This window comes from Carcharodon carcharias, chromosome 5, assembly GCF_017639515.1.
Source record: "Carcharodon carcharias isolate sCarCar2 chromosome 5, sCarCar2.pri, whole genome shotgun sequence".
In the NCBI taxonomy this organism is placed as follows: domain Eukaryota; kingdom Metazoa; phylum Chordata; class Chondrichthyes; order Lamniformes; family Lamnidae; genus Carcharodon; species Carcharodon carcharias.
Genome location: NC_054471.1, coordinates 47504710 through 47773168, shown reverse-complemented (window position 1 = coordinate 47773168; position 268459 = coordinate 47504710). Strand labels below are relative to the sequence as shown.

Genomic DNA, 268459 nt, shown 5'->3' with positions numbered 1-268459 from the left:
CCAAGATAGAGCAGTTTGCTTGATCAGTATTCCTGCCTCTAAACTCAGTATCCACACCCCATGGGTTGCAGCTCCGAAAGAGAGCCATATCTGTTTCTCTCTCCACAAATGCTGCCAGACCTGCTGAGTTTTTCCAGCACTTGTTATTTTACTTCAACAGTTCACTTTGTGGGGAGACCTAGATTCACATGTACCCCTAAAGGTGTTGTCAGTTTCAGAGGAATAATGACAACAAACACTGACAATTTCACTGTCACGACAACTGCAAAATATGGGTCATTGTGTCATGCATATTCAAAACTGTCAATTTAGATGGCATTAGTAGTTCTTGAAGTGACTGTTCACATCCTTTTGAATAGTCTTTATTTACTGTCTACAGGAAGCATTTTGGCAACTCATCAAGATTATTTCAATAAACTATAACTCAACAAGTAATCCTAAAAAGTCTATAATTAAACTAGGTAAACATCTGAAAAGAATGTGCAAAAATGGTGACTAACTCAAATCCAGTCGCTATAGCAAAGCAAAGCTGCTTGAGAAACGTTTAGGGATGGACTTTATACAAACATAAAGGAGGAAAGGGGAAAACAAAGGTTTTGCATTTATATTTCATTTTTCACCACCACCGGGGATGTGTCAAAGTGTTTTACAGCCTAAAAAGTACTTTGAATTGCAGTCGCTATTGTAATGTTGAAAACACAGGTGCTAATATAAGCAAGCTCCCACAAATAATGAGATAATGGCAAAATAATCTCTTTTTTGTAATGCTGATTGACCAATAAATATTGGCCAAGACACCAGGAAAACTCCCCATCTCTTCTTTGAAATGGGTTCATGGGTTCTTTTATATCCACCGAACAGGCAGGTGATACGTCTGGTTTAACATTTCGTCCAAAAGACGGCATCTCCAGCACTCTCTCAGTACTGCACTGGCGTGTCAGCGCTGATTGTTTTACTCAAAGCCCTGGAATGGTACTGGAACCAGGAACCTTGGGACTCAGAGGCAAGCATGCTACCAAGTGCAGCAGATATTCCATCAATTCTCAGCATGCCCACTTCTGAAATGGATTCTGACTCACTAAACTAATTCAAGGAGTAATTGACAGCAATTAAACTAGGGATTTATTAACAGCAAATGTTGATTTTTAAAGATAAAAGCAAAATACTGTGGATGCTGGAAATCTGAAACAAAAACAGAAAATGCTGGAAAAACTCAGGCTCTTCAGAATTCTGAAGAAGGGTTATACAGACTTGAAACATTAACTTTGTTTTTCTCTCTCCAGACGCTGTCAGACCTGCTAGTTTTTCCACCATTTTTTGAGTTTTAAAGATCAATTTTACATACTATAAGCAAAAAGTGATGCAAAAATTAATAATGGAGACTGAATTAGCAGCTGATAAATAATTCCCACAAAGCCCACAAGTATTCCAAAGATCAGACTCTCCTTAACGTACAGATAATTGCCCGAGTGTAAATCACTGGTGTTTACTGAAATGCTAATGGATATGTTACTTAGCTTTGTAGCCTTACAAAACTGTAGCACATTTTGAAGAGGTTTGGATGACAAAAGCCACAAGATTTCTTAACAATACATGCTGCTGACAGGCCCCATTAACCTACTCTTCCCTTGCCTCTATTTAGCAGGGCCATAACAAGGCAGAAAATATTGGGATTGTGATGTGTGTGGAGAAATACAGCCTACTTCAGACCCCCTTGCAATACAGAACTTCAGTGCATCAATATGCCCTGAACATAACAGCAATAATTATGAAAGTCTCTTACTAGGATAATAGCCAGCTTTTACTGAAAAGGCACAGGATAGAAAATATGTACATAAATTCTCAGTCCTGCAAACATCAGTTATAAAATTACTCAATATTCAAGTAGTGTGGTCAATCACAATAAACAATATCAGCAACTATGCTCTATATTGGCATCCACTGTAAGCAGAAAAATTGGCAGATATATAACTATCTAAAACCAAAATGCATCCTAGATTGTGATTCATCAATACAGTGTCAGATCGAGTCATACGGACTCGAAACAATAACTCCCTCTCTCTCCACAGATGGTGTCAGGCCTGCTGAGTTTTTCCAGCATTTTCTGTTTGTGACACAGATCTCACTTGTTAATTACTGCAATGCGAGATTTCTTAAGCATTTTCTCATTTAAATTTCTTTTCAAAGGGGTTAACACACAGAGGAAAACAGAAAACAAAATCTAAGGAGAGAGAGAGAGCGAGAGAGAACGCCATCACTCTCTTCTGGTCACACCTACATTCAGGAAACACTATTTTCTATTCTTTCTGCACCTGAAATGGAACATGAATTCATTATGTGAGATTCTGTAATTCAAAAATAAAACAAAACATAAGTTTAAGTTACTGTGTAACATGAAATCTTGCATTAAGTTAGGCGATTTAACTTTCAACATTTTAATCCACCAATTTAAAGCAGTACTCCAGGTTAATTTATTTCATAGTACTTTATTTACCTCTAAAATCCTTTCCAGCCTGAAACACTCAGGTCTCTATGCTTTCACCATTACTTGTGGGACATTTTGTGCAGACTGGCCGCCACATTTACCTACGCTGATTACGCACAATTGACTATAAAAACTCTTTACGATTGGGTTTCTATTCTTCTATGTGTGGCCTGTTACTTCTTTCCTTCAAGCAGTACTTTCCCTCTCTAATTCCCTCTTCTCCTTTGAGATGTTCCTTAAAACCTACCTTTTGATCATCCACTGTATTTTAATATTTCATGTGACTCGGTGTCAAATTTTGTTTGATGGAGCTCCTGTGAAGTGTCTTTGGACACTTTACAATGCTGAAGACACTATTATATAATGCAAGTTGTTGCTTACACTAGCCTGCAATAAATTTCACCTAACATTCACCTCGACATTTGGGCTACCTGTTTCGATCCCTCCTAATTTTCTATCAAGTGCAAATACAAATGATTTACATCAAATTTGATCTAAGCCACTGATATAAATTAAAAACACCAGCAACCCAAAATGAGCTCTGGAGTACCTGACTCAGTACTTCCCCCAGCACTACAATACCCCTCTGATTAGTACCTATTTTTTCTACCCTTCAGCTAAATTCTTACCAGTACCCAGATATGGTCCTGAATCACTACAGTTGCAAATTTAATTAGATTTTTTATGTCAAACTTTATCAAATATCTTATGGAAGTCAGAGTACTCAACATCAACAGATTTTAATCAGTTGACATGGCGTGCTACTTCAACAGCACCATGCATTTATATAGTACCTTTAATTGAATAAAACATCCCAAGATCCTTCACAGCAGCATTACCAAACAAAATATGGCAGTCAACCATGTAAGGAGAAATTAGCAAAAGTGACCAAAAGCTTGGTCAAAAAGGTGGGTTTTAAATAGCATCTTAAAGGAGAGGCAGTCAGGTTTAAGAAGGGAATTCCAAATGGAGCGAGGCAGCTGAAGACAAGGTCACCAAAGGTGGAACGATTAAAATCAACAATGCACAAGGCACCAGCATTGGAAAAGCAGAGATCTCTCAGATGGTGGTAGGGCTAGAAAAGTTAGAGAAAGGGCAGGACAAGGCCATGGAGGGCTTTGACTGAGTCATCGTATGTCAGCAAGCACAGGGATGATGGGTGAACAGGACTTAAGTGACAGTTAGGATACACAGGCAGAAGAGTTTTGGGTCAGTTCAACTTTATGGGTGGGGGGAGGAAAATGAAAGGCTGACTAGGAGAGCATTGGAATAAAAACAAAAAAACTGCGGATGCTGGAAATCCAAAACAAAAACAGAATTACCTGGAAAAACTCAGCAGGTCTGGCAGCATCGGCGGAGAAGAAAAGAGTTGACGTTTCGAGTCCTCATGACCCTTCGACAGAACTCAAGTTCTGTTGAAGGGTCATGAGGACTCGAAACGTCAACTCTTTTCTTCTCCGCCGATGCTGCCAGACCTGCTGAGTTTTTCCAGGTAATTCTGTTTTTGTTTTAGCATTGGAATAGTCGAGTTTAGAGGAAACAAATGCATGGATGAGAATTACAGCAGCCAATCCTTCCTCAATATGACCCAAGATGCAAGATCAGTCATAACTGTTTCCCTCTTAAAGCCAATGCAAACACTGTTCACTGGGTTGTTGCTGTACATACAGGCCTCAAACTTAATCTTTGTGAATCATGTCATCAACGTGCTGATTACCATGTTTACCACCTCGTGCTTATCTTCAGTGGCAAAGAATATCTGCATCTTGAGCGAAAAGGTTCCACATCAGGACTGGGGTAGGTGGGAGCTGAAGTGCAGCCAAGCTGGGCTAACACAGTCCTTTCTTTAAGCATTGTGAACAAGACTGCACAAATTAACATACAACATTGGATGTGGTTCAATACATGCAACTGGGAGGAAAGAGCAGGAACTGAGAGAGACTCGGTATGACTTTCAGACGATCAAACACTTGCTCCCAAGACACGTACTGAGATATTAGCGAACGCCTCCCACAAATTACGAAACTGGAAGATGCATTCCTCACAGATGCGCACCGGCCGCGCGTTCCTCGCCACGCAGCAGATGAGAGCCGAGCCGCTCCGGGCGAACCCCAGCAGCAGCTGCCGGCAGCTATCGCTCAATTCCAGCCGCAAGGGGCCCGAGGTCATCCAGCCGGCGGCCACGGCGGCGGCGGCGCAGTCCCAGTCAGGCGGGCCACCAGCTCCCCGCACCCTGCGGGGCAAAGGCCCATATTCCCGGTACACGTCCCACGCGGCCAACGGTGGGCCCGGGCTATACGGCGAGAGGTCGTCGCTCCTGCGGAAAGCTGCACCACCCAGCAGGCCGTCCCCAGCGGGAGAGATACCGAGAGCTCCCCGGCTGATCAAACCCAGTAAAATGCCGCCCACGAAACCGGCGCCGATCATCTCCAGCGGGTGATGGGCGAATACGCGACCTGCGCCTGCGCATTTGCTGCTGCTGCTACCGCCGGTTGTTTGCGCTGGAGCGAGGATGGAGCACATGATCGTGACGTCAGGGCAGGAAGGGCCTGGCCTGTCACGTGGGTTGGTTGCACTGACCCCTTCTGGTTCAGGAGTTGCGCACTCTGCAAGCCGATGGCTCAGGCAGCTGCTTGTCTGCGATCCGCGGAATGCACTTTGACTGGCTGAGAGGGCGGTTAGAAGCAGATTCAAAAGCAACTTTGGAAAGGTATGCTCGAGAAGGAAAAATTTGCAGGGGGGAACAAGCAGGAGAGCGGAACTAAAGATAGATTAAATTATAATGTCGCAATTGTACAGTATACTGTAATTTGCTGCGCTGTACCAATCTATCTATCTTAAACAAGATAGATTGGTGCAGCGCGGGTGGCCATTTGGGTTATACATATATTTGGTCAAGTGTGGTCAACCATGTCAGAGGTTGGAGACTGGTCATGAAGGATGCATAATCTCTCAAATCAAAAAGAGGTATCAGCAATACTTCAGCTTTTTAAGACAACATTAGTGTTTTTACTCATGTATCAGTTTCAACATAACAAAACCAGTCAGGTTAGATAGGAACATTGGCGTAATCCTAAATCCTTTCAGCCCTTTGAGTCTGCTCTGCCATTTGATAGGATAATGGGTGATCTGGTTGGGATTTCCACTTTCCTGTTTCCCCCATAACGCTTGACTCCCTTGTCTATTAAAAATCTATTTAACTCAGTCTTGAATAAATTCAATGACCCAGCCTCCACTGCTTTCTGGAAAGGAGAATTCTACATACTAACGAGCCTCTGAGAGAAAAAAAATTCTCCTCATCTCTGTCTTAAAAGGAAGACCTCTTAACCTTAAATCCCTCAGGATCCTATATGATTCAATAAGATCATCTCTCAATCTTCTAAACTCCAATGTGTACAGGCCCAGCCTGCACAACCTTTCTTCATGAGATATCCCCCTTATCCCTATCACCGTTGTGCTCACGGGCCTACATTGGCTTCCGGTCAAGCAATGTCTTGAATTTAAAATTCTCACCCTTGTTTTCCAATCTCCATGGCGTCACTCATCCCAATCTTGTAACCTCCTCCAGCCCACAATCCTTGGAGATACCTGTGCTCATCTAATTCTGTCCTCTTGAATACCCCTGAGTTTAGTTGCTCTTAGCTATCTTGGCCCCAAGCTCTGGAATCACCTCCCTACACCTCTACATTTCTCTACCTCACTCTCCTCCTTTAAGAATCTCCTACATCTTTGACCAAGCTTTTGGCTATCGGACCTAATATCTTCCTATGTGGCTCAGTGTCATTCTTTGTTCTATTATGCATCTGTGAGATGTCTTTGTGCGTTTTGTTACATTAAAGATGCTATATAAATATAAGTTGTTATTGAATCCATTGCTTCTTCTCATTTCGAATCATCTGCAAATTAGGCCACTTTGCACTGAGTTTCTGAATTCAAACCATTTATGTAAACTAGAAACATTAGTGACCCCAACGCTGAGCCTTGGATACACCCCACTCAGTATGTTCCCCCTGTCTTCATATTACTTATGTAATACACACTTGGGGCAGAATTTTTCACTGAGTGGGCGGCACACGCCTGACCCACTTGAGCGTAAAATAGCGTGTGATGACGTCAGATGAGCGACCCAGTGTCATTGCGCACTCACGCGATATTTTGGTTGGCGGGCATGATTGGGATTCAGAGCAACACCCACCATTAATTAAGAAACCAGATTAGGCCATTAAAAAGTCAATTGATGCTGATTTTACATTGCCCGTACGATTTTGCACTTGTCGCACGGGCAAAACGGGCAGGCAACCTGCTGACAATTTGCAAAACCTCATCCACAGGCAGGATAAAAGGGGTGAGAATTTTGGTAGATAGTTTGCTGCTGGTCACTTATTGGTACTTGGCAGCTTCATCTTTGTTCGGGGCTTCATTCTTAGCATTTCCAGGCTTCATTTCAGGACACATTGGTGTCTCCAAGGACCCTGGAGGATTCAGACTGTGTGGACCGTTCCAGGTATCAGCCAGCCTCCTGTTACCCTGGTAATGGGGATTGTGGTCTCCTTTGAGGAGGAAGAGAGGGGCAGAAGGAAGAGGAGGCCAGGTGTTCCAATGCAGCTTGCAGGGGAGCAACCTGTGGGAGGAGAGGCGCAGGCACAAGGGGCACAGGGCCAGCAGGTAGTCCAAAGCGTTAGCGGCCGCAGGAGACGCCACTGTCCTGCTGCCAGAGTTTACAGGCGGCAATGGATCTCTCTCAATGTGTCAGTGGTGCAATGCCAAAGGAGGATCTGCCTCTCAAGGGAGACCGCGACCTCTATTTGTCAGATGATAGGGCATGAGACCACCTCTAGTTGTATGGTTGGACACCCCATGCCAGTGGCTCTGAAGGTCAAAGTGGCCCTCAACATCTATGCCTCCAGCTCTTTCCAGGGGTCCGTGGGGGAATCTGTGTGGAGCCTCCCAATCAGCTATCCACAGTTGCATCAAGCTGGTGACAGAAGCACTGTTCAGGTGGATATTGACTTTCATTCGTTTCTGTACGGACAAGGCCAGCCAGGCTGAGTGAGCCAGAGGGTTTGCAGCGATTGCTGGATCCCCCTGCATTCAGGGTGCAATCGACTGCACACATGTGACCATCAAGGCATCAGCGGGTCAGCCGGATGCCATCGTCAACAGGAAGGGCTTCCACTCCATAAACATCCAGATAGTGTGTGACCATAGGATGACATATTCTGTAAGTCTATGCAAGGTACCCTGGCAGCTTCCATGACGCCTACATCCTGAGACACTCCTTGATGCCGGGGCTCTTCAGTGCTCCAGCCTGACTGGACGGATGGCTACTGGGTGACAAGGGCTTACCCTTGAAAAGGTGGCTTATGACGCCTCTCTGTGTCCAAGAACAGAGGCTGAGCAGTGGTATGACAGGATCCATGCCTCCACAGGAGTGGTGATAGTACCAAATATCTTCTGAAGGTTTGCTTCCAATGCCTGGACTATTAACGGGGAGCACTACAATACCCCACCAGAGCGGGTGTCACTGATAGTGGTTGCATGCTGCTGTGCTCTCCATAATCTGACACAAGCAAGGGGGAACCCACTGGAGGAAGAGGATCTTGACACAGGCCAAAGAGGGTGAATCCAGTAGTGAATCAGAAGAGGAGCCTCGGTCCCGGATGTCTGAAATGACCCTTTCCTTTGACCCCAAAGTCCACTCAGTGCCTGTGCAATAAGTTTGAGAGCCACCGACATCCAGCGTTACATACCTGCACCACATTAAATAAAAATGGTGAAGCATACTCAGGCAATTATGACAAAAGAAAATTTATCTCATTTTGATAGTACAAATAAATTAATAGAGCTTTCCCTGGTCTTCAGCCACAGACCAGTACACATAAACAAAAGATTGCACAACAGAGGATCACCCGTGACCAGTCCCTCTTGTGCTTATGGTGCGTTAAACATACGTTTGCGAGTGCTATGTCTAGGTGCCCCCCGCCCTCGCTGGCACCGGCATTGGAGACAGCCTGCGGACTCTGCTGTCTTGTTACCCTTGATGACCTTCGCAGTTGTCCTCTGGCCAGTGGAGCCTCTGCTGGCCCCACCTGGGAGGGAGTGGCTGTGCCATGGCTGGCATCATCCCAGTCGCCGCAGCCTCCTCAGAGCCACGGTCATTGGCAGAGGGCAGAGGAGTTGCTGCCTTCATCCAAGGCGCCCTGGGAGGATCCTGCAGAGACAACAGGCAGCTCGTGCGCCATTGTGAAGTTGCTCTGGACCTCCTTGCTCGCCATTGATGGATGGGCACCTAGCTGGGATACTGGGTGCCTCATCCATCTCCTGCACTGATGCTGACCACCTAAAATCAGTGCCTGTGTGAGGGCTTGCAGGTCTGAACACTACCCCTGGATCCCCTGATTCTGTTCCTGGAGCTGCCTTTCTGTGAGAGTCGCCACTCAGTGGAGGAGGCAGTGTGCTCAGCCATGAGGATTATGCTCCAATGGACTCCTCCATAACAGAGACCATGGCTCTCCGCCAGATCCACTCACACATCTCGGTGGACATCCAGCATCAGACGCCTAATGGACGACTCCAGAGGTTCTTCATCAGCCTTCAACTGAGCATCATCCTGGTCTCCAGCAGTCCTCCAACTGCCGGCAGTGTGGGCATTTTCTGTCTCTGCCTGCACCTGAAATAAGTGTGAAGTGCCCTCACCACTGTGCACCGAGATACTAGCTGCTGATCTAACCCCCCCGAGATGCTGATATATGCGCTGGTGCCTGGTTCAGAGAGCAGGTGTGACGCAGGTGTATCTGGAGACTGGCAGGCCTCTGGCACCAGGGGTGGCGCTTCGGGGTCCTGCGATTGGGTGCATGGTGACAAATCTAGGGGAGAACAATGACATGTCATTACTTTAAGTCATCACATTGTGACTGTGCATGCCAGGCACCCTGGTGAGACAATTGAGATCTGCATCATGGTACCATCATCTTTCAATGATCAATGGGGAATCCAGTTTTAAGATTCCCATCAATGATGAGACTACACAAGAATGTTTGCACCATCCGAAACTCTCAGCTTTGTGCGCTGCACTCTTACCTTCATCTGACACGCCAGCCTCTCCACAGCCAGTTAACCGAGGTGCATGCCGGCTCTCCATCTCCAAGGCATCCTGTTCGTATCTCATGAGGATTAGGTTTTGGAGGCCTCCGCCAGTCGATGACCTTTCAATATTGTTATGGGCTGTTTTCTCCTGAAAGGACAGAGGAGCATTGATTAGTCCTCACTACCTGCAGTGCCACTGCAGCCTGGCGAACCTCACCTGAGAAGCACCTTGCAGGGCATATCACAATCCAAGCAGCCAGGGCTCACCCCCTTGGCCATTTCCGGCATCATTGATCGTTGGCATTCAGACTCTAACACCCGTGAGCTCCACAGTGGGGACAGCCAGACCTTAGCCTTTCAACACACTGATCCATGCCAACATGGTACTCACCCCTCCTGAGGGCAACAGGTCATTAAACCTCTTGCAGCGCTGGACCCAGGTGCAATGCACAACATCATAGCTGCTGACCAGCGCTGCCACCTCCTCCCAAGCTCTTTTTTTTTCAGTGCAGTGGCCTCCTCCTTCCATCCCTGAGGACCAGGGTCTCCCTCCTGGCAACCAGCAACTCCGGGTGGAAGGCGAGGTACTCATCAGAAAACTGGGGGTGGAGGGTCAAGTGCCCACCCGACCTGCCCTCCTGCCTGGCATCTGCAGCCGCACCGGAAGGCATAACTTCCTGCTGACAACGCCAAAGATGTCTTCTTCGCCAGCAAGCCTTCCAGGGGCTGGCTGGGCCGTTCTGAATCTGGGCGTCGTGTCGTTGACAGGCCCCCGCCCTCACTCAGCCCTCCCTGACCAGTGCTTCATTCTGGGTGGGCCTTAATTGGGCTGCCAGCGTGAAATTGCAGTCAGGGGCCAATCGCGGTCAGTGGCCTGTTTCCCGGCTGCTCTCGAGCCCACCAACCATGCCCACTGGCCGAACTCAAAATTCTGCCCTTGATGTTTTCTACCATTCAGTTCCCTACCCTACTCTCAGGGCTTATTAATAGCCTTTCATATGGAGCTTTGACTAATTCCTTTTGGAAGTTGATGTACACCATGTCGCAGGGCTGAAGCACAATCCATTCGGATTGTCATTTCCTCAAAAAAGCCAAGGAGATTGATCAAGCAGAATCTTCACCGCTGGATCCATATTTCTTGCAGTTCACTTGATTATTATTGTATGGATAATCTCATTCTCCCTTATAAATTCCATTATCTTACATCTATTGGAAGTCAGATTTATGAGTCCGTGTCCATTGGCATCACATTATCCTGTTTCCAGTCTAGCATATCTCTTTATGAATCCCTCATAGTGGTTGTTAGCCAATGTACCATCATCAGTTTTAAATTCACATTACTGGACTAGCAACCCAGAGGCTATCACTGTTAAATTGCCTTACACATTGGTAGCTATATTTGGACTAGAACAAGAACAAATTTTACTTTCCTTACTCTCAGGGAAGTTCCTATTACTTACAAGTGACACATTTAAACAATTCCTTATATCTGACCTGAATTCTGAAATTTCTTCAGATCTAGCAATGCTTTTCTGAACTTGAACTTCTCTTTCCCTGAAACTTTCTGTTAAGCTAAAAGTATCTGAACCAGTCCCTTTAGACTTCCTATTTTTGGATATTGCAAATACTATGGGGTGATTTTTAATGTGCTTGCTGTACCTGTGTGCTAACTTTTTGTGCTCCTTCTATGAGTACATCCAAGTCTCTCTGAACATCAACATTTAAAAGTTTCATACCTTTTAAAAATATTCTGCTTTTCTATTCCCATGACCAAAGTGAATAACCTCACACTTCTCCGCATTATACTCCACCTTGTGGAGCACTCACTTAATCTGTCTAATATCTCTTTCCAGCCTTTGTATTCACCTCACAGTAAGCATTCCTGCCTACCTTTATATCATCAGCAAACCTATCTTCATCTAAGTCATTAATATAGATTGTTAATAGCTGAGGTCCCAGCACTGAGACTTGTGGCACGCCACTTGTCTCAGCCTACCAACTTGAAAATGCCCCAATTTTCCCCACTCCCTGCGTCCTGTCTGCTGACCAAACCTCTATCCATGCAAATATATCATCCCCAACTCCATAAGCCCTTATCTTGTGTGTTAAGCTTTGTGTGGCACCTTATCAAATGCCTTTTGGAAATCCAGGCATACTACATCTACTGGTTCCCCTTTATCCAACCTACTAGTTACATCCTCAAAAAACTCAAATGAATTTGTCAAATAGCATTTCCCTTTTGTAAGCATATGAGGATATTTTTAGTTGAGGAAGGAATCCTAGTCAGGAATACCTTCTCTTTTTCAAGTAATGCCACTGGATCTTGAATATTTACACTTGATATAACATTTCATCTAAGAGACAACACCCCTGGTGATGTCATGCTCCATCAATGGAGTGTCAGTCTAGATTATGTGTTCAAACTCTGGAGTGAGGCTTCACCCATAATATATATGACACAGAGTTGAGAGTGCTTCAGCTAAGCCAAGCTGGCAGTATATGGCCAGGTTTACTGTCACTGAGATAAAAGCAAAATACTACAGATGCTGGAGATCTGAAACAAAAACAGAAAATGCAGTATAACTTTCAGTAAATTGCAGTATAAATTTCATCGCATTTTTATTTCTCTTTAGCCCTGAAGAAGAGTCATACGGACTCGAAACGTTAACTCTTTTTCTCTCCACAGATGTTGTTAGACCTGCTGAGATTTTCCAGTATTTCCTGTTGCTGTCACTGAGTTGTGCCACATGGTGTGAGATGACCTGTAGCTGAGGTGGACAAGAACAGCATTGTTCTGAAACTCCATGCCAGCATTATCTTCTGACAGTCACCCAAAATTTAACTGGAATCAATTTCCATGTAGTCAATAGCCTCATTTTTAATTTAAAAACATGCATTTCTATAGTGCCTTTCACAACCTCAGGGCATGCACAAGCGCTTCACAGCCAATTATGTACTTTTGAATTGTAGTCAGTGTATTGTAGAAAATGTGACATGACAATAGGAATTTAGTGGGAAACTCACTGACTTATATAGTTCACCAAAGGCCAACATCAGTAGCAGCAACTGCAATTTGGCCTTTCCCAAAGTGTAAGGCATTATGGACTGCATGTATAATACCATGCACCTACTCATAAATCAGGACCAAGAATTAACAGGAAGCTACTACTCCTTCAAATTATAGCACCATGTCTGCTGACAATAGGCCTTGTATCCAGGGGCTTGAATACAGACTTCTTATAGTAGAAGGAAAGTATAGATTAGTATTTTATTGCAAGGTACTTTTTATTCATTCGGGGGATGTGGGTTTTGCTAACTAGGCCAGCATTTATTGCCCTTCCCATGTATAGTGTATATATAACTTTTAAAAATGAAGAATGCTTATTCTGCCTTAAGGCAGATAATTGTAGCCTAGTAAATTATTTTCCCTTTATGCAGCCCACCCTATTTCGGTCTTAATTCACATTGGAATACTATGATGATACAGATAGCCATTGTCCACTTGTTGTTTCAGAACATGGTGGAGCTTGAGTCATAATCTGGAGCAGCTGGATACTGCTGAATACTCGGTCAGCACTAATATTTCCTTACTTGAGTAACTCTTGATTGGCATCCATGTTAGTCTCAAATGACAACTTCTGCATAAGTGAGTTGAGCCCTGCTTATGGCATTAACATGAGCCTAGGTGCATGTGGATGTGAAATAAGGCACTCTCCATGGGAGGGGGAAATAACTCACTAAATTCAAGTAGGAGTTTACAGTTTTACTGAAAAATATATTAGTAGACTGCCTCAGGACAAAGCAATAATGCAGAGGGGTTCTCAAACAGGCATTATTATGGCAGGGTCAGACTTCCAGATTGTAATGAGCGTGTGTTTCCTGTCTGTCATATTGAAGGCTTATGCCCAAGAATCAGTATATGGTGCCATCAAATTTATATAGCAAATTCTCCATCCCTCCCATGCACCATCCCAGCTAAACCAACCAACTGTCCTGTGGAAAATATATAGTTATTATCTTTAAAAGTTTCTTAAATGCAATGATACAGTTTGAATGAGACATATTGTTCATACATATTCAATGGTAGGATAGCAGGATTATCTAGTTTTACCTTGCTCTGTACATGTGAGCCAAAAATAAGAGAGACTGAATGGTTACAGCCACTTAGTTCCACAGCGCTTGATCAGAATACCAATAAGTCCACTGAGCACTATTCATTTCTAAAGCACGATGCATCATGAAAAAAATTGTTAATAATTAACAGCCTATCTATTAAATTGCTTAAATTGAAGCAAATGTACAATAAAACGAAACATCCAGCTGGCAACTGTTATGGGTCAGACGAGTCTTATGTACAGTAAATGGGCTTGTTTTGTAATAGTGCTTTTGTTCCCAATGATAATTGAGTTATTATAGAATGAACAACTGAAACTAAACCACAGACGGTGTAAGGCCGACTGTTGCATTTTTTTTCTGAACTTGCATTTGGATTAGATTTTGATTGAAGCCTGTTTCATTACACTACAAGGAGTCGCATCCAGAAAAGAATACATAATTCAATAGGAATTCAAAAAAGAACTCCCACAGCCATTATAACCAACATACTGACAAAACCAAATGTTAAAGGAACAATATTGAGTTCATTGATGACGTGCTGTGTTTTAACAAGAACTTATTTTTGTACCAGCTGAGAGACTGATGATCTAAGTAGCATTCTCTGCTGCTGGGTGGTATGGAATACAATCAACAGTCAGTAACAATCCTGCATTATATAAAAATGGCATAAAGCGCAATAAAAAGACCGCGATATAAATAGCTAAAGGAAATAACAATGGTCGGTCTCTGCAACCCCACTGCAAGTTGAGTTTGTTAGGGGTGGCCCAGTATATTAGGGTCTTCAGAGCACTGCACAGTTACTGGTATCAGCTGTGGTATTGTGGTGAGATACTGAGCAGAGACTGGAGACTTCTCACCTGACCTACACCTTCCTGGGAATCAGATTCCATGGAGTGCTCTTATAGTGAAAGCAGTCTCCACTCATTCCTTCTCAGTGAGGCAATGGTGTGTGGTGTAGGGAGGTTAAAGGGGAGAAAGTAACTTCAAACAGGCACATTGCACCCTTGACTAAAAGAAAATTAAGAGAGTTTTCACCATTGGATTACAACACACAGAAAGAATAAAACAGGTGGACAGGTCACCACCACCTTCTCAAGGGAAATTAGGGATTTTGAAGGGATACAATGGAATACTGGGCCCATAGAAAAGACACAAAGGACATTTGTAGTGAGGCCTATTGCTAAACTAATAATGTCATTATTCATGTTTGCTAAATAACGTTGGCACAGAAATTTCCTTTTTGAACCAACTTGGCTGTTACAAGAATTGTGATGCTGGAAACTCAGCCCATATACCATCAGTTATAAAATACTTAAAGCTGTAATTTGATTGGTTGGGGTCATACTGCATTATTTTATTGCAGCAATAGAGCGGTAACAATTTCCTAACTTTAATTCATTTTGTGGCCTAGTATTGACTATTATTAGACTCAATGACAGGTGTAACAGAAAGGCAGCATTTAATGCAATAAAACTACTCCTCCCTGTGTAGAACACGCACCAAATGACTCAGAAAACAAGCACAGGGCCACTCCATATCTCGCCTGCAATTACTTGGGCTAAACCTAAGCAAACTGCATGATAGGGGGGATATCAGATCTTTTCAGCCAGTGAAGTGAAATAAGAGAGACTGAGACTGAGAGAAACACAGATAAACAGACAAAAAATGACAAAACAAAAATCTAAAATGGAGACAGAAAGATCCAAACAGTGTATGAGTGAGAGACAGGCAGCCAAAAGAAAGAACAGAAGAATTAGAACTGAGTAAAGATGTTCATTCAATAACACAAAGCTTTCTTCCAAGCCTAACTGACTGATTTATCACCTCCTGCAAATATTACTTTGCTCCTTATGACTCTGAAACTGCCCCTGTTGAGATCAGTATTCCCTGTGCGAACTGGAAGTTTAGCATCGAGTGAAATAAGGGTGAAGTTATTTCCCTAAGTATCATTTCTCTGAGTGACTTGCTGGCAAACACGTCAACCGACCTGCCAGGAGGGTGCGCCAGATAGCTGTTGAAGCTTACAACAGTGGACTCAATCCATTTTGAAAGTGGAACCTCATTAGCATTTTGCATGTGTAAACGGGAAAGGAACTCCCGGGGACAGCTCACCAGCTCCAGGCCAATGTAATACCAGGCAGTCCTGTTGGCCTTGAACCACAAGAAAATAATTCAATAGTAGGGGAACTAGGTTTGATAAAAACAAAAAACTGCGGATGCTGGAAATCCAAAACAAAAACAGAATTACCTGGAAAAACTCAGCAGGTCAGGCAGCATCGGCAGAGAAGAAAAGGGTTGACGTTTCGAGTCCTCATGACCCTTCAACCAGCTTATATTTCACCCCTTTCCAATTTAAACCAGCTTATATTTCACCCCTTTCCTAAGATTCACTCAGTTCTGTTGAACGGTCATGAGGACTTGAAATGTCAACTCTTTTCTTCTCCGCCGATGCTGCCAGACCTGCTGAGTTTTTCCAGGTAATTCTGTTTTTGAACAAGGTTTAATCTCTGGTTTGGGGGCTGGATCTGCGGACTCAGAGAAGTCTCACTGCTCCTCCTAACGCTACAAAAATAAAGATAGGCTTCTCTGTCAACATTTCCTCAGCCAGACACCAGATATTGGTGTTCTCAGAGCACGCTCTACCTAGCTTAAAAACAATAGGAACAGGATAAGGCCATTCAGCCCCTTGAACATTTTCCATCATTCAGTTAAATCATAGCTTATCTTTACTTCCATCCATCTGCCTTAGTTCTGTAACCCTTAATATCCTTGCTTAACAAAAATCATCAGTCTCAGTTTTAAAGGGAATAACAATTTGTATTGCATGAAAAGAGTCCCGATGTCTGGCAGATTGTATCAAACAGCATGTCCCTTTGACTGTTTGCAACAGGCAAAGTACTGACTGTACCCAACCAGTCTGTGCTTGCAAAACTCAAAACATAGTGTCCAACATTAGATGTGATTCTGCAATTGGACAGCACTTACTAAACAGTCCTGATTCTGCTTAGAATTACACTGACAACCAATTTACGATTATCAGTCAGGATCACAGTATGGCTCACTTACGTGTACTAGAAGCTACATATATTCACACACAGGGCCCTCTCTTTTGCAAACAGAAGGAGCATGTCCACGCATTGTGCCTTTTTCAACTAAACAAAAGCTTGGGGGTCAGCCATTCACTGGTTCATTCCCTATGGCAATGCCTTAACCAATCAGAGTCGACCTGCCTGTTTGAATTTAAACAAAACCTTGTCCTGGTGCATTCTCCATGACACCGTCTCTATGGATCAAAGTAAACTTGCCAACCAATCAGCACTATCTTCTCATGCAGCATAAATTGTAGCTCCCTTTACAGTTGGTACTCTTGTGAATCTGTCCTGATGCACACAAGATGAAAACTTTTGACAGCATGCCTCTTCTTTCAGCAATACTCAAATTCAGTCTCAGCTTTGCAATTTGCAATTGACTGAACCACAACAACTTCTCGGTGGAGAGAGTTCTGGATTCCCACTATCCTTTGTGTGAAGAAGTGCTTCCTGACATTACCAGTCTAGCTCTCATTTTAAGATTATATCCCCATGTTCTGGATTCCCCCTCCAAAGGAAATTCATTTTCTCTATTTACCTTATTAATTCCTTTAATCATCTGAAACACTCTGATTATGCCTTAGCCTCTATACTCAAGGGAATGCAAACCTATGGTGAGATTTTCTGGACCGCCTGCCGCCAGGATTGTCCAGTCCCACCAAAAGTCAGTGGACTTTTTGGCTGGGCTACAAATCTCCTGCCTCAGCACAGTTGGAAAATCCCGGCCCTAGTTTGTGCAACCTGTCCTCAGAATTTAATCCTTTTAGCCTTGGCATCATTCAACATCACCCTAAAATGGCAAATGGGGAGCTATGTATGTCACACAACCCCAATTTTCATGTTAGAAGGACTCACTGACTTAGGGAGAGCTACCCAGTGAAAGGACCAGGCAACATTTGTAACAGCTACAGTGCCAGCTGGAAAGGGGCAGTAAATAAACTATTTCTGCAATTCAGCCAGGTGGGAACTCTCAGAATCTACCTCGAATTATGAAACAGTTATTCCTAAATGCCTGAAGCTTTTCGTTCCCTTTCATCCATTTTGGGGATCAGAGGTAATATCCAGAATTCCTTTTGAAACTGAATTTGCATAGGATTTTTTTGATAATCGTTTTTTTTGCCCCTCCCAGAACAATACATGACTGTTGGTGGACGGGGAGCATTGAAGGTCATAATGCTAATTCGCAGAGTAGCTAAATGGAGCAGCTGAGTTTTCTTTGACCCTTTTTCATGTTCATTTATCAACTTAATGAGGAGAGTTGTAATGGCTAACATTGTGTATTAACACATAGGCCAGAATTTTACCTTCGGCATGCGGGTGCATGCTCGACACACCCAACCGTAATATCACACGCAATGACATCGGGTGTGCATCCCGACATCATCGTGCTGTCTCACAATATTTCATTCGGCGAGCACAGGCCAGAGTCGGCTGCACACCCACCGATAATTGAAAGGCTTATTAAGGCCATTAATGAACTAATTAGCTTCAAATTTACAGTGCCCGTCCAACCCGATGGTTGGCGGGCAGGCGAGAAGGCCAAGTGGCCTTTACACTTTTTAGGAAACCTCATCCACGAGCGAGATGAAGTTTCCTAAAGCTAATACAAATTAAATAAAAACTTTTCTTTGAAAATAAAAACATGCCCCATCTCATGTGACACAGTCACATGAGAGGACATGTTTCATTAAATTTTTAATGTAATTACTTATTTTTTTTAAAAGCACTTCAATCTCCCTGAGGCAGCTCAGGGAGATTGAAGCACTCTTTCACACGCATGCACGAACTGTGTGCTAGGCCCAGCTCTCCCTCCTCCCCCCGCCCGCACAAGTAGCGCTCAGCGCTACCGCTCACGATCCACACAGGGCGGGCCTTAATTGGCACACCCACGTGAAATCGCAGTGCGGAGCCGATTGCGGGTGGCAGTCAGGTCTCTGCCCGCTCCTGCCTAGCCCACCCGATGAGGGAAAAATTTTGGCCATAATTACTAAGGAAGAATAAAATGATTGATTTGTGAAATGTAGAGTTTACTTTATTCTTGTCATTTCATCACTACAAACTGACCTGCTAAACAATTATGACATGGAGTTAAATAACTTATGACAAAAGGGAGAATATTTTCTCAGATTTTAATTAAAATATATATGTCACGTAAAAAATCAGATATTTAAAATTAAAAGTTAATGAAATTATGATCAGGAATTACTCTCGTAGGGGTGAGAGCATCAAGATGTACACTCCCTAACTCTCCAGCATCCTTCATTTTTTCTGAAATATTTGCCTCTGCACAATGAAAGACTATGTTCCATACCCTTTTACTTTGGAGGGATAGTGATTTTTTAAAAATATTATTTTATAGCAAAAGATTTGTAGAGTATATGAAACAATCAGTTGTGTTTTATTTCAAGCATTGCTTAATCTTCAGATGCCGGGCTTCAGAGCAATATGTGAAGACCTATAACTTCAATGTTAACTAATTTCCACTGCTATTTATAGTGTGAGGATTCACTGAGCATTGCTAATAGTTTACTAAAGTTAAGGAGCACATATTATAACACCCATTACAGGACTGATTTGTAGTACTTTCTCTCATTCACATATTCATTCATTCATGCACACATACACATTCAGAAATAAACAGATTTGGCACAATATTGAAAAATGTAACTGCCTCACTTAAATTTAACATCATCAGGAAAAAATAAAGAGGGAGGTTATGAAAAGTTTTCTAATGCAGTGAATTTTGGAGTATGAAATGACAAGCAGAAACAATGGTGAAAGAAGGATCCATAATAACTTTAAAAAAGAAAATGGATGAATATTGAAAAAAAGAAAGACTTAAATGGTTATGGGGAAAGTACACTGCATTGGATCTAAGAGGATAACTCTTTCAGAGAGCCAGCAAAGGTGCAATGGATCAAATAGTGCTATAAAATTCTGTGGGCTGAATTTTCAGGGCTCTTGCCCGGTGGAAATGGAATGACAATGCCCTGAATATCTGAGGAAAGGCTTTGTACATATTCCCACTGTGGTGATGGAAATCATCCCCCTGGCTTACCACTGGATGATGTACATAGGACCCCAGTTGTTATTTTAGGAGAGTACTGGGTGGAGCACTCCTGGTACTTTGTCCAGTATTAGCTGGCAGTCCAGCCAGAGGATTCCACAGCTGTGTTAATTTTTGTGGGGGCAGGCAGAGCAGGAGTCTTTCTCCAGGTGTCATGAGGATCTGGTAGGTCATTGATGGCCTGTATTGGCTTCACCTCACTCCCCACGATAATGCATCTAAAGCTACTGAATCGATAAAGTGCCACTAAATAGCAATTCAATTTCAGCAGGGAACTTTGTTGCACAAACTCCTGTCACAACATTCAGATCAGCGTAACCCACCCTCCTTGTAAAGAAGAACGGATTTGGAGAACCCACAAATTGTTAGTAGTAGTGTTTAATGATGGATATTGATACCTGTTTGTCTTGATATACAGTGACTTCTACTTCAGATGTAGATGTAGATTATTATAATTGACTCAGTGTAAAATATTCCAGCACAACCAAGTGTTATGTTATTTAAGTGCCACTGTCATCCCTGATGCTCAAAGTGCTTTAAACCACTTACATCACAAGAAATATTTGTCATATTCAAAAGGACAACCTGATGCTCTTTAAGTCCAAATAAGATTAGGAACTGCTGGAACCAAGAGGAGGTATTAGCTTTCTGTGACCAGCAGGAGACGCCTTTGTTTTATACATAAGGGTCATACACATGGCCAGAGAGACATAAATAGCTGCATACATACTGGTATACATATAGAAGGCACACAACAACACACACACTATACATGCACACTTATATATGCATATACATGCACACACATAAAACAGAGGGTGCCACATCATACAGATATGTGCATAATATAGACATTATTGACACACAAATAACTATGCATGCATGTCAGACACATGTAAAACTACACAGAGATCATTAACTTAAGTTCAACATATAGATAGAGAACACTTTGCCAAGTAGGAATAATACCATAGCAACCAACAATATCTAAAAAGTATAGATCAAAGGAAGACATAGGTAAAGTACAAGCAATTATAGAGGACATAAGTGACTGCTTCTTAAATCAATATTTAAGGAAAGTGCTGGGATGGATGCTAAAGGTTTATAATTGAGCAGTCTACCAGAATAAATCTGTATTCTGGACCAAGGCTGTAGTGAACATTTAGTAATTTAATTTTATAATAAAAATTACAATACATATAAAACAGTTTAGAAGAGAAAACTTTGGAGGTATGAGAAGAGGATTAAGTGGGAGGATTAAGTGGAATGTTACGTCAGAGAAACATAGAAAGTAGTGTGTATCAAAGAAAGGTAGGCAAAACAAAAAATATAGAACCAGGGAAATTAAAACAAAGTCCAATAAGTTAGTTACAGAACACACTAAATAATTTCTAATTTAAGCCAGCCAGAGGAGTTGTGGGATCAGGCAAGTCTAACCCCATTGGAATGCATTAAAATCTCGCCCTTTAAAGAGGTGACACCACCAAATTTCCGGGCAGAATTTGACTCACCCAAACTGATTTCTTAAACAAAACTAATATGGACAAAATTAAATCAATTCATTAAAATCAGGGGCAGGTGAGTTTTTAAGAAAACCCCACAAGATGCCTATTTGTTCCAAAAAAAACAATAAATGAGTCTTACTTTGTGCTAGGTCTGTTTAAATGCAGGGCCAGGCGAGCCTAGCTCCACAGGGACAAAGCTAATTGCTTCCTCTTGAAGGATGTGCAGCACTAAAGTTTTGTGGGCCATCTGAACTGATTTTTAAACCAAAGCAAACTGAAATAATAAACCGTATCACCATATTAGGTCTGGGGAATCTATGAAGTGCCTGGTAAACATTGAATATGATCAATTGTTTCTATCATGAAATAGGCAGATAGAGCTGTGGAATTGGGCACTGTGCAATGCTGTGGGGATCCATCCAGTGTCTTACCTTAAAGGAGGAGCACTACTGGAATTTCAGAGAAGGTTGAGTCACCCACACTGATTTTGAACTTGTCTAACCAAACCAGCAAACACATTTAAAATAATCATATTAAATTACAATGGTAAGATCGGGAAATAAACATAAAGACACTGCCCGCAGCTCATATAAATGGTAAATGGGTGTCTATTAGAAATGATGAAAAAAGAAAATAAGGGGAGAGTAGTTGTTACTGAGAGGGTTCAATCTGAAGCTACTGTTAATGAATCCAATCACATACTGGATTGCATGTCAAAGAGACTTGACTGTCAAAGCAAATCATTCTAACCTTGGTGAGATCACATGGAATATTGTACACAATTTCTGGTAGCTGATTTTCAGAGGAGGCATTTATGTAGGGGAGGATTCAGAAAAGAACAAAAATGGTAATCTGGAATTTATTCATAGGTTATGATAAGGATTCAGAGAAGAGGAATTTGAGGGAGAAGGTGATTCAGGTTTCCTAAGTACTCAAAAAAAGGAAAAAGAAAGACTTACATTACTTTTCACAACCACAGGACATTTCAAAGTGCATTTTGGCCAGCAAAGCACTTTTGAAGTGTAGTTGCTGTTGTAGCAGCCAATATGTACACAGCAAACTCTCACACACACAAGGTGATAATGACCAATAATCTGTTTTGAAAGGAATGGATTGTATGGATGCAAACTTAGCTTGGGCTATTGGACTATGAACTCAGGACAAATGTGCATGAATAGCAAATGAACAAACCTCAAGCAAAAGTTGGGTTTGGATTATTTTTGTCCGCAGTGGGTGTGTAGAATTAACTCCCAGTAAGAATGGCGAGTGTTGTACAGATTAAGATCTTTTTCAAGTATCATTATAAATACAGATAACAGTGCTAAAATTCTTTGTGTATAGAGAAAGAAAAGACCTTGCATTTATATAGCACCTTTCACATTCCTAGGCCATCCCAAATGCTTCACAGCCAATGAAGTACTTGTGAGCTGCAATCACAGTCAATATGGGAAAAGTGGTAGCCAATTTTTGCACAGCAAAGTTCCATCAAGACGAATGAGATAATAAGACCATAAGTCCATAAGACATAGGAGCAGAAATTAGGCCATTTGGCCCATCAAGTCTGCTGCACCATTCAATCATGGCTGATAAATTTCTCAACCCCATTCTCCTGTCTTCTCCCCATAACCTTTGATCCCCTTACCAATCAAGAACCTATCTATCTCAGTCTTAAATACACTGAATGACTTGGCCTCCACAGCCAACTGTGGCAATGAATTCCATAAATTCACCACTCTCTGGCTAAAGAAGTTTCTCCTTATCTCTGTTCTAAAAGGTCTTCTCTTTACTCTGAGGCTGTACCCTCGGGTCCTAGTCTCTCCTACTAATGGAAACATCTTGCCCACGTCCACTCTATCCAGGCCTTTCAGTATTCTGTAAGTTTCAATCAGATCCCCGCTCATCCTTGTAAACTCCATCAAGTATAGACCCAGAATCCTCAAACATTCCTCATATGTTAAGCCTTTCATTCCTGGGATCGTTCTCATGAACCTCCCCTGGACCCTCTCCAGGGCCAGCACATCCTTCCTGAGTTACAGGGCACAAAATTGCTCACAATATTCTAAATGTGGTCTGACCAGAGCCTTATAAAGCCTCAGCCGTATCAGGTTTTTTTTCAGGATTTCGATTGAGGGATAAATGTTGATCAGGATGTTGGTGAGAATTCTTCTGCTCTTCTTCAAAATAGCACCATGGAATATTTTACATTCACCTGAGAGGGTAGGTAGCACTTCAGCATAATAACTCGTTCAAAAGTCACCACCTCCAGCAGTGCAGCACTCATTCAAATATTGCACTGGAGTGTCAGTCTAAATTTTGACCTCTAGATTGGGTTTGAATCTACAACCTTCTGACTCATAAACCTACTACTGACGCAAGGCCTGCCCTCCGGTATTATTATGCTAAGGAAAGCAGCCAGTGTATGCAAGATGTAAGATTAGATAGACCATTGGGTATTTTTTTTTTACATTTGATGATAAGGTTTAACTTTTAAATGATTTTCCTCTGGATATCAAATACTTTGGGAGTCTTTAACACAGGGGTTTGGGGCAAGAATGAATTTATAGATAGTGACACTTTATTATTAACAGTCTATACTTATAATTAATAAAGCAATGGACAAACAAAATAAGTACCTGGATTAGGAAGAAGACATTTTTTTAAAAAGTGGGCGAACAAGAGGTACTTGTGTTCGGAGATTTTTTTTTGCTGTTGTTGCTAACATACCTTGAAAACATTTGATGGAAATACGCGAGCTAGGTGCTAGGATAAAACATAATTATTGCATCCTGCTTATTAGTTCAGGTGATATTCTCAGTCCTATCTTAATCTGTTAATAACGCAGAATTGTGAAAACTACTTGAATTTTGCTATATGTACAGGTAATGTATAGTGACTGCAATTATTTAGATTATTTTTAGGGCGGCGTTTTTTAACGTTGTTCGTGGTCAAAGCAACGCAACTCTGCATTTCACGCCACGAAGCAGCATTTCTGATCAAGCTTGAAAGAAACTACAGACTAAATACAAAGTTAAAACGAAAACCAGGAGCTCTGGAAATCTGAAACGAGGTGAGTTCAAGTATCAGCAACAGACGTTTTGAGGCGAGCCAGATGTTCTAGAGTTTCCTGTTTGGGGTCATGCCGAGGTCGTGCAAGGTGCGGTAGAAATGCAAGTTCATTCTGTTTTCTTGCTTCCTGTTCCTTTTTCGCTTTCGGGGCGAGCACAATGCAGTGGAAAAATCTCGTAGGGAGATTACATGGCTTGTTTGAGTGTCCTGATGAAGTGGTCACACCTTATATATCACTGTAATACTATATCTTATAATCGTTTAAACAACGGCTTTAGGAGATGCTCGTGGCGCCCACTCCCTACCGACGTGTTCCAGTACTGATGAAAAGCCATTAGCCTAAAACGGTGCCTCGGCTTCTCTTTCCACAGACGCAGCCCGACCTGCTGAGTTTTGTTCCGGCGTTTTCTGTTTAGATTTCAGAATCCCAGCATCCACGATATTTTGTTTTTGCGTTAGTATTTAATTCGCTGTCGTTTCTTTTGCAGGAGTGCCCAACTTGAAGAAATCCTGGCCTTCCCTTTGACAGTCTCTTTTAGCTTGTTAAATCTTGGTACATCAGCAACATCTTCCAATTCTGATGAAAGGTCATCGACCCGAAAGGTTAATTCTGTTTTTCTATCTCCACTGATGCTGCCAGACCTGCTGAGTATTTCCATCAATGTCTGAACCTACATACGTGGCCTGCAAGGGGCAATGACACTCGCCAAGTGAAGTTACTAGGTGAGCCGAGCCCAGCTCCTCTCTTACTCAGTTATAAGTCACTGCCCCTACCGCCGCACTAAACCCAATTATTAAAGCACCGACTGATTCTCTTTCAACCTCTAACCATCTCGTATGTATTTCTGAAGATAAAATAATCTCGTTTTATTTAAAAAAAACTTGATTTCATAAATACTATGTTATCTAAGAAGCTAAAGATGGACAATTCACATAGACAACCTCCAATCTGATGGATACACATTGAACTCTCCAGAGGCAATTTTCCCCCTAACTATTCTGCAAGTTTTCGGCCCGTCATTAGTCCATCCTGATCTGTTATATGAAATTACAGGAAGACTGATACGCCATAATCTGTCTGCAGTGATCAACCTTTTCCCAAGAGACTGGAGAATACACTAACTTCCAGCATTTTTTGAAAGGACAGGCATCTCCAACAACTGCAATGAGTTCTCTCAATAGTTCATAACGCTGAGTGGGGGGGGGGGGGGGCGGCGGGGGGGAGTCGTGTTTCAATACATAACCGAATTCAGAGGATGTGCCAACTCGTGTTCCCGGGCAGTCAGGTGCAAAGTACAAACACCGCAGGTAGCTGTAAATACCTTTACACTGGGCGATGACAGGTTTTCACTAATGGACACTGGCAAACCATACATGGGGTGTACCTGAGAGGCGTCGGAGGAAACTGATGAAATTAAGATCGAGATGAGCACACCTCCATCGAGCGCGCACTCTGGATTTAAAGCTTCACCTTTCTTGCAACTCGGCTACGCAAATGAAAGCGCTTCTTTACAACTGATCGTGCATTAATATTATAATAAGATTCTGCTCCAACAGAGAAATGACCCGCTTGTGCCAACCCACCTGGAAATCTTTTTCTTTCTAACCTTACTGTTTTTTTTCTCTCTCTCAGTGTGAATTTTAACGTTGCGACAACCGCCGACAAAGAAGGATGTCGCCTGTTCGGTTACTCTTGACTATCGAGCCACAGCACCATTTCTGTGCCTGGAATTTGCTTTTTGCTTCGTGCATGATAGTAACACCGAGAGAGCGGATCATTGGATGCCCAGTCTGAAACGCACCGTTAAAAAATAGTCATCACCAGGAAGGAGAAATGCAACGGGACGTTTAATTTCTTCAAAATTAAAATAAAATAGCAGAGTGCAATATTGATTTTTTTAAAAACGCATTTGAATTTACAGCTCTTTAACTTTTTTTGAAGGTGCAGCAGGAGTTAGTAAATGAGAGTTGCAAAACGAAATAAAGGACGTTGAATTCCCTGTCAGATCTTTCTAAAAGCCAATATTCATTTTTTGTGTATTGATTAAAGTAATCAGGATTTTTTATATATATAAAAAGGGAAACCAAGATAACAGGATTTCAGCATATCATTAAGGATAACATGCAGTTAATTTTGCATGAATGTAATCGTGCCTGCAATGAAGTGTTAATTTTCATGAGATACCGAGCCCAGTATAAGAGGACAAAAATCACTAATTAGGATTGCAGAGTGTCTTGTGAGCTTCAAGCACCATTTCAAGTGCTTGGGTGATGCAGAAACGCTTTTATGCAAATCTGTGGCAGGACATTACAATTTGAATTTTTATAAAAATAAATGATAAATATATATATATAGAAAAATAATCATTCATATGTTAGTGGGACTTAATTAAAATAGGGTGCATAGCAAATTCAAATCGATCTCTAGTTTAAATTCAAATGTGAAAAAGGGAAATATAAAGGTGAAGAGCGATTGGGATGAAAGGGTCTTTCAATTATGAGGCTAAATGCTCAGCTAAATTCGCTCTCTTTTATTAAGATGAGCCCCGGGATGGAGGTGCGTATTAACGTATAATGTGACACAGAGTCCAAATGGGTTTTAGTTACTTATGTGCACTTGAATATGCCTTTCTGAAGCCAAGCCTGCCAAAAGAGACTGCTCTTACGTGTAAAATATGGATTAATGCACCGTAAACATGGTGGGGGGAAAACCCAAAAGAAACTTAGTGATAGTTGCAGAATTTTAACAAAAAGTCTTGAATTTATTCGAGGTCGATAAAACCACTCGACTGCCCCAAATGCTGATGTATCCAACCAATTTTATCAGCAGTTGTAACAACCGGAGAGGTTACACGGCAGAGGTGCACTAGGGCCAGGCGCACCGGGATGCGGAAGAGATGATCTCTTCTAACATTCCTGTTGGCACAAGCAGGGATCAAAAATCATCGATCATGTAAGGCCTCGAAATTTATTTTTAAACGAGGCAAGTATCTAACTGCAGTGACTCATACGGCCGGTGTGTGCACTGCCAGCTGGGCATAATTTTGAATTGCAAGTTGTCCGGTGTACTTAAAATGATATGGTGGAAGGCTGTGTGACTATTTCTAATCCTCCAGACTTAGCTCTATTATGTAGAAAGGCGCCATACCCCATGTTAATATAAAATAAAAGCACTCTATATGTAATGGCAATAGTGATGGGAGATGGGGGGGTGGGGTTGTGCCAAATGTGAGATCTTTTAGGCTAAAATATTACTCTATACGTCGTGTGAGTCTCCCAACCCACCACGACCTCATATTCTTCTCTAGGTGTCTGACTCGAATGACAAAATAGCTTATTTTTCACTACATAGCTGGGAAATGTAGTGACTGATAATAGAGATTTCTCTTTCATTTTTTACGCTTGACTTAGTTATTGTTGCTTTTCTTTTCCCGTGATTCCTTCAGAGGATTAGCTCTGACTTCACCACTATTCGCGGTCAAAGTGCCCCAACTCTATATGACAATTGACGTGGATCAAGGGATTGCTAAGAACTGATTTGTGCCAGCCAACTCATCAAGGAGGTTGTTTGAGGCGCATAATAAAGGCGTTTTTGCTGAAACGTATTCAGTGAAAAAAAGGATCCGCGCAAATTGCCTCTAACGTTTTAAAAAGTAACGCTCAGTTATCAATAGCTTTTTTGACGGATTACAATTCTGGGAGTTGGGAACTGGAGCAAAAGTAGCCGTGATTTCACAACACGGAGACTACAGTCATATGTTTAATCTGCTTGGAATTTTAGGTAGATAATTGATACGTGATATATGATATTTAGTGATGGAAACCCGCCACAGATGTGGATATTGCTAAACAAAGTGAAAGGGATAAGTAGGTAATGGGGTATAACGGAAATCGACAATGGTGTGGTGACTTTCACAGTTTGAAGAGCTTTAATTGCATTAAATATACTGAAAGCATCTATTTAAAAAAAATGAAAAATCGCCTAACATTTTTATTGCCAGCCTGTTTGTGGACAGGCGTAGGGTCCTCGAGTGAAAAGTTGTTGAGGGATGAAGTTTTTTTTTATTACCTAATCAAAGTTAATCTTCCCTAAGTGCGTGCTGTCTGCCTGCTCAGTAAACTGGGTGATTCTCCGGGGCTTCAGACAGGGCGATAATTAACAAACACGCAGCCGAGGGAAGCGCACAAAGGCGGCTTTGACTTCCTCGCTGCTGGTCGCCTCAAAGATGGTAGCACATCTACTGCTCGCCCAGCTTTGTCCCGGCCTAACCCCACCCCCCTTCAAAAAAGACACACAGGAGTGAGTGGGAGACGTCTTGTTTCATAACAAGACACGAAGCTAACTTATTTCAACTCTGCTAAACTAAGAACCATGCTAAACCTTGCTGACAAACTCTGTTAGTGGATGACGTGACGTGGTGAGGTATGGGAGGGGTTGGTGGGGGGGGGGGGGGGTGGGGAGACCCTGGAAAAGTGTAGCACGCCACACTCTGGCCCGCAGCAACACCGGCTTTAGCAGTTGCGGATCAAACTAATCAAACTTGTCAGCAGAGCGCTGAACGTTATTACTGCGGTTCAACCCCCACTCTCTAACCACCCCTCACACACACACACACACAAACACATAGACAAGTCATTCGTGGTTCATTCTGCAGACTCGCGGAGGTAGCCCTTTCCAATTAGTACTTGCCGAAGCAGCTAGCCCGGCTTGCGAGAGAGCACCTCCGGGGTGGCACTTTGGTTTGCACTTTCGTGAAATTGCTCTTTAAATAACTGTTTACCCCCTTGTTCGTAGCCAAGTCTCAACCTTTGAAGAACAACGAGCTCGCATTTTTTTGCGTCAGGGCTCATTCACTAGGGTTCTTTGGTAGGACTTTCTTCTTTTCAATTCTCAGTGTGTTACACCAATTAAAGGACGACGTGCTGTAAATGTAATGGGCTGAGGGGTGATTGTTTTTGACAAGCAACAAAACACATAGATCCACCCATCAGATTAGGCGATTCAAGGGAGGTTCATGCTGGTCAATTGCTTGAATGGTTCATGAACTGTAATTCTGGGACTCGTGTGAAAAGGTCTCTTTGAAAAGGGAACGCGCAGCATCTGCAGGGAATGAGTCTAGCAATGGTCCTGGTTTGTCATTAGGAAAATAGATACCATCCACCTCATTTCATGATACTAAACACACAACTGCTAGAGATGACTTTCTGAAAAAAAAGTACCTGGAGTTTAGTCTTTGCACAGTAATCGTTGATGTTTAATCTTCGAATAACCATTGTCGAGTCAAATTTGAACAGTTTGTCTCGTTCTCAAAAGTCTATACAAGTGTCTTTTAAATGTCTTACGGCTGCAGTAATATGACTTTTCCTGAAAACCCACGGCCGAGGTCCGAGACCTTCAACAAAAGATTGGTCTTTAAATACCCGCTTAGCATTTATTAACTTCCTTATCAATTGTCTCTTCCCAATTGTTTTGAATCATTTGTATGCGTTATTTGAGCGTATTTTGTTTTTGTCTTGGGGGAATTATCACTGAAGTGTAAGATGTACGAGAGAGACTGAAGTTTCAAAGTGGGTTCAATACCCTCATGTCCCTCAAACTTTTAATCACAGCATAATGGAATTTAACAAATAATATATCTCATAGTAGGCTATATTATTCCATTATATATTATTCCAAAACATATCTATGAGTCACATAGACCCCAAATCACGATAACCTTATTTCCTTTGCTTTATTGTAATTATTCCAGTATGTTAGAAACACAGTCAAACATTGAAAACAATGAATACATTGAGACAGGTTACTAGCAAGCCAAACAGGTAGGCAGTCAGTCATTTGTCAACAATTGGGGTGTCATTTTAAACTGTGTGTAGTGTGATCATATTTGTAATATGACCATGTTTTTCATACCTTTTAAAAGCAAATACCAGCAACACACCATGATTTAGGGTTTATGAAAGAATTGAAAGCTAAAGTAACTTAATATGTGTTTCTATGTGCTTCAGCTGGTGGATGTATATAACTCTACACACACACAGACACACACACACACAAAGGTATGAGTAACGTGTGTTATTTCATTTTAAATGCAATTAATGCAGATGAAGCTGATCCATTTTGATGCACAGTGACAGAATTCATACCTGTATACCATAAACTTATAGTTGTGATGTTTATCATTTTATTTATACTTAGCTTTGTCAGCAGGCTACCCTGTTAGGAACATAGGAAGTAGGAGGAGGAGTAGTTCATGCACTGTACACTGATGATTGCACAACATTCAGCACCATTTGCGACTTCTCAGAAACTGAAGCAGTCTGTCTCCATATTCAGCAAGGCATGGACAATATCCAGCCTTGGGCTGGAATGGCAAGTAACATTCATGCCACACAAGTGTCAGGCAATGACTACCTCCAACAAGAGAGAATCTAACCATCACTCATGCTGTTCACTGGCATTACCATCACTGAATCCCCCACTATCAACATCCTGGGGATTATCATAGACCATAAACTGAAATAAACTAGCCATATAAAAAACTGTGGCTACAAGAGCAAGTCAGAGGCTAGGAATGGTGCCCAAACGAGTTACCCACCTCCTGACTCCCCAAAGCCTGTCCGCCATCTATAAGGCATAAGTCAGGAGTGTAATGGAATACCCTCCACTTGCCTGATTGAGTGCAGCTCCAACAACACTCAAGAAGCTGGTTACCAACCAGGACAAAGCAGCATGCTTGGTGACACCCCATCCACCACCTTGAATATCCACTCCCTCCACCACCAAAGTGACAGCAGTGTGTACCATCTACAAGTTGCAGCAACTCACCAAGGCTCCTTTGACAGCACTTTCTAAACCAGCAACCTCTACAACCTGGAAGGACAAGGGGAGCAGATACATAGGAAGACCACCACATGCAAGTTACTCTCCTAGCCACACACCATCCTGACTTGGAACTATATTGCCCTTCCTTTACTCCCTCCCTAACAGCACTGTGGGTGTACCTACACCTTAGGGACTGCAGCCGTTCAAGCAGGCAGCTCACCACCACCTTCTCAAGGGCAACTAGGGATGGGTATTAAAAGCTTGCCTATACAGTGATGCCCACATTCCATGAAAGAATATATATATAGATTGCCCCTCCAGTCTGCTCCACCATTCAACTAAAGCTTGGCTGATCTTCTGTCTCAAGGCCATTTTCCTGCACTATCCCCATGTTCCTTGATATCTTTAATATCTAGAAATCTAATGATCTCTGCCTTGAATATGACTGAGCCTCCACAGCCTTATGGGATAGAGAATTCCAAAGACTCACCACCCTTTCTGTGAAGGGATGTCTTTCTATGCAGCTTGAATACTGTCTGTTCCTAAATGTGTCAACAGGTAACATTCATTCTCTCCCAGCTTCCCAAAACCGCTCGTCGCCTTGGATCTTTCCCTCTGACACATCAAACCTATACTCGGCATTGCTTTCCCTATCCTTGTCATCATAAGTAGCACCGTGAGCCATGCCCTTTCATTTCTGATTCGCAGTTTAAAAACCTGAATATAGATTAATCTAAAGTGCAGTTAACCGAATCTTGTTGCCGGCCTGTGTGACATAAATATCCTTTAGATTGCATGTCATGTTTAAGATTACAGGATATTTATTCACGAAGGCTAAAAATGAGTGCTTATGACGTCTGGTACACCAGGCACACTGCTAACACTGATGCACAATGCCTAGTGTTTACTAATCCATGTCTATTGTTGCATTTGGAGGTACTTTCGATGCAATAATAACTCTTTCAAATGTTTTAATTGAGTGTAGGCAGAGACTAATGAGAATTCAACAGACGCAGCATAGGTTTGGTGCGATTGCTGAATGTGTCCTATCAAGGGAAGGGGGAGGGGAAATGGACAGAAGACAGTTCACAATGTGCAGAGCATTGCCTCAAAATAAATAAATAGCTAAGAGTACGCGCGTGTCAACAATGCGCGGAGGGAGGCAGCCTTCCACTTGGAGCAATTAAAAATCAGTCCTTACAACTTCCAATCTGAACCAAGCCTCTGAGAAATGATTCATGCTCTGTTTCTATGATTCTATAGTTGCCACAAGTGTACAAGCCGAAACCGCAGAAGCAGAGGCGTTGGTCATCTACACGGTGCGAAACCTGGGCGCTTTAATATTGATTAACACTTCACTTTGTCAAGTTAATATGTGGAGTAAATGGAATATGTAGATATTATCAGACGAATGTATATTCATTTTTTATAATATGTATTACACCAATCTATGGGCTGTGCCTACGGTTGTTCCTGTAGTTATTCCTGCTACAATGCCAGATGCAATGGCCATAACATAATTGCTAGTATTTGTCATATAGGCGTGGGAATTCTTTTATGAACTGACGGAGTGATATAAGACGATGAGTTGATATAAATATAAAACGTAGCACCCCCGTCAGTCGATTACGCCACAGCATAAAAGAATCAGTGAGTTAATTAAACACAGACAATTACACTGTATCAAGTCTCTTTGGTTTTCAGTTCTGGAAGAATGTTTTCGTGGTTTTTTTTGCCTGACAAACAGCCGAGATCTGATGAGAAGGAAAGAGTCAAGCAAGTCTGTGCCTGAGAACCGAAATGTGAACTTTCAATGGTCTGCCAATTTACCCGGTTACGTCTCTCCCCACAGATTCAGTCGATTACATCATGGCCAAAGTATGTTTAGATGCCCTGAGAGTCAAAGCCGTGACAATTGTCGGCTATTTAATTCGACTGTATTCCTTGAAACTCATACTCACCGATTTTGAACAGGGGGGAGCTCTCTCCTCCTCGGTTTAACTGAACGACATTGTTATTGAGGCGGCCTGATCAAACCGTTGACCGCCAACCACAGGTTTTATACCCTACAATAAAGCCACCTTAACGATTTTCCTAATTAATAGATAACATCTCCCACTAGATGAGAGCTGATGTATTCTGCTCCAGCTTATTCTTTGTTAACCTCCTAATTAACTTTCGTAGGTCACTCAGGTCTCCCCAACCTAAAAGTGAAGGGAGGCTTTGTGCTACGAGTTGTAAACTTACTTTTTTGGCCCGAACGAGAGATTAGGCACAAAAAGACTCAATTTAGGGCTGATTGTGGCTGCACACAGCATATACATTTCTGCCAGGATCATAAACCCATTTTGTGTTCACTATTCTCCGTGAGTAATTGCGGTTTTAAAGAGGAGTGAGCTGCCTTGCTGCTCTGCATTTTGAAATGGCCACAAACATGTATACCATGCCTTATTTTAATTGTTAGAAGTTAAGTAATAGCTTGGCTAAATCAACTGGATGAGCAATGTTACAAATTGTCACATTTATTTGACGGAGATTCCTGAAATTGTTCTGCGCATTAATCTAACATTGTATAAGTAACCGCACGACTGAAGGTTTCCAAATATAAGTGTAGAAATGTATCAGGTCCAGGTTTAAACTGAGATACAGTCAGTGAAATATAAACTGCTGCTTAGGAATGTTCCCCCTCCAGTGATGGATGAAATCTAGTATTTGGCTGTACAGTACACGGCTTTTTCATGTGATTCTCTGTATTGAGGCAAATCAGCATTTGCAGCAAATCCTTTGCACTTTCCGTGTGCCAGTACATTCCTGCACTTGTGTCTGTAAGAAAATGCGATTTTCTCACACTCATTACAGACGTACCTAGACGCAAGGGAGAGTCAAGCTCCTAGTCTGTCCGCCATTCCGACAAGTCACCTCATAGAGCAAAAACACGGGGATGATTTTGAAAAGAAATTGACTTTTGTTTCGAGTTTGTGAAAACTCGGAATCAGGCCGGGCACAATGGGACTCCCCGTGGTGCTGAATGACTGGAGCCATCTCGAATCAGTCAGCCAAGGCACCAATTAATCCGCTCTTTGTGAGCTCCGAGCCAGCTCGGCCACAGCCACCACACTGCATTCGGCCATTGTTCAGACCTTCATGTGGCGGGATTTATCCATTTCAACAGGAAAGTTTTGTCTAAAATAGTTCGAGCGGAAGTTTCTCACTGACAATTTGCCCCAAATAGATAGATTTGCCGTGGCCCGACCTGAAGCAGGTTCCGCAACAGTGTTGTGCAACATTACAGAAGTAAACCTGAGTCTTGTTTTTATTTTTGAATTTACTCTAACCGGTACCTTTAAGGTGTTGGTGATGGGGAAATATGTGATTAAAGGGGAGCGGCCCTTGGAGTTGGGTTTATCAAACTGAACGGCCCCCTCGGACTATCACCTGGAACCTATGGTTACTCTTCGGTACCGTCTGCATTTAGTTTTAACATTAAAACCTGTCGTAAAGCCAATTGAGGATGCAGACGTTTCATTTCATTGCTATCTTTTATTATAATATTTAGTATTGGCGCCGTTCATTGCAGGACACAAACTACAAACACTCTTCCTAGCTGGGATGTGATATTGTATTTTTTCGGGGTCAAGTTGGTTCCAAGATATAACAATGGGAGAATTTTTCCTCGCAGACTCGAAAATCTAATGTTTGAGCGAAGCGAATCCACCCCACTCCAGGGCTCCCTGGATTATCGATCAGCTGGGCTGAGTGACTGAGGGGACCTGCCGGTTGTGGCTGGGATTCTTCGCTCTTTGTGCCTTGTATAACCCTCAAATCAACGCTCTAACGCATCAAGTGATCCTGGCGGGAAACATTGCCCTGTGTCCCTAAACTGCATGCTGGTAGCTTGTTCAACTCCTAGGCTTGGGGTCCCAAAGGCTTTCTTGTTACCAATTTGTTCTTACATTCTTCAGCTTTAAGTGTTACATGGGGAAAATGCCTCATACTGGGCAAACCGAGACTAACCTTGTGGATTCCCCAGTATTTTAGTTTGGAGATCCTGCTGCATGCTAATATCGAATCAGAGAATGGGCCATCGTGTCCGTGCCGGCTTTCTGCATGGAGCACCTCACCTTGTCTCACTCCCCTGCCCTTTCCCCCTAGCCCTGCATCTTTCTTTCATCTTCAGACAATGATCCAATTCCCCTGTGAAAGCCACAATTGAACCTGCCTCCACTACACAGTCAGGCAGTGCACTCCCGGTCGGGCTACACAAGAACATTTTTCTTCCAGTCTCTGTTGCATCTTTTGCCAATCACCTTAAATCTGTGGTTTCTGGCTCCTGAGCCTTTTGCCTGTGGGAGCAGTTTCTCCCTAACGACTTTGTCCAGACTCTTCATGATATTGAATACCTCCACCAAACCTCCTTTCCATCTTCTCTCCTCCAAGGGGAACAGCCCCATCTTCTCCAATCTATCCACATTACTGAAGTTTCTCATCCCTGGAACTATTCCCATGAGTCTTTACTGCACCCTGTCTAATGCCTCCACCTCCTTCCTAAAGCCTGGTGCCTGGAACTGGGCACAATACACCAGTTGAGGCCGATCCAGTGGTTTATAGAGGTTTATCATAACTTCCTTGTTTTTGTACTCTGTGCCCTGATTTATAAAGCCTAGGATCTGGAGTGCTTTAGTAACCGCACTCTCAAACTGCCCTGCCACCTTCAATGATTTGTGCACATACACTCCTGGGTCCCTCTGCCCTTGCATCCCCTTTAGAATTGCACCCTTTACTTTATATTTCCTCACCTCGTTTTTCATGCCATAATAGTTTCTGAGGTTATCAGATAATCTCTACCACTTTGTAGCACTCTTGCCTCTTGAGTCAAAAAGTTCTAGGTTCAAGTCTCACTCCTGGGCAAGGGCTGAAAGATCAAGGCTGACCCTCCAGTGTAATACTGAAGGAGTGTTGCCCTGTTAGAGGCCCTGTCTTTTTGGATGAGATGTTAAACCAGGTTCCATCTGCCTGCTCGGGTGGATGTAAAGGATCCCGTGGCTCTGTTTCTAAGAGCGGAGGGGGGTGGGGGGAGGTGGGGAGGGGGTGTTATCGTTTAGTCAATATTTATCCCTCGATCCAGATCACACACAAACAAACAGATTATCTGGTCTTTATCACATTATTGTTTGTGGAAGCTTACTGCGTGCAAATTGGCTGCCGCCTTTCCTACATTTCACCAGTGACTGCACTCCAAAGCGCTTCGTTGGCTGTAAAGCGCTTTGAGACGTCAGGTGGTCGTGAAAAATACGATAGTTTTTCTTTTCTTTTGCTTTATACATTTGGCTAAACGACCCGGTCATGTTATCTGACTTTTACATGGAAAGTAAAGAAGCCCTTCATTAAGCGTAACCAAAAAAACATGGCATTTGTATCCTGACACTGAGTTTCATTTGGTTGTGTGTAGTTAAATAAATCAGCCACTTAGCACAACCCGGAGCAAAAGTCCCGAGTTGAATTTAACTGGCCGACGTTACAAAAGACTACAGGAGAAAGGAATATTTGTTTAATATCGTGCATGTCACACTTTAGAACGTCCCAAAGCGATTTACTGGATGTACCTTTTAAAGTGTAGTCACTGTTGCAATGTGAGAAAGGCGGCAAAGATCCCACAGCAAGGTCTCACAATAAAGCAATGTGATAATGGTCAGGTTGCCTCTTAGTGATGTTTGCTGAGGGACAAATACTGGCCAGGACATTGGGGAGAGCTCCCTTACTCTTCTTCCAAATAGTGTTATGGGATCTTTTACACCCACCTGCGAGGACAGATGAGTCCTCTTCCAATGTCTCACGATAGCACCTCAGACAGTGTAGCTGTCTCGGTAACTGCGCCCAAGTGTTAGCCTAGATTTTTGTGCTCAATATCGGAAAGGTGCTGCCAGGGTATTGAGAAGGAAGGTGTGTGTGCATGTTGCAACAATCGAAAGTAAGTAAATTGATTACAACGTAAACGTAGAGTTTTCTTCCAGAGACACCAAGTTTAAATAACATTTGCAAATTAAACTGAAATTCCAGTTCAAGCGCCCTGGATCGAGGTTTGAAATAGGATAGAAATTTGTCACCTGGACATTACATTTCAGATATGTGGTATTTTTAAGGTTCAATATATTTTCATTTGCAATAATAAAACCAGAATTTCCTGCTCGATTCTTTTTCCAAGACAAGCTTTGGATTCGTCCAATTTCTTGATGTAGGTTATATTGTGCTTTCGACGCTTTTTTACCTGGAAGGGGAGAATGTAGGGTCCGGTGTGAGTGGGCACTAGCCTCTGCAGATTGCGGTATCTTGATGTCCATGTCGAGGTGCTAGGGGTATCACTGGAAATGCAATAGCTGGAAATGAGACAACGGATACACTGGCGCAAAGCATACTTCACACCAAATTCTTATAATTGGCATTATATAAAGGCCTGTATATATATATATATATATATATTTATATAAAATATTGATCAATGAAAGACAATGAAATCTCTTAGGTTTGGTCAAGATAGATGGACAGACGCCCAGTTGAATATATACCGATTTTCTGGATAACTTTTAAAATAGGTTACAGTGCAACACTCAAACTTTTTCTGACGATCTAAATTGGCATTATACTTTATCAATGAAATCAGTCCGATAGTTGTTTATATTTTCTTCCTGAAGTTTGATTTACATTTATTGAGTTTACAATCGATTCTATTGGAGGTGCTATGCTTAACCCTAGATTCAACGAAATATGGCGCTGTAAGACTTTCAGTTCCTGTTGTAGATTTGTTCCAAGAAGTTCCAAACATTCGATAGATTTCGCCCCAAAATAAGCTTGTATTTGTTTATCAGGAGTTGGAGCCACCATTTTAAATTTTTAATTCCATATACCAATTGTACTCACTTTTAATGCTTTTGTCGCCCAAGGAAAATTACTTCCAAATTCCTTCAGCCAATTAGGTCAATAGCTTGAGTTGGAAAGTTATTTTTTTTCCTGCACTGTTAGAGTTTGTGAACAAACGCGCGTTAGTCTGGTGAAGACTCTCATTCCCCAACACTTGTGCGGACACCAAACAGTTTTGACGTTACTAAGTGGTCATACAACGCTGCATATTCTGAACCAGTGGAAATTTGAAGAAAGCTCGGAATAGATTATGTAGCGACAATGAAAAATCCCAAAATTATTTCAGGAGTGTCGCTTTAAAAAGGTTTCAGGTTTCGCAAGAGGTACTTGGCAAAATTGAACAAAACACTGCGTTTGTCGCATTGTGTATATATAGTTTTCACATGTGTTCTGCTTAATCCAGTCCAATTTGTTGCTACTTTAAAGCACAATGAACGATTGGAGTGATAGCATAATTTGATGCCCTGGATAACAGATGAAAGTAATGATACCTTAACCTCACTGATTTGCACTCAAGTTTCCAAAATGGCATTAAACTATCTTTATAACGTGGGATTTTCGCGGGTCATGTGACTTGTGATGGCCGATGGAGGCGAGTGGGTGGAACTGGCTGCCACTGCATTAGCCAAGGAGATTTATGCTAGTCACAGAACAAGATAGATAACCGAGCTCACCTAGAGGGGCTCACAGTCAAACTCGGCGATAGGTTTGGACAAGAGGATTTGCAGCAAAGCCAGGCCCATCAGTCCACCGTGACCGATGTTACAACGCAATCCACTTCACCAAAGCCGCGGATCCCCGCTCGTTATGTCGTTAGTAACTGTAGCAGATTAAAAGTGCTGACACTTTAGTAAGATTTGCGGCGCCCGGGGCTAAAACATTCCCGAGAGCGAACAAGAACAATGCGCTGAGCCTTTAATCACAAGCAGCCGATCGAGTGATAGCTCAGGAAGAAAGTATCGAACCTCACAACTCCATCAGGGAGGTTAGCCACCTCTTGCTTCACGGGTTATCACTACTTTCTTCCGACTTCACTTTCAACATGAAGAGCTAAGGAAACTCTAGCAGGGGGTCTTGTCCCACAGCAGTTTCTGTATCATTTGAAGTCGGTAGTAGATAATTTAGAGAGATTGACCGACCTTTTCATGCGGCATTGAATGAATGAACAGTTTACAATAACGGTATATTGTATGTCCATTATTGCCATACTGTAAAAAAGGGATGTTTTCGATATTAGTGACGCGTCACATAGTCATTACATTGGCTGCGACCTTCCAAGATTGGACTTGTCGCCCTTTAACAGCGCCTGGCAAAACATTCAGAAGTTTTTGCTCTTGTTTCCTTACTGAGGTTGTGAACCTTTGGTGATAACAGCCTCTGGCTGGGGAAGCTCAACCACAAACCTTAAATCGTGGGGGAGGAATGTTACATTTAACCATGATACTCATTTCTACTCAGGTTATCCATAACTAACAGGCACAGAAGAGTTTACACATTAATATACATTTCTACTCACCGGGTTGTGGTCTATAGCCAAAAACTGGAGCCTTAAACTACACTTTATTGAAATGAAATAATGCTGTCAGGTTTATTGCCGAGGACGGCGTAGGGAGCAGTACGTGTGCCTGCTCCTGTTCTCCCTCCAGTTTAACAACATGGTCAGAGTGGCTGATTCAAAAGTGAAACATTTTACTGCGGAGATTTTTTTCTCTCTTTCTCCCTCTATTTGGATCAAATGACAAAGTAACAGCTCCCTCCTCCCACTCCCTTCTCCCACCCCCTCCACCTTTTCGCGAGAGAAAAAAAAAACCTCATTGTAACTTTAAAGCCCGGGGAAAGCTCAGAAATGCAATTGGCATCTTAAAAGCTGAAGGGTACTGACGTAATCGTGTAATGGGGGGGGTGAAAGAAAAAGCAGTGAGAGAGAGATGCACCGTGGAGGCTGGGGAAGGAAGTTTTTACCCGCGCTGATTCCTCAAACCTGCTGTTTATGTGAAAAGCGCTGGTGCCCTCCGCCAGGTCCAAGAGGACACAGTCACTAGCCAGTCCCCGACCGCTTAAAACAAATCATAATCATTTGTTTCACGTTTACCGGAAGCTGCTTCTTCTCCTCTGTCCGGTCAAATTGAAAGTCAGGACTCTTTTTTTTAAACCGCTGACAGCTCCGAGGGTCGGAACTTCCAAAAGGCTTTGATGCATGACGGATGGACCCGGTGAATTCGCCGACCAAGCCCTTGCCCTCTTCACACGGGAGAGACAGCGAGAGCCGGCCGCTGATGGAGGTCACCGGCTGAAGGCTGCCGGGTGGGGAAGCGGCTGATATTATTCGAAGTTACTGTTCGGCTTGCGGTGAGCAGAGAGCCCCGGCGGGGTGATCGGCGAAAAGGAGAGTTACCGGATTCACTTGTGTGCACACTGTGTTGGACCCGCCTCATGATACAGCCCTGCTGGCGGAATAGACGACATCCCAGCCAAGTCTCAGCTCAAGGACCGCAAGAATGAGCAAGCCAGCCGGATCAACAAGTGGGTGATGTGTATTAAAATATGAATTTGTTTGGCGATTTCAACCTCGGGCGGGAGAAACATCTCAACGATGTGTGTTAAAATTGCTGCCGGGACGGGGAAAGGGGTGTGTACTAGATTTAATTATGATACTTTCAGCTCAGACTCTCCATTAATTAAGAAGCAAATCTCGCAGTGCTGATTGTTGTCGGATTTTGCGATCAAAATTCAGATTGAGAATGTTGCTTTCGCTGAACCTCGGGCTCCAATAATTGACTTCTCGACACTTTTAAACACTTGCGACCGACAGCGCAGGGCTTAGTGAGTTGAAATATTGGCCCGCTAAATACCTAAGGCTTTATTTGGTGGGGCTGTGGGGAGAGGGGGATCTGTTCCAAGTTTACGGATCCCAACTTTTGGTCGCTAACATTAAATAGCTTTTTAAAAAAAATCTATTCTCATCTCATCCCTTGCCACGAACCGATCGGATCTGTACACGGGTCCCAGACTAATAGATAGAACTTCTGATTCTAGTTAGCGAGGCCCAGGATCCGGGGAGTGGTGCAGAATAGTTTTGTTTCTCTTTTAACTCTTGTAGCACTTTTTAAAAAGAGACCGAATGTGTCTATGTCCTGGTGGATTTCTCCCTGCTCTACAGAAATAAAACAGTTAAACTGGGGGAGACTCCTGCTCTGAAACAAAAGCGAACCTTCTATCGGTTATTGTCTTTCTGTTTCATGTCAAGCACATGGGATCGATGTTTACCTTTCCAGACTTACCTAGCGCGTTTTCACCAATTCAAACAATTCAACAGCCTCACAGTTTAATGTCCAGCTATAATTGCAGATTTCCCAAATCCAGAATTACCCAAACAGAGAGTCCATGATGTAATTTTAAAGGTATAGGTTATATCGAGGATTATTATTGGAACCACACATATTTTATTTAGGATAATGCATACACGCTGCTTCTCACGGTACTGAAGCATTATTTAGTGGTAACTCATTTCTTAAACTAGAAAGCAGTAACTTGATTAGAAGATTCTATCATTGTACAACATTGATTACATTTACTTAACGCGTTTTTCCCCCTAAACCCAGGCTTTGCAGGCCATTGCTGCGTATTGAAGGGACTGAACAGCAATTTCATATTTTCCTTAACCCCGGCTATGTTGTTAGTACTGAAGGACTTGAAGAGGGGTGATGTGTAGTCCAAAAATCAGCGGCCGCAAACAAATCGTAGGCCTCTATAAAGAAATCTTCACAAAGCTCAACTCCATTTGGTGTGAGAACAATTAAAAAGCCACATAAAATCATTCCAGGCGTTACTCATGATTTTATAACGAAGCTCGTCGAGTATCCCATCGCATGAAGTATTTTATCCTCTATAAGACCTGCACACAAACTCAAAAAAGTCAAAGTTTCAGAGAGCTGAGCGGTTGCTAATAATGAAAAATACGCCATTTGCAACCAGGTTATAAAAGACACAATTCATAAATCAACCTCAGCCTGGAGGCTGAGACGGAAAGGAAGGCATGTGCCTGCCCTTACCGTGTAGATCTAGGTACAACGGTTTTGAAAACAGATTTAGTGTTTAGTTCAGCATCACAAATAAAACTTAGAGATTAAATACGGGAGTGTAAATAAAGAAAAAAAAATACAGATATTCGTGATTAGAAGCGAGGCAGACTTAAATTACAAAGCCTTGTATTGGAAACAAATGGAAAACCACACCAGCTAACGAAACTACCTTACGGTCTCCAATTCCCCAAATTTTGTATATAATCTCACTGTTGGACCTGTTCGATCCTTCAAACACAGCGACTGATCTCTACCAAGGGAACCAAACGACCAATTAAAAAGGCGAAGTCTAATTGGTTTCATTTCAACAAACGTAGGTTCGTCTAAAGAGATGACTATTTTGAAATGTTAACTTTAGAACTTTATCCAGAGATCCCACTCCTGCTAGACCGGGGTACATTGGGGGGAAGTTATTTCTCCAGTAGAGTCCAATATTGTCTTGCGTAATGTCATTTATATTTTTTTTGATGTGCGGAGATTTTCACTTCTCACTTGCTACGTATAAATAGAAATATTTTCAGTGATTTTTATTCCTGAGGCTATGATTTGCTAAGTGCTCTTAGCCAGAATCGCTGAGTTTGTTTTTTTTTCTCTTCTTGATGGGCTGTGGCGACACTGGGAGTTTTATTCTCTAACTCTGCCTGTTAGTTTATGTGGAGCACAAACAAGGGCGCTGTATGGGTGGCAATAGAAACCGACTCGTCCCCCCCAACAATCACTTTCCTCGAATCAAAGATAACTTCTTTCAACGGCTTATAACGTTGAGGGTAATTACAGTAATAGAATATGCCATATACTTTTAAGTAATAATTACACACAATAAGTGTCAAATGGCCCCCTACTGACAGAAGTTAAAGGCATGTTTCCTAGTGAATAAAATCGTGTTTCTTTTTTATATTTTACACATGTCAAGACTAAAGCAGTCGATCGCTTGATAAGACAGTTTGCTTTGTTAATCATGGTACTCGGTGGAAATTTCTCTTCACTTTCAAAGTCACTCTATTTGCCTGAAATTGATTTGTTATATTCCCAACGCATGCACATGTGACATTATAACGGAGAAGTCCAGAAACAAAAAGGTTAGGTTATTAGGTTATTCCTCTGTTGTACAGGAAATCGTGCGTTATAGGTTGAAATGAAACTGAAAACCGCCAGACGCAGTTGCATTGTATTAAACAGCACTGAAAGGAGGATATTAGCACATATTTTCCATCGCTCGAAGTTATATGTTAAGCTTTTCTGTAGTGAGAATTCTTAAAATGTTTTTAATAGTTTAGCTTTAGCACAGATAGACGGTTTCTTAAATCTATTTTCCTTCACAAAAGAGGCATGAAACATTGAGTAGTAACTTGAAATCTTTGGAATTGTTTCATTTTTTTGGAACAAAATGCTATATAGAATTACTGCCTGATCTTCATAATATTGTTGGCAAGAATTCGCAGGATTGATCATTAAATACGCAAGATCTTTTGCAGATCAAAGTTACCTCCTCCCCTCCCAGAATCTATTTACATATATCTAAATATGAGTTAACATGTTTAGCTTGGTGAAGTTGCGAACAGGTAATGTCAATAAATGAACGTGTCTAGTCTCAATTTATTTTATTTGCAACATTGAAAAGTTAATGCGTGGGCTGGGCTTTCCAACGCGAAATGAAACTGATGCCACACGATTGGACCTTCTCCCTATATATCGATTGATTTTCCCTGGATGCATTCTGGCGTTTCCGAATTCCCATGCTACCGTTTTTGACGGGTCACTGGTAAATCAATGGGCAGCTGGGAACATGTTCACATAATTACACATTTACCAAATTATTTCATTTCCACTGGACACTGACGTGTATCCAGAGATCCGACAGAATAACAGTTTAAGTAAGATTTGATGCTCTGTACCTTTCCTGTCCTGGCTCATTGTGCTACTTTTGAATTCCCATCTTTGGAGAAGGTTTTAATCCCCCCACCCACCCCCCCACTATAGTCCTGTTTTTTTTCAGCTCTTGTATGAAGCAGCTGTCGGGGCTCATTTAAAAAAAGTCATGACAGCTTGTCCTCATTGGGAGCAGTCAACGAGTTCAATGGGAAATCATTAACTCAACACGTTCTCTTCCCAATGTCCCGTCTCTCGGAGTTTGGCCATCCCCAGACATTGTTGTAGCTCCCGCTGTCTGTACACATCCAGTCTCCCAAACTCCCCGCCTTTATATTCCCATGGTCTGCGAACGCAACCTTGCGACAGAAAAGCTCACACAGTCGCACCGTGCTGAGCAGCCACCCCTAAAGGTGCGATGAGGACCCTAGACAATGAGGCACATTACAGTGCTGTAGGCATCACAACTAATGAGGCCTTTCCAGCGTCATGGAGGTTGAGGTTCGCAATAGTTTTTAATATCAACTGACTGCTCCGATAAAGGGCCGAATTGTTGCTAACTTTTCAGTGTAAAATTTAACTTACAGCCGCAATTTTCCAGCCCCAAGAAATAAATATTACACCCACGGCTTTTCTCTCTCCTGTTATGTTAATTCTTGCCCTGACACTTAAAAGTTTGTTCTCGGGATGTGGCAAAGTCAGACTTATTGCCCATCCCTATTTTTTCCCGACAAGCTACTGGCAAGCCTTCTCCTCGAAATTCTCCTGTCCTTGTGGCAATGGTGCACCCACCCATGATGTTAGGCTCGTAAATTCCCCTCTTCTTCAGCCTAACAACGGCATAGTCACCTTTCCCCTCACAGGAAATTGGCTGCATTTCCCAATCAATAAACGATTCCCCCGGTGAAACATGTTGGCACGTTGAAGTGACATGATTGGCGAATGATAAACAGTGGTTAAAATGAAGGGACGCATGCAAGAGTGTTAATTTTTCCCAACCCAACCACCATTCAAAACGTGCTTGTCCCTTTTTTTTAAATATATATTTTCATGCTTTCTTTCAAGATCCAGAACGGAGAGTCGTTTCTGGCAATTTAAATGTGACATAGCAGAATAACTTCTCAGCACTCGGAGCAAACTTCTTCTCAGCGTGTTTTTAAAGATCATAAGTTGATTGGATGAACACAAGCAACTGCTGTCAAACTCAATAGGGATGAGCAGTCACAGAATGGCGGTTGTTTTTTTTTTGGTGAGAAAGTAGGTCGATTCCATGAAAACCATTTCATTTTTCTGGAAGATCTCGGTCCCCTTCAGATGTTGACATTTACACTCGTGGCTGCAAACTGCATCTAGTTAATGCTGGTATAAGCCTCTTGCAACCATGTTTATACAATCACTTCCTAGTACAATGAAGGAGTCTCATTGCCGCAAATCTCCCGGTTTGATACTAATTAGTCCTGATTGATTACTAATGTTACATGCAATGTGGCTGAAAGTACCTCTTTGTTGGCGTAGGTCTGGGTCTATCACATATAAAATGATTTCGATGGGTTTTAAATGATAAGATGTCAGAAACCAGTGTTTTAGCATCTGGTGTAATTTATTTCGTCTAAGTCTGGGAGGCTTACTTGAATTTAATTTCTTATGAAAAGACAAGCTTGTGGCTAAAGGAATTCGAACATTATACCGCTATCTTATTACCAGGCATCGCGAAAGGCTTCAATATTTCATCGAGACGTTGATCGCCCTCATCATGTGTAAAACTTTATAATCAAGATTGGGGCGAGAGTTGATTATTTGGTTCTAGTGAGACCCTAAGCGCCCTGTTTAAACTGTGTTGCTGATTGTGATTTTGTTTTGAGTTAACCCGCGAGGCCGATCGGCGCTCACGTTACATTAAAACTTAAACCGACCAATTTGGCTTTTAAAGGTCGCATTTTGGATATTCCGTGCAAGGTGTGCGGGGACCGCAGCTCTGGTAAACATTATGGAGTTTACGCGTGTGACGGCTGCTCGGGGTTCTTCAAGCGCAGCATTCGCCGGAACAGAACCTACGTCTGCAAATCAGGCAACCAGGTACAAACCAAAACCGAGAGCTCAGCTTCCACAGGATTGCTTCGCAAACCCCGTGCCTGGGATGCACTAAAGCACTGGAAATAACCGGGATTCTTTTTTAAAAAAAAAACAAAATAAATTTGTTTCTTTTTTAAACACACGCGATGTTCCAGACAGAAACTTTCCAAAGAGGATGATTTAACGTCACTTCAAAAAAAAAGGGTCATACTTGTTAAGTTTTCTAATATTTTCATCAAACAGCTTGTAGAAAGCGTGTCTGTGCCCAGTTATGCACCTCGCTCAGGTATTATTGAGGTATCCATGAACTCGGACTTGAAGTGATAACAGCTGTGGGTTCTGGCAGCGAACAAACTGCTCTAGATCATTTAAATTTCTTTCTTCCCGAAAAAAAATGTTGGGTTAATCTTCCTTTAAAAGAAGGCAGGGCGGCGGCTCCACTTCTTATTGGTTACTAAGTAGGATGGTAGCCGCAAAATATGCCTTGCTCTCTTGCCCGGCCTTTATGTAAATCGTTTCTGAACGGAATGGGGAATGGGGAGGGGGATCAATCCTCCCTTCCCCTGAATAGGAGCAACGCTACCAGGATCTCAAAAGTTTGAACAAGTTTGTTAGGACTCGTTTACCTTTGACTAGTACAGCACTTGACTGTGGTCAGTCCTTAAACCGCGTTCATAACGTGTATCTATAAATAAATGTCTTGCATATGTAACTGTTAACACTTCAAGGGAATTACAGGCAGTTTGCTTCTGGATGATTTGATAGTCGTAATTATAACATCCACACGTTCATCTGCCTTGCAGCATCTGAAATTGTAAACCACGTTTGTAAATAGCCGAGTACACCCATCTAAATAATGAATGTAGGCATGTGATTTAAAATGAAGTACATTTGATCTGTGTGAGGTATTTTGTGTATCTTTATTTTGCTGTTGTTACTGTCTTTTAAAGGGGGGCTGTCCCGTAGACAAGACTCACAGGAATCAGTGCAGAGCCTGCCGGCTAAAAAAGTGTCTTGAAGTTAACATGAATAAAGACGGTAAGATTTTTGATGTCAAATTTCAGTCCCCGCCACTCTCCCCACCTGCCTGCCTGTGTTTGAAGTTTACTTTAGTGTGAAGTGAAACAGCGATTAACAGACAGTCTTCCTTTTAAAGTACTGTACTCCTCGCCAGACATATCTCACATCTAGAAAGTGCATTGTTTTTATCTTGTCCCAGGTCGAAAATACACCTTTCAGAAATTGATTTTTGTTTTGTTCTTAATGAATTTCTCTTGAGAGCATCAGAGGCGCAGTAATGTAATAAAACATGTTAGAAAACACTGTCAGGGCATCGAATTAACTCGATCCCTTACCAAACCTGCCGTCACTGGCTTCTTCTTTCTCCGTTTTCTTCCTGGGAGCCCCGCTTTGCGCAATAAGGGGAATCCTATCGTTGTTCGACCTCTTTCTCTTACTAACTGCAGTTTCCAACTTTTAGCTGAAAACAACTACCTCGTGAAAAGTATACAAGGAAAATCCCTCTCAAAGCACCTCAACTACTGAAAAAAAGTTATCTGGTCATTTGTGTGTTTTTGTTTTGGGCAAATTAGCTGCCCCGTGCCCTAAGTTACAATATGATCACACTTCATAAGTGTTGTGCTTTGGGATATCCTAAAAGGAGCTATAAAAATGTAAGTCATTTCTGTCATACACGCAGTCAAACATACTAGCAATGCATTCTGTGCTTTCTGTTCCCGTCCCCATAGCATCCAGTTATTGTGAATTTGAAATTATGGCACGACACATCAAAGTACAAAACTAAATCTCCTTGTGCTGAATTGTAAATTGATTTTGATGGATTTCTTTCACCAGGATGTAACCTTGTTGCTCTTCAGGTTGGAGTGAGTTTCAATCCGTTCGTCCAGCTTGACAAGGCATGAATTTATTTCTGCGCACACCCCAGGTGTCTTTTAAAGACGGGAATAGTGAATATATTCTTTCTGTTGAAACTGTTTTACCGTGGACAAACGGATGTACTATATATTAAAAAAAACATTGTTTTGGAATAGATTGCCAATATATAAGAAGCTATAACATTTCTGTCCAAGTATTCTCCCCACCACCAGGCCTCTCCCGAAAATGTTCAAGTTAGGCGGGAGAAGATGCACGGGTTGTGCGCTAACATTAAAAAAATGGAAAGTAAGTGTGAAGAATTGAAACTTGGTTTGGGGCCAGCCTGGAGTTATACTACATCCCTTGCAAAGCCCTGGCATTTTCTACTATCTTCATCTGTCTTCCTTTCTGTGTGTGTGTGTGTGTGTGTGTCTCTGTCTCCCGGAGTCCCTCCCTCTCACACACACGTGTTCAAAATACCCTCACTTCTTTTGGTTCTGGTGCTCGGTGTCAGATCTAGTTCCTAAATAGTCCAGTTCTGTGGGCGCTGTTCGTCTGAAACCGCTTCTCAAAGGCAACAAGTCTGCACCCAGGAAGTGTATGATACAAGAATATGAATATATTTAAGCCTCTGTCCCATCCATCACTTATCCCTTTTGCCACAAACATTTCAGACGAAACCAAAGATCAGTCTCGCCCCGACTCGTGCTTATTGCTTAGACATTGCGCGTTCAGCTGGCGTGTCCACGATTCGACCCCCGATCTACATGGATTGAGATTGTTGACTGTATATTTCTTATTTTATTCATTAACATCGAATAAGCCGTTTGACATGTTTTAATTGGAAAAGCACACCTCAAGTTAAAATACGGATGGATGTCTTTCAACTGCTTCTTTATTTTTATGAATAAGACATTTAGGTATCACGTTTTGTACATGACAATAATATTTACTGCACAACTGTGTGGGAGGATCGGTTACTTCCGCACTGCAGATGTTCAGAAATGTTTCATCTGCTTCTTGTATCGACGGAGTGTCTATTCAATTAGACGTTAGAAATAATCTGAGCTTTCATTATACTTGATTTAAAATTTAAACCTGACTGTTATCACACCAGGATTTCATGATTACTCCTTGAATGTTTTGTTGGACGGTAATTATTAGAGTTTGTCACTGTAGTTTGCTTTCTTAATGCCTTCTACACGGCAGAAGAGAACCGAGATACCGTGATAACGGCCGCAACTATTGGGCCTAAATCTAAACTGAGCGATAGATCCGAACTCCGCAATGGACAGCCGAATGTTTAATCTGACGCTAGGAAGTTCCTTTATCTATAAATCGCAAACATTGGATTTCACATTCATTTTAAAAGTGCGTCTGGCTTTAATGCTGCAATAATTATATTCCTGATTCTAGCATGATTTATTTTTGCTACCTGGTTCTGCTTGCTCACAACGGTGGCGTGATTCCTTACTTGGTTGCATAGAATAGGAAGCCAGCATAAACTTGACGGCCCGAACGGTCTCCTCGGTACTGCAAAATCTATACTTCTATGGTGAATTAACATTGTGTTTCTGTCGTCGCAGCATCCCCTTATACTATCACCCAATTAATTACTAGGGACGAACAGGTAGCAGAGGTTACATTAAAGAGGGAAATCACTTTGCATCAATATCCTCTTAAAAAGAAACACCAGATTGGATTTGTACAAAATGTGTTAGAAGCGTGTCAAGTGTTGTGGTATCGATTTACACTCATTAACCATGAATATCTCCTTGTCCCTGGTACAATCCGAAAAGCTAAGAAATTTGTCCCGAAGATAAGGGGATCTCTTTATAAACTCTCAACCATTTTCAGATGTTGGCTTGTTCCAATTTAGTTTTGCTTAGAACCACCAGAATCAGAGTTAGACTAAAGAACTTTAGCTTCATTAGGCTTTCCCCACACTCATTCCCTTTACAGTTGGGATCAACCTTACAGGTGGTCTTTGTATCCTTTCCAAAGGACATGTACGTTTTAATGTGAGCTGAACAAAACTGTACACATAACTCCAAAGGTGGTGCCATCAGTGCTTTATAACCACTGTATCCACATAATTCCACTCTTCTGGCTATGGATGTTAACATTCTACATGATTAATGACATTGGTTCATTATTGAGAGTGGTCACTTTATTGTTACTCGTAGGCTCGTTTAAATTCTCACTGTAATAATTTTACTTTCATGCATACTTATATTGCCCACTTTTCATCCAATTGGCATAGTTTACCATTCTCCATTTTGGTTCTCAAATTAGCAATTGATTTAAGTTTTTCTGTAAATCACTGACTAGATCCTACGTTGCTACAGCCTTTACTATTTCACTGTAGCTTGCTAATTTATTGAATTCACAATTAGTTTCTGCATCTAGAGTATTAATGAAGAATCAGCAAGGGCCAAAGAACTGACCCAATTGACACTCCAACCAGCACCAGTACAGTCTGAGACAACAGTCACACATAATATACAATATTTCACCTCATGCCCTTTTCTACCTTAGAATCCTTCTGTTTCATTTTAATACAAGTTTTTGAACTGGACCTGGTCAAAGGTTTTCTGGAAATTCAAGTAAACGTAAGAACAAAAACAGGAGCAGGAGTAGGCTTCTGGGGTCCCTCAATGTTGTTCCATATTCAATAAGATCATGGCTGAATTTCTGCATCAACTCCACTTTCCCTCCTTCCTCCCATGCTCTTTGATTCCCTTAGTGCCAAAAACCTATCCAACTCTATCTTAAATAAATGATTGACTAAACTACAACAGCCATCTGAGGAAGAGAATGATAAAGATTTACAATTGAGTGAACAATTCCTTATCTCAGTCCTAAATGGCTGGCTCATTTATCCTGATTCTATGCCCTAATTCTAGATTCTCTATCCATGAGAAGCAGCCCCAGAGCATTACCTTCTCAAGCCCTCTAAGAATTTTATGTTTAGTTTAGATTGCCTCTTATTCTTCTAAACACCAGGGACTATAAGGTCATCCTACTCAATCTCTTAATCACGTGGTAGTACAGAACTTGAGTATTGCTGAAAAAAGAGACATGCTGTCGAAGCTTTTTGCCTTGCACTCATCAGGACAGATGCAGAGATGCCAAATTTCAAGCAAACAGTAATTTATTCTGTATGACAAAAGGGGTGCTGATTGGTTGGCAAGTCAGCTTTGATTGGTTGAGACAATTCCATGGTGAATGCACCAGGGAGCTACTGTCAAGTGTGCTAAGAATTGCACTACAACCAATTTAAGTTTATCAATCGAACTCACAATGTACCTCACTTACCCTTGCTGGAAGCTACACATATTCATATGCAGGGTTGTGTCCTTTGCAGGCAAAATGGAACATGTCCAGACATTGCACCTTTTTGAATAAACAAAAGCATGGGGGACAATAGCTCTCTGGTGTATTCGCCATGGTAATGTCTCAAGCAACCAGAGCCGATACCAATGAATCAGTACCCCCTTTCTCATGCAGTATAAATTGTTGTTCCCTTTGAAATTTGGCATTCTTGTTTCTGTCCTGATGAGTGCAAGGTGAAAATCTTCAACAGCATGTCTCTTTTCTTAGCAATGCTCAACCTCTCCTCAGAAGAAGGCAAATGATATTTTAAACCTCAGTGCAAGGAAGGGTTGCAATTTACTTTAAAGAAAGAACTTTCACTTATCTAGTGACTTTCAAAGCCTCAGTCTCCTAAAAATGTTTTAAAGCCAATTAAATACTTTTGCAATGTGGTGATTGTTATAGTTTAGGAAAAACAGCAACTCATCTGTTCAGAGTAAGATTCTGCAAACAGCAATGTGGTTATCAGATAATCTGTTTTAGGTTTTGTTAATGGGGTGGTATGCAATGGGCAGAACACATTGCTATATGTGAAAGCTCACTGTGGGCATATTGGCTGACTGGTTTCATGCATTACAACAAGGATTATTCTTCAGAAAGGTAATTTGTTGGCTGTGAAGCATTTTCAGATGGCCTGAATTTGCTAACTGCAAGTTCTTTCTAGAACTCCAATGCTCTTCTTCAAATAGTGCCATGGGTTCTTTTGTATCTAATTGGGAGAGCAGACTGGAGGCAAGGCTTCAGTTTAATATTCCATTTCAAAAACAGCTCCTTGGATTGTGCAGCACACCCTCAGTATTGCATCAACCATGGCGTGGGACTTGGACTCACAATGTTCTAACTTAGAGGCAAGAGTGCTACCACTGAACCAAGACTGACAGCTATTTGTAATACTCTCAACACAATGGAAAAGAGTTGACTTACAGCTTGTTAAACTTGATGAATAGATGGTGACTTATTTTTCTAATTTGTCATTCTGGCACAGGTAACATATGCTTGTCATTCTATAATTAGCTACGCTTCTGGACTAATCCTTTGAAGGATTGCTATTATTCCATCCTTTACTGATCTTAGGCTAACAGAGCTGTGATTGCCTAGGTTACATATGTCCTGATTTTAAGTGTAAGTACTACAGAATTTCCTCCAGTCCTGTAGAAATTCTCCTGTTCCTAATGATTCATACATGAAGGTAGTGAGTGCCCCATACATTTCTCCAATTTCTCTTCTTCAAATTCAGGTATACACTATGCTATCTGGCCAAAGGGATTTGTTATTCTTAACTCTCCTTAATCTTTGTGCAGCAAACAATTCAGAGAATAAATGAACAGATTAAAGTACGCCTGATTCACTTTATTTTGCCACCTCCAATGCCTTGTTCTTATGTGTTTTCCTCACAGCTGTGCAACATGAAAGGGGACCGAGGACATCAACAATAAGGAAGCAGGTAGCCTTGTATTTCCGGGGGCACAAGGAAGTAAATGGTGGTGTTACCCCTTATCCAGCAACTGCTCTACCCGGACCAGCTTTCTTCACTGCTGTTACCCAGTTAGAAACCCACAACATCGATCTCACTACTGGGTCTGATCGTCAGGCATTGGTGGGCCTACCACAGCCAACTCCAAAGGTAATTGATCACTTCCACCTTCAAACATCAGTTGCTTTCAGATCACAACAAAGAAAGTCAATAAACAAGCAAGTCCATTGATGCAGTTAGTCATTACTACACCCATGACTCAACATGAACAGATTCTTGAGACAAGAAGTATTGGTGTGCTCATACAGAATAGTTCTTTAGCTACTTAGCCAAAAGTTGTGCCAATCAAAAATGGAACCCAGTTTTATCTTAAATATTAATAGTTGCACTACTTAATTATTTGTTCCACCTACTCATAACTAAAGCTTGTGTTCTGATCTGATTTTCTTTGCAGTGAGCAGTTGATGTAATTAGCAAATACCCATGTACATATACACATAGACACATAATACCTACACACATGCACATAGACACATAGACACATACACAATACCCACACACATGTCAACATGGCTCAATGGGTAGCACTCATATCTGAATCAAAAGTTTGCATGTTAGAAGACCCACTCCAGAGGACTTGAGCACAAAGCTTAGGCTGATACTCCAATGCAATATTGAGTGGAGGCCACACCGTGGGCGGTGCTGTTGTTCAGGTGTGATGTTAAATTGAGGCTCTATTTGCTTTATGATTCTATTTGCCCTTTCAGAAAGACGTAAAAGACCCCAAGGTACTATTTTGGAGCAGAGCATGGACGTCATTCCCGCTCTCCTGGTCAATATTTATCCCTCAAGTAGCATCACCAAAACAGATTTTCTGGTCATTATCACACAGCTAATTGTGGGACCTTGCTGTACGCAAATTGGCTGCCGCGTTTCACATTTGACAGCAGTGACTACATTTTAAAAAGCATTTCATTGACTGTAAAGGCCTTTGTGAGCTCTTGAGGTCGTGAAAGGCGCGGTACAAATGCAAGCCTTTTCTTTTTCCACACACATACATATAGAAGCCATTTGACAGAATCATATTTGTTTGTAGACATATCGTGTAATATAAGGACGATGGCAATAGTTTATACCAGCAAATGTCTATTGTTGTTTGCTATAGCTCGAGGGTGAACCCACGCTAACCCCATGTGAAAAGATTATCATTTGACTAATCCGTCATCGGAATATGGAAGCGCGGCAGTTTTCTTTTTCCTTTGTGGCGTTGTGCTGCAAACCAGCTCCCATTGATTCGAGCACAATATATCTGACTACAGTAAAATGCTGATTGACTTCAGTGCAACACGATCCCTTAACTGCAAACGATCCCAGTTAGGGGGGCCAAAAACTATCAGGCGCCTCTAGCTTCAACAATCTAGGAAGCATAATGATGTCATAACTCGGTTCTCAGGCTCAAACCGCATTTGTACAGTTTAAAAAGAACACTTTCGTGTAAATATATAATTGTCATCTTTCTAAAAGGAGATCAGCTTGGGTTCTACAATCACAGGCGTGTTGTTTGCTTGCAAAGTACTTGTATCAATTTACTTCAAGTAGTTTTCAGTACAGCTGTTGCACGTTGCCTTACGGTAAATACTAATTCCGCTCTTCTTGGCGGTATCACAGCATCTTTACAGTGCAGAAGGGGGCTATTCGGCCCGTCGACTCCGCACTGGCTCTCTGAAAGAGCATTCCAACTAATCCCACTCCTCTGCCGTAACCTTGCACATTGTGTCAATGTGTGGGGGAAAAGACCACATGAGCTCGAACCGTAAGGGGAGTTGATGCCCTGTTTCAGTTCTGAGAATGCAACCCCCCTCCCCCCACCAGCACACTATCACCAACTCCACAAACGGGAATCTGCTTTCAAAGCTCCCAGAGCGCTCTGTAGGCGAGTGGCTTCCTGCAGTTTCAGGAAGGTGAATCCGAGAGCGAACCCATTGACAAGTAATCCAGCCGGGTCCATCTATCATTTCACTAAAGATGGGTTTGCAGTGTGTGTGGTTTGGATAGGGTTCGGTTAACTGCTGCTGCACTAGTTTTTAGAATGATCTATTTCATACATCGTAAATTGTTAGTTGACAAAAGCATATAAGACATAGAGCATATGTGAACGTGGTCTCTTGCGGTAACGCAAAACAGGCGACAGTGTTTGGCATCCGCCCTGAGTTCCTTTTGATCGAAGTTAATAGGCTGCCCGCTTCTTGCCTCCCGTTTCACCCTCGACATTGGTATCAAGTTGCCCTCTTGACAATCTTACTGTACTACGACCTGCATTTGAGGCTTATGACAAATGTGTGGTTCATAATACAGTAAAGAACCAAACAATACAGAAAGTACATAGGAAATTTTAAAAGGGCGATAAGAGCGACAAAGAGAGAGTATGAGAGTAGAAGTTAACATACAAGAGAATCCAATAGTTTTTTTAAAAACACATAATAGTAAAACAGTCATTAGAGGGAGGGTGAAATTAATTAGGATACAAAAGAGTAGATCTTCTTGTGGAGACAGAGGGCATAGTTGGGGTACCAAACAAAGACATTGCATCTTTGTGCCATTGAATCATAGAATGATACAGCTCAGAAGAAGGCCATTCATCCATAATATCTGCCCTAGCTCCTTGGTAGAGCTATTCAGTTAGTCCCACTCCTTTGTTGTTTTGCTATAGCCCTGTAAAATTATATTCTTCAAGAACATATCTAATTCCATTCTGAAAGTTACTCATGAATTTACTACTTCCACCTCTCAAAATGTGCTTTCCAGAAGACAAAGCACTGCATGAACATTTTCCCCTCGTATTGCCTCTGATTCCTCCCCCTGCCCCCCCAGCCCCCGCCCCCCACCACAACCGCTGTATGCCTGTGTCTAGTCATCAACACTTCTGCAATTGGAAATAGAATAGCAAGGAAAAACTATGTTGAGTACCCCATTATATCTGCACTTAACCTTCTCTGTTCAAAAGAGAACAACCTCAGCTTCTCCAGTTTCTCAAGTGAAATGAAATCCCTCATCCTCCAGTCCTCTGGCACCTCCTCCATCTCTAACGAGGATTGGAAGCTTGTGGCCAGAGCCCTTTCAATTTCCAACTTTACTTCCCTCAGTAACCTAGGATGCATCCCCCTGGACTATGTAATGTTTCTATTTTGAGGATTGCCAATTTGTTTAAGTTTCTCCTCAAAATGTCACAATCCTCATAGAGAGGATTTGAAAAGAGATGAATTTCCCAAATGATCAATGGAAATAATTGAAGGATAAAATTTCATATATTATCATGTTTACCATTACAAACAAACTACAATCAACAGATATCAAACATTGCTTAATGGGCTATGAATACATCAACTAAAGAAAACTAACTAATGCAATTGAGATGTCTTACAATTCATTTTGCTGTCCACTGTCCATTATGCAGATATCTACCATTGCAAGGTCAGGTCTAAGTTGTCAAGTGATCCAGCAGTTTCACATCTCCCTGCCACACCAAGTCAAATCTTCCAGGGTCCTTCAAAAATGGTTCAATTCAATTCAGTCTGAGCAATGCTTCAATTCAGTCTAGAACAAACTTCCAACAGCAAGTGGTGACTCCTTGTTCTTTAAATTTGCAGCCATCCCATTTACTCTGTCCTTTTTTGAGTAGAGAAGCAGCTCTCACCAGTATCCTGCTTGGTTGCTAACACAAAAACAGTCTTTTTCTGCTCTTCACAGCAAGAGCTGCATTGCTTCTCTTTCTGTATCTCTGTGTCTATCTCCAAAATGCAATAGCCCTTTTGCTGTGCTGATGTGTAAAAACTGTCACTTTTGAAACAGTTGCCAGACAATTGAGACTTTTAAAACATTTGTAAGAATCTATTTAAATCCTATCTAATATTGCTACTATCTCCTCCTTTACTGTGTGTTTGGCAGTATCCTCTTCTTTCATTAAGATCTTGATCAATGTATTTCTAACTCAATAAGCAGTGCTAAATCTTGCTTTGGGAAATAAAGTGAGGCAGGTAGAGCATTATTCAGTCAGGAAAGTATTCAGGGAGCAGTGATCACATTTCATCAGGTTTAGAATAGATATGGATAAGGACACTAAGCTGAAAAATAGTTAACTGGAGGAGGACAAAATCAGTAAGTTGAAAGGAGATCTGGCCCAGGTGGACTGGAATCATAAACTGCTAGACAAATCAGTAACTGAACAATGGGAGGTTTTCAAAGAAAGGATGTTTAGGTACAGAGTTGACACATTCTTATGAGAGGGCAAGGAAAGGCACTCAAAACTAAAGTTCCCTCTATGATTAAAGATATGGTTAAAATTAGATAGAAAAAGCTTGGCATGGCAATTATTTTTAGTCGTTTAGTAGTACAGAATTTGAGTATTGCTATAAAAAAGCGATATGCATTCTAAACTTTTCATCTTGCACTCATCAGGATAGCTCTCCAGAAATTACCAAACTGTAACAGGGAAGCAACAAGTTATATTGTGTGAGAGGAGAGTGCCTCCATCAATCAGAGCCAACCAATCAGCTGTCATACAGTATAGTTTGGTAATTTCTTGTGAGCTATCCTGATGAGTGCAAGATGAAAAACTTAGATAGTATGTCTCTTTTTTATAATCTTTATAATACAGTAAAGAAGCAACTTAATATTCAAAATGCAGAGGAAATCTAAAAGGGGGCCAAAGAGAGAGTGTGAGAATAGATTACCTGCTAACAAAAATAGGAAGTCAATAGCCTTTCTTAAAGAAATATTAAATAGTAGGGAAAGTTTGACTCTGATTAGGGACCAAAATGGAAATCATCTTGTGGAAACAAAAGGCATGGCTGAGGTACTAACTGGATACTTTGCATCCATCTTCACTAGAGAAGACAAAGCTGCCAAAGTAGCAGTAAAGGAGGAGGCAGTAGTGATACTGATTAGGGTAAAATAGATAAAGGAGGTACAAACATGTAGGCAGTGTTCAAAGTAGAAAAGTCAATGGTCCAGAGGGAATGCTGCCTAGATCACTAAGGGAAGTAACAGTGGAAATTGTGGAGGCCCTAGCCAGAATCTTCCAATCCTCCTTAGATATGGAGGATTAGGGGGTGTCTGAAGACTGAAGATGGCAAATGATACACTCCTACTCAAAAAAGAGAGAGGGGTAAACCTGACAATTACAGGCCAGTCAGTTTAATATAAGGAATACTTAAAAAATCTGGGATACAATTAATCAGGATTTGCAAAAAGAATGGCCTTATAAATGTAAGTCAGCACGGACTTGTTAAAGACTCATGGTTGTTGACTAACTTGATTGAGTTCATTGGTTTAATGAAAGGGGTAATGTGGTTGATTTTGTATATATGGATTTTTAAAAGGCATTTGATAAAATACCATATAATAGACTTCTAGCAAAGTTAAAGGCCATAAGATTAAAGGAAGAGTGCATTATGAATACATGGGAATTTAGCTAAAGGCTCACGAGCAGGAAGCATGGTGGTGCAGTGGGTAGCAATCCCCACCTCTGGACTAGAAGTTCCTGGTTCAATTCCCACTCCAGGGCTTTATGGCCAAAGAAGGTGTGTTCATAATGTGGTCAAAAAGGTTGAGTATCAACCTGCAAATCCTTCCAACATGTGGCAGCTGGTAAGAGCAGGACAGATTCCTGGTCAGCCCTGTGCTGGAAAGTAAATTGGAGCCTCTACAGTCATTTTCCATAGCTCTGACATAAAAGTGCATGTTGCCACAGCACCACTGAGGGGATCATTAGGCTAGACAGCTTTTTTGTTGTTGTTTCATGGTATGTGGGTGTCACTGGCTAGGCCAGCATTCATTGCTCAGATTTAGAGGGCATTTAAGAATCAACCACATTGCTGTGGGGTCTGGAGTCACATGTAGGCCAGACCAGGTAAGGTCAGCAGATTTCCTTCCTAAAAGGACATTAGTTAACCAGATAGGTTTTTATTACAATTGATAATGGTTTCATGGTCATCATTAGACTTTTAATTCCGGATTCTTATTAAATTCAAATTTCAACATCTGCCATGGTGGGATTCAAACTCAGGTTCCCCAGAACATTACCCTGAATCTCTGGAATAGCATTCCAGTGACAATACCACTATGGCACCACAAATAGCATTGGGTTTGATCCCCCATTCAGGCTGAGGTAGATTCAGGACCTTCCTTCTTGGTCTACCTGTGGAAGAGTTTGCAGTGCAATGGGTCAGACCTGCCTTTGGGCAGAGAACTAAATAAGAAGATAGAAAGCAGAAAGTAGTGGTGCACAGTTGCATTTCAGACTGGAGAGTATAATGTGGTGTTACCAGGAATCAGTATTATCTTTTTGATAGATACTCATAACCTGAAATTGTCTATACAGGGCAAAATTTCAAAGTTTGCAGATGATATGAAATTGGGAGTAAGGTAGCAAACATAATAGTAAATGTAGTAAACAATAAGAAGGATAGTAACAGACTTAAGGAGAACAGAGATTGGTAAAATAGGATGAAATTTAATACAGACAAGTGTGAAGTGATACATTTTAGTAGGAAGAATGAAGAGAGGCAATATGAACTAAATGGTACAATATTAAAGGGAATGTAGGAACTGAGGGGCCTGGGGTGCATGTAGGCAAATCTTTGAAAGTGGTAGGACAAGTTGAGAAGGCTGCTAAAAAAGGAATATGGGATCCTTGGCTACATTAACAGAGGCATATCCATTGGACCCCTACCAAATAACACAGATGATGAACATGTTCATCTTCACCCCAAAGGACCTACAATAAGAATAAAAGCATGCTGTACAAAAGAAGAAATCTTTATGCTGAACATCTATAAAATACTGATTGGGCCTCAACTTGTGTTTTGTGTTCAATTCTGGACACCATGCTTTTGGCACCTAAGAGATTGACCAGAATGGTACCAGGGATATGTGTGCAGAAACTGGAGAAGCTGAGGTTGTTCTCCTGAAAGCAAAACAGAGGAGATTTGGTAGAGGTGTTTGAAATTAGGAATGGTTTTGATTGAGTAAAGAAGGAGGAACAGCTACAAGTGGCAGAAGTGCCAGTAAACAGAGGGCACAGATTTAAGATGAGGGAACCTTTTTCACACTGTGAGATGTTGGATCTGGAATGTCTTGTGTTAGAGGGTAGTGAAAGCAGATAGTAACATTTTTAAAAATGGTTAAAAACTTGAAGGAAAAAAATCTCAGAGGTCTGGAGAAGGACAAGGGGAATGGGATTAAAAGATTGCTCTATCAAAGAGTTGGCACAAGCATGATGGATCAAACTGCCTCCTTCTGTACTGTATCATTCTGGGATCCTATGATTTATAGAACACTCTTTAACATAGGTAAATGTCCTAAAGTACTTTGACTAAAGTCTCACCAAGCCGAAGGGAAGATATTAGCACAAGTGACCAAAGGTTTGGACAAAGAAATAAGTTTTTATTGAGGTTCTGAAATGCAGAGAGAGAGGTTGCATGTTTTACGATTGGAATTCCAGTGTTTGAGGTCCAGAGAGCCAAAGGCAAGACTGCCAATGATGGGGGGAAAGAGGTGGGGACACACAAGAGCGCAGAATCAGAGGAACAGAGAGGGTTGCAAGGGTGAAAGAGATTATGCAGGAGGAAATTCAACAGGAGGATGAAAATCTTAAAAATTGAGGTGCTATAGATGAGGAGCCATTGTAGATGGCCGAGCACAAGGATGATGGGTTAATGAAACTGCTGCGAGTTAGAATACGGGCAACTTTAGTATAATATTCAATAAGAAATATTTTTAAAACTTCAGTAAGCAAATGGATAACAAGTTATATTGCCAATGGATCAAGTTATATTGGTACAATCCTTTCAATGAGGACATTGCATCACAAATATGCTGCACTGCTCTGCCAACTCTGCCGTAAACAGCATGTGTCACTGTCACTTTTTCTGCAGTACCCTCACGAGGTCAACGGCACACCTATGTACCTGTATGAAGTGGCAACTGAATCAGTCTGTGAATCTGCCGCGAGACTGCTCTTCATGAGTATCAAATGGGCCAAGAGTGTGCCTGCATTTTCCACGCTTCCATTCCAGGATCAGGTTAGTGGAATCAATTATCACAACCGACCCCAGCCAGCACCACAAATCCCCTAAGATAAAGGCAAAATACTGTGGATGCTGGAAATCTGAAACAAAAACAAAAAATGCTGGAAAAACTCAGCAATTCCCCAAAAGCCACAAACAGGACTGTCCCGGTAGACCAACTGTGTCAGCCTGTTCCTGCTCCATGAAACTCATTTCTTCCTATCTTGACTCCGTTCTCTCTCTCCTTTTCCAGTCTCTTCTCACCTACATCGGCAATTCCTCTGATACCCTATATCATATCAACAATTTCCAGTTCCCTGGCCCTAACCACCTCCTCTTCACCATAGACGTCCAATCTCTCTACACCTACATCCCCCACCAGGATGGTCTGAGGGTTCTCCACTTCTTCCTTGAACAGAGGCCTGAACAATCCCCATCCACCACCACTCTCCTCCGTCTGGCTGAACTTGTTCTCTCACTGAACAATTTCTCCTTAAACTTCTCTCACTTCCTCCAAATAAAAGGTGCGACTATGGGTACGCACATGGGTCCCAGTTATACCTGTCCCTTTATGGGGTATGTGGAACATTCCTTGTTCCAATCCTACTTAGGCCCCCTCCCACAACTCTTTTCTCAGTACATCAATGATTGCTTCAGTGCCGCTTCATGCTCTTGTCTGGACCTGGAAAAATTTATGAATTTTGCTTCCAATTTCCACCCCTCCATCACTTTCACATGGTCCATCTCTGACACTTTCCTTCCCTTCCTTGAGCTCTCTGCCTCAATTTCTGGTGATAGACTGTCCACCAATAATCATTACAAGCCCACCAACTCCCACAGCTACCTCAACTACAGCTCCTCACATCCCACTTCCTGTAAGGTCTCCATCCCATTCTCTCAGTTCCTTCACCTCCGTCGGATTTGTTCCAGTGATGCCACTTTCCAAAACAGTACTTCTGACATGTTTTCCTTCTTTCTTAACCAAGGTTTCCCACCCACGGTGGTTGACAAAGCCCTCAACCGTGTCCGACCCATCTCCCATGCCTCTGCCCTCACACTTTTCTCTCCCTCCAGAACCATGATAGGGTCCCCCTTGTCCTCACTTTTCACCCCACCAGCCTCCACATTCAAAGGATCATCCTCCGCCATTTCCGCCAACTTCAGCTAGATACTTCCCTCCTCCTTACCGTCCAAGGGCCCAAACACTCCTTTCAGGTGAAGCAGCGCTTCACTTGCACTTCCCTCAATTTGGTCTACTGCATTCGCTGCTCCCAATGCAGTCTCCTCTACATTGGATAGGCCAAACGCAGACTGGGTGACTGCTTTGCAGAACACCTTTGATCTGTCCGTAAGCATGACCCAGACCTCCCTGTCACTTGCCATTTCAACACACCACCCTGCTGTCATGCCCACATGTCCATCCTTGGCCTGCTGCAATATTCCAGTGAAGCTCAACACAAACTGGAGAAACAGCATCTCATCTTCCAATTAGGCACTTTACAGCCTTCTGGACTTAACACTGAGTTCAACAACTTCAGACCATGAACTTGCTCCTCCATTGTCACCCCCTTTTTGATGCCCCCCCCCCCTTTCTACATTCATTTTTATTTATTTATTTTTTTTTCCTGCTCACTTTCATTATTATTTTTTAAATTTATTTCAATTTTTATTGTTTTATCCCCAGCTTTTAGCCTTTTCAATCCTTGTTCCCACCACCATCCCCTCCCCCCATTCCACCCCCACTAGGGCCATCTGTCATTTTCCAAAGTGTTTACTCTAGTCCTGCCATTATCACATTCTGCTTTCCACTCCTAATGTCACCATTAGCACCTCCTTTAGCCAGTACCACCACTATTAGCAACCATTTGACCTTTTGTTTATGACATCTTTCACAATCTCTCCTTTGCCTCCACCTATCACTGGCCTTCTATCTATTCCACCCCACCCCCCAAACAGTATATATTTCACCACATTTCTACTTCCCTTTAGCTTTGAAGAATCATACAGACTCAAAACGTTAACTCCGTCTTTCTCTCCACAGATGCTGTCAGACCTGCCGAGTTTTTCCAGCACTTTTTGTTTTTGTTTCAGATTTCCAGCATCCCCAATATTTTGCCTTTATCATTTTCAGAGAAGTTGATTTAGAAGCCTGATAAACTGTTCCCTGGCATTAGGGAAAGGGTAAAAAATGAATGGTTCATAGAAAAGGATTAATATTTTAATTTTCAGTGTTTTTCATATCGCTGTTGAAGAAGTACATTCCAAGAAGGGGAAAGTCTTGTTTAAACCACAGCAGGATTCTATATCAGTTGTGTCTGAGACCTGACCCCAGGCCTCTATAGGTTTTGTTTCATCATGAAGAATACGAGTTGCCTCGGATGTTACCTTGGAAGTGTGTAACCTCCCAATAGCAGATGATGTAATTCAGGGTAGGTCTTCGGACCACTAAGTATGTGATTGGTTACCTAGTATCATCAGTACCTGTGTGACGAACATTCACGCTTGGTCAAACATCGAGGATCATGGTCAGACTCAGCAGATCACAGTTCCTGTACAAAGATTATATATACCCTCAGGGATCATTTCTATAGCTTTTTTTTCTTAAGAAATGTGTTCCTAGAGTGTTTGGCATCACAAACCACTAAGAGAATTTATAGTGCTCTCTTCTGAGCAGGAAGCAGATAGGAGGATTGCTTTTAACAGCTGCTCTCTGTCATTGATGAGTGTACCTTCTCTCTCTTGTAGAACTGGAGGGAAAAAACGGTTTAACAGAGGTTAAAAATAACTACTCAGCCGCCACGCCACACACTGGCGCTTCAATTTCCTAGCACACTCGCTGTGCAATGCCCCTGAGGAAATGGGAAATGTTCTTAAAAAAAAAACCCACCGCAATGACTTCCACTCACTAATTCCCCTGCCTAACCTTGATTCTTGGCGAATGGGTTTTAAGGTAACCGTATTTTACCACAAGATTTTTCTAATCTAGGATCCTTTATCTGCATGTTAAATTATTTACTTATTCAAAAAGAGATGGGTAGAAAATTCCAATTCTTGGCCCCTGGGGGCACTGGTGGTGAATTCGCGCGGATGTTAGCGCTTTCTTAAGACAGCTGGAGGAGCAAAGAGGCGGGTGTGAACCCGGGAGCAGAACGTGCAGGGAGCCAGGGAAAGGGCAGGAGAATCAGGATATCCGAGGAGACCGGGAAGAAACTGGGAGAAGTAGATTCAATGAACGGGGAGCCGGGAGACAAAAAAATAGAAAATGCTGGAAATGCTCAGCAGGTCTAGCAGCACCTGTGCAGAGACGGAGCTAACGTTTCGAGTCCGTATGACTTCTTCAGAGAGGGGAGATTGGGGTAGAGGTGAAAAATCAGGTAACCATTTATAAACATATGGTTCACTTTAGTGAAAATCGTTTAAAATCGCATCCGAGTTTGCTCGCTAATTGCGCTATTCTAACAGGCAACAAAATAAAATCTGGAATGACTAAAAATAATCCGGACGGTTATGATTTTTGTCTCACTCTAGCTAATTCTTTTGGAAGATGCCTGGAGGGAACTCTTTGTTTTGGGAATAGCTCAATGGGCCATTCCAATCGATTCTAGTACTTTACTGGCTGTATCTGGTGAGTTGCAACAGGTTTCATTTTTTCAAAATAAAGTAACAATTGCGATTAAAACCTGGAATCCTGTCCCATGGCACTTAAATTCGTGAAAATGGCCATTTGTTTCAAACTTTCGATGCATCGAAGGAATCTTCCACTGCGCAGTTAGACATTCGGTGCCGGTTTTTGGAGCAGGGAAATTTCTTGCGTGTTCATTAATCCCGGTTCTTAATCTGTTGGGTCTAAATCACACTGTCATGCTGAAGAGATAGTTCTGAATTTTAAACAATTCTCCCTCAACAGCACAAGGAACACGTCATTACTCGATTTTTTTTTTGCCAGATGTTGCGGGTAGTCTCCACCCTTTTGGTTATAAATGGTGTAAAGAGGCGCATCTGTACACGTGCATCTGTACACGCGCATCTGCCTGATTCCCAGGAGACCTCCGGAATAACAGCAAAGTACTGCGGATGCTGGAAATCCGAAACAAAAACAAAATGCTGGAAAAACTGAAGAAGGGTCATGCGGACTCGAAACGTTAACTTCGTTTTTCTCTCCACACAGATGCTGTCAGGCCTGCTGAGCTTTTCCAGCATTTTCTGTATTTGTTTCCGAAATAACCGCGTCCTTTCACCCTGTTAACTCGACTTGAAGAACTGTCACCCCTGTACCCCAGGAATGTTGAGTGAACGGTTCTTTTGATGCCATGCAACACTTAACCACAAGCGTGTATCATTCTAACCCACTCGGCCAGTCTGATCGGCCATGTGAGAATATTCTGATATCAGTCACTAGCTCCGGTGCGAGTTTGCAGAGTCAGGCTAGCGAGACAGATCCACCGCACACCCCAGCAAAGGACAGCCGGCATCCTCCTTGAAGGCAAAACTGAATCCTCACCACGTACTGGCCATTTCCTCCAGCTACGTAACATAACGCGAATGCACCAGCGACAGACAGGTCTTTCAGGACTTTGTTAAAGCCACTATTTTGTTTTAAACATCGAGTTATTGCCAAAATTGCAAGCGGTACAAAATAATATTTACTCACAACCTGGGACCGTGCAGATAGAGCAAACAGTTTCCAAGATGGTTTTGATTTGACAACATCGGGATAAAGGTCGCCGCGTTCCCCTGAACTGGGTGAAATCCTGCAGTCTGCAAACGAATCCAGCCGCTGACCTGTTCACAAAGAGGGACCGAAGCGTCCGCGGCGGGAACAGTTGGATAGTCAACGTTCAGATTTAGTGACTTGATGCGTTTCTCCTGTTTGTATTTTCTCAAAGGGATGAACAGTGACAACACAGAGTCCCAGAAGCTGAACAAGATCATTGCGGAAATCCATGCTTTGCAGGAGGTGGTCGCGCGGTTCCGGCAGCTCCGTGTGGACGCCACTGAATTCGCCTGTTTGAAATGCATCGTGACTTTCAAAGCTGGTTAGTCGGCAGCCTGTTCCTCGGTGTAAACTTTCAGACAGACACATGTTAAGCTTGATGGCGTGTCCGCATTTAAACTCGCGAACAAGGTTGCAGGAATGGCCCAGCCTGAGTCGGGAACAGTATTTTCACATTGGGACTTAAACTGGGATTCGGGATCATAGCACTGGGATTCGGGTCCATTGCACTGGGATGGGTTCATGGCACTAGGACTCGGGTCCATGGCACTGGGATGGATTCATGGCACTGGGACTCGGGTCCATGGCACTGGGACTCGGGTTCATGGCACTGGGACTCGGTTTTGGCACTGGGATGGGTTGATGGAAATGGGACTCAGGTTGATGGCACTGGGATGGGTCAATGGCACTGGGATGGGTGGATGGCACTGGGACTCAGGTTGATGGCACTGGGACTTGGGTTCATGGCACTGGGATGGGTCCATGGCACTGGGACTCAGTTCTTGGCACTGGGATGGGTGGATGGCACTGGGACTTGGGTTCATGGCACTGGGACGGGTTGATGGCACTAGGACTCGGTTGATGGCACTGGGACTCGGGTTCATGGCACTGGGACTTGGGTTCATGGCACGGGGATGGGTTCATGGCGCTGGGACTCGGTTTTGCCACTGGGATGGGTTGATGGCACTGGGACTCAGGTTCATGGCACTGGGATGGGTACATGGCACTGGGACTCAGTTCATGGCACTGGGATGGGTCAATGGCACTGGGATGGGTTGATGGCACTAGGACTCGGTTGATGGCACTGGGACTCGGGTTGATGGCACTGGGACTCGTGTACATGGCACTGGGATGGGTCAATGGCACTGGGATGTGGGTTCTTGGCAGTGGGACCGGGCTGATGGCACTGGGACTCGGGTTGATGGCACTGGGACTCGGTTGATGGCAATGAGACCCAGGATCATGGCACTGGGATGGGTCCATGGCATTGGGACCCTGGCTTATCGCACTGAGATGGGTTCATGGCACTGGGACTCGTTTCATGGCACTGGAACTCGGGTTCATGGCACTGGGTTGGGTTCACAGCACTGGGGCTTGGTTCATGGCACTGGAACCCTGGCTCATCGCACTGGGATGGGTTCATGGCACTGGGACTCGGTTCATGGCACTGAGACTCGGGTCCATGGCACTGGGATGGCCTCATGGCACTGGGCCTTGGGTTCATGGCACTGGGACTAGGGTTCATGGCACCGGGACTCGTGTTCATGGCACTGGGATGGGTCAATGGCACTGGGATGCGGGTTCATGGCACCGGGACTCGGCTCATGGCAGTAGGACCCGGCTCATGGCACTGGGATGGGTACATGGCACTGGGACTCAGTTCATGGCACTGGGATGGGTCAATGGCACTGGGATGGGTTGATGGCACTAGGACTCGGTTGATGGCACTGGGACTCGGGTTGATGGCACTGGGACTCGTGTACATGGCACTGGGATGGGTCAATGGCACTGGGATGTGGGTTCTTGGCAGTGGGACCGGGCTGATGGCACTGGGACTCGGGTTGATGGCACTGGGACTCGGTTGATGGCAATGAGACCCAGGATCATGGCACTGGGATGGGTCCATGGCATTGGGACCCTGGCTTATCGCACTGAGATGGGTTCATGGCACTGGGACTCGTTTCATGGCACTGGAACTCGGGTTCATGGCACTGGGTTGGGTTCACAGCACTGGGGCTTGGTTCATGGCACTGGAACCCTGGCTCATCGCACTGGGATGGGTTCATGGCACTGGGACTCGGTTCATGGCACTGAGACTCGGGTCCATGGCACTGGGATGGCCTCATGGCACTGGGCCTTGGGTTCATGGCACTGGGACTAGGGTTCATGGCACCGGGACTCGTGTTCATGGCACTGGGATGGGTCAATGGCACTGGGATGCGGGTTCATGGCACCGGGACTCGGCTCATGGCAGTAGGACCCGGCTCATGGCACTGGGATGGGTTTGTGGCACTTGGACTCAGGTTCTTGGCACTGAGACTCGGGTCCATGGCACTGGGATGGCCTCATGGCACTAGGACTCAGGTCCATGGCACTGGGACTCGGATTCATGGCACTGGGACGCGGTTGATGGCACTGGGACACGGGTTCATGGCACTGGGATGGGTTCATGGCACTGCGACACGGTTGATAGCACTGGGACTCAGGTTCATGGCACTGGGATGGGTGCATGGCACTGGGGCATGGGTTCATGGCACTGGGACACGGTTGATGGCACTGGGACTCGGGTTCATGGCACTGGGATGGGTTCATGGCACTGGGACACGGTTGATAGCACTGGGACTCAGGTTCATGGCACTGGGATGGGTGCATGGCACTGGGGCATGGGTTCATGGCACTGGGGCTCAGTTCATGGCACTGGGACTCAGGTCTATGGCACTGGGACTCAGGTTCATGGCACGGGGACTCTGGTTAATTGCACTAGGATGGGTTGATGGCACTGGGACTAGATTGATGGCACTTGGAATCGGTTGATGGCACTGGGACACGGTTGATGACACTGGGACTTGGGTTCATGGCACTGGGACTTAGGTCCATGGCACTGGGATGGGTCGATGGCACTGGGATGCGGGTTCTTGGCAGTGGGACTTGTGTTCATGGCACTAGGGCTCGGCTCATGGCACTGGGACTCAGGTTCATGTAACTGTGACTCAGTTCATGGCACTGGGACTCGGTTCATGGCACTGGGATGGGTTGATGGCACTAGGACTCGTTTGATGGCACTCGGACTCGGGTGATGGCACTGGGACTCGGGTTGCTGGCACTGGGATGGGTCAATGGCACTGGGATGTAGGTTCATGGCACTGGGACTCAGGTTGATGGCACTAAGACTTGGCGCAAGGCACGGGGCTGGGTTCATGGCGCTGGGACTCTGTTTTGACACTGGGATGGGTTGACGGCACTGGGACTCAGGTTGATGGCACTGGGACTTGGGTTCATGGCACTGGGATGGGTCGATGGCACTGGGACTCAGTTCATGGCACTGGGATGGGTGGATGGCACTGGGACTCAGGTTGATGGCACTGGGACTTGGGTTCATGGCACTGGGATGGGTTGACGGCACTAGGACTCGGTTGATGGCACTGGGACTCGGGTTGATGGCACTGGGACTCAGATTCCTGGTACTGGGACTCGGTTGATGGCAATGAGACCCAGGATCATGGCACTGGGATGGGTCCATGGCACTGGGACACTGGCTCATCGCACTGGGATGGGTTCATGGCACTGGGATGTGGGTTCTTGGCAGTGGGACCCGGCTGATGGCACTGGGACTTGGGTTGATGGCACTGGGATGGGTTGATGGCACTAGGACTTGGTTGATGGCACTGGGACTCGGGTTCATGGCTCTGGGACACGTGTTCATGGCACTGGGATGAGTCCATGGTGCTGGGACTCGGTTTTGGCACTGGGGTGGGTTGATGGCACTGGGATGTAAGTTGATGGCACTGGGACTCGGGTTCATGGCACTGGGATGGGTTCATGGCACTGGGACACGGTTGATGGCACTGGGAATTGGGTTCATGGCACTGGGATGGGCCAATGGCACTGGGATGGGTGGGTGGCACTGGGACTCAGGTTGATGCACTGGGACTTGGGTTCATGCCACTGGGATGGGTTGATGGCACTAGGGCTCGGTTGATGGCACTGGGACTCGGGGTCATGGCACTGGGACTCGGGTTCATGGCACTGGGACTCGGGTTCATGGCACTGGGATGGGCTCATGGCACTGGGACACGGTTGATGGAACTGGGAATTGGGTTCATGGCACTGGGATGGGTCCATGGCACTGGGACTCAGTTCATGGAACTGGGATGGGTCAATGGCACTGGGATGGGTGGATGGCACTGGGACTCAGGTTGATGGCACTGGGACTTGGGTTCATGGCACTGGGATGGGTTGATGGCACTAGGACTCGGTTGATGGTCACTGGGACTCGGGTTCATGGTACTGGGACTCGGGTACATGGCACTGGGATGAGTTCATGGTGCTGGGACTCGGTTTTGGCACTGGGATGGGTTCATGGCACTGGGAATCGGGTTCATGGCAGTGGGACTCAGTTCACGGCACTGGGATGGGTTCATGGCACTGGGACATGTTTGATGGCACTGAGACACGGGTTCATGGCACTTGGATGGGTTCAGGCCACTGGGACACGGTTGATGGCACTGGGATTCAGGTTCATGGCACTGGGGCATGTGTTCATGGCACTGGGGCTCAGTTCATGGTACTGGGACTCAGGTTTATGGCACTGGGACTCAGGTTCATGGCACAGGGACTCTGGTTAATTGCACTGAGATGGGTTGATGGCACTGGGACTCGGTTGATGGCACTTGGACTCAGTTGATGGCACTGGGACTCGGTTGATGACACTGGAACTTGGGTTCATGGCACTGGGACTTAGGTCCATGGCACTGGGATGGGTCAATGGCACTGGGATGCGGGTTCTTGGCAGTGGGACTCGTGTTCATGGCACTAGGGCTCGGCTCATGGCACTGGGACTCGGTTCATGGCACTGGGATGTGTTGATGGCACTAGGACTCGCTTGATGGCACTGGAACTCGGGTGATGGCACTGGGACTCGGGTTGCTGGCACTGGGATGGGTCAATGGCACTGGGATGTAGGTTCTTGGCACTGGGACTCAGGTTCATGGCACTAAGACTCGGCGCAAGACACTGGGACACGTTTGATGGCACTGGGAGTCGGGTTCATGGCACTGGGATGGGCTCATGGCACTGGGACATGGTTGATGGCACTGGCAATTGGGTTCATGGCACTGGGATGGGTACATGGCACTGGGACTCAGTTCATGGCACTGGGATGGGTCAATGGCACTGGGATGGGTGGATAACACTGGGACATGGGTTCATGGCACTGGGATGGGTTGATGTAACTAAGACTCGGTTGATGGCACTGGGTCTCGGGTTCATGGCACTGGGACTCGGGTTCAAGGCACTGGGATGAGGTCATGCCACTGGGATGTACGTTGATGGCACTGGGACTCGGGTTCATGGCACTGGGATGGGATCATGGCACTGGGACACGGTTGATGGCACTGGGAATTGGGTTCATGGCACTGGGATGGGTGGATGGCACTGGGACTCAGGTTGATGGCACTGGGACTTGGGTTCATGACACTGGGATGGGTTGATGGCACTAGGACATGGTTGATGGCACTGGGACGCGGGTTCATGGTACTGGGATGAGTTCATGGTGCTGGGACTCGGTTTTGGCACTGGGATGGGTTGATGGCACTGGGAATCGGGTTCATGGCTGTGGGACTCAGTTCACGGCACTGGGATGGGTTCATGGCACTGGGACATGGTTGATGGCACTGAGACACGGGTTCATGGCACTTGGATGGGTTCAGGCCACTGGGACACGGTTGATGGCACTGGGATTCAGGTTCATGGCACTGGGGCATGGGTTCATGGCACTGGGGCTCAGTCCATGGTACTGGGACTCAGGTTTATGGCACTGGGACTCAGGTTCATGGCACAGGGACTCTGGTTAATTGCACTGAGATGGGTTGATGGCACTGGGACTCGGTTGATAGCACTTGGACTCAGTTTTTGGCACTGGGACTCGGTTGATGACACTGGAACTTGGGTTCATGGCACTGGGACTTAGGTCCATGGCACTGGGATGGGTCGATGGCACTGGGATGCGGGTTCTTGGCAGTGGGACCCGTGTTCATGGCTCTAGGGCTCGGCTCATGGCACTGGGACTCAGGTTCATGTAACTGTGATTCAGTTCATGGCACTGGGACTCGGTTCATGGCACTGGGATGGGTTGATGGCACTAGGATGTAGGTTGATGGCACTGGGACTCGGGTTCATGGCTGTGGGACTCGGTTCACTGCACTGGGATGGGTTCATGGCACTGGGACACGGTTGATGGCACTGGGACTCGGGTTCATGGCACTGGGATGGGTTCATGGCACTGGGACACGGTTGATGGAACTGGGAATTGGGTTCATGGCACTGGGATGGGTCCATGGCACTGGGACTCAATTCATGGCACTGGGATCGGTCAATGGCACTGGAATGGGTGGATGGCACTGGGACTCAGGTTGATGGCACTGGGACTCGGGTTCATGGACTGGGACTCGGGTTCATGGCACTGGGATGGGTTCATGGCACTGGGACACGGTTGATGGCACTGGGAATTGGGTTCATGGCACTGGGATGGGTCCATGGCACTGGGACTCAGTTCATGGAACTGGGATGGGTCAATGGCACTGGGATGGGTTGATGGCACTGGGACTCAGGTTGATGGCACTGGGACTTGGGTTCATGGCACTGGGATGGGTTGATGGCACCTGGACACGGTTGATGGCACTGGGACTCTGGTTCATGGTACTGGGACTCGGGTTCATGGCACTGGGATGGGTTCATGGCACTGGGACACGGTTGATGGCACTGGGACACGGGTTCATGGTACTGGGACTCAGGTTCATGGCACTGGGATGAATTCATGGTGCTGGGACTCGGTTTTGGCACTGGGATGGGTTGATGGCACTGGGACTCAGGTTGATGGCACTGGGACTCGGGTTCATGGCAGTGGGAATCGGTTCAGGGCACTGGGATGCGTTCATGGCACTGGGACATGGTTGATGGCACTGGGACTCGGGTTCATGGCACTGGGATGGGTTCATGGCACTGGGACACGGTTGATGGCACTGGGACTCAGGTTCATGGCACTGGGATGGGTCCATGGCACTGGGGCGGGTGTTCATGGCGCTGGGGCTCAGTTCATGGCAACAGGGACTCTGGTTAATTGCACTGGGATGGGTTGATGGCACTGGGACTCGGATGATGGCACTTGGACTCAGTTGATGGCACTCGGACTCGGTTGATGACACTGGGACTTGGGTTCATGGCACTGGGACTTAGGTCCATTGCACTGGGATGGGTCAATGGCACTGGGATGCGGGTCTTGGCAGTGGGACTTGTGTTCATGGCACTAGGGCTCGGCTCATGGCACTGGGACTCAGGTTCATGTAACTGTGACTCAGTTCATGGCACTGGGACTCGGTTCATGGAACTGGGATGGGTTGATGGCACTAGGACTCGCCTGATGGCACTCAGACCCGAGTGATGGCACTGGGACTCGGGTTGCTGGCACTGGGATGGGTCAACGGCACTGGGATGTAGGTTCTTGGCACTGGGACTCAGGTTGATGGCACTAAGACTCGGCGCATGGCACGGGGATGGGTTCATGGCGCTGGGACTCGGTTTTGACACTGGGATGGGTTCATGGCACTGGGACTCAGGTTGATGGCACTGGGATGGGTCAATGGCACTGGGATGTGTGGATGGCACTGGGACTCAGGTTGATGGCACTGGGACTTGGGTTCATGGCATTGGGATGGGTTGATGGCACTAGGACTCGGTTGATGGCACTGGGACTCGGGTTGGTGGCACTGGGACTCAGATTCCTGGTACTGGGACTCGGTTGATGGCAATGAGACCCAGGATCATGGCACTGGGATGGGTCCATGGCACTGGGACACTGGCTCATCGCACTGGGATGGGTTCATGGCACTGGGATGTGGGTTCCTGGCAGTGGGACCCGGCTGATGGCACTGGGACTTGGGTTGATGGCAGTGGGATGGATTGATGGCACTAGGACTTGGTTGATGGCACAGGGACTCGGGTTCATGGCTCTGGGACACGTGTACATGGCACTGGGATGAGTTCATGGTGCTGGGACTCGGCTTTGGCACTGGGATGGGTTGATGGCAGTGGGATGTAGGTTGATGGCACTGGGACTCGGGTTCATGGCTGTGGGACTCGGTTCACTGCACTGGGATGGGTTCATGGCACTGGGACACGGTTGATGGCACTGGGACTCGGGTTCATGGCACTGGGATGGGTTCATGGCACTGGGACACGGTTGATGGAACTGGGAATTGGGTTCATGGCACTGGGATGGGTCCATGGCACTGGGACTCAGTTCATGGCACTGGGATGGGTCAATGGCACTGGAATGGGTGGATGGCACTGGGACTCAGGTTGATGGCACTGGGACTTGGGTTCATGGCACTGGGTTGGGTTGATGGCACTAGGACTCGGTTGATGGTCACTGGGACTCGGGTTCATGGTACCGGGACTCGGGTACATGGCACTGGGATGAGTTCATGGCACTGGGACTCTGCTGTGGCACTGGGATGGGTTGATGGCACTGGGACTCAGGTTGATGGTACTGGGACTCGGGTTCATGGCACTGGGATGGGTTCATGGCACTGGGACATGGTTGATGGCACTGGGACTCGGGTGCATGGCACTGGGATGGGTTCGTGGCACTGGGACACGGTTGATCGGACTGGGAATTGGGTTCATGGCACTCGGGTGGGTCCATGGCACTGGGACTCAGTTCATGGCACTGGGATGGGTCAATGGCACTGGGATGGGTGGATGGCACTGGGACTCAGGTTGATGGCACTGGGACTTGGGTTCATGGCACTGGGATGGGTTGATGGCACTTGGACACGGTTGATGGCACTGGGACTCTGGTTCATGGTACTGGGACTCGGGTTCATGGCACTGGGATGGGTTCATGGCACTGGGACACGGTTGATGGCACTGGGAATTGAGTTCATGGCACTGGGATGGGTCCATGGCACTGGGACTCAGTTCATGGAACTGGGATGGGTCAATGGCACTGGGATGGGTGGATGGCACTGGGACTCAGGTTGATGGCACTGGGACTTGGGTTCATGGCACTGGGATGGGTTGATGGCACTAGGACTCGGTTGATGGTCACTGGGACTCGGGTTCATGGTACTGGGACTCGGGTGCATGGCACTGGGATGAGTTCATGGTGCTGGGACTCGGTTTTGGCACTGGGATGGGTTGATGGCACTGGGACCCAGGTTGATGGCACTGGGACTCGGGTTCATGGCACTGGATGGGTTCATGGCACTGGGACATGGTTGATGGCACTGGGACTCGGGTTCATGGCACTGGGATGGGTTCGTGGCACTGGGACACGGTTGATGGGACTGGGAATTGGGTTCATGGCACTGGGGTGGGTCCATGGCACTGGGACTCAGTTCATGGAACTGGGATGGGTCAATGGCACTGGGATGGGTTGATGGCACTGGGACTCAGGTTCATAGCACTGGGACTTGGGTTCATGGCACTGGGATGGTTTGGTGGCACTAGGACTCAGCTGATGGCACTGGGACTCGGGTTCATCGTACTGGGACTCGGGTTCATGGCATTGCGATCAGTTCATGGTGCTGGGACTCGGTTGTGGCACTGGGATGGGTTGATGGCGCTGGAACTCAGGTTGATGGCACTGGGACTCGGGTTAATGGCAGTGGGACTCGGTTCACGGCACTGGGATGGGTTCATGGCTCTGGGACTTGGTTGATGGCACTGGGACTCGGGTCCATGGCACTGGGATGGATTCATGGCACTGGGACTTGGTTGATGGCACGGGGATTAGGTTCATGGCACTGGGGCATGGGTTCATGGCACTGGGGCTCAGTTCATGGTGCTGGGACTCAGGTTTATGTCACTGGGACTCAGGTTCATGGCACGGGGACTCTGGTTAATTGCACTGAGATGGGTTGATGGCACGGGGATTCGGTTGATGGCACTGGGATTCGGTTGATGGCACTTGGACTCGGTTGATGGCACTGGACTCGGTTGATGACACTGGGACTTGGGTTCATGGCACTGGGACTTAGGTCCATGGAACTGGGATGGGTCAATGGCACTGGGATGCGGGTTCTTGGCAGTGGGACTCGTGTTCATGGCACTAGGGCTCGGCTCATGGCACTGGGACTCGGTTCATGGCACTGGGATGTGTTGATGGCACTAGGACTCGCTTGATGGCACTGGGACTCGGGTGATGGCACTGGGACTCGGGTTGCTGGCACTGGGATGGGTCAATGGCACTGGGATGTAGGTTCTTGGCACTGGGACTCAGTTTCATGGCACTAAGACTCGTCGCATGACATTGGGACACGGTTGATGGCACTGGGACTTGGTTTCATGGCACTGGGATGGGTACATGGCACTGGGACTCAATTCATGGCACTGGGATGGGTCAATGGCACTGGGATGGGTGGATGGCACTGGGACTTGGGTTCATGGCACTGGGATGGGTTGATGGCACTAAGACTCGGTTTTTGGCACTGGGACTCGGGTTCATGGCACTGGGACTCGGGTACATGGCACTGGGATGAGTTCATGGCACTGGGACACGGTTGATGGCACTGGGACTCGGGTTCATGGCACTGGGATGGGTTCATGGCACTGGGACACGGTTGATGGCACTGGGAATTTGGTTCATGGCACTGGGATGGATCCATGGCACTGGGACTCAGTTCACGGAACTGGGATGGGTCAATGGCACTGGGATGGGTGGATGGCACTGGGACTCAGATCGATGGCACTGGGACCTGGGTTCATGACACTGGGATGGGTTGATGGCACTAGGACACGGTTGATGGCACTGGGAGTCGGGTTCATGGTACTGGGACTCGGGTTCATGGCACTGGGATGAGTTCATGGTGCTGGGACTCGGTTTTGGCACTGGGATGGGTTGATGGCACTGGGACTCAGGTTGATGGCACTAGGACTCGGGTTCATGGCAGTGGGACCCAGTTCACGGCACTGGGATGGGTTCATGGCACTGGGACATGGTTGATGGCACTGAGACACGGGTTCATGGCACTTGGATGGGTTCAGGCCACTGGGACAGGGTTGATGGCAATGGGACTCAGGTTCATAGCACTGGGGCATGGGTTCATGGCACTGGGGCTCAGTTCATGGTACTGGGACTCAGGTTTATGGCACTGGGACTCAGGGTCATGGCACAGGGACTCTGGTTAATTGTACTGAGATGGGTTGATGGCACTGGGACTCGGTTGATGGCACTTGGACTCGGTTGATGGCACGGGACTCGGTTGATGACACTGGGACTTGGGTTCATGGCACTGGGACTTAGGTCCATGGCACTGGGATGGGTCAATGGCACTGGGATGCGGGTTCTTGGCAGTGGGACTCGTGTTCATGGCACTAGGGCTCGGTTCATGGCACTGGGACTCAGGTTCATGTAACTGTGACTCCAGTCATGGCACTGGGACTCGGTTCATGGCACTGGGATGGGTTGATGGCACTAGGACTTGCTTGATGACACTGGGACTCGAGTGATGGCACTGGGACTCGGGTTGCTGGCACTGGGATGGGTCAATGGCACTGGGATGTAGGTTCTTGTCACTGGGACACAGGTTCAAGTCAGTAAGACTCGACTCATGGCACTGGGACTCAGGTTCATGGCACTTGGATGGGTTCATGGCACTGTGACCCAATTGATGGCACTGGGACTCGGTTGATGGCAATGAGACCCAGGTTCATGGCACTGGGATGGGTCCATGGCACTGGGATTCGGGTTCATGGCACTGGGACCCTGGCTCATCGCACTGGGATAGGTTCATGGCACTGGGTCTCGGTTCATGGTGCTGGGACTCGTGTTCATGGCACTGGGATGGGTTCATAGCACTAGGATGGGTTCATGGCACTGGGACTTTGGTCCATGGCACTGGGATGGCCTCATGGCACTGGGGCTTGGGTTCATGGCACGGGGATGGGTCCATGGTACTGGGACGCGGTTCATGGCACGGGGATGAGTTGATGGTTCTTGGACTCAGTTGATGGCACTGGAACTCGGGTTCATGGCACCGGGACCCGTGTTCATGGCACTGGGATGGGACAGTGGCACTGGAATGTGGGTTCCTGGCACTGGGACTCGGGTTCATGGCACCAGGAGTCAGTTCATGGCAGTAGGACTCGGCTCATGGCAGTGGGATTGGTCAATGGCACTGGAATGCGGGTTCTTGGCACTTGGACTCTTGTTCATGGAACTGGGACTCAGGTTAATGCACTGGGACTTGGTTCATGGCACTGGGACACGGTTGATGGCACTGGGACTCACGTTCAAGGCACTGGGATAGGTTCATAGCACTGGGGCTTGGGTTCATGGCACTGCAACCCTGGCTCATCGCACTGGGATGGGTTCATGGCACTGGGACTCGGTTCATGGCACTGCGACTCGGGTCCATGGCACTGGGATGGCCTCATGGCACTGGGATGTGGGTTCTTGGCACTGGGACACGGTTTCATGGCACCGGGACTCGGCTCATGTCAGTAGGACCAGGCTTATGGCACTGGGATGGGTTTGTGGCACTTGGACTCCGGTTCATGGCACTGGGACTCAGTTGATGGCACTGGGATGCTGGTTCTTGGCAGTGGGACTCGTGTTCATGGCACTAGGGCTCGGCTCATGGCACTGGGACTCAGGTTCATGTAACTGTGACTCAGGTCATGGCACTGGGACTCAGTTGATGGCACTGGGACTCGGGTTCATGGCACTGGGACTCCTGTCCATGGCACTGGGACTCGGATTCAAGGCAGTGGTACTCGGTTCATGGCACTGGGTTGGGTTCATGGCACTGGAACACGGTTGATAGCACTGCGACTCAGGTTCATGGCACTGGGATGGGTCCATGGCACTGGGGGGTGGGTTCATGGCACTGGGGCTCAGTTCATGGCACTGGGACTCAGGTTCATGGCATTGGGACTCGGGCTCGTGGCAATTTGATGGGTTGATGACACTAGGACTCGGTTGATGGCACTGGGACTCAGGTTCATGGCACTGGAACTCGGGTCCATGGCACTGGGATGGGTTCATGGCACTGGGACACGGTTGATGGCACTGGGACTCGGGTTCATGGCACTGGGATGGGTTCATGGCACTGGGACACGGTTGATGGCACTGGGAATTTGGTTCATGGCACTGGGATGGATCCATGGCACTGGGACTCAGTTCACGGAACTGGGATGGGTCAATGGCACTGGGATGGGTGGATGGCACTGGGACTCAGATCGATGGCACTGGGACCTGGGTTCATGACACTGGGATGGGTTGATGGCACTAGGACACGGTTGATGGCACTGGGAGTCGGGTTCATGGTACTGGGACTCGGGTTCATGGCACTGGGATGAGTTCATGGTGCTGGGACTCGGTTTTGGCACTGGGATGGGTTGATGGCACTGGGACTCAGGTTGATGGCACTAGGACTCGGGTTCATGGCAGTGGGACCCAGTTCACGGCACTGGGATGGGTTCATGGCACTGGGACATGGTTGATGGCACTGAGACACGGGTTCATGGCACTTGGATGGGTTCAGGCCACTGGGACAGGGTTGATGGCAATGGGACTCAGGTTCATAGCACTGGGGCATGGGTTCATGGCACTGGGGCTCAGTTCATGGTACTGGGACTCAGGTTTATGGCACTGGGACTCAGGGTCATGGCACAGGGACTCTGGTTAATTGTACTGAGATGGGTTGATGGCACTGGGACTCGGTTGATGGCACTTGGACTCGGTTGATGGCACGGGACTCGGTTGATGACACTGGGACTTGGGTTCATGGCACTGGGACTTAGGTCCATGGCACTGGGATGGGTCAATGGCACTGGGATGCGGGTTCTTGGCAGTGGGACTCGTGTTCATGGCACTAGGGCTCGGTTCATGGCACTGGGACTCAGGTTCATGTAACTGTGACTCCAGTCATGGCACTGGGACTCGGTTCATGGCACTGGGATGGGTTGATGGCACTAGGACTTGCTTGATGACACTGGGACTCGAGTGATGGCACTGGGACTCGGGTTGCTGGCACTGGGATGGGTCAATGGCACTGGGATGTAGGTTCTTGTCACTGGGACACAGGTTCAAGTCAGTAAGACTCGACTCATGGCACTGGGACTCAGGTTCATGGCACTTGGATGGGTTCATGGCACTGTGACCCAATTGATGGCACTGGGACTCGGTTGATGGCAATGAGACCCAGGTTCATGGCACTGGGATGGGTCCATGGCACTGGGATTCGGGTTCATGGCACTGGGACCCTGGCTCATCGCACTGGGATAGGTTCATGGCACTGGGTCTCGGTTCATGGTGCTGGGACTCGTGTTCATGGCACTGGGATGGGTTCATAGCACTAGGATGGGTTCATGGCACTGGGACTTTGGTCCATGGCACTGGGATGGCCTCATGGCACTGGGGCTTGGGTTCATGGCACGGGGATGGGTCCATGGTACTGGGACGCGGTTCATGGCACGGGGATGAGTTGATGGTTCTTGGACTCAGTTGATGGCACTGGAACTCGGGTTCATGGCACCGGGACCCGTGTTCATGGCACTGGGATGGGACAGTGGCACTGGAATGTGGGTTCCTGGCACTGGGACTCGGGTTCATGGCACCAGGAGTCAGTTCATGGCAGTAGGACTCGGCTCATGGCAGTGGGATTGGTCAATGGCACTGGAATGCGGGTTCTTGGCACTTGGACTCTTGTTCATGGAACTGGGACTCAGGTTAATGCACTGGGACTTGGTTCATGGCACTGGGACACGGTTGATGGCACTGGGACTCACGTTCAAGGCACTGGGATAGGTTCATAGCACTGGGGCTTGGGTTCATGGCACTGCAACCCTGGCTCATCGCACTGGGATGGGTTCATGGCACTGGGACTCGGTTCATGGCACTGCGACTCGGGTCCATGGCACTGGGATGGCCTCATGGCACTGGGATGTGGGTTCTTGGCACTGGGACACGGTTTCATGGCACCGGGACTCGGCTCATGTCAGTAGGACCAGGCTTATGGCACTGGGATGGGTTTGTGGCACTTGGACTCCGGTTCATGGCACTGGGACTCAGTTGATGGCACTGGGATGCTGGTTCTTGGCAGTGGGACTCGTGTTCATGGCACTAGGGCTCGGCTCATGGCACTGGGACTCAGGTTCATGTAACTGTGACTCAGGTCATGGCACTGGGACTCAGTTGATGGCACTGGGACTCGGGTTCATGGCACTGGGACTCCTGTCCATGGCACTGGGACTCGGATTCAAGGCAGTGGTACTCGGTTCATGGCACTGGGTTGGGTTCATGGCACTGGAACACGGTTGATAGCACTGCGACTCAGGTTCATGGCACTGGGATGGGTCCATGGCACTGGGGGGTGGGTTCATGGCACTGGGGCTCAGTTCATGGCACTGGGACTCAGGTTCATGGCATTGGGACTCGGGCTCGTGGCAATGTGATGGGTTGATGACACTAGGACTCGGTTGATGGCACTGGGACTCAGGTTCATGGCACTGGAACTCGGGTCCATGGCACTGGGATGGGTTCATGGCACTGGGACACGGTTGATGGCACTGCGACTCAGGTTCATACCACTGGGATGGGTTCATGGCACTGGGACATGGTTGATGGCACTGGGAATTGGGTTCATGGCACTGGGATCGGTCCATGGCACTGGGACTCAGTTCATGGCACTGGGATGAGTCAATGGCACTGGGATGGGTGGATGGCACTGGGACTCAGGTTCATGGCACTGGGACTTGGGTTCAAGGCACTGGGATGGGTTGATGGCACTAGGACTCGGTTGATGGCACTGGGACTCGGGTTCATGGTACTGGGACTCGGGTTCATGGCACTGGGATGAGTTCATGGTTCTGGGACTTGGTTCTGGCACTGGGATGGGTTGATGGCACTGGGACTCAGGTTGATGGCACTGGGACTCGGGTTCATGGCAGTGGGACTCGGTTCACGGCACTGGGATGGGTTCATGGCACTGGGACATGACTGATGGCACTGGGACTCGGGTTCATGGCACTGGGATGGGTTCATGGCACTGGGACATGGTTGATGGTACTGGGACGCAGGTTCATGGCACTGCGGCGTTGGTTCATGGCACTGGGGCTCAGTTCATGGCACTGGGACTCTGGTTAATTGCACTGGGATGGGTTGATGGCACTGGGACTCGGTTGATGGCACTGGGACCCGGTTGATGACACTGGGACTTGGGTTCATGGCACTGGGACTTAGGTCCATGGCACTGGGATGGGTCAATGGCACTGGGATGCGAGTTCTGGGCAGTGGGACTCGTGTTCATGGCACTAGGGCTCGGCTCATGGCACTGGGACTCAGGTTCATGTAACTGTGACAGTTCACGGCACTGGGACCCGGTTCATGGCACTGGGATGGGTTGATGGAACTAGGACTCGCTTGATGGCACTGGGAATCGGGTGATGGACTGGGACTCGGATTGCTGGCACTGGGATGGGTCAATGGCACTGGGATGTAGGTTCTTGGCACTGGGACTCAGGTTCATGGCACTAAGACTCGGCTCATGGCACTGGGATGGGTTCATGGCGCTGGGACTTGGTTTTGGCACTGGGATGGGTTCATGGCACTGGGACTCAGGTTGATGGCACTGGGACTTGGGTTCATGACACTGGGATGGGTCCATGGCACTGGTACTCAGTTCATGGCACTGGGATGGGTCAACGGCACTGGGATGGGTGGATGGCACTGGGACTCAGGTTGATGGCATTGGGACTTGGGTTCATGGCACTGGGATGGGTTGATGGCACTGGGACTCGGTTGATGGCACTGGGACTCGGGTTGATGGCACTGGGACTCAGGTTCATGGTACTGGGACTCGGTTGATGGCAATGAGACCCAGGATCATGGCACTGGGATGGGTCCATGGCACTGGGACCCTGGCTTATCGCACTGAGATGGGTTCATGGCACTGGGACTCGGTTGATGGCACTGGGATGGGTCAATGGCACTGGGATGCGGGTTCTTGGCACTGGGACACGGGTTCATGGCACCAGGACTCGGCTCATGGCAGTAGGACCCGGCTCAGGGAATTTGGATGGGTTTGTGGCACTTGGACTCCGGTTCTTGGCACTGAGACTCGGGTCCATGGCACTGGGGTGGCCTCATGACACTGGGACTCAGGTCCATGGCACTGGGACTCGGGTTCATGGCAGTGGGACACAGTTCATGGCACTGGGATGGGTTCATGGCACTGGGACATGGTTGATGGCACTGGGACCCGGGTTCATGGCACTTGGATGGGTTCAGGCCACTGGGACACGGTTGATGGCACTGGGACTCAGGTTCATGGCACTGGGGCATGGGTTCATGGCACTGGGGCTCAGTTCATGGTACTGGGACTCAGGCTTATGGCACTGGGACTCAGGTTCATGGCACAGGGACTCTGGTTAATTGCACTGAGATGGGTTGATGGCACTGGGACTCGGTTGATGGCACTTGGACTCGGTTGATGGCACTGGGACTCGGTTGATGACACTGGGACTTGGGTTCATGGCACTGGGACTTAGGTCCATGGCACTGGGATGGGTCAATGGCACTGGGATGCGAGTTCTGGGCAGTGGGACTCGTGTTCATGGCACTAGGGCTCGGCTCATGGCACTGGGACTCAGGTTCATGTAACTGTGACAGTTCACGGCACTGGGACCCGGTTCATGGCACTGGGATGGGTTGATGGAACTAGGACTCGCTTGATGGCACTGGGAATCGGGTGATGGACTGGGACTCGGATTGCTGGCCCTGGGATGGGTCAATGGCACTGGGATGTAGGTTCTTGGCACTGGGACTCAGGTTCATGGCACTAAGACTCGACTCATGGCACTGGGATGAGTTCATGGCGCTGGGACTTGGTTTTGGCACTGGGATGGGTCCATGGCACTGGTACTCAGTTCATGGCACTGGGATGGGTCAACGGCACTGGGATGGGTGGATGGCACTGGGACTCAGGTTGATGGCATTGGTACTTGGGTTCATGGCACTGGGATGGGTTGATGTCACTGGAACTCGGTTGATGGCACTGGGACTCGGGTTGATGGCACTGGGACTCAGGTTCATGGTACTGGGACTCGGTTGATGGCAATGAGACCCAGGATCATGGCACTGGGATGGGTCCATGGCACTGGGACCCTGGCTTATCGCACTGAGATGGGTTCATGGCACTGGGACTCGGTTGATGGCACTGGGATGGGTCAATGGCACTGGGATGCGGGTTCTTGGCACTGGGACACGGGTTCATGGCACCGGGACTCGGCTCATGGCAGTAGGACCCGGCTCAGGGAATTTGGATGGGTTTGTGGCACTTGGACTCCGGTTCTTGGCACTGAGACTCGGGTCCATGGCACTGGGGTGGCCTCATGACACTGGGACTCAGGTCCATGGCACTGGGACTCGGGTTCATGGCAGTGGGACACAGTTCATGGCACTGGGATGGGTTCATGGCACTGGGACATGGTTGATGGCACTGGGACCCGGGTTCATGGCACTTGGATGGGTTCAGGCCACTGGGACACGGTTGATGGCACTGGGACTCAGGTTCATGGCACTGGGGCATGGGTTCATGGCACTGGGGCTCAGTTCATGGTACTGGGACTCAGGCTTATGGCACTGGGACTCAGGTTCATGGCACAGGGACTCTGGTTAATTGCACTGAGATGGGTTGATGGCACTGGGACTCGGTTGATGGCACTTGGACTCGGTTGATGGCACTGGGACTCGGTTGATGACACTGGGACTTGGGTTCATGGCACTGGGACTTAGGTCCATGGCACTGGGATGGGTCAATGGTACTGGGATGCAGATTCGTGGCATTGGGACTTGTGTTCATCGCACTAGGGCTCGGTTCATGGCACTGGGACCCAGGTTCATGTAACTGTGACTCCGTTCATGGCACTGGGACTCGGTTCATGGCACTGGGATGGGTTGATGGCACTAGGACCTGCTTGATGACACTGGGACTCGGGTGATGGCACTGGGACTCGGGTTGCTGGCACTGGGATGGGTCAATAGCACTGGGATGTAGGTTCTTGTCACTGGGACACAGGTTCAAGGCAGTAAGACTCGACTCATGACACTGGGACTCAGTTTCATGGCACTTGGATGGGTTCATGGCACTGGGACTCAATTGATGGCACTGGGACTCGGTTGATGGCAATGAGACCCAGGTTCATGGCACTGGGATGGGTCCATGGCACTGGGATTCGGGTTCATGGCACTGGGACCCTGGCTCATCGCACTGGGATGGGTTCATGGCACTGGGTCTCGGTTCATGGTGCTGGGACTCGTGTTCATGGCACTGGGATGGGTTCATAGCACTGGGGCTTGGGTTCATGGCACTGCAACACTGGCTCATCGCACTGGGATTGTTTCATGGCACTGGGACTCGGTTCATGGCACTGAGACTCGGGTCCATGGCACTGGGATGGCCTCATGGCACTGGGATGTGGGTTCTTGGCACTGGGACACGGGTTCATGGCACCGGGACTCGGCTCATGGCAGTAGGACCAGGCTCATGGCACTGGGATGGGTTTGTGGCACTTGGACTCCGGTTCATGGCACTGGGACTCAGTTGATGGCACTGGGATGCTGGTTCTTGGCAGTGGGACTCGTGTTCAATGGCACTAGGGCTCGGCTCATGGCACTGGGACTCAGGTTCATGTAACTGTGACTCAGGTCATGGCACTGGGACTCGGTACATGGCACTGGGATGGGTTGATGGTACTAGGAATCGCTTGATGGCACTGGGACTCGGGTTCGTGGCACTGGGACTCCGGTCCATGGCACTGGGACTCGGATTCAAGGCAGTGGGACTCGGTTCATGGCACTGGGTTGGCTTCATGGCACTGGAACACGCTTGATAGAACAGGGACTCAGGTTCATGGCACTGGGATGGGTCCATGATACTGGGGAGTGGGTTTGATGGCACTGGGGCTCAGTTCATGGCACTGGGGCTCAGGTTCATGGCACTGGGACTCGGGTTCATGGCACTGTGATGGGTTGATGACACTAGGACTTGGTTGATGGCACTGGGAAACGGGTTCATGGCAGTGGGACTCAGTTCACGGCACTGGGATGGGTTCATGGCACTGGGACATGGTTGATGGCACTGGGACCCGGGTTCATGGCACTGTGATGGGTTGATGACACTAGGACTTGGTTGATGGCACTGGGACTCGGGTTCATGGCAGTGGGACTCAGTTCACGGCACTGGGATGGGTTCAGGCCACTGGGACACGGTTCATGGCACTGGGACTCAGGTTCATGGCACTGGGGCATGGGTTCATGGCACTGGGGCTCAGTTCATGGTACTGGGACTCAGGCTTATGGCACTGGGACTCAGGTTCATGGCACTGGGACTCGGGTTCATGGCAGTGGGACTCGGTTCACAGCACTGGGATGGGTTCATGGCACTGGGACATGATTGATGGCACTGGGACTCGGGTACATGGCACTGGGATGGGTTCATGGCACTGGGACATGGTTGATGGTACTGGGACGCAGGTTCATGGCACTGCGGCATTGGTTCATGGCACTGGGGCTCAGTTCATGGCACTGGGACACAGGTTTATGGCACTGGGACTCAGGTTCATGGCACGGGGACTCTGGTTAATTGCACTGGGATGGGTTGATGGCACTGGGACTCAGTTGATGGCACTTGGACTCGGTTGATGGCACTGGGACTCGGTTGATGACACTGGGACTTGGGTTCATGGCACTGGGACTTAGGTCCATGGCACTGGGATGGGTCAATGGCACTGGGATGCGAGTTCTGGGCAGTGGGACTCGTGTTCATGGCACTAGGGCTCGGCTCATGGCACTGGGACTCAGGTTCATGTAACTGTGACAGTTCACGGCACTGAGACTCGGTTCATGGCACTGGGATGGGTTGATGGCACTAGGACTCGCTTGATGGCACTGGGACTCGGGTGATGGCACTGGGACTCGGATTGCTGGCACTGGGATGGGTCAATGGCACTGGGATGTAGGTTCTTGGCACTGGGACTCAGGTTCATGGCACTAAGACTCGGCTCATGGCACTGGGATGGGTTCATGGCGCTGGGACTTGGTTTTGGCACTGGGATGGGTTCATGGCACTGGGACTCAGGTTGATGGCACTGGGACTTGGGTTCATGGCACTGGGATGGGTCCATGGCACTGGTACTCAGTTCATGGCACTGGGATGGGTCAACGGCACTGGGATGGGTGGATGGCACTGGGACTCAGGTTGATGGCATTGGGACTTGGGTTCATGGCACTGGGATGGGTTGATGGCACTAGGACTCGGTTGATGGCACTGGGACTCGGGTTGATGGCACTGGGACTCAGATTCATGGTACTGGGACTCGGTTGATGGCAATGAGACCCAGGATCATGGCACTGGGATGGGTCCATGGCACTGGGACCCTGGCTTATCGCACTGAGATGGGTTCATGGCACTGGGACTCGGTTGATGGCACTGGGATGGGTCAATGGCACTGGGATGCGGGTTCTTGGCACTGGGACACGGGTTCATGGCACCGGGACTCGGCTCATGGCAGTAGGACCCGGCTCAGGGAATTTGGATGGGTTTGTGGCACTTGGACTCCGGTTCTTGGCACTGAGACTCGGGTCCATGGCACTGGGGTGGCCTCATGACACTGGGACTCAGGTCCATGGCACTGGGACTCGGGTTCATGGCAGTGGGACACAGTTCATGGCACTGGGATGGGTTCATGGCACTGGGACATGGTTGATGGCACTGGGACCCGGGTTCATGGCACTTGGATGGGTTCAGGCCACTGGGACACGGTTGATGGCACTGGGACTCAGGTTCATGGCACTGGGGCATGGGTTCATGGCACTGGGGCTCAGTTCATGGTACTGGGACTCAGGCTTATGGCACTGGGACTCAGGTTCATGGCACAGGGACTCTGGGTAATTGCACTGAGATGGGTTGATGGCACTGGGACTCGGTTGATGGCACTTGGACTCGGTTGATGGCACTGGGACTCGGTTGATGACACTGGGACTTGGGTTCATGGCACTGGGACTTAGGTCCATGGCACTGGGATGGGTCAATGGCACTGAGATGCGGGTTCTTGGCAGTGGGACTCGTGTTCATGGCACTAGGGCTCGGCTCATGGCACTGGGACTCAGGTTCATGTAACTGTGACTCCGTTCATGGCACTGGGACTCGGTTCATGGCACTGGGATGGGTTGATGGCACTAGGACTCGCTTGATGGCACTGGGACTCGGGTGATGGCACTGGGACTCGGGTTGATGGCACTGGGACTTGGCTTCATGGCACTGGGAAAGGTCGATGGCACCAGGACTCGGTCAATTGCACTGGGATGTAGGTTCTTGGCACTGGGACTCAGGTTCTTGGCACTAAGACTCGGCCCATGGCACTGGGGTGGGTTCATGGTGCTGGGACTCGGTTTTGGCACTGGGATGTGTTGATGGCACTGGGACTCAGGTTGATGGCACTGGGACTTGGGTTCATGGCACTGGGATGGGTCCATGGCAGTGGGACTCAGTTCATGGCACTGGGATGGGTCAATGGCACTGGGATGGGTGGAAGGCACTGGGACTCAGGTTGATGGCACTGGGACTTGTGTTCATGGCACTGGGATGGGTCGATGGCACTAGGACTCGGTTGATAGCACTGGGACTCGGGTTGATGGCACTGGGAATCAGGTTTACGGTACTGGGACTCGGTTGATGGCAATGAGACCCAGGATGATGGCACTGGGATGGGTCCATGGCACTGGGACCCTGGCTTATCGCACTGAGATGGCTTCATGGCACTGGGGCTCGGTTCATGGCACTGGCACTCGGGTTCATGGCACTGGGATGGGTCCATGGCACTGGGGCTCAGTTCATCGCACTGGGGCTCAGTTCATGGCACTGGGACTCTGGTTAATTGCACTGGGATGGGTTGATGGCACTGGGACTCAGTTGATGGCACTGGGACTCGGTTGATGACACTGGGACTTGGGTTCATGGCACTGGGTCTTAGGTCCATGGCACTGGGATGCGTCGATGGCCCTGGGATGCTGGTTCTTGGCAGTGGGACTCGTGTTCATGGCACTAGGGCTCGGCTCATGGCACTGGGACTCAGGTTCATGTAACTGTGACTCAGTTCATGGCACTGGGACTCGGTACATGGCACTGGAATGGGTTGATGGCACTATTACTCGCTTGATGGCACTGGGACTCGGGTTAATGGCACTGGGACTCTGTTTAATGGCACTGGGACTCAGGTTGATGGCACTGGGATGGGTCAATGGCACTGGGATGTAGGTTCTTGTCACTGGGAGTCAGGTTCATGGCACTAAGACTCGGCCCATGGCACTGGGACTCGGATTCAAGGCAGTGGGACTCGGTTCATGGCACTGGGTTGGGTTCATGGCACTGGAACACGGTTGATAGCACTGCGACTCAGGTTCATGGCACTGCGGCGTTGGCTCATGGCACTGGGGCTCAGTTCATGGCACTGGGACTCAGGTTTATGGCACTGGGACTCAGGTTCATGGCACGGGGACTCTGGTTAATTGCACTGGGATGGGTTGATGGCACTGGGACTCAGTTGATGGCACTTGGACTCGGTTGATGGCACTGGGACTCGGTTGATGACACTGGGACTTGGTTCATGGCACTGGGACTTAGGTCCATGGCAATGGGATGGGTCAATGGCACTGGGATGCGAGTTCTGGGCAGTGGGACTCGTGATCATGGCACTAGGGCTCGGCTCATGGCACTGGGACTCAGGTTCATGTAACTGTGACAGTTCACGGCACTGGGACTCGGTTCATGGCACTGGGATGGGTTGATGGCACTAGGACTCGCTTGATGGCACTGGGACTCGGGTGATGGCACTGGGACTCGGATTGCTGGCACTGGGATGGGTCAATGGCACTGGGATGTAGGTTCTCGGCACTGGGACTCAGGTTCATGGCACTAAGACTCCGCCCATGGCACTGGGATGGGTTCATGGCGCTGGGACGTGGTCTTGGCACTGGGATGGGTTGATGGCACTGGGACTCAGGTTGATGGCACTGGGACTTGGGTTCATGGCACTGGGATGGGTCCATGGCACTGGTACTCAGTTCATGGCACTGGGATGGGTCAACGGCACTGGGATGGGTGGATGGCACTGGGACTCAGGTTGATGGCATTGGGACTTGGGTTCATGGCACTGGGATGGGTTGATGGCACTAGGACTCGGTTGATGGCACTGGGACTCGGGTTGATGGCACTGGGACTCCGGTTCATGGTACTGGGACTCGGTTGATGGCAATGAGACCCAGGATCATGGCACTGGGATGGGTCCATGGCACTGGGACCCTGGCTTATCGCACTGAGATGGGTTCATGGCACTGGGACTCGGTTGATGGCACTGGGATGGGTCAATGGCACTGGGATGCGGGTTCTTGGCACTGGGACACGGGTTCATGGCACCGGGACTCGGCTCATGGCAGTAGGACCCGGCTCAGGGAATTTGGTTGGGTTTGTGGCACTTGGACTCCGGTTCTTGGCACTGAGACTCGGGTCCATGGCACTGGGGTGGCCTCATGACACTGGGACTCAGGTCCATGGCACTGGGACTCGGGTTCATGGCAGTGGGACACAGTTCATGGCACTGGGATGGGTTCATGGCACTGGGACATGGTCGATGGCACTGGGACCCGGGTACATGGCACTTGGATGGGTTCAGGCCACTGGGACACGGTTGATGGCACTGGGACTCAGGTTCATGGCACTGGGGCATGGGTTCATGGCACTGGGGCTCAGTTCATGGTACTGGGACTCAGGCTTATGGCACTGGGACTCAGGTTCATGGCACAGGGACTCTGGTTAATTGCACTGAGATGGGTTGATGGCACTGGGACTCGGTTGATGGCACTTGGACTCGGTTGATGGCACTGGGACTCGGTTGATGACACTGGGACTTGGGTTCATGGCACTGGGACTTAGGTCCATGGCACTGGGATGGGTCAATGGCACTGAGATGCGGGTTCCTGGCAGTGGGACTCGTGTTCATGGCACTAGGGCTCGGCTCATGGCACTGGGACTCAGGTTCATGTAACTGTGACTCCGTTCATGGCACTGGGACTCGGTTCATGGCACTGGGATGGGTTGATGGCACTAGGACTCGCTTGATGGCACTGGGACTCGGGTGATGGCACTGGGACTCGGGTTGATGGCACTGGGACTTGGCTTCATGGCACTGGGAAGGGTCGATGGCACCAGGACTCGGTCAATTGCACTGGGATGTAGGTTCTTGGCACTGGGACTCAGGTTCTTGGCACTAAGACTCGGCCCATGGCACTGGGGTGGGTTCATGGTGCTGGGACTCGGTTTTGGCACTGGGATGTGTTGATGGCACTGGGACTCAGGTTGATGGCACTGGGACTTGGGTTCATGGCACTGGGATGGGTCCATGGCAGTGGGACTCAGTTCATGGCACTGGGATGGGTCAATGGCACTGGGATGGGTGGAAGGCACTGGGACTCAGGTTGATGGCACTGGGACTTGTGTTCATGGCACTGGGATGGGTCGATGGCACTAGGACTCGGTTGATAGCACTGGGACTCGGGTTGATGGCACTGGGAATCAGGTTTACGGTACTGGGACTCGGTTGATGGAAATGAGAGCCAGGATGACGGCACTGGGATGGGTCCATGGCACTGGGACCCTGGCTTATCGCACTGAGATGGGTTCATGGCACTGGGGCTCGGTTCATGGCACTGGCACTCGGGTTCATGACACTGGGATGGGTCCATGGCACTGGGGCTCAGTTCATCGCACTGGGGCTCAGTTCATGGCACTGGGACTCTGGTTAATTGCACTGGGATGGGTTGATGGCACTGGGACTCAGTTGATGGCACTGGGACTCGGTTGATGACACTGGGACTTGGGTTCATGGCACTGGGTCTTAGGTCCATGGCACTGGGATGCGTCGATGGCCCTGGGATGCTGGTTCTTGGCAGTGGGACTCGTGTTCATGGCACTAGGGCTCGGCTCATGGCACTGGGACTCAGGTTCATGTAACTGTGACTCAGTTCATGGCACTGGGACTCGGTACATGGCACTGGAATGGGTTGATGGCACTATTACTCGCTTGATGGCACTGGGACTCGGGTTAATGGCACTGGGACTCTGTTTAATGGCACTGGGACTCAGGTTGATGGCACTGGGATGGGTCAATGGCACTGGGATGTAGGTTCTTGACACTGGGAGTCAGGTTCATGGCACTAAGACTCGGCCCATTGCACTGGGACTCGGATTCAAGGCAGTGGGACTCGGTTCATGGCACTGGGTTGGGTTCATGGCACTGGAACACGGTTGATAGCACTGCGACTCAGGTTCATGGCACTGCGGCGTTGGTTCATGGCACTGGGGCTCAGTTCATGGCACTGGGACTCAGGTTTATGGCACTGGGACTCAGGTTCATGGCACGGGGACTCTGGTTAATTGCACTGGGATGGGTTGATGGCACTGGGACTCAGTTGATGGCACTTGGACTCGGTTGATGGCACTGGGACTCGGTTGATGACACTGGGACTTGGGTTCATGGCACTGGGACTTAGGTCCATGGCAATGGGATGGGTCAATGGCACTGGGATGCGAGTTCTGGGCAGTGGGACTCGTGATCATGGCACTAGGGCTCGGCTCATGGCACTGGGACTCAGGTTCATGTAACTGTGACAGTTCACGGCACTGGGACTCGGTTCATGGCACTGGGATGGGTTGATGGCACTAGGACTCGCTTGATGGCACTGGGACTCGGGTGATGGCACTGGGACTCGGATTGCTGGCACTGGGATGGGTCAATGGCACTGGGATGTAGGTTCTTGGCACTGGGACTCAGGTTCATGGCAGTAAGACTCCGCTCATGGCACTGGGATGGGTTCATGGCGCTGGGACGTGGTCTTGGCACTGGGATGGGTTCATGGCACTGGGACTCAGGTTGATGGCACTGGGACTTGGGTTCATGGCACTGGGATGGGTCCATGGCACTGGTACTCAGTTCATGGCACTGGGATGGGTCAACGGCACTGGGATGGGTGGATGGCACTGGGACTCAGGTTGATGGCATTGGGACTTGGGTTCATGGCACTGGGATGGGTTGATGGCACTAGGACTCGGTTGATGGCACTGGGACTCGGGTTGATGGCACTGGGACTCAGGTTCATGGTACTGGGACTCGGTTGATGGCAATGAGACCCAGGATCATGGCACTGGGATGGGTCCATGGCACTGGGACCCTGGCTTATCGCACTGAGATGGGTTCATGGCACTGGGACTCGGTTGATGGCACTGGGATGGGTCAATGGCACTGGGATGCGGGTTCTTGGCACTGGGACACGGGTTCATGGCACCGGGACTCGGCTCATGGCAGTAGGACCCGGCTCAGGGAATTTGGATGGGTTTGTGGCACTTGGACTCCGGTTCTTGGCACTGAGACTCGGGTCCATGGCACTGGGGTGGCCTCATGACACTGGGACTCAGGTCTATGGCACTGGGACTCGGGTTCATGGCAGTGGGACACAGTTCATGGCACTGGGATGGGTTCATGGCACTGGGACATGGTTGATGGCACTGGGACCCGGGTTCATGGCACTTGGATGGGTTCAGGCCACTGGGACACGGTTGATGGCACTGGGACTCAGGTTCATGGCACTGGGGCATGGGTTCATGGCACTGGGGCTCAGTTCATGGTACTGGGACTCAGGCTTATGGCACTGGGACTCAGGTTCATGGCACTTGGACTCGGGTTCGTGGCAATGTGATGGGTTGATGACACTAGGACTCGGTTGATGGCACTGGGACTCAGGTTCATGGCACTGGAACTCGGGTCCATGGCACTGGGATGGGTTCATGGCACTGGTACACGGTTGATGGCACTGCGACTCAGGTTCATACCACTGGGATGGGTTCATGGCACTGGGACACGGTTGATGGCACTGGGAATTGGGTTCATGGCACTGGGATCGGTCCATGGCACTGGGACTCAGTTCATGGCACTGGGATGGGTCAATGGCACTGGGATGGGTGGAAGGCACTGGGACTCAGGTTGATGGCACTGGGACTTGTGTTCATGGCACTGGGATGGGTCGATGGCACTAGGACTCGGTTGATGGCCCTGGGACTCGGGTTGATGGCACTGGGAATCAGGCTTACGGTACTGGGACTCGGTTGATGGCAATGAGGCCCAGGATGATGGCACTGGGATGGGTCCATGGCACTGGGACCCTGGCTTATCGCACTGAGATGTGTTCATGGCACTGGCACTCGGGTTCATGGCACTGGGAAGGGTCCATGGCACTGGGGCTCAGTTCATCGCACTGGGGCTCAGTTCATGGCACTGGGACTCTGGTTAATTGCACTGGGATGGGTTGATGGCACTGGGACTCAGTTGATGGCACTGGGACTCGGTTGATGACACTGGGACTTGGGTTCGTGGCACTGGGTCTTAGGTCCATGGCACTGGGATGCGTCGATGGCCCTGGGATGCTGGTTCCTGGCAGTGGGACTCGTGTTCATCGCACTAGGGCTCGGCTCATGGCACTGAGACTCAGGTTCATGTAACTGTGACTCAGTTCATGGCACTGGGACTCGGTACATGGCACTGGAATGGGTTGATGGCTCTATTACTCGCTTGATGGCACTGGGACTCGGGTTAATGGCACTGGGACTCGGTTTAATGGCACTGGGACTCGGTTGATGGCAATGAGAGCCAGGATGATGGCACTGGGATGGGTCCATGGCACTGGGACCCTGGCTTATCGCACTGAGATGGGTTCATGGCACTCGGGCTCGGTTCATGGCACTGGTACTCGGGTTCATGGCACTGGGATGGGTCCATGGCACTGGGGCTCAGTTCATCGCACTGGGGCTCAGTTCATGGCACTGGGACTCTGGTTAATTGCACTGGGATGGGTTGATGGCACTGGGACTCAGTTGATGGCACTGGGACTCGGTTGATGACACTGGGACTTGGGTTCATGGCACTGGGTCTTAGGTCCATGGCACTGGGATGCGTCGATGGCCCTGGGATGCTGGTTCTTGGCAGTGGGACTCGTGTTCATGGCACTAGGGCTCGGCTCATGGCACCGGGACTCAGGTTCATGTAACTGTGACTCAGTTCATGGCACTGGGACTCGGTACATGGCACTGGAATGGGTTGATAGCACTATTACTCGCTTGATGGCACTGGGACTCGGGTTAATGGCACTGGGACTCTGTTTAATGGCACTGGGACTCAGGTTGATGGCATTGGGATGGGTCAATGGCACTGGGATGTAGGTTCTTGTCACTGGGACTCAGGTTCATGGCACTAAGACTCGGCCCATGGCACTGGGACTCGGATTCAAGGCAGTGGGACTCGGTTCATGGCACTGGTTGTGTTCATGGCACTGGAACACGGTTGATAGCACTGCGACTCAGGTTCATGGCACTGGGATGGGTCCATGGCACTGCGGGGTGGGTTCGTGGCACTGGGGCTCAGTTCATGGCACTGGGACTCAGGTTCATGGCACTGGGACTCGGGTTCGTGGCAATGTGATGGGTTGATGACACTAGGACTCGGTTGATGGCACTGGGACTCAGGTTCATGGCACTGGAACTCGGGTCCATGGCACTGGGATGGGTTCATGGCACTGGGACACGGTTGATGGCACTGCGACTCAGGTTCATACCACTGGGATGGGTTCATGGCACTGGGACACGGTTGATGGCACTGGGAATTGGGTTCATGGCACTGGGATCGGTCCATGGCACTGGGACTCAGTTCATGGCACTGGGATGAGTCAATGGCACTGGGATGGGTGGATGGCACTGGGACTCAGGTTCATGGCACTGGGACTTGGGTTCAAGGCACTGGGATGGGTTGATGGCACTAGGACTCGGTTGATGACACTAGGACTCGGTTGATGGCACTGGGACTCAGGTTCATGGCACTGGGACTCGGGTCCATGGCACTGGGATGGGTTAATGGCACTGGGACACGGTTGATGGCACTGCCACTCAGGTTCATACCACTGGGATGGGTTCATGGCACTGGGACACGGTTGATGGCACTGGGAATTGGGTTCATGGCACTGGGATCGGTCCATGGCACTGGGACGCAGGTTCATGGCACTGGGATGAGTCAATGGCACTGGGATGGGTGGATGGCACTGGGACTCAGGTTCATGGCACTGGGACTTGGGTTCAAGGCACTGGGATGGGTTGATGGCACTAGGACTCGGTTGATGGCACTGGGACTCGGGTTCATGGTACTGGGACTCGGGTTCATGGCACTGGGATGAGTTCATGGTTCTGGGACTTGGTTTTGGCACTGGGATGGGTTGATGGCACTGGGACTCAGGTTGATGGCACTGGGACTCGGGTTCATGGCAGTGGGACTCGGTTCACAGCACTGGGATGGGTTCATGGCACTGGGACATGATTGATGGCACTGGGACTTGGGTTCAAGGCACTGGGATGGGTTGATGGCACTAGGACTCGGTTGATGGCACTGGGACTCGGGTTCATGGCACTGGGACTCAGATTCATGGCACTGGGACTCGGGTTCGTGGCAATGTGATGGGTTGATGACACTAGGACTCGGTTGATGGCACTGGGACTCAGGTTCATGGCACTGGGACTCGGGTCCATGGCACTGGGATGGGTTAATGGCACTGGGACACGGTTGATGGCACTGCCACTCAGGTTCATACCACTGGGATGGGTTCATGGCACTGGGACACGGTTGATGGCACTGGGAATTGGGTTCATGGCACTGGGATCGGTCCATGGCACTGGGACTCAGTTCATGGCACTGGGATGAGTCAATGGCACTGGGATGGGTGGATGGCACTGGGACTCAGGTTCATGGCACTGGGACTTGGGTTCAAGGCACTGGGATGGGTTGATGGCACTAGGACTCGGTTGATGGCACTGGGACTCGGGTTCATGGTAATGGGACTCGGGTTCATGGCACTGGGATGAGTTCATGGTTCTGGGACTTGGTTTTGGCACTGGGATGGGTTGATGGCACTGGGACTCAGGTTGATGGCACTGGGACTCGGGTTCATGGCAGTGGGACTCGGTTCACAGCACTGGGATGGGTTCATGGCACTGGGACATGATTGATGGCACTGGGACTCGGGTACATGGCACTGGGATGGGTTCATGGCACTGGGACATGGTTGATGGTACTGGGACGCAGGTTCATGGCACTGCGGCGTTGGTTCATGGCACTGGGGCTCAGGTCATGGCACTGGGACTCTGGTTAATTGCACTGGGATGGGTTGATGGCACTGGGACTCGGTTGATGGCACTGGGACCCAGTTGATGACACTGGGACTTGGGTTCATGGCACTGGGACTTAGGTCCATGGCACTGGGATGGGTCAATGGCACTGGGATGCGGGTTCTGGGCAGTGGGACTCGTGTTCATGGCACTAGGGCTCGGCTCATGGCACTGGGACTCAGGTTCATGTAACTGTGACAGTTCACGGCACTGGGACTCGGTTCATGGCACTGGGATGGGTTGATGGCACTAGGACTCGCTTGATGGCACTGGGACTCGGGTGATGGCACTGGGACTCGGATTGCTGGCACTGGGATGGGTCAATGGCACTGGGATGTAGGTTCTTGGCACTGGGACTCAGGTTCATGGCACTACGACTCGGCTCATGGCACTGGGATGGGTTCATGGCGCTGGGACTTGGTCTTGGCACTGGGATGGGTTGATGGCACTGGGACTCAGGTTGATGGCACTGGGACTTGGGTTCATGGCACTGGGATGGGTCCATGGCACTGGTACTCAGTTCATGGCACTGGGATGGGTCAACGGCACTGGGATGGGTGGATGGCACTGGGACTCAGGTTGATGGCATTGGGACTTGGGTTCATGGCACTGGGATGGGTTGATGGCACTAGGACTCGGTTGATGGCACTGGGACTTGGGTTGATGGCACTGGGACTCAGGTTCATGGTACTGGGACTCGGTTGATGGCAATGAGACCCAGGATCATGGCACTGGGATGGGTCCATGGCACTGGGACCCTGGCTTATCGCACTGAGATGGGTTCATGGCACTGGGACTTGGTTGATGGCACTGGGATGGGTCAATGGCACTTTGATGCGGGTTCTTGGCACTGGGACACGGGTTCATGGCACCGGGACTCGGCTCATGGCAGTAGGACCCGGCTCAGGGAATTTGGATTGGTTTGTGGCACTTGGACTCCGGTTATTGGCACTGAGACTCGGGTCCATGGCACTGGGATGGCCTCATGACACTGGGACTCAGGTTCATGGCACTGGAACACGTTTGATAGCACTGCGACTCAGGTTCATGGCACTGCGGCGTTGGCTCATGGCACTGGGGCTCAGTTCATGGCACTGGGACACAGGTTTATGGCACTGGGACTCAGGTTCATGGCACGGGGACTCTGGTTAATTGCACTGGGATGGGTTGATGGCACTGGGACTCAGTTGATGGCACTTGGACTCGGTTGATGGCACTGGGACTCGGTTGATGACACTGGGACTTGGGTTCATGGCACTGGGACTTAGGTCCATGGCAATGGGATGGGTCAATGGCACTGGGATGCGAGTTCTGGGCAGTGGGACTCGTGATCATGGCACTAGGGCTCGGCTCATGGCACTGGGACTCAGGTTCATGTAACTGTGACAGTTCACGGCACTGGGACTCGGTTCATGGCACTGGGATGGGTTGATGGCACTAGGACTCGCTTGATGGCACTGGGACTCGAGTGTTGGCACTGGGACTCGGATTGCTGGCACTGGGATGGGTCAATGGCACTGGGATGTATGTTCTTGGCACTGGGACTCAGGTTCATGGCACTAAGACTCCGCCCATGGCACTGGGATGGGTTCATGGCGCTGGGACGTGGTCTTGGCACTGGGATGGGTTCATGGCACTGGGACTTGGGTTCATGGCACTGGGATGGGTCCATGGCACTGGTACTCAGTTCATGGCACTGGGATGGGTCAACGGCACTGGGATGGGTGGATGGCACTGGGACTCAGGTTGATGGCATTGGGACTTGGGTTCATGGCACTGGGATGGGTTGATGGCACTAGGACTCGGTTGATGGCACTGGGACTCGGGTTGATGGCTCTGGGACTCAGGTTCATGGTACTGGGACTCGGTTGATGGCAATGAGACCCAGGATCATGGCACTGGGATGGGTCCATGGCACTGGGACCCTGGCTTATCGCACTGAGATGGGTTCATGGCACTGGGACTCGGTTGATGGCACTGGGATGGGTCAATGGCACTGGGATGCGGGTTCTTGGCACTGGGACACGGGTTCATGGCACCGGGACTCGGCTCATGGCAGTAGGACCCGGCTCAGGGAATTTGGATGGGTTTGTGGCACTTGGACTCCGGTTCTTGGCACTGAGACTCGGGTCCATGGCACTGGGGTGGCCTCATGACACTGGGACTCAGGTCCATGGCACTGGGACTCGGGTTCATGGCAGTGGGACACAGTTCATGGCACTGGGATGGGTTCATGGCACTGGGACATGGTTGATGGCACTGGGACCCGGGTTCATGGCACTTGGATGGGTTCAGGCCACTGGGACACGGTTGATGGCACTGGGACTCAGGTTCATGGCACTGGGGCATGGGTTCATGGCACTGGGGCTCAGTTCATGGTACTGGGACTCAGGCTTATGGCACTGGGACTCAGGTTCATGGCACAGGGTCTCTGGTTAATTGCACTGAGATGGGTTGATGGCACTGGGACTCGGTTGATGGCACTTGGACTCGGTTGATGGCACTGGGACTCGGTTGATGACACTGGGACTTGGGTTCATGGCACTGGGACTTAGGTCCATGGCACTGGGATGGGTCAATGGCACTGAGATGCGGGTTCTTGGCAGTGGGACTCGTGTTCATGGCACTAGGGCTCGGCTCATGGCACTGGGACTCAGGTTCATGTAACTGTGACTCCGTTCATGGCACTGGGACTCGGTTCATGGCACTGGGATGGGTTGATGGCACTAGGACTCGCTTGATGGCACTGGGACTCGGGTGATGGCACTGGGACTCGGGTTGATGGCACTGGGACTTGGCTTCATGGCACTGGGAAAGGTCGATGGCACCAGGACTCGGTCAATTGCACTGGGATGTAGGTTCTTGGCACTGGGACTCAGGTTCTTGGCACTAAAACTCGGCCCATGGTACTGGGGTGGGTTCATGGTGCTGGGACTCGGTTTTGGCACTGGGATGTGTTGATGGCACTGGGACTCAGGTTGATGGCACTGGGACTTGGGTTCATGGCACTGGGATGGGTCCATGGCAGTGGGACTCAGTTCATGGCACTGGGATGGGTCAATGGCACTGGGATGGGTGGAAGGCACTGGGACTCAGGTTGATGGCACTGGGACTTGTGTTCATGGCACTGGGATGGGTCGATGGCACTAGGACTCGGTTGATAGCACTGGGACTCGGGTTGATGGCACTGGGAATCAGGTTTACGGTACTGGGACTCGGTTGATGGCAATGAGACCCAGGATGATGGCACTGGGATGGGTCCATGGCACTGGGACCCTGGCTTATCGCACTGAGATGGGTTCATGGCACTGGGGCTCGGTTCATGGCACTGGCACTCGGGTTCGTGGCACTGGGATGGGTCCATGGCACTGGGGCTCAGTTCATCGCACTGGGGCTCAGTTCATGGCACTGGGACTCTGGTTAATTGCACTGGGATGGGTTGATGGCACTGGGACTCAGTTGATGGCACTGGGACTCGGTTGATGACACTGGGACTTGGGTTCATGGCACTGGGTCTTAGGTCCATGGCACTGGGATGCGTCGATGGCCCTGGGATGCTGGTTCTTGGCAGTGGGACTCGTGTTCATGGCACTAGGGCTCGGCTCATGGCACTGGGACTCAGGTTCATGTAACTGTGACTCAGTTCATGGCACTGGGACTCGGTACATGGCACTGGGATGGGTTGATGGCACTATTACTCGCTTGATGGCACTGGGACTCGGGTTAATGGCACTGGGACTCTGTTTAATGGCACTGGGACTCAGGTTGATGGCACTGGGATGGGTCAATGGCACTGGGATGTAGGTTCTTGTCACTGGGAGTCAGGTTCATGGCACTAAGACTCGGCCCATGGCACTGGGACTCGGATTCAAGGCAGTGGGACTCGGTTCATGGCACTGGGTTGGGTTCATGGCACTGGAACACGGTTGATAGCACTGCGACTCAGGTTCATGGCACTGCGGCGTTGGCTCATGGCACTGGGGCTCAGTTCATGGCACTGGGACTCAGGTTTATGGCACTGGGACTCAGGTTCATGGCACGGGGACTCTGGTTAATTGCACTGGGATGGGTTGATGGCACTGGGACTCAGTTGATGGCTCTTGGACTCGGTTGATGGCACTGGGACTCGGTTGATGACACTGGGACTTGGGTTCATGGCACTGGGACTTAGGTCCATGGCAATGGGATGGGTCAATGGCACTGGGATGCGAGTTCTGGGCAGTGGGACTCGTGATCATGGCACTAGGGCTCGGCTCATGGCACTGGGACTCAGGTTCATGTAACTGTGACAGTTCACGGCACTGGGACTCGGTTCATGGCACTGGGATGGGTTGATGGCACTAGGACTCGCTTGATGGCACTGGGACTCGGGTGATGGCACTGGGACTCGGATTGCTGGCACTGGGATGGGTCAATGGCACTGGGATGTAGGTTCTTGGCACTGGGACTCAGGTTCATGGCACTAAGACTCCGCCCATGGCACTGGGATGGGTTCATGGCGCTGGGACATGGTCTTGGCACTGGGATGGGTTCATGGCACTGGGACTCAGGTTGATGGCACTGGGACTTGGGTTCATGGCACTGGGATGGGTCCATGGCACTGGTACTCAGTTCATGGCACTGGGATGGGTCAACGGCACTGGGATGGGTGGATGGCACTGGGACTCAGGTTGATGGCATTGGGACTTGGGTTCATGGCACTGGGACTCAGGTTGATGGCACTGGGACTTGGGTTCATGGCACTGGGATGGGTCCATGGCACTGGTACTCAGTTCATGGCACTGGGATGGGTCAACGGCACTGGGATGGGTGGATGGCACTGGGACTCAGGTTGATGGCATTGGGACTTGGGTTCATGGCACTGGGATGGGTTGATGGCACTAGGACTCGGTTGATGGCACTGGGACTCGGGTTGATGGCACTGGGACTCAGGTTCATGGTACTGGGACTCGGTTGATGGCAATGAGACCCAGGATCATGGCACTGGGATGGGTCCATGGCACTGGGACCCTGGCTTATCGCACTGAGATGGGTTCATGGCACTGGGACTCGGTTGATGGCACTGGGATGGGTCAATGGCACTGGGATGCGGGTTCTTGGCACTGGGACACGGGTTCATGGCACCAGGACTCGGCTCATGGCAGTAGGACCCGGCTCAGGGAATTTGGATGGGTTTGTGGCACTTGGACTCCGGTTCTTGGCACTGAGACCCGGGTCCATGGCACTGGGGTGGCCTCATGACACTGGGACTCAGGTCCATGGCACTGGGACTCGGGTTCATGGCAGTGAGACACAGTTCATGGCACTGGGATGGGTTCATGGCACTGGGACATGGTTGATGGCACTGGGACCCGGGTTCATGGCACTTGGATGGGTTCAGGCCACTGGGACACGGTTGATGGCACTGGGACTCAGGTTCATGGCACTGGGGCATGGGTTCATGGCACTGGGGCTCAGTTCATGGTACTGGGACTCAGGCTTATGGCACTGGGACTCAGGTTCATGGCACAGGGACTCTGGTTAATTGCACTGAGATGGGTTGATGGCACTGGGACTCGGTTGATGGCACTTGGACTCGGTTGATGGCACTGGGACTCGGTTGATGACACTGGGACTTGGGTTCATGGCACTGGGACTTAGGTCCATGGCACTGGGATGGGTCAATGGCACTGAGATGCGGGTTCTTGGCAGTGGGACTCGTGTTCATGGCACTAGGGCTCGGCTCATGGCACTGGGACTCAGGTTCATGTAACTGTGACTCCGTTCATGGCACTGGGACTCGGTTCATGGCACTGGGATGGGTTGATGGCACTAGGACTCGCTTGATGGCACTGGGACTCGGGTGATGGCACTGGGACTCGGGTTGATGGCACTGGGACTTGGCTTCATGGCACTGGGAAAGGTCGATGGCACCAGGACTCGGTCAATTGCACTGGGATGTAGGTTCTTGGCACTGGGACTCAGGTTCTTGGCACTAAGACTCGGCCCATGGAACTGGGGTGGGTTCATGGTGCTGGGACTCGGTTTTGGCACTGGGATGTGTTGATGGCACTGGGACTCAGGTTGATGGCACTGGGACTTGGGTTCATGGCACTGGGATGGGTCCATGGCAGTGGGACTCAGTTCATGGCACTGGGATGGGTCAATGGCACTGGGATGGGTGGAAGGCACTGGGACTCAGGTTGATGGCACTGGGACTTGTGTTCATGGCACTGGGATGGGTCGATGGCACTAGGACTCGGTTGATAGCACTGGGACTCGGGTTGATGGCACTGGGAATCAGGTTTACGGTACTGGGACTCGGTTGATGGCAATGAGAGCCAGGATGATGGCACTGGGATGGGTCCATGGCACTGGGACCCTGGCTTATCACACTGAGATGGGTTCATGGCACTGGGGCTCGGTTCATGGCACTGGCACTCGGGTTCATGGCACTGGGATGGGTCCATGGCACTGGGGCTCAGTTCATCGCACTGGGGCTCAGTTCATGGCACTGGGACTCTGGTTAATTGCACTGGGATGGGTTGATGGCACTGGGACTCAGTTGATGGCACTGGGACTCGGTTGATGACACTGGGACTTGGGTTCATGGCACTGGGTCTTAGGTCCATGGCACTGGGATGCGTCGATGGCCCTGGGATGCTGGTTCTTGGCAGTGGGACTCGTGTTCATGGCACTAGGGCTCGGCTCATGGCACTGGGACTCAGGTTCATGTAACTGTGACTCAGTTCATGGCACTGGGACTCGGTACATGGCACTGGAATGGGTTGATGGCACTATTACTCGCTTGATGGCACTGGGACTCGGGTTAATGGCACTGGGACTCTGTTTAATGGCACTGGGACTCAGGTTGATGGCACTGGGATGGGTCAATGGCACTGGGATGTAGGTTCTTGTCACTGGGAGTCAGGTTCATGGCACTAAGACTCGGCCCATGGCACTGGGACTCGGATTCAAGGCAGTGGGACTCGGTTCATGGCACTGGGTTGGGTTCATGGCACTGGAACACGGTTGATAGCACTGCGACTCAGGTTCATGGCACTGCGGCGTTGGCTCATGGCACTGGGGCTCAGTTCATGGCACTGGGACACAGGTTTATGGCACTGGGACTCAGGTTCATGGCACGGGGACTCTGGTTAATTGCACTGGGATGGGTTGATGGCACTGGGACTCAGTTGATGGCACTTGGACTCGGTTGATGGCACTGGGACTCGGTTGATGACACTGGTACTTGGGTTCATGGCACTGGGACTTAGGTCCAAGGCAATGGGATGGGTCAATGGCACTGGGATGCGAGTTCTGGGCAGTGGGACTCGTGATCATGGCACTAGGGCTCGGCCCATGGCACTGGGACTCAGGTTCATGTAACTGTGACAGTTCACGGCACTGGGACTCGGTTCATGGCACTGGGATGGGTTGATGGCACTAGGACTCGCTTGATGGCACTGGGACTCGGGTGATGGCACTGGGACTCGGATTGCTGGCACTGGGATGGGTCAATGGCACTGGGATGTAGGTTCTTGGCACTGGGACTCAGGTTCATGGCACTAAGACTCCGCCCATGGCACTGGGATGGGTTCATGGCGCTGGGACGTGGTCTTGGCACTGGGATGGGTTCATGGCACTGGGACTCAGGTTGATGGCACTGGGACTTGGGTTCATGGCACTGGGATGGGTCCATGGCACTGGTACTCAGTTCATGGCACTGGGATGGGTCAACAGCACTGGGATGGGTGGATGGCACTGGGACTCAGGTTGATGGCATTGGGACTTGGGTTCATGGCACTGGGACTCAGGTTGATGGCACTGGGACTTGGGTTCATGGCACTGGGATGGGTCCATGGCACTGGTACTCAGTTCATGGCACTGGGATGGGTCAACGGCACTGGGATGGGTGGATGGCACTGGGACTCAGGTTGATGGCATTGGGACTTGGGTTCATGGCACTGGGATGGGTTGATGGCACTAGGACTCGGTTGATGGCACTGGGACTCGGGTTGATGGCACTGGGACTCAGGTTCATGGTACTGGGACTCGGTTGATGGCAATGAGACCCAGGATCATGGCACTGGGATGGGTCCATGGCACTGGGACCCTGGCTTATCGCACTGAGATGGGTTCATGGCACTGGGACTCGGTTGATGGCACTGGGATGGGTCAATGGCACTGGGATGCGGGTTCTTGGCACTGGGACACGGGTTCATGGCACCGGGACTCGGCTCATGGCAGTAGGACCCGGCTCAGGGAATTTGGATGGGTTTGTGGCACTTGGACTCCGGTTCTTGGCACTGAGACTCGGGTCCATGGCACTGGGGTGGCCTCATGACACTGGGACTCAGGTCCATGGCACTGGGACTCGGGTTCATGGCAGTGGGACACAGTTCATGGCACTGGGATGGGTTCATGGCACTGGGACATGGTTGATGGCACTGGGACCCGGGTTCATGGCACTTGGATGGGTTCAGGCCACTGGGACACGGTTGATGGCACTGGGACTCAGGTTCATGGCACTGGGGCATGGGTTCATGGCACTGGGGCTCAGTTCATGGTACTGGGACTCAGGCTTATGGCACTGGGACTCAGGTTCATGGCACAGGGACTCTGGTTAATTGCACTGATGGGTTGATGGCACTGGGACTCGGTTGATGGCACTTGGACTCGGTTGATGGCACTGGGACTCGGTTGATGACACTGGGACTTGGGTTCATGGCACTGGGACTTAGGTCCATGGCACTGGGATGGGTCAATGGCACTGAGATGCGGGTTCTTGGCAGTGGGACTCGTGTTCATGGCACTAGGGCTCGGCTCATGGCACTGGGACTCAGGTTCATGTAACTGTGACTCCGTTCATGGCACTGGAACTCGGTTCATGGCACTGGGATGGGTTGATGGCACTAGGACTCGCTTGATGGCACTGGGACTCGGGTGATGGCACTGGGACTCGGGTTGATGGCACTGGGAGTTGGCTTCATGGCACTGGGAAAGGTCGATGCCACCAGGACTCGGTCAATTGCACTGGGATGTAGGTTCTTGGCACTGGGACTCAGGTTCTTGGCACTAAGACTCGGCCCATGGCACTGGGGTGGGTTCATGGTGCTGGGACTCGGTTTTGGCACTGGGATGTGTTGATGGCACTGGGACTCAGGTTGATGGCACTGGGACTTGGGTTCATGGCACTGGGATGGGTCCATGGCAGTGGGACTCAGTTCATGGCACTGGGATGGGTCAATGGCACTAGGACTCGGTTGATAGCACTGGGACTCGGGTTGATGGCACTGGGAATCAGGTTTACGGTACTGGGACTCGGTTGATGGCAATGAGACCCAGGATGATGGCACTGGGATGGGTCCATGGCACTGGGACCCTGGCTTATCGCACTGAGATGGGTTCATGGCACTGGGGCTCGGTTCATGGCACTGGCACTCGGGTTCATGGCACTGGGATGGGTCCATGGCACTGGGGCTCAGTTCATCGCACTGGGGCTCAGTTCATGGCACTGGGACTCTGGTTAATTGCACTGGGATGGGTTGATGGCACTGGGACTCAGTTGATGGCACTGGGACTCGGTTGATGACACTGGGACTTGGGTTCATGGCACTGGGTCTTAGGTCCATGGCACTAGGGCTCGGCTCATGGCCCTGGGACTCAGGTTCATGTAACTGTGACTCAGTTCATGGCACTGGGACTCGGTACATGGCACTGGAATGGGTTGATGGCACTATTACTCGCTTGATGGCACTGGGACTCGGGTTAATGGCACTGGGACTCTGTTTAATGGCACTGGGACTCAGGTTGATGGCACTGGGATGGGTCAATGGCACTGGGATGTAGGTTCTTGTCACTGGGAGTCAGGTTCATGGCACTAAGACTCGGCCCATGGCACTGGGACTCGGATTCACGGCAGTGGGACTCGGTTCATGGCACTGGGTTGGGTTCATGGCACTGGAACACGGTTGATAGCACTGCGACTCAGGTTCATGGCACTGCGGCGTTGGCTCATGGCACTGGGGCTCAGTTCATGGCACTGGGACTCAGGTTTATGGCACTGGGACTCAGGTTCATGGCACGGGGACTCTGGTTAATTGCACTGGGATGGGTTGATGGCACTGGGACTCAGTTGATGGCACTTGGACTCGGTTGATGGCACTGGGACTCGGTTGATGACACTGGGACTTGGGTTCATGGCACTGGGACTTAGGTCCATGGCAATGGGATGGGTCAATGGCACTGGGATGCGAGTTCTGGGCAGTGGGACTCGTGATCATGGCACTAGGGCTCGGCTCATGGCACTGGGACTCAGGTTCATGTAACTGTGACAGTTCACGGCACTGGGACTCGGTTCATGGCACTGGGATGGGTTGATGGCACTAGGACTCGCTTGATGGCACTGGGACTCGGGTGATGGCACTGGGACTCGGATTGCTGGCACTGGGATGGGTCAATGGCACTGGGATGTAGGTTCTTGGCACTGGGACTCAGGTTCATGGCACTAAGACTCCGCCCATGGCACTGGGATGGGTTCATGGCGCTGGGACGTGGTCTTGGCACTGGGATGGGTTCATGGCACTGGGACTCAGGTTGATGGCACTGGGACTTGGGTTCATGGCACTGGGATGGGTCCATGGCACTGGTACTCAGTTCATGGCACTGGGATGGGTCAACGGCACTGGGATGGGTGGATGGCACTGGGACTCAGGTTGATGGCATTGGGACTTGGGTTCATGGCACTGGGATGGGTTGATGGCACTAGGACTCGGTTGATGGCACTGGGACTCGGGTTGATTGCACTGGGACTCAGGTTCATGGTACTGGGACTCGGTTGATGGCAATGAGACCCAGGATCATGGCACTGGGATGGGTCCATGGCACTGGGACCCTGGCTTATCGCACTGAGATGGGTTCATGGCACTGGGACTCGGTTGATGGCACTGGGATGGGTCAATGGCACTGGGATGCGGGTTCTTGGCACTGGGACACGGGTTCATGGCACCGGGACTCGGCTCATGGCAGTAGGACCCGGCTCAGGGAATTTGGTTGGGTTTGTGGCACTTGGACTCCGGTTCTTGGCACTGAGACTCGGGTCCATGGCACTGGGGTGGCCTCATGACACTGGGACTCAGGTCCATGGCACTGGGACTCGGGTTCATGGCAGTGGGACACAGTTCATGGCACTGGGATGGGTTCATGGCACTGGGACATGGTCGATGGCACTGGGACCCGGGTTCATGGCACTTGGATGGGTTCAGGCCACTGGGACAGGGTTGATGGCACTGGGACTCAGGTTCATGGCACTGGGGCATGGGTTCATGGCACTGGGGCTCAGTTCATGGTACTGGGACTCAGGCTTATGGCACTGGGACTCAGGTTCATGGCACAGGGACTCTGGTTAATTGCACTGAGATGGGTTGATGGCACTGGGACTCGGTTGATGGCACTTGGACTCGGTTGATGGCACTGGGACTCGGTTGATGACACTGGGACTTGGGTTCATGGCACTGGGACTTAGGTCCATGGCACTGGGATGGGTCAATGGCACTGAGATGCGGGTTCTTGGCAGTGGGACTCGTGTTCATGGCACTAGGGCTCGGCTCATGGCACTGGGACTCAGGTTCATGTAACTGTGACTCCGTTCATGGCACTGGGACTCGGTTCATGGCACTGGGATGGGTTGATGGCCCTAGGACTCGCTTGATGGCACTGGGACTCGGGTGATGGCACTGGGACTCGGGTTGATGGCACTGGGACTTGGCTTCATGGCACTGGGAAGGGTCGATGGCACCAGGACTCGGTCAATTGCACTGGGATGTAGGTTCTTGGCACTGGGACTCAGGTTCTTGGCACTAAGACTCGGCCCATGGCACTGGGGTGGGTTCATGGTGCTGGGACTCGGTTTTGGCACTGGGATGTGTTGATGGCACTGGGACTCAGGTTGATGGCACTGGGACTTGGGTTCATGGCACTGGGATGGGTCCATGGCAGTGGGACTCAGTTCATGGCACTGGGATGGGTCAATGGCACTGGGATGGGTGGAAGGCACTGGGACTCAGGTTGATGGCACTGGGACTTGTGTTCATGGCACTGGGATGGGTCGATGGCACTAGGACTCGGTTGATAGCACTGGGACTCGGGTTGATGGCACTGGGAATCAGGTTTACGGTACTGGGACTCGGTTGATGGCAATGAGACCCAGGATGATGGCACTGGGATGGGTCCATGGCACTGGGACCCTGGCTTATCGCACTGAGATGGGTTCATGGCACTGGGGCTCGGTTCATGGCACTGGCACTCGGGTTCATGACACTGGGATGGGTCCATGGCACTGGGGCTCAGTTCATCGCACTGGGGCTCAGTTCATGGCACTGGGACTCTGGTTAATTGCACTGGGATGGGTTGATGGCACTGGGACTCAGTTGATGGCACTGGGACTCGGTTGATGACACTGGGACTTGGGTTCATGGCACTGGGTCTTAGGTCCATGGCACTGGGATGCGTCGATGGCCCTGGGATGCTGGTTCTTGGCAGTGGGACTCGTGTTCATGGCACTAGGGCTCGGCTCATGGCACTGGGACTCAGGTTCATGTAACTGTGACTCAGTTCATGGCACTGGGACTCGGTACATGGCACTGGAATGGGTTGATGGCACTATTACTCGCTTGATGGCACTGGGACTCGGGTTAATGGCACTGGGACTCTGTTTAATGGCACTGGGACTCAGGTTGATGGCACTGGGATGGGTCAATGGCACTGGGATGTAGGTTCTTGACACTGGGAGTCAGGTTCATGGCACTAAGACTCGGCCCATGGCACTGGGACTCGGATTCAAGGCAGTGGGACTCGGTTCATGGCACTGGGTTGGGTTCATGGCACTGGAACACGGTTGATAGCACTGCGACTCAGGTTCATGGCACTGCGGCGTTGGTTCATGGCACTGGGGCTCAGTTCATGGCACTGGGACTCAGGTTTATGGCACTGGGACTCAGGTTCATGGCACGGGGACTCTGGTTAATTGCACTGGGATGGGTTGATGGCACTGGGTCTCAGTTGATGGCACTTGGACTCGGTTGATGGCACTGGGACTCGGTTGATGACACTGGGACTTGGGTTCATGGCACTGGGACTTAGGTCCATGGCAATGGGATGGGTCAATGGCACTGGGATGCGAGTTCTGGGCAGTGGGACTCGTGATCATGGCACTAGGGCTCGGCTCATGGCACTGGGACTCAGGTTCATGTAACTGTGACAGTTCACGGCACTGGGACTCGGTTCATGGCACTGGGATGGGTTGATGGCACTAGGACTCGCTTGATGGCACTGGGACTCGGGTGATGGCACTGGGACTCGGATTGCTGGCACTGGGATGGGTCAATGGCACTGGGATGTAGGTTCTTGGCACTGGGACTCAGGTTCATGGCACTAAGACTCCTCTCATGGCACTGGGATGGGTTCATGGCGCTGGGACGTGGTCTTGGCACTGGGATGGGTTCATGGCACTGGGACTCAGGTTGATGGCACTGGGACTTGGGTTCATGGCACTGGGATGGGTCCATGGCACTGGTACTCAGTTCATGGCACTGGGATGGGTCAACGGCACTGGGATGGGTGGATGGCACTGGGACTCAGGTTGATGGCATTGGGACTTGGGTTCATGGCACTGGGATGGGTTGATGGCACTAGGACTCGGTTGATGGCACTGGGACTCGGGTTGATGGCACTGGGACTCAGGTTCATGGTACTGGGACTCGGTTGATGGCAATGAGACCCAGGATCATGGCACTGGGATGGGTCCATGGCACTGGGACCCTGGCTTATCGCACTGAGATGTGTTCATGGCACTGGGACTCGGTTGATGGCACTGGGATGGGTCAATGGCACTGGGATGCGGGTTCTTGGCACTGGGACACGGGTTCATGGCACTGGGACTCGGCTCATGGCAGTAGGACCCGGCTCAGGGAATTTGGATGGGTTTGTGGCACTTGGACTCCGGTTCTTGGCACTGAGACTCGGGTCCATGGCACTGGGGTGGCCTCATGACACTGGGACTCAGGTCTATGGCACTGGGACTCGGGTTCATGGCAGTGGGACACAGTTCATGGCACTGGGATGGGTTCATGGCACTGGGACATGGTTGATGGCACTGGGACCCGGGTTCATGGCACTTGGATGGGTTCAGGCCACTGGGACACGGTTGATGGCACTGGGACTCAGGTTCATGGCACTGGGGCATGGGTTCATGGCACTGGGGCTCAGTTCATGGTACTGGGACTCAGGCTTATGGCACTGGGACTCAGGTTCATGGCACCTGGACTCGGGTTCGTGGCAATGTGATGGGTTGAAGACACTAGGACTCGGTTGATGGCACTGGGACTCAGGTTCATGGCACTGGAACTCGGGTCCATGGCACTGGGATGGGTTCATGGCACTGGTACACGGTTGATGGCACTGCGACTCAGGTTCATACCACTGGGATGGGTTCATGGCACTGGGACACGGTTGATGGCACTGGGAATTGGGTTCATGGCACTGGGATCGGTCCATGGCACTGGGACTCAGTTCATGGCACTGGGATGGGTCAATGGCACTGGGATGGGTGGAAGGCACTGGGACTCAGGTTGATGGCACTGGGACTTGTGTTCATGGCACTGGGATGGGTCGATGGCACTAGGACTCGGTTGATGGCCCTGGGACTCGGGTTGATGGCACTGGGAATCAGGTTTACGGTACTGGGACTCGGTTGATGGCAATGAGACCCAGGATGATGGCACTGGGATGGGTCCATGGCACTGGGACCCTGGCTTATCGCACTGAGATGGGTTCATGGCACTGGCACTCGGGTTCATGGCACTGGGAAGGGTCCATGGCACTGGGGCTCAGTTCATCGCACTGGGGCTCAGTTCATGGCACTGGGACTCTGGTTAATTGCACTGGGATGGGTTGATGGCACTGGGACTCAGTTGATGGCACTGGGACTCGGTTGATGACACTGGGACTTGGGTTCGTGGCACTGGGTCTTAGGTCCATGGCACTGGGATGCGTCGATGGCCCTGGGATGCTGGTTCCTGGCAGTGGGACTCGTGTTCATGGCACTAGGGCTCGGCTCATGGCACTGAGACTCAGGTTCATGTAACTGTGACTCAGTTCATGGCACTGGGACTCGGTACATGGCACTGGAATGGGTTGATGGCTCTATTACTCGCTTGATGGCACTGGGACTCGGGTTAATGGCACTGGGACTCGGTTTAATGGCACTGGGACTCGGTTGATGGCAATGAGAGCCAGGATGATGGCACTGGGATGGGTCCATGGCACTGGGACCCTGGCTTATCGCACTGAGATGGGTTCATGGCACTGGGGCTCGGTTCATGGCACTGGCACTCGGGTTCATGGCACTGGGATGGGTCCATGGCACTGGGGCTCAGTTCATCGCACTGGGGCTCAGTTCATGGCACTGGGACTCTGGTTAATTGCACTGGGATGGGTTGATGGCACTGGGACTCAGTTGATGGCACTGGGACTCGGTTGATGACACTGGGACTTGGGTTCATGGCACTGGGTCTTAGGTCCATGGCACTGGGATGCGTCGATGGCCCTGGGATGCTGGTTCTTGGCAGTGGGACTCGTGTTCATGGCACTAGGGCTCGGCTCATGGCACTGGGACTCAGGTTCATGTAACTGTGACTCAGTTCATGGCACTGGGACTCGGTACATGGCACTGGAATGGGTTGATAGCACTATTACTCGCTTGATGGCACTGGGACTCGGGTTAATGGCACTGGGACTCTGTTTAATGGCACTGGGACTCAGGTTGATGGCATTGGGATGGGTCAATGGCACTGGGATGTAGGTTCTTGTCACTGGGACTCAGGTTCATGGCACTAAGACTCGGCCCATGGCACTGGGACTCGGATTCAAGGCAGTGGGACTCGGTTCATGGCACTGGTTGTGTTCATGGCACTGGAACACGGTTGATAGCACTGCGACTCAGGTTCATGGCACTGGGATGGGTCCATGGCACTGGGGGGTGGGTTCGTGGCACTGGGGCTCAGTTCATGGCACTGGGACACAGGTTCATGGCACTGGGACACGGGTTCGTGGCAATGTGATGGGTTGATGACACTAGGACTCGGTTGATGGCACTGGGACTCAGGTTCATGGCACTGGAACTCGGGTCCATGGCACTGGGATGGGTTCATGGCACTGGGACACGGTTGATGGCACTGCGACTCAGGTTCATACCACTGGGATGGGTTCATGGCACTGGGACACGGTTGATGGCACTGGGAATTGGGTTCATGGCACTGGGATCGGTCCATGGCACTGGGACTCAGTTCATGGCACTGGGATGAGTCAATGGCACTGGGATGGGTGGATGGCACTGGGACTCAGGTTCATGGCACTGGGACTTGGGTTCAAGGCACTGGGATGGGTTGATGGCACTAGGACTCGGTTGATGGCACTGGGACTCGGGTTCATGGCACTGGGACTCAGATTCATGGCACTGGGACTCGGGTTCGTGGCAATGTGATGGGTTGATGACACTAGGACTCGGTTGATGGCACTGGGACTCAGGTTCATGGCACTGGGACTCGGGTCCATGGCACTGGGATGGGTTAATGGCACTGGGACACGGTTGATGGCACTGCCACTCAGGTTCATACCACTGGGATGGGTTCATGGCACTGGGACACGGTTGATGGCACTGGGAATTGGGTTCATGGCACTGGGATCGGTCCATGGCACTGGGACACAGTTCATGGCACTGGGATGAGTCAATGGCACTGGGATGGGTGGATGGCACTGGGACTCAGGTTCATGGCACTGGGACATGGTTGATGGTACTGGGACGCAGGTTCATGGCACTGCGGCGTTGGTTCATGGCACTGGGGCTCAGGTCATGGCACTGGGACTCTGGTTAATTGCACTGGGATGGGTTGATGGCACTGGGACTCGGTTGATGGCACTGGGACCCGGTTGATGACACTGGGACTTGGGTTCATGGCACTGGGACTTAGGTCCATGGCACTGGGATGGGTCAATGGCACTGGGATGCGGGTTCTGGGCAGTGGGACTCGTGTTCATGGCACTAGGGCTCGGCTCATGGCACTGGGACTCAGGTTCATGTAACTGTGACAGTTCACGGCACTGGGACTCGGTTCATGGCACTGGGATGGGTTGATGGCACTAGGACTCGCTTGATGGCACTGGGACTCGGGTGATGGCACTGGGACTCGGATTGCTGGCACTGGGATGGGTCAATGGCACTGGGATGTAGGTTCTTGGCACTGGGACTCAGGTTCATGGCACTACGACTCGGCTCATGGCACTGGGATGGGTTCATGGCGCTGGGACTTGGTCTTGGCACTGGGATGGGTTGATGGCACTGGGACTCAGGTTGATGGCACTGGGACTTGGGTTCATGGCACTGGGATGGGTCCATGGCACTGGTACTCAGTTCATGGCACTGGGATGGGTCAACGGCACTGGGATGGGTGGATGGCACTGGGACTCAGGTTGATGGCATTGGGACTTGGGTTCATGGCACTGGGATGGGTTGATGGCACTAGGACTCGGTTGATGGCACTGGGACTTGGGTTGATGGCACTGGGACTCAGGTTCATGGTACTGGGACTCGGTTGATGGCAATGAGACCCAGGATCATGGCACTGGGATGGGTCCATGGCACTGGGACCCTGGCTTATCGCACTGAGATGGGTTCATGGCACTGGGACTTGGTTGATGGCACTGGGATGGGTCAATGGCACTTTGATGCGGGTTCTTGGCACTGGGACACGGGTTCATGGCACCGGGACTCGGCTCATGGCAGTAGGACCCGGCTCAGGGAATTTGGATTGGTTTGTGGCACTTGGACTCCGGTTATTGGCACTGAGACTCGGGTCCATGGCACTGGGATGGCCTCATGACACTGGGACTCAGGTCCATGGCACTGGGACTCGGGTTCATGGCAGTGGGACACAGTTCATGGCACTGGGATGGGTTCATGGCACTGGGACATGGTTGATGGCACTGGGACCCGGGTTCATGGCACTTGGATGGGTTCAGGCCACTGGGACACGGTTGATGGCACTGGGACTCAGGTTCATGGCACTGGGGCATGGGTTCATGGCACTGGGGCTCAGTTCATGGTACTGGGACTCAGGCTTATGGCACTGGGACTCAGGTTCATGGCACAGGGACTCTGGTTAATTGCACTGAGATGGGTTGATGGCACTGGGACTCGGTTGATGGCACTTGGACTCGGTTGATGGCACTGGGACTCGGTTGATGACACTGGGACTTGGGTTCATGGCACTGGGACTTAGGTCCATGGCACTGGGATGGGTCAATGGCACTGAGATGCGGGTTCTTGGCAGTGGGACTCGTGTTCATGGCACTAGGGCTCGGCTCATGGCACTGGGACTCAGGTTCATGTAACTGTGACTCCGTTCATGGCACTGGGACTCGGTTCATGGCACTGGGATGGGTTGATGGCACTAGGACTCGCTTGATGGCACTGGGACTCGAGTGATGGCACTGGGACTCGGGTTGCTGGCACTGGGACTTGGCTTCATGGCACTGGGAAGGGTCGATGGCACTAGGACTCGGTCAATTGCACTGGGATGTAGGTTCTTGGCACTGGGACTCAGGTTCTTGGCACTAAGACTCGGCCCATGGCACTGGGGTGGGTTCATGGTGCTGGGACTCGGTTTTGGCACTGGGATGTGTTGATGGCACTGGGACTCAGGTTGATGGCACTGGGACTTGGGTTCATGGCACTGGGATGGGTCCATGGCAGTGGGACTCAGTTCATGGCACTGGGATGGGTCAATGGCACTGGGATGGGTGGAAGGCACTGGGACTCAGGTTGATGGCACTGGGACTTGTGTTCATGGCACTGGGATGGGTCGATGGCACTAGGACTCGGTTGATAGCACTGGGACTCGGGTTGATGGCACTGGGAATCAGGTTTACGGTACTGGGACTCGGTTGATGGCAATGAGACCCAGGATGATGGCACTGGGATGGGTCCATGGCACTGGGACCCTGGCTTATCGCACTGAGATGGGTTCATGGCACTGGGGCTCGGTTCATGGCACTGGCACTCGGGTTCATGACACTGGGATGGGTCCATGGCACTGGGGCTCAGTTCATCGCACTGGGGCTCGGTTCATGGCACTGGGACTCTGGTTAATTGCACTGGGATGGGTTGATGGCACTGGGACTCAGTTGATGGCACTGGGACTCGGTTGATGACACTGGGACTTGGGTTCATGGCACTGGGTCTTAGGTCCATGGCACTGGGATGCGTCGATGGCCCTGGGATGCTGGTTCTTGGCAGTGGGACTCGTGTTCATGGCACTAGGGCTCGGCCCATGGCACTGGGACTCAGGTTCATGTAACTGTGACTCAGTTCATGGCACTGGGACTCGGTACATGGCACTGGAATGGGTTGATGGCACTATTACTCGCTTGATGGCACTGGGACTCGGGTTAATGGCACTGGGACTCTGTTTAATGGCACTGGGACTCAGGTTGATGGCACTGGGATGGGTCAATGGCACTGGGATGTAGGTTCTTGACACTGGGAGTCAGGTTCATGGCACTAAGACTCGGCCCATGGCACTGGGACTCGGATTCAAGGCAGTGGGACTCGGTTCATGGCACTGGGTTGGGTTCATGGCACTGGAACACGGTTGATAGCACTGCGACTCAGGTTCATGGCACTGCGGCGTTGGTTCATGGCACTGGGGCTCAGTTCATGGCACTGGGACTCAGGTTTATGGCACTGGGACTCAGGTTCATGGCACGGGGACTCTGGTTAATTGCACTGGGATGGGTTGATGGCACTGGGACTCAGTTGATGGCACTTGGACTCGGTTGATGGCACTGGGACTCGGTTGATGACACTGGGACTTGGGTTCATGGCACTGGGACTTAGGTCCATGGCAATGGGATGGGTCAATGGCACTGGGATGCGAGTTCTGGGCAGTGGGACTCGTGATCATGGCACTAGGGCTCGGCTCATGGCACTGGGACTCAGGTTCATGTAACTGTGACAGTTCACGGCACTGGGACTCGGTTCATGGCACTGGGATGGGTTGATGGCACTAGGACTCGCTTGATGGCACTGGGACTCGGGTGATGGCACTGGGACTCGGATTGCTGGCACTGGGATGGGTCAATGGCACTGGGATGTAGGTTCTTGGCACTGGGACTCAGGTTCATGGCAGTAAGACTCCTCTCATGGCACTGGGATGGGTTCATGGCGCTGGGACGTGGTCTTGGCACTGGGATGGGTTCATGGCACTGGGACTCAGGTTGATGGCACTGGGACTTGGGTTCATGGCACTGGGATGGGTCCATGGCACTGGTACTCAGTTCATGGCACTGGGATGGGTCAACGGCACTGGGATGGGTGGATGGCACTGGGACTCAGGTTGATGGCATTGGGACTTGGGTTCATGGCACTGGGATGGGTTGATGGCACTAGGACTCGGTTGATGGCACTGGGACTCGGGTTGATGGCACTGGGACTCAGGTTCATGGTACTGGGACTCGGTTGATGGCAATGAGACCCAGGATCATGGCACTGGGATGGGTCCATGGCACTGGGACCCTGGCTTATCGCACTGAGATGGGTTCATGGCACTGGGACTCGGTTGATGGCACTGGGATGGGTCAATGGCACTGGGATGCGGGTTCTTGGCACTGGGACACGGGTTCATGGCACCGGGACTCGGCTCATGGCAGTAGGACCCGGCTCAGGGAATTTGGATGGGTTTGTGGCACTTGGACTCCGGTTCTTGGCACTGAGACTCGGGTCCATGGCACTGGGGTGGCCTCATGACACTGGGACTCAGGTCTATGGCACTGGGACTCGGGTTCATGGCAGTGGGACACAGTTCATGGCACTGGGATGGGTTCATGGCACTGGGACATGGTTGATGGCACTGGGACCCGGGTTCATGGCACTTGGATGGGTTCAGGCCACTGGGACACGGTTGATGGCACTGGGACTCAGGTTCATGGCACTGGGGCATGGGTTCATGGCACTGGGGCTCAGTTCATGGTACTGGGACTCAGGCTTATGGCACTGGGACTCAGGTTCATGGCACTTGGACTCGGTTCGTGGCAATGTGATGGGTTGATGACACTAGGACTCGGTTGATGGCACTGGGACTCAGGTTCATGGCACTGGAACTCGGGTCCATGGCACTGGGATGGGTTCATGGCACTGGTACACGGTTGATGGCACTGCGACTCAGGTTCATACCACTGGGATGGGTTCATGGCACTGGGACACGGTTGATGGCACTGGGAATTGGGTTCATGGCACTGGGATCGGTCCATGGCACTGGGACTCAGTTCATGGCACTGGGATGGGTCAATGGCACTGGGATGGGTGGAAGGCACTGGGACTCAGGTTGATGGCACTGGGACTTGTGTTCATGGCACTGGGATGGGTCGATGGCACTAGGACTCGGTTGATGGCCCTGGGACTCGGGTTGATGGCACTGGGAATCAGGTTTACGGTACTGGGACTCGGTTGATGGCAATGAGACCCAGGATGATGGCACTGGGATGGGTCCATGGCACTGGGACCCTGGCTTATCGCACTGAGATGTGTTCATGGCACTGGCACTCGGGTTCATGGCACTGGGAAGGGTCCATGGCACTGGGGCTCAGTTCATCGCACTGGGGCTCAGTTCATGGCACTGGGACTCTGGTTAATTGCACTGGGATGGGTTGATGGCACTGGGACTCAGTTGATGGCACTGGGACTCGGTTGATGACACTGGGACTTGGGTTCGTGGCACTGGGTCTTAGGTCCATGGCACTGGGATGCGTCGATGGCCCTGGGATGCTGGTTCCTGGCAGTGGGACTCTTGTTCATGGCACTAGGGCTCGGCTCATGGCACTGAGACTCAGGTTCATGTAACTGTGACTCAGTTCATGGCCCAGGGACTCGGTACATGGCACTGGAATGGGTTGATGGCTCTATTACTCGCTTGATGGCACTGGGACTCGGGTTAATGGCACTGGGACTCGGTTTAATGGCACTGGGACTCGGTTGATGGCAATGAGAGCCAGGATGATGGCACTGGGATGGGTCCATGGCACTGGGACCCTGGCTTATCGCACTGAGATGGGTTCATGGCACTGGGGCTCGGTTCATGGCACTGGCACTCGGGTTCATGGCACTGGGATGGGTCCATGGCACTGGGGCTCAGTTCATCGCACTGGGGCTCAGTTCATGGCACTGGGACTCTGGTTAATTGCACTGGGATGGGTTGATGGCACTGGGACTCAGTTGATGGCACTGGGACTCGGTTGATGACACTGGGACTTGGGTTCATGGCACTGGGTCTTAGGTCCATGGCACTGGGATGCGTCGATGGCCCTGGGATGCTGGTTCTTGGCAGTGGGACTCGTGTTCATGGCACTAGGGCTCGGCTCATGGCACTGGGACTCAGGTTCATGTAACTGTGACTCAGTTCATGGCACTGGGACTCGGTACATGGCACTGGAATGGGTTGATAGCACTATTACTCGCTTGATGGCACTGGGACTCGGGTTAATGGCACTGGGACTCTGTTTAATGGCACTGGGACTCAGGTTGATGGCATTGGGATGGGTCAATGGCACTGGGATGTAGGTTCTTGTCACTGGGACTCAGGTTCATGGCACTAAGACTCGGCCCATGGCACTGGGACTCGGATTCAAGGCAGTGGGACTCGGTTCATGGCACTGGTTGTGTTCATGGCACTGGAACACGGTTGATAGCACTGCGACTCAGGTTCATGGCACTGGGATGGGTCCATGGCACTGGGGGGTGGGTTCGTGGCACTGGGGCTCAGTTCATGGCACTGGGACTCAGGTTCATGGCACTGCGACTCGGGTTCGTGGCAATGTGATGGGTTGATGACACTAGGACTCGGTTGATGGCACTGGGACTCAGGTTCATGGCACTGGAACTCGGGTCCATGGCACTGGGATGGGTTCATGGCACTGGGACACGGTTGATGGCACTGCGACTCAGGTTCATACCACTGGGATGGGTTCATGGCACTGGGACACGGTTGATGGCACTGGGAATTGGGTTCATGGCACTGGGATCGGTCCATGGCACTGGGACTCAGTTCATGGCACTGGGATGAGTCAATGGCACTGGGATGGGTGGATGGCACTGGGACTCAGGTTCATGGCACTGGGACTTGGGTTCAAGGCACTGGGATGGGTTGATGGCACTAGGACTCGGTTGATGGCACTGGGACTCGGGTTCATGGCACTGGGACTCAGATTCATGGCACTGGGACTCGGGTTCGTGGCAATGTGATGGGTTGATGACACTAGGACTCGGTTGATGGCACTGGGACTCAGGTTCATGGCACTGGGACTCGGGTCCATGGCACTGGGATGGGTTAATGGCACTGGGACACGGTTGATGGCACTGCCACTCAGGTTCATACCACTGGGATGGGTTCATGGCACTGGGACACGGTTGATGGCACTGGGAATTGGGTTCATGGCACTGGGATCGGTCCATGGCACTGGGACTCAGTTCATGGCACTGGGATGAGTCAATGGCACTGGGATGGGTGGATGGAACTGGGACTCAGGTTCATGGCACTGGGACTTGGGTTCAAGGCACTGGGATGGGTTGATGGCACTAGGACTCGGTTGATGGCACTGGGACTCGGGTTCATGGTACTGGGACTCGGGTTCATGGCACTGGGATGAGTTCATGGTTCTGGGACTTGGTTTTGGCACTGGGATGGGTTGATGGCACTGGGACTCAGGTTGATGGCACTGGGACTCGGGTTCATGGCAGTGGGACTCGGTTCACAGCACTGGGATGGGTTCATGGCACTGGGACATGATTGATGGCACTGGGACTCGGGTACATGGCACTGGGATGGGTTCATGGCACTGGGACATGGTTGATGGTACTGGGACGCAGGTTCATGGCACTGCGGCGTTGGTTCATGGCACTGGGGCTCAGGTCATGGCACTGGGACTCTGGTTAATTGCACTGGGATGGGTTGATGGCACTGGGACTCGGTTGATGGCACTGGGACCCGGTTGATGACACTGGGACTTGGGTTCATGGCACTGGGACTTAGGTCCATGGCACTGGGATGGGTCAATGGCACTGGGATGCGGGTTCTGGGCAGTGGGACTCGTGTTCATGGCACTAGGGCTCGGCTCATGGCACTGGGACTCAGGTTCATGTAACTGTGACAGTTCACGGCACTGGGACTCGGTTCATGGCACTGGGATGGGTTGATGGCACTAGGACTCGCTTGATGGCACTGGGACTCGGGTGATGGCACTGGGACTCGGATTGCTGGCACTGGGATGGGTCAATGGCACTGGGATGTAGGTTCTTGGCACTGGGACTCAGGTTCATGGCACTACGACTCGGCTCATGGCACTGGGATGGGTTCATGGCGCTGGGACTTGGTCTTGGCACTGGGATGGGTTGATGGCACTGGGACTCAGGTTGATGGCACTGGGACTTGGGTTCATGGCACTGGGATGGGTCCATGGCACTGGTACTCAGTTCATGGCACTGGGATGGGTCAACGGCACTGGGATGGGTGGATGGCACTGGGACTCAGGTTGATGGCATTGGGACTTGGGTTCATGGCACTGGGATGGGTTGATGGCACTAGGACTCGGTTGATGGCACTGGGACTTGGGTTGATGGCACTGGGACTCAGGTTCATGGTACTGGGACTCGGTTGATGGCAATGAGACCCAGGATCATGGCACTGGGATGGGTCCATGGCACTGGGACCCTGGCTTATCGCACTGAGATGGGTTCATGGCACTGGGACTTGGTTGATGGCACTGGGATGGGTCAATGGCACTTTGATGCGGGTTCTTGGCACTGGGACACGGGTTCATGGCACCGGGACTCGGCTCATGGCAGTAGGACCCGGCTCAGGGAATTTGGATTGGTTTGTGGCACTTGGACTCCGGTTATTGGCACTGAGACTCGGGTCCATGGCACTGGGATGGCCTCATGACACTGGGACTCAGGTCCATGGCACTGGGACTCGGGTTCATGGCAGTGGGACACAGTTCATGGCACTGGGATGGGTTCATGTCACTGGGACATGGTTGATGGCACTGGGACCCGGGTTCATGGCACTTGGATGGGTTCAGGCCACTGGGACACGGTTGATGGCACTGGGACTCAGGTTCATGGCACTGGGGCATGGGTTCATGGCACTGGGGCTCAGTTCATGGTACTGGGACTCAGGCTTATGGCACTGGGACTCAGGTTCATGGCACAGGGACTCTGGTTAATTGCACTGAGATGGGTTGATGGCACTGGGACTCGGTTGATGGCACTTGGACTCGGTTGATGGCACTGGGACTCGGTTGATGACACTGGGACTTGGGTTCATGGCACTGGGACTTAGGTCCATGGCACTGGGATGGGTCAATGGCACTGAGATGCGGGTTCTTGGCAGTGGGACTCGTGTTCATGGCACTAGGGCTCGGCTCATGGCACTGGGACTCAGGTTCATGTAACTGTGACTCCGTTCATGGCACTGGGACTCGGATCATGGCACTGGGATGGGTTGATGGCACTAGGACTCGCTTGATGGCACTGGGACTCGAGTGATGGCACTGGGACTCGGGTTGCTGGCACTGGGACTTGGCTTCATGGCACTGGGAAGGGTCGATGGCACTAGGACTCGGTCAATTGCACTGGGATGTAGGTTCTTGGCACTGGGACTCAGGTTCTTGGCACTAAGACTCGGCCCATGGCACTGGGGTGGGTTCATGGTGCTGGGACTCGGTTTTGGCACTGGGATGGGTTGATGGCACTGGGACTCAGGTTGATGGCACTGGGACTTGGGTTCATGGCACTGGGATGGGTCCATGGCACTGGGACTCAGTTCATGGCACTGGGATGGGTCAATGGCACTGGGATGGGTGGAAGGCACTGGGACTCAGGTTGATGGCATTGGGGCTTGGGTTCATGGCACTGGGATGGGTTGATGGCACTAGGACTCGGTTGATGGCACTGGGACTCGGGTTGATGGCACTGGGACTCAGGTTCATGGTACTGGGACTCGGTTGATGGCAATGAGACCCAGGATCATGGCACTGGGATGGGTCCATGGCACTGGGACCCTGGCGTATCGCACTGAGATGGGTTCATGGCACTGGGACTCGGTTGATGGCACTGGGATGGGTCAATGGCATTGGGATGCGGGTTCTTGGCACTGGGACACGGGTTCATGGCACCGGGACTCGGCTCATGGCAGTAGGACCCGGCTCAGGGAATTTGGATGGGTTTGTGGCACTTGGACTCCGGTTATTGGCACTGAGACTCGGGTCCATGGCACTGGGGTGGCCTCATGACACTGGGACTCAGGTCCATGGCACTGGGACTCGGGTTCATGGCAGTGGGACACAGTTCATGGCACTGGGATGGGTTCATGGCACTGGGACATGGTTGATGGCACTGGGACCCGGGTTCATGGCACTTGGATGGGTTCAGGCCACTGGGACACGGTTGATGGCACTGGGACTCAGGTTCATGGCACTGGGGCATGGGTTCATGGCACTGGGGCTCAGTTCATGGTACTGGGACTCAGGCTTATGGCACTGGGACTCAGGTTCATGGCACAGGGACTCTGGTTAATTGCACTGAGATGGGTTGATGGCACTGGGACTCGGTTGATGGCACTTGGACTCGGTTGATGGCACTGGGACTCGGTTGATGACACTGGGACTTGGGTTCATGGCACTGGGACTTAGGTCCATGGCACTGGGATGGGTCAATGGCACTGAGATGCGGGTTCTTGGCAGTGGGACTCGTGTTCATGGCACTAGGGCTCGGCTCATGGCACTGGGACTCAGGTTCATGTAACTGTGACTCCGTTCATGGCACTGGGACTCGGTTCATGGCACTGGGATGGGTTGATGGCACTAGGACTCGCTTGATGGCACTGGGACTCGAGTGATGGCACTGGGACTCGGGTTGCTGGCACTGGGACTTGGCTTCATGGCACTGGGAAGGGTCGATGGCACTAGGACTCGGTCAATTGCACTGGGATGTAGGTTCTTGGCACTGGGACTCAGGTTCTTGGCACTAAGACCCGGCCCATGGCACTGGGGTGTGTTCATGGTGCTGGGACTCGGTTTTGGCACTGGGATGGGTTGATGGCACTGGGACTCAGGTTGATGGCACTGGGACTTGGGTTCATGGCACTGGGATGGGTCCATGGCAGTGGGACTCAGTTCATGGCACTGGGATGGGTCAATGGCACTGGGATGGGTGGAAGGCACTGGGACTCAGGTTGATGGCACTGGGACTTGGGTTCATGGCACTGGGATGGGTCGATGGCACTAGGACTCGGTTGATGGCACTGGGACTCGGGTTGATGGCACTGGGAATCAGGTTTACGGTACTGGGACTCGGTTGATGGCAATGAGACCCAGGGTGATGGCTCTGGGATGGGTCCATGGCACTGGGACCCTGGCTTATCGCACTGAGATGGGTTCATGGCACTGGCAAACGGGTTCATGGCACTGGGATGGGTCCATGGCATTGGGGCTCAGTTCATCGCACTGGGGCTCAGTTCATGGCACTGGGACTCTGGTTAATTGCACTGGGATGGGTTGATGGCACTGGGACTCAGTTGATGGCACTGGGACTCGGTTGATGACACTGGGACTTGGGTTCATGGCACTGGGTCCTAGGTCCATGGCACTGGGATGCGTCGATGGCCCTAGGATGCTGGTTCTTGGCAGTGGGACTCGTGTTCATGGCACTAGGGCTCGGCTCATGGCACTGGGACTCAGGTTCATGTAACTGTGACTCAGTTCATGGCACTGGGACTCGGTACATGGCACTGGAATGTGTTGATGGCACTATTACTCGCTTGATGGCACTGGGACTCGGGTTAATGGCACTGGGACTCTGTTTAATGGCACTGGGACTCAGGTTGATGGCACTCGGATGGGTCAATGGCACTGGGATGTAGGTTCTTGTCACTGGGAGTCAGGTTCATGGCACTAAGACTCGGCCCATGGCACTGGGACTCGGATTCAAGGCAGTGGGACTCGGTTCATGGCACTGGGTTGGGTTCATGGCACTGGAACACGGTTGATAGCACAGCGACTCAGGTTCATGGCACTGGGATGGGTCCATGGCACTGGGGGGTGGGTTCATGGCTCTGGGGCTCAGTTCATGGCACTGGGACTCAGGTTCATGGCACTGGGACTCGGGTTCGTGGCAATGTGATGGGTTGATGACACTAGGACTCGGTTGATGGCACTGGGACTCAGGTTCATGGCACTGGAACTCGGGTCCATGGCACTGGGATGGGTTCATGGCACTGGGACACGGTTGATGGCACTGCGACTCAGGTTCATACCACTGGGATGGGTTCATGGCACTGGGACACGGTTGATGGCACTGGGAATTGGGTTCATGGCACTGGGATCGGTCCATGGCACTGGGACTCAGTTCATGGCACTGGGACGAGTCAATGGCACTGGGATGGGTGGATGGCACTGGGACTCAGGTTCATGGCACTGGGACTTGGGTTCAAGGCACTGGGATGGGTTGATGGCACTAGGACTCAGTTGATGGCACTGGGACTCGGGTTCATGGTACTGGGACTCGGGTTCATGGCACTGGGATGAGTTCATGGTTCTGGGACTTGGTTTTGGCACTGGGATGGGTTGATGGCACTGGGACTCAGGTTGATGGCACTGGGACTCGGTTGATGACACTGGGACTTGGGTTCATGGCACTGGGACTTAGGTCCATGGCACTGGGATGAGTCGATGGCCCTGGGATGCTGGTTCTTGGCAGTGGGACTCGTGTTCATGGCACTAGGGCTCGGCTCATGGCACTGGGACTCAGGTTCATGTAACTGTGCCTCAGTTCATGGCACTGGGACTCCTGTCCATGGCACTGGGACTCGGATTCAAGGCAGTGGGACTCGGTTCATGGCACTGGGTTGGGTTCATGGCACTGGAACACGGTTGATAGCACTGCGACTCAGGTTCATGGCACTGGGATGGGTCCATGGCACTGGGGGGTGGGTTCATGGCACTGGGGCTCAGTTCATGGCACTGGGACTCAGGTTCATGGCACTGGGACTCGGGTTCGTGGCAATGTGATGGGTTGATGACACTAGGACTCGGTTGATGGCACTGGGACTCAGGTTCATGGCACTGAACTCGGGTCCATGGCACTGGGATGGGTTCATGGCACTGGGACACGGTTGATGGCACTGCGACTCAGGTTCATACCACTGGGATGGGTTCATGGCACTGGGACACGGTTGATGGCACTGCGACTCAGGTTCATACCACTGGGATGGGTTCATGGCACTGGGACACGGTTGATGGCACTGGGAATTGGGTTCATGGCACTGGGATCGGTCCATGGCACTGGGACTCAGTTCATGGCACTGGGACGAGTCAATGGCACTGGGATGGGTGGATGGCACTGGGACTCAGGTTCATGGCACTGGGACTTGGGTTCAAGGCACTGGGATGGGTTGATGGCACTAGGACTCAGTTGATGGCACTGGGACTCGGGTTCATGGTACTGGGACTCGGGTTCATGGCACTGGGATGAGTTCATGGTTCTGGGACTTGGTTTTGGCACTGGGATGGGTTGATGGCACTGGGACTCAGGTTGATGGCACTGGGACTCGGTTGATGACACTGGGACTTGGGTTCATGGCACTGGGACTTAGGTCCATGGCACTGGGATGAGTCGATGGCCCTGGGATGCTGGTTCTTGGCAGTGGGACTCGTGTTCATGGCACTAGGGCTCGGCTCATGGCACTGGGACTCAGGTTCATGTAACTGTGACTCAGTTCATGGCACTGGGACTCCTGTCCATGGCACTGGGACTCGGATTCAAGGCAGTGGGACTCGGTTCATGGCACTGGGTTGGGTTCATGGCACTGGAACACGGTTGATAGCACTGCGACTCAGGTTCATGGCACTGGGATGGGTCCATGGCACTGGGGGGTGGGTTCATGGCACTGGGGCTCAGTTCATGGCACTGGGACTCAGGTTCATGGCACTGGGACTCGGGTTCGTGGCAATGTGATGGGTTGATGACACTAGGACTCGGTTGATGGCACTGGGACTCAGGTTCATGGCACTGAACTCGGGTCCATGGCACTGGGATGGGTTCATGGCACTGGGACACGGTTGATGGCACTGCGACTCAGGTTCATACCACTGGGATGGGTTCATGGCACTGGGACACGGTTGATGGCACTGGGAATTGGGTTCATGGCACTGGGATCGGTCCATGGCACTGGGACTCAGTTCATGGCACTGGGATGAGTCAATGGCACTGGGATGGGTGGATGGCACTGGGACTCAGGTTCATGGCACTGGGACTTGGGTTCAAGGCACTGGGATGGGTTGATGGCACTAGGACTCGGTTGATGGCACTGGGACTTGGGTTCATGGCACTGGGACTTATGTCCATGGCCCTGGGATGTGTCAATGGCACTGGGAAGGGTCGATGGCACTAGGGCTCGGTCAATGGCACTGGGATGTAGGTTGATGGCACTGGGACTCAGGTTCTTGGCACTAAGACCCGGCCCATGGCACTGGGGTGGGTTCATGGTGCTGGGACTCGGTTTTGGCACGGGGATAGGTTGATGGCACTGGGACTCAGGTTGATGGCACTGGGACTTGGGTTCATGGCACTGGGATGGGTCCATGGCACTGGGACTCAGTTCATGGCACTGGGATGGTTCAATGGCACTGGGATGGGTGGAAGGCACTGGGACTCAGGTTGATGGCACTGGGACTTGGGTTCATGGCACTGGGATGGGTCGATGGCACTAGGACTCGGTTGATGGCACTGGGACTCGGGTTGATGGCACTGGGAATCAGGTTTACGGTACTGGGACTCGGTTAATGGCAATGAGACCCAGGATGATGGCACTGGGATGGGTGCATGGCACTGGGACCCTGGCTTATCGCACTGAGATGGGTTCATGGCACTGGGGCTCGGTTCATGGCACTGGCACTCGGGTGCATGGCACTGGGATGGGTCCATGGCACTGGGGCTCAGTTCATCGCACTGGGGCTCAGTTCATGGCACTGGGACTCTGGTTAATTGCACTGGGATGGGTTGATGGCACTGGAACTCAGTTGATGGCACTGGGACTCGGTTGATGACACTGGGACTTGGGTTCATGGCACTGGGACTTAGGTCCATGGCACTGGGATGCTTCGATGGCCCTGGGATGCTGGTTCTTGGCAGTGGGACTCGTGTTCATGGCACTGGGGCTCGGCTCATGGCACTGGGACTCAGGTTCATGTAACTGTGACTCAGTTCATGGCACTGGGACTCGGTACATGGCACTGGAATGGGTTGATGGCACTGTTACTCGCTTGATGGCACTGGGACTCTGGTTAATGGCACTGGGACTCGGTTTAATGGCACCGGGACTCAGGTTGATGGCACTGGGATGGGTCAATGGCACTGGGATGTAGGTTCCTGTCACTGGGACTCAGGTTCATGGCACTAAGACTCGGCCCATGGCACTGGGACTCGGATTCAAGGCAGTGAGACTCGGTTCATGGCACTGGGTTGGGTTCATGGCACTGGAACACGGTTGATAGCACTGCGACTCAGGTTCATGGCACTGGGATGGGTCCATGGCACTGGGGGGTGGGTTCATGGCACTGGGGCTCAGTTCATGGCACTGGGACTCAGGGTCATGGCACTGGGACTCGGGTTCGTGGCAATGTGATGGGTTGATGACACTAGGACTCGGTTGATGGCACTGGGACTCAGGTTCATGGCACTGGAACTCGGGTCCATGGCACTGGGATGGGTTCATGGCACTGGGACACGGTTGATGGCACTGTCACTCAGGTTCATACCACTGGGATGGGTTCATGGCACTGGGACACGGTTGATGGCACTGGGAATTGGGTTCATGGCACTGGGATCGGTCCATGGCACTGGGACTCAGTTCATGGCACCGGGATGAGTCAATGGCACTGGGATGGGTGGATGGCACTGGGACTCAGGTTCATGGCACTGGGACTTGGGTTCAAGGCACTGGGATGGGTTGATGGCACTAGGACTCGGTTGATGGCACTGGGATTCGGGTTCATGGCACTGGGATGAGTTCATGGTTCTGGGACTTGCTTTTGGCACTGGGATGGGTTGATGGCACTGGGACTCAGGTTGATGGCACTGGGACTCGGGTTCATGGCAGTGGGACTCGGTTCACGGCACTGGGATGGGTTCATGGCACTGGGACTCAGTTGATGGCACTGGGACTCGGTTGATGGCACTGGGACTTGGGTTCATGGCACTGGGACTTAGTTCCATGGCACTGGGATGCGTCGATGGCCCTGGGATGCTGGTTCTTGTCAGTGGGACTCGTGTTCATGGCACTAGGGCTCGGCTCATGGCACTGGGACTCAGGTCCATGTAACTGTGACTCAGTTCATGGCACTGGGACTCGGTACATGGCACTGGAATGGGTTGATGGCACTATTACTCGCTTGATGGCACTGGGACTCGGGCTAATGGCACTGGGACTCGGTTTAATGGCACTGGGACTCAGGTTGATGGCACTGGGATGGGTCAATGGCACTGGGATGTAGGTTCTTGTCACTGGGACTCAGGTTCATGGCACTAAGACTCGGCCCATGGCACTGGGACTCGGATTCAAGGCAGTGGGACTCGGTTCATGGCACTGGGTTGGGTTCATGGCACTGGAACACGATTGATAGCACTGCGACTCAGGTTCATGGCACTGGGATGGGTCCATGGCACTGGGGGGGTGGGTTCATGGCACTGGGGCTCAGTTCATGGCACTGGGACTCAGGGTCATGGCACTGGGACTCGGGTTCGTGGCAATGTGAAGGGTTGATGACACTAGGACTCGGTTGATGGCACTGGGACTCAGGTTCATGGCACTGGAACTCGGGTCCATGGCACTGGGATGGGTTCATGGCACTGGGACACGGTTGATGGCACTGGGAATTGGGTTCATGGCACTGGGATTGGTCCATGGCACTGGGACTCAGTTCATGGCACTGGGATGAGTCAATGGCACTGGGATGGGTGGATGGCACTGGGACTCAGGTTCATGGCACTGGGACTTGGGTTCAAGGCACTGGGATGGGTTGATGGCACTAGGACTCGGTTGATGGCACTGGGACTCGGGTTCATGGTACTGGGACTCGGGTTCATGGCACTGGGATGAGTTCATGGTTCTGGGACTTGGTTTTGGCACTGGGATGGGTTGATGGCACTGGGACTCAGGTTGATGGCACTGGGACTCGGGTTCATGGCAGTGGGACTCGGTTCACGGCACTGGGATGGGTTCATGGCACTGGGACATGATTGATGGCACTGGGACTCGGGTTCATGGCACTGGGATGGGTTCATGGCACTGGGACATTGATGATGGTACTGGGACGCAGGTTCATGGCACTGCGGCGTTGGTTCATGGCACTGGGGCTCAGTTCATGGCACTGGGACTCAGGTTTATGGCACTGGGACTCAGGTTCATGGCACGGGGACTCTGGTTAATTGCACTGGGATGGGTTGATGGCACTGGGACTCAGTTGATGGCACTTGGACTCGGTTGATGGCACTGGGACTCGGTTGATGACACTGGGACTTGGGTTCATGGCACTGGGACTTAGGTCCATGGCACTGGGATGGGTCAATGGCACTGGGATGCGAGTTCTGGGCATTGGGACTCGTGTTCATGGCACTAGGGCTCGGCTCATGGCACTGGGACTCAGGTTCATGTAACTGTGACAGTTCACGGCACTGGGACTCGATTCATGGCACTGGGATGGGTTGATGGCACTAGGACTCGCTTGATGGCACTGGGACTCGGGTGATGGCACTGGGACTCGGATTGCTGGCACTGGGTTGGGTCAATGGCACTGGGATGTAGGTTCTTGGCACTGGGACTCAGGTTCATGGCACCAAGACTCGGCTCATGGCACTGGGATGGGTTCATGGCGCTGGGACTTGGTTTTGGCACTGGGATGGGTTAATGGCACTGGGACTCAGGTTGATGGCACTGGGACTTGGGTTCATGGCACTGGGATGGGTCCATGGCGCTGGGACTCAGTTCATGGCACTGGGATGGGTCAACGGCACTGGGATGGGTGGATGGCACTGGGACTCAGGTTGATGGCATTGGGACTTGGGTTCATGGCACTGGGATGGGCTGATGGCACTAGGACGCGGTTGATGGCACTGGTACTCGGGTTGATGGCACTGGGACTCAGGTTCATGGTACTGGGACTCGGTTGATGGCAATGAGACCCAGGATCATGGCACTGGGATGGGTCCATGGCACTGGGTCCCTGGCTTATCGCACTGAGATGGATTCATGGCACTGGGACTCGGTTGATGGCACTGGGATGGGTCAATGGCACTGGGATGCGGGTTCTTGGCACTGGGACACGGGTTCATGGCACCGGGACTCGGCTCATGTCAGTAGGACCCGGCTCAGGGAATTTGGAAGGGTTTGTGGCACTTGGACTCCGGTTCCTGGCACTGAGACTCGGGTCCATGGCACTGGGGTGGCCTCATGACACTGGGACTCAGGTCCATGGCACTGGGACTCGGGTTCATGGCAGTGGGACACAGTTCATGGCACTGGGATGGGTTCATGGCACTGGGACATGGTTGATGGCACTGGGACCCGGGTTCATGGCACTTGGATGGGTTCAGGCCACTGGGACACGGTTGATGGCACTGGGACTCAGGTTCATGGCACTGGGGCATGGGTTCATGGCACTGGGGCTCAGTTCATGGTACTGGGACTCAGGCTTATGGCACTGGGACTCAGGTTCATGGCACAGGGACTCTGGTTAATTGCACTGAGATGGGTTGATGGCACTGGGACTCGGTTGATGGCACTTGGACTCGGTTGATGGCACTGGGACTCGGTTGATGACATTGGGACTTGTGTTCATGGCACTGGGACTTAGGTCCATGGCACTGGGATGGGTCAATGGCACTGAGATGCGGGTTCTTGGCAGTTGGACTCGTGTTCATGGCACTAGGGCTCGGCTCATGGCACTGGGACTCAGGTTCATGTAACTGTGACTCCGTTCATGGCACTGGGACTCGGTTCATGGCACTGGGATGGGTTGATGGCACTAGGACTCGCTTGATGGCACTGGGACTCGGGTGATGGCACTGGGACTCGGATTGCTTGCACTGGGTTGGGTCAATGGCACTGGGATGTAGGTTCTTGGCACTGGGACTCAGGTTCATGGCACCAAGACTCGGCTCATGGCACTGGGATGGGTTCATGCCACTGGGACACGGTTGATGGCACTGGGACTCAGGTTCATGGCACTGGGGCATGGGTTCATGGCACTGGGGCTCAGTTCATGGTACTGGGACTCAGGCTTATGGCACTGGGACTTGGGTTCATGGCACAGGGACTCTGGTTAATTGCACTGAGATGGGTTGATGTCACTGGGACTCGGTTGATAGCACTTGGACTCGTTTGATGGCACTGGGACTCGGTTGATGACACTGGGACTTGGGTTCATGGCACTGGGACTTAGTTCCATGGCACTGGGATGAGTCGATGGCCTTGGGATGCTGGTTCTTGGCAGTAGGACTCGTGTTCATGGCACTAGGGCTCGGCGCATGGCACTGGGACTCAGGTTCATGTAACTGTGACTCAGTTCATGGCACTGGGACTCGGTACATGGCACTGGAATGGGTTGATGGCACTATTACTCGCTTGATGGCACTGGGACTCGGGTTAATGGCACTGGGACTCGCTTTAATGGCACTGGGACTCAGGTTGATGGCACTGGGATGGGTCAATGGCACTGGGATGTAGGTTCTTGTCACTGGGACTCAGGTTCATGGCACTAAGACTCGGCCCATGGCACTGGGACTCAGGTTCATGGCACTTGGATGGGTTCATGGCACTGGGACCCAATTGATGGCACTGGGACTCCGGTTCATGGCACTGGGACTCGATTGATGGCAATGGGACCCGGGTTCATGGCACTGGGATGGGTCCATGGCACTGGGATTCGGTTTCATGGCACTGGGACCCTGGCTCATCGCACTGGGATGGGTTCATGGTGCTGGGACTCGGTTCTTGGCACTGGGATGGGTTCATAGCACTAGGATGGGTTCATGGCACTGGGACTTTGGTCCATGGCACTGGGATGGCCTCATGGCACTGGGGCTTGGGTTCATGGCACGGGCATGGGTCCATGGTACTGGGACTCGGTTCATGGCACTGGGATGGGTTGATGGTTCTGGGACTCAGTTGATGGCACTGGAACTCGGGTTCATGGCACCGGGACCCGTGTTCATGGCACTGGGATGGGACAGTGGCACTGGAATGTGGGTTCTTGGCACTGGGACTCGGGTTCATGGCACCAGGAGTCAGTTCATGGCAGTAGGACTCGGCTCATGGCAGTGGGATTGGTCAATGGCACTGGAATGTGGGTTCTTGGCACTTGGACTCTTGTTCATGGAACTGGGACTCAGGTTAATGCACTGGGACTTGGTTCATGGCACTGGGACACAGTTGATGGCACTGGGACTCAGGTTCATGGCACTGGGATAGGTTCATAGCACTGGGGGTAGGGTTCATGGCACTGCAACCCTGGCTCATCGCACTGGGATGGGTTCATGGCACTGGGACTCGGTTCATGGCACTGAGACTCGGGTCCATGGCACTGGGATGGCCTCATGGCACTGGGATGTTGGTTCTTGGCACTGGGACACGGTTTCATGGCACCGGGACTCGGCTCATGGCAGTAGGACCCGGCTCATGGCACTGGGATGTGTTTGTGGCACTTGGACTCCAGTTCATGGCACTGGGACTCAGTTGATGGCACTGGGATGCTGGTTCTTGGCAGTGGGACTCGTGTTCATGGCACTAGGGCTCGGCTCATGGCACTGGGACTCAGGTTCATGTAACTGTGACTCAGGTCATGGCACTGGGACTCGGTACATGGCACTGGGATGGGTTCATGGCACTAGGAATCGCTTGATGGCACTGGGACTCGGGTTCGTGGCACTGGGACTCCGGTCCATGGCACTGGGACTCGGATTCAAGGCAGTGGGACTCGGTTCTTGGCACTGGGTTGGCTTCATGGCACTGGAACACGCTTGATAGAACTGGGACTCAGGTTCATGGCACAGGGATGGGTCCATGATACTGGGGGGTGGGTTTGATGGCACTGGGGCTCAGTTCATGGCACTGGGACTCGGGTTCATGGCAGTGGGACACAGTTCACGGCACTGGGATGGATTCATGGCACTGGGACATGGTTGATGGCACTGGGACCCGGGTTCATGGCACTTGGATGGGTTCAGGCCACTGGGACACGGTTGATGGCACTGGGACTCAGGTTCATGGCACTGGGGCATGGGTTCATGGCACTGGGGCTCAGTTCATGGTACTGGGACTCAGGCTTATGACACTGGGACTCAGGATCATGGCACTGGGACTCGGGTTCATGGCACTGTGATGGGTTGATGACACTAGGCCTTGGTTGATGGCACTGGGACTTGGGTTCATGGCACTGGAACTCGGGTTCATGGCACTGGGATGGGTTCATGGCACTGGGACACGGTTGATGGCACAGCGACTCAGGCTCATGCCGCAGGTATGGGTTCATGGCACTGGGACACGGTTGATGGCACTGGGAATTGGGTTCATGGCACTGGGATCGGTCCATGCCACTGGGACTCAGTTCATGGCACTGGGATGGGTCAATGGCACTGGGATGGGTGGATGGCACTGGGACTCAGGTTCAGTGCACTGGGACTTAGTTCATGGCACTGGGACACGGTTGATGGCACTGGGACTCAGGTTCATGGCACTGGGATGGGTTCATAGCACTGGGGCTTGGGTTCATGGCACTGCGACCCTGACTCATCGCACTGGGATGGATTCATGGCAGTGGGACTCGGTTCATGGCACTGAGACACAGGTCCATGGCAATGGGATGGCCTCATGGCACTGGGATGTGGGTTCATGGCACTGGGACTCGGGTCATGGCATCGGGACTCGTATTTGTGGCACTGGGATGGGTCAATGACACTGGGATATGGGTTCTTGGCACTGGGACACGGGTTCATGGCACCGGGACGCGGTTCATGGCAGTAGGACATGGCTCATGGCACTGGGATGTGTTTGTGGCTCTTGGACTCCGGTTCATGGCACTGGGACTCAGTTGATGGCACTGGGACTCGGGTTCATGGCACTGGGACTCCGGTCCATGGCACTGGGACTCGGGTTCATGGCAGTGGGACTCAGTTCATGGCACTGGGATGGGTTCATGGCACTGGGACACGGTTGATGGCACTGGGACTCAGGTTCATGGCACTGGGATGGGTCCATGGCACTGGGGCGTGGGTTCATGGCACTGGGGCTCAGTTCATGGCACTGGGACTCAGGTTTATGGCACTGGGACTCGGGTTCATGGCACGGGGACTCTGGTTAATTGCACTGGGATGGGTTGATGGCACTGAGACTCGGTTGAAGGCACTGGGACTCGATTGATGACACTGGGACTTGGGTTCATGTCACTGGGACTCAGGTCCATGGCACTCGGATGGGTCAATGGTACTGGGATGCGGGTTCTTGGCAGTGGGACTCGTGGTCATGGCACTAGGGCTCGGCTCATGGCACTGGGACACTGGTTCATGTAACTGTGACTCAGTTCATGGCACTGGGATTGGGGTCATGGCACTGGGATGGGTTGATGGCACTAGGACTTGCTTGATGGCACTGGGACTCGGGTTGATGGCCCTGGGACTCGGGTTGATGGCACTGGGATGGGTCAATGGCACTCGGATGTAGGTTCTTGGCACTGGGACTCAGGTTCATGGCACTGGGATGGGTTCATGACACTGGGACCCAGTTGATGGCATGGGACTCGGGTTCATGGCACGGTGACTCGGTTGATGGCACTGGGACCCAGGTTCAAGGCACTGGCATGGGTCCATGGCACTGGGATTCGGGTTCATGGCGCTGGGACCCTGGCTCATCGCACAGGGATGGGTTCATGGTGCTGGGACTCGGTTCATGGCACTGGGATGGGTTCATAGCATTAGGATGGGTTCATGGCACTGGGTCATTGGTCCATGGCACTGGGATGGCTTCATGGCACTGGGGCTTGTGTTCATAGCAGTGGGATGGGTTCATGGTACTGGGACTGCGTTCATGGCTCTGGGATGGGTTGATAGCTCTGGAAGTCGGTTGATGGCACTGGGACTCGGGTGCATGGCACCGGGACTCGTGTTCATGGCACTGGGATGGGTCAATGGCACTGGAATGCGGGTTCTTGGCACTGGGATTCGGGTTCATGGCACCATGACTCAGCTCATGGCAGTAGGACTCAGCTCATGGCACTGGGATGGGTCAATGGCCCTGGAATGCGGGTTCTTGGCACTTGGACTCCGGTTCATGGCACTGGGACTCGGGTTCATGGCAGTGGGACTCGGGTTGATGGCAGTGGGACTCGGGTTGATGGCACTGGGACTCGGGTTGATGGCACTGGGATGGGTCAATGGCACTGGGGTGTAGCTTTTTGGCACTGGTACTCAGGTTCATGGCACTTGGATGGGTTCATGGCACTGGGACCCAGTTGATGGCACTGGGATTCGGGTTCATGGCACTGGGACTCGGTTGATGGCAATGGGACCCAGTTTCATGGCACTGGGATGGGTCTATGGCACTGGGATTCGGGTTCATGGCACTGGGACTCGGTTCATGGCACTGAGACTCGGGTCCATGGCGCTGGGATGGCCTCATGGCACTGGGGCTTGGGTTCATGGCACTGGGACTCGGGTTCATGGCACCGGGACTCATGTTCATGGCAGTGGGATGGGTCAATGGCACTGGGATGCGGGTTCTTGGCACTGGGACACGGTTTCATCTCACCGGGACTCGGCTCATGGCAGTAGGACCCAGCTCATTGCACTGGGATGGGTTTGTGGCACTTGGACTCCGGTTCTTGGCACTGGGACTCGTGTTCATGGCAGTGGGACTCGGTTGATGGCACTGGGATGGGTTCATGGCACTGGGACATGGTTGGTGGCACTGGGAATTGGGTTCATGGCAGTGGGATGGGTTCATGGCACTGGGACACGGTTGATGGCACTGGGACTCAGGTTTATGGCACTGGGACTCGGTTGATGGCAATGGAACACAGGTTCATGGCACTGGGATGGGTCCATGGCGCTGGGACTCAGGTTTATGGCACTGGGACTCAGGTTCATGGCACGGGGACTCTGGTTAATTGCACTGGGATGGGTTCATGGCCCTTGGACTCGGTTGATGGCACTGGGACTCGGTTGATGACACTGGGACTTGGGTTCATGGCACTGGGACTTATGTCCATGGCACTGGGATGGGTCAATGGCACTGGGATGCGGGTTCTTGGCAGTGGGACTCGTGTTCATGGCACTAGGGCTCGGCTCATGGCACTGGGACTCAGGTTCATGTAACTGTGACTCAGTTCATGGCACTGGGACTCGGTTCATGGCACTGGGATGGGTTGATGGCACTAGGACTCGCTTGATGGCACTGGGACTCGGGTTGGTGGCACTGGGACTCGGGGTGCTGGCACTGGCAAGGGTCAATGGCACTGGGATATATGTTCCTGGCACTGCGGCTCAGGTTCATTGCACTAGGACTTGGCTCATGGCACTGGGACTCAGGTTGATGCCATTGGGATGGGTTCATGGCACTGGGTCTCAGTTGATGGCACTTGGATTCGGGTTCATGGCACTGGGACTCGGTTGATGGCAATGGGAGCCAGTTTCATGGCACTGGGATGGGTCTATGGCACTGGGATTCGGGTTCATGGCACTGGGACCCTGGCTCATCGCACTGGGATGGGTTCATGGTGCTGGGACTCGGTTCATGGCACTGAGACTCCGGTCCATGGCACTGGGATGGCCTCATGGCACTGGGGCTTGGGTTCATGGGACTGGGACTCTGGTTCATGGCACCGGGACTCGTGTTCATAGCACTGGGATGGGTCAATGCACTGGGATGCGGGTTCATGGCACTGGGACACGGTTTCATCGCACCAGGACTCGGCTCATGGCAGTAGGACCCGGCTCATTGCACTGGGATGGGTTTGTGGCACTTGGACTCCGGTTCTTGGCACTGAGACTCGGGTCCATGGCACTGGGATGGCCTCATGGCACTGGGACTCAGGTCCATGGCACTGGGACTCGTGTTCATGGCAGTGGGACTCGGTTCACGGCATTGGAATGGGTTCATGGCACTGGGACATGGTTGATGGCACTGGGAATCGGGTCCATGGCACTGGGATGGGTTCATGGCACTGGGACACGGTTGATGGCACTGGGACTCAGGTTCATGGCACTGGGATGGGTCCATGGCCCTGGGGCGTGTGTTCATGGCACTGGGGCTCAGTTCATGGCACTAGGACTCAGGTCTATGGCACTGGGACTCAGGTTCATGGCACGGGGACTCTGGGTAATTGCACTGAGATGGGTTGATGGCACTGGGACTCGGTTGATGGCACTTGGACTCGGTTGATGGCACTGGGACTCGGTTGATGACACTGGGACTTGGGTTCATGGCACTGGAACTTAGGTCCATGGCACTGGGATGGGTCAATGGCACTGGGATGCAGATTCTTGGCATTGGGACTTGTGTTCATCGCACTAGGGCTCGGTTCATGGCACTGGGACTCAGGTTCATGTAACTGTGACTCAGTTCATGGCACTGGGACTCGGTTCATGGCACTGGGATGGGTTTATGGCACTAGGACTCGCTTGATGGCACTGGGACTCGGGTTGGTGGCACTGGGACTCGGGGTGCTGGCACTGGCATGGGTCAATGGCACTGGGATATAGGTTCCTGGCACTGGGGCTCAGGTTCATTGCACTAGGACTTGGCTCATGGCACTGGGACTCAGGTTGATGCCACTGGGATGGGTTCATGGCACTGGGTCTCAGTTGATGGCACTGGGATTCGGGTTCATGGCACTGGGACTCGGTTGATGGCAATGGGAGCCAGTTTCATGGCACTGGGACGGGTCTATGGCACTGGGATTCGGGTTCATGGCACTGGGACCCTGGCTCATTGCACTGGGATGGGTACATGGTGCTGGGACTCGGTTCATGGCACTGAGACTCCGGTCCATGGCACTGGGATGGCCTCATGGCACTGGGGCTTGGGTTCATGGCACTGGGACTCTGGTTCATGGCACCGGGACTCATGTTCATGGCACTGGGATGGGTCAATGGCACTGGAATGCTGGTTCTTGGCACTGGGATACGGTTTCATCGCACCAGGACTCGGCTCATGGCAGTAGGACCCGGCTCATTGCACTGGGATGGGTTTGTGGCACTTGGACTCCGGTTCTTGGCACTGAGACTCGGGTCCATGGCACTGGGATGGCCTCATGGCACTGGGTCTCAGGTCCATGGCACTGGGACTCGTGTTCATGGCAGTGGGACTTGGTTCACGGCATTGGAATGGGTTCATGGCACTGGGACATGGTTGATGGCACTGGGAATCGGGTTCATGGCACTGGGATGGGTTCATGGCACTGGGACACGGTTGATGGCACTGGGACTCAGGTTCATGGCACTGGGATGGGTCCATGGCACTGGGGCGTGGGTTCATGGCACTGGGGCTCAGTTCATGGCACTAGGACTCAGGTCTATGGCACTGGGACTCAGGTTCATGGCACGGGGACTCTGGTTAATTGCACTAGGATGGGTTGATGGCACTGGGATTCGGTTGATGGTACTTGGACTCGGTTGATGGCACTGGGACTCGGTTGATGACACTGGGACTTGGGTTCATGGCACTGGAACTTAGGTCCATGGCACTGGGATGGGTCAATGGCACTGGGATGCGGATTCTTGGCATTGGGACTTGTGTCCATCGCACTAGGGCTCGGTTCATGGCACTGGGACTCAGGTTCATGTAACTGTGACTCAGTTCATGGCACTGGGACTCGGTTCATGGCACTGGGATGGGTTGATGGCACTAGGACTCGCTTGATGGCACTGGGACTCGGGTTGGTGGCACTGGGACTCGGGGTGCTGGCACTGGCATGGGTCAATGGCACTGGGATATAGGTTCCTGGCACTGGGGCTCAGGTTCATTGCACTAGGACTTGGCTCATGGCACTGGGACTCAGGTTGATGCCACTGGGATGGGTTCATGGCACTGGGTCTCAGTTGATGGCACTGGGATTCGGGTTCATGGCACTGGGACTCGGTTGATGGCAATGGGAGCCAGTTTCATGGCACTGGGACGGGTCTATGGCACTGGGATTCGGGTTCATGGCACTGGGACCCTGGCTCATTGCACTGGGATGGGTACATGGTGCTGGGACTCGGTTCATGGCACTGAGACTCCGGTCCATGGCACTGGGATGGCCTCATGGCACTGGGGCTTGGGTTCATGGCACTGGGACTCTGGTTCATGGCACCGGGACTCATGTTCATGGCACTGGGATGGGTCAATGGCACTGGAATGCTGGTTCTTGGCACTGGGATACGGTTTTATCGCACCAGGACTCGGCTCATGGCAGTAGGACCCGGCTCATTGCACTGGGATGGGTTTGTGGCACTTGGACTCCGGTTCTTGGCACTGAGACTCGGGTCCATGGCACTGGGATGGCCTCATGGCACTGGGACTCAGGTCCATGGCACTGGGACTCGTGTTCATGGCAGTGGGACTTGGTTCACGGCATTGGAATGGGTTCATGGCACTGGGACATGGTTGATGGCACTGGGAATCGGGTTCATGGCACTGGGATGGGTTCATGGCACTGGGACACGGTTGATGGCACTGGGACTCAGGTTCATGGCACTGGGATGGGTCCATGGCACTGGGGCGTGGGTTCATGGCACTGGGGCTCAGTTCCTGGCACTAGGACTCAGGTCTATGGCACTGGGACTCAGGTTCATGGCACGGGGACTCTGGTTAATTGCACTAGGATGGGTTGATGGCACTGGGAATCGGTTGATGGCACTTGGACTCGGTTGATGGCACTGGGACTCGGTTGATGACACTGGGACTTGGGTTCATGGCACTGGGACTTAGGTCCATGGCACTGGGATGGGTCAATGGCACTGGGATGCGGATTCTTGGCATTGGGACTTGTGTTCATCGCACTAGTGCTCGGTTCATGGCACTGGGACTCAGGTTCATGTAACTGTGACTCAGTCCATGGCACTGGGACTCGGTTCATGGCACTGGGATGGGTTGATGGCACTAGGACTCGCTTGATGGCACTGGGACTCGGCTTGATGGCACTGGGACTCGGGTTGATGGCACTGGGATGGATCAATGGCACTGGGATGTAGGTTCTTGTCACTGGGACTCAGGTTCATGGCACTAAGACTCGGCTCATGGCACTGGGACTTGGGTTCATGGCACTGGGATGGGTTCATGGTGCTGGGACTCTGTTTTGGCACTGGGATGGGTTGATGGCACTGGGATTGGTGGATGGCACTGGGAGTCAGGTTGGTGGCACTGGGATTGGGTTCATGGCACTGGGATGGGTTGATGGCACTAGGACTCGGTTGATGGCACTGGGACTCGGGTTCATGGCACTGGGCCTCGGGTTCATGGCACTGGGATGAGTTCATGGTGCTTGGACTCGGTTTTGGCACTGGGATGGGTTGATGGCACTGGGATGTAAGTTGATGGCACTGGGACTCGGGTTCATGGCAGTGGGACTCGGGTTCATGGCACTGGGATGAGTTCATGGTGCTGGGACACGGTTTTGACACTGGGATGGGTTGATGGCATTGGGACTCAGGTCCATGGCACTGGGACTCGGGTTCATGGCAGTGGGACTCGGTTCACGGCACTGGGATGGGTTCATGGCACTGGGACACGGTTGACGGCACTGCGACCCGGGTTCATGGCACTGGGATGAGTTCATGGCACTGGGACTTGGTTGATTGCACTGGGAATTGGGTTCATGGCACTGGGTTGGGTCAAGGGCCCTGGGATGGGTGGATGGCACTCGGACTCAGGTTGATGGCACTCGAACTTGGGTTCATGACACTGGGATGGTTTGATGGCACTAGGACTCGGTTAATGGCACTGGGACTCGGGTTCATTGCACTGGGACTCGGGTTCATGGCACTAGGATGAGTTCATGGTGCTCGGACTCAGTTTTGGCACTGGGATGGGTTGATGGCACTGGGACTCAGGTTGATGGCACTGGGACTCGGCTTCATGGCAGTGGGACTCGGGTCACGGCACTGGGATGGGTTCATGACACTGGGACATGGTCGATGGCACTGGGACTCGGGTTCATGGCACTGGGATGGGTTCATGGCACTGGGACACGGTTGATGGCACTGGGACTCAGGTTCATGGCACTGGGATGGGTCCATGGCACTGGGGCGTGGGTTCATGGCACTGGGGCTCAGTTCCTGGCAATAGGACTCAGGTCTATGGCACTGGGACTCAGGTTCATGGCACGGGGACTCTGGTTAATTGCACTAGGATGGGTTGATGGCACTGGGAATCGGTTGATGGCACTAGGACTCGGTTGATGGCACTGCGATTCAGGTTCATCGTACTGGGACTCGGTTGATGGCAAGGAGACCCAGGATCATGGCACTGGGATGGGTCCATGGCACTGGGACCCTGGCTTATCGCACTGAGATGGGTTCATGGCACTGGTATGGGTCAATGGCACTGGGATGCGGGTTCCTGGCACTGGGACACAGGTTCATGGCACCGGGACTCGGCTCATGGCAGTAGGACCCGGCGGGTGGCACTTGGATGGGTTTGTGGCACTTGGACTCCGGTTCTTGGCACTGAGACTCGGGTCCATGGCACCGGGGTGGCCTCATGACACTGGGACTCAGGTCCATGGCACTGGGACTCGGGTTCATGGCAGTGGGACTCGGTTCACAGCACTGGGATGGGTTCATGGCAGTGGGACACAGTTGATGGCACTGGGACTCGGGTTCATGGCACTGGGATGGGTTCATGGCACTGGGACATGGTTGATGGCACTGGGACTCATGTTGATGGCACTGGGATGGGTCCATGGCACTGGGGCTCAGTTCATCGCACTGGGGCTCAGTTCATGGCACTGGGACTCAGGTTTATGGCACTGGGACTCAGGTTCATGGCACGGGGACTCTGGTGAATTGCACTGGGACTCGGTTGATGGCACTGGAACTCGGTTGATGGCACTGGGACTCGGTTGCTGACACTGGGACGTGGGTTCATGGCACTGGGACTCAGGTCCATGGCACTGGGACTTATATCCATGGCACTGGGATGGGTCAATGGCACTGGGATGCGGCTTCTTGGCAATGGGACTCGTGTTCATGGCACTAGGGCTCGGCTCATGGCACTGGGACTCAGGTTCATGTAACTGTGACTCAGTGCATGGCACTGGGACTCGGTTCATGGCACTGAGATGGGTTGATGGCACTAGGAATCGCTTGATGGCACTGGGACTCGGGTTGATGGCACTGGGACTCGGGGTGCTGGCACTGGCATGGGTCAATGGCACTGGGATGTAGGTTCTTGGCACTGGGAATCAGGTTGATGGCACTGGGATGGGTTCGTGGCACTGGGATGGGTCCATGGCACTGGGACTCAGTTCATGGCACTGGGATGGGTCAATGGCACTGGGACTCAGGTTGATGGCACTGGGACTTGGGTTCATGGCACTGGGATAGGTCCATGGCACTGGGGTGTGGGTTCATGGCACTGGGGCTCAGTTCATGGCACTGGGACTCAGGTTCGTGGCTCGGGGACTCTGGTTAATTGCACTGGGATGGGTTGATGGCACTGGGAATCGGTTGATGGCACTTGGACTCGGTTGATGGCACTGGGACTCAGTTGATGACACTGGGACTTGGGTTCATGGCACTGGGACTTAGATCCATGGCACTGGGATGGGTCAATGGCACTGGGATGCGGCTTCCCGGCAGTGGGACTCGTGTTCATGGCACTAGGGCTCGGCTCATGGCTCTGGGACTCAGGTTCATGTAACTGTGACTCAGTTCATCGCACTGGGACTCAAGTTCATGGCACTGGGATGGGTTGATGGCACTAGGACTCGCTTGATGGCACTGGGACTCGGGTTGATGGCACTGGGACTCGGGGTGCTGGCACTGGCATGGGTCAATGGCACTGGGATGTAGGTTCTTGGCACTGGGAATCAAGTCGATGGCACTGGCATGGGTTCGTGGCACTGGGTTAGGTCCATGGCACTGGGACTCAGTTCATGGCACTGGGATGGGTCAATGGCACTGGGACTCAGGTTGATGGCACTGGGACTTGGGTTCATGGCCCTGGGATGGGTTGATGGCACTAGGACTCGGTTGATGGCACTGCGATTCAGGTTCCTCGTACTGGGACTCGGTTGATGGCAATGAGACCCAGGATCATGGCACTGGGATGGGTCCATGGCACTGGGACCCTGGCTTATCGCACTGAGATGCGTTCATGGCACTGGGACTCGGTTCGTGGCACTGGGACTCGGGTCCATGGCACTGGGATGGCCTCATGGCACTGGGGCTTGTGTTCATGGCACTGGGACTCAGATTCATGGCACCGGGACTCGTGTTCATGGCACTGGGATGGGTCAATGGCACTGGGATGCGGGTTCCTGGCACTGGGACACAGGTTCATGGCACCGGGACTCGGCTCATGGCAGTAGGACCCGGCGGGTGGCACTTGGATGGGTTTGTGGCACTTGGACTCCGGTTCTTGGCACTGAGACTCGGGTCCATGGCACTGGGGTGGCCTCATGACACTGGGACTCAGGTCCATGGCACTGGGACTCGGGTTCATGGCAGTGGGACTCGGTTCACAGCACTGGGATGGGTTCATGGCAGTGGGACACAGTTGATGGCACTGGGACTCGGGTTCATGGCACTGGGATGGGTTCATGGCACTGGGACATGGTTGATGGCACTGGGACTCATGTTGATGGCACTGGGATGGGTCCATGGCACTGGGGCTCAGTTCATCGCACTGGGGCTCAGTTCATGGCACTGGGACTCAGGTTTATGGCACTGGGACTCAGGTTCATGGCACGGGGACTCTGGTGAATTGCACTGGGACTCGGTTGATGGCAATGGAACTCGGTTGATGGCACTGGGACTCGGTTGCTGACACTGGGACTTGGGTTCATGGCACTGGGACTCAGGTCCATGGCACTGGGATGGGTCAATGGCACTGGGATGCGGCTTCCTGGCAGTGGGACTCGTGTTCATGGCACTAGGGCTCGGCCCATGGCACTGGGACACAGGTTCATGTAACTGTGACTCGGTTCATGGCACTGGGACTCGGTTCATGGCACTGAGATGGGTTGATGGCACTAGGACTCGCTTGATGGCACTGGGACTCGGGTTGATGGCCCTGGGACTCGGGGTGCTGGCACTGGCATGGGTCAATGGCACTGGGATGTAGGTTCTTGGCACTGGGAATCAAGTCGATGGCACTGGCATGGGTTCGTGGCACTGGGTTAGGTCCATGGCACTGGCACTCAGTTCATGGCACTGGGATGGGTCAATGGCACTGGGACTCAGGTTGATGGCACTGGGACTTGGGTTCATGGCCCTGGGATGGGTTGATGGCACTAGGACTCGGTTGATGGTCACTGGGACTCGGGTTCATGGTACTGGGACTCGGGTACATGGCACTGGGATGAGTTCATGGTGCTGGGACTCGGTTTTGGCACTGGGATGGGTTGATGGCACTGGGACACGGTTGATGGCACTGGGACTCAGGTCCATGGCACTGGGATGGGCCCATGGCACTGGGGTGTGGGTTCATGGCACTGGGGCTCAGTTCATGGCACTGCGACCCAGGTTAATGGCGCTGGGACTCAGGTTCATGGCACGGGGACACTGGTTAATTGCACTGGGATGGGTTGATGGCACTGGGACTCAGGTTGATGGCACTGGGATTTGGGTTCATGGCACTGGGATGGGTCCATGGCACTGGGACTCAGTTCATGGCACTGGGATTGGTCAATGGCACTGGGATGGGTGGATGGCACTGGGACTCAGGTTGATGGTACTGGGATTGGGTTCATGGCACTGGGATGGGTTGATGGCACTAGGACTCGGTTGATGGCACTGGGACTCGTGTTCATGGCACTGGGACTCGGGTTCATGGCACTGGGATGAGTTCATGGTGCTGGGACTCGGTTTTGGCACTTGGATGGGTTGATGGCACTGGGACTCAGGTTAATGGCACTGGGACTCGGGTTCATGGCGGTGGGACTCGGTTCATGGCTTTGGGATGGGTTCATGGCACTGGGACACGGTTGATGGCACTGGGACTCAGGTTCATGACACTGGGATGCGTTCATGGCACTGGGACACGGTTCATTGCACTGGGAATCAGGTTCATGGCACTGGGATGGGTCCATGGCACTGGGGCGTGGGTTCATGGCACTGGGGCTCAGTTCATGGCAATGGGAGTCAGCTTTATGACACTGGGACTCAGGGTCATGGCACGGGGACTCTGGTTAATTACACTGGGATGGTTTGATGGCACTGGGACTCGGTTGATGGCGCTGGGAATCGGTTGATGACACTGGGACTTGGGGTCATGGCACTGGGACTTAGGTCCATGGCACTGGGATGGTTCAATGGCACTAGGATGGGTCAATGACACTGGGATGTAGGTTCTTGGCACTGGGAATCAGGTTGATGGCACTGGGATGGGTTCCTGGCACTGGGATGGGTCCATGGCACTGGGATTCAGTTCATGGCACTGGGATGGGTCAATGGCACTGGGACTCAGGTTGATGGCACTGGGACTTGGGTTCATGGCACTGGGATACTTCCATGGCACTGAGGTGTGGGTTCATGGCACTGGGGCTCAGTTCATGGCACTGGGACTCAGGTTCGTGGCACGGGGACTCTGGTTAATTGCACTGGGATGGGTTGATGGCACTGGGAATCGGTTGATGGCACTTGGACTCGGTTGATGGCACTGGGACTCAGTTGATGACACTGGGACTTGGGTTCATGGCACTGGGACTTAGATCCATGGCACTGGGATGGGTCAATGGCACTGGGATGCGGCTTCTTGGCAGTGGGACTCGTGTTTATGGCACTAGGGCTCGGCTCATGGCTCTGGGACTCAGGTTCATGTAACTGTGACTCAGTTCATGGCACTGGGACTCATGTTCATGGCACTGGGATGGGTTGATGGCACTAGGACTCGCTTGATGGCACTGGGACTCGGGTTGATGGCCCTGGGACTCGGGGTGCTGGCACTGGCATGGGTCAATGGCACTGGGATGTAGGTTCTTGGCACTGGGAATCAAGTCGATGGCACTGGCATGGGTTCGTGGCACTGGGTTAGGTCCATGGCACTGGGACTCAGTTCATGGCACTGGGATGGGTCAATGGCACTGGGACTCAGGTTGATGGCACTGGGACTTGGGTTCATGGCCCTGGGATGGGTTGATGGCACTAGGACTCGGTTGATGGCACTGCGATTCAGGTTCATCGTACTGGGACTCGGTTGATGGCAAGGAGACCCAGGATCATGGCACTGGGATGGGTCCATGGCACTGGGACCCTGGCTTATCGCACTGAGATGCGTTCATGGCACTGGGACTCGGTTCGTGGCACTGGGACTCGGGTCCATGGCACTGGGATGGCCTCATGGCACTGGGGCTTGTGTTCATGGCACTGGGACTCAGATTCATGGCACCGGGACTCGTGTTCATGGCACTGGGATGGGTCAATGGCACTGGGATGCGGGTTCCTGGCACTGGGACACAGGTTCATGGCACCGGGACTCGGCTCATGGCAGTAGGACCCGGCGGGTGGCACTTGGATGGGTTTGTGGCACTTGGACTCCGGTTCTTGGCACTGAGACTCGGGTCCATGGCACTGGGGTGGCCTCATGACACTGGGACTCAGGTCCATGGCACTGGGACTCGGGTTCATGGCAGTGGGACTCGGTTCACAGCACTGGGATGGGTTCATGGCAGTGGGACACAGTTGATGGCACTGGGACTCGGGTTCATGGCACTGGGATGGGTTCATGGCACTGGGACATGGTTGATGGCACTGGGACTCATGTTGATGGCACTGGGATGGGTCCATGGCACTGGGGCTCAGTTCATCGCACTGGGGCTCAGTTCATGGCACTGGGACTCAGGTTTATGGCACTGGGACTCAGGTTCATGGCACGGGGACTCTGGTGAATTGCACTGGGACTCGGTTGATGGCACTGGAACTCGGTTGATGGCACTGGGACTCGGTTGCTGACACTGTGACTTGGGTTCATGGCACTGGGACTCAGGTCCATGGCACTGGGATGGGTCAATGGCACTGGGATGCGGCTTCTTGGCAGTGGGACTCGTGTTCATGGCACTAGGGCTCGGACCATGGCACTGGGACTCAGGTTCATGTAACTGTGAATCGGTTCATGGCACTGGGACTCGGTTCATGGCACTGAGATGGGTTGATGGCACTAGGACTCGCTTGATGGCACTGGGACTCGGGTTGATGGCACTGGGACTCGGGGTGCTGGCACTGGCATGGGTCAATGGCACTGGGATGTAGGTTCTTGGCACTGGGAATCAGGTTGATGGCACTGGGATGGGTTCGTGGCACTGGGATGGGTCCATGGCACTGGGACTCAGTTCATGGCACTGGGATGGGTCAATGGCACTGGGACTCAGGTTGATGGCACTGGGACTTGGGTTCATGGCACTGGGATAGGTCCATGGCACTGGGGCGTGGGTTCATGGCACTGGGGATCAGTTCATGGCACTGGGACTCAGGTTCGTGGCACGGGGACTCTGGTTAATTGCACTGGGATGGGTTGATGGCACTGGGAATCGGTTGATGGCACTTGGACTCGGTTGATGGCACTGGGACTCAGTTGATGACACTGGGACTTGGGTTCATGGCACTGGGACTTAGATCCATGGCACTGGGATGGGTCAATGGCACTGGGATGCGGCTTCCTGGCAGTGGGACTCGTGTTCATGGCACTAGGGCTCGGCGCATGGCTCTGGGACTCAGGTTCATGTAACTGTGACTCAGTTCATGGCACTGGGACTCAGGTTCATGGCACTGGGATGGGTTGATGGCACTAGGACTCGCTTGATGGCAATGGGACTCGGGTTGATGGCCCTGGGACTCGGGGTGCTGGCACTGGCATGGGTCAATGGCACTGGGATGTAGGTTCTTGGCACTGGGAATCAAGTCGATGGCACTGGCATGGGTTCGTGGCACTGGGTTAGGTCCATGGCACTGGCACTCAGTTCATGGCACTGGGATGGGTCAATGGCACTGGGACTCAGGTTGATGGCACTGGGACTTGGGTTCATGGCCCTGGGATGGGTTGATGGCACTAGGACTCGGTTGATGGTCACTGGGACTCGGGTTCATGGTACTGGGACTCGGGTACATGGCACTGGGATGAGTTCATGGTGCTGGGACTCGGTTTTGGCACTGGGATGGGTTGATGGCACTGGGACACGGTTGATGGCACTGGGACTCAGGTTCATGGCACTGGGATGGGCCCATGGCACTGGGGTGTGGGTTCATGGCACTGGGACTCAGTTCATGGCACTGCGACCCAGGTTTATGGCGCTGGGACTCAGGTTCATGGCACGGGGACACTGGTTAATTGCACTGGGATGGGTTGATGGCACTGGGACTCAGGTTGATGGCACTGGGATTTGGGTTCATGGCACTGGGATGGGTCCATGGCACTGGGACTCAGTTCATGGCACTGGGATTGGTCAATGGCACTGGGATGGGTGGATGGCACTGGGACTCAGGTTGATGGTACTGGGATTGGGTTCATGGCACTGGGATGGGTTGATGGCACTAGGACTCGGTTGATGGCACTGGGACTCGTGTTCATGGCACTGGGACTCGGGTTCATTGCACTGGGATGAGTTCATGGTGCTGGGACTCGGTTTTGGCACTGGGATGGGTTGATGGCACTGGGACTCAGGTTGATGGCACTGGGACTCGGGTTCATGGCAGTGGGACTCGGTTCATGGCTTTGGGATGGGTTCATGGCACTGGGACACGGTTGATGGCACTGGGACTCAGGTTCATGACACTGGGATGCGTTCATGGCACTGGGACACGGTTCATTGCACTGGGAATCAGGTTCATGGCACTGGGATGGGTCCATGGCACTGGGGCGTGGGTTCATGGCACTGGGGCTCAGTTCATGGCACTGGGAGTCAGCTTTATGACACTGGGACTCAGGTTCATGGCACGGGGACTCTGGTTAATTACACTGGGATGGTTTGATGGCACTGGGACTCGGTTGATGGCGCTGGGAATCGGTTGATGACACTGGGACCTGGGGTCATGGCACTGGGACTTAGGTCCATGGCACTGGGATGGTTCAATGGCACTAGGATGGGTGGATGGCACTGGGCCTCAGGTTGATGGCACTGGGACTTGGGTTCATGGCACTGGGATGGGTTGATGGCACTAGGACGCGGTTGATGGCACTGTGACTCGGGCCGATGGCACTGGGACTCAGGTTCATGCTACTGGGACTCAGTTGATGGCAATGAGACCCAGGATCATCGCACTGGGATGGGTTCATGGCACTGGGACTCAGTTGATGGCACTGGGACTCGTGTTCATGGCCTTGGGATGGGTCAATGGCACTGGGATGCAGGTTCCTGGCACTGGGACACGGGTTCATGGCACCGGGACTCAGCTCATGGCAGTAGGACCCGGCTCAGGGCACTTGGTGGGTTTGTGGCACTTGGACTCCGGTTCTTGGCACTGAGACTCGGGTCCATGGAACTGGGATGGCCTCATGGCACTGGGACTCATGTCCATGGCACTGGGACTCGTGTTCATGGCAGTGGGACTCGGTTCACGGCACTGGGATGGGTACATGGTACTGGGACACGGTTGATGGCACTGGGAATTGGGTTCATGGCACTGGGATGGGTCCATGGCACTGGGACACTGGCTTATCGCACTGAGATGGGTTCATGGCACTGGGACTCGGTTCATGGCACTGGGATGGGTTCATAACACTGGGGCTTAGGTTCATGGCACTGGGACCCTGGCTCATCGCACTGGGACGGGTTCATGGCACTGGGACTCGGTTGATGGCTCTGAGACTCGGGTCCATCGCACTGGGATGGGTCAATGGCATTGGGATGTGGGTTCTTGGCAGTGGGACCCAGCTGATGGCACTGTATATCGGGTTGATGGCACTGGACTTGGTTGATGGCAAAGAGACCCAGGATCATGGCACTGGGATGTGTCCATGGCACTGGGACTCTGGCTTATCGCACTGAGATGGGTTAATGGCACTCGGACTCGGTTCATGGCACTGGGACTCGGGTTCATGGCACTGGGATGGGTTCATAGCACTGGGGCTTGGGTTCATGGCACTGGGACCCTGGCTCATCGCATTGGGATGGGTTCATGGCACAGGGACTCGGTTCAAAGCACTGAGACTCGGGTCCATGGCACTGGGATGGCCTCATGGAACTGGGGCTTGGGTTCATGGCACTGGGACTCTGGTTCATGGCACCGGGACTCGTGTTCATGGCACTGGGATGGGTCAATGGCACTGGGATGCGGGTTCTTGGCACTGGGACACGGTTTCATGGCACCGGGACTCGGCTCATGGCAGTAGGACACGGCTCATGGCACTTGGATGGGTTTATTGCACTTGGACTCCGGTTCTTGGCACTGAGGCTTGGGTCCATGGCACTGGGATGGCCTCATGGCACTGCGACTCAGGTCCATGGCACTGGGACTCGGGTTCATGGCAGTAGGACTCGATTCACGGCACTGGGATGGGTTCAGGGCACTGGGACACGGTTGATGGCACTGGGACTCAGGTTCATGGCACTGGGATGGGTCCATGGCACTGGGGCATGGCTTCATGGCACTGGGACGGGGATCTGGTTAATTGCACTGGGATGGGTTGATGGCACTTGGATTCGGTTGATGGCACTGGGACTCGGTTGATGACACTGGGGCTTGGGTTCATGGCACTGGGACTTAGGTCCATGGCATTGGGATGGGTCAATGGCCCTGGGATGCGCGTTCTTGGCAGTGGGACTCGTGTTCATGGCACTAGGGCACGGCTCATGGCACTGGGACTCAGGTTCATGTAACTGTGACTCAGTTCATGGCACTGGGACTCGGTTCATGGCACTGGGATGGGTTCATGGCACTAAGACTCGCTTGATGGCACTGGGACTCGGGTTGATGGTACTGGGACTCGGCTCATGGCTCTGGGATGGGTTGATGGCACTGGGACTCGGTTCATGACACTGGGACTCGGGTTCATGGCACCGGGACTCGTGTTCATGGCACTGGGATGGGTCAATGGCACTGGGATGCAGGTTCTAGGCAATGGGAAACGGGTTCATGGCACTGGGACACGGTTGATGGCACTGGGACTCAGGTCCATGGCACTGGGATGGGCCCATGGCACTGGGGTGTGGGTTCATGGCACTGGGGCTCAGTTCATGGCACTGCGACCCAGGTTTATGGCAGTGGGACTCAGGTTCATGGCATGGGGACACTGGTTAATTGCACTGGGATGGGTTGATGGCACTGGGACTCAGGTTGATGGCACTGGGATTTGGGTTCATGGCACTGGAATGGGTCCATGGCACTGGGACTCAGTTCATGGCACTGGGATTGGTCAATGGCACTGGGATGGGTGGATGGCACTGGGACTCAGGTTGATGGCACTGGGACTTGGGTTCATGGCACTGGGATGGGTTGATGGCACTAGGACTCGGTTGATGGCACTGGGACTCGTGTTCATGGCACTGGGACTCGGGTTCATGGCACTGGGATGAGTTCATGGTGCTGGGACTCGGTTTTGGCACTGGGATGGGTTGATGGCACTGGGACTCAGGTTGATGGCACTGGGACTCAGGTTCATGGCAGTGGGACTCGGTTCATGGCAGTGGGATGGGTTCATGGCACTGGGACACGGTTGATGGCACTGGGACTCAGGTTCATGACACTGGGATGCGTTCATGGCACTGGGACATGATTGATTGCACTGGGAATCAGGTTCATGGCACTGGGATGGGTCCATGACACTGGGGCGTGGGTTCATGGCACTGGGGCTCAGTTCATGGCACTGGGAGTCAGTTTTATGACACTGGGACTCAGGTTCATGGCACGGGGACTCTGGTTAATTACACTGGGATGGTTTGATGGCACTGGGACTCGGTTGATGGCGCTGGGAATCGGTTGATGACACTGGGACTTGGGGTCATGGCACTGGGACTTAGGTCCATGGCACTGGGATGGGTCAATGGCACTAGGATGGGTGGATGGCACTGGGCCTCAGGTTGATGGCACTGGGACTTGGGTTCATGGCACTGGGATGGGTTGATGGCACTAGGACGCGATTGATGGCACTGGGACTCGGGCTGATGGCACTGGGACTCAGGTTCATGGTACTGGGACTCAGTTGATGGCAATGAGACCCAGGATCATGGCACTGGGATGGGTCCATGGCACTGGGACCCTGGCTTATCGCACTGAGATGGGTTCATGGCACTCGGACTCGGTTGATGGCACTGGGACTCGTGTTCATGGCCTTGGGATGGGTCAATGGCACTGGGATGCAGGTTCTTGGCACTGGGACACGGGTTCATGGCACCGGGACTCAGCTCATGGCAGTAGGACCCGGCTCAGGGCACTTGGTGGGTTTGTGGCACTTGGACTCCGGTTCTTGGCACTGAGACTCGGGTCCATGGAACTGGGATGGCCTCATGGCACTGGGACTCAGGTCCATGGCACTGGGACTCGTGTTCATGGCAGTGGGACTCGGTTCACGGCACTGGGATGGGTTCATGGCACTGGGACACGGTTGATGGCACTGGGAATTGGGTTCATGGCACTGGGATGGGTCCCTGGCACTGGGACCCTGGCTTATCGCACTGATATGGGTTCATGGCACTGGGACTCGGTTCATGGCACTGGGATGGGTTCATAACACTGGGGCTTAGGTTCATGGCACTGGGACTCGGTTGATGGCTCTGAGACTCGGGTCCATCGCACTGGGATGGGTCAATGGCATTGGGATGTGGGTTCTTGGCAGTGGGACCCAGCTGATGGCACTGTATATCAGGTTGATGGCACTGGACTTGGTTGCTGGCAAAGAGACCCAGGATCATGGCACTGGGATGTGTCCATGGCACTGGGACCCTGGCTTATCGCACTGAGATGGGTTCATGGCACTGGGACTCTGTTCATGGCACTGGGACTCGGGTTCATGGCACTGGGATGGGTTCATAGCACTGGGGCTTGGGTTCATGGCACTGGGACTCGGTTCAAGGCACTGAGACTCGGGTCCATGGCACTGGGATGGCCTCATGGAACTGGGGCTTGGGTTCATGGCACTGGGACTCGAGTTCATGGCATCGGGACTCGGGTTCATGGCAGTGGGACTCGGTTCACGGCACTGGGATGGGTTCATGGCACTGGGACACGGTTGATGGCACTGGGCCTCAGGTACATGACACTGGGATGTGTCCATGGCACTGGGGCATGGGTTCATGGCACTGGGACAGGTTTATGGCACGAGGACTCTGGTTAATTGCACTGGGATGGGCTGATGGCACTGGGACTCGTTTGATGGCACTGGGACTCGGTTGATGACACTGGGACTTGGGTTCATGGCACTGGGACCTATGTCCATGGCACTGGGATGGGTCAATGGCACTGGGATGCGGGTTCTTGGTAGTGGGACTCGTGTTCATGGCACTGGGTCTCAGGTTTATGTAACTGTGACTCGGTTCATGGCACTAGGACTCAGTTCATGGCACTGGGATTCGTTAATGGCACTAGGAGTCGATTGATGGCACTGGGACTCAGGTTCATGGCACTAAGACTCGGCTCATGGCACTGGGACTCAGGTTCATGGCACTTGGATGGGTTCATGGCACTGGGAACTAGTTGATGGCACTGGGACTCAGGCTCATGGCATTGGGACTCGGTTGATGGCAATGGGACACAGGTTCATGGCACTGGGATGGGTCCATGGCACTGGGATTCGGGTTCATGGCACTGGGATGGGTCATTGGCACTGGAATGTGGGTTTTTGGCACTGGGACTCAGCTCATGGCGGTAGGACTCGGCTCATGGCATTGGGATGTGTCAATAGCACTGGAATGCGGGTTCTTGGCACTTGGACTCCAGTTTCTGGAACTGGAACTCAGGTTAATGCACTGGGACTTGGTTCATGGAACTGGGTCCCGGCTGATGGCACTGGGACTCGTTTGATGACAATGAGACCCAGGATCATGGCACTGGGATGGATCAATGGCACTGGGACACTGGCTTATCGCACTGAGATGGTTTCATGGCACAGGGATGGCCTCATGGAACTGGGGCTTTGGTTCATGCCACTGCGACTCGAGTTCATGGCATCGGGACTTTGGTTTATGGCACTGGGACTTAGGTCCATGGCACTGGGTTGGGTTCATGGCACTGGGACCCAGTTCATGGCACTGGGACTCAGGTTCATGGCATTGGGACTTGGTTGATGGCAATGGGACACAGGTTCATGGCACTGGGATGGGTCCATGGCACTGGGATTCGGGTTCATGGCACTGGGACCCAGGCTCATCGCACTGGGATGGGTTCATGGTGCTGGGACTCGGTTCATGGCACTGGGACTCGTGTTCATGGCACGGGGGTGGGTCATTGGCACTGGAATGTGGGTTCTTGGCACTGGGACTCCGGTTCCTGAAGCTGGGACTCAGGTTAATGCACTGGGACTTGGTTCATGGAACTGGGACAAGGTTGATGGCACTGGGACTCAGATTCATGGCATTGGGATGGGTCCATGGCACTGGGACGTGAGTTCATGGCACTGGGGCTCAGTTCATGGCACTGGGACTCATTGTATGGCACTGGGACTCAGGTTCATGGCACGGGGACTCTGGTTAATTGCGCTGGGATGAGTCGATGGCACTGGGACTTGGTTCATAGCACTGAGACTCGGGTCCATGGCACTGGGATGGCCTCATGGCACTGGGGCTTGGGTTGATGGCACTGGGACTCGGGTTCATGGCATCGGGACTCATGTTCATGGCACTGGGATGGGTCAATGGCACTGGATGTGGGTTCTTGGCACTGGGACACGGGTTCATGGCACCGGGACTCGGCTCATGGCAGTAGGACCCGGCCCATGGCACTGGGATGGGTTTGTGGCACTTGGACTCCGGTTGATAGCACTGGGAATCGGTTGATGGCACTGGGACTCCGGTCCATGGCACTGGGACTCGGGTTCATGGCAGTGGGACTCGGTTCATGGCACTAGGACTCAGGTTTATGGCACTGGAACTCAGGTTCATGGCACGGGGAAAATGGTTAATTGCACTGGGATGAATTGATGGCACTGGGACTCCGTTGATGGCACTGGGACTCGGTTGCTGACACTGGGATCTGGGTTCATGGCACTGGGACTCAGGTCCATGGCACTGGGATGGGTCAATGGCACTGGGATGCGAGTTGTTGGCAGTGGCACCCGGCTGATGGCACTGGGATTCATTTGATGACAATGAGACACAGGATCATGGCACTGGGATGGATCCATGGCACTGGGAGCCTGGCTTATCGCACTGAGATGGGTTCATGGCACTGGGACTCGGTTCATGGCACTGGGACAAGGGTTCATGGCACTGGGATGGGTTCATAGCACTGGGGCTTGTGTCCATGGTACTGGGACCCTGGCTCAGCGCACTGGGATGGGTTCATGGCACTGGGACTCGGTTCATGGCACTGAGACCCGGGTCCATGGCACTGGGATGGCCTCATGGCACTGGGGCTCGAGTTCATGGCATCGGGACTCGTGTTCATGGCACTGGGATGGGTCAATGGCACTGGGATGCGGGTTCTTGGCACTGGGACTCGGATGATGACACTGGGACTTTGGTTCATGGCACTGGGACTTAGGTCCATGGCACTGGGTTGGGTCAAAGGCACTGGGATGCGGGTTCTTGGCAGTGGGACTCGTGTTCATGGCACTAGGGCTCAGCTCATGGCACTGGGAGTCCGGTTCATGTAACTGTGACTCAGTTCATGGCACTGGGACTCGGTTCATGGCACTGGGATGGGTTCATGGCAGTAAGACTCGCTTGATGGCACAGGGACTCGGGTTAATGGCACTGGCACTCGGTTCATGGCACTGGGATGGATTCATGGCAATAGGATTCGCTTGATGGCACTGGGACTCGGGTTAATGGCACTGGGACTCGGGTTAATGGCACTGGGACTCGGGTTAATGGCACTGGGAATCGGGTTGATGGCACTGGGATGGGTCAATGGCACTGGGATGTAGATTCTTGTCACTGGGACTCAGGTTCAATGGCACTAAGACTCGGCTCATGGCACTGGGACAGGTTCATGGCACTTGGATGGGTTCATGGCACTGGGACCCAGTTGATGGCACTGGGACTCAGGTTCATGGCATTGGGTCTCCGTTGATGGCAATGGGACACAGGTTCATCGTACTGGGATGGGTCCATGGCACTGGGATTCGGGTTCATGGCACTGGGACCCTGGCCCATCGCACCGGGATGGGTTCATGGTGCTGGGACTCGGTTCATGGCACTGGGACTCGTGTTCATGGCACTGGGATGGGTCGTTGGCACTGGAATGTGGGTTCTTGGCACTGGGACTCAGCTCATGGCAGTAGGACTTGGCTCATGGCATTGGGATGTGTCAATGGCACTGGAATGCGGGTTCTTGGCACTTGGACTCCGGTTCGTGGAACTGGGACTCAGGTTAATGCACTGGGACTTGGTTCATGGAACTGGGACACGGTTGATGGCACTGGGACTCAGGTTCATGGCATTGGGATGGGTCCATGGCACTGGGACGTGGGTTCATGGCACTGGGGCTCAGTTCATGGCACTGGGACTCATTGTATGGCACTGGGACTCAGGTTCATGGCACGGGGACTCTGGTTAATTGCACTGGGATGCGTTGATGGCACTGGGACTCGGTTCATGACACTGGGATGGGTTCATGGCACTAAGACTCGCTTGATGGCACTGGGACTCGGGTTAATGGCACTGGGACTCGGTTCAGGGCACTGGGATGGATTCATGGCACTAGGACTCGCTTGATGGCACTGGGACTCGGGTTAATGGCACTGGGACTCGGGTTGATGGCACTGGGATGGGTCAATGGCACTGGGATGTAGGTTCTTGGCACTGGGACTCGGTTCAGGGCACTGGGATGGATTCATGGCACTAGGACTCGCTTGATGGCACTGGGACTCGGGTTAATGGCACTGGGACTCGGGTTGATGGCACTGGGATTGGTCAATGGCACTGGGATGTAGGTTCTTGGCACTGGGACTCAGGTTCATGGCACTAAGACTCGGCTCATGGCACTGGGACTCAGCTTCATGGCACTTGGATGGGTTCATGGCACTGGGAACCAGTTCATGGCACTGGGACTCAGGTTCATGGCATTGGGACTCGGTTGATGGCAATGGGACACAGGTTCATGGCACTGGGATGGGTCCATGGCACTGGGATTCGGGTTCATGGCACTGGGACCCTGGCTCATCGCACTGGGATGGGTTCATGGTGCTGGGACTCGGTTCATGGCACTGGGACTCGTGTTCATGGCACTGGGATGTGTCAGTGGCACTGGAATGTGGGTACTTGGCACTGGGACTCAGCTCATGGCAGTAGGACACGGCTCATGGCATTGGGATGTGTCAATGGCACTGCAATGCGGGTTCTTGGCACTTGGACTCTCGTTCGTGGAACTGGGACTCAGGTTAATGCACTGGGACTTGGTTCATGGAACTGGGACACGGTTGATGCCACTGGGACTCAGGTTCATGGCATTGGGATGGGTCCATGGCACTGGGACATGGGTTCATGGCACTGGGGCTCATTTCATGGCACTGGGACTCATTGGATGGCACTGGGACTCAGGTTCATGGCACGGGGACTCTGGTTAATTGCACTGGGATGAGTTGATGGCACTGGGACTTGGTTCATAGCACTGAGACTCGGGTCCATGGCACTGGGATGGCCTCAAGGCACTGGGGCTTGCGTTCATGGCACTGGGACCCGGGTTCATGGCATCGGGACTCGTGTTCATGGCACTGGGATGGGTCAATGTCACTGGGATGTGGGTTCCTGGCACTGGGACACGTGTTCATGGCACCGGGACTCGGCTCATGGCAGTAGGACCCGGCTCATGGCACTGGGATGGGTTTGTGGCACTTGGACTCCGGTTCATAGCACTGGGGCTCGGTTGATGGCACTGGGACTCCGGTCCATGGTACTGGGACTCGTGTTCATGGCACTAGGGCTCGGCTCATGGCACTGGGAGTCCGGTTTAAGTAATTGTGACTCAGTTTATGGCACTGGGACTCGGTTCATGGCACTGGGATGGGTTCATGGCAGTAAGACTCGCTTGATGGCACAGGGACTCGGGTTAATGGCACTGGCACTCGGTTCATGGCACTGGGATGGATTCATGGCACTAGGATTCGCTTGATGGCACTGGGACTCGGGTTAATGGCACTGGGACTCGGGTTAATGGCACTGGGAATCGGGTTGATGGCACTGGGATGGGTCAATGGCACTGGGATGTAGGTTCTTGTCACTGGGACTCAGGTTCAATGGCACTAAGACTCGGCTCATGGCACTGGGACAGGTTCATGGCACTTGGATGGGTTCATGGCACTGGGACCCAGTTGATGGCACTGGGACTCAGGTTCATGGCATTGGGTCTCCGTTGATGGCAATGGGACACAGGTTCATGGCACTGGGATGGGTCCATGGCACTGCGATTCGGGTTCATGGCACTGGGACCCAGGCTCATCGCACTGGGATGGGTTCATGGTGCTGGGACTCGGTTCATGGCACTGGGACTCGTGTTCATGGCATGGGGATGGGTCATTGGCACTGGAATGTGGGTTCTTGGCACTGGGACACCGGTTCCTGAAGCTGGGACTCAGGTTAATGCACTGGGACTTGGTTCCTGGAACTGGGACACGGTTGATGGCACTGGGACTCAGGTTCATGGCATTGGGATGGGTCCATGGCACTGGGACGTGAGTTCATGGCACTGGGGCTCAGTTCATGGCACTGGGACTCATTGTATGGCACTGGGACTCAGGTTCATGGCACGGGGACTCTGGTTAATTGCACTGGGATGAGTTGATGGCACTGGGACTTGGTTCATGGCACTGAGACTCGGGTCCATGGCACTGGGATGGCCTCATGGCACTGGGGCTTGGGTTGATGGCACTGGGACTCGGGTTCATGGCATCGGGACTCATGTTCATGGCACTGGGATGGGTCAATGGCACTGGATGTGGGTTCTTGGCACTGGGACACGGGTTCATGGCACCGGGACTCGGCTCATGGCAGTAGGACCCGGCCCATGGCACTGGGATGGGTTTGTGGCACTTGGACTCCGGTTGATAGCACTGGGAATCGGTTGATGGCACTGGGACTCCGGTCCATGGCACTGGGACTCGGGTTCATGGCAGTGGGACTCGGTTCATGGCACTAGGACTCAGGTTTATGGCACTGGAACTCAGGTTCATGGCACGGGGAAAATGGTTAATTGCACTGGGATGAATTGATGGCACTGGGACTCCGTTGATGGCACTGGGACTCGGTTGCTGACACTGGGATCTGGGTTCATGGCACTGGGACTCAGGTCCATGGCACTGGGATGGGTCAATGGCACTGGGATGCGAGTTGTTGGCAGTGGCACCCGGCTGATGGCACTGGGATTCATTTGATGACAATGAGACACAGGATCATGGCACTGGGATGGATCCATGGCACTGGGAGCCTGGCTTATCGCACTGAGATGGGTTCATGGCACTGGGACTCGGTTCATGGCACTGGGACAAGGGTTCATGGCACTGGGATGGGTTCATAGCACTGGGGCTTGTGTCCATGGTACTGGGACCCTGGCTCAGCGCACTGGGATGGGTTCATGGCACTGGGACTCGGTTCATGGCACTGAGACCCGGGTCCATGGCACTGGGATGGCCTCATGGCACTGGGGCTCGAGTTCATGGCATCGGGACTCGTGTTCATGGCACTGGGATGGGTCAATGGCACTGGGATGCGGGTTCTTGGCACTGGGACTCGGATGATGACACTGGGACTTTGGTTCATGGCACTGGGACTTAGGTCCATGGCACTGGGTTGGGTCAAAGGCACTGGGATGCGGGTTCTTGGCAGTGGGACTCGTGTTCATGGCACTAGGGCTCAGCTCATGGCACTGGGAGTCCGGTTCATGTAACTGTGACTCAGTTCATGGCACTGGGACTCGGTTCATGGCACTGGGATGGGTTCATGGCAGTAAGACTCGCTTGATGGCACAGGGACTCGGGTTAATGGCACTGGCACTCGGTTCATGGCACTGGGATGGATTCATGGCAATAGGATTCGCTTGATGGCACTGGGACTCGGGTTAATGGCACTGGGACTCGGGTTAATGGCACTGGGACTCGGGTTAATGGCACTGGGAATCGGGTTGATGGCACTGGGATGGGTCAATGGCACTGGGATGTAGATTCTTGTCACTGGGACTCAGGTTCAATGGCACTAAGACTCGGCTCATGGCACTGGGACAGGTTCATGGCACTTGGATGGGTTCATGGCACTGGGACCCAGTTGATGGCACTGGGACTCAGGTTCATGGCATTGGGTCTCCGTTGATGGCAATGGGACACAGGTTCATCGTACTGGGATGGGTCCATGGCACTGGGATTCGGGTTCATGGCACTGGGACCCTGGCCCATCGCACCGGGATGGGTTCATGGTGCTGGGACTCGGTTCATGGCACTGGGACTCGTGTTCATGGCACTGGGATGGGTCGTTGGCACTGGAATGTGGGTTCTTGGCACTGGGACTCAGCTCATGGCAGTAGGACTTGGCTCATGGCATTGGGATGTGTCAATGGCACTGGAATGCGGGTTCTTGGCACTTGGACTCCGGTTCGTGGAACTGGGACTCAGGTTAATGCACTGGGACTTGGTTCATGGAACTGGGACACGGTTGATGGCACTGGGACTCAGGTTCATGGCATTGGGATGGGTCCATGGCACTGGGACGTGGGTTCATGGCACTGGGGCTCAGTTCATGGCACTGGGACTCATTGTATGGCACTGGGACTCAGGTTCATGGCACGGGGACTCTGGTTAATTGCACTGGGATGCGTTGATGGCACTGGGACTCGGTTCATGACACTGGGATGGGTTCATGGCACTAAGACTCGCTTGATGGCACTGGGACTCGGGTTAATGGCACTGGGACTCGGTTCAGGGCACTGGGATGGATTCATGGCACTAGGACTCGCTTGATGGCACTGGGACTCGGGTTAATGGCACTGGGACTCGGGTTGATGGCACTGGGATGGGTCAATGGCACTGGGATGTAGGTTCTTGGCACTGGGACTCGGTTCAGGGCACTGGGATGGATTCATGGCACTAGGACTCGCTTGATGGCACTGGGACTCGGGTTAATGGCACTGGGACTCGGGTTGATGGCACTGGGATTGGTCAATGGCACTGGGATGTAGGTTCTTGGCACTGGGACTCAGGTTCATGGCACTAAGACTCGGCTCATGGCACTGGGACTCAGCTTCATGGCACTTGGATGGGTTCATGGCACTGGGAACCAGTTCATGGCACTGGGACTCAGGTTCATGGCATTGGGACTCGGTTGATGGCAATGGGACACAGGTTCATGGCACTGGGATGGGTCCATGGCACTGGGATTCGGGTTCATGGCACTGGGACCCTGGCTCATCGCACTGGGATGGGTTCATGGTGCTGGGACTCGGTTCATGGCACTGGGACTCGTGTTCATGGCACTGGGATGTGTCAGTGGCACTGGAATGTGGGTACTTGGCACTGGGACTCAGCTCATGGCAGTAGGACACGGCTCATGGCATTGGGATGTGTCAATGGCACTGCAATGCGGGTTCTTGGCACTTGGACTCTCGTTCGTGGAACTGGGACTCAGGTTAATGCACTGGGACTTGGTTCATGGAACTGGGACACGGTTGATGGCACTGGGACTCAGGTTCATGGCATTGGGATGGGTCCATGGCACTGGGACATGGGTTCATGGCACTGGGGCTCATTTCATGGCACTGGGACTCATTGGATGGCACTGGGACTCAGGTTCATGGCACGGGGACTCTGGTTAATTGCACTGGGATGAGTTGATGGCACTGGGACTTGGTTCATAGCACTGAGACTCGGGTCCATGGCACTGGGATGGCCTCAAGGCACTGGGGCTTGCGTTCATGGCACTGGGACCCGGGTTCATGGCATCGGGACTCGTGTTCATGGCACTGGGATGGGTCAATGTCACTGGGATGTGGGTTCCTGGCACTGGGACACGTGTTCATGGCACCGGGACTCGGCTCATGGCAGTAGGACCCGGCTCATGGCACTGGGATGGGTTTGTGGCACTTGGACTCCGGTTCATAGCACTGGGGCTCGGTTGATGGCACTGGGACTCCGGTCCATGGTACTGGGACTCGTGTTCATGGCACTAGGGCTCGGCTCATGGCACTGGGAGTCCGGTTTAAGTAATTGTGACTCAGTTTATGGCACTGGGACTCGGTTCATGGCACTGGGATGGGTTCATGGCAGTAAGACTCGCTTGATGGCACAGGGACTCGGGTTAATGGCACTGGCACTCGGTTCATGGCACTGGGATGGATTCATGGCACTAGGATTCGCTTGATGGCACTGGGACTCGGGTTAATGGCACTGGGACTCGGGTTAATGGCACTGGGAATCGGGTTGATGGCACTGGGATGGGTCAATGGCACTGGGATGTAGGTTCTTGTCACTGGGACTCAGGTTCAATGGCACTAAGACTCGGCTCATGGCACTGGGACAGGTTCATGGCACTTGGATGGGTTCATGGCACTGGGACCCAGTTGATGGCACTGGGACTCAGGTTCATGGCATTGGGTCTCCGTTGATGGCAATGGGACACAGGTTCATGGCACTGGGATGGGTCCATGGCACTGCGATTCGGGTTCATGGCACTGGGACCCAGGCTCATCGCACTGGGATGGGTTCATGGTGCTGGGACTCGGTTCATGGCACTGGGACTCGTGTTCATGGCATGGGGATGGGTCATTGGCACTGGAATGTGGGTTCTTGGCACTGGGACACCGGTTCCTGAAGCTGGGACTCAGGTTAATGCACTGGGACTTGGTTCCTGGAACTGGGACACGGTTGATGGCACTGGGACTCAGGTTCATGGCATTGGGATGGGTCCATGGCACTGGGACGTGAGTTCATGGCACTGGGGCTCAGTTCATGGCACTGGGACTCATTGTATGGCACTGGGACTCAGGTTCATGGCACGGGGACTCTGGTTAATTGCACTGGGATGAGTTGATGGCACTGGGACTTGGTTCATGGCACTGAGACTCGGGTCCATGGCACTGGGATGGCCTCATGGCACTGGGGCTTGGGTTGATGGCACTGGGACTCGGGTTCATGGCATCGGGACTCATGTTCATGGCACTGGGATGGGTCAATGGCACTGGGATGTGGGTTCTTGGCACTGGGACAAGGGTTCATGGCACTGGGATGGGTTCATAGCACTGGGGCTTGTGTTCATGGTACTGGGACCCTGGCTCAGCGCACTGGGATGGGTTGATGGCACTGGGACTCGGTTCATGGCACTGAGACCCGGGTCCATGGCACTGGGATGGCCTCATGGCACTGGCGCTTGGGTTAATGCCACTGGGACTCGAGTTCATGGCATCGGGACTCGTGTTCATGGCACTGGGATGGGTCAATGGCACTGGGATGCGGGTTCTTGGCACTGGGACTCGGTTGATGACACAGGGACTTTGGTTCATGGCACTGGGACTTAGGTCCATGGCACTGGGCTGGGTCAAATGCACTGGGATGCGGGTTCTTGCCAGTGGGACTCGTCTTCATGGCACTAGGGCTCAGCTCATGGCACTGGGAGTCCGGTTCATGTAACTGTGACTCTGTTCATGGCACTGGGACTCGGTTCCTGGCACTGGGATGGGTTCATGGCAGTAAGACTCGCTTGATGGCACAGGGACTCGGGTTAATGGCACTGGCACTCGGTTCATGGCACTGGGATGGATTCATGGCACTAGGATTCGCTTGATGGCACTGGGACTCGGGTTAATGGCACTGGGACTCGGGTTAATGGCACTGGGAATCGGGTTGATGGCACTGGGATGGGTCAATGGCACTGGGATGTAGGTTCTTGTCACTGGGACTCAGGTTCAATGGCACTAAGACTCGGCTCATGGCACTGGGACAGGTTCATGGCACTTGGATGGGTTCATGGCACTGGGACCCAGTTGATGGCACTGGGACTCAGGTTCATGGCATTGGGTCTCCGTTGATGGCAATGGGACACAGGTTCATGGCACTGGGATGGGTCCATGGCACTGCGATTCGGGTTCATGGCACTGGGACCCTGGCTCATCGCACTGGGATGGGTTCATGGTGCTGGGACTCGGTTCATGGCACTGGGACTCGTGTTCATGGCACTGGGATGGGTCATTGGCACTGGAATGTGGGTTCTTGGCACTGGGACTCAGCTCATGGCAGTAGGACTTGGCTCATGGCATTGGGATGTGTCAATGGCACTGGAATGCGATTTCTTGGCACTTGGACTCCGGTTCATGGAACTGGGACTCGGGTTAATGCACTGGGACTTGGTTCATGGAACTGGGACACGGTTGATGGCACTGGGACTCAGGTTCATGGCATTGGGATGGGTCCATGGCACTGGGACGTGGGTTCATGGCACTGGGGCTCAGTTCATGGCACTGGGACTCATTGTATGGCACTGGGACTCAGGTTCATGGCACGGGGACTCTGGTTAATTGCACTGGGATGCGTTGATGGCACTGGGACTCGGTTCATGACACTGGGATGGGTTCATGGCACTAAGACTCGCTTGATGGCACTGGGACTCGGGTTAATGGCACTGGGACTCGGTTCAGGGCACTGGGATGTATTCATGGCACTAGGACTCGCTTGATGGCACTGGGACTCGGGTTAATGGCACTGGGACTCGGGTTGATGGCACTGGGATGGGTCAATGGCACTGGGATGTAGGTTCGTGGCACTGGGACTCGGTTCAGGGCACTGGGATGGATTCATGGCACTAGGACTCGCTTGATGGCACTGGGACTCGGGTTAATGGCACTGGGACTCGGGTTGATGGCACTGGGATGGGTCAATGGCACTGGGATGTAGGTTCTTGGCACTGGGACTCAGGTTCATGGCACTAAGACTCGGCTCATGGCACTGGGACTCAGCTTCATGGCACTTGGATGGGTTCATGGCACTGGGACTCAGGTTCATGGCATTGGGACTCGGTTGATGGCAATGGGACACAGGTTCATGGCACTGGGATGGGTCCATGGCACTGGGATTCGGTTTCATGGCACTGGGAACCTGGCTCATCGCACTGGGATGGGTTCATGGTGCTGGGACTCGGTTCATGGCACTGGGACTCGTGTTCATGGCACTGGGATGGGTCAGTGGCACTGGAATGTGGGTACTTGGCACTGGGACTCAGCTCATGGCAGTAGGACTCGGCTCATGGCATTGGGATGTGTCAATGGCACTGGAATGCGGGTTCTTGGCACTTGGACTCTGGTTCGTGGAACTGGGACTCAGGTTAATGCACTGGGACTTGGTTCATGGAACTGGGACACGGTTGATGGCACTGGGACTCAGGTTCATGGCATTGGGATGGGTCCATGGCATTGGGACATGGGTTCATGGCACTGGGGCTCATTTCATGGCACTGGGACTCATTGGATGGCACTGGGACTCAGGTTCATGGCACGGGGACTCTGGTTAATTGCACCGGGATGAGTTGATGGCACTGGGACTTGGTTCATAGCACTGAGACTCGGGTCCATGGCACTGGGATGGCCTCATGGCACTGGGGCTTGCGTTCATGGCACTGGGACTCGGGTTCATGGCATCGGGACTCGTGTTCATGGCACTGGGATGGGTCAATGTCACTGGGATGTGGGTTCCTGGCACTGGGACACGTGTCCATGGCACCGGGACTCGGCTCATGGCAGTAGGACCGGGCTCATGGCACTGGGATGGGTTTGTGGCACTTGGACTCAGGTTCATAGCACTGGAGCTCAGTTGATGGCTCTGGCCCTACGGTCCATGGTACTGGGACTCGTGTTCATGGCACTAGGGCTCAGCCCATGGCACTGGGAGTCCGGTTCATGTAACTGTGACTCAGTTCATGGCACTGGGACTCGGTTCATGGCACTGGGATGGGTTCATGGCAGTAAGACTCGCTTGATGGTACAGGGACTCGGGTTAATGGCACTGGCACTCGGTTCATGACACTGGGATGGATTCATGGCACTAGGATTCGCTTGATGGCACTGGGACTCGGGTTAATGGCACTGGGACTCGGGTTAATGGCACTGGGAATCGGGTTGATGGCACTGGGATGGGTCAATGGCACTGGGATGTAGGTTCTTGTCACTGGGACTCAGGTTCAATGGCACTAAGACTCGGCTCATGGCACCGGGACAGGTTCATGGCACTTGGATGGGTTCATGGCACTGGGACCCAGTTGATGGCACTGGGACTCAGGTTCATGGCATTGGGTCTCGGTTGATGGCAATGGGACACAGGTTCATGGCACTGGGATGGGTCCATGGCACTGGGATTCGGGTTCATGGCACTGGGACCCAGGCTCATCGCACTGGGATGGGTTCATGGTGCTGGGACTCGGTTCATGGCACTGGGACTCGTGTTCATGGCACTGGGATGGGTCGTTGGCACTGGAATGTGGGTTCTTGGCACTGGGACTCAGCTCATGGCAGTAGGACACGGCTCATGGCATTGGGATGTGTCAATGGCACTGGAATGCGGGTTCTTGGCAGTTGGACTCCAGTTCGTGGAACTGGGACTCAGGTTAATGCACTGGGACTTGGTTCATGGAACTGGGACACGGTTGATGGCACTGGGACTCAGGTTCATGGCATTGGGATGGGTCCATGGCACTGGGACGTGGGTTCATGGCACTGGGGCTCAGTTCATGGCACTGGGACTCATTGTATGGCACTGGGACTCAGGTTCATGGCACGGGGACTCTGGTTAATTGCACTGGGATGCGTTGATGGCGCTGGGACTCGGTTCATGACACTGGGATGGGTTCATGGCACTAAGACTCGCTTGATGGCACTGGGACTCGGGTTAATGGCACTGGGACTCGGTTCAGGGCACTGGGATGTATTCATGGCACTAGGACTCGCTTGATGGCACTGGGACTCGGGTTAATGGCACTGGGACTCGGGTTGATGGCACTGGGATGGGTCAATGGCACTGGGATGTAGGTTCTTGGCACTGGGACTCGGTTCAGGGCACTGGGATGGATTCATGGCACTAGGACTCGGTTGCTGACACTGGGACTTGGGTTCATGGCACTGGGACTCAGGTCCATGGCACTGGGATGGGTCAATGGCACTGGGATGCGGGTTGTTGTCAGTGCGACTCGTGTTCATGGCACTAAGGCTCGGCTCATGGCACTGGGACTCAGGTTCATGTAACTGTGACTCAGTTCATGGCACTGGGACTCGGGTTCATGGCACTGGGATGGGTTGATGGCACTAAGACTTGCTTGATGGCACTGGGACTCGGGTTGATGGCACTGGGACTCGGGTTGAAGGCACTGGGATGGGTCAAAGGCACTGGGTTGCGGGTTCATGGCACTGGGACTTAGGTCCATGGCACTGGGATGGGTCAATGGCACTGGGATGCGGGTTCTTGGCAGTGGGACTCGGGGTCATGGCACTAGTGCTCGGCTCATGGCACTGGGACCCAGTTGATGGCACTGGGACTCAGGTTCATGGCATTGGGTCTCGGTTGATGGCAATGGGACACATGTTCATGGCACTGGGATGGATTCATGGCACTAGGACACGCTTGATGGCAATGGGACTCGGGTTAATGGCACTGGGACTCGGGTTGATGGCACTGGGATGGGTCAATGGCACTGGGATGTAGGTTCTTGGCACTGGGACACGGTTCAGGGCACTGGGATGGGTTCATGGCACAAGGACTCGCTTGATGGCACTGGGACTCGGGTTAATGGCACTGGGACTCGAGTTGATGGCACTGGGATGGGTCAATGGCACTGGGATGTAGGTTCTTGGCACTGGGACTCAGTTTCATGGCACTAAGACTCGGCTCATGGCACTGGGACTCAGCTTCATGGCACTTGGATGGGTTCATGGCACTGGGACCCAGTTCATGGCACTGGGACTCAGGTTCATGGCATTGGGACTCGGTTGATGGCAATGGGACACAGGTTCATGGCACTGGGATGCGTCCATGGCACTGGGATTCGGTTTCATGGCACTGGGACCCTGGCTCATCGCACTGGGATGGGTTCATGGCGCTGGGACTCGGTTCATGGCACTGGGACTCGTGTTCATGGCACTGGGATGGGTCAGTGGCACTGGAATGTGGGTACTTGGCACTGGGACTCAGCTCATGGCAGTAGGACTCGGCTCATGGCATTGGGATGTGTCAATGGCACTGGAATGCGGGTTCTTGGCACTTGGACTCTGGTTCGTGGAACTGGGACTCAGGTTAATGCACTGGGACTTGGTTCATGGAACTGGGACACGGTTGATGGCAATGGGACTCAGGTTCATGGCATTGGGATGGGTCCATGGCATTGGGACATGGGTTCATGGCACTGGGGCTCATTTCATGGCACTGGGACTCATTGGATGGCACTGGGACTCAGGTTCATGGCACGGGGACTCTGGTTAATTGCACCGGGATGAGTTGATGGCACTGGGACTTGGTTCATAGCACTGAGACTCGGGTCCATGGCACTGGGATGGCCTCAAGGCACTGGGGCTTGCGTTCATGGCACTGGGACTCGGGTTCATGGCATCGGGACTCGTGTTCATGGCACTGGGATGGGTCAATGTCACTGGGATGTGGGTTCCTGGCACTGGGACACGTGTCCATGGCACCGGGACTCGGCTCATGGCAGTAGGACCGGGCTCATGGCACTGGGATGGGTTTGTGGCACTTGGACTCCGGTTCATAGCACTGGAGCTCAGTTGATGGCACTGGGACTACGGTCCATGGTACTGGGACTCGTGTTCATGGCACTAGGGCTCAGCCCATGGCACTGGGAGTCCGGTTCATGTAACTGTGACTCAGTTCATGGCACTGGGACTCGGTTCATGGCACTGGGATGGGTTCATGGCAGTAAGACTCGCTTGATGGTACAGGGACACGGGTTAATGGCACTGGCACTCGGTTCATGGCACTGGGATGGATTCATGGCACTAGGATTCGCTTGATGGCACTGGGACTCGGGTTAATGGCACTGGGACTCGGGTTAATGGCACTGGGAATCGGGTTGATGGCACTGGGATGGGTCAATGGCACTGGGATGTAGGTTCTTGTCACTGGGACTCAGGTTCAATGGCACTAAGTCTCGGCTCATGGCACTGGGACAGGTTCATGGCACTTGGATGGGTTCATGGCACTGGGACCCAGTTGATGGCACTGGGACTCAGGTTCATGGCATTGGGTCTCGGTTGATGGCAATGGGACACAGGTTCGTGGCACTGGGATGGGTCCATGGCACTGGGATTCGGGTTCATGGCATTGGGACCCAGGCTCATCGCACTGGGATGGGTTCATGGTGCTGGGACTCGGTTCATGGCACTGGGACTCGTGTTCATGGCACTGGGATGGGTCGTTGGCACTGGAATGTGGGTTCTTGGCACTGGGACTCAGCTCATGGCAGTAGGACTCGGCTCATGGCATTGGGATGTGTCAATGGCACTGGAATGCGGGTTCCTGGCACTTGGACTCCGGTTCGTGGAACTGGGACTCAGGTTAATGCACTGGGACTAGGTTCATGGAACTGGGACACGGTTGATGGCACTGGGACTCAGGTTCATGGCATTGGGATGGGTCCATGGCACTGGGACGTGGGTTCATGGCACTGGGGCTCAGTTCATGGCACTGGGACTCATTGTATGGCACTGGGACTCAGGTTCATGGCACGGGGACTCTGGTTAATTGCACTGGGATGTGTTGATGGCACTGGGACTCGGTTCATGGCACTGGGACCCAGTTGATGGCACTGGGACTCAGGTTCATGGCATTGGGACTCGGTTGATGGCAATGGGACACAGGTTCATGGCACTGGGATGGGTCCATGGCACTGGGATTCGGGTTCATGGCACTGGGACCCTGGCTCATCGCACTGGAATGGGTTCATGGTGCTGGGACTCGGTTCATGGCACTGGGACTCGTGTTCATGGCACTGGGATGGGTCGTTGGCACTGGAATGTGGGTTCTTGGCACTGGGACTCAGCTCATGGCAGTAGGACTAGGCTCATGGCATTGGGATGTATCAATGGCACTGGAATGCGGGTTCTTGGCACTTGGACTCCAGTTCGTGGAACTGGGACTCAGGTTAATGCACTGGGACTTGGTTCATGGAACTGGGACACGGTTGATGGCACTGGGACTCAGGTTCTTGGCATTGGGATGGGTCCATGGCACTGGGACGTGGGTTCATGGCACTGGGGCTCGGTTCATGGCACTGGGACTCCTTGTATGGCACTGGGACTCAGGTTCATGGCACGGGGACTCTGGTTAATTGCACTGGGATGCGTTGATGGCACTGGCACTCAGGTTCATGGCATTGGGATGGGTCCATGGCACTGGGACGTGGGTTCATGGAACTGGGGCTCAGTTCATGGCACTGGGACTCATTGTATGGCACTGGGACTCAGGTTCATGGCACTGGGATGGGTTCATGGCACTAAGACTCGCTTGATGTCACTGGGACTCGGATTGATGGCACTGGGACTCGGTTCAGGGCACTGGGATGGATTCATGGCACTAGGACTCGCTTGATGGCACTGGGACTCGTGTTAATGGCACTGGGACCCGGGTTGATGGCACTGGGATGGGTCAATGGCACTGGGATGTACGTTCTTGGCACTGGGACTCAGGTTCAGGGCACCGGGATGGATTCATGGCACTAGGACTCGCTTGATGGCACTGGGACTCGGGTTAATGGCACTGGGACTCGGGTTGATGGCACTGGGATGGGTCAATGGCACTGGGATGTAGGTTCTTGGCACTGGGACTCAGGTTCATGGCACGAAGACTCGGCTCATGGCACTGGGACTCAGCTTCATGGCACTTGGATGGGTTCATGGCACTGGGACCCAGTTCATGGCGCTGGGACTCAGGTTCATGGCATTGGGATGGGTCCATGGCACTGGGATTCGGTTTCATGGCACTGGGTCCCTGGCTCATCGCACTGGGATGGCTTCGTGGTGCTGGGACTCGGTTCATGGCACTGGGACTCGTGTTCATGGCACTGGGATGGGTCAGTGGCACTGGAATGTGGGTACTTGGCACTGGGACTCAGCTCATGGCAGTAGGACTCGGCTCATGGCATTGGGATGTGTGAATGGCACTGCAATGCGGGATCTTGGCACTCGGACTCTGGTTCGTGGAACTGGGACTCAGGTTAATGCACTGGGACTTGGTTCATGGAACTGAGACACGGTTGATGGCACTGGGACTCAGGTTCATGGCATTGGGATGGGTCCATGGCACTGGGACATGGGTTCATGTCACTGGGGCTCATTTCATGGCACTGGGACTCATTGTTTGGCACTGGGACTCAGCTTCATGGCACTTGGATGGTTTCATGGCACTGGGACCCGGTTCATGGCGCTGGGACTCAGGTTCATGGCATTGGGATGGGTCCATGGCACTGGGATTCGGTTTCATGGCACTGGGTCCCTGGCTCATCGCACTGGGATGGCTTCATGGTGCTGGGACTCGGTTCATGGCACTGGGACTCGTGTTCATGGCACTGGGATGGGTCAGTGGCACTGGAATGTGGATACTTGGCACTGGGACTCAGCTCATGGCAGTAGGACTCGGCTCATGGCATTGGGATGTGTCAATGGCACTGCAATGCGGGATATTGGCACTCGGACTCTGGTTCGTGGAACTGGGACTCAGGTTAATGCACTGGGACTTGGTTCATGGAACTGAGACACGGTTGATGGCACTGGGACTCAGGTTCATGGCATTGGGATGGGTCCATGGCACTGGTACATGGGTTCATGTCACTGGGGCTCATTTCATGGCACTGGGATGGCCTCAAGGCACTGGGGCTTCAGTTCATGGCACTGGTAGTCAGCTTTATGGCACTGGGACTCAGGTCATGGCACGTGGACTCTGGTTAATTGCACTGGGATGGGTTGATGGCACTTGGACCCGGTTGATGGCACTGGACTCGGTTGATGACACTGGGACTTGGGTTCATGGCACTGGGACTAAAGTCCATGGCACTGGGATGGGTCAATGGCACTGGGACGGGTGGATGGCACTGGGACTCAGGTTGATGGCACTTGGACTTGGGTTCATGGCACTGGGATGGGTTGATGGCACTAGGACTCGGTTGATGGCACTGGGACTCGGGCTGATGGCTCTGGGACTCAGGTTGATAGTACTGGGACTCGGTTGATGGCAATGAGACCCAGGATCATGGCACCGGGATGGGTCCATGGCACTGGGACCCTGGCTTATCGCACTGAGATGGGTTCATGGCACTGGGACTCGGTTCATGGCACCGGGACTCGTGTTCATGGCACTGGGATGGGTCAATTGCACTGGGATGCGGGTTCTTGGCACTGGGACACGGGTTCATGGCACCGGGACTCAGGTTCATGGCAGTAGGACCCGGCTCAGGGCATTTGGATGGGTTTGTGGCACTTGGACTCCGGTTCCTGGCACTGAGACTCGGTTCCATGAAACTGGGATGGCCACATGGCACAGGGACTCAGGTCCATGGCACTGGGACTCGGGTTTATGGCAGTGGGACTCGGTTCACGGCACTGGGATGGGTTCATGGCACTGGGACACGGTTGATGGCACCTGGACTCAGTGTCATGCCACTGGGATGGGTCCAGGGCACTGGGGCGTGGGTTCATGGCCCTGGGGCTCAGTTCATGGCACTGGGACTCAGGTTTATGGCACGGGGACTCTGGTTAATTGCACAGGGATGGGTTGATGGCACTGGGACTCGGTTGATGACATTGGGACTTGGGTTCATGGCACTGGGACCTAGGTCCATGGCACTGGAATGGGTCAATGGCACTGGGATGTGGGTTCTTGGCAGTGGGACTTGTGTTCATGGCACTAGGGCTCGGCTCATGGCACTGGGACTCAGGTTCATGTAACTGTGACTCAGTTCATGGCACTGGGACTCGGTTCATGGCACTGGGATGGGTTGATGGCAGTAGGACTCGCTGGATGGCACTGGTACTTGGGTTGATGGCACTGGGACTCGGGTTGATGGCACTGGGATGGGTCAATGGCACTGGGATGTAGGTTCTTGGCACTGCGACTCAGGTTCATGGCACTGCGATGGGTTCATGGTGCTCGGACTCGGTTTTGGCATTGGGATGGGTTGATGGCACTGGGTCTCAGGTTGATGTCACTGGGACTGGGGTTCATGGCACTGGAATGGGTCCAAGGCACTGGGACTGAGTTCATGGCACTGGGATGGGTCAATGGCCCTGGGATGGGTGGATGGCATTGGGACTCACGTTGATGGCACTGGGACTTGGGTTCATGGCACTGGGATGGGTTGATGGCACTAGGACTCGGTTGATGGCACTGGGACTCGGGTTGATGGCACTGGGACTCAGGTTCATGGCACTGGGATGAGTTCATGGTGCTGGGACTCGGTTTTGGCACTGGGATGTGTTGATGGCACCGGGACTCAGGTTGATGGCACTGGGACTTGGGTTCTTGGCAGTGGGATGGGTCCATGGCACTGGGACTCAGGTTGATGGCACTGTGACGGGTTCATGGCACTGGGATGGGTTGATGGCACTAGGATTCGGTTGATGGCACTGGGCCTCGGGCTGATGGCACTGGGACTCAGGTTCATGGTACTGGGACTCGGTTGATAGCAATGAGACCGAGGATCATGGCACTGGGATGGGTCCAAGGCACTGGGACCCTGGCTTATCGCACTGAGATGGGTTCATGGCACTGGGACTCGGTTCATGGCACTGGGATGGGTTCATACCACTGGGGCTTTGGTTCATGGCACTGGGACCCTGGCTCATCGCACTGGGATGGGTTCATAGCACTGGGACTCCGTTCATGGCACTGAGACTCGGGTCCATCGCACTGGGATGGGTCAATGGCACTGGGATGTGGGTTCTTGGCAGTGGGACCCAGCTGATGGCACTGGGAATCAGGTTGATGGCACTGGGACACGGTTCATGGCAGTGAGACCAAGGATCATGGCACTGGGATGGGTCCATGGCACTGGGACCCTGGCTTATCGCACTGAGATGGGTTCATGGCACAGGGACTCGGTTCATGGCACTGAGACTCGGGTCCACAGCACTGGGATGGCCTCATGGCACTGGGGTTTGGGTTCATGGCACTGGGACCCTGGCTCATCGCACTGGGATGGGTTCATGGCACTGGGATTCGGTTCATGGCACTGAGACACGGGTCCATGGCACTGGGATGGCCTCATGGCACTGGGGCTTGTGTTCATGGCACTGGGAATCGGGTTCATGGCACTGGGACACGTGTTCATGGCACTGGGATGGGTCAATGGCACTGGGATGCGGGTTCCTGGCACTGGGACACGGGTTCATGACACCGGGACTCGGCTCATGGCAGTAGGACCCGGCTCATGGCACTTTAATGGGTTTGTGGCACTTTGACTCCGGTTCTTGGCACTGAGACTTGGGTCCATGGCACTGCGATGGCCTCATAGCACTGGGACTCAGGTCCATGGCACTGAGACTCGGGTTCATGGCAGTGGGACTCGGTTCACGGCACTGGGATGGGTTCATGGCACTGGGACACGGTTGATGGCACTGGGTCTCGGGTACATGGCACTGGGATGTGTTCATGGCACTGGGGCGTGGGTTCATGGCACTGGGACAGGTTTATGGCATGAGGACTCTGGTTAATTGCACTGGGATGGGCTGATGGCACTGGGACTCGTTTGATGGCACTGGGACTCGGTTGATGACACTGGGACTTGGGTTCATGGCACTGGGACTTAGGTCCATGGCACTGGGATGGGTCAATGGCACTGGGATGCGGGTTCTTGGTAGTGGGACTCGTGTTCATGGCACTGGGTCTCAGGTTTATGTAACTGTGACTCAGTTCACGGCACTAGGACTCAGTTCATGGCACTGGGATTGGTTAATGGCACTAGGACTCGATTGATGGCACTGGGACTCAGGTTCATGGCACTAAGACTCGGCTCATGGCACTGGGACTCAGGCTCATGGCACTTGGATGGGTTCATGGCACTAGGACTCAGGTTAATGCACTGGGACTTGGTTCATGGAACTGAGACACGGTTGATGGCACTGGGACTCAGGTTCATGGCATTGGGATGGGTCCATGGCACTGGGACATGGGTTCATGTCACTGGGGCTCATTTCATGGCACTGGGACTCATTGTTTGGCACTGGGACTCAGGTTCATGGCACGGGGACTCTGGTTAATTGCACTGGGATGAGTTGATGGCACTGGGACTCGGTTCATGGCACTGGGATGTGTTCATGGCACTAGGACTCGCTTGATGGCACTGGGACTCGGGTTAATGGCACTGGGACTCGGGTTGATGGCACTGGGATGGGTCAATGGCACTGGGATGTATTTTCTTGTCACTGGGACTCAGGTTCATGGCACTAAGACTCGGCTCATGGCACTGGGACTCAGCTTCATGGCACTTGGAAGGGTTCATGGCACTGGGACCCAGTTGATGGCACTGGGACTCGGTTGATGGCAATGGGACTCAGGTTCATGGCACTGGGATGGGTCGATGGCACTGGGATTCGGGTTCATGGCACGGGGACCCTGGCTCATCGCACTGGGATGGGTTCATGGTGCTGGGACTCGGTTCATGGCACTGGGACTCGTGTTCATGGCACTGGGATGGGTCGTTGGCACTGGAATGTGGGTTCTTGGCACTGAGACTCAGCTCATGGCAGTAGGACTCGGCTCATGGTATTAGGATGTGTCAATGGCACTGGAATGCGGGTTCCTGGCACTTGGACTCCGGTTTGTGCAACTGGGACTCAAGTTAATGCACTGGGACTTGGTTCATGGAACTGGGACACGGTTGATGGCACTGGGACTCAGGTTCATGGCATTGGGATGGGTCCATGGCACTGGGACGTGGGTTCATGGCACTGGGGCTCAGTTCATGGCACTGGGACTCATTGTATGGCACTGGGACTCAGGTTCATGGCACGGGGACTCTGGTTAATTGCACTGGGATGAGTTGATGGCACTGGGACTTGGTTCATGGCACTGAGACTCGGGTCCATGGCACTGGGATGGCCTCAAGGCACTGGGGCTTGCGTTCATGGCACTGGGACTCGGGTTCATGGCATCGGGACTCGTGTTCATGGCACTGGGATGGGTCAATGGCACTGGGATGTGGGTTCCTGTCTCTGGGACACGTGTTCATGGCACCGGGACTCGGCTCATGGCAGTAGGACCCGGCTCATGGCACTGGGATGGGTTTGTGGCACTTGGACTCCGGTTCATAGCACTGGGACTCGGTTGATGGCACTAGGACTCCGGTCCATGGTACTGGGACTCGGGTTCATAGCACTGGGACTCAGTTGATGGCACTGGGACTCGGTTGCTGACACTGGGACTTGATTTCATGGCACTGGGACTCAGGTGAATGGCACTGGGATGCGTCAATGGCACTGGGATGTGGGTTGTTGGCACTGGGACTCGTGTTCATGGCACTAAGGCTCGGCTCATGGCACTGGGACTCAGGTTCATGTAACTGTGACTCAGTTCATGGCACTGCGACTCGGGTTCATGGCACTGGGATGGGTTGATGGCACTAAGACTTGCTTGATGGCACTGGGACTCGGGTTGATGGCACTGGGACTCGGGTTGAAGGCACTGGGATGGGACAATGGCACTGGGGTGCGGGTTCATGGCACTGGGACTTAGGTCCATGGCACTGGGCTGGGTCAATGGCACTGGGATGCGGGTTCTTGGCAGTGGGACTCGTGGTCATGGCACTAGTGCTCGGCTCATGGCACTGGGACTCAGGTTCATGTAACTGTGACTCAGTTCATGGCACTGGGACTCGGGTTCATGGCACTGGGATGGGTTGATGGCACTAGGACTCGCTTGATGGCACTGGGACTCGGGTTGATGGCCCTGGGACTCGGGTTGATCGCACTGGGATGGGTCAATGGCACTGAGATGTAGGTTCTTAGCACTGGGACTCAGGTTCATAGCACTAAGACTCGGCTCATGGCACTGGGACTCAGGTTCATGGCACTTGGATGGGTTCATGGCACTCGGACCCAGTTGATGGCACTGGGACTCGGGTTCATGGCACTGGGACTTGGTTGATGGCACTGGGACCCAGGTTCATGGCACTGGGATGGGTCCATGGCACTGGGATTCGGGTTCATGGCACTGGAAACCTGGCTCATCGCACTGGGATGGGTTCATGGTGCTGGGACTCGCTTCATGGCACTGGGATGGGTTCATAGCACTAGGATGGGTTCATGGCACTGGGACTTGGGTCCATGGCACTGGGGTGGCCTCATGGCACTGGGGCTTGGGTTCATGGCACTGGGATGGGTTCACGGTACTGGGACTCGGTTCATGGCTCTGGGATGGGTTGATGGCACTGGGACTCGGTTGATGGCACTGGGACTCGGGTTCATGGCACGGGGATGGGTCAATGGCACTGGAATGCAGTTTCTTGGCACTGGGACTCCGGTTCATGGCACTGGGACTCAGTTCATGGCACTGGGATGGGTCAATGGCACTGGGATGGGTGGATGGCACTGGGACTCAAGTTGATGGCACTGGGACTTGGGTTCATGGCGCTGGGATGGGTTGATGGCACTGGGACTCGGTTGATGGCACTGGGACTCGGGTTGATGGCACTGGGACTCGAGTTCATGGCACTAGGATGGGTCATTGGCACTGAAATGTGGTTTCTTGGCAGTGGGACCCGGCTAATGGCACTGGGACTCGGGTTGTTGGCACTGGGACTCGGTTCATGGCACTGGGACTCGGGTTCAAGGCACTGGGATGGGTCAGTGGCACTGGGACTCAGGTTGATGGCACTGGGACTCAGGTGCATGGCACTGGGATGGGTCCATGGCACTGGGATTCGGTTTCATGGCACTGGGACCCTGGCTCATCACACTGGGAAAGGGTTCATTGTGCTGGGACTCGGTTCATGGCACTGGGACTCGTGTTCATGGCACTGGGATGGGTCAGTGGCACTGGAATGTGGGTTCTTGGCACTGGGACTCAGCTCATGGCAGTAGGACTCGGCTCATGGCATTGGGATGTGTCAATGGCACTGGAATGCGGATTGTTGGCACTTGGACTCCGGTTCATGGAACTGGGACTCAGGTTAATGCACTGGGACTTGGTACATGGAACTGGGACACGGTTGATGGCACTGGGACTCAGGTTCATGGCATTGGGATGGGTCCATGGCACTGGGACGTGGGTTCATGGCACTGGGGCTCAGTTCATGGCACTGGGACTCATTGTATGGCACTGGGACTCAGGTTCATGGCACGGGGACTCTGGTTAAATGCACTGGGATGGGTTGATGTCACTGGGACTTGGGTTCATGGCACTGGGACTCAGGTCCATGACACTGGGATGGGTCAATGGCACTGGGATGTGGGTTCTTGGCAGTGGGACCAGGCCGATGGCACTGGGACTCGGGTTGATGGCACTGGGACTCGTTTGATGACAATGAGACCCAGGATCATGGCACTGGGATGGATACATGGCACTGGGACCCAGGCTGATCGCACTGAGATGGGTTCTTGGCACTGGGACTCGGTTCATGGCACTGGAACACGGGTGCATGGCACTGGGATGGGTTCATGGCACTGGGAATCGGTTCATGGCACTGAGACTCGGGTCCATGGCACTGGGATGGCCTCATGGCACTGGGGCTTGGGTTCATGCCTCTGGGACTCGGGTTCATGGCATCGGGACTCGTGTTCATGGCACTGGGATGGGTCAATAGCACTGGGATGCGGGTTCTTGGCACTGGGACACGGGTTCATGGCACCGGGACTCGGCTCATGGCAGTAGGACCCGGCTCATGGCACCGGGACTAAGGCCCATGGCACTGGGATTCGGGTTCATGGCACTAGGACTCAGGTTCATGTAACTGTGACTCAGTTCATGGCACTGGGACTCGGGTTCATGGCACTGGGATGGGTTGATGGCAATAGGACTTGCTTGATGGCACTGGGACTCGGGTTGATGGCACTGGGACTCGGGTTGATGGCACTGGGATGGGTCATTGGCACCGGGATGCGGGTTCTTGTCACTGGGACTCAGGTCCATGGCACTGGGATGGGTCAATGGCACTGGGATGCGGGATGTTGGCAGTGGGAGTCGTGGTCATGGCACTAGCGCTCAGCTCATGGCACTGGGACCCTGGTTCATGTAACTGTGACTCAGTTCATGGCACTGGGACTGGGGTTCATGGCACTAAGACTCGGCTCATGGCACTGGGATTCAGGTTCATGCCACTTGGATGGGTTCATGGCACTGGGACCCAGTTGATGGCACAGGGACTCGGGTTCATGGCACTGGGACTCGGTTCTTGGCACTGGGATGGGTTCATAGCACTAGGATGGCTTCATGGCACTGGGACTTGGGTCCATGGCACTGGGATGGCCTCATGGCACTGGGGCTTGGGTTCATGGCACTGGGATGGGTTCATGGTACTGGGACTCGGTTCATGGCACTGGGATGGGTTGATGGCACTGGGACTCGGTGGATGGCACTGGGACTCGGGTTCATGGCACCGGGACTCGTGTTCATGGCACTGGGATGGGTCAATGGCACTGGAATGCGGGTTCTTGGCACTGGGACTCGGGTTCATGGCACCAGGACTCAGCACATGGCAGTAGGACTTTTCTCATGGAACTGGGATGGGTCAATGGCACTGGAATGCGGGTTCTTGGCACTTGGACTCCAGTTCATGCCACTGGGACTCGGGTTCATGGCAGTGGGACTCGGGTTCATGGCACTGGGACTCGGGTTGATGACACTGGGATGGGTCAATGGCACTGGGATGTAGGTTCTTGGCACTGGGACTCAGGCTCATGGCACTTGGATGGGTTCATGGTTCTGGGACCCAGTTGATGGCACTGGGACCCAGTTTATGGCACTGGGACTCGGTTGATGGCAATGGGACACAGGTTCATGGCACTGGGATGGGTCCATGGCACTGCGATTCGGGTTCATGGCAATGGGACCCTGGCTCATCGCACTGGGATGGGTTCATGGTGCTGGGACTCGGTTCATGGCACTGGGACTCGTGTTCATGGCACTGGGATGGGTCAGTGGCACTGGAATGTGGGTTCTTGGCACTGGGACGCAGGTTCATGGCACCAGTACTCAGCTCATGGCAGTAGAACTCGGCTCATGGCATTGGGATGTGTCAATGGCACTGGAATGCGGGTTCTTGGCACTTGGACTCCGGTTCATGGAACTGGGACTCAGGTTAATGCACTGGGACTTGGTTCATGGAACTGGGACATGGTTGATGGCACTGGGATTCAGGTTCATGGCATTGGGATGGTTTCATGGCACTGGGACATGGATTCATGTCACTGGGGCTCAGTTCATGGCACTGGGACTCATTGTATAGCTCTGGGACTCGGGTTCATGGCACAGGCACTCGTGTTCATGGCACTGGAATGCGGGTTCTTGGCACTGGGACTCGGGTTCATGGCACCAGGACTCAGCTCATGGCAGTAGGACTTTTCTCATGGCACTGGGATGGGTCAATGGCACTGGAATGCGGGTTCTTGGCACTTGGACTCCAGTTCATGCCACTGGGACTCGGGTTCATGGCAGTGGGACTCGGGTTCATGGCACTGGGACTCGGGTTGATGACACTGGGATGGGTCAATGGCACTGGGATGTAGGTTCTTGGCACTGGGACTCAGGTTCATGGCACTTGGATGGGTTCATGGTTCTGGGACCCAGTTGTTGGCACTGGGACTCAGGTTCATGGCACTGGGACTCGATTGATGGCAATGTGACACAGGTTCATGGCACTGGGATGGGTCCATGGCACTGCGATTCGGGTTCATGGCAATGGGACCCTGGCTCATCGCACTGGGATGGGTTCATGGTGCTGGGACTCGGTTCATGACACTGGGATGGGTCAGTGGCACTGGAATGTGGGTTCTTGGCACTGGGACGCAGGTTCATGGCACCAGTACTCAGCTCATGGCAGTAGGACTCGGCTCATGGCATTGGGATGTGTCAATGGCACTGGAATGCGGGTTCTTGGCACTTGGACTCCGGTTCATGGAACTGGGACTCAGGTTAATGCACTGGAACTTGGTTCATGGAACTGGGACACGGTCGATGGCACTGGGACTCAGGTTCATGGCATTGGGATGGTTTCATGGCACTGGGAGTGGATTCATGTCACTGGGGCTCAGTTCATGGCACTGGGACTCAAGTTTATGGCACTGGGACTCAGGTTCATGGCACGGGGACTCTGGTTAATTGCACTGGGATGGGTTGATGGCACTTGGACTCGGTTGATGGCACTGGGACTCGGTTGATGACACTGGGACTTGGGTTCATGGCACTGGCACTTAGGTCCATGGCACTGGGATGCGGGTTCTTGGCAGTGGGACTCGTGTTCATGGCACGAGGGCTCGGCTCATGGCACTGGGACTCAAGTTCATTTAACTGTGACTCAGTTCATGGCACTGGGACTCGGGTTCATGGCACTGGGATGGGTTGATGGCACTAGGACTTGCTTGATGGCACTGGGACTCGGGTTGATGGCACTGGGACTCGGGTTGATGGCACTAGGACTTGCTTGATGGCACTGGGACTCGGGTTGATGGCACTGGGACTCGGGTTGATGGCACTGGAAAGGGTCAATGGCACCGGGATGCGGGTTCTTGTCACTGGGACTCAGGTCCATGGCACTGGGATGGGTCAATGGCACTGGGATGGTCATTGGCACTGGGATGCGGGTTCATGGCACTAGGATTTAGGTTTATGGCACTGGGACTCGCTTGATGGCACTGGGATGGGTCAATGGCACTGGGATGTGGGTTCTTGGCAGTGGGACCCGGCTGATGGCACTGGGATTCGGGTTGATGGCACTGGGACTCGTTTGATGACAATGAGACCCAGGATCATGGCACTGGGATGGATCCATGGCACTGGGACCCTGGCTTATCGCACTGAGATGGGTTCCTGGCACTGGGACTCGGTTCAAGGCACTGGGACACGGGTTCATGGCACTGGGATGGGTTCATAGCACTGGGGCTTGGCTTCATGGCACTGGGACCCTGGCTCATCGCAATGGGATGCGTTCACGGCACTGGGAATCGCTTCATGGCACTGAGACTCGGGTCCATGGCACTGGGATGGCCTCATGGCACTGGGGCTTGGGTTCATGCCACTGGGACTCGGGTTCATGGCATCGGGACTCGTGTTCATGGCACTGGGATGGGTCAATGGCACTGGGATGCGGGTTCTTGGCACTGGGACACGGGTTCATGGCACCGGGACTCGGCTCATGGCAGTAGGACCCGGCTCATGGCACTGGGACTCAAGTTTATGGCACTGGGACTCAGGTTCATGGCACGGGGACTCTGGTTAATTGCACTGGGATGGGTTGATGGCACTTGGACTCGGTTGATGGCACTGGGACTCGGTTGATGACACTGGGACTTGGGTTCATGGCACTGGGACTTAGGTCCATGGCACTGGGATGGGTCAATGGCACTGGGATGCGGGTTCTTGGCAGTGGGACTCGTGTTCATGGCACGAGGGCTCGGCTCATGGCACTGGGACTCAAGTTCATGTAACTGTGACTCAGTTCATGGCACTGGGACTCGGGTTCATGGCACTGGGATGGGTTGATGGCACTAGGACTTGCTTGATGGCACTGGGACTCGGGTTGATGGCACTGGGACTCGGGTTGATGGCACTGGGATGGGTCAATGGCACCGGGATGTGGGTTCTTGTCACTGGGACTCAGGTCCATGGCACTGGGATGGGTCAATGGCACTGGGATGGTCATTGGCACTGGGATGCGGGTTCATGGCACTAGGATTTAGGTTTATGGCACTGGGACTCGCTTGATGGCACTGGGATGGGTCAATGGCACTGGGATGTGGGTTCTTGGCAGTGGGACCCGGCTGATGGCACTGGGATTCGGGTTGATGGCACTGGGACTCGTTTGATGACAATGAGACCCAGGATCATGGCACTGGGATGGATCCATGGCACTGGGACCCTGGCTTATCGCACTGAGATGGGTTCTTGGCACTGGGACTCGGTTCAAGGCACTGGGACACGGGTTCATGGCACTGGGATGGGTTCATAGCACTGGGGCTTGGGTTCATGGCACTGGGACCCTGGCTCATCGCACTGGGATGGGTTCATGGCACTGGGAATCGGTTCATGGCACTGAGACTCGGGTCCATGGCACTGGGATGGCCTCATGGCACTGGGGCTTGGGTTCATGCCACTGGGACAAGGGTTCATGGCATCGGGACTCGTGTTCATGGCACTGGGATGGGTCAATGGCACTGGGATGCGGGTTCTTGGCACTGGGACACGGCTTCATGGCACCGGGACTCGGCTCATGGCAGTAGGACCCGGCTCATGGCACTGGGACTCAGGTCCATGGCACTGGGACTCGGGTTCATGGCAGTGGGACTTGGTTCGTGACACTGGGATGGGTTCATGGCACTGGGACACAGTTGATGGCACTGGGACTCGGGTTCATGGCACTGGGATGAGTCCATGGCACTGGGGCATGGGTTCATGGAACTGGGGCTCAGTTCATGGCACTGGGACTCAGGTTTATGGCACTGGGACTCAGGTTCATGGCACAGGGACTCTGTTTAATTGCACTCGGTTTGGTTGATGGCACTGGGACTCGGTTGATGGCACTGGGACTCGGTTGATGACAATGGGACTTGGGTTCATGGCGCTGGGACTTAGGTCCATGGCACTGGGATGGGTCGATGGTACTGGGATGTGGGTTCTTGGGAGTGGGACTCGTGTTCATGGCACTAAGGCTCGGCTCATGGCACTGGGACACAGGTTCATGTAACTGTGACTCAGTTCATGGCACTGGCACTCGGGTTCACGGCACTGGGATGGGTTGATGGCACTCGGACTTGCTTGATGGCACTGGGACTCGGGTTGATGGCACTGGGATGGGTCAATGGCACTGGGATGTGGGTTCTTGGCACTGGGACTCAGGTCCATGGCACTGGGATGGGTCAATGGCACTGGGATGCGGGTTCTTGGCAGTGGGACTCGTGGTCATGTAACTGTGACTCAGTTCATGGCACTGGGACTGGGGTTCATTGAACTAAGACTCGGCTCATGGCACTGGGATTCAGGTTCATGCCACTTGGATGGGTACATAGCACTGGGACCCAGTTGATGGCACTGGGACTCGGGTTCATGGCATTGGGACTCGGTTGATGGCGCTGGGATGGGACCATGGCACTGGGACCCTGGCTCATCGCACTGGGATGGGTTCATGGTGCTGGGACTGGGTTCTTGGCACTGGGATGTGTTCATAGCACTAGGATGGCTTCATGGCACTGGGACTTGGGTCCATGGCACTGGGATGGCCACATGGCACTGGGGCTTGGGTTCATGGCACTGGGATGGGTTCATGGTACTGGGACTCGGTTCATGGCACTGGGATGGGTTGATGGCACTGGGACTTGGTTGATGGCACTGGGACTCGGGTTCATGGCACAGGCACTCGTGTTCATGGCACTGGAATGCGGGTTCTTGGCACTGGGACTCGGGTTCATGGCACCAGGACTCAGCTCATGGCAGTAGGACTTTTCTCATGGCACTGGGATGGGTCAATGGCACTGGAATGCGGGTTCTTGGCACTTGGACTCCAGTTCATGCCACTGGGACTCGGGTTCATGGCAGTGGGACTCGGGTTCATGGCACTGGGACTCGGGTTGATGACACTGGGATGGGTCAATGGCACTGGGATGTAGGTTCTTGGCACTGGGACTCAGGTTCATGGCACTTGGATGGGTTCATGGTTCTGGGACCCAGTTGTTGGCACTGGGACTCAGGTTCATGGCACTGGGACTCGGTTGATGGCAATGTGACACAGGTTCATGGCACTGGGATGGGTCCATGGCACTGCGATTCGGGTTCATGGCAATAGGACCCTGGCTCATCGCACTGGGATGGGTTCATGGTGCTGGGACTCGGTTCATGACACTGGGATGGGTCAGTGGTACTGGAATGTGGGTTCTTGGCACTGGGACGCAGGTTCATGGTACCAGTACTCAGCTCATGGCAGTAGGACTCGGCTCATGGCATTGGGATGTGTCAATGGCACTGGAATGCGGGTTCTTGGCACTTGGACTCCGGTTCATGGAACTGGGACTCAGGTTAATGCACTGGAACTTGGTTCATGGAACTGGGACACGGTCGATGGCACTGGGACTCAGGTTCATGGCATTGGGATGGTTTCATGGCACTGGGACGTGGATTCATGTCACTGGGGCTCAGTTCATGGCACTGGGACTCAAGTTTATGGCACTGGGACTCAGGTTCATGGCACGGGGACTCTGGTTAATTGCACTGGGATGGGTTGATGGCACTTGGACTCGGTTGATGGCACTGGAACTCGGTTGATGACACTGGGACTTGGGTTCATGGCACTGGCACTTAGGTGCATGGCACTGGGATGCGGTTTCTTGGCAGTGGGACTCGTGTTCATGGCACGAGGGCTCGGCTCATGGCACTGGGACTCAAGTTCATTTAACTGTGACTCAGTTCATGGCACTGGGACTCGGGTTCATGGCACTGGGATGGGTTGATGGCACTAGGACTTGCTTGATGGCACTGGGACTCGGGTTGATGGCACTGGGACTCGGGTTGATGGCACTGGGATGGGTCAATGGCACCGGGATGCGGGTTCTTGTCACTGGGACTCAGGTCCATGGCACTGGGATGGGTCAATGGCACTGTGATGGTCATTGGCACTGGGATGCGGGTTCATGGCACTAGGATTTAGGTTTATGGCACTGGGACTCGCTTGATGGCACTGGGATGGGTCAATGGCACTGGGAAGTGGGTTCTTGGCAGTGGGACCCGGCTGATGGCACTGGGATTCGGGTTGATGGCACTGGGACTCGTTTGATGACAATGAGACCCAGGATCATGGCACTGGAATGGATCCATGGCACTGGGACCCTGGCTTATCGCACTGAGATGGGTTCTTGGCACTGGGACTCGGTTCAAGGCACTGGGACACGGGTTCATGGCACTGGGATGGGTTCATAGCACTAGGGCTTGGGTTCATGGCACTGGGACCCTGGCTCATCGCAATGGGATGCGTTCATGGCACTGGGAATCGGTTCATGGCACTGAGACTCGGGTCCATGGCACTGGGATGGCCTCATGGCACTGGTGCTTGGGTTCATGCCACTGGGACTCGGGTTCATGGCATCGGGACTCGTGTTCATGGCACTGGGATGGGTCAATGGCACTGGGATGCGGGTTCTTGGCACTGGGACACGGGTTCATGGCACCGGGACTCGGCTCATGGCAGTAGGACCCGGCTCATGGCACTGGGACTCAGGTTCATGGCACGGGGACTCTGGTTAATTGCACTGGGATGGGTTGATGGCACTTGGACTCGTTTGAAGGCACTGGGACTCGGTTGATGACACTGGGACTTGGGTTCATGGCACTGGGACTTAGTTCCATGGCACTGGGATGGGTCAATGGCACTGGGATGCGGGTTCTTGGCAGTGGGACTCGTGTTCATGGCACGAGGGCTCGGCTCATGGCACTGGGACTCAAGTTCATTTAACTGTGACTCAGTTCATGGCACTGGGACTCGGGTTCATGGCACTGGGATGGGTCAATGGCACCAGGATGCGGGTTCTTGTCACTGGGACTCAGGTCCATGGCACTGGGATGGGTCAATGGCACTGGGATGGTCATTGGCACTGGGATGCGGGTTCATGGCACTAGGATTTAGGTTTATGGCACTGGGACTCGCTTGATGGCACTGGGATGGGTCAATGGCACTGGGATGTGGGTTCTTGGCAGTGGGACCCGGCTGATGGCACTGGGATTCGGGTTGATGGCACTGGGACTCGTTTGATGACAATGAGACCCAGGATCATGGCACTGGGATGGATCCATGGCACTGGGACCCTGGCATATCGCACTGAGATGGGTTCCTGGCACTGGGACTCGGTTCAAGGCACTGGGACACGGGTTCATGGCACTGGGATGGGCTCATAGCACTGGGGCTTGGGTTCATGGCACTGGGATCCTGGCTCATCGCAATGGGATGCGTTCATGGCACTGGGAATCGGTTCATGGCACTGAGACTCGGGTCCATGGCACTGGGATGACCTCATGGCACTGGGGCTTGGGTTCATGCCACTGGGACAAGGGTTCATGGCATCGGGACTCGTGTTCATGGCACTGGGATGGGTCAATGGCACTGGGATGCGGGTTCTTGGCACTGGGACACGGGTTCATGGCACCGGGACTCGGCTCATGGCAGAAGGACCCGGCTCATGGCACTGGGACTCAAGTTTATGGCACTGGGACTCAGGTTCATGGCACGGGGACTCTGGTTAATTGCACTGGGATGGGTTGATGGCACTTGGACTCGGTTGATGGCACTGGGACTCGGTTGATGACACTGGGACTTGGGTTCATGGCATTGGGACTTAGGTCCATGGCACTGGGATGGGTCAATGGCACTGGGATGCGGGTTCTTGGCAGTGGGACTCGTGTTCATGGCACGAGGGCTCGGCTCATGGCACTGGGACTCAAGTTCATTTAACTGTGACTCAGTTCATGGCACTGGGACTCGGGTTCATGGCACTGGGATGGGTCAATGGCACCAGGATGCGGGTTCTTGTCACTGGGACTCAGGTCCATGGCACTGGGATGGGTCAATGGCACTGGGATGGTCATTGGCACTGGGATGCGGGTTCATGGCACTAGGATTTAGGTTTATGGCACTGGGACTCGCTTGATGGCACTGGGATGGGTCAATGGCACTGGGATGTGGGTTCTTGGCAGTGGGACCCGGCTGATGGCACTGGGATTCGGGTTGATGGCACTGGGACTCGTTTGATGACAATGAGACCCAGGATCATGGCACTGGGATGGATCCATGGCACTGGGACCCTGGCATATCGCACTGAGATGGGTTCCTGGCACTGGGACTCGGTTCAAGGCACTGGGACACGGGTTCATGGCACTGGGATGGGCTCATAGCACTGGGGCTTGGGTTCATGGCACTGGGATCCTGGCTCATCGCAATGGGATGCGTTCATGGCACTGGGAATCGGTTCATGGCACTGAGACTCGGGTCCATGGCACTGGGATGACCTCATGGCACTGGGGCTTGGGTTCATGCCACTGGGACAAGGGTTCATGGCATCGGGACTCGTGTTCATGGCACTGGGATGGGTCAATGGCACTGGGATGCGGGTTCTTGGCACTGGGACACGGGTTCATGGCACCGGGACTCGGCTCATGGCAGAAGGACCCGGCTCATGGCACTGGGACTCAAGTTTATGGCACTGGGACTCAGGTTCATGGCACGGGGACTCTGGTTAATTGCACTGGGATGGGTTGATGGCACTTGGACTCGGTTGATGGCACTGGGACTCGGTTGATGACACTGGGACTTGGGTTCATGGCATTGGGACTTAGGTCCATGGCACTGGGATGGGTCAATGGCACTGGGATGCGGGTTCTTGGCAGTGGGACTCGTGTTCATGGCACTAGGGCTCGGCTCATGGCACTGGGACTCAAGTTCATGTAACTGTGACTCAGTTCATGGCACTGGGACTCGGGTTCATGGCACTGGGATGGGTTGATGGCACTAGGACTTGCTTGATGGCACTGGGACTCGGGTTGATGGCACTGGGACTCGGGTTGATGGCACTGGGATGGGTCAATGGCATCGGGATGCGGGTTTGTGTCACTGGGACTCAGGTCCATGGCACTGGGATGGGTCAATGGCACTGGGATGGTCATTGGCACTGGGATGCGGGTTCATGGCACTAGGATTTAGGTTTATGACACTGGGACTCGCTTGATGGCACTGGGATGGGTCAATGGCACTGGGATGTGGGTTCTTGGCAGTGGGACCCGGCTGATGGCACTGGGATTCGGGTTGATGGCACTGGGACTCGTTTGATGACAATGAGACCCAGGATCATGGCACTGGGATGGATCCATGGCACTGGGACCCTGGCCTATCGCACTGAGATGGGTTCCTGGCACTGGGACTCGGTTCAAGGCACTGGGACACGGGTTCATGGCACTGGGATGGGTTCATAGCACTGGGGCTTGGCTTCATGGCACTGGGACCCTGGCTCATCGCAATGGGATGCGTTCATGGCACTGGGAATCGCTTCATGGCACTGAGACTCGGGTCCATGGCACTGGGATGTCCTCATGGCACTGGGGCTTGGGTTCATGCCACTGGGACTCGGGTTCATGGCATCGGGACTCGTGTTCATGGCACTGGGATGGGTCAATGGCACTGGGATGCGGGTTCTTGGCACTGGGACACGGGTTCATGGCACCGGGACACGGCACATGGCAGTAGGACCCGGCTCATGGCACTGGGACTCAAGTTTATGGCACTGGGACTCAGGTTCATGGCACGGGGACTCTGGTTAATTGCACTGGGATGGGTTGATGGCACTTGGACTCGGTTGATGGCACTGGGACTCGGTTGATGACACTGGGACTTGGGTTCATGGCACTGGGACTTAGGTCCATGGCACTGGGATGGGTCAATGGCACTGGGATGCGGGTTCTTGGCAGTGGGACTCGTGTTCATGGCACGAGGGCTCGGCTCATGGCACTGGGACTCAAGTTCATGTAACTGTGACTCAGTTCATGGCACTGGGACTCGGGTTCATGGCACTGGGATGGGTTGATGGCACTAGGACTTGCTTGATGGCACTGGGACTCGGGTTGATGGCACTGGGACTCGGGTTGATGGCACTGGGATGTGTCAATGGCACCAGGATGCGGGTTCTTGTCACTGGGACTCAGGTCCATGGCACTGGGATGGGTCAATGGCACTGGGATGGTCATTGGCACTGTGATGCGGGTTCATGGCACTAGGATTTAGGTTTATGGCACTGGGACTCGCTTGATGGAACTGGGATGGGTCAATGGCACTGGGATGTGGGTTCTTGGCAGTGGGACCCGGCTGATGGCACTGGGATTCGGGTTGATGGCACTGGGACTCGTTTGATGACAATGAGACCCAGGATCATGGCACTGGGATGGATCCATGGCACTGGGACCCTGGCTTATCGCACTGAGATGGGTTCCTGGCACTGGGACTCGGTTCATGGCACTGGGACACGGGTTCATGGCACTGGGATGGGTTCATAGCACTGGGGCTTGGCTTCATGGCACTGGGACCCTGGCTCATCGCAATGGGATGCGTTCATGGCACTGGGAATCGGTTCATGGCACTGAGACTCGGGTCCATGGCACTGGGATGGCCTCATGGCACTGGGGCTTGGGTTCATGCCACTGGGACTCGGGTTCATGGCATCGGGACTCGTGTTCATGGCACTGGGATGGGTCAATGGCACTGGGATGCGGGTTCTTGGCACTGGGACACGGCTTCATGGCACCGGGACTCGGCTCATGGCAGTAGGACCCGGCTCATGGCACTGGGACTCAGGTCCATGGCACTGGGACTCGGGTTCATGGCAGTGGGACTTCGTTCGTGGCACTGGGATGGGTTCATGGCACTGGGACACAGTTGATGGCACTGGGACTCAGGTTCATGGCACTGAGATGAGTCCATGGAACTGGGGCATGGGTTCGTGGCACTGGGGCTCAGTTCATGGCACTGGGACTCAGGTTTATGGCACTGGGACTCGGGTTCATGGCACAGGGACTCTGGTTAATTGCACTGGGTTGGGTTGATGGCACTGGGACTCAGGGTCATGTAACTGTGACTCGGGTTCATGGCACTGGGACTCGGGTTCATGGCACTGGGATGGGTTGATGGCACTAGGACTTGCTTGATGGCACTGGGACTCGGGTTGATGGCACTGGGATGGGTCAATGGCACCGGGATGCGTGTTCTTGGCACTGTGATTCAGGTCCATGGCACTGGGATGGGTCAATGGCACTGGGATGCGGGTTCATGGCAGTGGGACTCGTGGTCATGGCACTAGGGCTCAGCTCATGGCACTGTGACTCTGGTTCATGTAACTGTGACTCAGTTCATGGCACTGGGACTGGGGTTCATGGCACTAAGACTCGGCTCATGGCACTGGGATTCAGGTTCATGCCACTTGGATGGGTTCATGGCACTGGGACCCAGTTGATGGCACTGGGATTCGGGTTCATGGCATTGGGACTCGGTTGATGGCGCTGGGATGGGTCCATTGCACTGGGACCCTGGCTCATCGCACTGGGATGGGTTCATGGTGCTGGGACTGGGTTCTTGGCACTGGGATGGGTTCATAGCACTAGGATGGCTTCATGGCACTGGGACTTGGGTCCATGGCACTGGGATGGCCTCATGGCACTGGGGCTTGGGTTCATGGCACTGGGATGGGTTCATGGTACTGGGACTCGTGTTCATGGCACTGGGATGGGTCAATGGCACTGGAATGCGGGTTCTTGGCACTGGGACTCGGGTTCATGGCACCAGGACTCAGCTCATGGCAAAAGGACTTTTCTCATGGCACTGGGATGGGTCAATGGCACTGGAATGCGGGTTCTTGGCACTTGGACTCCAGTTCATGCCACTGGGACTCGGGTTCATGGCAGTGGGACTCGGGTTCATGGCACTGGGACTCGGGTTGATGACACTGGGATGGGTCAGTGGCACTGGGATGTAGGTTCTTGGCACTGGGACTCAGGTTCATGGCACTTGGATGGGTTCATGGTTCTGGGACCCAGTTGATGGCACTGGGACTCAGGTTCATGGCACTGGGACTCGGTTGATGGCAATGTGACACAGGTTCAGGGCACTGGGATGGGTCCATGGCACTGCGATTCGGGTTCATGGCAATGGGACCCTGGCTCATCGCACTGGGATGGGTTCATGGTGCTGGGACTTGGTTCATGGCACTGGGACTCGTGTTCATGGCACTGGGATGGGTCAGTGGCACTGGAATGTGGGTTCTTGGCACTGGGACGCAGGATCATGGCACCAGTACTCAGCTCATGGCAGTAGGACTAGGCTCATGGCATTGGGATGTGTCAATGGCACTGGAATGCGATTTCTTGGCACTTGGACTCCGGTTATGGAATTGGGACTCGGGTTAATGCACTGGGACTTGGTTCATGGAACTGGGACTCGGTTGATGGCACTGGGACTCAGGTTCATGGCATTGGGATGGTTTCATGGCACTGGGACATGGATTCATGTCACTGGGGCTCAGGTCATGGCACTGGGACTCAAGTTTATGGCACTGGGACTCAGGTTCATGGCACGTGGACTCTGGTTAATTGCACTGGGATGGGTTGATGGCACTGGGATTCGGTTGATGGCAATGGGACACAGGTGCATGGCACTGGGATGGGTCCATGGCACTGCGATTCGGGTTCATGGCACGGGGACTCTGGTTAATTGCACTGGGATGGGTTGAAGGCACTGGGACTCGGTTGATGGCACAGGGACTCAGGTTCATGGCACTAGGATGGGTCAATGGCACTGGGATGCGGGTTCTTGGCAGTGGGACTCGTGGTCATGGCACTAGAGCTCAGCTCATGGCACTGGGTCTCTGGTTCATGTAACTGTGACTCAGTTCATGGCACTGGGACACGGGTTCATGGCACTAAGACTCGGCTCATGGCACTGGGATTCAGGTTCATGCCACTTGGATGGGTTCATGGCACTGGGACCCAGTTGATGGCACTGGGACTCGGGGTCATGGCATTGGGACTCGGTTGATGGCGCTGGGATGGGTCCATTGCACTGGGACCCTGGCGCATCGCACTGGGATGGGTTCATGGTGCTGGGACTGGGTTCTTGGCACTGGGATGGGTTCATAGCACTAGGATGGCTTCATGGCACTGGGACTTGGGTCCATGGCACTGGGATGGCCTCATGGCACTGGGGCTTGGGTTCATGGCACTGGGATGGGTTCATGGTACTGGGACTCGGTTCATGGCACTGGGAAAGGGTTGATGGCACTGGGACTCAGTTGATGGCACTGGGATTCAGGTTCATGGCAGTGGGACTTGTGTTCATGGCACTGGGATGGGTCAATGGCACTGGAATGCGGGTTCTTGGCACTGGGACTCGGGTTCATGGCACCAGGACTCAGCTCATGGCAGTAGGACTTTTCTCATGGCACTGGGATGGGTCAATGGCACTGGAATGCGGGTTCTTGGCACTTGGACTCCAGTTCATGCCACTGGGACTCGGGTTCATGGCAGTGGGACTCGGGTTCATGGCACTGGGACTCGGGTTGATGACACTGGGATGGGTCAATGGCACTGGGATGTAGGTTCTTGGCACTGGGACTCAGGTTCATGGCACTTGGATGGGTTCATGGTTCTGGGACCCAGTTGATGGCACTGGGACTCAGGTTCATGGCACTGGGACTCGGTTGATGGCAATGGGACACAGGTTCATGGCACTGGGATGGGTCCATGGCACTGCGATTTGGGTTCATGGCAATGGGACCCTGGCTCATCGCACTGGGATGGGTTCATGGTGCTGGGACTCGGTTCATGGCACTGGGACTCGTGTTCATGGCACTGGGATGGGTCAGTGGCACTGGAATGTGAGTTCTTGGCACTGGGACGCAGGTTCATGGCACCAGTACTCAGCTCATGGCAGTAGGACTCGGCTCATGGCATTGGGATGTGTCAATGGCACTGGAACGCGGGTTCCTGGCACTTGGACTCCGGTTCATGGAACTGGGACTCAGGTTAATGCACTGGGACTTGGTTCATGGAACTGGGACACGGTTGATGGCACTGGGACTCAGGTTCATGGCATTGGGAAGGTTTCATGGCACTGGGACGTGGATTCATGTCACTGGGGCTCAGTTCATGGCACTGGGACTCAAGATTATGGCACTGGGACTCAGGTTCATGGCACGGGGACTCTGGTTAATTGCACTGGGATGGGTTGATGGCACTTGGACTCGGTTGATGGCACTGGGACTCGGTTGATGACACTGGGACTTGGGTTCATGGCACTGGGACTCAGGTCCATGGCACTGGGATGGGTCAATGGCACTGGGATGCGGGCTCTTGGCAGTGGGACTCGTGTTCATGGCACTAGGGCTCGGCTCATGGCACTGGGACTCAGGTTCATGTAACTGTGACTCCGTTCATGGCACTGGGACTCGGGTTCATGGCACTGGGATGGGTTGATGGCACTAGGACTTGCTTGATGGCACTGGGAGTCGGGTTGATGGCACTGGGACTCGGGTTGATGGCACTGGGATGGGTCAATGGCACCGGGATGCGGGTTCTTGTCACTGGGACTCAGGTCCATGGAACTGGGACTCAGGTTAATGCACTGGGACTTGGTTCATGGAACTGGGACATGGTTGATGGCACTGGGACTCGGTTGATGGCACTAGGACTCGGTTGATGACACTGGGACTTGGGTTCATGGCATTGGGATGGGATCATAGCACTAGGATGGGTTCATGGCACTGGGACTTGGGTCCATGGCACTGGGGTGGCCTCATGGCACTGGGGCATGGGTTCATGGCACTGGGATGAGTCCATATTACTGCGACTCGTTTCATGGCTCTGGGATGGGTTGATGTCACTGGGCCTCGGTTGGTGGCACTGGGTCCCGGGTTCATGGCAATAGGACTCATGTTCATGGCACTGAGTTGGGTCAATGGCACTGGAATGCGGGTTCTTGGCACTTGGACTCCGGTTCATGGCACTGGGACTCAGGTTCATGGCACTGGGACTCAGTTCATGGCAGTGGGACTCGGGTTCACGGCACTGGGATGGGTTCATGGCACTGGGACATGGTTGATGGCACTGGGACTCAGCTTCATGGCACTAGGATGGGTCCATGGCACTGGGGCATGGGTTCATGGTTTGTGGGCTATGTTTATGGCACTGGGACTCAGTTTATGGCACTGGGATGGTCATTGGCACTGGGATGCGGGTTCATGGCACTAGGACGTAGGTTTACGGCACTGGGACTCGCTTGATGGCACTGGGACTCGGGTTCATGTCACTGGGATGGGTCAATGGCACTGGGATGCGGGTTCTTGGCAGTGGGACTCGGGTTCCTGGCACTAGGACTCAGCTCATGGCACTGGGACTCAGGTTCATGTAACTGCGACTCAGTTCATGGCACTGGGACTGGGGTTCATGGAACTGGGATGGGTTCATGGCACTGGGACACGGTTGATGGCACTGGGACTCAGGATCATGGCACTGGGATGGGTCCATGGCACTGGGGCATGGGTTCATGGCACTGGGGCTCAGTTCATGGCACTGGGACTCAGGTTTATGGAACTGGGACTCAGGTTCATGGCACGGGGACTCTGGTTAATTGCACTGGGTTGGGTTGATGGCACTTTGACTCGGTTGATGGCACTGGGACTCGATTGATGACACTGGGACTTGGGTTCATGTCACTGGGACTTAGGTCCATGGCACTGGGATGGGTCAATGGCACAGGGATGCGGGTTCTTGGTAGTGGGACTCGTGCTCATGGCACTGGGTCTCAGGTTTATGTAGCTGTGACTCAGTTCATGGCACTAGGACTCAGTTCATGGCACTGGGATGTGTTCATGGCACTAGGACTCGATTGATGGCACTGGGACTCGGGTTAATGGCACTGGGACTCGTGTTGATGGCACTGGGATGGGTCAATGGCACTGGGATGTATGTTCTTGTCAATGGGACTCAGGTTCATGGCACTAAAACTCGGCTCATGGCACTGGGACTGAGGTTCATGGCACTTGGATGGGTTCATGCAACTGGGACCCAGTTGATGGCACTGGGACTCAGGTTCATGGCATTGGGACTCGGTTGATGGCAATGGGACACAGGTTCATGGCATTGGGATGGGTCCATGGCACTCGGATTCGGGTTCATGGCACTGGGAACCTGGCTCATCGCACTGGGATGGGTTCATGGTGCTGGGACTGGGTTCATGGCATTGGGACCCGTGTTCATGGCGCTGGGATGGGTTGATGGCACTAGGACTTGCTTGATGGCACTGGGACTCGGGTTGCTGGCACTGGGACTCAGGCTGATGGCACTGGGATGGGTCAATGGGACTGGGATGCGGGTTCTTGGCACTGGGACTCAGGTCCATGGCACTGGGATGGGTCAATGGCACTGGGATGCGGGTTCTTGGCAGTGGGACTCGTGGTCATGGCACTAGGGCTCAGCTCATGGCACTGGGACTCTGGTTCATGTAACTGTGACTCAGTTCATGGCACTGGGACTGGGGTTCATGGCACTAAGACTCGGCTCATGGCACTGGGATTCAGGTTCATGCCACTTGGATGGGTACATGGCACTGGGACCCAGTTGATGGCACTGGGATTCGGGTTCATGGCATTGGGACTCGGTTGATGGCGCTGGGATGGGCCCATGGCACTGGGTTCCTGGCTCATCGCACTGGGATGGGTTCATGGTGCTGGGACTGGGTTCTTGGCACTGGGATGGGTTCATAGCACTAGGATGGCTTCATGGCACTGGGACTGGGTCCATGGCACTGGGATGGCCTCATGGCACTGGGGCTCGGTAAATGGCACTGGGATGGGTTCATGGTACTGGGACTCGGTTCATGTCACTGGGATGGGTTGATGGCACTGGGACTCGGTTGATGGCACTGGGACTCGGGTTCATGGCACCAGGACTCGTGTTAATGGCACTGGGATGGGTCAATGGCACTGGAATGCGGGTTCTTGGCACTGGGACTCGGGTTCATGGCACCAGGACTCAGCTCATGGCAGTAGCACCTTTCTCATGGCACTGGGATGGGTCAATGGCACTGGAATGCGGGTTCTTGGCACTTGGACTCCAGTTCATGCCACTGGGACTCGGGTTCATGGCAGTGGGACTCGGGTTCATGGCACTGGGACTCGGGTTGATGACACTGGGATGGGTCAATGGCACTGGGATGTAGGTTCTTGGCACTGGGACTCAGGTTCATGGCACTTGGATGGGCTCATGGTTCTGGGACCCAGTTGATGGCACTGGGACTCAGGTTCATGGCACTGGGACTCGGTTGATGGCAATGGGACACAAGTTCATGGCACTGGGATGGGTCCATGGCACTGCGATTCGGGTTCATGGCAATGGGACCCAGGCTCATCGCACTGGGATGGGTTCATGGTGCTGGGACTCGGTTCATGGCACTGGGACTCGTGTGCATGGCACTGGGATGGGTCAGTGGCACTGGAATGTGAGTTCTTGGCACTGGGACGCAGGTTCATGTCACCAGTACTCAGCTCATGGCAGTAGGACTCGGCTCATGGCATTGGGATGTGTCAATGGCACTGGAATGCGGGTTCTTGGCACTTGGACTCCGGTTCATGGAACTGAGACTCAGGTTAATGCACTGGGACTTGGTTCATGGAACTGGGACATGTTTGATGGCACTGGGACTCGGTTGATGGCACTGGGACTCGGTTGATGACACTGGGACTTGGGTTCATGGCACTGGGATGGGATCATAGCACCATGATGGGTTCATGGCACTGGGACCTGGGTCCATGGCACTGGGGTGGCCTCATGGCACTGCGGCTTGGGTTCATGGCACTGGGATGAGTCCATGGTACTGGGACTCGGTTCATGGCTCTGGGATGGGTTGAGGGCACTGGGCCTCGGTTGATGGCACTGGGACCCGGGTTCATGGCAATGGGACTCATGTTCATGGCACTGAGATGGGTCAATGGCACTGGAATGCGGGTTCTTGGCACTTGGACTCTCGTTCATGGCACTGGGACTCAGGTTCATGGCACTGGGACTCAGGTTCATGGCACTGGGACTCAGTTCATGGCAGTGGGACTCGGGTTCATGGCACTGGGTTGGGTTCATGGCACTAGGACACGGTTGATGGCACTGGGACTCTGGTTCATGGCACTAGGATGGGTCCATGGCACTGGGGCATGGGTTCATGTTTCGTGGGCTCGGTTTATGGCACAGGGACTCAGTTCATGGCACTGGGACTCAGTTCATGGCAGTGGGACTTGGGTTCATGTCACTGGGATGGGTCAATGGCACTGGGATGGTCATTGGCACTGGGATGCGGGTTCATGGCACTAGGACTTAGGTTTATGGCACTGGGACTCGCTTGATGGCACTGGGATGCGGGTTCATGTCACTGGTATGGGTCAATGGCACTGGGATGCGGGTTCTTGGCAGTGCGACTCGGGTTCCTGGCACTAGGACTCAGCTCATGGCACTGGGACTCAGGTTCATGTAACTGCGACTCAGTTCATGGCACTGGGACTCGGGTTCATGGCACTGGGATGGGTTCATGGCACTGGGACTCAATGGATGGCAGTGGGACTTGGGTTGATGGCACTGGGACTCAGTTGATGGCACTGGGACTCGGGTACATGGCAGTGGGGCACGGTACATGGCACTGGGACTCAGGTTCATGGCACTGGGATGGGTTCCTGGCACTGGGATTCGGTTGATGGAACTGGGACTCGGGATCATGGCACCGGGACTCGGCTCATGGCAGTAGGACACGGCTCATGGCACTAGGATGGTTTTGTGGCACTGGGACTCGGGTTCATGGCAGTGGGCCTCGGTCCATGGCACTGGGATGGGTTCATGGCACTGTGACACGGTTGATGGCACTGGGACTAAGGTTGATGGCATTGTGATGTGTCCATGGAACTGGGGAAGGGGTTCATGGCAGTGGGGCTCACTTCATGGCACTGGGACTCAGGTTTATGGCACTGGGACTCAGGTTCATGGCACGGGGACTCTGGTTAATTGCACTGGGATGGGTTGATGGCACTGGGACTCGGTTGATGGCACTGGGACTCGGTTGATGACACTGGGACTTGGGTTCATGTCACTGGGACTTAGGTCCATGGCACTGGGATGGGTCAATGGCACTGGGATGCGGGTTCTTGGTAGTGGGACTCGTGTTCATGGCACTGGGTGTCAAGTTTAGGTGACTGTGACACAGTTCATGGCACTGGGATGGGTTCATGGCACTAGGACTCGATTGATGGCACTGGGACTCGGGTTCATGGCACTGGGACTCGGGTTGATGGCACTGGGATGGGTCAATGGCACTGGGATGTATGTTCTTGTCAATGGGACTCAGGTTCATGGCACTAAGATTCGGCTCATGGCACTGGGACTCAGGTTCATGGCACTTGGATGGGTTCATGGCACTGGGACCCAGTTGATGGCACTGGGAGTCAGGTTCATGGCATTGGGACTCGGTTGATGGCAATAGGACACAGGTTCATGGCACTGGGATGGGTCCATGGCACTGCGATTCGGGTTCATGGCACTGGGACCCTGGCTCATCGCACTGGGATGGGTTCATGGTGCTGGGACTCGGTTCCTGGCACTGGGACTCGTGTTCATGGCACTGGGATGGGTCCATGGCACTGGAATGTGGGTTCTTGGCCCTGAGACCCGGGTTCATGGCACCAGGACTCAGCTCATGGCAGTAGGACTCGGCCCATGGCATTGGGATGTGTCAATGGCACTGGAATGCGGATTGCTGGCACTTGGACTCCGGTTCATGGAGCTGGGACTCAGGTTAATGCACTGAGACTTGGTTCATGGAACTGGGACACGGTTGATGGCACTGGGACTCAGGTTCATGTCATTGGATGGGTCCATGGCACTGGGACGTGGGTTCATGGCACTTCGGCTCAGTTCATGGCACTGGGACTCAGGTTTATAGCACTGGGACCCAGGTTCACGGCACGGGGACTCTGGTTAATTGCACTGGGATGGGTTGATGGCACTGGGACTCGGTTGATGGCACTGGGACTCGGTTGATGACACTGGGACTTGGGTTCATGACACTGGGACTCAGGTCCATGGCACTGGGATGGGTCAATGGCACTGGGATGTGTGTTCTTGGCAGTGGGACCCGGCTGATGGCACTGGGACTCGGGTTGATGAAACTGGGACTCGTTTGATTACAATGAGACCCAGGATCATGGCACTGGGATGGATCCATGGCACTGGGACCCTGGCTTATCGCACTGAGATGGGTTCAGGGCACTGGGACTCGGTTCATGGCACTGGGACACGGGTTCATGGCACTGGGATGGGTTCATAGCACTGGGGCTTGGGTTCATGGCACTGATACTCAGGTCCATGGCACTGGGATGGCCTCATGGCAATGGGGCTTGGGTTCATGCCACTGGGACTCGGGTTCATGGCATCGGGACTCGTGTTCATGGCACTGGGATGGGTCAATAGCACTGGGGTGCGGGTTCTTGGCACTGCGACACGGGTTCATGGCACCGGGATTCGGCTCATGGCAGTAGGACCCGGCTCATGGCACTGGGACTAAGGCCCATGGCACTGGGATTCGGGTTCATGGCAGTGGGACTCGGTTCATGGCACTGGGATGGGTTCATGGCACTGCGACACAGTTAATGGCACTGGGACTCGGGTTCTTGGCACTGGGATGGGTCCATGGCACTGGGGCATGGGTTCATGGCACTGGGGCTCAATTCATGATACTGGGACTCAGGTTTATGGCACTGGGACTCAGGTTCATGGCACGGGGACTCTGGTTAATTGCACTGGGATGGATTGATGGCACTTGGACTCGGTTGATGGCACTGGGACTCGGTTGATGACACTGGGACTTGGGATCATGGCACTGGGACTTAGGTCCATGGCACTGGGATGGGTCAATGGCACTGGGATGCGGGTTCTTGGCAGCAGGACTCGTGTTCATGGTACTAGGGCTTGGCTCATGGCACTGGGACTCAGGTTCATGTAACTGTGACTCAGTTCATGGCACTGGGACTCGGGTTCATGGCACTGGGATGGGTTGATGGCACTAGGACTTGCTTGATGGCACTGGGACTCGGGTTGATGGCACTGGGACTCGGGTTGATGGCACTGGGATGGGTCAATGGCACCGGGATGCGGGTTCTTGGCACTGGGACCCAGGTCCATGGCACTGGGATGGTTCAATGGCACTGGGATGTAGGTTCTTGGCACTGGGACTCAGGTTCATGGCACTTGGATGGGTTCATGGCACTGGGACCCAGTTGATGGCACTGGGACTCAGGTTCATGGCACTGGGACTCGGCTGATGGCAATGGAACACAGGTTCATGGCACTGGGATGGGTCCATGGCACTGGGATTCGGATTCATGTCACTGGGACCCTGGCTCATCGCACTGGGATGGGTCCATGGTGCTGGGATGCGGTTCATGGCACTGGGACTCGTGTTCATGGCACTGGGATGGGTCAGTGGCACTGGAATGTGGGTTCTTGGCACTGGGACTCAGGTTCATGACACCAATACTCAGCTCATGGCTGTAGGACTCGGCCCATGGCATTGGGATGTGTCAATGGCACTGGAATGCGTGTTCTTAGCACTTGGACTCCGGTTCATGGAACTGGGACTCAGGTTAATGCACTGGGACTTGGTTCATGGAACTGGGACACGGTTGATGGCACTGGGACTCAGGTTCATGGCATTGGGATGGGTCCATGGCACTGGGACGTTGATTCATGGCACTGGGGCTCAGTTCATGGCACTGGGATTCATGTTTATGGCACTGGGACTCAGGTTCACGGCACAGAGAATCTGGTTAATTGCACTGGTATGGGTTGATGGCACTGGGACTCGGTTGATGGCACTGGGACTCGGTTGATGACACTGTGACTTGGGTTCATGGCACTGGGACTTAGGTCCATGGCACTGGGATGGGTCAATGGCACTGGGATGCAGGTTCTTGGCAGTGGGACTCGTGTTCATGGCACTAGGGCTCGGCTCATGGCACTGGGACTCAGGTTCATGTAACTGTGACTCAGTTCATGGCACTGGGACTCGGGTTCATGGCACTGGGATGGGTCAATGGCACCGGGATGCGGGTTCTTGGCACTGGGACTCAGGTCCATGGCACTGGGATGGTTCAATGGCAGTGGGATGTGGGTTCTTGGCAGTGGGACTCGTGGTCATGGCACTAGGGCTCAGCTCATGGCACTGGGACTCTGGTTCATGTAACTGTGACTCAGTTCATGGCACTGGGACTGGGGTTCATGGCACTAAGACTCGGCTCATGGCACTGGGATTCAGGTTCATGCCACTTGGATGGGTTCATGGCACTGGGACTCGGGTTCATGGCACTGGGACTGGGGTTCATGGCACTGAGATGGGTCCATGGCACTGGGACCCTGGCTCATCGCACTGGGATGGGTTCATGGTGCTGGGACTCGGTTCTTGGCACTGGGATGGGTTCATAGCACTAGGATGGCTTCATGGCACTGGGACTTGGGTCCATGGCACTGGGATGGCCTCATGGCACTGGGGCTTGGGTTCATGGCACTGGGATGGGTTCATGGTACTGGGACTCGGTTCATGGCACTGGGATGGGTTGATGGCACTGGGACTCGGTTGATGGCACTGGGACTCGGGTTCATGCCACCGGGACTCGTGTTCATGGCACTGGGATGGGTCAATGGCACTGGAATGCGGGTTCTTGGAACTTGGACTCCAGTTCATGCCACTGGGACTCGGGTTCATGGCAGTGGGACTCGGGTTCATGGCACTGGGACTCGGGTTGATGACACTGGGATGGGTCAATGGCACTGGGATGAAGGTTCTTGGCACTGGGACTCAGGTTCATGGCACTTGGATGGGTTCATGGCACTGGGACCCAGTTGATGGCACTGGGACTCAGGTTCATGGCACTGGGACTCGGCTGATGGCAATGGAACACAGGTTCATGGCACTGGGATGGGTCCATGGCACTGGGATTCGGATTCATGTCACTGGGACCCTGGCTCATCGCACTGGGATGGGTCCATGGTGCTGGGATGCGGTTCATGGCACTGGGACTCGTGTTCATGGCACTGGGATGGGTCAGTGGCACTGGAATGTGGGTTCTTGGCACTGGGACTCAGGTTCATGACACCAATACTCAGCTCATGGCTGTAGGACTCGGCTCATGGCATTGGGATGTGTCAATGGCACTGGAATGCGTGTTCTTAGCACTTGGACTCCGGTTCATGGAACTGGGACACGGTTGATGGCACTGGGACTCAGGTTCATGGCATTGGGATGGGTCCATGGCACTGGGACGTTGATTCATGGCACTGGGGCTCAGTTCATGGCACTGGGATTCAAGTTTATGGCACTGGGACTCAGGTTCACGGCACAGAGAATCTGGTTAATTGCACTGGTATGGGTTGATGGCACTGGGACTCGGTTGATGGCACTGGGACTCGGTTGATGACACTGTCACTTGGGTTCATGGCACTGGGACTTAGGTCCATGGCACTGGGATGGGTCAATGGCACTGGGATGCGGGTTCTTGGCAGTGGGACTCGTGTTCATGGCACTAGGGCTCGGCTCATGGCACTGGGACTAAGGTTCATGTAACTGTGACTCAGTTCATGGCACTGGGACTCGGGTTCATGGCACTGGGATGGGTTGATGGCACTAGGACTTGCTTGATGGCACTGGGACTCGGTTTGATGGCACTGGGACTCGGGATGATGGCACTGGGATGGGTCAATGGCACCGGGATGGGGGTTCTTGGCACTGGGACTCAGGTCCATGGCACTGGGATGGGTCAATGGCACTGGGATGCAGGTTCTTGGCAGTGGGACTCGTGGTCATGGCACTAGGGCTCAGCTCATGGCACTGGGACTCTGGTTCATGTAACTGTGACTCAGTTCATGGCACTGGGACTGGGGTTCATGGCACTAAGACTCGGCTCATGGCACTGGGATTCAGGTTCATGCCACTTGGATGGGTTCATGGCACTGGGACCCAGTTGATGGCACTGGGACTCGGGGTGGGTCATGGCACTGGGACTCGGTTGATGGCACTGGGGTGGGTCCATGGCACTGGGACCCTGGCTCATCGCACTGGGATGGGTTCATGGTGCTGGGACTCGGTTCTTGGCACTGGGATGGGTTCATAGCACTAGGATGGCTTCATGGCACTGGGTCTTGGGTCCATGGAACTGGGATGGCCTCATGGCACTGGGGCTCGGTAAATGGCACTGGGATGGGTTCATGGTACTGGGACTCGGTTCATGGCACTGGGATGGGTTGATGGCACTGGGACTCGGTTGATGGCACTGGGACTCGGGTTCATGGCACCGGGACTCGTGTTCATGGCACTGGGATGGGTCAATGGCACTGGAATGCGGGTTCTTGGCACTGGGACTCGGGTTCATGGCACCAGGACTCAGCTCAAGGCAGTAGGACTTTTCTCATGGCACTGGGATGGGTCAATGGCACTGGAATGCGGGTTCTTGGCACCTGGACTCCAGTTCATGCCACTGGGACTCGGGGTCATGGCAGTGGGACTCGGGTTCATGGCACTGGGACTCGGGTTGATGACACTGGGATGGGTCAATGGCACTGGGATGTAGGTTCTTGACACTGGGACTCAGGTTCATGGCACTTGGATGGGTTCATGGCACTGGGACCCAGTTGATGGCACTGGGACTCAGGTTCATGGCACTGGGACTCAGTTGATGGCAATGGAACACAGGTTCATGGCACTGGGATTCGCTTTCATGGCACTGGGACCCTGTTTCATCACACTGTGTTGGGTTCATGGTGCTGGAACTCGGTTCCTGGCACTGGGACTCGTGTTCATGACACTGGGATGGGTCCATGGCACTGGAATGTGGGTTCTTGGCCCTGGGACCCGGGTTCATGGCACCAGGACTCAGCTCATGGCAGTAGGACTCGGCTCATGGCATTGGGATGTGTCAATGGCACTGGAATGCGGGTTCTTGGCACTTGGACTCCAGTTCATGGAACTGGGACTCAGGTTAATGCACTGGGACTTGGTTCATGGAACTGGGACACGGTTGATGGCACTGGGACTCAGGTTCATGGCATTGGGATGGTTCCATGGCACTGGGACGTGGATTCATGTCACTGGGGCTCAGTTCATGGCACTGGGACTCAAGTTTATGGCACTGGGACTCAGGTTCATGGCACGGGGTCTCTGGTTAATTGCACTGGGATGGGTTGATGGCACTTGGACTCGGTTGATGGCACTGGGACTCGGTTGATGACACTGGGACTTGGGTTCATGGCACTGGCACTTAGGTCCATGGCACTGGGATGCGGGTTCTTGGCAGTGGGACTCGTGTTCATGGCACGAGGGCTCGGCTCATGGCACTGGGACTCAAGTTCATTTAACTGTGACTCAGTTCATGGCACTGGGACTCGGGTTCATGGCACTGGGACTCGGTTGATGACACTGGGACTTGGGTTCATGGCACTGGGATGGGTTCATAGCACTAGGATGGGTTCATGGCATTGGGACTTGGGTCCATGGCACTGGGATGGCCTCGTGGCACTGGGGCTTGGGTTCACGGCACTGGGATGGGTCCATGGTACCTGGACTCAGTTCATGGCTCTGGGTTGTGTTGATGGCACTGGGCCTCGGTTGATGGCACTGGGACCCGGGTTCATGGCACTGGGACTCATGTTCATGGCACTGAGATGGGTCAATGGCACTGGAATGCGCGTTCTTGGCACTTGGACTCCGGTTCATGGCACTGGGACTCAGGTTCATGGCACTGGGACTCAGTTCATGGCACCGGGACTCGGGTTCATGGCACTGGGACTTGGGTTCATGGCAGTGGGACTCAGTTCATGGCACTGGGATGGGTTCATGGCACTGGGACAAGGTTGATGGCACTGGGACTCAGGTTCATGGCACTAGGATGGGTCCATGGCACTGGGGCATGGGTTCATGGTTCGTGGGCTTGGTTTATGGCACTGGGACTCAGTTCATGGCACTGGGACTCGGGTTCATGGCAGTGGGACTCGGGTTCATGGCACTGGGACTCACGTTGATGACACTGGGATGGGTCAATGGCACTGGGATGTAGGTTCTTGGCACTGGGACTCAGGTTCATGGTACTTGGATGGGTTCGTGGTTCTGGGACCCAGTTGATGGCACTGGGACTCAGGTTCATGGCACTGGGACTCAGTGGATGGCAATGGGACACAGGTTCATGGCACTGGGATGGGTCCATGGCACTGCGATTCGGGTTCATGGCACTGGGACCCTGGCTCATCGCACTGGGATGGGTTCATGGTGCTGGGACTCGGTTCATGGCACTGGGACTCGTGTTCATGACACTGGGATGGGTCAGTGGCACTGGAATGTGTGTTCTTGGCACTGAGACGCAGGTCGATGGCACCAGTACTCAGCTCATGGCAGTAGGACTCGGCTCATGGCATTGGGATGTGTCAATGGCACTGGAATGCGGGTTCTTGGCACTTGGACTCCGGTTCATGGAACTGGGACTCAGGTTAATGCACTGGGACTTGGTTCATGGAACTGGGACACAGTTGATGGCACTGGGACTCAGGTTCATGGCATTGGGATGGTTTCATGGCACTGGGACGTGGATTCATGTCAGTGAGGCTCAGTTCATGGCACTGGGACTCACGTTTATGGCACTGGGACTCAGGTTCACGGCACGGGGAATCTGGTTAATTGCACTGGGATGGGTTGATGGCACTGGGACTCGGTTGATGGCACTGGGACTCGGTTGATGACACTGGGACTTGGGTTCATGGCACTGGGATGGGCTCATAGCACTAGGATGGGTTCATGGCACTGGGAATTGGGTCCATGGCACTGGGGTGGCCTCATGGCACTGCGGCTTGGGTTCATGGCACTGGGATGGGTCCATGGTACTGGGACTCGTTTCATGGCTCTGGGATGGGTTGATGGCACTGGGCCTCGGTTGATGGCACTGGGACCCGGGTTCATGGCACTGGGATGGGTTCATGGCACTGGGACTCAATTGATGGCAGTGGGACTTGGGTTGATGGCACTGGGACTCAGTTGATGGCACTGGGACTCGGGGACATGGCAGTGGGGCACGGTACATGGCACTGGGAGTCAGTTGATGGCACTGGAACTCGGTTGAAGGCACTGGGACTCGGGACATGGCAGTGGGGCTCGGTAAATGGCACTGGGACTCAGGTTCATGGCACTGGGATGGGTTCATGGTACTGGGACTCGGTTCATGGCACTGGGATGGGTTGATGGCACTGGGACTCGGTTGATGGCACTGGGACTCGGGTTCATGGCACCGGGACTCGTGTTCATGGCACTGGGATGGGTCAATGGCACTGGAATGCGGGTTCTTGGCACTGGGACTCGGGTTCATGGCACCAGGACTCAGCTCATGGCAGTAGCCCTTTTCTCATGGCATGGGGATGGGTCAATGGCACTGGAATGCGGGTTCTTGGCACTTGGACTCCAGTTCATGCCACTGGGACTCGGGTTCATGGCAGTGGGACTCGGGTTCATTGCACTGGGACTCGGGTTGATGACACTGGGATGGGTCAATGGCACTGGGATGTAGGTTCTTGGCACTGGGACTCAGGTTCATGGCACTTGGATGGGTTCATGGCACTGGGACCCAGTTGATGGCACTGGGACTCAGGTTCATGGCACTGGGACTCGGTTGATGGCAATGGAACACAGGTTCATGGCACTGGGATGGGTCCATGGCACTGGGATTCGGGTTCATGGCAATGGGACCCTGGATCATCGCACTGGGATGGGCTCATGGTGCTGGGACTCGGTTCATGGCACTGGGACTCGTGTTCATGGCACTGGGATTTGTCAGTGGCACTGGAATGTGGGTTCTTGGCACTGGGACTCAGGTTCATGGCACCAGTACTCAGCTCATGGCAGTAGGACTCGGCTCATGGCATTGGGATGTGTCAATGGCACTGGAATGCGGGTTCTTGGCACTTGGACTCCGGTTCATGGAACTGGGACTCAGGTTAATGCACTGGGACTTGGTTCATGGAACTGGGACACGGTTGATGGCACTGGGACTCCGGTTCATGGCATTGGGATGGGTCCATGGCACTGGGACATTGATTCATGGCACTGGGGCTCAGTTCATGGCACTGGGATTCAGGTTTATGGCACTGGGACTCAGGTTCACGGCATTGGGATGGGTCCATGGCACTGGGACGTTGATTCATGGCACTGGGGCTCAGTTCATGGCACTGGGATTCAAGTTTATGGCACTGGGACTCAGGTTCACGGCACAGGGACTCTGGTTAATTGCACTGGGATGGGTTGATGGCACTGGGACTCGGTTGATGGCACTGGGACTCGGTTGATGACACTGGGACTTGGGTTCATGGCACTGGGATGGGTTCATAGCACTAGGATGGGTTCATGGCACTGGGACTTGGGTCCATGGCACTGGGATGGCCTCATGGCACTGGGGCTTGGGTTCACGGCACTGGGATGGGTCCATGGTACCTGGACTCAGTTCATGGCTCTGGGATGGGTTGATGGCACTGGGCCTCGGTTGATGGCACTGGGACCCGGGTTCATGACACTGGGACTCATGTTCATGGCACTGAGATGGGTCAATGGCACTGGAATGCGCGTTCTTGGCACTTGGACTCCGGATCATGGCACTGGGACTCCGGTTCATGGCACTGGGACTCAGTTCATGGCACCGGGACTCGGGTTCATGGCACTGGGACACGGTTGATGGCACTGGGACTCAGGTTCATGGCACTAGGATGGGTCCATGGCACTGGGGCTTGGGTTCATGGTTCGTGGGCTTGGTTTATGGTACTGGGACTCAGTTCATGGCACTGGGACTCAGTTCATGGCACTGGGACTCGGGTTCATGGCAGTGGGACTCGGGTTCATGGCACTGGGACTCGGGTTGATGACACTGGGATGGGTCAATGGCACTGGGATGTAGGTTCTTGGCACTGGGACTCAGGTTCATGGCACTTGGATGGGTTCATGGTTCTGGGACCCAGTTGATGGCACTGGGACTCAGGTTCATGGCACTGGGACTCGGTTGATGGCAATGTGACACAGGTTCATGGCACTGGGATGGGTCCATGGCACTGCGATTCGGGTTCATGGCAATGGGACGCTGGCTCATCGCACTGGGATGGGTTCATGGTGCTGGGACTCGGTTCATGGCACTGGGACTCGTGTTCATGACACTGGGATGGGTCAGTGGCACTGGAATGTGAGTTCTTGGCACTGGGACGCAGGTTCATGGCACCAGTACTCAGCTCATGGCAGTAGGACTCGGCTCATTGCATTGGGATGTGCCAATGGCACTGGAATGCGGGTTCTTGGCACTTGGACTCCGGTTCATGGAACTGGGACTCAGGTTAATGCACTGGGACTTGGTTCATGGAACTGGGACACGGTTGATGGCACTGGGACTCAGGTTCATGGCATTGGGATGGTTTCATGGCACTGGGACGTGGATTCATGTCACTGGGGCTCAGTTCATGGCACTGGGACTCAAGTTTATGGCAATGGGACTCAGGTTCACCGCACGGGGATTCTGGTTAATTGCACTGGGATGGGTTGAGGGAACTGGGACTCGGTTGATGGCACTGGGATTCGGTTGATGACACTGGGACTTGGGTTCATGGCACTGGGATGGGATCATAGCACTAGGATTGGTTCATGGCACTGGGACTTGGGTCCATGGCACTGGGGTGGCCTCATGGCACTGCGGCTTGGGTTCAAGGGACTGGGATGGGCCCATGGTACTGGAACTCGGTTCATGGCACTGGGATGGGTTGATGGCACTGGGACTCGGTTGATGGCACTGGGACTCGGGTTCATGGCACCGGGACTCGTGTTCATGGCTCTGGGATGGGTCAATGGCACTGGAATGCGGGTTCTTGGCACTGGGACTCGGGTTCATGGCACCAGGACTCAGCTCAAGGCAGTAGGACTTTTCTCATGGCACGGGGATGGGTCAATGGCACTGGAATGCGGGTTCTTGGCACTTGGACTCCAGTTCATGCCACTGGGACTCGGGTTCATGGCAGTGGGACTCGGGTTCATTGCACTGGGACTCGGGTTGATGACACTGGGATGGGTCAATGGCACTGGGATGTAGGTTCTTGGCACTGGGACTCAGGTTCATGGCACTTGGATGGGTTCATGGCACTGGGACCCAGTTGATGGCACTGGGACTCAGGTTCATGGCATTGGGACTCGGTTGATGGCAATGGAACACAGGTTCATGGCACTGGGGTGGGTCCATGGCACTGGGCCTCGGTTGATGGCACTGGGACCCGGGTTCATGGCACTGGGACTCATGTTCATGGCACTGAGATGGGTCAATGACACTGGAATGCGGGTTCCTGGCACTTGGACTCTGGTTAATGGCACTGGGACTCAGGTTCATGGCACTGGGACTCAGGTTCATGGCACTGGGACTCCGGTCATGGCAGTTTTACTCGGGTTCATGGCACTGGGATGGGTTCATGGCACTGGGACACGGTTGATGGCACTGGGACTCAGGTTCATGGCACTAGGATGGGTCCATGGCACTGGGGCATGGGTTCATGGTTTGTGGGCTCGGTTTATGGCACTGGGACTCAGTTCATGGCACTGGGACTCAGGTTCACGGCACGGGGACTCTGGTTAATTGCACTGGGATGGGTTGATGGCACTGGGTCTCGGTTGATGGCACTGGGACTCGGTTGATGACACTGGGACATGGGTTCATGTCACTGGGATGGGTCAATGGCACTGGGATGGTCATTGGCACTGGGATGCGGGTTCATGGAACTAGGACTTAGGTTTATGGCACTGGGAATCGCTTGATGGCACTGGGACTCGGGTTCATGTCACTGGGATGGGTCAATGGCACTGGGATGGTCATTGGCACTGGGATGCGGGTTCATGGCACTAGGACTTAGGTTTATGGCACTGGGACTCGCTTGATGGCACTGGGACTCGGGTTCATGTCACTGGGATGGGTCAATGGCACTGGGATGCGGGTTCTTGGCAGTGGGACTCGGGTTCCTGGCACTAGGACTCAGCTCATGGCACTGGGACTCAGGTTCATGTAACTGCGACTCAGTTCATGGCACTGGGACTCGGGTTCATGGCACCGGGAAGGGTTCATGGCACTGGGACTCAATTGATGGCAGTGGGACTTGGGTTGATGGCACTGGGACTCAGTTGATGTCACTGGGACTCGGGTACATGGCAGTGGGGCACGGTACATGGCACTGGGACTCAGTTGATGGCACTGGAACTCGGTTGAAGGCACTGGGACTCGGTACATGGCAGTGGGGCTCGGTAAATGGCACTGGGACTCAGGTTCATGGCACTGGGATGGGTTCCTGGCACTGGGATTCGGTTGGTGGAACTGGTACTCGGGTTCATGGCACTGGGAGTCGGCTCATGGCAGTAGGACCCGGCTCATGGCCCTAAGATGGTTTTGTGGCACTTGAACTCCGGTTCATGGCACTGGGACTCGGTTGATGGCATTGGGACTCGGTTGATGACACTGGGACTTGGGTTCATGGCACTGGGACTCAGGTCCATAGCACTGGGATGGGTCAATGGCACTGGGATGTGGGTTCTTGGCAGTGGGACCCGGCTGATGGCATTGGGACTCGGGTTGATGGCACTGGGACTCGTTTGATGACAATGAGACCCAGGATCATGGCACTGTGATGGATCCATGGCACTGGGACCCTGCCTATCGCACTGAGATGGGTTCTTGGCACTGGGACTCGGTTCATGGCACTGGGACACGGGTTCATGGCACTGGGATGGGTTCATAGCACTGGGGCTTGGGTTGATGGCACTGGGACCCTGGCTCATCGCACTGGGATGCGTTCATGGCACTGGGATGGCCTCATGGCACTGGGGCATGGGTTCATGCCACTGGGACTCGGGTTCATGGCATCGGGACTCGTGTTCATGGCACTGGGATGGGTCAATAGCACTGGGGTGCGGGTTCTTGGCACTGGGACACGGGTTCATGGCACCGGGACTCGGCTCATGGCAGTAGGACCCGGCTCATGGCACTGGGACTAAGGCCCATGGCACTGGGACTCGGGTTCATGGCAGTGAGACTCGGTTCATGGCAGTGGGATGGGTTCATGGCACTGCGACACTGTTAATGGCACTGGGACTCAGGTTCATGGCACTGGGATGGGTCCATGGCACTGGGGCATGGGTTCATGGCACTGCAGCTCAATTCATGGCGCTGGGACTCAGGTTTATGGCACTGGGACTCAGGTTCATGGCACGGGGACTCTGGTTAATTGCACTGGGATGGGTTGATGGCACTTGGACTCGGTTGATGGCACTGGGACTCGGTTGATGACACTGGGACTTGGGTTCATGGCACTGGGACTTAGGTCCATGGCACTGGGATGGGTCAATGGCACTGGGATGCGGGTTCTTGGCAGTGGGACTCGTGTTCATGGCACTAGGGCTCGGCTCATGGCACTGGGACTCAGGTTCATGTAACTGTGACTCAGTTCATGGCACTGGGACTCGGGTTCATGGCACTGGGATGGGTTGATCGCACTAGGACTTGCTTGATGGCACTAGGACTCGGGTTGATGGCACTGGGACTCGGGTCGATGGCACTGGGATGGGTCAATGGCACCGGGATGCGGGTTCTTGGCACTGGGACACAGGTCCATGGCACTGGGATGGGTCAATGGCACTGGGATGCGGGTTCTTGGCAGTGGGACTCGTGGTCATGGCACTAGGGCTCAGCTCATGGCACTGGGACTCTGGTTCATGTAACTGTGACTCAGTTCATGGCACTGGGACTGGGGTTCATGGCACTAAGACTCGGCTCATGGCACTGGGATTCAGGTTCATGCCACTTGGATGGGTTCATGGCACTGGGACCCAGTTGATGGCACTGGGACTCGGGGTCATGGCACTGGGACTCGGTTGATGGCACTGGGATGGGTCCATGGCACTGGGACCCTGGCTCATCGCACTGGGATGGGTTCATGGTGCTGGGACTCGGTTCTTGGCACTGGGATGGGTTCATAGCACTAGGATGGCTTCATGGCACTGGGACTTGGGTCCATGGCACTGGGATAGCCTCATGGCACTGGGGCTTGGGTTCATGGCACTGGGATGGGTTCATGGTACTGGGACTCTGTTCATGGCACTGGGATGGGTTGATGGCACTGGGACTCGGTTGATGGCACTGGGACTCGGTTGATGGCACCGGGACTCGTGTTCATGGCACTGGGATGGGTCAATGGCACTGGAATGCGTTTTCTTGGCACTGGGACTCGGGTTCATGGCACCAGGACTCAGTTCATGGCAGTAGGACTTTTCTCATGGCACTGGGATGGGTCAATGGCACTGGAATGCGGGTTCTTGGCACTTGGACTCCAGTTCATGCCACTGGGACTCGGGTTCATGGCAGTGGGACTCGGGTTCATGGCACCGGGACCAGGGTTGATGACACTGGGATGGGTCAATGGCACTGGGATGTAGGTTCTTGGCACTGGGACTCAGGTTCATGGCACTTGGATGGGTTCATTGTTCTGGGACCCGGTTGATGGCACTGGGACTCAGGTTCATGACACTGGGACTCGGTTGATGGCAATGCGACACAGGTTCATGGTACTGGGATGGGTCCATGGCACTGCGATTCGGGTCCATTGCACTGGGACCCTGGCTCATCGCACTGGGATGGGTTCATGGTGCTGGGACTCGGTTCTTGGCACTGGGATGGGTTCATAGCACTAGGATGGCTTCATGGCACTGGGACTTGGGTCCATGGCACTGGGATGGCCTCATGGCACTGGGGCTTGGGTTCATGGCACTGGGATGGGTTCATGGTACTGGGACTCGGTTCATGGCACTGGGATGGGTTGATGGCACTGGGACTCGGTTGATGGCACTGGGACTCGGGTTCATGGCACCGGGACTCGTGTTCATGGCACTGGGATGGGTCAATGGCACTGGAATGCGGGTTCTTGGCACTGGGACTCGGGTTCATGGCACCAGGACTCAGCTCATGGCAGTACGACTTTTCTCATGGCACTGGGATGGGTCAATGGCACTGGAAAGCAGGTTCTTGGCACTTGGACTCCAGTTCATGCCACTGGGACTCGGGTTCATGGCAGTGGGACTCGGCTTCATGGCTTCGGGACCCTGGTTGATGACACTGGGATGGGTCAATGGCACTGGGATGTAGGTTCTTGGCACTGGGACTCAGGTTCATGGCTCTGGGATGGGTTCATGGTACTGGGACTCGGTTCATGGCACTGGAATGGGTTGATGGCACTGGGACTCGGTTGATGGCACTGGTACTCGGGTTCATGGCACCGGGACTCGTGTTCATGGCACTGGGATGCAGTTCATGGCAGTGGGACTCGGGTTCATGGCACTGGGATGGGTTCATGGCACTGGGACACGGTTAATGGCACTGGGACTCAGGTTCATGGCACTAGGATGGGTCCATGGTACTGGGGCATGGGTTCATGGTTCGTGGGCTTGGTTTATGGCACTGGGACTCAGTTCATGGCACTGGGACTCGGTTCATGGCAGTGGGACTTGGGTTCATGTCACTGGGATGGGTCAATGGCACTGGGATGGTCATTGGCATTGGGATGCGGGTTCATGGCACTAGGACTTAGGTTTATGGCACTGGGTCTCACTTGATGGCACTGGGACTCGGGTTCATGTCACTGGGATGGATCAATGGCACTGGGATGCGGGTTCTTGGCAGTGCGACTCGGGTTCCTGGCACTAGGACTTAGCTCATGGCACTGGGACTCAGGTTCATGTAACTGCGACTCAGTTCATGGCACTGGGACTCGGGTTCATGGCACTGGGATGGATTCATGGCACTGGGACTCAATTGATGGCTCTGGGACTTGGGTTGATGGCACTGGGACTCAGTTGATGGCACTGAGACTCGGGTACATGGCAGTGGGGCTCGGTACATGGCACTGGGACTCAGTTGATGGCACTGGGACTCAGTTGATGGCACTGGGACTCAGTACATGGCAGTGGGGCTCGGTAAATGGCACTGGGACTCAGGTTCATGGCACTGGGATGGGTTCCTGGCACTGGGACTCAGTTGATGGAACTGGGACTCGGGTTCATGGCACTGGGACTCGGCTCATGGCAGTAGGACCCGGCTCATGGCACTAGGATGGTTTTGTGGCACTTGGACTCCGGTTCATGGCACTGGGACTCAGCTGATGGCACAGGGACTCGGGTTCATGGCACTGGGACTCAGGTCCATGGCACGGGTCTCTGGTTAATTGCACTGGGATGGGTTGATGGCACTGGGACTCGGTTGATGGCACTGGGACTCGGTTGATGACACTGGGACTTGGGTTCATGGCACTGGGAATTAGGTCCATGGCACTGGGATGGGTCAATGGCACTGGGATGAGGGTTCTTGGTAGTGGGACTCGTGTTCATGGCACTGGGTGTCAGGTTTATGTAACTGTGACTCAGTTCATGGCACTAGGACTCAGTTCATGGCACTGGGATGTGTTCATGGCACTAGGACTCGATTGATGGCACTGGGACTCGGGTTAATGGCACTGGGACTCGGGTTGATGGCACTGGGATGGGTCAATGGCACTGGGATGTAGGTTCTTGTCAATGGGACTCAGGTTCATGGCACTAAGACTCGGCTCATGGCACTGGGACTCAGGTTCATGGCACTTGGATGGGTTCATGACACTGGGACCCAGTTGATGGCACTGGGAGTCAGGTTCATGGCATTGGGACTCAGTTGATGGCAATGGGACACAGGTTCATGGCACTGGAATGCGGGTTGTTGGCACTTGGACTCCGGTTCATGGAACTGGGACTCAGGTTAAGGCACTGGGACTTGGTTCATGGAACTGGGACACGGTTGATGGCATTGGGACTCAGGTTCATGTCATTGGATGGGTCCATGGCACTGGGACGTGGGTTCATGGCACTGGGGCTCAGTTCATGGCACTGGGACTCAGGTTTATAGCACTGGGACTCAGGTTCATGGCACGGGGACTCTGGTTAATTGCACTGGGATGGGTTGATGGCACTGGGACTCGGTTGATGGCATTGGGACTCGGTTGATGACACTGGGACTTGGGTTCATGGCACTGGGACTCAGGTCCATGGCACTGGGATGGGTCAATGGCACTGGGATGTGGGTTCTTGGCAGTGGGACCCGGCTGATGGCATTGGGACTCGGGTTGATGGCACTGGGACTCGTTTGATGACAATGAGACCCAGGATCATGGCACTGTGATGGATCCATGGCACTGGGACCCTGCCTATCGCACTGAGATGGGTTCTTGGCACTGGGACTCGGTTCATGGCACTGGGACACGGGTTCATGGCACTGGGATGGGTTCATAGCACTGGGGCTTGGGTTGATGGCACTGGGACCCTGGCTCATCGCACTGGGATGCGTTCATGGCACTGGGATGGCCTCATGGCACTGGGGCATGGGTTCATGCCACTGGGACTCGGGTTCATGGCATCGGGACTCGTGTTCATGGCACTAGGATGGGTCAATAGCACTGGGATGCGGGTTCTTGGCACTGGGACACGGGTTCATGGCACCGGGACTCGGCTCATGGCAGTAGGACCCGGCTCATGGCACTGGGACTAAGTCCCATGGCACTGGGACTCGGGTTCATGGCAGTGGGACTCGGTTCATGGCAGTGGGATGGGTTCATGGCACTGCGACACTGTTAATGGCACTGGGACTCAGGTTCATGGCACTGGGATGGGTCCATGGCACTGGGGCATGGGTTCATGGCACTGCAGCTCAATTCATGGCGCTGGGACTCAGGTTTATGGCACTGGGAATCAGGTTCATGGCACGAGGACTCTGGTTAATTGCACTGGGATGGGTTGATGGCCCTTGGACTCGGTTGATGGCACTGGGACTCGGTTGATGACACTGGGACTTGGGTTCATGGCACTGGGACTTATGTCCATGGCACTGGGATGGGTCAATGGCACTGGGATGCGGGTTCTTGGCAGTGGGACTCGTGTTCATGGCACTAGGGCTCGGCTCATGGCACTGGGACTCAGGTTCATGTAACTGTGACTCAGTTCATGGCACTGGGACTCGGGTTCATGGCACTGGCATGGGTCGATCGCACTAGGACTTGCTTGATGGCACTGGGACTCGGTTTGATGGCACTGGGACTCGGGTTGATGGCACTGGGATGGGTCAATGGCACCGGGATGCGGGTTCTTGGCACTGGGACACAGGTCCATGGCACTGGGATGGGTCAATGGCACTGGGATGCGGGTTCTTGGCAGTGGGACTCGTGGTCATGGCACTAGGGCTCAGCTCATGGCACTGGGACTCTGGTTCATGTAACTGTGACTCAGTTCATGGCACTGGGACACGGGTTCATGGCACTAAGACTCGGCTCATGGCACTGGGATTCAGGTTCATGCCACTTGGATGGGTTCATGGCACTGGGACCCAGTTGATGGCACTGGGACTCGGGTTCATGGCACTGGGACTCGGTTGATGGCACTGGGATGGGTCCATGGCACTGGGACCCTGGCTCATCGCACTGGGATGGGTTCATGGTGCTGGGACTCGGTTCTTGGCACTGGGATGGGTTCATAGCACTAGGATGGCTTCATGGCACTGGGACTTGGGTCCATGGTGCTGGGATGGCCTCATGGCACTGGGGCTTGGGTTCATGGCACTGGGATGGGTTCATGGTACTGGGACTCGGTTCATGGCACTGGGATGGGTTGATGGCACTGGGACTCGGTTGATGGCACTGGGACTTGGTTGATGGCACTGGGACTCGGGTTCATGGCACCGGGACTCGTGTTCATGGCACTGGGATGGGTCAATGGCACTGGAATGCGGGTTCTTGGCACTGGGACTCGGGTTCATGACACCAGGACTCAGCTCATGGCAGTAGGACTTTTCTCATGGCACTGGGATGGGTCAATGGCACTGGAATGCGGGTTCTTGGCACTTGGACTCCAGTTCATGCCACTGGGACTCGGGTTCATGGCAGTGGGACTCGGGTTCATGGCACTGGGACTCGCGTTGATGACACTGGGATGGGTCAATGGCACTGGGATGTAGGTTCTTGGCACTGGGACTCAGGTTCATGGCACTTGGATGGGTTCATGGTTCTGGGACCCAGTTGATGGCACTGGGACTCAGGTTCATGGCACTGGGACTCGGTTGATGGCAATGCGACACAGGTTCATGGCACTGGGATGGGTCCATGGCACTGCGATTCGGGTTCATGGCACTGGGACCCTGGCTCATCGCACTGGGATGGGTTCATGGTGCTGGGATGGCTTCATGGCACTGGGACTTGGGTCCATGGCACTGGGATGGCCTCATGGCACTGGGGCTTGGGTTCATGGCACTGGGATGGGTTCATGGTACTGGGACTCGGTTCATGGCACTGGGATAGGTTAATGGCACTGGGACTCGGTTGATGGCACTGGGACTCGGGTTCATGGCACCGGGACTCGTGTTCATGGCACTGGGATGGGTCAATGGCACTGGAATGCGGGTTCTTGGCACTGGGACTCGGGTTCATGGCACCAGGACTCAGCTCATGGCAGTAGGACTTTTCTCATGGCACTGGGATGGGTCAATGGCACTGGAATGCGGGTTCTTGGCACTTGGACTCCAGTTCATGCCACTAGGACTCGGGTTCATGGCAGTGGGACTCGGGTTCATGGCACCGGGACCCGGGTTGATGACACTGGGATGGGTCAATGACACTGGGATGTAGGTTCTTGGCACTGGGACTCAGGTTCATGGCACTTGGATGGGTTCATGGCACTGGGACCCAGTTGATGGCACTGGGACTCAGGTTCATGGCACTGGGATGCGTCCATGGCACTGGGATTCGGTTTCATGGCACTGGGACCCTGGATCATCGCGCTGGGCTGGGTTCATGGTGCTGGGACTCGGTTCATGGCACTGGGACTCGTGTTCATGGCACTGGGATCGGTCAGTGGCACTGGAATGTGGGTTCTTGGCATTGGGACTCAGGTTCATGGCACCAATACTCAGCTCATGGCAGTAGGACTCGGCAAATGGCATTGGGATGTGTCAATGGCACTGGAATGCGTGTTCTTGGCACTTGGACTCCGGTTCATGGAACTGGGACTCAGGTTAATGCACTGGGACTTGGTTCATGGAACTGGGACACGGTTGATGGCACTGGGACTCCGGTTCATGGCATTGGGATGGGTCCATGGCACTGGGACGTTGATTCATGGCACTGGGGCTCAGTTCATGGCACTGGGATTCAGGTTTATGGCACTGGGACTCAGGTTCATGGCACAGGGACTCTGGTTAATTGCACTGGGATGGGTTGATGGCACTGGGACTCGGTTGATGGCACTGGGACTCGGTTGATGACACTGGGACTTGGGTTCATGGCACTGGGATGGGTTCATAGCACTAGGATGGGTTCATGGCACTGGGAATTTGGTTCCATGGCACTGGGATGGCCTCATGGCACTGGGGCTTGGGTTCACGGCACTGGGATGGGTCCCTGGTACTGGGACTCGGTTCATGGCTCTGGGATGGGCTGATGGCACTGGGCCTCGGTTGATGGCACTGGGACCCGGGTTCATGGCACTGGGACTCATGTTCATGGCACTGGGATGGGTCAATGGCACTGGAATGCACGTTTTTGGTACTTGGACTCCGGTTCATGGCACTGGGACTCAGGTTCATGGCACTGGGACTCGGGTTCATGGCACTGGGACTTGGGTTCATGGCAGTGGGACTCGGTTCATGGCACTGGGATGGGTTCATGGCACTGGGACACGGTTGATGGCACTGGGACTCAGGTTCATGGCACTAGGATGGGTCCATGGCACTGGGGCATGGGTTCATGGTTCGTGGGATCGGTTTATGGCACTGGGACTCAGTTCATGGCACTGGGACTCAGTTCATGGCACTGGGACTTGGGTTCATGTCACTGGGATGGGTCAATGGCACTGGGATGTTCATTGGCACTGGGATGCGGGTTCATGGCACTAGGACTTAGCTTCATGGCACTGGGACACGCTTGATGGCACTGGGATGTGGGTTCATGTCACTGGGATGGGTCAATGGCACTGGGATGCGGGTTCTTGGCAGTGGGACTCGGGTTCCTGGCACTAGGGCTCGGCTCATGGCACTGGGACTCAGGTTCATGTAACTGCCACTCAGTTCATGGCACTGGGACTCGGGTTCATGGCACTGGGATGGGTTCATGGCACTGGGATTCAATTGATGGCAGTGGGACTTGGGTTGATGGCACTGGGACTCAGTTGATGGCACTGGGACTTAGGTACATGGCAGTGGGGCTCGGTACATGGCACTGGGACCATTTAATGGCACTGGGACTCGGTTGATGGCACTGGGACTCGGTACATGGCTGTGGGTCTCGGTACATGGCAATGGGACTCAGGTTCATGGCACTGGGATGGGTTCCTGGCACTGGGACACGGTTGATGGCACTGGGACTCGGGTTCATGGCACTGGGATGGGTCCATGGCACTGGGGCATGGGTTCATGGCACTGGGACTCAGGTTTATGGCACGGGGACTCTGGTTAATTGCACTGGGATGGGTTGATGGCACTGGGACTCGGTTGATGACACTGGGACTCGGTTGATGACACTGGGACTTGGGTTCATGGCGCTGGGATGGGTCAATGGCACTGGGATGCGGGTTCTTGGTAGTGGGACTCGTGTTCATGGCACTGGGACTCAGGTTCATGTAGCTGTGACTCAGTTCATGGCACTAGGACTCGGTTCATGGCACTGGGATGGGTTCATGGCACTAGGACTCGCTTGATGGCACTGGGACTCGGGTTAATGGCACTGGGACTCGGGTTGATGGCACTGGGATGGGTCAATGGCACTGGGATGTAGGTTCTTGGCACTGGGACTCAGGTTCATGGCACAAAGACATGGCTCATGGCACTGGGACTCAGGTTCATGGCACTTGGATGGGTTCATGGCACTGGGACTCAGGTCCATGGCACTGGGATGGGTCAATGGCACTGGGATGGGGGTTCTTGGCAGTGGGACCCGTCTGATGGCACTGGGACTCAGGTTCATGTAACTGCGACTCAGTTCATGGCACTGGGACTCGGGTTCATGGCACTGGGATGGGTTCATGGCACTGGGACTCAATTGATGGCAGTGGGACTTGGGTTGATGGCACTGGGACTCAGTTGATGGCACTGGGACTCGGGTACATGGCAGTGGGGCTCGGTACATGGCACTGGGACTCAGTTGATGGCACTGGGACTCAGTTGATGGCACTGGGACTCGGGACATGGCAGTGGGGCTCGGTAAATGGCACTGGGACTCAGGTTCATGGCACTGGGATGGGTTCCTGGCACTGGGACTCAGTTGATGGAACTGGGACTCGGGTTCATGGCACCGGGACTCGGCTCATGGCAGTAGGACCCGGCTCATGGCACTAGGATGGTTTTGTGGCACTTGGACTCCGGTTCATGGCACTGGGACTCAGTTGATGGCACTGGGACTCGGGTTCATGGCACTGGGACTCGGGTTCATGGCACTGGGACTCAGGTCCATGGCACTGGGACTCGGGTTCATGGCAGTGGGCCTCGGTTCATGGCACTGGGATGGGTTCATGGCACTGGGACACAGTTGATGGCACTGGGAGTCAGGTTCATGGCATTGGGACTCGGTTGATGGCATTGGGACACAGGTTCATGGCACTGGGATGGGTCCATGGCACTGGGATTCGGGTTCAAGGCACTGGGACCCTGGCTCATCCCACTGGGATGGGTTCATGGTGCTGGGACTCGGTTCATGGCACTGGGACTCGTGTTCATGGCACTGGGATGGGTCCATGGCACTGGAATGTGGGTTCTTGGCACTGGGACTCAGGTTCATGGCACGGGGACTCTGGTTAATTGCACTGGGATGGGTTGATGGCACTGGGACTCGGTTGATGGCATTGGGACTCGGTTGATGACACTGGGACTTGGGTTCATGGCACTGGGACTCAGGTCCATGGCACTGGGATGGGTCAATGGCACTGGGATGTGGGTTCTTGGCAGTGGGACCCGGCTGATGGCATTGGGACTCGGGTTGATGGCACTGGGACTCGTTTGATGACAATGAGACCCAGGATCATGGCACTGTGATGGATCCATGGCACTGGGACCCTGCCTATCGCACTGAGATGGGTTCTTGGCACTGGGACTCGGTTCATGGCACTGGGACACGGGTTCATGGCACTGGGATGGGTTCATAGCACTGGGGCTTGGGTTGATGGCACTGGGACCCTGGCTCATCGCACTGGGATGCGTTCATGGCACTGGGATGGCCTCATGGCACTGGGGCATGGGTTCATGCCACTGGGACTCGGGTTCATGGCATCGGGACTCGTGTTCATGGCACTAGGATGGGTCAATAGCACTGGGATGCGGGTTCTTGGCACTGGGACACGGGTTCATGGCACCGGGACTCGGCTCATGGCAGTAGGACCCGGCTCATGGCACTGGGACTAAGTCCCATGGCACTGGGACTCGGGTTCATGGCAGTGGGACTCGGTTCATGGCACTGGGATGGGTTCATGGCACTGCGACACTGTTAATGGCACTGGGACTCAGGTTCATGGCACTGGGATGGGTCCATGGCACTGGGGCATGGGTTCATGGCACTGCAGCTCAATTCATGGCGCTGGGACTCAGGTTTATGGCACTGGGAATCAGGTTCATGGCACGAGGACTCTGGTTAATTGCACTGGGATGGGTTGATGGCCCTTGGACTCGGTTGATGGCACTGGGACTCGGTTGATGACACTGGGACTTGGGTTCATGGCACTGGGACTTATGTCCATGGCACTGGGATGGGTCAATGGCACTGGGATGCGGGTTCTTGGCAGTGGGACTCGTGTTCATGGCACTAGGGCTCGGCTCATGGCACTGGGAGTCAGGTTCATGTAACTGTGACTCAGTTCATGGCACTGGGACTCGGGTTCATGGCACTGGCATGGGTCGATCGCACTAGGACTTGCTTGATGGCACTGGGACTCGGTTTGATGGCACTGGGACTCGGGTTGATGGCACTGGGATGGGTCAATGGCACCGGGATGCGGGTTCTTGGCACTGGGACACAGGTCCATGGCACTGGGATGGGTCAATGGCACTGGGATGCGGGTTCTTGGCAGTGGGACTCGTGGTCATGGCACTAGGGCTCAGCTCATGGCACTGGGACTCTGGTTCATGTAACTGTGACTCAGTTCATGGCACTGGGACACGGGTTCATGGCACTAAGACTCGGCTCATGGCACTGGGATTCAGGTTCATGCCACTTGGATGGGTTCATGGCACTGGGACCCAGTTGATGGCACTGGGACTCGGGTTCATGGCACTGGGACTCGGTTGATGGCACTGGGATGGGTCCATGGCACTGGGACCCTGGCTCATCGCACTGGGATGGGTTCATGGTGCTGGGACTCGGTTCTTGGCACTGGGATGGGTTCATAGCACTAGGATGGCTTCATGGCACTGGGACTTGGGTCCATGGTGCTGGGATGGCCTCATGGCACTGGGGCTTGGGTTCATGGCACTGGGATGGGTTCATGGTACTGGGACTCGGTTCATGGCACTGGGATGGGTTGATGGCACTGGGACTCGGTTGATGGCACTGGGACTTGGTTGATGGCACTGGGACTCGGGTTCATGGCACCGGGACTCGTGTTCATGGCACTGGGATGGGTCAATGGCACTGGAATGCGGGTTCTTGGCACTGGGACTCGGGTTCATGGCACCAGGACTCAGCTCATGGCAGTAGGACTTTTCTCATGGCACTGGGATGGGTCAATGGCACTGGAATGCGGGTTCTTGGCACTTGGACTCCAGTTCATGCCACTGGGACTCGGGTTCATGGCAGTGGGACTCGGGTTCATGGCACTGGGACTCGGGTTGATGACACTGGGATGGGTCAATGGCACTGGGATGTAGGTTCTTGGCACTGGGACTCAGGTTCATGGCACTTGGATGGGTTCATGGTTCTGGGACCCAGTTGATGGCACTGGGACTCAGGTTCATGGCACTGGGACTCGGTTGATGGCAATGCGACACAGGTTCATGGCACTGGGATGGGTCCATGGCACTGCGATTCGGGTTCATGGCACTGGGACCCTGGCTCATCGCACTGGGATGGGTTCATGGTGCTGGGATGGCTTCATGGCACTGGGACTTGGGTCCATGGCACTGGGATGGCCTCATGGCACTGGGGCTTGGGTTCATGGCACTGGGATGGGTTCATGGTACTGGGACTCGGTTCATGGCACTGGGATAGGTTAATGGCACTGGGACTCGGTTGATGGCACTGGGACTCGGGTTCATGGCACCGGGACTCGTGTTCATGGCACTGGGATGGGTCAATGGCACTGGAATGCGGGTTCTTGGCACTGGGACTCGGGTTCATGGCACCAGGACTCAGCTCATGGCAGTAGGACTTTTCTCATGGCACTGGGATGGGTCAATGGCACTGGAATGCGGGTTCTTGGCACTTGGACTCCAGTTCATGCCACTAGGACTCGGGTTCATGGCAGTGGGACTCGGGTTCATGGCACCGGGACCCGGGTTGATGACACTGGGATGGGTCAATGACACTGGGATGTAGGTTCTTGGCACTGGGACTCAGGTTCATGGCACTTGGATGGGTTCATGGCACTGGGACCCAGTTGATGGCACTGGGACTCAGGTTCATGGCACTGGGATGCGTCCATGGCACTGGGATTCGGTTTCATGGCACTGGGACCCTGGATCATCGCGCTGGGCTGGGTTCATGGTGCTGGGACTCGGTTCATGGCACTGGGACTCGTGTTCATGGCACTGGGATCGGTCAGTGGCACTGGAATGTGGGTTCTTGGCATTGGGACTCAGGTTCATGGCACCAATACTCAGCTCATGGCAGTAGGACTCGGCAAATGGCATTGGGATGTGTCAATGGCACTGGAATGCGTGTTCTTGGCACTTGGACTCCGGTTCATGGAACTGGGACTCAGGTTAATGCACTGGGACTTGGTTCATGGAACTGGGACACGGTTGATGGCACTGGGACTCCGGTTCATGGCATTGGGATGGGTCCATGGCACTGGGACGTTGATTCATGGCACTGGGGCTCAGTTCATGGCACTGGGATTCAGGTTTATGGCACTGGGACTCAGGTTCATGGCACAGGGACTCTGGTTAATTGCACTGGGATGGGTTGATGGCACTGGGACTCGGTTGATGGCACTGGGACTCGGTTGATGACACTGGGACTTGGGTTCATGGCACTGGGATGGGTTCATAGCACTAGGATGGGTTCATGGCACTGGGAATTTGGTTCCATGGCACTGGGATGGCCTCATGGCACTGGGGCTTGGGTTCACGGCACTGGGATGGGTCCCTGGTACTGGGACTCGGTTCATGGCTCTGGGATGGGCTGATGGCACTGGGCCTCGGTTGATGGCACTGGGACCCGGGTTCATGGCACTGGGACTCATGTTCATGGCACTGGGATGGGTCAATGGCACTGGAATGCACGTTTTTGGTACTTGGACTCCGGTTCATGGCACTGGGACTCAGGTTCATGGCACTGGGACTCAGTTCATGGCACTGGGACTCGGGTTCATGGCACTGGGACTTGGGTTCATGGCAGTGGGACTCGGTTCATGGCACTGGGATGGGTTCATGGCACTGGGACACGGTTGATGGCACTGGGACTCAGGTTCATGGCACTAGGATGGGTCCATGGCACTGGGGCATGGGTTCATGGTTCGTGGGATCGGTTTATGGCACTGGGACTCAGTTCATGGCACTGGGACTCAGTTCATGGCACTGGGACTTGGGTTCATGTCACTGGGATGGGTCAATGGCACTGGGATGTTCATTGGCACTGGGATGCGGGTTCATGGCACTAGGACTTAGCTTCATGGCACTGGGACACGCTTGATGGCACTGGGATGTGGGTTCATGTCACTGGGATGGGTCAATGGCACTGGGATGCGGGTTCTTGGCAGTGGGACTCGGGTTCCTGGCACTAGGGCTCGGCTCATGGCACTGGGACTCAGGTTCATGTAACTGCCACTCAGTTCATGGCACTGGGACTCGGGTTCATGGCACTGGGATGGGTTCATGGCACTGGGATTCAATTGATGGCAGTGGGACTTGGGTTGATGGCACTGGGACTCAGTTGATGGCACTGGGACTTAGGTACATGGCAGTGGGGCTCGGTACATGGCACTGGGACCATTTAATGGCACTGGGACTCGGTTGATGGCACTGGGACTCGGTACATGGCTGTGGGTCTCGGTACATGGCAATGGGACTCAGGTTCATGGCACTGGGATGGGTTCCTGGCACTGGGACACGGTTGATGGCACTGGGACTCGGGTTCATGGCACTGGGATGGGTCCATGGCACTGGGGCATGGGTTCATGGCACTGGGACTCAGGTTTATGGCACGGGGACTCTGGTTAATTGCACTGGGATGGGTTGATGGCACTGGGACTCGGTTGATGACACTGGGACTCGGTTGATGACACTGGGACTTGGGTTCATGGCGCTGGGATGGGTCAATGGCACTGGGATGCGGGTTCTTGGTAGTGGGACTCGTGTTCATGGCACTGGGACTCAGGTTCATGTAGCTGTGACTCAGTTCATGGCACTAGGACTCGGTTCATGGCACTGGGATGGGTTCATGGCACTAGGACTCGCTTGATGGCACTGGGACTCGGGTTAATGGCACTGGGACTCGGGTTGATGGCACTGGGATGGGTCAATGGCACTGGGATGTAGGTTCTTGGCACTGGGACTCAGGTTCATGGCACAAAGACATGGCTCATGGCACTGGGACTCAGGTTCATGGCACTTGGATGGGTTCATGGCACTGGGACTCAGGTCCATGGCACTGGGATGGGTCAATGGCACTGGGATGGGGGTTCTTGGCAGTGGGACCCGTCTGATGGCACTGGGACTCAGGTTCATGTAACTGCGACTCAGTTCATGGCACTGGGACTCGGGTTCATGGCACTGGGATGGGTTCATGGCACTGGGACTCAATTGATGGCAGTGGGACTTGGGTTGATGGCACTGGGACTCAGTTGATGGCACTGGGACTCGGGTACATGGCAGTGGGGCTCGGTACATGGCACTGGGACTCAGTTGATGGCACTGGGACTCAGTTGATGGCACTGGGACTCGGGACATGGCAGTGGGGCTCGGTAAATGGCACTGGGACTCAGGTTCATGGCACTGGGATGGGTTCCTGGCACTGGGACTCAGTTGATGGAACTGGGACTCGGGTTCATGGCACCGGGACTCGGCTCATGGCAGTAGGACCCGGCTCATGGCACTAGGATGGTTTTGTGGCACTTGGACTCCGGTTCATGGCACTGGGACTCAGTTGATGGCACTGGGACTCGGGTTCATGGCACTGGGACTCGGGTTCATGGCACTGGGACTCAGGTCCATGGCACTGGGACTCGGGTTCATGGCAGTGGGCCTCGGTTCATGGCACTGGGATGGGTTCATGGCACTGGGACACAGTTGATGGCACTGGGAGTCAGGTTCATGGCATTGGGACTCGGTTGATGGCATTGGGACACAGGTTCATGGCACTGGGATGGGTCCATGGCACTGGGATTCGGGTTCATGGCACTGGGACCCTGGCTCATCCCACTGGGATGGGTTCATGGTGCTGGGACTCGGTTCATGGCACTGGGACTCGTGTTCATGGCACTGGGATGGGTCCATGGCACTGGAATGTGGGTTCTTGGCACTGGGACTCAGGTTCATGTAACTGCGACTCAGTTCATGGCACTGGGACTCGGGTTCATGGCACTGGGATGGGTTCATGGCACTGGGATGCGGGTTCTTGGTAGTGGGACTCGTGTTCATGGCACTGGGACTCAGGTTCATGTAGCTGTGACTCAGTTCATGGCACTAGGACTCGGTTCATGGCACTGGGATGGGTTCATGGCACTAGGACTCGCTTGATGGCACTGGGACTCGGGTTAATGGCACTGGGACTCGGGTTGATGGCACTGGGATGGGTCAATGGCACTGGGATGTAGGTTCTTGGCACTGGGACTCAGGTTCATGGCACAAAGACATGGCTCATGGCACTGGGACTCAGGTTCATGGCACTTGGATGGGTTCATGGCACTGGGACTCAGGTCCATGGCACTGGGATGGGTCAATGGCACTGGGATGGGGGTTCTTGGCAGTGGGACCCGTCTGATGGCACTGGGACTCAGGTTCATGTAACTGCGACTCAGTTCATGGCACTGGGACTCGGGTTCATGGCACTGGGATGGGTTCATGGCACTGGGACTCAATTGATGGCAGTGGGACTTGGGTTGATGGCACTGGGACTCAGTTGATGGCACTGGGACTCGGGTACATGGCAGTGGGGCTCGGTACATGGCACTGGGACTCAGTTGATGGCACTGGGACTCAGTTGATGGCACTGGGACTCGGGACATGGCAGTGGGGCTCGGTAAATGGCACTGGGACTCAGGTTCATGGCACTGGGATGGGTTCCTGGCACTGGGACTCAGTTGATGGAACTGGGACTCGGGTTCATGGCACCGGGACTCGGCTCATGGCAGTAGGACCCGGCTCATGGCACTAGGATGGTTTTGTGGCACTTGGACTCCGGTTCATGGCACTGGGACTCAGTTGATGGCACTGGGACTCGGGTTCATGGCACTGGGACTCGGGTTCATGGCACTGGGACTCAGGTCCATGGCACTGGGACTCGGGTTCATGGCAGTGGGCCTCGGTTCATGGCACTGGGATGGGTTCATGGCACTGGGACACAGTTGATGGCACTGGGAGTCAGGTTCATGGCATTGGGACTCGGTTGATGGCATTGGGACACAGGTTCATGGCACTGGGATGGGTCCATGGCACTGGGATTCGGGTTCATGGCACTGGGACCCTGGCTCATCCCACTGGGATGGGTTCATGGTGCTGGGACTCGGTTCATGGCACTGGGACTCGTGTTCATGGCACTGGGATGGGTCCATGGCACTGGAATGTGGGTTCTTGGCACTGGGACTCAGGTTCATGTAACTGCGACTCAGTTCATGGCACTGGGACTCGGGTTCATGGCACTGGGATGGGTTCATGGCACTGGGACTCAATTGATGGCAGTGGGACTTGGGTTGATGGCACTGGGACTCAGTTGATGGCACTGGGACTCGGGTACATGTCAGTGGGGCTCGGTACATGGCACGGGACTCAGTTGATGGCTCTGGGACTCAGTTGATGGCACTGGGACTCGGGTACATGGCAGTGGGGCTCGGTTCATGGCACTGGGACTCAGGTTCATGGCACTGGGATGGGTTCCTGGGACTCGGTTGATGGCACTGGGACTCGGGTTCATGGCATTGGGATGGGTCCTTGGCACTGGAGCACAGTTTAATGACTCACAATCCTCTGAGAGAAAACAATTTTCATCTCTGTCTTAAATGGGCAATTTCTGATTTTTAAACTGTGACCCCTAGTTCTAGATTCTCTCACAAGAGGAAACATCCTCTCCACATCCACCCTGTCAAGACCCCTCAGGATCTTATATCTTTCAATCAAGTCACCTCTTACTCTTCTAAACTCCATTGGATACAAGCCTAGCCTGTCCAACCTTTCCTCATAAACCCAATCCAGGTATCCCCTGAACTGCTTTCAACGCATTTACATCCTTGCTTAAATAAGGAGACCAATACTGTGCACAATACTCCATTGCCCTGTATAACTAAAGCATAACCTCCTTACTTTTGTATTGAATTCCCCTCACAATAAATGATAACATTTTATTAGCATTCCTAATTACTTGCTGTACCTGCATGCTAGCCTTTTGTGATTCTTGCACTAGGGCACTTAAATCCCTCACATCTCAGAGCTCTGCAATTTCTCACCATTTAGATAATATGCTCCTTTTTTATTCTTCCTTCTTTCAAAATGGACAATTTCACATGTTCCCAAGTTGTACTCCATTTACCAGCTCTTTTCCCACTCACTTAACATATCTATTTCCATTTGTAGCGTCCTTGTGTCCTCTTCACATCTTACTATCCTACCTATCTTTATATCATCAGCAAACTTAGCAACCATACCTTCGGTCCCTTCATCCAAGTCATTTATATAAGTTGTAAAAATTTGAGGCCCCAGCTCTAATCCCTGTGGCACACCACTCGTGATATCTTGTCAACCAGAAAATGAGACATTTATGGCTGTCCTCTGCTTCCTGTTAGCTAGCCAACCTTCTATCCATGCCAATATGTTGTCCCTTACACTATGACCTTTTATTTTCCACAATAATCTTTGATGTGGCACCATATCAAATGCCTCCTGGAAATCTAAGTATAGTACATCCACCAGTTCCCCTTCATCCACAATGTATGTTACTTCTTCAAAGAACTCCAATAAATTGGTTAAACCTGTTTTCCCTTTCACAAAACCATGTTGACTGATTACCTTGAATTTTTCCAAGTACCCTACTATAATGTCCGTAATAATATTTTCTAAAATTTTCCCTATGGCAGATGTTAAGCTAAGCGGCCTGAAGTTTCTTGCTTTCTGTCTCTCTCCCTTTTCAAATAAAGGAGTTACATTTGCTATTTTCCCATCTAATGGAACCTTCCCCAAATGCTGTGAATTTTCGAAAATTAAAACCAAAGTATGTCACTAGCCACTTCTTTTAAGGCCTGAGGATAAAGTGCATCAGGACCTGGGGGTTTGTCGGCCCACAGCTCCGACAATTTTTTTCAGTATTACTTCCCTGGTGATTGTAATTTTCCCCGGGTTCCTCCCTTCCTTCCATTTCCTGATTCACAGCTATTTCTTCCATGTTACTTGTATCCTCTATCGTGAAGATCGATGCAAATTCTCTGTTCAATCAAGCTGCCATCTCCTTATTTTACATTATTAATTCCCAGATTCACTTTCTATAGGACCAATGCTTACTTTGTTAACTTTGCTTTTTTAAATATCTATAGAAGCTCTTAATATCTGTCTTGATATTTCTAGCTAGCGTTCTCTCGTACTCTAATTTTTTTTTCCCATATCAACATTTTTGGTCACTCTTCGCTGTTTTTTTATATTCTGTCCAATCTTCTGACCTGCCACCAATCTTTGTGCAATTATATACTTTTTGTTCAAGCTTGATACTATCTTTAATTTTTTTAGTTAAACACAAGTAGTGGAATTTTTCTTATTGTTGGAATCTATTTCTTCTGTGTATTCTGAAATTTCCCCTTAAATGTCCACCACTGCAGCTCTATTTATCTATCCTTTAACCTAATTCGTCAGTTCACTTTAGCTAGCTGTGCTTTGATACCCTCATAATTGCCTTTGCTTAAGTTTGGAGCAGGTATCTTATGAAGGTAACTCTGCAGTAACTCATTCTGACTGAAGGCCTGTTTTTCTCTTTTGTTCTTAGTTCCTACTCAGAGTGGCTCAGAACTGAGAAATTTCCGCAATGCTTCAGCAATCGCAGCACTGCAGGATGAAGCTCAGCTCACTCTCAACAGCTACATCCACACCAGGTAAAGGAGAGCAGGCTCTCACATGCTGGAGGGAATGTATAATGCATATGCAGCGGGATGCTGCAATGTGCTCATTTACAGGTTGATTCACTACAGATGATCTTCAGAATTGCTGATTTTCACAAGCGATCACACCTTAAAATACGCAGTCTGTGTCAAAGTAGCTGAAAATATGCATTTTTAAACTGTGCTGAGAAACCGTCCAACCCTTTCTCTGCTATGAATGCGTACACTCAAATATTTGTTTCTGATGAGTCCCTTTCCTCTTAAAGGGCTATCTATGAATGGCTGAACAAGTTGATGAAGCTATTAAAAACTTATACCAGATCTGTGGCTTAATAAAAGCATAAAGTACAAAAGCAAGAAAATAATGATAAACCTTTACGCCACTGGTTTGGCCTCAGCTAGATTATACAAACATGTAAATCAGGAATAGGAGTAGGCCATTGGCCCCTCGAGCTTGCTCTGCCATTCAATAAGATCATGGCTGATCCGAATGTAACCTCAACCCCACATTCCTGCCTACCTCTGTTAACCTTTCACCCCCTTTTTTACCAAGAATCTATCCAGCACTGCTTTAAAATATTCATTGACTCTGCCTTCACTACTCTCTGGGGAAGAGAGTTCCAACAATTCACCACTTTCAGAGAGAAAACTTTCTCTTCATTTTCATCTTAAATGGGAGACTCCTTATTTGTAAACTGTTCCCCTAGCTCTAGTCTCTCCCACAAGGGGAAACATCCTTACAGCATCCAACCTGTCAAGTCCCCTCAGGATCTTATATGTTTTAATAAGATCACCTCTCAATCTTCTAAACTCCAATGGCTACAGGCCGAGCCTATCCAACCTGTCCTTGTAAGATAACCTCACCCCCTGCCATCACCCCAGGTATCAGTTGAGTGAACCTTCTTCAAACTGCTCCTAATGCATTTATATCCTTTCTTAAATAAGAAGACTATAACTGTACAAGAACTCTCGATGTGATCTCAACGACTCTAGTAAAACATCCCTACTTCTATATTCCAATCCCCTTGCAATAAATGATAACATTCCATTTGCCTTCTTAATCACTTGCTGTACCTGCTAACTTTTTGCGATTAATATACCAGGACATTCAGATCTCTCTGTACCGCAGAGTTCTGCAATCTCTCTCCAATTACACAATATTTCTATTCTTCCTGCTAAAATGGACAAGTTTACATTTTCCCTCATTATACTCCATCCGCCAAATTTTTGCTCATGATATATTGAGTCCATTGATCCAAGTAATTGATATAAATTGTAAGTAGTTGAGGCCCCAGCACTAATCCCTGTGGCACTCCACTCGTTACATCTTGCCAAACCGAAAAAGATCCATTTATCCCTATTCTCTGCTTCCTGTTAGCTAACCAATTCTGTGTCGATGCTAATATGTTACCCATTACACTATGAGCTCTTGTTTTGTGTAGTAACCTTTGATGTGGCACCTTGTCAAAAACCTTCTGGAAATCTAAGTACACTGGTTCCCCTTTATCTGCATTGCTTATTACTTCCTTAAAAAAACTCCAATAAATTAGTCAAACATGATTTCCCTTTCACAAAACCATGTTGACCCTTCTTGATTGCTTGAGACTTTCTAAGTTCTCTGCTATAACCTCCTTAATAATAGATTCCAGCAATTTCCCTATGACAGATGTTAAGGTTACTGGCCTGTAGTTTCCTGCTTTCTCCTTACTTTCTTGAATAAAAGAATCATATTCACTATTTCCCAATCTAATGGGACCTTTCCAAAATCTAGGGAATTTTGGAAAATTAAAACCAACACATCTACAATCTCAACAGCCACGTCTTTTAAGACAAAAACAGAATTACCTGGAAAAACTCAGCAGGTCTGGCAGCATCGGCGGAGAAGAAAAGAGTTGACGTTTCGAGTCCTCATGACCCTTCGACAGAACTTGAGTTCGAGTCCAGGAAAGAGCTGAAATATAAGCTGGTTTAAGGTGTGTGTGTGGGGGGCGGAGAGATAGAGAGACAGAGAGGTGGAGGGGGTTGGTGTGGTTGTAGCGACAAACAAGCAGTGATAGAAGCAGATCATCAAAAGATGTCAACAACAATAGTACAATAGAACACATAGGTGTTAAAGTTAAAGTTTCTTCAAGAAATGCCTACCTCCTTGAAGAAGTTCTGTTACTGCCACTGCTCTTCAAGAAATGCCTACCTCCTTGAAGAAGTTCTGTTACTGCCACTGCTCTTCAAGAAATGCCTACCTCCTTGAAGAAGTTCTGTTACTGCCACTGCTCTTCAAGAAATGCCTACCTCCTTGAAGAAGTTCTGTTACTGCCACTGCTCTTCAAGAAATGCCTACCTCCTTGAAGAAGTTCTGTTACTGCCACTGCTCTTCAAGAAATGCCTACCTCCTTGAAGAAGTTCTGTTACTGCCACTGCTCTTCAAGAAATGCCTACCTCCTTGAAGAAGTTCTGTTACTGCCACTGCTCTTCAAGAAATGCCTACCTCCTTGAAGAAGTTCTGTTACTGCCACTGCTCTTCAAGAAATGCCTACCTCCTTGAAGAAGTTCTGTTACTGCCACTGCTCTTCAAGAAATGCCTACCTCCTTGAAGAAGTTCTGTTACTGCCACTGCTCTTCAAGAAATGCCTACCTCCTTGAAGAAGTTCTGTTACTGCCACTGCTCTTCAAGAAATGCCTACCTCCTTGAAGAAGTTCTGTTACTGCCACTGCTCTTCAAGAAATGCCTACCTCCTTGAAGAAGTTCTGTTACTGCCACTGCTCTTCAAGAAATGCCTACCTCCTTGAAGAAGTTCTGTTACTGCCACTGCTCTTCAAGAAATGCCTACCTCCTTGAAGAAGTTCTGTTACTGCCACTGCTCTTCAAGAAATGCCTACCTCCTTGAAGAAGTTCTGTTACTGCCACTGCTCTTCAAGAAATGCCTACCTCCTTGAAGAAGTTCTGTTACTGCCACTGCTCTTCAAGAAATGCCTACCTCCTTGAAGAAGTTCTGTTACTGCCACTGCTCTTCAAGAAATGCCTACCTCCTTGAAGAAGTTCTGTTACTGCCACTGCTCTTCAAGAAATGCCTACCTCCTTGAAGAAGTTCTGTTACTGCCACTGCTCTTCAAGAAATGCCTACCTCCTTGAAGAAGTTCTGTTACTGCCACTGCTCTTCAAGAAATGCCTACCTCCTTGAAGAAGTTCTGTTACTGCCACTGCTCTTCAAGAAATGCCTACCTCCTTGAAGAAGTTCTGTTACTGCCACTGCTCTTCAAGAAATGCCTACCTCCTTGAAGAAGTTCTGTTACTGCCACTGCTCTTCAAGAAATGCCTACCTCCTTGAAGAAGTTCTGTTACTGCCACTGCTCTTCAAGAAATGCCTACCTCCTTGAAGAAGTTCTGTTCCTCTCTGCGACAAGATTTCCGGATTTCTCTGTTGCCTTGTTCACCTTCATTGCTTTCCATTTCTCTCCTAGTGTTTGACAAGGTATTTACTAAAACCCGCTTTCACAGCCATATCTCCTTTCTCAGTGTCTGTCTCCGTCTCCGACTTACCCCACATGGATTTCAACTGAAATTCCACCCCTCATGTTTCGAACCCACCCAGGATTACAGGTATCTCCGGGACATAAAATGTTTCTCGGACTGCTGTTCCCGTCACATTCTGAAATCCACTCTCAGTGCCATGCGCCGCCATATGAACACACTCGACCTCTCCCTCCAGCAGCACCGCCGTACCCTTTTTCAAAGCTGCGCGTGCCCCCAGTTTCATTTTATCATTCGGCTCATCCGACGCCTCAACAAGAAACTTTTTCTCTTTCTCTCAAGTGCTAAGGAACGCAAGCTCCAACAACTCATCGACACCAACACCCATCTAGGACCCTCAACCCCTGCCTGTCCCTCCGTCCCCACCCCATCTTCCAATCCCAACCCCAGCCGTGTATTCACTATACCCCCTGACCTTCCCCTCTCCGATGCTGAACGTTCAGTGCTCAGCAAAGGACTTAGTTTCATACCCTTACGCCCTCACCTCAATGAATTTCGGGCTCGGCATGATACTGAACTCTTCTTCCGCCGTCTTCGTCTCCGGGCTCACTTCTTTGGGCAGGAGTCCTCTCCCAGTTCAACGGATCCTTTTACCCATCTTCAATATTCTCCCTCCACCTGGACCCCTCCCTCTGGATTCTTACCTTCTCTCGATCTTTTCATTGAGAACTGTCGGCGCGACATTAGTCGTCTCAATTTCTCTGCTCCTCTCACCCATTCTAACCTGTCTCTCTCTGAACTTACTGCACTCCATTCTCTCAGGTCCAACCCTGACATTGTCATCAAACCCGCTGACAAGGGTGGTGCTGTTGTTGTCTGGCGCACTGACCTCTACCACGCGGAGGCTGAGCGTCAACTCGCAGACACTTCCTCCTACCTCTCCCTGGACCATGACCCCACCACTGAACATCAAGCCATTGTTTCCAGGACTGTCACTGACCTCATCTCCTCTGGGGATCTCCCTCCCACAGCTTCCAACCTGATAGTTGCCCAACCTCGGACGGCCCGCTTCTATCTCCTACCCAAAATCCACAAACAGAACTGCCCCGGTAGACCGATCGTCTCAGCTTGCTCCTGCCCCACAGAACTCATTTCTCGTTATCTTGACTCCCTTCTCTCTCCCCTTGTCCAGTCCCTTCCCACCTACATCCGTGATTCCTCTGACACCTTACGTCACATCAACAATTTCCAGTTCCCTGGCCCCTACCGCTTCCTCTTCACCATGGACGTCCAATCCCTCTACACCTCCATCCCCCACCAGGATGGTCTGAGGGCCCTTAGCTTCTTCCTCGAACAGAGGCCCGAACAATCCCCATCCACCACTACTCTCCTCCGTCTGGCTGAACTTGTTCTCACGCTGAACAATTTCTCCTTCAACTCCTCTCACTTCCTCCAAATAAAAGGTGTGGCTATGGGTACCCGCATGGGCCCCAGCTATGCCTGTCTCTTTATGGGGTATGTGGAACATTCCTTGTTGCAGTCCTACTCCGGCCCCCTTCCACAACTCTTTCTCCGGTACATCGATGATTATTTCGGTGCTGCTTCATGCTCTCGTCAGGACTTGGAAAAATTTATTAATTTTGCTTCCAATCTCCACCCCTCCATCATTTTCACGTGGTCCATCTCTGACACTTCCCTTCCCTTCCTTGACCTCTCTGTCTCAATCTCTGGTGATAGACTGTCCACCAATATCCATTACAAACCCACCGACACCCACAGCTATCTCGACTACAGCTCCTCACACCCCACTTCCTGTAAGGACTCCATCCCATTCTCTCAGTTCCTTCGCCTCCGTCGCATCTGTTCCAATGATGCTACATTCAAAAACAGTTCCTCTGACATGTCCTCCTTCTTCCTTAACCGAGGTTTTCCACCCACGGTCGTTGACAGGGCCCTCAACCGTGTCCGGCCCATCTCCCGCGCATCCGCCCTCACTCCTTCTCCTCCCTCCCAGAAACATGATAGGGTCCCCCTTGTCCTCACTTATCACCCCACCAGCCTCCGCATTCAAAGGATCATCCTCCGCCATTTCCGCCAACTCCAGCATGATGCCACTACCAAACACATCTTCCCTTCACCCCCCTTATCGGCATTCCGTAGGGATCGCTCCCTCCGGGACACCCTGGTCCACTCCTCCATCACCCCCTACTCCTCAACCCCCTCCTATGGCACAACCCCTTGCCCACGCAAAAGATGCAACACCTGCCCCTTCACTTCCTCTCTCCTCACCGTCCAAGGACCCAAACACTCCTTTCAAGTGAAGCAGCATTTCACTTGCATTTCCCCCAACTTAGTCTACTGCATTCGTTGCTCCCAATGTGGTCTCCTCTACATTGGAGAGACCAAACGTAAACTGGGCGACCGCTTTGCAGTACACCTGCGGTCTGTCCGCAAGAATGACCCAAACCTCCCTGTCGCTTGCCATTTTAACACTCCACCCTGCTCTCTTGCCCACATGTCTGTCCTTGGCTTGCTGCATTGTTCCAGTGAAGCCCAACGCAAACTGGAGGAACAACACCTCATCTTCCGACTAGGGACTTTACAGCCTTCCGGACTGAATATTGAATTCAACAACTTTAGGTCGTGAGTCCCCTCCCCCATCCCCACCCCCTTTCTGTTTCCCCCTTCTTTTTTTTTTTTCCCAATAAATTATAAAGATTTTCCTTTTCCCACCTATTTCCATTATATAAAAAAAAACCCACTAGAGCTATACCTTGAGTGCCCTACCATCCATTCTTAATTAGCACATTCGTTTAGATAATATCACCAACTTTAACTTTAACACCTATGTGTTCTATTGTACTATTGTTGTTGACATCTTTTGATGATCTGCTTCTATCACTGCTTGTTTGTCGCTACAACCACACCAACCCCCTCCACCTCTCTGTCTCTCTATCTCTCCGCCCCCCACACACACACCTTAAACCAGCTTATATTTCAGCTCTTTCCTGGACTCGAACTCAAGTTCTGTCGAAGGGTCATGAGGACTCGAAACGTCAACTCTTTTCTTCTCCGCCGATGCTGCCAGACCTGCTGAGTTTTTCCAGGTAATTCTGTTTTTGTTTTGGATTTCCAGCATCCGCAGTTTTTTTGTTTTTACGTCTTTTAAGACCCTTGATCGAAGTCCATCAGGACCCGGGGACTTGTCAGCTTTTAGTTCTAATCATTTTCTCAGCACCCTTTTCTCGGTGATTGTAATCCAGGCTTGTCCAACATTTATGCACGAGGGGGCCAAGTTTCCATTTTTTTCTCACTTAAGGGACCAATGAGCAAATTTTGGAAAAATAATGTTTGGGGCAACATTACACATGAATTTTAAAATAAAAATTGAAGTATGAAGAAGAGAAACAACTTGCTGAGCAAAAAATAAAGCAAAGTCAAAGTATTAAACTGATCATTTAAAACAATGAGTAATTAATAAAGATGAATTAGGATGTGAGAGGGCGGGTGTATGTATGTCTGGCTCACTCCCAGTCTCAGAGTGCTCACTCACCCTCACCTATTGTGTGAGTGGGTGTATGGTTTGGTGTGTGGGAGTAAGGGTGAGTGAGAAGCCTGAAATTGTGAGTGAGCTAGACACACGCTCAAACGTACACACTCTCTCTCTCTTACTCACACACACTCTTTATTTCATTCACAAACACACACTCTCACTCATACACACAGATCTTCTCTCTCTCTCTCACTCACACACAGTGGGCAGAATTTTTAGTTTGATATGCAGGCACATGCCTGACCCACTCAAGTGTAAAATAGTGTGCGATGACATCGGGCAAGGGTCCTGGCTCTTGAGACTCGCGATATTTTGGTTGGCTGGCGGACATGTGCGAAAGTCAGAAGCACGCCTGCAAACAATTAAGAGGGCAATTAAGCCCTTTAAAGTTCCAATTAGCTCTGATTTTTCCTGGTCCGTCCGATCTTACAGTTGGCGGATGGGAGAATCTGCCAGGCGGACTTTGCATTTTGATGAAACCTCATTCAAGGTTGGGATGAGCCTTCCATTATTAAATAAAAAAGTAAAAATGTATGGACAGAATTTTCATTATGTGCATCTTCAGGTGACTGATTCTGATGCATTCTGGACATTTTTTTCAGGGTTTTAAAATCTTTGTTCATTGATTTTAAATTCTGCAGCTCCCTGAGGCAGCTCTCTGCCTTCAGGGAGCTTTCATTCCATACTGACCTGCTTATGTCAGTGCCCACCCTCCTCCCTCCCCTACTCCAGCAGCGCTGAGCATTTCAGCAAGCGCTTCACACTGCCTGGCTGTTAATTGGCCAGCCAGAGTGAAATCGCAGTTTTGGGCCAATTGTGGGCGGTGGTCTGTTTCCCGGCCATTCCTGGGCCCACTGATCGCGCCAGCACGCCAATCTAAAAATCCTGTCCAGTGTCTCTCACTCTCACACAGACACACACATTCACTCTCACACACTCATACTCTCTCACACAGACACACTCAACCTCTCACACACACACTCACTCACTCTCTCACACACACACTCACTCACTCTCTCACACACACACACATACACACACACAACTCACTCCCTCACATACTCACTCTCTCACACACACACTCTCTCTCCCTCTCACTCCCACACACACTGCTCTCTCTCTCTCACTCTCACACTCACTCACTCTCTCACACACACACTCACTCATTCTCTCTCACACACACTCACTCATTCTCTCACACACACACTCACTCACTCTCTCTCACACACACACACTCACTCCCTCACACACACATTCTTTCACACACACACACTCTCTTTCCCTCTCACTCTCACACACACATACTCTCTCTCTCACTCACACACATACACACTGCCTCTCTCACACACACAATCTATTTCTCTCACACACACACACACTCTCTCACTCTTTCACACACACTCTCTCTCTCGCTCTCACCCACACTCTCTCACTCTCACACACACTCTCTCTCAGACACACACACATTCTCTCACTTGCACATGGTCTCTTGCTCACACATACTCCCTCACTCTCACACAAACACACTTGCTTTCTCTCACACACACACACTCTCACACACTCTCTCTCACTCACACACACTCTCACTCGTGCACACTCTCTCACACACACACTCTCTCTCACATGCACTCTCTCTTACTCACATACATACTCTCTCCCTCTCACACACACATGCACACACACACATTCTCACTCAAACACATTCTCACTCACTCACATGCATACTCAGTCTCTTACTCGCACACACACTCTCACTCACTCACTCTCTCACTCATGCAAACACTCTCTCATACACACACTCTCTCTCATTCACACACACACTCACACCCACACACACACCCACACAAACTCTCTCTCACTTTCACTCTCTCCCTCGCTCTTGTACATACTCTCTCACTCACATATGCTATCATACATGCACACACAGACTCTCTCTCTCACACGCACACACATACATTCTCCCTCACACACACTTTCTTTCTCTCCCTCACAAACACTCTTTCTCCCTCACTCACGTACATACTCTCTCATTCACACACGCTCACATACACACACGCACAGACTCTCACACACACACACAAACACACACAGATTCTCTCTCTCACATACACACATACACACACACACGTACACACGCATACACATACATACACACATACACACACAGGCACCCTCACACACACACACATATACACACACACAGACACACACACACAGGCACACACACACACAGGCACACACACACACACACACACACACACACACACACACACACACACAGGCTCTCTCTCTCACACACACACACACATACACACACAGTCACACACACACATACACAGGCTCTCTCTCTCTCACACACACACACACACAGGCACACACACACACAGGCTCTCTCTCTCTCACACACATACACACACACAGGCTCTCTCTCACACACACACACACACACACACACACACACACAGGCTCTCACACACACACACACACACACACACACAGGTTCTCTCACACACACACACACACACACACACACACACATACACACACTCTGTCTCACACACCCTTCGCAGCACCTCTCCACCCTCTGCCTGGCAGCATCTCTCACCGTCCCATGCAGCAGCGTCTCTTCTCCCCCCACCCTCCCAGTCCGGCAGCTTTTCTCTCCCCCCCCACACTGCCCCCTAGCCTGGCAACAATTTTCTCCTCTCCTTGGCCGCCAGGCAGTGTTTCTCTCCCCACCCCCTGCCCCAGCCTGGCAGTTTTCCCCCACCCACCCCCAGACCTGCACCATTCCTTCCCCTCCCTCAGCCCAGCAGCATTCCTTTCCTGCCCCCAGCCTGGCATCATTTCTAACACCCCTGGACTGGCAGACTCTCTCTTTCCCCGCCCCCCCCACCTCAAACCACCACCAGTCCTGGGAGCATTTCCCATCCCTGCCCAGCCTGGGAGCTTTTCTCCACCGACCTCCCTGTATTCCTCTCCCACCCCCAGCCCAGCATCATTTTTAATGCAACCACTTCGACCTCACTTGCCCATCTTCCTGGCATTTTAAGCAGTGGCTTCACAGGCCAGGGTAGAGAGACATGGCAGGCCGCACCAGGCCGGTGGACTGGGAGTTTGACCAGCCTGTTGTAATTGTCTTACGTTCCTCTCTCCCTTTCACCCCGATTCAAAATTATTTCAGGGATATTATTTGCATCCTCTACAGTGAAGACGGACACAAAATATCTGTTCAGTTCATCCACCATTTCCTTATTTTCCATGATTAACTCCCCATCCTCACTCTCCAGCAGACCAGCGCTTACTTTACTTGCTCTTTTCCTTTTTAAATACCTGTAGAAGCTTTTACTATCCGTTTTTATATTTCTAGCTAGCTTTCTCTCGTACCCTAATTTCTCCCGCCCTATTAACCTTTTAGCCATTCTTTGCTGTTCTTCATTTCCTGTCCAATCTTCTGATCTGCCACTCCTCTTTGTGGAATTATACGCTTTTTCTTTCAGTTTGATACTATCTTTAACTTCTTTAATTAGCCGCAGAGGTTGGGCTGAAATTTACATCTTGCAGGCGGGCGTGCCCAACCCAAGTGGACATAAAATTGCACGAGAAGACACGGGCAAGTGTCCTGATGTCATCGCGCACTCGTGCGATACTTCACTCAGCTGCCCAAAAAAGTCAGGAGCGCACCCGCCGACAATTAAGCGAGCAATGAAGCCCATTACCAGCACAATTGTCTCCGATTTTTCGTGGTCTTTCCAACCTTACAGTTGACGGACGTGCGAATCGGCCAGGCAGCCTTTGCATTTTTCATCAAACCTCGTCCAAGGGTGGGATGAAATTTCCGTTATGAAATAAGATAAAAATAAATACCTGTGGACATCATTTTTATCAGCTATATTGATTGATTATGATGCATGGACATTTTTTTTTGCGGCTTTTTAAACCTTTATTTTATCATTTGACAGTCTGCAGCTCCCTGTGGCAGATGCCTGCCTTCAGGGAGCTCTCTCGCAGAGCTCAGCCACGCCCACAGTAACATCATCACCCACCCCCTTCCCACCCCCACCCCGGCAGTGCTGAGCTTTTCAGTGGCGCCTCACGCTGACTGGCCGTTAATTGGCCAGCCTTTGAGAAATTGCAGTCGGGGGCCGGTCCTGGTTGGGGGCCCCTTTCCCGACCACTCCCAGGTCTGCCGATCGCACGCACCCAGCAAAGGTAAAATTCAGGCCACTGTGTCCTTCTCTTAGAGTCTTTCTTTCTCACTGGATTGTACCTTTTCTGAGTATTCTAAAATATCTCCTTAAAAGTCTGCCACTGCATCTCTATGACCTATCCCTTAACCTAATTTCCCAATTCACTTCAGCCAGCTCTGTTTTCATGCTCTCTTAATTGCCCTTATTCAAGTTTAAAAATCTAGCCTTAGATCCACTCCTCTGTCCTCAAACTGAATGTGAAATTCAATCATGTTATGATCACTGCTACCTAGAGGCACTTTCACTATGAGGTCTTTAATTAATCCTGTCTTATTACACATGAGTATAGCCTGTGCTCTGGTTGGTGGTAAAACATGCTGCTGTAAGAAACTGTCCCGAAAACACTCCATGAATTCATCATCCAGGCTACCTTTGCCAATCTGATTTGTCCAATCTATATTTAGATTAAAGTCAGCCAAGATGATCACTGTACCTTTCTTACAAGCCCCCATTATTTCTTCTTGTGTACCCTGTCTGACAATGTGGTTACTGTTAGGGGGCCTACAAACTGCTCCAACAAATGGCTACTTACCTTAACTATTTCTCATTTCTACCCAAACTTGATCTCCAAAACTAAGGTCATCCATATATTGTACCAATGTCATCCTTAATTAACAAAGCTACCCCTCCACCTTTTCCTGGCTTCCTGTCTTTCCTAAATGTCATGTGCCCTTGAATATTCAGATACAGCCTTTGTCATCTTGCAGCCATGCCACTGTAATGGCAATCAGATCGTACATATTTATTTCTATTTGTGCTGTCAATTCATCTGTTTCTTACAAATGTTACATGCATTCAGATATAGAGCCTTTAGTTCTGTCTTTTTACCTTTTTTTCTCTCTCCAGCCTTATCTGCTGGTGCACGCTTAGGTTTCTACACTCTGGCCCTTCCTGCCACATTCTGCTAATTATTTCCCTTATTCCTACCTTGCTCTTTTGCCTTGTCTTCTCCATTTAACATCTTGATCCCTTGTCCCCACTATTTTGTTTGAAGCCCCCTCTCCACTGCCCTGGTTATATGATTCGCCAGGACTCTGATGCCAGCACGGTTCAGGTGAAGATCATCCCAACTGTCCAGCTCCCACCTTCCCCTGTACTAATGCCAGTACCCCATGAATTGAAACCCATTTCTCCCACACCAATCTTTCAGCCTCACATTTTAACTTTCAAATCTGATTTACCCTACGCAGATTGGCTCATGGTTCAGGTAGCAATACAGAGATTATTACCTTTGAGTTTCTGCTTAATATAGCCCCAGCTGCTCATACTCCTTGACATTCAATGGCATTACCATTACTGAATCCTCCACTATCAATATCCTGGGGGTTTGCATTGACCAGAAACTGAACAGGACTAGCCATATAAATACTGTGGCTACAAGAGCAGGTAAGAGGTTGGGAATTCTGTGGAGAGCAACTGACCACCTGACTCCTCAAAGTCTGTCCACAATCTACAAGGCACAAGTCAGGAGTGTGATGGGATGCTCTCCACTTGCCTGGAGAAATGCAGCTCCAACAACACTCAATAAGCTGGACACCATCCAGGACAAAGCAACCCAGTTGACTGGCATCCCATCCACCACATTAAACAGTCACTCCCTCCAGCACCAAAGTAAAGTGGCAGCAGTATGTACCATCTACAAGATGCACTGCAGCAACTCACCAAGGCTCCTTTGACAACACCTTCCAAACCCATCACCACTGCCACCTAGAAGGACAAGGGCAGCAGATGCATGGAAACAACATGACCTGCATGTTCCCCTCCAAGCCACACACTATCCTGAATTGGCACTGTATCACCACTCCTTCTCTGTCACTGGATCCCCTCTCCCTAACAGCACTGTGAATGTACTTACACCACATGGACTGCAGCAATTCAAGAAGGCAGCTCACCACCACCTTCTCAAGGGCTATTAGGGATTGACAATAAAGTCCCACTCTTGGCTGCAGAGAACTATGCCTATTCCCCTGACTGTACTGGCTCCAACTACTGCTACATTCCTATGAACTCCCTCTGCTCAAATGGTATTGTGTACCATGGTGCCATGGTCAGTTTGCTCATCCATCCTGCAGCCCCCACTTTCATACAAGCTGCAAGAACCTCAAACCTGTTGGACAATTGAAAAGGCTGAGGCTCCTCCACCTCTACCACCTGGCTCCCCAAGCTGCCACAGTCACATCCTCCTGTCCTTGACCAAATCAGAAGACCCTATCCTAAGGGGTGTGACTGTCTCCTGAAACAAAGTGTCCAGATAACTTTCCTCTTCCCTGATGTATGATAGTGTCTGAATCCCTGTCTCCAACTCAATGACTCTGAGCCAAAATTCCTCAAGCCACAATTACCGCAGAAGTGCTTGCCCTGACTCACCCAGGTGTCCAAGAATTCTCACCTTCTGTAGCCACAACACATCACCTGCCCTGCCATCTTTATTATGTGCTAATTTAGTCTTATCCAATTTATAATTAATAAACACTGGTATTCCCAAAAACCTTTACTACTAATAATGAACCTTACTACAACTAATAAACCTTACAATTACTAATAAATTACATGGGGTTGAAGATAAACAAAATATTTACCAACCGACCACTTATCTGTTTTTCGGTGATTTCACACTTTGATTTAGACTTTGATTATTGTGTCCAATCCTGGGAAAACACTTCAAAAAGATGGCCAAGCTTTTCAGAGGATGCAGAGATTTACCAGAATGGTACCAGGGATTAGATAATTTAGTTATGTGGAGAGTGTAGAGAAACTGGATTGTTCTACTTAGAGCAGAGGAGGTTAAGGGGAAGTTTAAAGAGGTGTTCAAAATTATGGGGCAGGTGGGGCTTTGATAGGGTAAATAGGTAGAAACTTCTTCCACTTTCAGGAGAATCAGCAACCAGAGGACACTAATTTAAGATGATTGATAAAAAAAAAGCTAGGGAGAATTTGAGATATTTTTATTAATTTAATGAGTTGTCATGCTCTGGAGTATACTGAAGGAGTGGTGGAAACAGATTCAAGAATAACTTTCAAAAGGGAAGTTAGCAAATACTACAACAATAACAATGGCTTGCATTTATATAGCAGCTTTAGCATAGTAAAACATCCCAAGGTACTTCTCAGGAACATTATTAAACAAAATTTAACACTGGGCCACATATGGAAGCAATGTGCTTGACTCTTATCTGCCCTCTGAAATGAACTAGCAATCCATTCAGTTGTACCAAACCATTACAGAAAAATGCACAGGTGATGTGCTTACACCACAAGTGTTGTAGTGGTTCAAGAAGATGGCTCATCACCACCTTTGTTTAAATTCATTTACAGGATGTGGGCATCACTGGCTAGGCTGGCATTTATTGCCCATCCCTAATTGCCCTTGAGAAGTTGGTGGTGAGCTGCCTTTTTGAACCACTGCGGTACATGTGGTGCAGGAAAACCCACAGTGCTGTTAGGGGGAGAGTTCCACGGTTTTGATCCAACAACAGTGAAGGAATGGCGGTACAGTTCCAGGTCAGGGTGGTGTGTGGTATGGAGGGGAGCTTGGAGGTGGTGTCATTCCTATGCATCTGCTGTCCTTGCCCTTCTAGATGGTAGAGGTCACGGGTTTGGAAAGTGCTGTTGAACAAGCCTTGGTGAGTTGCTGTCATGCATCCTATAGATGGTACACACTGTTGGCACTTTACTTTGGTGGTGGAGGGAATGGCTGTTCACCTGATGGATGGAGTGTCACTCAAACGGGCTGCTTTGTCCTGGAAGGTGTCAAGCTTCTTGAGCATTGTTGGAGCTGCATTGATCCAGGCAACTGGAGATTATTCCTTCATACTCCTGACTTGTGGCTTGTAGAAGTTGGACAGGGTTTGGTGAGTCTGGAGATGAATTACTCTCCACAGAATTCCTAACCTCTGACCTGCTCCTGTAACCACAGTATTTATATGGCTGCCCATTCAGATTCTGGTCAATGGTAACACCCAGGATGTTGATCGTGGGGGGGTTCAGCAATGGTAATGCTATTAAATATGAAGGAGAAATGGTTAGATTCTCCGTTGTTGGAAATGGTCATTACCTGGCACTTGTGTGGCACAAATGATACTTGTCACTTATCAGCCCAAGCCTGAATATTGTCCAGGTCTTGCTACATTTGGACATGGACTGCTTCAGTATCTGAGGAGTCACAAATAGCACTGAACATTGTGCAATCATCAATGGACCTCCCCACTTCTGACCTTATGATGGAGGGAAAATCATTGATGAAGCAGTTGAAGATGTTTGGGCCTAGGACACTACCCTGAGGAACTTCTGCAGTGATGTCCCAGGACTGAGATGATTGACCTCTACCAACCACAACCATCTTCCTTTTCGCTAGGCATGACTCCAGCCAATGGAGAGCTTTCCCCCGGATTCCCATTGACTCCAGTTTTGCTTGGGCTCCTTGATGCCACATTCGGTCAAGTGTTGCCTTGATATCAAGGGCAGTGACTCTCACCTCACCTCTGGAGTTCAGGTCCTTTATTCATGTTTGAACCAAGGCTGTAATGAAGTCAAGAGCTGAGTGGCCCTGGCAGAAACCAAACTGAGTGTCAGTGGGCAAAGGCAATTTAGAATGGGCAATAAATGTTAGTCACACCCAAGAACAAATTTTCAAAAAAGGCTGGATAACTTTTTTTAAAATGCTACAATCTAGGATCCCATGACCTTTTAAAAGTTTTATTGCCCAACATTTTTAAGTATCAGAAAGTCTTAAGTGTCCCCAGTCCCCTGATTTTACAGTTTTAGTATTTAACATTTATGTCCCCTCCTTATCCTTCCTCCCAAAATATGTCACCTTAAATTTCATCCAATGTTTTCTGTCCAATGTACTAACCTGTTGGTATCCTCCTGAAAAAACATACGGTGTTCTTTATCATGCTACCTATTTTTGTATCAACAGTAAGTTTCAATATTGCGGCTCCTATACTCAAGTTCAGATCATTTATATATTGAGAAGAACAATCGATCCAACATTGGCCCTGAGCGATATCAATACTTAAATCCCTCCAGTCCCAAAACAAATGTTAAGCCTACTCTCCCTTTGCTGTTTTCTAGACAACTTCATATCCATGCTGCTACATTCCTTTAAAACTAGTGCTGTCATTTTATTAGCAGCTCTCTTATGGCACATTTTACCAAATGCCATTTGAGAATCTGTACACACAACATCCATTGCATTTACTTTATCAATAAATTTGTTATTTCATCAAAGGATTCCTAAATTTGTCAGGCATGATTTGCTTCTTACAAATCCATGATAATTATCATTAATTAATTTATGCCTTTCTGTGGGAGTATTAGTTTTATATTTTTTGTCTCTAGTGATTAAACCATTATTTGGACAGCAACTTATGGCTCTGCTATTCCTATTTACATCTTCTCTAGACCCATCCTTTGTTTCTTTACTTGTTACTATCCTCTTCTGCCTTGCACCATCAACCTGAATTAAGTTAATCTCCCCTGCCTTCCACACTATCGTAGCCCTTCCCTTTTGTTTTGTCATCCCCTCCCCCATTTCTTTGACTCTGTCCTTACTTTAAACCTAATGCATGTCTAACTTTTTCCAGTCCCGAGCTGTGCAAAAAATATGTAAAGGGACCATGCATTTAAAGAAATGGCCCAAAAAAAATTAAAGAGAATGTTATTCCCAACTCTATATTCCCCACCGTGATTAAGATTTGAATATTGCAAGGTTCCTCTCCTCTATTTTTAAAAATCTTTTCAGTTGCTCCATAACAAGGTTCCAGAGGGTACAAAGACAGTTAAATGTTATGGGGAACAGATAGGAAAGTGGAGTTAATGCCACAGTCAGATCAGCCATGATCTTATTGAATAGAGGAGGAGGCTCAAGGGGCCAATTGGCCTGCTCCTGCTCCTTTTGCCTATTATAAAAGAAACCTGAAACACAAACAAAAATTGCTGGAAAAACTAAGCAGGTCTGACAGCATCTGTGGAGAGGAAGACAGAGTTAACGTTTTGAGTCCATATGACTTGATGGTTCTGATGGAGTCATACAGACTCGACACGTTAACTCTGTCTTCCTCTACGCAGATGCTGTCAGACCTGCTGAGTTTTTCCAGCAATTTTTGTTTTTGTTCCTATTTCCTATGACTTGGGTTGGCTTCCTCCAACCATCTCTGGCAAAGCACCTTGAGTTGGTCCCAATTCTGGTTCATTGAAATGAGGTTTGCCAGTGCCCAGGTGGGAAATTGTGGGCACAAACCTTGACCCAACCATCTTCAGCTGCTTCATCAATGACCTTCCTTCCATCATAAGGTCAGAAGTGGGGATGTTTGCTGATGATTGCACAATGTTCAGCACCATTTGTGACTCCTCAGTTACTGAAAGAGTCTATGTCCAAATGCAGCAAGATCTGGACAATATCAAGGCTTGGCCCAACAAGTGGCAAGCAACATCTGTGCCACACAAGTATCAGGCAATGACCATTCTCCAGCAAGAGAGAATCCAACCATTGCCCCTTGCTGTTCAATAGCATCACCATCACAGAATCCCCCACTATCAACATCCTGGGGGTTACCATTGACCAGAAACTGAACTAGACTAGCCATATAAATACTGTGGCTACAAGAGCAGGTCAGAGGCTAGGAATGCAGCAACAAGTAACTCACCTTCTGATTCCCCAAAGTCTGTCCACTATCTACAAATTACAAATCAGGAGTGAGATGGAATACTCCCCACTTGCCTTGATGAGTGCAGCTCCCACAACACTCAAGAAGCTTGACACTCTCCAGGACAAAGCAGTCAGCTTGACTGGCACCAGATCCACAAATGTTCACTCCCTCTATGCATAGTAGCAGCAGTGTATACCATCTACAAGATACACTGCAGGAATTCACCAAGGCTCCTTCGACCACACCTTCGAAACCCATAACCACTACCACCTAGAAGGACAAGGGCAACAGATAGATGGGAACACCACCACCTGCAAGTTCCCCTCCAAGTCACTCACCATCCTGACTTGGAAATATATCACTGTTCCTTCACTGTCGCTGGGTCAAAAGCCTGGAACTCCCTTCCTAACAGCACTGTGGGTGTACCTACACCACGTAGACTGCAGCAATTCATGAAGGCAGCTCACCACCACCTTCTGAAGAGCAATAAATGCTGGCCCAGCCAGCAACGCCGACATCCTGTGAATGAATAAAAAAAACTTGTGCCTTTTAATTCAGTGGCAAGGCCAGTCAGGACACCACCCACTCTGGCCCACTGTCCATCCCGTTACACAATAAGTCTGGTGCTTCTTTCTATAAAAACCACCCGGACAGGGTTCCTTGTGTTCAAAGTGCTAACACGTCTCTCTTCCGTACATTCCAGGTACCCAGCACAACCGTGCCGTTTTGGAAAGTTACTGTTACTTCTGCCGGCTTTACGCTCGGTGAATCCCTCCACTATTGAAGAGGTGTTCTTCAAGAAAACCATTGGAAACGTCCCCATCACAAGACTGTTGTCAGACATGTACAAATCCAGCGATATTTAACTCGAAAACTTTTCACAAAGATAACCAATTTTACCGGTACCATAAGTGAAACCTTCTTACGCTTGTGCATTGTACTTGAGCTGGACTAACAGAATTCGTGGCTATTACTGTCGAAAAAAAAAAGACGTTTCATAAACCTACATAAAACGTGGCCAGGGGTTGTTAATATTTGTGTAGCACTCCATTCGCACCTGAAAATTGCCTGTCAGTTAAAATGATTTCTGTCTGAAGTTCGCCCTGATTAATGAGTTTAGTCTTGAATGATTTATTTTCTTTGAATCGAAGCAAATCACTATATGTTTGGCGCGCCTGACATTTCTGTGTGAGCGCATTAGAGAGTGAGGATTTTCTATCGCTAGCGTGCACGGCATGTTAATATGGGTATCAGTTCCTCAGGTGATGGGTGACTTGTCGCACAGCCCATTGGAGCTGCGCTTTGCTCTGAACGGAATCCCAAAGTCTGCCGTGGGTGTGCTCTCAATGTGGCAAAACATAATGCGTCTCACACGACGCGTTTCCAATGCAGTACAAGCCAAATCACAAGGTGGCCTTCAAAACAGATACTGTAACCAACCTGTTAGTTCTATAATGGTGAGCTCCGTACTGTAAGAAAGCAACTGCCTAGTCAAAACGTGAAAAAGGTCCCTGCATGGTTGTATGGTAGTGGTATTCCCCAGTATACTTACTCTTGCAGTTATTAGTAGATCATTTTAATTTTCCTTTTTTTAACATCTCAAAGATGCTTTACAGAAATGGGTGTATCAACACGTGTAAATTAGACAAACCAAATGTGAAGTGTGAAGGATCGAGCCAGCTGGTTGCTGTTCAGTGGCTTAGTGCTGAAACCAAAGGGGATGACAGCTCGACTATCGATGGGCAAACCGCGAGTACAAATCCTGCAGCCAGATCCGGAAACCTTCTTGAGGTCAATTCTGCAGCTCTCAGACAAGATGGAAGACTTCCATTCTGGGCAGAGGCCCCACTGGAGAACGTTCGGCTAATCACAGACTCGTTTAGAAGTGCCTTTCTTTATTTTCTTGAGGTATTTGGCTAAACCACCAGGAACAGTTCGAACTTGGTAGGGAAGGAGATCCCACTTTTAGCGAGGGACAGCGAGGCGCCGGTTATCAGGAAAGTTCATTTCATCTTTCAACCAGGAGCGTGGGGTAAATGAATAACTTTGCAAACAGCACTGAGGAAATCAGCACTTGGACTTTTTTTTCTAACAGAACGTATGTTGAGTCGTTCTGCTGTATAAAGATCAAATGTAACTGAGTTGTCAAAGCCAGGACTCTTGTAATTCATTTGGAATAGAGTTTAATTATACAATTAAATATCAGTGTTCAGATGTCGTAACGGATGTTCTGTTAAATTACTGAAAGTGCTAATAACCGAGAGTCAGAAGACAGCTTTCTACTTCACTTTTCTGCTGTTATATTTTTAACACCAATACATGTTTTTCTCCCTGGGCTCCAAAGGAACGTTTTGACTAAAGAATTAGGTGTAAACCCTAAAATTACAACAATGAAAACCACACACTGAGTGTACAATTTGCCGACATGAATCAGTGATTACATAGGTCCTGGAGTCCTGCACGACGAAAGATTCGGCACAAATACTGCTCAAAATGACTGCTTCTGTGTCACAGTCTGAACCAACACTTCCGACGTAGGCTGAACACACACCACATGAACACATTTTCTATATTTTTGTTTGATTCGTGGTTTGTTTTGTATCTTCACACATATTTTCCCCTTTTGGGGAATAATGGGTAAGTTTTGGAAGGATTGTTAACCTGTTGAATCACGTCATGAATCATTCTAGTTACATTCTTTCTTATACCTTCTCCAGTGCCTCTAAGTCCTTAAAATAAAGGGATCAAGGGGAATTCGGTAAGGTTAATAGACACGGTAAGGGCTCATGGAGCTGGAGGGAGAGCGGAGTGATATATTGACATGGATAGAGAAGTGGTTAACTGACTGGAAGCTGAGAGTACAGATAAATTGGGCATTTTTAAGTTGGCTGTGAGTAGTGGAGTGCCACAAAGGTCAGTGCTGGGTCCTCAGATAGTTACAACCTGTATTAATGATTTAGATATAGAGACAGAGAATAAGGTATCTAAGTATGCTGATGTTACAAAACTAAGTGGGAATGCAAGCTTTGAGGAGGATATGAAGAGGCTGCATAAAGATACAGATAGGTTAAGTGAGTGGTGGCTGATGGAGTATAATATGGAGAAGTGTGAGGTTATTCACTTTGGCCATGAGAATAGAAAAGCAGAATATTTTTTAAAAGGCGTGAAACTTGTAAATGTTGATATCCAGAGACACTTGGGTGTGCTTATACAAGGAATGCAAAAAGTTAGCATACAGATATAGCAAGCAATTAAGAAAGCAAATTTCATGTTGGCCTTTATCGTAAGGGAATGGAGTACAAGAATAAATAAGTCTTGCATGGGGCTTTGGTGAGGCCACATCTGGAATACTATGTGCAATTCTGGTCTCCATATTGAAGGAAGGACGTACTTGCATTGGAGTCAGTGCCATGAAGCTTCATTAATTGGTCCCTGGGATGAGAAGGTGTCCTATGATAAGCAGTTGAGTAAATTGGGTCTGTATTCTCTGGAGTTTAGAAGAATGAGAGGTGATCTGATTGAAACATTCAAGATTATGAAGGGGCTTGACAGGCTAGACACTCAGAGGCTGTTTCCCACAGCTGGAGAATCTAGAACAAAGGGGCACAGTTTCAGGGTAAAGGGTTTTTCATTTAGGATTGAGATGAGGAGAAATGTCTTCACTCAGAGGATTGTGAATCTTTGGAAATCTCCAACATATAGAGATGTTGATGATCCATCATTGAGTATATCCCAGGCTGAGATGGAAAAATGTTTGGTCTCCCAGGGAACCAAGGGATATAGGGAGCAGGCAGGAAAGTGGAGTTGAAGCCCAAGATTAGCCATGACCATATTGAATGGCATTCAGGTTCAATGTGCTATATGGTCCTCTCCTGCTCCTGTTACTTATGGTCTTATATTACACAAATACTAGAGTGTTCCAAGTGTGTGATCTAAGGTTTTACATAAATTTAATACAATTTCTTTGTTTTTCAATTATATCACACTCAAAATGAAGCCCAGAACTTTATTTGCTTTTTTAATGGCCCAAATCACAACTTTTAATGATTTTCCTTTTTTGGATCCCTAGATCCCTCTGCTCCTCTACCCCTTATTTTCCAAGAAGAATGTGGCCTCTTTATTCTTCCTACTAGAATTTACCAGCTCACTTAATCTAGATTAATGTTTATTAGCCAATTACATGCCCATTCTACAAATTTAGTAATGATTTCTGTACTTTATCAGAGTCCTCTCTGAATTGGCTATAACCCCCATTTTGGTGTTGCCTGCAAATTTTCAAATTCTACTTCTGATTCCAGCGTCCAAATCATTTATGTAAATAGTAAATAACAGTGATCTCGGCACTGATCCTTGTGGAACACCAACCTGAGCACCTACCTTTATCCCAACACTCTGCTTTCCATTTTGCAGACAACTTTCTAACCAATCTGCTACTTGTCTCCTGATTCCACATGTTCTGATCTTAATCACGTGTCTACTATGCAGTACTTTATCGACGGCCTTTTATTGGGAGGGCACTGCGCTGCAGGAGGTGCTGCCTTTAAAATGAGATGTTCAATGAGGCGGAGTCTATGGCGCTATTTCAAAGTGTAGGGAGTATTCCTTGTTATCCTCAGCCATATTTATCCCACATCGATCATCACTAAAAACTGATTTTTCTTTTAACTAAAAACTGATTATGTGGTTATCATGACATCGCTGTCTATTCATTCCTGATGTGCATAAATTGGCTGGGGTGTTCCCGACATTACAATAGTGACAACACTCCAAAAGGGCTTCATTGGCTGTAAAGCACTTCAGGAATTCTTGAGGTCATGAAATGCGCTATGTGAAAGAAAGTCCTTTTAGTCTTTCAAAAAGTTTCTTTTTGACTGTACCTGGGGCCAACTCTGTTTAATCCGCCACCAATCTTAGTCGATCTCTTTTCTGTGTGAAGTGCCTTAAGACGTTTTATTATGTTAAAGAAGCCATGCAAATGCAAATTGTTGTTAAACATCCTGGATAAGGCGGCTGCAACATATTGTGAATGTTTAGCTTTTTCTAATAATAATGGCTTTTTACTCAAGAAACACGTCCGCAACCCAAAGGTTGAATTGTAGTGTGACTTACATTTAAAAATTAATATATAGGCTAAGTAATGAAGTATATTTGGATCAATATTTTAAATTGTACATTCAATTATACGTTTCACCAATCAACTGCATGGTCTATCAACTAGAAACTGAGTCATCTTCAAAGTCAAACAGGGGTTGAACCAATTACTCCCTTGCCATCTTAAAATGATTCGTCATCACTTGTCATCTCTGAAAACAAGATAGTTTAGTTGTGACAGGGAATCACATCACTGATATAGAATACAACTTCCTCTCCCTCCAGTTAGACTTACAACATCTTGAAAAGTTGACAAGAGTTGAAAAGCTACCGCTGTCCCCAAATCACAATACGCAGCAAAGGGTAGATTCAAGACTCGCAGTTATGTTAAATTCTTGTGAGCATTGCACACCGTACCCAATGTATTTAGAAAATCAGTGGGGGGTGGGGGTACACTATGCTGCAAAGGTTGCAAATGGTTCAATGTTTATGATAAATATGCAAACTCATCAAAGTTGTTTTCCAACTTGGAACACCAGAATCCCGGGTGGGTGGCGCTAAATTCAACAGCTCCCCAAATGGGTGCCGGGATTGCGAGGCGGGATAATTTGCACCCGTTGAATGGGACGCAGGCATCAGACCAACTTCGTGCTGCCTTTTGTTTTATAGGGCTGCAGCAGCCAGCCAGTGCTAACTGTGTTGTTGGTTGGTTGGATGATTGAGCAGGAGGCCAATATTGTGAGTGACTAATGCGAGCTAAAGCGAGCCTGCGTCTCTTCAATGGAAGGCGCATTGTGGCTGGAGCAGGTGCTAGGATTCCTTTCTGAGCTGAACCTGGCCTGGGAAAGATGAAAAATGCAATATAGGAGAGAGGAAGAGCCAGGTTTTCCAACGCTACACTTGGTGGGGGAGGGAAATGTTAGTCCCTTCAGATCACATGCTGAGAAGGCAATGGGAGCAGGTCGCCATGGAGATCAATGTCAGGAATCGAGCGAAGATCTGAATGCAGTGCTGCAAGTTACTTGACCTCACACAAGTTGTCAAGATCAGAGAATGCCTCTTCAGATGTCATATCTTACCAACTGCATCACCAGCTTCATGGGATGCTGCTGAATTTGTCATACTCCAATCGCTCACCTACCAACAATGTCTATCAGTCGGGCCTCATATCTGACATTCATATGCCACATGGATCCTCAAACAATCAGTATTGCTGCTAGTCTCACATCCATATCTCCCAGTTTACACATACTACCAACAACAAAGATAAAAACAGAAAATGCTGGAAAGATCCACAGCGATGTGTTTGACTCTTAAATCGCCTCTAAAATGGCATGGCAAGCCACTCAAGTTGTATGAAAGTGCTAAAAAGTCAATAATTACAGAAACACAACTGTTATGGTGTAAAAGGAGGCCATTCAGCCCATCATGTCTGCACCAGTGCTCTGAGCATTTTAATGTAATGCCAATCTCGCCTTTTCCCCAAAACCCTGCACATAGTTTCTATTTAAATAGTCATCCAATGCCCTTTTGAATGCCTCAATTGAACCTGCCTCCATCACACTTCCAGGTAATGCATTCCAAACCCTAACTACTCGCTGTATGAAAAAGTTTTTTCTCAACTCACATTTGCTTCTTTTGCAAAATACTTTAAAACTGTGCCCTCTGGTTCTCGATCCATTTGCAAGCAGGAACAGTTTCTCCCTATCTACTCTGTCCAGACCCCTCATGATTTTGAAAACTTGTATCAAGTGTCCTCTTAGACTTCACCTCTCCAAGGAAAACAGTCCCAACTTCTCCAATCTTTCCTCATAACTGAAGTGTCTCAACCCTGTAACGATTCTCGAAAACCTCTTCTGCACTCTCTCCAATGCATTCACATCCTTCCTATAGTGTGATGCCCAGAACTGTACACAATACTCCAGCTGAGGCCTAACCAGCATCCTATATACATTCATCATGACCTCCCTAGTCTTGTGCACTATTAATGAAGCCGAGAATACTGTATACTTTAGAAACAGCTCTCTCTACCTGTCCTGCCACCTTTAATGACTTATGTACATATACATACAGACTTCTGTGCTCCTGCACACCCTTTAGAATAGTATCCTTTATTTTATACTGTCTCTCCATGTTCTTTGTACTAAAGTGTATCACCTCACACTTCTCCGCATTGAGCTTCATCTGCCACCTTCCTGCCCACTCCACCAATGTGTCAATCTCCTTTTGAAGTTCCACACTGTTCTCCTCACAGTTTAAAATTCTTCCAAGTTTTGTGTCACCTGCAAACTTGGAAATTGTCTCCTGCACACCAAGATCTAGATCATTTATATATATCAAGAAAAGCAAGGATCCCAATACCAATCCCTAGGGAACTCCACTGCAAACCTTCTTCCAGCCCAAAAAATATCCATTAACTATTACTCTCTGTTTCCTATCCCTCAGCCAATTTTGTATCCGTGTTGCTATTGTCCTTTTATTCCATGGCCTATAACTTTCCTTACAAGTCTGTTGTGTGGCACTGTATCGAACACCTTTTGGAAGTCCATATACACCACATCAATGGCCTTGCCCTCATCAACCATCACCGGTAACCCTTCAAAAAACTCCAGCAAGTTAGTTAGACATGAATTTCCTTTAACAAATCCATGCTGAGTCTTCCAAATCAATCCACATTTTTCCATGTGACTATTAATTCTATCTTGAATAATTGTCTCTAGAAGCTTCCCCACCACTGATGTTAAACTGACTGGTCTGTAATTGCAGAGCAGATTTTTACAACTGTTTTTGAGCAATGCCTAATGTTTGCAATTCTCCAGTCCTCCAGCACCTCCCCTGAATCCAGAGAACATTGAAAGATTATTGCCAGTGCCTCTGCAATTTCCACTCTCACTTCCTTCAACATTCTTGGATGCATCTCATTCAGTCCCGGTGCCTTATCAAGTACCGACAGCTTATCCAATATCTCCTCCTTATCAATTTTAAACACGTCCAGTGACTGAGTTTTCTCCTCTGTCACCATGGCCTGGGTAGCAACTGCCTCGTAGGTAAAGACAGATGCAAAATATTCATTTAGCACCTCAACCATGCCTCTAGCCTCTATGTGTAAATCCCCTTTTTGGTCCCTATTTGGCCCTACTCCATCTTTTACCAATTTTTTACTACTGTGGGAGATTGTGCCAAAGTTAGGAGAGCTGTCTCACAGATGAGTCGAGCAACAGCCTAGCATTGTCATACCCACAGAATCATAACTTACAGATAAGGCTGAAGCATTTGCAACAATCTTCAGCCAGAAGTGCCAAGTGCATGATCCATCTCAGCCTCCTTCTGAGGTTTCCAGCATCACAGAAGCCAGTCTTCAGCCAATTTGATTCACTCCACATGATATCAAGAAATGGCTGAAGGATACTGCAAAGGCTATGGGCCCTGACAATATTCCGGCAATAGTACTGGAGACTTGTGCTCCAGAATTTGTTGTACCCCTAGCTAAGCTGTACCAGTACAGCTACAACATTGACATCTACCTGGCTATGTGGAAAATTGCCCAGGTATTACCTGTAGGGCAAAAACAGGATAAACTCAACCCAGCCAATTATCGCCCCTTTAATCTACTCTCGATCATCAGTAAGGTAATGGAAGGGTTCATCAACAGTACTATCATGTGGCATTTGCTTAGTAATAACCTGCTCACTGACACCCAGTTTGGGTTCCACCTGGGCCACTCAGCTCCTGACCTCAGTACAGCTTTGGTTCAAACATGGACAAAACAGCTGAACTCCCGAGGTGAGGCAAGAGTGACTGCCTTTCACATCAAGGCAGCATTTGATCGACTGTAGCATCAAGAAGCCCGAGCAAACTGGAGTCAATGGGTTCAGGGCAAAACTCTCCACTGGTTGGAATCATACCTAGCACAAAGGAAGATGATTGTGGTTGTTGGAGGTCAACGATCTCAGTTCTAGGGCATAACTGGAGGAGTGTCTCAGGGTAGTGTCCTCGGCCCAAACATCTTCAGCTGCTTCATCAATGACCTTCCTTCCATCATAAGGTCAGAAGTGGGGACGTTCACTGATGATTGCACAGTGTTCAGCATCATTCATGATTCCTCAGATACTGAAGCAGTCAATATCCAAATGCAGCAAGACCTGGACAATATTCAGGCTTGGGCTGACAAGTAACAGTTGTGCTACACAAGTACCAGGCAATGACCATCTCCAACAAGAGAGAATCTAACCATTGCTCCTTGACACTGAATAGAATTACCATCACTGAATCTCCCACTAGCAACTCTCTGAGGGTTACCATTGACCAAAAAGTAAACTGGACTAGCCACATAAATAATGGCAGGTTTTTCTTTAGTCATTCAAGGGATGTGGGCTTCATTGGCTGGGCCAGCATTTATTGCCCATCCTTAATTGCCCTTGAGAAGGTGGTGGTGAGCTGCCTTCTTGAACTGCTGCGGTCAATGTGACATAGGTACACACATAGGACAGAATTTTCTGCCTTCCGGGCAGGCGGGCCCAATCCAATCTCCAGCGGGTGGGGAGCCGATCCCCGCTGGAGAAACAGGCCCCGCCACCATTTTAAGTGGGCGGGCCACCCATGACACCCAGCAGGAAGTGGAGCGCATAGCTTCCTGTGCAGGCAGTGGGGGATTCCCCAAATGTGATTCCCCAAGTGCGCTCTTTCACGCATGTGCATGAAAGAGCATACATCTCCCTGAGGCAAAGTGCTGCCTCAGGGAGATCTCTGACAGTTGTGACAACATTAAAAATAGAAAAAAACCCTTAACATGTCCCATCTCATGTGACAATGTCACATGAGATGGGACATGTTCATAAATTTCACTAAAACTTTATTAAACTTTTTAAATCCCTACATGAAACCTCATCCTGCCAGTGGATGAGGTTTCATGTTTTTTCTATTCCCTGCCAGAGCTCCTGGCCTCCCCGCCAACATTAAGGTTGGACAGGCAGGTCCTTTAATTGTTTTAATGATCCTGCCAATGGCCCCGCCCCCTGCTCACCGACGACAAAATTCAGCCCATAGTGTTGCTTGGGAGGGAGTTCCAGGATTTTGACCCAGTGACAGTGATGGAATCTAGGAATCCTGTGGCGAATAACTCACCTCCTGACTCCCCATATCCTCTCCACTTTTTACAAGGCACAAGACAGGACTGTGATGAAATACTGTCCGCTTGCCTGGATGATTGCAGCTCCAACAACAATGAAGAAACATGACATCATCCGGGACAAAGCAGTCCATTTGATTGTCATGCCATTCATCAGCTTTCATTCCCTCCCCCACCGATGCACAGTGTATACATCTACAAGATGCACTGCAGGAACTCATCAGGGGTCCTTAGACAGCACCTTCCAAATCCACAACTACTAGCAGCTAGTAGGACAAGGTCATCAGACACATGGAAATACCACAAACTGCAAGTTCTCCTCCAAGTCACACACCATCCTGACTTGGAAATATATCACCATTCCTTCAATGTCGCTGTGTCAAAATCCTGGAACTCCCTCCCTAACAGCACTGTTGGTATACCTGCACCGCATGGACTGCAGCTGTTCAAGAAAGCAGCTCACCACCACCTTCTCAAGGGCAATTAAGGATGGGTAATAAATGCTGGCCTAGCCAACAATGCCACATCCCATGAATTAATGTAAAAGAAAACTCATCAACATACTTGCAGGACAAGGTGACTCACAACCAGAGGCAGTAGGAGGGGTACAGGCATACCCTGAATCTCCTGACCTCCATGAAGGAGATGGTGTTAGCCATTTTTGGAATAGCCATTGCTGAGACTGTGAGCAGTAGTGGGGCTAAAACCATCAAAAATGACAGTATCCTCGTACCTAATTTTCCTTTTTATATCCCATGTTTACCTCATTCCACTTTCTCTTCCGGTTTACAAAGTGTGGAAGGTATAAGCATTCACCTTTTACTTTACTCACCTCAGTCTTACACAATCTGTCTCTTGCACCTTTCTTTCAGAAGTGCAACCTGGCCAGCCAGCGGAGGAACAGCTAGAAGACTGTGATAATGAGAAAACAAGATTGTCACTTGATTTCATACTCACAGTCCTGAGCTCAAACACTAACAGTGTGTGTTATTTAGAGGATAGTATAGAGGTAGGATCTGCATCTGATGAGACATGGGGCATGACTGGCCTGCAGCCAGGGCAAGGACAAGGATAGAGCAGATGCCAGGTCACTGGAGGATAAGGTTGCCTACAGGTTCTGTTGCAGGGGACTCAGATGAGCACTTTGATGGGCCTACAGAAGAACACTGATAGATATGCACAACAAAATACTTTCTGCATTGGGAAATATGCCAGCATTTAATGCCATGGAGAAGTCAGCACCAATTTGGGAAAGGGTTTTGCACAAAGCTTGGAGTCCATCCTTTCCAACATTGAAGCGGTTGCCAACTTCAACAGCACCGTTGTGGATCCAACCATGATGGAGCATTTAATGGCCAAGCTCCCAAGTTCCATGGCACTTCAAGCAGCTTCCACCGGATGTCTGAGTACTGCAATGAAAGTTCAGACTGAAGTCATCCAAAGCCAGCTTGCTGCCATGCAAACTTAGGCTGCTGCCATCATTGCAGTGAATTACAGTGCAAAGGGGTTAAAACGGATTACTAGGAATGTTGACATGCCACACCTGGGGAATGGTTCCCAGTTGTTCCATCTGACTGGCAAAGGTAGCCTGGAAGATGAGTTCATAAAGTTTTTCAGGATAATTCCTTTTTTTATTATTCATTCATGGGATGTGGGCATCACTGGCTAGGCCAGCATTTATTGTCCATCCCTAATTGCCCTTGTTTAGAAGGCACATAAGAAGCAACCACATTGATGTGGGTCTAGAGTCACATGTAGACCAGGTAAGGACAGCAGATGTCCTTTCCTAAAGAAACATTCGTGAACCAGATGTGTTTTTACAACAATTGGCAATGGTTTTGTGGTCATCATCCAACTTTTAATTCCAGATTTTTGTTGAATTTGAATTTCACCATCTGCCATGGTGGGATTCAAACCCAGGCCCTCAGAGTATCTCCAGAATACCAGTCCAGTGACATTATGCCATCATCTCCCCCTGCTAGAGCCAAACAGAGAACAGGCTATTTTAGATCTAGTAATGTGCAATGAGACGGGATTAATTAATGACCTCATAGTAAAAGCGCCCCCAGGTAGCAGTGATCATAACATGATTGAATTTCACACTTAATTCGAGGAAGAGAAGAGTGGATTTAACACTAGTCAGTAATAGGTCAGTAGGGATGCAGTGGCAAACATTTAAGGAGGTATCTTGTAAGACTCAGCACAGATACATTCCAGTGAGAAAGAAAGACTCTAAGGGAAGGATGTAACATCCTTGGCTAAGTAAAGAAATTAAAGATGTATCAAATTAAAAGAAAAAGCATATAATTTCACGAAGATTAAGTGGCAGGTTATTAGAAGATCAGGCAGGATATGAAAAACAATGAAAAATGGCTTTAAAAAAGGGAGAAATTAGAGGACGAGAGCAGGCTAACTATAAATATAAAAACAGATAGTAAGAATTTCTACAGGTATATAAAAAAGAAGAGTAAGTAAAGTGAAAGTTGGTCCTTTACTGAATCTGGGGAATTAATAATGTAAAATAAGGAACTGGTGGATGAATTGAATAAATAGTTTGCATCTGTTTTCACTGTAAAGGATACAAATAAAATCCCAGAAACAAATGTGCATCAAGAGCTGAAAGGGAGGGAGGAACTTAAACTCATTACAATCACCAGGGAAAGGGTACTAAGAAAAACAATTAGAACTAAAAGCTGACAAGTCCCCAGATACAGATGGACTTCATGCTAAGGCCTTAAAAGAAATAGTTGCATTCAGAGAGTAGATGCGTTGGTTTTAACTTTCCAACATTCCCTAGATTCTGGAAAAGTCCCATCAGATTGGAAAACAGTGAATGTAGCTCCTCTATTCAAGGTAGGAGGGAAACAAAAATCAGGGAACTAAGACCAGTTAGCTTAGCATCTGTCATAGGAAAAATGCTGGAATCTATTATTAAAGAGTTTATAGCAGGGTACTGAGTAAATCTCAATAAATCAGGCAGAGTCAACATGGTTTTGGTAGGGAAATTTTGTTTGACTAATTAATTAGAGTTCTTTGAGGAAGTAACAAGCAATATGGATAAAGGAGAACCTGTGGATGTGGTGTACTTAGATTTCCAGAAGGCATTTGGCAAGGTGCCACATCAAAGGTTACTACACAAAATAAGAGCTCATGGTGTAGGGGATAACATATTCACATGGATAGTGGATTGGTTAGCTAACAGGAAGCAGATACTTGATATAAATGGGTCATTTTCAGGTTAGCAATATGTGATGAGTGGAGTGCCACAGGGATCAGTGCTGGGGCCTCAACTATTTAAAATCTATGAAAATGACTTTGATGACGGGATCGATAGTATGTTTGATAAATTTGCTGATGACACAAAGATAGGTAGGAAAGTAAGTTGTGAAGAGGACATATGGAGACTGCAAAGGGACATGGATGAGTTAAGAGAGTGGGCAGAATTTGGCAGATGGAGAATAACTTGGGAAAGTGTGACCTTGTCCAAGTTGGCAGGAAGAATAAAAAAGCAGCATATTATTTAAATGGAGAGAGATTGCAGAACTCTGAAATACTGAGGGATCTGTGTGTCCCATGAACACGCAAACATACGAAAGAGGTGCAGAAGTAGGCATTTGGTCCCTGCTCTGCAGACAATAAGATCATGACTAATCTGTTTTTGTTTCAAATTCCACATTCCCATCTACCTCCAATAGCCTTTGATTCCCTTGCCTAATAAGAATCTATCCATCTCTGCCTTAAAAATATTCAATGTCCCCACCCCCACTGCCTTTGGAGGCAGAGTGTTCCAAAGTCACACAAACTTCTGAGAGAAAAGATTTCTTTTCATCTCGATCCAGATCCAGTAAAGGACAGTATAGTGAGGGGTATTGACACTGTTCTCTGCAGCAAAGAGTGAGAGCCCAGGCAGGTACAAGAAAAAGAGGGAAGGCATTTCTGTCACATCTTTCAGGAAATTGTGCAAGGGTAATTCATTGATTATTGTATGCAAAATGTATTGATTTTGTTTATAAATCTGTTTTGTAATGTTTATTTTGTGGTGTTTTTTGTAATTTTTACATTGTGACCAGGCAGATGCAGTAAAGGCCAGTGCCAGATTGTAAGGTTATAAAAGCATAAGATCATAAGAACATAAGAAATAGGAACAAGACTAGGTCATTCAGCCCCGACGAGCCTGCTGTACCATTCAATAAATTCATGGATGATCTGATTGTGGCCTTACCTCCACTTTCCTGCCTTTCATTCATAACCCTTGACTCCCTTGTCGATCAAAAATCTGTCTACCTCAGTCTTGAAGATATTCTATGACTCAGCTTCCACTGCTCTCTGTGGAAGAGAAATACAAAGACTAAATCATCTGAGAGAAAATAATTCTTCCTCATCCAGCTACTTATACTCTCTCAGCAGAACCCCTTTCTTAGTCATACCTATGATGTTGGCAGGCATATGGACCAAGACACCGGATCCTTCCCCTCCCACTCCAAGTTCCTCTTCAGCACCGAGGAGATGTTCAGGCACCTGGCAGGCAATACAGACTTAATGAATCACGCTCTCAGTTGCAGAGAAGAGGATCTATCCTCCTAACTATACTGTCTCCTACTACATTCCTTTTTGCTCTATTTGAATGGCCTCCTGCACCACGGTGTTGTGGTCACTTTGCTTATCTTCCCTGTGGTCCCTGCTCTTGTCCACACAAGCTTCAAGAACATTGAACCTGTTGGACAATTGCAAAGGCTGAGGCTCCTCCAATGCTACCTTCAGGATTCCCAAGCCTGCCTTACTTACAGTCATACCCTCCTGTCCCTGGACCAAATCTGAAGTAACTGGCCTAAAGGGTGTGGCTGTCTCCTGCAGAAAAGTAACTTCCCCCTCCCTGGCGCACCGCAGTGTTTGAAGCTCACTCTACAGTTTATCGACTCTGAGCTGAAGTTCCTTGAGCTGCAGACACGTACTGCAGATGTGGCTGCTGTGGATCACACTGGTGTCCATCAGCCCCACATGCTACAGCTGCAACACATCTTTATTGGCTTCTTATTTAATTGATTAGGTCTCAAGTTTAAAATATCACTCAACGATTATCTGTAGTTATATTATGGAGTTTAGCTATTAAGTGATAAGTTTAATATCAAACCTATATCTCCCCAGTGCTAGTTTATTGGCCAGGTTAGAGGGGCAAAACATTGAAAACTAACTAATCACTTACCTGCACACATAATTAATACCTCTTGGCTTCAGTTCCTGGGTCTCACTGTATGCAGCTCTCTCCCTTGGACCATTCCTTTTTGCAAAAGGCCACACAGCACCTCCTCCAGCACTGCACTTGGTCTTGCTACACTCAGTCTCCAGTTGCCACCTTTGTGCGACTTACAGAGCAAAGATAAGGCGTGGGATTGTTGGTGAATGGGGAATTTTTGTTGTTGTTACTCATATCACACTCAGGTGATTTCTTCATTGAGAGCCCAGTCAGAAAGGGGCTATTTAGATTGCCTTCTCTCTTCCTCTTCTGCCTCCTCCTCCTCCTCTTCAGGCTCCTGAGCTGCTCACCACATATCTGGTGGCAAAGGCTATCCTTTCAGGCTAGTGAGGTTGTGCAGCGTGCAACATGCCACCACAAATCCTGTTACTCGCTCTGCCGAGTATTGCAGGTCTCCTCCAGCACAGCCTGGATAGCAGAGCCATTGTTTCCACATGCTCTCGTTCACCTTTCATGTGACATTATGGCTGTCTTTGTATGTATGCTGCACACATATACTGCAGGTATAGTATGAAGTCATGAGCCATGCCGCCATGGACGTCCTTGCTGCTAATAGTCACCATTTGGTTTGTCAAATGAAGCTGTCACAGTGGACTGCGCCAGAATGAAGGCATCATGATCTCTAGCAGAACACCGCAATTCCCTGCACATGGATTTTTTTTCCCAACTGGATGGTTTATTTTTCTTTATCCTTTCATTGTACATGGTATTGCTGACAAGGCCAGCATTTGTTGCCCATCCCTAATTGCCTTTGAAATGACTTGCTAGGTCATTTCAGAGAGCAATTAACAATCAACAGCATTGCAATGAGACTGGAGTCACATGTAGGCCAGACTGGGTAAAGATAGAAGATTTCCTTCCCTAAAAGACATTAGATGGCTTTTTAAAACAACAAAAGGTGTCTTTCATGTCACCATTACTGAGACTCGTTTTCAATTCCAGATTTATTAATTGAATTTACATTCCACCAGCTGCTACAGGGGGGATTTGAACCTATGCCTGGGATTATCCCAGACTGCCACATTATTAGCCTAGACTCATTGCAATTATACCACTGTCTCCCCTTTCTGACTAATCTGGAGGGAATGGAATCCCTTGTGGTTCTAGCGTAAGACAGGGAAACGTGCGTCCAGTCAATGGCAACCTGCACAACAGGGAAGCCTGCAATCCCAGCAAAGCTATGTGTTTGCTCCACTTGCTTGTCTCTGGCAAGAGAGAATGAAATTTACTTAGCTCTCAATGAATAGAGAACATCAGTGACTTGCCCGCATACAACAGTGGATAGCAAACGGCGAGCTATTGCAAGTATAGGGGAAAGCTGACATGGTGGAGGTGTTACTGTCCCCAGACTTGGGCTAAACTTCTGGAAACATGAGTTCAAATCCCATCATGATAGCTTTTTTTAATTCATTCACAGGATGTGGGCCTTACTGGCCAGCCAGAATTTACTGCCCATCCCTAGTTGCCCTTGAGAAGGTGGTGGTGAGCTGCCTGCTTGAACCGCTGGCAGTCTATGTGGTGTAGGTACACCCACAATGCTGTTAGGGAGGGAGTTCCAGGACTTTGGCCCAGCGACGGCGAAGGAACGGCGATATATTTCCAAGTCAGGATGGTGAGTGACTGGGAGGGGAACTTCCAGGCAGTAGTGTTCCCATCTATCTGTTGCCCTTGTCCTTCTAGATGGTAATGGTCATGGGTTTGGAAGGTGCTGTCTAAGGAGCCTTGGTGAATTCCTGCAGTGCATCTTGTAGATGGTAAACACAGTGCTGCTATTGTGCTTTGGTCGTGGATGAAGTGAATGTTTGTGCATGTGGTGCCAATCAAGCGACTGCTTTGTCCTGGATGGTGTCAAGTTTCTTGAGTGTTGTGGGAGCTGCACTCATCCAGGCAAGTGGGGAGTATTCCATCACACTCCGGATTTGTGCCTTGTTGATGGTGGACAGGCTTTGGGGAGTAAGGAGGTGAGTTACTCGTCGCACGATTCCTAGCTTCTGACCTGCTATTGTAGCCACAGTATATATATGGCTAGTCCAGTTCAGTTTCTGGTCAATGGTAACCCCCAGGATGTTGATAGTGGGGGATTCAGTGATGGTAATGCCATTGAACATCAAGGGGTGATGGTTAGACTCTCTCTTGTTGGAGATGGTCATTGCCTGGCACCTGTGAGGTGCGAATGTTACTTGCCACTTATCAGCCTGAGCCTGGATTTGTACATGGACTGCTTCAGTATCTGAGGAATTGCAAATGGTGAACATTGTGCAATCATCAGCAAACATCCCCACTTCTGACCTTATGATAGAGGGAAGGTCATTGATGAAGTAGCTGAAGACGGTTGGGCCGCAGACACAAGC

General features: G+C 51.7%; 2 protein-coding genes, 1 long non-coding RNA gene and 1 other non-coding gene across 4 annotated transcripts in view; 3 read left to right on the top strand and 1 right to left on the bottom strand.

Annotated features, from left to right (window-relative positions):
• Positions 1 to 9653, bottom strand: part of ostm1 (osteoclastogenesis associated transmembrane protein 1) — a 33787-nt gene extending 24134 nt beyond the window's left edge. Inside the window, exons 1-3 of the mRNA XM_041187344.1 lie at positions 9566 to 9653; positions 9216 to 9351; positions 4475 to 5246 (exon numbers count right to left, since the gene is read on the bottom strand). Of these exons, the coding sequence (XP_041043278.1) occupies positions 4475 to 5246; positions 9216 to 9351; positions 9566 to 9653 (996 nt within the window). The remainder of the gene's footprint in view (positions 1 to 4474; positions 5247 to 9215; positions 9352 to 9565) is intronic.
• Positions 9654 to 25004: 15351 nt separating this feature from the next.
• LOC121277959 lies at positions 25005 to 26437 on the top strand. The gene is made up of 2 exons (XR_005943025.1): positions 25005 to 25137; positions 26048 to 26437. It is a non-coding gene; the product is annotated as an uncharacterized LOC121277959 (long non-coding RNA).
• Positions 26438 to 40650: 14213 nt separating this feature from the next.
• On the top strand, positions 40651 to 251501 carry nr2e1 (nuclear receptor subfamily 2, group E, member 1). The gene is made up of 9 exons (XM_041188520.1): positions 40651 to 40675; positions 46034 to 46179; positions 47127 to 47214; positions 52824 to 53050; positions 60835 to 60981; positions 64495 to 64591; positions 65853 to 66002; positions 232602 to 232707; positions 251339 to 251501. The coding sequence occupies exons 1-9, from the start codon at positions 40651 to 40653 to the stop codon at positions 251499 to 251501; spliced, it is 1149 nt and encodes a 382-aa protein (XP_041044454.1).
• LOC121278503 lies at positions 63523 to 63742 on the top strand. Its single transcript, XR_005943168.1, has one exon. It is a non-coding gene; the product is annotated as a small nucleolar RNA U3 (small nucleolar RNA).
• Positions 251502 to 268459: the final 16958 nt, after the last annotated feature.

Coding starts and splice junctions, on each gene's coding strand:
- nr2e1 (XM_041188520.1), top strand. CDS start 40,651: ATGAGCAAGCCAGCCGGATCAACAA. Junction 40,676..46,033: donor CAAGCCAGCCGGATCAACAA/GTGGGTGATGTG, acceptor TGGCTTTTAAAG/GTCGCATTTTGGATATTCCG. Junction 232,708..251,338: donor AACAGCTACATCCACACCAG/GTAAAGGAGAGC, acceptor CGTACATTCCAG/GTACCCAGCACAACCGTGCC.